Below are 282,215 nucleotides of genomic sequence, written 5' to 3'. Positions count from 1 at the left end.
TCTCACCTCTCTGTGCCCATTTCCCCAACTCACCCCCGAGAGGGCTGCTGTGGTGCTCAGAAAACAGCCCACGCTCAGTGTCTGTGCACGCACCTTCCCTGTTCCCCTGCTCCCCTCAGGCCAGCCCCAGGGGCCCTGGCACCCCCCAGAGCCACCACGGCTTCAGGTCTCACACAACCAGCCCTGCTCACCTGGCGATTCAGCCCAAGGCACTGGCTGCCTGCCAGCAAAGCCAGAGTGGCGCCTGTGCAGCGACAGGAACCAACAGGCTTTGTCCTGCTCTACAGAGCTGACAGGGATATGGTGACATCTGCCTTGCAGGCCGCACCGCTCGGTGATCATTCCCTGCTCAGTCCTGGTGACAGGGCGCATCCCTGGCTTTGCATGATGTCACAGAGTTGGGGGCAACAAGGCCCTGCACCCTCGGGTTCCTGTGATTCACCGTGACTCTCAGCCAGCCAGTAGAACAGAAGATTTAGATGACAGGAACACAGTCCAAGACAGGTCTTGCAGGTACAGACAACAGGACCCCCTCAGTTAGGTCCATCGGGGGGGGGGGGGCAGGGATGCCAGAGCCCAGTTGGGAAGCCCGAGCCCCGTCTGGGCTCCCCTCCATTTTCCCAGCCAGCTCCAAAACTGAAACTCCCTCCAGCGTCTCACTCAGCCTCCCCCCGGCTCCTCCCCCAGCCTTTGTCCAGTTTCCGGGGCAGTGGTGTCACCTGGCTCCAACCCCCCTCCTGGGTTCTCATGTTACGTGTTCAGGTATCCTCCCTCACGGCCAGTCTCCCATCACCAATGCAGGCAGCCCCAGCCAAACTCCCCTGCAACCTTCCCAGGTTAACACTCCCCACTCAGTATTCAAAGACCACATTAAGAACATTCCCACTTCGTCACACATGAACATTAAGGGGAATCCAGGGAGGATTTTTCAACATTTGCTCCAATGTAACCTTCAAATCCCCCGGCAGCGCTTGCAGATCTTTGGCTTTTCACCCACTCCAGGTGCAGGGGAGGCCCCAAGTACTGGACAGGGAGCAGGGCAAGAAGATGAGACTCCTGCCCGTTCCAGCCCTTTGGGCAGATCATTCCCTAGAAACCCTCCCGCAGACCTAGCCGGACACATGGTCCAGTCTTACAGCCGGTCTCGGACCATGTCAGAGGATGGGGTAAAATCCCCCAGAGCATACATTCCAGGAGTCCCCGCTGAATGTGGAGGTGAGGTTGAGTGCGTCACAGTGTCTTAAGGGTAAAACCGTTACAGGGGACACAAGTGTCACCAACCCAGGAAAGGCCAAGTGAAGGTTAAACACAAACACAAACCAGACATGGTTATTAGGAGCTGGAAATGCCCAGCTTACGGCACCCAAACAAATGTACGGCCCCGCCCTGTAGCGACATCATGCAAGAGCCAGACACTGATCCCTGCGTAACAACGCTTGCAGTTCCCGCTTAGATTAAACAGATTTACAGACATATTAGATTTTCTCCCTTTGTTTCATCCTGTTGCTGAAGGCTGGCGTTAGAGATGTTTGCAAACCTTAAATCCTGCATTCCCAAGCCTTAAGGAACATGACTTAACGCCATTTCAACAGATTGCAGCTGGGGGTTTCTCTGCTTTCTATTATTATTACTACAAACTTAACATGGGAACTAAATGAGAAACCCAAAGCAAACATTACTAGTGATACTGCAAATGAGGTGATGCTGGGGAGCGTTAACCTTCAACGTTTAATTTATAGGGGCAGCTTCACAGCACTTTGGCTGTGCGCCCCACTCTGGAGCAGTGCAAAGTAGCCAGAGCGCACAGGCCACTTTCCCCCCAGTCCCTTGCTCACACCCGTTTCCCCTCACACTCCTCTGTGTGCATGCAAGCCCACATCCACCCTGAAGCTTCCCCCTGTTCTTCCCCCCGGTGAGCAGATCAGGTGAAACAAGGAGCTTTTCAAAGCCATTTGTTTCTTTAGGACTGACAGTCTCTCTGCTGTCAAGCCCCACCAGCATCCCTAGAGGCAGGTTGGCTTCGTTACCATGGGTCATTTTGAAAGATGGCATCTTTGCTGAGGGCACTTTCAGCTTCGCTGCCACTGAGCCAACAGGAGATGGCAGTCAACCGTTATGTGCGGAACTCTCGGCAGAAGTTGATTAGTTGTCAGTCCCTGCTGAAGAAACTCGCAGTTACGAAGACCACTGCCAAAAAATTACCATTAATCCTCAAAAGTCTTCAACTGTAGCCAATGCCCCTGTTTTCAGTGAGTCTGAAGTGGGCAGTTTGAAGCATCTCTGTTATCCCATTAATAAGATCATTCAGGACACACAGAACAGTCTGACACCAGGTGCTAAACTTCTTAACCATTTTAAATTCATTTTTATTCAAAATAAGTAACCAAATTACTTGGAAATGTTCAGAAATTTCATTCTGTGCTCAAAAAGTAAGAGATGGAACATGGAGGAAAGTGTGCTGTGTTCCTCATACATAAACCAGTGGTGAAACACCTGCTTTACGTGCAAAATGACTCCACTTCAGTCTCGGGGCCACAGGTCTCCTCGTCCCTCCTAGAGCAGTGAGTCCCTGGATCACACTCGGAAGCAAGAGGGTTTAGATTTTGTACAAGCTTTGGTTTTATCCTCTCAAAATGTAACTATGGGTGTTAATCAGTAGCCATATAAATGGCCAATGCTTTTTTGGAATCCTATCAGCTCTTGGCCTCAGTGAAATCTTGTGGCAGTGAGTGCCACAGGTAAATTATGCACCCTGTTAAAATTATTTCTTTTTATGTACTTTGAACATTTATTTCCTTTCAATTTCACCTGCTGGGCCCTTGCTCTGCTATTTGCAGAAAAGGTAAAGAAGCTCTCTCACCCATTCCCTATGTCCTCTCCCTCAGGCCTGCCAGCCCTGGGGCAGGTGCTGTCAGAGCAGCATGTTCCCTGGGCCGCTGCACCCCTTGCTAGTCAACAATTATTCAGTGTATACAGCACCATCCACAGCATGAACTCTGCCAGGCAAAGTCCCTGGTCCAAGGGCTCCCAGGCGGGGAGAGCCTGTGGGGGGGAAAAACAGCATCCAGCATGCTCCATTGGAGGCCGATTCTGTCACAGAGACAAGGAATGCAGAGCCCAGAGGCTGAACGAGACTGGGCCCTGGTCTGTGACCCCCTGTTCCAGTTATCAGCCACTGTCTGGGGTGGGGGCCAACCTCAAGGAGCTCCCTGCGATTCCATCTCTTGCAGCCCGAAGGGGGAAGGCCAGAGATGCCGACAGACGGCAGCAGAACAGGCAGCCCAGCAAGCCAGCAGGAGGTTGGGAGCCAAAGACGGACCTCCCTGGGGCAGACTACGGTGAGCAGCGCTCAGCCCAGGGGTGACGGCTCCTGGCGGCTGCGCAACGACTGCCCATTGGATCTCCGCATGAAGCCACCGTCCTGGGGGCCTCGCTTACCACCCTGCGGACTGAGCCTCCAGCAGGGGTTTATAAAGGAGACTATTTCCCAGCATGCACAGGGGTCTTTCCCCCCCGGACCCAGCTGTTCCAGTCTCCTTGGTTCAAGCCGGGTCCTGCCCCGGAGGCACCCAAGGAAGTGTCACTGGGGTGGGACAGCCTGGGGCACAGCGCATGGGAGGGGAGAGGTGGTGGGGTTTTAACTCCCGGTTGATGTAAAGCTCCAGACAGGTGCCCAGCTCTCAGCTAGACATGCCCATGTGCTAGGCTCTGCTGGAGACCGGTCCGGGGGTGGGGGCCCAGAGGGAGCCAGAGACGGCTGCTGTTTGGCAGAGCAGCAGCGAGCGTGGTTCTCCACTCCTGTGGGGCAAAGGGAGCCCTGCTCCTCTGTCCCCGGGTCCAGTAGAGCCCAGCTGGCCCTAGACATGCTGTAGGCTTGGGGCTCGGCTCAGCTCTGCCCCTGCCCAGGTGCTGTGCTTTGCAAGGGGCAGATCTAGGTGAGCGCTGGCCTCCCTGTCTCCCTGAGGGCCAGACCCAGCCCTGTCTGTGCTGCCTGGAATGGCAAGTCCTCCCACCGCCCCCCACCTTCCTCTGCCCCAGGCCCCCCGAGCCTTCTCACTGCCGTCTCCACAGGTAGGTCTGGATGGAGTCAGCTGGAGCCACAGCCTCAATGAAGCCAACGTCTGGGTCGGAGATCCTGAACGGCACGTCCGTGGAGTACCTGGGGGGGGGGGGGGGGGGTGAGAGGGGCAGAGGCAGAGTCAGTCAGACTGCATGGCTGTCCAGCAGAGCCAGCTCCGCCACTGACTGCCTGGCAATGAATTGGGAGGGGGCTGCACCTCCCCTCCAGCTGAAGAGAGCAGTGCCATGCGGGCTGCAGAGCAAAGTGAAGGGACCACGACTAATCTCCCCCTGCTCCCAGGTCCCTCTCCGGATGAGGATCAGTGAATGTGACCAACAGAGCTCGCACCCACCATGTGTTCAGTGCCTCCTCCCCGCCCCACAGCCAGCTGCTTCCAGGGTTCCCCAGTCCCCTTGACTGTACTGTGAGCTCATGGGAGCAGGGTACGTGCCTCCTGCCAGTCTGGGGGCACCTGCTGATGCTCAGGCCAGCGGATTGGCCCTCCTCTGCCCCCACCAGCGCTGTTCTTGCAGTACGCAGTGAGTAGCCTGGTTATCTCCAAGTCTCTTTCTCCTGCCTGCCCCAAAGGCCAGCTCTGGGCTCCCAACTCCCATCCCAGCACCGACTCCCTAAGCCCCTACCCCGCTCCCGGTCTGGACGAGGCTCCCAACTCCCATCCCAGCACCGACTCCCTAAGCCCCTGCCCCGCTCCCGGTCTGGACGAGGCTCCCAACTCCCATCCCAGCACCGACTCCCTAAGCCCCTGCCCCGCTCCCGGTCTGGACGAGGCTCCCAACTCCCATCCCAGCACCGACTCCCTAAGCCCCTGCCCCGCTCCCGGTCTGGACGAGGCTCCCACACTCCAGGCCCAGCACCGACTCCCTAAGCCCCTGCCCCGCTCCTGGTCTGGACGAGGCTCCCAACTCCCATCCCAGCACCGACTCCCTAAGCCCCTGCCCCGCTCCCGGTCTGGATGAGGCTCCCAACTCCCATCCCAGCACCGACTCCCTAAGCCCCTGCCCCGCTCCCGGTCTGGACGAGGCTCCCACACTCCAGGCCCAGCCACACACCTGTTCAGGACCACGAGCACGGCGGCGCCATCCGGGCGCAGGAAGGCTGCGTACTCCACGCTGCACTTGCAGCTCTTCTTGGAGACAACCAGCCCAACGCGCTGGGAGCCCTCGGGGACGAACTTGCTGCACAGACAAGAGGGAGCGGTGAGCACGGGGGAAGGAAAGCGACGGCCCCCGGAGACAAGGCTGGGCCAACAAACACAGAGGCTGCAGCCTGGGGTGGGAGGGAGCAGAGCCTGGCTCACTGGGCACTGCTGTAATTACTGACCTAAAATTTACCCCAGTTGTGAGCTCCAGTGTAAAAAGGCTGCACAACTTCCCAAGGTGTCAGAGTAACCTAGAACCCTGCCGGCTTGGGCGTGAACCAGGAAATAGGTCACGTTGTTTTCAATAATTAAATTGAATCAATGGGTGCACAAAACCCAAAATAAACGAGCCCAAACGCAAAGCGCCTATTAGCATCATCCAAGAGCCGTGTTAAAATGACGCAGGTTAAAGAACAGGAAACGTGGAGCCAAAAATTAATAAATCAAAATTGGTGTGTCAAATGTTAGGCCTAATTGGTGGGCAAAATAATACGGGAATAAACCAGGCCAGGCCATTGGGGGGTTCTTAAAAAGAAACTGGGGGGGGGGGGGGGGGGAGAACCTCAGCTTCCAGTCGCCCAGCAGGCTGCTCATCTCATCTTCCCTTGAGCCCGAGGCCAAAGGAGCAGACCAGACTGAAGGCCTCGCTCTTGTTAAAGGCCCTTTGTTTTTTACCTGTGAGTCCTCAGCTCCGTGGGGACCCTCAATTCCCACCACCACAGAGGCACATCGGCTCCTGTTGTTACTTTCTGCCCCACTATCCTATGTCGGCCTCTCAGCTTTTCAGCCAATCCTGAAATCAATGTGCTGCATCAGCACAGCTGGATGAGAGGGGCCCAGCCCTGCCCAAGGAGAAAAGACCCAACCCAATAATGTCCCTGCCCAGAATGTAGGCCAGGGTCCAAGAAAACAGGTGCCGTGGTCAACATGCCAGCCAAAGCATCCATTCAAGACGGACCAGCCATCCAGCGTTCCAAGACATCAGCAAAAGCCATGTTCCCCATCCCCTTTTACCCTCTCTCCCTCCACCTTGTGCGTGTCTGTCTGTTGGAAACAGGAGAAGTGAATACCCTTTGCAGATCAGCATTAACCCTTTCCTTTCCCTCAAAGAAAGTTGTTCTAAAAATAAAACACTAAGATTTTGCCTCCCAAAGGAGAAAAACTTTCAAGGTTTTAATTAAGTTTGTTTCGCATAATCACCCAATTTCAGTTTCCGTATAAATGCTTCTTTTAACTTCTTGTTCTTCCTTGTGTTTAATCAACAAACTTTCAACTTTAGAACAAAGGGTTTGGGTGTTGGCCAAGAAATCGAGTGAACCGAGGTCCCTGGGAGAAAACCCGGACCTCTTGGTATCTCATTTTCTGGGCTGGACTGGAAAAGCGTTTAACACACCTGTGACTCTTTTGACCCTGGGAGTGAAGTCACCAGCACAGGTGTACTGAGCCAGCTGTGGGCACAGTCTCTGCAGCCCTGACCAGCTGACCAGGAATGCCCCAGCTCACCTGAAATGTGCCATGTGGTAGAACATGGGCTGCTTGTAGAAGAGATCCTTTTTCCTGTCCACGATGACCGGGCTGTCCACCAAGTTCTGGACCCAGTTGGGCCCCCCCTCCAGGTCCAGGGCCAGGTTCCAGTCGATCCAGCCGGTGACGAAGTTGTTCAGGTTCTGTGAGGGGATGGCAGAGACGCTCAGCTGGAGGCAGGGGACAGGGCGGGAGATGCTCCCGAGACAGCCTGCGTGGGGGACCCGAGCGGGCCTTACCGTCAGGATGCTGTAGCTGTACTGGTTCCCCCGATCCCAGCAGCCCAGGATAACGTCCCTCTCCCAGAAGTGGGACCCAGTGCAGGCCTCTGTGGCCAAGATGAAGTAATCAGGGAAGAGGTCATGGGTTGGTAACAGGGTGTCCGCTATGGGAGCGATGAAATCCAGGTACCAGTGGACGCCGATGCCATGGACGTAGCGAGCAGCGTTTGGGTCACCCAGCACCTGGGAAGGAAGAAGAGAGGAGGAGCAGTCACTTACTGGCCCGGGCCTTCCAGGGCCTTCCAGCCCCACACCCTCCGAGACAGCAGCAGAAAGAAGGGCCCAGTGACACCACGCCAGATGGGCTCTCCCCCACAGCACAGGTCCGGGCACTCTGCTGCCCTGAGTGACAGTGCAGGTGCCTGGAGATCAGGCCCTACGCCAGCCAGGACACACGAGCCGTTCACGGCTCTGCAGCTGGGAACAAGTCCAGAGGCCAGGGCAGCGCGGGGCGCTGGCAGGACTGTCTTTCGGCACTCTGCTCTGTTTCCTGGGTGGAAAACAAAATGCAGGACAAGCCACTGCTGCTTCCCAGGAAGCCGAGATCACTCGGGGCCCAAGAATCCCAGAACAGCCAGGGCAGGAGCCCCTGTTGCTCCCTGGCCAGCCAACTTTACCCCAGCTTCATCCAGGCTGGGCATCAGGCACTTGGTTCCCAGCCAGGTCCCTACCACAGCCGGTCCCTGGGAAAGCCAGAGGCTGTGTCCTCGAAGCAGAGAACAGGCAGATAGGGCCAAGCACCCCCAGCATTGAGAAGACCCTGCAGCCCGAGGGGAGAGCAAACGGGCCCCACGAAGGAAAGGAGCCATCGGAGAGCTGGGAGCTCAGCGCCCTGGGTTGCTGGGTCCTGGCTGCCCCAGACCCCATCACACCCACGCAGATCGGCTGAGAGCACCAGATGTGTGCTTGGGAGTCCCAAGCTGGGCAGCCCGTGGGGGCTGGGGGGAGCCCCATGCTGGGCTCGTTATTCTTCATCAAACCTCCCCCGGGGCCAGGAGCTGCTTTGCTGCAGCCACTGCCGGTCGCCACCAGCGTCACCTCCTGCCTGCCTAAGGCACAGCCACCTCCTGTCTGGAGTCTCCTCCAGACTGCGAAGCAGGGCCCAGCCTCCAGGCACTGCTGTGATAAACAACATGAACGGGAGGGCTGGCAGCTCTCCTGGGAGCAGATCGCCAAGCCAGGCGGCCAGCACAGCCTCCATGCCGTGCCCATGCTTACAGCCAGACCGAAAGGGCTAGGAAATCAGAAGCGGCTAGATGGACCCGGCTGCCCCAGCAGCTACCTTGCTGTCCCTGGGGGCTGGAGTGTGCGGCTCTCTGCCCCCAGCAGCCCCATAGTCATCCAGGGGTAACTGGAGCGGCTTTAGCAGGACTGGGGTCTCCCTGTACATCCTGACAGTGCCCAGCCCTGCTCAGCCTGGCGGGAACTGCTCCTCCTGCCCAGCAGGGCACACGCCAGGCACGTGCCGGTTGAGTATGCTCAGCCCACAGGCCAATCCCAACACCCGGTATCTCCCCGCAGAGCAGAGCTCATGCACAGCCCCAGCAGAACAGGCGAAGGAGCAGCGGGCCCCGGTGTGCAGACTCACCACTTTGGCCCAGTGCGGAAGCAGCACTCTGTTGTCGTCCAGCATGATGAGCCGGATGCCCTTGTGCGAGCTGTTGGCCAGCGCCGGGCCCAGGTCCTGGGCGATGAAGTCCCGCTGGTGCTCGGCAGTGAAGCCCAGGCATTGGAAGGGGTAGTTGTTGATCAGCCCAGCCGTGGGCTCATTCTGCGCCGTCACCGCCCAGAACGTCAGGTTGTGCTTGGAGTATTCGTCCAGGAACCTGGGGGCCGGGGATGAGAAACATTAGCAGCTCCAGCCCCGCCCCCCAGCGCCCCTCCTGGGGTGCAGAGTCCAGTCCCCTGCCCCCCCCTCGCATGGACTGTACAGATCTCACTCACAGTCTGTCGTTCTGCCGGCTCAGGGAGCTCACACCAACTCCTCCGACGCCCCGTCCCCAACACCCATCCAGCCCTTCCCTCGCACAGCCCCAGGGCCAGCTGTACCCACCGAGACCCACTCCCCATCCTGCTGGCTCCTCTCCCCAGGGGAGCCCCCGCCCCGGGCTGCCCTCTACCTGATGAAGTAGTTGGCCCAGGTCTTGTGATACTTGTCCCCCGGCTTCCCCTTCAGACTTCCCTTCCCCTTCATCTCCCCGTTGGTTTTCATCCAGACCGGTGATGACCAGGGACTGGCGACCAGGGACAGCGGCTTCTTGGACAAGGCCATGGCTCGGTGGAGAATGGGGATCTGAAGGGACGGAGCATCGGGACCAGCTCACCATATGCCGCAGGGGTCTCAGGAAGGAACGTGCCTAGACACACCGGTCCCCTGGGGGCTGCTCCCTCTAAGGAGAGCAGCACGTGCAGCTCAGGGCTGCAGACGCAGAAGGGAGCCTAGAAAGGCTGCAGGACAGGGGAGCTCCCCTTTGCTGTGATGCCCAGCAACTGCATAGACGGGACTTTCCCCTCACAACTTGCCACACAGGAGGGGCTGGGAGACGCCTGCCCTGCGGGGCTGTCAAGGCAGCCAAGGAGCATCTGACGGAGACCCAGAGCAATGGCTGAGGGGTGAGTGTCATGGGGGGTGGGGGTGTCAGCCCCAGCCCATGATGGCCACAGAAAATACCCCAGATGAGATGGGGCCTGGGAGCTCGATTGGAGAGCAGAAAACCTGAGCAAATTGGGACTGGCCGCTCCCTGCTCCATCTTGTGCCTCAGGTCTCCCCGTGGCTGGCCCCCCGCGGCTAGGTCCCCACACCCTTCCTGCCTGGGCCCCCTCACCCATAGCTGGGCCCCCTCATTGTGGCCAGGCCCCCTCCCCCTCAGCTGGGCCCCCTCCCCCTCCGGTGCTGCTCACTTTCAGCTTTGTATCCTCATCCTTCAGGCCAAAGTTGAGGAGCTGGTAGTCGTCTGGGATGTCGTCATAGCTGTAGGGGTGGGTGGAGAAGTCACAGCTGGCCATGGGGATGCGGAGCAGGTTGTACTCGATCCCTGTGGGACAGGAAGGAGGTGACCCAGGACCCAGTGTCACGGGAGCCAAAGCAGCAGGTCCCAGTGACTGCACATGGGGACAGGGGGCCTCAGGCTGTGGGACACGGGACATGCAGCTCCTGAGAGCCATGAGCCCAGAGCCGGGGCCTGCCCTCCACCAGCAGGTCAATTCCATACATCACTGCCCCAAATCAGCCCCCAGCTCTCACCTTCCTCCGTGAAGTAGGATGCGAGCAGGTGGCGTTGGGTTTCCTTGGACAGGGACAGGATGTTCATCGCAGCCGAGTCTGTGACGGAGCCGCCAAAGCCCTTCACTTTCTGGTACCGCTGCGCCGTGTCCAGCTTCAGCAACAGATCTGCGGGGCAGAGAACAGCCCAGCTCAGAGCCCTGCAGCTGGCAGCAAGGGCCAGGGACAGCGGCCAGCCCTGCCCTTGGCATCCCTAGTGCCCAAGCCGATACCTGGGGCCGTGGAGTCGCTCTGGAACCTCCCCTCGCTGCGCTCCAGCCGCTTGCCCGACTTGCTGCTCTCATACTTGGCATACATGCCCAGGGCCGGGACGACAACGGGGTCCAGCGTGTCACAATAGGTGGCGTTGCACTCACACGCCATCAAGCCATGGCCAAAATACTGGGGGCTGCAGGGACGACCACCTAAAAAGAGGGAGACAGACTGGGCTCCGGGTATAGTTTGGGGCTTCCCCACCCCTCCTGGAGAGAATACCCCTCTCCCCCCCACCAATCCCGTTCCTCTGAGCTCTGGGGACGCCCCTGAGCGAGGTCCCTCCCACACGGTCCTGGGCACCCATCCCAGGAGCAGCAGGGTTCTCAGCACACCCGTTTGGTCCCTCAAACCCCAAGACTCCTGCACCAGCCAATACCCCACTACGCCCCCCACCCCGAGGAGAAGCGCAGAGGCTGAGCTGCCCCCAGGAGGGACCCTTCCCCCGGGTCACACACATGACACATCAAAGCACTTACCTGCCACCCCGGGCACTGTCTGGATGAAAAGGAACCAGCCCATGATGCTGGCGCACCCGGCCCACATGGCGCCTTTCCTGCCCAGCGCCACCCCCACAGCCAGTCCCAGCGAGCGCAGCGCCGGGCACATGGGCCTGAAAACAGGATGGAGACTGTGAGTGTCGGGGCCACTCGCTCCCCGCTCACTGCGCCCTCAGCGGCTCCAGCCCCCACGAGCAGCCGGGCGAGCCCAGCACCGCAGGGACTCCTGGAGCAGCACAAAGAGAGGAGGCCGCCTGCCCAGCGCAGCCTGGCGGCGGAGAGTGTCAGGGAGCTGAGCTGCTCTGGTAACTCCTGTCCCGATCTCACCTCCCTGCCCTTCCGCCCAGCCGAATTCCACCGACTCAGCAAGGCCTCCACCTCCACAGCCAGCCCCAGCCTCTCTTTTAAAGGGAGCCTTGGCTCCAGTCCCTCCCACACCTGATCTCATTTTCCCAAGTCTTGTCCCACCCCCATGCTCTTTCCCAGCCTCTTCCCAGCCACTCCCCTAGTCTCCTTCAGCCACCCTGACTTTGTCCCTTCTTAGCCAGCAGCCCCTGCTCCTGGGATACCAGCTGCTCCTTCCCCTCACCCTGAACCCCACCTGCCCCTGAGGCTCACCTGACCCAGCGCTTAAGTGGTTGTAGTGAGCACCTCAGAAATCCGGTCCTATATTTACCAACTTCATTAATGATCAGAGCAAGGGAGCAGAGAGCAGGTCCATCCCATTCCCGCACAACACTGACCTGTGCATTGGTGCCAGCCCCAGCCAGAGAGAATCAGGAGGCCCTGGGACCATCACACACCTGGGCAGGAGACGACGACAACATGGGACTCACCCTGCAAGGACACGGAGCAAAGAGCAATGGGTGGGAGAGACAGGGGGAGGAAGGCGAGAGAGGAGCTGGGTGCTGGCATAAGGACCCCATCCATCTTGCCTAGCCAGTAACACAGGCATCTTTTGCAATGGCTCAGTTCCACCTGACCTTGATTACGATGGCAGCCTTAATGAGGGATTAGCAAATGCCCAATCATACCAAACTACATCTACTGCCACATGACTTCTTACAGTGTCCTGTATTAACCCTGGTATCCTGGCCAAATTCCCATTTGGGCAATACTTTGCCAAACTAGAATTTCCCTGCCGGAATTATTAGTCACTTCCTGTAACACTTGTTGCGCAGTTTTTCCTGGTACATTCCTGGACTGCTGCATTCCACCCTGGAGCTGGGTGCATTTCAGCAGTAAGTACTTACTGTGTTGAGAATATGCAAAGTGCTTGATGAGGCCTCCACCTGAAAAGCACTGTGGGACAACCAGGCTGCCCAGAGGAATCAGGGGGCCTGGGGCAAAGCAATTTCAGGGGCGCGGGCATAAAAAAAGGCACCACACGCTGTGGCGCTTGTACTCACTGGGCGGCGCTCCGAGTCTTCGGCAGCAGTTCGGCGGCGGGTCCTTCACTTGCTCCGGGTCTCCAGTGGCACTGAAGGACCCGCCGCCGAAGTGCCGCCGAAGACCCGGAGCGCCACCGGGTGAGTAAAAATCCCAGGGAAGGGATTCTCGGTCAAGGCTCGTGGGGCCCCTGTGGGTCCATCCCATTCCCATCAGGATTAAAATTATGAATTGGAAAGAGCCTAGATCAAAGCTCCAGCCCTAGCCCTGATTGACTGCAGGCCCCTGCTCTTGTCTCCACAGGTCCTTGGGGCAGGGATGGGGCCCATGTGCCCTTCTAATGCCATAAAGGGTCCTGGGTGAGAAACAGAGATTGGGCTAAAAAAGCAGAACATTGCTGGCCCCACCCCCTCATTCAGGTGACAGGCAGTTGGCATCCACAGAAACACCCTGGGCACCAGGAAGGGCTCAGAAAAAGCCCTGACATAAATCTGACTGGCAGAGCCAAGCACCTCCCCTGGGGCTGGCTGGACAAGCTCCCACTCTCTCGGCCCCTCCCTGCCAGCCATATGGGGCGGGGGAGCAGTCCCACTACTGCCCCCACCAAGCTGCAGACCCAGTGGGAGAGGCTCCAGGCCCCTCACCAGCAGGGGGGAGCAGAGCTGCTGGAGCAATTTGTATAGCGGGGTGCGGAGAGCCATTGAACCCAGTACAGCATGGAAACCACTTCAGGCCGGGGGTGCGGCAGCCCCCCCGGACCCCTAGCTCCAGCACCTAGGGGGGGGAGGCAGTTGCCCCCCCTGGGCTGGGCACCCAGCGGCCGTGTGCCCAGCACCTGTCTCACAGCCCCAGCCTCAGTGTGCCGGGCTGAGAAATGGGACCAGCACCGGCTCACCGGGGCGCGGCGCGGGCCGATCCCGGGCCAGCCGCCGCCTCCTCCCTGCCCGTCCCCCACGGCCACGCGCGAGTCTGTGGGCAGCCCACGGAGAGAACCCAGGCGTCCGGGCTTCCGGTCCCCCGCCGACAGGCTCCTGCGGCCACTCACCCGCGGGACGGGCCGGCGCCAGGGCCCGGCAGCAGCGGCGGCTCCGCGGCCTCTCGCAAGCGCGGACTGGAGTGGACCGACAGTCACATGACTGCGCGGTCACATGACCCTGCCAGCTGCTCCCTGCACCCTGAGCGGCCGGAACTGCCTGGGGCCGGGCCGAGCCGGGATTGCCTGGGGCCGGGCCGAGCCGAGCCGGGCCGGAATTGCCTCGGGCCGAGCCGGGATTGCCTGGGGCCGAGCCGAGCCCGGCCGGGCCGAGCCGGAATTGCCTGGGGCCGGGCCGAGCCGGGATTGCCTGGGGCCGAGCCGAGCCGGGCCGGAATTGCCTCGGGCCGAGCCGGGATTGCCTGGGGCCGAGCCGAGCCCGGCCGGGCCGACATTGCCTGGGGCCGAGCCGAGCCGGACAGGCTGGGCCGGGGGCTCCGCCAGCCCGTCACACCCAAGTTCCAGTGGCGCGGGAGCTCTCCCCGGGACGCAGAGAGCAGCGTGTCCCCGCCGCTCGCCCCGGGGCGCAGAGGACACGAAGCCCCGCGGCAGGTCCCCTCCCCCTGGGCTGCGGAGAAGAGCCGCGGTGCCCGCTGGGGAAGTGCAGGGGCCCGGGAGCAAGTGGGGACCCTAACCCCTCTCCCCCCCCCCGATAGGTGCTGGCACCCAGTCCCCCCAGCGGGTCAGTGCTAACAAGCCAGCCTGGGCACTGCTGGGCAAGGTTGGTACAAAGGGGGAGCTGGCAGGGCCCTGCCTGCAAAGCACCCCTTCACTTTCACCCAGGCCCCTCAGTTCTGTGAGCGGCTCCTCCCTGGAGCTGAGAGGTCCCCTCAGAAAAGCAGCGAGAGGTGGCAGAGGGCAAACCGAGGGCAGATGCCCACAGCCTGCCAGCAGAGACAGCACAGGTTCCCCGCCCTGGCCCCAGCCCTGCAGTGATGAGTCCCTGGCCTGGTGCGCACCCTGTTGTGTAAGGGCCTGGAGAGTTATGTAAAGGTTCCTTATAACCACCAGCTGCCCTCTCACCCTCAGCTGAAGCAAACCAGCCCTTGCCCCCCCAGGGTCAGAGACCATCTCAGGTTGGCCCGGCCCTCACTGCCCAACCCTCCCCTGTCCAACTCCCCCCGCAGGGATTTTCTCTCTCTGGCACATGCACTCAGCCCACTGCCTCACCTGCAGTTCCCCTCAGACTCCTCTTTCCCCCCCCCCCCCCCAGCTTGGACCCCGTTCCCAGCAGCCTACGCTGCCCCCTCCTCGGCTGAGCAGTTTCCCCAGGGAGTGTGGAAGCTGCTGCTGGTAGCCCAGGCCAGTCCGGTGGGGTGTCTCAGCTGCACAGCGAGGGAAGCACTCTCTCTTCTGGCTCTTGGTAGCAGCTCCTGCCCACCCACAGCTGGGGAAGCAGAGCCCAGGAACAAGGCTCCTAAGAAGCAGCCCGAGCCTCCAGCCAAAAGCTAGAGTGGGGCTGGAGCTGGGAGGGACTGGCCTCCTCCAATGCACGTGTGCACCGAACAGATCCACCCACGGAGTTCAGGCTCATAGAATGTAGGACAGGCTGGGACCTTCAGAAGTCACCTAGTCCAGTCCCCTGCCCAGAGGCAGGAGTAAGTATTATCTAACCCAGCCCTGACGGGTTTGTCTAACCTGTTCTTAAAAACCTCCAGTGACTGCAATTCCACAACCGCCCTAGGTCATTTGTTCTAGTGTTTGACTCAATGCACACACCTCCATATACACACGGCCCTCACAGGCTGTGACCAGACACACACCTCCATACGCACGGCCCTCACACCCTCTGCCCAGACGCACCCCTCCGTACGCACAGCCCTCACACCCTGAGCATGCACATGCCTCCATCCACAGATGCACACACCCCAACACCTGCAATGAACAGATACCCCCCACGCAGACAATGCCAGACTGGGGCCATTGTCCCTGTCCCAAAGAGAGGTTTGTTTTCTTTCCCATGACAGATTCGCGAGGGTACCAGGGCTCCTTTCCCCACTCTCCTGGTCTGTCCCAGCTGTAGAGTGGAGGCAGCTGGTGCAGGCCGACGGCAGGCCGGATGGACGCGAGGCAACCCAAGCTGGCTCCAGGGGGTGTATAACTTTATTTGGTTTCTAAGTGTCAGTGCAGCTTAAAGCGCCTGCAGTGGAGACTCCCTGCAGGAGTTCCCAACATGCTTCCCGAGGTAAAAAAGTGCAATCCCCCCCCCACACACACACGCCCCCTGCCCGCCCCCCACCATCCCAGAGAGGGGAGAGCTGCATCGCAGCATGCAAGCAAAGGCATTGGCTGGCGGGGGAGGAGGAAGAGGCTGCCACAGCCCAGGGATGGCGACTTAGCGCACAGAGGGCTTTGGTTCTGCCCCTAAACCTGGTGGGGCCGATTGACCCCACTCCCTGAAGCCCGATGGAGGCTGGGCCTTCTCCAGGGCCTAGGTCTTGCACTGGGCATGGCCCTGTTCTCAAGACAGAGCTCCGCCGTAAGATCCAGGCCCATAGTTCAGGCCAGCCCAGGGTGGGGAAAGGCTGGGGAGATGAGATGAGCTGGAGAAGGGGACAAAAGGGAAGGTCACTCTCTATGGGAAGGGGCTGCAGCCTCCGCTCGGGGGTTGTGGACTTGCCAGAAGAGGAGGGCAGTTGTAGGGAAGCCCAGCTTGGTCTGCCCTGCCCCTCCTTCCCCCACTCCAGAAAGGGGGTGCATAGCATCTAAGGGGAGCAGGGCTGAGTTGGGCTCAATCACCCTGACACAGATGGCCCTGTGAGGCACCCTAGCCAGCCAGCGAGCGAGCATTCCCTGAATGCAGGGGCCGCGAGGCCCAGGCCTGTCGTGGGAGGACATCACCGTGCACATTGAGCCCAGCTTCCTCGCCCTGGGAACCATGTTAGCGTCTGGACCAGCAGACTGCAGAGCAGGAGGCGGGACCAGGCTCGGCCCCTGCTATTGGGTTATTAATACAAGGAGGGCCTGTGTGGACCCCCCACACACACACACACGCTGTGCAATAGCCCTGTCCGATATACAGCAAGGGCTCAGCCCCAGGAACACCCCGTGTCACCCCCGCAGGTGACGGTCCAAAGCACGCTGGTCCCTCGGAGCGAGCACGGGGTCAGACACTGCCTCTCAGCACAAAGCAGGCTGTGTCCATGTCCACCAGTCCCACTGCAATCCACAGACTGCAGCGCCTCCTCCTTCCCAGAGTCCCACGCGGAGATCCGCCGAACCAGGCCATGGTGCTCTGCCCTCGGCGGTCTGCGTGTGTGTCCTCAGCTTGTGCTTTCTCCCACTGTCACCTGGCAGTGAGGAATGTCTGCTGGGAATGAGCCAGCCCTTGGCCCCTCCCCAGCACCCGGGGGAAGGGCCTGCCCCGGCTGCTTCCAGTTCTTGCTGTGGACCCCAGGCAGAGAGAGCCTGATGCTGGTGGAGACTCCCAGCTGGGCTGGGGTATGAGAGGGTCAGGCAAGGCCTCCCCTCAGAGGATGCTCTCCTTGTAGACCCCGTTGAGGCTGTGCGGACGGCTGCGCTCCAGCCGGCGGGCAGACAGGAGGCGACGCAGCGAGGAGGTGGAGCTCAGGTCCCCGCAGCTCTGCAAGTGAATCCCTTCCGGCAGCGTGTGCGCTGCTGCCTGCCACGGGCTCCGGGGCACCTGGCAAGCCACAGCAACAAGGGCAGGGGTGAGGACAGCAGGAACCTCGCCCCAAGGGCCCATCCAGGAGAAGCCCTGCCAGGCAGAACAGCCCCCAGCGAGTGCCGGGATGCAGAGTGGGGGCACCCCAAAGAGGAGCCCTGAGAGCCCAGGGAGCAGGCACCTTCCCCCCAGTCACCCCTGAGCAGATAGACACCAGAGCCAGGGATTGAGGCAAGGGGGCAGCTGGCCCTGGCGCGTGACAGTGTGAGCAGCCTGTGACTCAGCTAGGCAGCAAGCAGAGGTGGTGCTTGCTGTCCCGGCCAGGAAGGCAGAGTAGCCTCCGAACTCCCCGGAGCAGTTCCCAATGCACAAAGTCAAGAACAGCTTCAGGGAGCCAGGGAAGGATCAGAACTCTCCAGGACGAGTAAACAGTCTCCTGGCATCAGGCCTCGCACGGCGGCTTTAAGCTCCCAAAAGGGGCGAGCTGTGACCGAGCATCAGCCCAGGGACAGAGCTGCCCTGTGCTAGGAGGGGGAAGGTCAGTGTGTGACCAAGTGGGACTGTTCTTAATGTTTCCTCTGAATACTGTGTGGGTGCCTCAGTTTCCCCTTTGCATTTCTTGAGTCTCCAGTGTGCATAAATGGCCGACACTCTGTATCCTGGCAACAAATGGCCAGGGCCCTTCCCCCTTGCAAGGGGATAGCTAAAGGTGAACAAAGCTCGGGAAAGAGACAAAGGCCAGAAAGGAGGGGCTGGAGGGGGTTTCAGTTTGGAGCTGGCTGGGGACGGGAAGTGAGGGCAGACGGGGTTGTCTGGCTCGCTGGGCCCCAGAATGGACCTGGCTGAGGGATCCCGTTCTCTGGACCTACAAGCTCTGTTTTAGACCCTGTTCCTGTCATCTAATAAACCTCTGTTTTACTGGCTGGCTAAGAGTCACGTCTGACTGGGAAGTGGGGGTGCAGGACCCTCTGGCTTCCCCAGGACCCCACCTGGGTGGACTCGCTGTGGGAAGCGCATGGAGGGGCATATGCTGAATGCTCCAAGGTCAGACCCAGGAGGTGAAGCCGTGTGAGCTTCTTGCCCTGAAGACAGTCTGCTCTGGGGGGGGAGGAGGCTCCCCAGAGTCCTGCCTGGCTTTGTGGGGAGCAGTTCCAGAGCATCGCCCGGGGACTCCGTGACACAGTGCACTAAAATCTCAGCTCAGAGGCCAAGATCGTGACCTAAAAGCATGGAGCCTAATTGCAATCTGGGGAGATGGCTGCTGGAGGAGGAACGTCAGCACGGATGGCCCGGAAAGGAGAGTGCAGGGGAAGAGGGCTGGTGACATGTGGCAAAGGTATGCACTAGGCCAACAAGCTGCAATTACAGACCAGCCAAGCCCCAGAGTTCCTGGAGACTGTTACCCAATGCAGGCTGGGTCCTTCCAGAGCCTCCCGCACTGAGCAATGCAGGCAGCACCTCACCGACCTTCATTAACCTGGGAGCAGGGAAGGGTCATGGGCGCCTTTTTACAAGTGGGAAACAGAGGCCAAGATGGGACTGAGTCAGTGGCAGAGCCAGGAGCACTGTAGGACTCAGGAGTCCCCTGCTCCCAGACTGGCCCTGGACCACAGGGACACTGAGCTCCAGACTGCAGAGCCACATCCCGGCCCTACACATCTCACTGATGTGGGGCCCATCCCCTCTCCTAGCTGTAGCCGCCATTGCTTCCCCCTGGAGCCCAGGCGGGAACCGACAGAGAGAAACAGGGAGGCCTCGGATCCTCCAGCCAAGCAGAACAAGGGGCAAATGCTCCCGAAGCCCAGGGCACGCAGGAGCCCCCGCGAAGCCCTGCTCAGAGAAAAGGGAGCAGGGCCGGCTCTACCATTTTTTGCTGCCACAAGCAAAAAGAAAAAAAAAAGAAAAAAAAAGGCAGTTCAGACTGCCGAAGCGCAAAAATAAAATAAAAAGTCACCCGGACTGTGCCGCCCCAAGAACGGACGGAATGCCGCCCCTTAGCATGTGCCACCCCAGGCGGGTGCTTGCTCTGCTGGTGCCTGGAGCTGGCTCTGAAAGGGAGGGGCAGCAGAGAGCGCCAAGGCAATGGGCAGGTGTTTGCTGTGGCTATGGCAGCCCGAGGGCCAATGTGGCCTGGGGGAGAGCGTACAGAGGGTCACGTCCCTCTCATGAGCTCACTGTTGGGCACTCAGCCGGGCAAGCATAGAGAGGGGCTGGGATAATCAAGGTTTAATAGGCTGACTCTGCAGCAAGTGGCTCCAGGACGCCATCGCCCAGCAAGAAGGGACCTGGGAGCTCCCAGCCAGGCAGTCTCCCCAGGGAAGGGCAGGTGCAGGGGATGCCGAGCTAGACAGGACTGGGCCTGGAAATGCCTGTAGGGGACAATCCAGGCCTGGGCCCAGGGGGATGGGCAGCCCGGGGCCTGCCAGGGCTTCTCAGCTGCCCTGCGCGCAGAGCGTGGCCAATACGGAGCCCCTACCTGTTTGTGGCCCTGGGAGCTGTGCCCAGCCATCTCCACGCCAGACACCAGGCTGCGCTTGGATCTCTGCAGGAACCTGGCCACCAGTCCCCGGGTACCACGACAAACCTTCAGATCCCCCAGGGAGCGCGTTGCTGCCTTCGACAGCCGCTGTGTCACCTTCTTGGGCACTGGCAGCTTGTTCTTCCTGGCAGAGGCGGCCCGGAGGAGCGGGGGCGAGTCGCAGTGCGAGAGCCGGAACAGGCAGGCTTCAGAGCACAGTCCTGTACGGAGACTGGCCAGTGAGAACCGCGGCCACAGGGGAGCACAGGCCCCATGGTCCCCAGAGGCTGTGGCCAAGAGGCCTAGGGCTGCAATGCACTCTGTGGGGGTGAAGGGCCTTCCTGTTGAGCCAGCCTCCCCCAGCAGGGGATGCTCTAGGGAGCAGGGCAGGAGCGCTGGTTGTGGGGGAGCTCCAGGCTACTCTGCTCCCAGCCTCCCCCAGAAGGGGGCACTAAAGCACGCTGCCAGCCACTCCCAAGTAAAGGGGTCACTCATCAGCCCCCCAGTGATTTCCAGCCTATCCCCCAGGTCGCGTGTCGGACACTCATCCTAAACCGGACTCTGCCCTGACCTGTGTCTGCTGAAGAATTGGATGCATCATCCTCCAGCGCTTTGGTATAAAGCAGATCCCTCAAGTCGGCTGGAAGGAGAAAGAAAGCCAGTGGTAAATACTCAGGCTCTGCCCTCCTCCTGCTCCAGATCCCATCACATGACCATGCATCAGCCCATTGGCTGCACGCACCCATTCCCTCACACAAGCACTGTGCATGGGCATGCCATCGCACACACTCCAGCCCCTGCATGGGCCAGTGGCACCCACCCACTGCCAGGCGTGCACCAGTCCCCTGGCATGAGCTGCATATCAATCCGTGCACCAATTCCACTCTGCCTGCAAACCACACCCACCCAACCTATCAGTGACCACTGACCGGAACACCCCTTGGTCCATCCCCCACCCCCAAGTGCGTGAGTGAGAACAGACTGACACATGGGCACCCACGCCAGCCCTACTCCCCCCGGCAATTCCCACCTACCAGGATCACCGGCAACAGCAATGCCGGGGTCGCTGTGCGACCGCACGAGCGGCCGTTGGCTCAGGCCCCGGGCTGGGCCCAGCAGGCAGGACGTCTCACTGTTGCGTCGCTGACGGCCGCGGTGCCCGCAGTCTGGGTACAGGGAGCCGGTGGAACTGGTGCCCTGATGCCCTGGCAGCAAGGTCTTGCCCTTGAGTCGCACCTCAGGGAAGCAGGGCCCAGCGCAGCGAGCCAGCCCTTCCAGACGATTGCAGCTGTGGGTCACAGCCCCGCCTGGCTCCAGGAGCCCCTCGTAACTGGGACCAGGGGTGGAGCAGGAGTAAGAGCGCTCCCCCCGCACCCGGGGCTGGGGTATATCCTCGAAGGGGCCCTGAAGGCCCAGCGTGGGGCTGCGGGGATGGTGGCCGCATTGCACGCAGTCCACACTCAGGCAGTAGTCCGCACGGCTGCGCTGGATGGAGCGGAAGAGGATGTAGTCCACCGAGCGCATGGAGCCCTGCAGCTCCAGCAGGCAGGAGTCCTCCGAGGGGCTGCTGTCGCCGGGGATGTCGATGATCTCGGACATGACCAGGGAGCCGCTGTCCATGGACACTGCAAGGCACGCAGGCAGAGCGGGATGCGCAGGGCTCTCTGGGAGGGACTGGAGCACGTCCCCAGGGTACCTGCCTTGGGAGCGCCAAGCCCAGCCCTGTGGGGGACCAGCTCACAGGCACGGGACTCCCAGCTCCATCCCTACTGGGCACGTGCCACTGTCCTTCCACCAAGACCACAGGCACAGCGCACCCATACGGTGCTCACCAGGACTTTGCCCCCGCCTCTCCAGCCCCCAGCTCCCACCCAATCATGGGCAGACTTGGGCACAGGTTGCTCCCTCCCCCCCGGGCCCTGCCCCCAGCTGCTGCCCAAGGACCCTGTTACCTTCCCCACTGAGCACGATGGAGGGGACGTGGTCACAGGTGCAGCCGTGCGACGGATCCGTGAGCTGCGAATCAAACAGGGTGGCCTGCAGGGTGGGCACAACCACGTCACATCACAGAACCATACGCAGCCGTACCGGCAGGGAGATGCTGCGCACTAGATTCTCCCCCCAGCCCGTGCTCCTGCCCCCAACCCCCCAATGTCCCCTCCTGGGAGAGGTTGGCACTGGCGTACGGCTCCTCCATCCCCTCGCCCAACCCAGCTCTGGCTTCTCCCTCACCCTTCACTTTGTGGTTTGATCTGGGGCACCCTGAGCCTCTGGCGAGAGGACTGGGCCAGGCACCGCCTGCTCCTTGCCAGCCCCACCTCTCTGAACGACCGCCCAGCTCTGGGCCTGGCCAAGCCGAGAGCCCCTGGGCTCCTTACCTGGCTGACTGCCCGGAGTCCCATGACAGTCTCGTAGGATGGGGGGAAGTCGGTGGGGTAGAGAGGCACGGGGCTGTCCATGGAGCCGTTATAGGTGATGCTGTGGGTTCACATGGGAAAGGTGCATCAGCCACAATGGGGCGCCAAACCTCCCATGGATGCAGCCTAGTGGGGTCCAGGCTGAACCTGCCCGGAGGTACCCCTGGGTCCTCCCCAAGCCCTGCCCTGGCCTCCCCCTCCCTACCTCTGCCCCCAACCCCAGCTTGGCTCCACCCCTGCTCCCAACCACCTCAGGCTTCCCTGTCCTCCAGCCCCACCTCAGGCTCTCTCCTCACTGCCCTCCCCCACCCTGCCCTGTGCTCCTGCTGATCCTGTGTGTCCCTGGGGTCCCCCCACCCACAACTCAGCAATGGGCTTCCGCTCCCTGCCTCATAGCCCACCCCACTGCCCTCCCCTCCAGGGTGTCAGTACCTCTGGGCATCAGTCTCGGAGCTGCAGGTGTACTCCGGCGGATAGTATGGGGGCGGCGGCACTGGGGGCACAAACTCCTCGAAGTCCATCATGTTCTGCAGGAAGGGGTCTGGGGGCGACGTGCACTCCAGGGTCACCGAACTGGAGCGCTGTGGGGCCAGCTGCAGGGAGAGGGGAGTGAGAGGGGAGCCTGCCAGCGCCTCGGAACAGGTGCCTAGGTGGGGGACAGTACACATCCCCTTCCCCTGCTGTTGGCCCTACTCACCCAGAGAGGTGTCGGGGGAGCAGCTCCAGTGCCCCCTACTCCCAGTCCCTGCACATTGCACCACTGCAAATGCCAAGGAGCTGCTGCTTGTGTCCCTGCGGACAGGCAGGACACACACACACACCCCCCCAGGGTGCAAAGAGATTTGAGGGCAGGATCCAGTCCCTGCCGGGTTCTCTCCAGCATCCCCAGGGCCTGACCCTCCAACCCCGAGCTCCTGGATTCCTGTGGAGCGGGAATTCTCTGGGAGAGGAGCCACAGGCCAGGCCAGGACTCACCACATGGATAATGTCCAGGGAGAAGATCTGGATGCAGCACATGACAGCTGAGAGCGTGCAGACAATGGTGGAGAAGATGGTCAGGCCACAAACACTGAATAGAAGATCCTGGGATGGAGGGGAGATGGGAATGAGCCCGAGAGATGCTGCTCGGAGTGTGCGCAGGCTCTGTGCAGAGAGCATAGAGAGAACCTCTCTCCCCCTCCCAAGACACCAAGCTGCCCCCCAATGCAGAAAGCATAGAAAGGACCCCTCCAGATACAAGCCACCCAGAGAACAGCCCCACCACAGACACCAGCACCCTCCACCCCAGTGGAGAGAGCCCCGATCAGGCTCCAAAGCCCCCCGTCTCCCGCACAGAGAACCCCTGCAGACTGCAAGCCTCCCCACCTGCCCCGTGCAGCCTGCCCAGTTACCTTCAGAGCCATGCGGACGCTCCGGCAGTCAGGGTTGGGGAACATGGTCAGTGTCTCGCCCTGCCTGCTGCAGGCGGGGCCTATGGATGAATACTCAGAGCGGGCCTGGCAGCAGACACAGGAGTCCTTCTCCTGGAGGGAGGAGAGACCCAGAGTGAGATGGGTTGCCAATTTTGGTTGGATGTATTACTGGAGGTTTCGTCACATGGCATAATCTTTCATTCCTGGAGGCTCCAGGACAATTCTGGAGGGTTGGCAACCCTAAGAGTAAGGAATGGCCGAGTCCCCAGGGCCAGACACAAGGAATCCTGCCACTGCACCATCTGCCCAGCCAGCAGGTCCCTTCAACAAGAACCAGCCCCAAGAACTGTCCCAGCCTAGCCCCCCTTCGTGCAGCTGGGATATGGCCCCTCCCTCCCATGGACCCATTGCCCTGCCCCAGGCCCAAGGCTAAGCCCACTCCGCTCAGCCACAGGCATCGATCTGCAGCCTCCCCCAGGTGTGCCCACTTCCCAAAGGGGCTGTCCCTCGAAGGGCTGGACTGGGTCAGGCCTTACCCTAGTGCAGGCCTCCAAGGACTTCACCAGCTGAGCGTTCTGGCAGGAGAGGATGGAGCCGGCGAGGCTCAGCATGACGCCCAGCACGGAGAGCAGCGTGAAGAAGGTGATCTGCAGCCAGGACAAACAGAGGTCATGAGCTGGGCAGGCATGTCAGGGGAGTGAGAGGCAACAGGCCAGCATGCATGTTAGAAGACAGCACACGTGATACACGCATGCGTGCGCAGGGGATTGCCTTTTCGCTCTGCCCTCCCCGTCCTGGTGCAGGGCAGAGGAGAAGCAGGTGACCGTGGTGCCCCAAGACAGAAGCTGGGTGAGGGGCCAGGCCCAGCCCTGGCCTGGGTCTGTGAGGACACCCACAGCCCACACGCAGAAGACACCTACCACCAGGGTGAAGGGCCGTTTCCAGGAGACGATGCCGACGAGCCCAGACAGCGCCAGCTGCGGGGACAGAAGAACAGGAATTACAGTGGGAAGGATAGAGGAGGGGCAGGAGGCCTGAGACCCCCACAGGCCACAAACCCTCCTCCGAGCCCTGCAGCCCCCAAAGCTGGTCCCAGAGGGATTGGGGCCAAGGCCTAGCCTCGGGAGCGGGGCCCATCCCGGGTGGCGGCAGCAAGGCCGGCCAACAGGCAGGAGCCAGAGGCCAAGGGAGCGGAGAGCTTGAGGAAAGTGCTGATTCAGGGCACTCTGGAGAGCCCAGGGCCTGCAGGCAGCTCTGAGCTGGACAGCAGGACCATGGCCAGGCATCCCCAGCAGAGGTCTGTGCTGCTGGAGCAGGCAGGAGGGGTGGGTCCAAGGTGAGCTGGGAGAAGGGGCATCAAGTGTCTGGAACACAGGGGAGGGATCCAGGAGCTGCCAAGGGCCTCTCCCAGCTCCTATAGGCCTGCAGCCCCATTGGTAAACCAGGGACCATCCTGAACCCCTGGGGTTGTAAGGGGGCATTAAGGGCTGTGGCACACCCTCTCCCTGGGCGAGGGAGGGCTAGGGCTGATGGCCCAGGAAATGGGGAAGTAGGAGTAGCTCCATGAGGGCAGCGAGCTGGCCTGGAAGAAGTACAACGGGAAGCCAGTTCAGGGGGATTTCGAGGGGTGGGGGAGAATGCATTGCTGAGAATTATTTTGGAAACTCTCCTAGCCAACAAAAGCTAGAGGGGAGGAGTCGTGTCCCCCCCGACACTCTCCCCCAGCCACACAGCAGCTGGCTCCCACCTGACTCCCCAACCAGCCCCCGGAAAGGCCAGCAGCACACACAATTGGCCACCCAAGGCCTGGGCCAGCACCTTTGAGCTGCTTGGGGACTCCCCAGATTCCCTGGAGATGGCAGCTCCTTGTCTGTGAGAACCAGGAGACTCACCAAGAAGCCGGCCCAGGAGGGGCAGGAGTGCCGGACCTTGGTGGAAGGCGTGATGGTAGCTGCCACAAGGCTGAAGGTGATGACGAGGATGCCCAGGATGACCTGAATGAAACCGAGCACCAGCAGGATCTGCAGCCAGGTCCTCTGCACTCGGAGATGGGTGAGGCTGCGGGAGGAGCGGCCAGTCAGGGAATGGCTGGAGTCGCTGGGAGATGGCATGACTCGTTTCCAGATCAGGAAAAGATGGAGTTCTGGCCCAGGTAGTGCGTGGGAAGCCTGGTGCAGTTAACGGAACTGATGCCAAAGGGAGCAACAGTCAGGACGTGGGGCTGGCTGGCCTGCCCAGAAAAGCAGCCAGGACCAGACCAAGTGACGCTTCCTTTTCTGGCTGATATCTGTGCAGTTTTTGTTCTGTTCTCTCTGTCCCTACTGCTCTGAGCTGGCCACGTGCTGCCCCATCCACCTGGGGCTGGGAGTGGGGATTGTGGATCAAGCGGGATTAGGGACCCTGCTTTCTGACTTTGGGGTTCGCTGTACCAGCCTCAAGCGCTTTGGCAAAGCCAGTCTGGATCCAACTCTTCTCAGTCACAGAACAAGCTGCCCTGGGATCCTTCTGTCTCAGCATCCTGCCCTGCGGGGAACATCCGGCTCAATACTCCTAACCTGACACAGAACATCTTCCCAGGAGCTGGGTGTCCTACTGTTTTCTGCCATCCCTGAAAGCAGCTCCAAGGACTGCATGGAGCTGAGGCTGGAGGCACCAGGGTCAGATCTGCAGGTGAATGTTTTGCTCCATAAAGACACTGAGACGTGATGGGAGCTGCCCTCTCTAGGCCAGGCCTCTGAAACCAGAGGGGACACTGGAAAAGGGGAACAGACAGGCTCGATGGGATAGACATGTCTCATCCACCTTCCCAATTGGGTTTAGGAGCATCCTCAAATCCAGCTCTCTCTCCAGGGAGTTTGGAGTGAGGGTCACAGACCAGCTGGGGAGCACTGGGTGAGGAAAGAGCAGTTCGCCTCTCTCCCAGTGAGGGGTTCTCAGGCAGCATTCACACGCTCCCAGCTCCAGAGACTTTCCCCAGCTTCTGCTACCTAGAACAAGCTAAAAATGGACCAGCTCCATGCTCACCAGGCAGCCTTGCTTAGCAGGGACTTGCCCTGCTACCATCCCCACTCCCTCAGGCCTAGGGACTGAGCTGGGTTCACTTGACTTGAATGCTGGGATGGGGTTTCAATCCCCAAACACCCTTATGTTGACACCTCTGCAGCAGCCAAACAAAAGGTGGGGGAGGAGGGGATGCCCGGCAAGCAGGAATCCTGCCATGCAGAGCTGAGCATGGAGTCAATTAAATGTTATCCATAAAAGTGTGGGGTGCAGCTGAGTGTGGGGTTCGAGACTCCTGCACCCAGCAGCTGCTGGCTACTGCCAGCCACACGTTGCTCCTAGTCCCGGGTGGTTTGCAGGGAGGGACAGGCCACTTCCCCCATGGCGATTCCCCTATTAACCCATCTCCGGCGTCAGGCAGACAAAACTCCTAGAAGATTAGTGAACAGACAGAATCCACCCAAAGTCCACGGAGGAGCTTGTTCCGAAGAGGGAGGGAGCAGCAGTCGGGGTACGGACCAGTCCAGGTGCTGGGGCCCGGTGCTGGCAGCAGAATGGGGGGACGGCTCTGCACTGCAGCCTTTGCCCAGGGCAGCTCCAAGGCAGGCCCCCGAGAAGCGAGCCCTGAGCGGCCCCCGAAGCTGCAGTGACGCGAGGGCTCTAGCGCTGGGGTCCCGGTCTCTGCGACGCCAGTCGGGGCTGGTGCAGGGGGCGCGGGGCTCCCGCTCTCCCCAGCCGGGCCCCAGGGAAGTTGCAAGGCTGCAGGGAGCGGAGGGGGCTGGAACCCGCTTCTGCGCCTCGCCCCGAGCTGCAGCAGGAGCCGGCCGAGGGAGGAGTCGGGGAGTCTCCGCCGCAGGGCAGCTCCGGCGCTGCCTCCGACTTGCATCTCTCCGGGCTGCTCAGCCTGGTGCTGATGCTGCGGGGAGGGGCGGGGCGAGGGGACACGCCCCTTCGCGCTGCACCTTGGGAGTTGTAGTCTCGGGGAGGGCGGGGCCGGGAGCGCCAGCGGCGCCCAGATGTGAGCCACATGACCCGGCTGGGGCCCAGCTCAGGCTAGGGAGCGACCACGTGAGCATCAGGCTGCCCTGGCCAATGAGAGCGCCGCCAGGCTGGGAGGGGGGCCCCGCTCCAGCTGTGCCCAGCACCTACCCCCGGGCTGGGAGGGGGACCCGCACCAGCTGTGCCCACTCCTCTCCTCCCCCCAGGCTGAGCCCACGGAGACTCAGCTTGCCCCCTCCCCGCAGCTGGAGCTGCCCCGACAAGTGGAAGAACCGCTGCAGCTGGGCTCTCAGGGAGAAGGAGACAGATGCTAGGGATGGTGAGTGAATTTCAGGCTGATGGGGGCTGGGTCGACAGGGAAAGGAAGGAGCTGTGAGAGCATCTGCTGCTTTTGCCATTAAACCCTCCCTCCCCCGCTTGCAGCCATAACCCCAGCAGCTCCCCTGGGCCTCCCGGCCTAATGGAAATGCTTTCCCAGCTCCTACCCCGCCGAGCAATACACCCAGCACTTAGGGGCAGCAGGGGCACACCATGGCCAGGAAGCCTGTTCAAACAATGCACTGCCCCCGAGCCTGCAGGTGCTCTCCCCCAGCGAGGGTAACAAGGAAGAGTGCAGCAGAGGGAGATAGGGTCCCCCTTCCCAGTGCACCCTCCTCCCAGAGTGGGTCCAGGATAGGGCTTCCAGGGCACCCCTCACCACCAGTCACCCCCTGCCCCTAGCCTGTAGGTTCCACCCCCTTCCCCCCTCTCTACCCAGGGGATACTCTCAGGTGACTCCCCAGCTAGCTGATGCCCTGCTCCCGGCAGAGGATGATGGACATGCAGCCAACACACAGCCCTGGAGAACAAGGAGTTAAACTTTATTATTTTAAATAAAATCAAAGCTGACTTTGCATTTGGCACAGGAAAAAAAAATTCACCAAAGCTCTGGGGCAGGTGAATTGTGACCTGTAGTGTGGAAAGTCTCCATGCCAGCAGTCACCCTCAGCCTCGTACACCCCCTGACAGCACAGGTCCCTAGGCACCCAGCCCCACCACTCCAGAGACAGAAGGGAGGCAAAAGGAAACATATCCCTGCCCTTCCTACAGCTGCCAGCGGCTGAGTTACAACTCCAGGGAAACCAGGGAGTGCTGAGGTCAGGCTGCTGCACTGCAGGGAATCACAAATGTAGTGCTGGAAGGCACCACTTGAGGGCAAGTCCCATCCATCTCCCCCTTCCCCTGAGGCAGGGTCACGTAAACCTAGATCCCCTGACAGGCGTTTGTTCAACCTGTTCTTAAAAAACTCCAGTGATAGGGATTCCCCAACCTCAACCACCCTTCCAGTTTGATTAAACACTAACCATATTTCCCTAAGTCTCCCCGGCTGCAGATTAAGTTCATTGCTTCTGCCATAATGGCCACCCCCAGCCAAGGCAAGATTTCAAACCAACAGTGCAACCTATTCTGCACCCAGCCCCCACCCTTCAGTCCTGGACTCACCCCCTCCCCCTGAGGGAAAGGGGCCAATGCCTCCATCTTGGAGCCAGGGAGAGCCTTGCTTGCTGCCCCAGCACACTGGCAGGATGGGAGGGGGGTGGCCACCACTACAGCAGTTAAGTGGCTTTTAGCTAGCAGTGGAGCCTGGAGAGATGGCACTAGGGAGCAGCCAGAACATTAGAGCTGTTTCAAGCCAACAAAACCCAGCTCCCAGGGTGGGAATGGAGAGCTGTGCCTGCCCCAGCCACAAGCCAATATGCTGTGGGCTCTGCCCCCACCTCCCTCTCCATTGTTCGGCTTCCTCGGGGCAGCCTGTGATCCAATGCTACCACCCAGCTGACCCCTGCAACATACGGGGGGGGGGGGGGGGAAGAAAAGAGGAGGAGGGGAGGCAGGAGGCACTACGCAGGTGCTGGGAGAGAACACAGAGCTAGTAGAGTAGGGCACTGGGCCCTATGGAGCAGAGATGTGGGGATCCCTGGGGAAAGCTAGGAGCAGGATCTCCTCCAGCTGCTGCCCAGGGGCACTGAAGAATCATGCGAAGAACAATGCTGCTACATTAGCCCAGCCAGGGTATGCAAGGTCCATAGTGTCTCCCCCACAAATGGGGACAGGGAAGCCAGGGCTATGATGCTGGCTCTGCAACTTCCCCAGTGTCAGAGTAAACCTAGATCCCTGGCTTGGCTCAGCCCCCTGGAACTACTGGGCAGGCAGCTCAGAGGCACAAGGAGCCCCAACACCCAGAGCAGCAGCTCAGGCCTCTCGCTGGTTAATCGTGCAAGGAAGGAGTTCACCATAGGGCCCCAAGGGAAGTGCTGGCCAAAGGCTGTAGCCACAGCACTGAGTGGGCAGCTGCAGGGCAGGGGACATAGGCCCAGGTTATTTCCTTGGGACCAAAGTTACCCTTCACTGCACGTGATATGTGCTAGGTGGCAGCCCCAAAGCTTCTCCCCATTCTCACCTCACTATCACACTGGGCCAACAGCCAACCAGCAAGCCACCCCCATGGGGAGGGCACAGCAGCTGCAGCCACGGGAGGAAGAGCATCCTTGACAGATAATGAGGTCCCCCTTCAAAGGCAGTACAGTGAGAAACCTCCACCTATGCCTGGCCCAGAGCCAGCTCCACCCTCATGGCCTTACCCCCTAAATGGACAGAGGGGAGGCTGAGGTTAGGTCACAAGTCAGCTCCCTCTGCACAGGAGCAGCAGGCTCTCTGGGTTAAGCAGGAAGCAATTCCATGGGTTGGGAGGGGTCTGGGGATCTCAGGCCAACAGCACAGCTATGGCCAGGAAGAGCCAGGAAATGCAACATGCACAATTCCCACCCCACCCAAGCAGCTGGTGTTGGACACGGAGGGAACTGAAATGGGAAAGAGCCCCTTCCTGAGCGCAAGGGAAACCCCCTCTTCCCCCACAGCCTCTGTCCACAGGGGTGGCACAAACACGAGCAGCCCCCATCCGTGAGGGAGGTGGTTAGAGCAGCAGAGTATTTGGACATCCGTGCTTCCAAGCTGGGATGAGGCAGCCTCTGATTGGCCGAGGCAGACACAAAGGGACCCAATGAAAGTGTAACTTGGTTTCCTTTTCTTTAAAAATAGCCCATGTGAGAGTGATGGGGCCAGGGGCGTGGCCTGCCCCTACTGCGCCCGGAAGGCACTGCCCGCTGCCCCCGTCGCGGCATTGGCTGCTGCCGTGCGCACCGCCTGGTTTGAGAAGACGCCTGCGGCAAACTCCTCCTGTGCCTTCTGGAAGCTGGCACCCGTCCGGCGGTACAAGGAGTGGATCTAGAAGAGAAGCCCAGGGTCAAGGGGCGCTGTACTTGGGCCCAGCACCCAAACTGGGACCCCAGCACTACTACGGACTCTGAGCAGGCCACACAGCAGAGGAGAGGGGGCACCCTAGCTAGAGTGCGATACCCCAGAACCAGGGCAGGCTCAGCCGGGCCCTGCAGAGCCCAGCAGGACCCAGAGGGCTCCAGCATGTGCTCGAAGCCAGCTCTCTGCACTGCAGGGACAGGAAAGCACTGGCCGAGGCCCCACTCGGTACTCACCCTCTTCAGCATGATGATCCCCAGCACAGCCACCACCGTGAAGAACACGGCCACCAGGATCATGATCACAGCAGCAGCCTGGTTTTTCCTCAGCACCGTTAGACTTGCTATCCAGCCACTGCAATGAGAGAGAGAGGGCTGCCCACACGCACAGACTCCCAGCCCCCTCCCCATCACGACAGGAGCACCCAGCAACCTTGCCCAACACCCACTCCTGCTGGGATGGACCAGCCGGCACAGCTGGGCCTCTGCATAAGCAACACAGGGCCAGGCCAGAGAAAGGAGAGCCAGCTCCCCTGAGCCTAGCACCGGGCAGCCCCAAGGGCCCGGCCCCGGCCCCTACCTGAATCCTGAGCCTGGGATGCCGATGGCCTGCAGCACATACAGAATGTCCTGGACGAAGAAGATGAAAAAGAATAGAAAGAAGTTGAACGAGCTGTCGCTCCTGAGAGGGGGAGAGAGAGAGAGAGGGGCTGGGTTAGAGCATCCCCGCTACCAAGGGAGAATCTCCCTCCCCTCCCTCCTCCAGCAGGGCCAGGCCTGAGAAGCAACAGCCAGGCCCAGGAGGCACAGCCAGGCCTGTTGCTTTACCCCCCAGGAAGCACACAATTCAGTCACCCACAACTTGGGCACTTGACTTTCGGGGGGGGGGGGGAAGCTCCTCCCTAATTCCCCAAGGCAGACACGATACAGGGCCACTCGAGTCACCCCCTCCAGGGCAGGGACCAGTGCTACTAGGGGAGCATGGAGATCTGGTACACTCAGATCATTATCCCTTTCTCCCATAGGAGTTTAGCTGCAGGGTCTACAGCCCAGAAGCCACAGAAGATCTGAGGTGTCACCAATGCTGACAGCCAGGCAGACCCACTGCAGCTACAGGACATCTGTGGTACCCTAGTAAACAAATGGAGCTGCCCAAGAATCACAGGCTCTATTGATTTGCCAGCCCCAGAACTCCCAGCAGGGACGCACCGGAAGGCTTTGTACATTGGCCTGTACCAACACAGGAAGGAGCAGGGTGTGAAGAGGAGAACCCAGAGGATAGAGAGGCCAAAGCCCGAACCAGCTGTGGGATCCACGCAGAACCAGGCCAGGGAGGCCAAGAAGTTCAGGAAGAGAGTCACGGTGCTGGCTAAGAGAAACAGCAGGTTAGGAAACCCCTGGGGCAGCAGAGCCCTAACCCTCCATGTGTCACCCACGCCCACAACAGCAAGATCCACCCCCTTTGGTCCCAGCACTGGGAGTCAGGAATCCTGCTGCTCTTGAGGGGGTGTGGGAGTGCACCTCTCCCATATGCAGGGTATTCAGTCCCAGGCCCTGTCCCGCTGAACATTGCAAAGTCTGTGCCTCCCCCAACAACGTACAGGGATATTCACCCCCCTCCAAACCCCCTCCACTGCCCCCTGCATACTTGGGGATCTGCACCCTGGTGCCCTTATCCAGATGCTCACCCATCCAGAGGTAGTACATGGAGGAGACTGTTTTCTGGAACTCCGTGGGGATCTCCACAGGGATGTCCTGGTAGAAGCAGGGCTTCATGGGGCAGAAGGAGGGCAGCGGAGGCCAGTTGTTTTGTCTGACTGTCAAGCAAAGCAGAAAGCATGAGGCCAGAGTGGGACTACGCAGCAGCTCCCAGGGGTAGGGGAAGGCTACGTTCCCCTTGCCCGGGCGGGGGTCATTTCCCAGCTGCACTGGACCAGGGAGTCTGGGCTGCTGACCTTACCCCATCCTGGGAGTGGCTCTAGCACTTACTTGCAGCATTGCCCAAAGCTGCGTTCTGCAGCTCCCGCTCCCGCCTGTCCAGCTCCTCTGCCTTCCGGTTCAGCTCCTCCTGCCGCTTCAGCAGCTCAGCTGTGGCGGCTGCTGCTGTCGACTCCTAACAGAGAGAGAAGAGGGGACAACTCAGCTCACAGGCCCCAGAAACCAGCTGACTCAATTCCATCAGCCCCAACTGAGAGCACAGGAGTCAACCAACCCTATTGCCAGCATGCTGGCTTCCCTGCCCCCATCACCTGAGTTCCATAGGAGCCGTAGTTTTTGGACTCTGGGGGGCTTGGCTTCTTGGGGGGCTGCATGGCAGAGGCCGGCGGCTGGGGCACTTTGGTGACTGGTGGAGTCGGCTGAGCCCCTGGCTGGGGCTGGTAGGGAGGGGGTGGCTATTGGAGACATAAAAGAATAATTAGACATGGAGACTGCTCACAGTCTTCTGCTTATATCTAGGAGACAACAGGCAGGGAGCAGGGGAAGAGACAGTACAGGCCCAGAGTGTATAGGATGGGAGCTGCTGACATTCAAATGTCCAGAGTTGGCGTCAGGCTTCCTGGAGTGGCGCATGAGCACCAACCTCATGGCAGATTGTTAAGAAGCAGGGCACAAACCCCAAACTGGGTATCAGTTCTACACTTAGATTTCACCAGCCAAGTGTCAACTCCTCAGGCACTGTAACAGCCTGACCATGGAGTCACAGACAGTCCCTTTGGGCACTCTGCTCCCTCTATCTTGCCACCTAGGCAAGCCTGCCTTTGACTGATGGTCCCTTACACCAAAAATCACAACAATATTCAGGTTACTCCCAGCCCTGAAGGACCAGTCACTTCTCCCAGCTCAATTGTACTTCAGATCTCACGCTAAAGACACTTGTAGCCAGTCCTATAATTAACTAAAGATTAGTGGGTTGTAGCCCACGAAAGCTTATGCTCTAATAAATTTGTTAGTCTCTAAGGTGCCACAAGTACTCCTGTTATTTTTGAGGATACAGACTAACACGGCTGCTACTCTGAAACCTATAAAAATGAGAGTTATTTACAAGGTTAAAGCAGGTAAACACACACAAATGAGTTAGGGTCTTAGGTTCCAAGAGGTGGTAGAAGCTTCTGTAATAGGCAAGCAGTGTGTTTTTTAGGGTCAACCCAGGCTACGTAGCTGGGGATTCCTTGCCCTCTCAAAGTCCAAGCAGCGTAGTGAGAGAGTTTCTTGTTAGGGATTTTTATGTGCTTCCCCCAAGAGTTCAAGGTGATGGGATGAGTTCCCATGCAAGTCTCCTCTTCATGTGTGGAATGCAATTAAAGTATTTGTTCTTTTACGTTTCAGTGGGCCTTCTTGGAGGGAAAGGACCTAACACCTTCTGTAGGAAGCCACCATTTTACATTCATTAATGCTCCTTTCCTGTTCGATGACTTACACAATTACAGAGGATGAGAATGCAAATACTTAATACCACCTCATAACATGGGGTACAGATGTTCTAAGTGAGATTAATACATGCAGCAACTTACAAGTATGACAAAGTCTAAACATGAAACACATTCTTGTAAATTTAAGATTTTAACAAAGCTAACACACAGGCAAGCCAGACTGGTTTCCAGCTGTGCATGTCAGTGTTCACTTGAGAGCTAGGGGCCTTGGCATGAGCTGGCACCGGGTCTGCCATTCCTCTATCAGCTGTTAACCCACACACAAGATGCCTCTCCATGCACATGTAGTGAGCCAGCCCAGCATGAGAGGCTGTAGGGGGCAGGAAGACTCAGCTCACAGTAAGTGTGAGAAACCCAACACTATCCTCCTACCAAAACAAGAGCCCAGGGAGCCCCCTGTCCCTAAGAAACCCACGTGAGCTGGCCAGTTGCCAAACAAGCCCCGGCTGAGAGGGACAGGCCACAGACTGGTGTCTGGGATGTAACCCAGGAGAAAGTGAGCATTTCCTCGGACAGCCAGACCAATGCAGAGGACTAGAACCCTGTGGCCAGTGCAGGCTCCTCCCCAATGCACTGCCCTCAGAGCCCAGAAGCTTCCTTACCCCTCTGTTATCGAAGGGGTTGTACACATCCAGCGTCGCATACTCCGTGCTGGGCTTGTGCTGCATCACAGCAGGATCCTGGAACAGAGCATGAATTTGCAGTCCCTGTGACCAACCAGTGCTCCCATTCACCTGCTATCCCCCAGGCCCTGCAGCAACCCAACCAGCTCCCACAGATGCCATCCCACCCCCAATACTCAGGACAACATCGCCCCCTAGACCATGCCGCTCCCTATGCGGAGGGCAGTCTCTCACCCAGAGCACTCCCCGGCCCCTTGCAGACAGCACTGCTCGTAAATTTACTCAATCCAAGGGGAAGCTCCGGAAGCGGGACACAGAGAACTGCCAAAGCCAACATGGAGCACCCGCCCCTGCCAGGCCCGGCCGCGGGAGCCAGCCCCTGCTCGCCGGGCAGCCAGGGGCGCCGCAGGGAGGCAGCCCCCTCCCCAGGCCTGTTTGCGGAGCAGGGCGCGCCCGGCCCAGGGCGGACACAGCTGCCCGATGACGTAGATTGGGACAGGAAGCGCTGCCAGAGGAAAGCTCAGGGGCCGCGCCCCAGCTGGCGGCTCCCACCCCCGCTACAGACCAGGGCCAGCCCTGGGGGTCCCCGCCCCGCGCACCTGGAAGGGGTTGTCGGGCTCCCCGAAGGGGTTCGCCCCGTTCTGGGCCATGCCGGGCTCCAGCCGCGCGACCCCAGCCTCAGTGACTGACTCCGCTGCGTCCGCTCCCCTGCCTGACCGACGCTTATTGGCTACCGCGCCACGTACGTCATCAGCGCTGCTCACGTTGCAGGGCGGGAACCCCGCACCGGAGGGCGGTGAGGCATAATCACGCGCGGCGGCTGCGTGTGCGCATGAGTAGGGCTAGAGCGTCCGAGCGCCGCGCTGCATGCTGGGATGTGGAGTTTCTCCAGCCCTTAAGCTCGCACTGCCTGACGGGAATGTCTCCGGGGCGCCGTAGTCTCTGGGTCCTTGTGCCTGCTGGGACATATGGGCACCGCCTTGTCCGCAATGCATGCTGGGAGCTGTAGTTTCCAGGGTGACACACCCAACAGAAGGGGAGGTCAGGCAGCAGGTGCCATTTTGTCTTCCTTCCCCTTCAGTGAGCGAGGCCTGCCTGCCCCCCACCCTAGCGCGGCCGGCGCTGAGCAGGGCGGGGGCAGCTGCAGGCCCAGGCCCAGGCCCAGGTCCAGTCAGCGCCTGGCCAGCTCAGACCCACCGTTACGGCAGGGGGCCTGTGAAGGGCTTGGTCCCGCCTGGGCCGGGGCTGCTGGGCCCCTTGGTGCCGTAGGCTGAGTAACAGTTTTAAGAGGGAGCCAGGAAATCGACGCTTGATTTGCAAAGAGGATGCAATTGTGTTTAATTCAGAGTGCACGAGTGGCAAATCCTGGTCCAGAGAAATTTACACCAGCGGGAGAGCAAGGAACATTACATCAGAATAAACTCTCAGTGGCTGACAGACTGAGGGCAGGACTGGTCCTAGGCCTTTAGCCCTTTCCTGGCTGTCACAGGATGGGTGGTTCCCACAAGCCATTCTATGTGAGCATACCAGGGCATTGGACTCTGCTTCATTAATCACTGTGACTTAGTGATTTGCCTTCCATCGTGAAAGCCACCACAACCCCCAGGCCTGCAGTCTCTAAAATCTTACACAATTACAAAGGGGCTACAAAATGTTCAGGCCCTGATGCAAGTGACCTGAATACCCCCCCAAGAATCCCTGCTCACAAGTGTGTCCAAACACAAAGTGCTGTATCTTATAATTCACCATGCTTGGCACAAGCTCGTGAATCCTTTCAGGGAAGCCAAAGCAGTGAGAAGTTCAGGGCTTTACCAGGAGATGGTGTGGTCAGCGAGGTGAGGCATAAGAGAGTAAAGGTCACCCTGCAACTTCCAGGGTGATCCCACTTCCACACTTCTCATTCCAAAAAGATACTGTGGTTAAACTGGAGGATGGATTCCCACACCCCCAGGGAGAGATGGTTCATGGAACAGAAGCAGATGTTGCATCAGAGGAGCAGCCCAACTCCCAACTGAACTCCACTAACCTATAGTTACCCCAAGAGGGCGAGAACAGCAATTCTTACAGACACAAGGCAGGGAGCACAGCAGAGTCTGGACTGAGTAGAGAAACTGGGCTACCGTGCCCCTGCTGCTGGTTTGTTCACATGATAAGACAGCGCAGCCCCAGCCGCAGGGACTGCATTGTGCTCTCTGTTGTTTTTTTCAGGGAGCTGAGATCCATAGCACTGAGGCCAGAGATGCAGGACTCAGATTCAGGGGTGCCCTGAGGCCTCACCACAGCCACGTGGTCCTGCAGCATTTTCACCTTCCCCCCAATGATCTCCAGCTGCTTCTTATCCACCTTGTTCTGAAGAGGAAATGTAAAGGAGAAAGATGTTAGTGTGAGGAGTCATGCATGGAGCCACCCAGCTGCTACCATGAGCTGGGCCCTGCCCCAACACAACTGTCCATCCAGGATCACAGGTCACTTGATCCTAAGGAAGCATCACAGCCTTACCATATAAACAGGTTTTTCCTCTTCCTAAATTAAATAGGGCATTTTGCAATTATCTGCACCCCATGGGCAAGTGAACAGCCTCAGAGCTTGGAGCAGGATCTGCCCAGCAGCATATGGGGCTAGGGCCTGACCAATAGATGCAACCCAATAGGCAAAGTTATCAGACTAACCCTAAGCTTCCCTGAGGAGTTAAGTCTCCTCTTCCCCAGGCCTGTTGAATTGGCTCCCCCTTACCTTGGGAAGCTGGTACTTCTCTCTGATGTGGGTTCTGATGGCTGCACGCTCAGCCTTTCTCTGAGCATAGACCACGTCCCGTTTGCTCCTGAGTTGGAAAGAACTGTGTCAGCAAGCTGCTTCTCCCAATCAGAACAGGGTGGTGGGTATAATGGGTTTCACTGGGGTGGAGGAACTTTGGGGCAGAGAGCTGCACTCTCTCATGGACTGACCATCCTACGCAGCCCTCTGTGGGTCTGGGCCATGCTCTGTGCTCACCCAGGAACATCGCACACAGAAGATGACTATACAGACAGGCCTGTCATTAAAGGGGTTCCCTCAATATGTGGGGGGACCCCATCAGATCCAAGCAGGGCCTAGAACATCTCATTGAGCCGGGCATGGTGAGGTGGCCAGTTGCTCTTACTTCTTGCCCTGGGTCCTCTGGTTCTGTTCTGCTGGACCCTTTATGCAGCCTCCTAATGCTTGGCAGTCCTTGTCCTCGGGAAAGACAGCAGAGATGCAGCACTGCAGCTGTTTCACTGGGGCCCTGAAAGCAGACTTCACCACCGATTCCATAGGTGTGAGTTGGAGAGGAGAGGTGAGCAGAGGCAGTAAGGACAGCATCAGTCAGTGCTGTGCAAGGTGCAGAGACAGACCTCAGATAGTGGAACAGGCCATCCGTGCTGAAAAGGAAGAAGAACATCCAAGCAGTTTTCTCTGAGATTGTTCCTATCTCACGAGCAAAGGAAAACAGAAAGCAGAAGATTCTGGAAGTGAATTGCAGGCTAGGTAAGTAGCATGGAGTGGAGGATTTTAGTTTTGTCGAACATTGGTCCATCTTTTCTGGGGAGAGGTGGATGTATACATCAATGCTAGAAGCCTGGGTAACAAATTAAATAATTGGAAATGGTCATTTATGATTTGCATTTGCATGACTGGAATGTTAAAATAAATGGTTGTAACCTATTTAGGAAGGATCAAGTGGGCAAAAGGAGAGAGAGAGAATGGCACTCTATGTCAAAAACCGCACTGCCTGTTTCTGATTCACTGATAACTCAGAAGAAAATTATCTTGAATGTTTATGGCTCAGTGTCCTAACAGATAAAGCACAAAATTGGGTATTAGCTACAGATCACCAAATTCCAGAGAACAGGATGGCCATCTCCTTATGCACCTACCTAGGATGTGTAGGGAAAAAAACAAAAAACTGATCATGGGGGTCTTCAATTTGAGTGAAAGATGCTGGAGATCTCATGCTGGCAGTATTAAAACAAGCTTGAAATTTCTAAATATCAATAATTTCCTATCTCAAAAAGTGTTGCAGTCAACATGGAGGAATTCTTTATTAGACCTTGTCCTAACAAATAGAGGAACTAATTAATTAACGGTAGCTTAGGTACAAGTGATCATGACTTGGTCACATTTATACTGTGCAAGCAGAATAAAGTCCTCACCTGTAATATATATGCTTTGTGCTTTAAAAGGGCAGATTTCACAAAGCTGAAAACAATTTCGAGCCAAGTCAGCTGGAAGAGAGAATTTAGTCAGAAAATGTGAATGATAATTGGGAATCATTTAAGAACAACATGTAATAGATGCCCAAAAAGCCACAATCCAACAATTGAGGAAGAAGGCAGTGCTGGGTAAAAAAACAGCCTGGTTTACAGGGAAAGTGAAGGCAGGTATAAATATGTGTGTATATATAAAACAAATGGAAGAAAGGCAAAATTGATAGTAATGAATATAAATCAGAAGTATGGTATTGTAGAAAATGGATAAGGGAAACAAAGGGACACAAGGAGAAATGTATGGCCAGCAGAGTTAAGGATAATAAGGATTTTTAACAAACTATATAAGGAACAAAATGAATCCTGACAATGGTATTGATCCATTAGTAGACTGAAATGGAAGTATTAATAATAATGCAGAAAAGGCAGAAGTGTTCAATAAATATTTCTGTTCTGTGTTTGGCGGAAAACCAGATGATAGTTTCATCATATGGTGATAACATACTTTCCATTGCAATAGTATGTCTGGAGGATTTTAAGCAGAAGCTTCTAGAGTTAGATACTTTTAAATCAGCAGCTCCAGATAACTTGCATCCAAGAGTTTTAAAAGAGCTGGCTGAGGAGCTCACTAGACCATTAATGCTGATTTTCAATAAGTTTTGCAGTACTGGGTAAGTTCTTACTGGGTAAGGCGGCACACGAGCTGATATTCAGTGGCACTCACACTGCCCGGGTCCTGGCCACCAGTCCAGGGGGCTCTGCATTTTAATTTAATTTTAAATGAAGCTTCTTAAACATTTTTAAAATCTTATTTACTTTACATACAACAATAGTTTAGTTATATATTATAGACTTATAGAAAGAGAGATTCTAAAACCGTTAAAATGTATTACTGGCACGCGAAACCTTAAATTAGAGTGAATAAATGAAGACTCGGCACACCACTTCTGAAAGGTTGCTGACCCCTGAACTAGAATGATATAAAATTTACATGGCACACATTAAATGGCTTAAAAAACCTGATAGGTCTCAAAATGTAATTGTAAACGAGGAATCATCATCAAGCGAATGAGTTTACAGTGAGGTCCTGCAGGGATTCGTTCTTGGCCCTATACCATTTAACATTTTTATCAATGACATGAAAGAAAACACAAAATCATCAGAGTTTTCACATGACACAAAAATTGGGGGCATGGTAAATAATGAAGAGGACAGGACACTGATTCAGAGCCATCTGGATTGCTTGGTAAACTGGGTGCAAACAATATGCGTTTTAATACGGCTAAATGTAAATGTATACGTCTAGTAAAAAACTTAGGCTATACTTACAGGATGGAGAACTCTAAGCAGTGACTCTGAAAAAACATGGAGGTTCTGGGGGATAATTAGTTGAAGTTGAAAGCCTAATGTGACACCATGGCCAAAAGACCTAATGCAAGCCTGGGATACATAAACAGAGGCCTCTCGAGTAGGAATAGAGAGGTTATTTTACCTCTCTTTGGCACTGGTGCGACTGCTGATGGAATACTGTGTCCAGTTCTGGTGCCCACGATTCAAGAAGGATGTTGATAAATAGGAGAGGGCTCAGAGAAGAACCATAAGAATAAGGATTAGAAAACATGACAGTGATAGACTTAAAGAGCTCATTCTATTTAGCCTAAAAAAGAGAAAGTTAAGGGGCAACTTGATTACAGTCTGTATCTACAGGGGGAACAAATATTTGATAATGGGTTCTTCAGTCTTGCTGAGAGGTCTAACACGATCCAATGGCTGGAAGTAGAAGCTAGACAAATTCAGACTGGAAATGAGGCGTAAATGTTTGACAGTGAGGGTAATTAACCATTGGAACAATTTACCAAGAATCACGATAGATTCTCCATCACTGAATTTTTAAATCAAGATTGCATGTTTTTTTTTAAATATCTGCTCTAGGAATTAGAGGGCATTTCTCCGGCCTGTGTTATACAGGTTAGACTAGATGATCACATTGGTTCCTTCTGGCCTTGGGGAATCTATGAATCCATGTAGGGCATGGGGAGGTGCTATTTGTAGGGATGTCCCAGTCCCAAGCTGGCCTGGGAGGAATCCCTGGCATGACAGAGACAGACAGACAGGCAAATTCCAGTGGCTTTGAACCTCCTGGCCAGCTCAAGTCAGGATACAGGACACAAGGAACCCACTAACATTTCCCATTCAGACATCATCTGGAGACACACAGCAGCAAGTGGAGTGACTAGACTGCCCTGATATGCCAAGGGGATTGCTCAGCATCCTGGGAGCCAGCTGTATGGGGCACAAAGGGCATGCATGCAGAGCCAGACACAGGCCCAGGAATTCAGTACCTGGGCAGCAGTTGCACCTGCCTCATGGCCACAGATTATTATCCATCCTCTTGGAGAGCAAGAGAGAGGAGCTGTAAGGAATGCGTGGCCCAAATGCAGCCACTCCCCACCCAATCTCCAGGTTGCCAGACTGATAGCACAGGGCTCGGTAGCTCAGTGCATAATGTCCAGGGCAGAACTCTGGTCTCTCTCAAGCTGCAAAGGGAGTTAGCCGTGTTGCTACCCAGGAGGCTGAGGGCAGGTGGTCAGGCTGGAAATGGGGATTCTCTCCCGGACCTAAGCTGGGTACAGGGGACAGGTTACTCACTCAGATCCAGCTCCTGCTTGCCCTCAGCTGGACACTGACGGCCGGCACCGTGGTGTCAGGCTTTCCTGTGCTCAATTCTGGATGCTCACTGTGTCACTGCAATGTGATAAGCTGCTGGTTGAGCAGCACTGTTGGAGGCAGATTAATGCTCCCAGCCCAAGCTCCTTAAATTGGAATCAGGACACGAAGATGACTCAATGTCACCCCATCCCTCACCCAAGTCTCAACTCACTAACTCCAGGTGAAGCTGAGCTTTTCCTTTATCCTTCTGAGTGATGACAGGCTGCTAGGCTAGGGCACAGTCTGTCGTAGCCAGATGGTGCATTAGCAAAGCACCCTACGTGAGGACTCCTCATGCATCTGTTCTGTCTCTCCCCCCCAGACCCCCATGAGACTCCCTGCCAAGCATTTAACCAAGAACTAACATGAAGATTCCACTATGTTTGTGACTTCCCCGCAGGCTCCAGTGGGAGATAGCCCAGTTCAGACGACAACTCCTGCTGTGCAGCTGGTAAAAGAGCAGAGAGGAACAGAGAGAATAGCTTAGCAGCAGAACAGGTGGCTACGCTGTGAGTTTGGGTAAGGAAAGCTCTTGTTGGGATGGCCGCCTGCAAAGGGATAGCTACAGTGCACTAGACAGTTTTCCTGACAGCCATCACTAATACAGTCAGTACCAATACATCCTGTGGGTGAGTGACATGCTCTGGCAAGACCTCAAACACTCAGGCTCACTCAGTGCAGACATTAATGAGCCTGGGACACTTTAAAAATCTGGATTTGTCACAGCAATCTGGGCTTAAAGTCCGCTTTGTTTTTTTGTCTTAGAAGGAACTGGCTGCCAAACCCACACCAGAGCTGGCTGCATTTCATATTTAGCACCTTCCAACCACAAAACACTAATCCTGAAATGATGAGGCTTTTCCAAAGAGGAGCCAGCACGTGCTCTGCTGTCCCCTGGAACAGCAACTGACCTCTCCAATCCTCTTGCAGCCAACAAGCCAGGCTAGACCAGGAGCCCTGCTGAAGTGACCTCTGCAGAGGTGCCAAGGCTACTAGGTAGCACATGGCAGCTAGAGAAGGCACAAGAGCAAAGGACAATGCATAGGAAGTCCATCAGAGGAATGCGGACAGGAGATGGCCCCCTGCTTGGAATGGCTCACCCTCAGGAAGGAGTTCTGGCTGCAAAACTGCAGAGCTGTCCCTGTCCCCAGCCCGGTCTCCACCCTCTAATTGAATCAGAGTCACACTGCAGTACCTCTGGAACAGGATTGAGGCATCAGGGCTTATAGCTCAGATCCAGCTGCAACCCTCACACCTAGAGCAACCCTTGGCAGGTGCGTTTTTGGGCACCAGTCAAGCATTCAAGATTGGAATGAGTTTTACAGCTGGAGGTGGGTCGAGCAGAGCAGAAACCAATACAGGGATCCTGTCCCCTCAAGTATCTTCTTGCTGGGACAAACGAATCCCTTCCATCCTCTGCAGAAGCAGAGTGCAGCTGATGCACAACATCAGGGCCCAAAAGAACCACCAACAGAACATTTACTACCCAATACAAGACAGAAGCTGAACCTCCATTTCCAGGGAATTAGCAAAGATCTGGGGGTTAAAGTTCTTATTTAGGCTAATGTCACATGCACCACATACCCCATCTTCTGGGAAGGGGAAGCAGTGCCTCAATCCCAGGGCACCGGAAAATGCCAAGATGGGCCCCCACTAGTCTGGACGCAGACTGGGAGGAAGGCCAGGAAGTTTAATTGACTTCATATTTATTTTCACAAAGACTGTACAAAATTCATATAAAACTCTGGTGCGGGGATGGGCTATGACATTGATCCAAAAAATAATCCCATGCAACCCCACCAGCTTCATAACTTACAAAGATATGGATGAGCTACAGACAGCCGGGAGCCCTGGGGAGGGCAGGAGGAGAGAACAGGAGTCAAAGCAACACATGAACAGAGGTATTCACAGCATGGACGTAAGAGGGCCCCCTCCCCTAGGAGTAATGGCAGCAGCAGGGGCTTGGGTCCATGGAGCTCAAAGGCAGATATAGATTCGGGTATTTACAATATCTCACATATTAACAGTTTTACATAGTAACAAAAAGATTCAGGGGGTTTTGTTTGGGGTTTTTTTTTTGTATAAAAAAAGCACCAAGTGTCCAAATAGAAATCACATAGGCCTCCACGGGGGCTAGAATCTGAGGACAGACTGGGCACCAGCAGCGTCACCGGCTGATGTCTCGGCTAGAGTCCCACACTTTTGTGCTTGGCTCTGTTTTCAGCATGTCGAAGAATGGGTGTTTGAGTGCCTCGGCCAGAGTGATGCGCTTTGACGGCTCATACTCCAGCATGCTCTCGATGAGGTCGAAGAGATGGTGGTGGTCCTCAGACTCAGAGGTCAGGTATCTCTGGGAAGATGAGGGGGAGAAGTCAGGGGGAAAGACACAGCATGGCCCGCCACCCTCACTGCAGCACAACTGGGAGCTCCCAACACGCTTCCGGGGCAAAGAGCCCAGTTAGGGCTTGGGACCTAGAAGGCCCCAAAGTTGTGGAGCATTCTAATGAGCACGTGTTGTCCAGTTCTCATTTCTCCTTTGCGGGCACCTCCCCCAGGGCTTCTCAGCCCCCAACCCCCCTGCCCAGTCTTCTGGCTAAGCTCCCATCACTGCCTTTTCCATTTCCAGTCTTAATCTCTAACTCAGCCATGTAGACAGAGCCTTTCAGTGGCTCCCATCAGGCTACGTTAACAGCCCTGCTGGCTACACAGAGTCCAAATTCTCAGGAGCTGGGGCAAGCATTAAGAGTTCCCATGGGAAGGGAGGGGTGCCCCAGCTGGGAGCCTTACCCGCAGTGGTTTGCAGTTCTCCCGGACATAGCGGCCTGCAGAGGTGTTCTCGTCCCAATCCAGGCGACCATGGTAGAAATATTTCTGCTTCCTGCCAGAGTAAGAGGTGACACAGTAAGTTACAGCAGAAGGGACTGAGCAATGGGGCCATAACAGCAAGGAGCTGGAGTGGAGATCCCTGCCTCCATAGAGACTCAGTCTCCCAGACAATACGGGGCGGGGGTCACAGGCATGCTCGGCCGCTCTACTCCAGAACAGCACTGTAAACAGAGAGCCGATTCAGTAAGGAACCCCTGAGCCCGAGCCCCACATCAGCAGGAACTACCACAGGGAAATGAGGCAAGGAGAGCAAATGGCAGGTCCTGCAGCATTCCGCCAGCCTCTCTCACCTGGTCTTTCGGATCATCCGGGAAGGAATCGGACCCAGGATCCTCTCCATCATGGCCAGATGCTCCCGGTTGTCATGAGTCTGGAAGAGACACAGATTGGCCCAGCTCATAAAGGGATGGCATGAAGCAGACTCGGACTCCTGCACAGCTCTGGAGATTCTCCAGCTCACTGGTGCTAGGATGTCTCAGCCTCTTACTGCAGCCACAGAATGAGTGTGGTTCCTGGCTGCCAGCCAATGCCCAGCACACCGCTGACTGCAGCACCAGAGGACACCAATGATAGGGAGAACCCACTCCCAGGCGTGGATGTCCCAAAACAATAGTGGGAGAGTGCCAGGATTTGACTCCATCAGCTTGAAGCTGATGTGGTTGTGGAGCAAGGACACGAGTCTCACCTGGAACAGGGTGAAGCCCACATAATACTCGAAGACAATGCAGCCGATGCTCCACACGTCACAGGGCTGGGTCCAGCCGAGTTCTAAGAAGCAGAGGGGTTATTACCAGAGGGAAAGAGCATGATCTGCAAACCTCCTTTTCTATAAGCTGCTGCCAAAGGAAACTTTTGCCTCAACTGACACTCAGCGTGCTCACAGCCTGTACTGAAGCCAGTGCTCTGATCTGTGCATCTGCTGGCACTTGCAGAAACATGGCATGGCAGGGAGGCAAATAGCCCATAGCTCAGCGAGCAGAGCCCATGGTGCCTACTCAGTGTGATCCCTGGGAACTTAGGGGCCAGCGTCCTGCAGCCCAGCACGCAGAGCCAGCGGTACATACCCAGTAGGACCTCTGGGGCTCGGTAGTGCCTGGTGGAGACAATGGTGCTGTGATGCTCATGATCAAACGTTGCACTGCCAAAATCAACGACTCTGATGGCCGTGCTCTTCACGCTCCGCTCATCTCGCTTCTTGGAGAGAGGGAGAGAGAAGGGACCAGTTACACAGGAGTTTCACCAGGCAGCCTCAGCCCCTTGCACAGCAGGGCACCGCAGAAATGGATCGCTTTGGAGGAGCATCATTAGGCCTGGCACTTGTCCTTCCACTCCTGCCCACCCACAAGTGCCAAGGCTGCTCTCACCAGCTCTCGGAGCAGCCTGGGGCCACGGCTGTCTGTTTACAGAAGATGCAGGCAACTCATGTGATGACTGGGCCCTGAATAGACACAGGAACCCTATCAGTCCCATCCCAACCACCTCCCAGGGGCAGGAGAATGACACTGCAGAATCGTTCCCTACAGCACAATTCACTAGTGCTCCCACCAGGAAAACGGGTGCCCCCCACCCCTTCCTATCTGATTGTAGGCCCAGAGGAGGCCAGAACACCTCACAGGAGGCACTTAAGGTGAGGGCAGCCCCTTTACCTTTTCCAGATTATAGGTGAGTTCATAATCTGAGTTCACAAAGAGAATGTTCTCGGGTTTGAGGTCCGTGTGAGTGAGTTTATTGTCATGCAGAACTGGGGAGGAAAACATGATCAGAGTCAGATTCCATTAAACCCAGCTGACACCAACACCAGTTTGCAGTGGTCAGTGAATGTGGTTTACATTGTCAGACACTGCTCCAGCCCAGGGTGCGGGGAACTGGAGCTGATGGGCTCCACACACAGAGCTGTGGGACACAGGAAGAGAGGGTACCCAGATCTGTGGCACCTCTCTGTCCCCATCCCACATGATTACTGCTCTTGCAGAGACGGGTAAAGGAGGGTGGGTTCACCCCAATGCACCATTTTCCTTCTCCTGGTGGGCAGGGAGGTCTTGGCCTTGGAATCTGCAGAAGGGAGCCCCTTCTAGTGATGGGGTGCCCTGGGCCTATCAGATGCAGAGCTGGCACAGGTGGGGCCCAAAGATCCTCCCGCCCCATCCTGTCAGGGAGGGGAGCGGCTGCCACTCACATTTCACAGCCTGGCACACCTGGTAGGCCATATGCCGCACTTGGTGGATGGGGTAGGGCAAGTAGTTGTTGTCCTTCAGAAAGTCAAAGGTGCTGAGCCCCAGCAGCTCAAAGGAGATGCACATGTGGCCATGGTAATCGAACCAGTCAAACATCTGCACACACAGGCTGAGAGGAGACACTTCTGTTAGAGACGGTCCTAGTCCTCCCCGGCCATTCCCCACCCCCCGACGGGGCACAGCGCAGCCAAGGCTGACCCCAACCCTACAATACTTTGAACAATGGACTCAGGACCCCAGTGTGGCAGGCTGGGATGGCACTGCCTCCCCACACCCTGCCATGGGCTGCCAGGCGGCTCCCTAGCAGCTGGAGGGCATAGGGGCTAGGATGACACTGCCTCCCTGGCCCCACCGCAGCAAGACACTCACTTCTTATTCTCTGGATCCTTCTCATTGATTTTCTCCAGCACGTTAATCTCCAGCCGAGCAGCCTCTTTATATTTCTCCACGTTTTTTATGATTTTTAGGGCGACGCGTGCGCCCCCTCTGGGAAGAGGCAGGAAAAAAGCAAGGTCACTGTGGAGCTGAGCCCACGCCCTGGGAAGGGGTGTCATGGACTAGCCAGGTCCAGCAGAGATTTTGGTTGGCTGGACAGTGCAGGCTGAGATGGTGGGTTTATTCCACTACAAACAATCACAAGACCCACCATCGTATCCCACACCATATGGGATCAGCACTGGGTGCCTACTGATCCACACTGGATTTGAACTGGAATCCAGGAGGGAGAGGGCTCATCTCCCCGCAAAAGCTCCAGCCTTTACACACACATTCAGCTGGTTGCCCACCCACCGCATGAGCCCAGTCAGCACGCTTACCTCCGGTGATCCACACACTGCACCACTCTGCCAAACGTGCCTTCCCCTAAGGTGCTAATAATCTCATCTGAGAGGGAGAGAGAGAGAAGGCGACATGAGGGAGTGAGCAGGACCTGGGTGCAGCGCATACACGAGGCAGAGGAGAACGCATTGCAACACCTAGCCTGCACACAGCTTGAGACACCAGTGCAGCAGAATGCTGACACCGGCTGCACAAGGCAACTGCCCTAGTTCCCTGCGATTTTGGTAACAATGCAAAATAGAAAATTAATATCTTTAACGAAAGGGGAGGAGGGAGGGAAGGGGGTTTCTCTTTAAAAACAATGAAAATAAAACAGAACAGAAAGATAAGACAGATCTGCGACTGCGATGGGAGCTTAACTAGAGAGCTAAATTATGTTACGATTCGGCTGTACATCTTTCTTGTAGCCAGTCGCCGACGCGATAGATCAGATGCCCCTCGTCGTCGTCCTCCACACTCTTGGCCCTTCTGCTGCTCTGTCGACTCCGCTGCTGGCCCAGGCAGACAGGGAATTCATCATTCACCAGCCAATCAGATTTTCAAACCAGCGCAGCAGCCAGCGTCACGCATTGGTTGGTTTGGAAATTCACATGGTTGTTTGAGGAGGGGTTGCAGGAGGAGATTCCCAGCCAATTCATACGGCACAGAGGAATATATAACGATAGGGATATTGCAAGGGAACATGTCAAGATACAACACACTAGCTCAGAAAAGAAAAAAACAGTTTGCTTTTCTTTGTAGCAAAAAAAGAAAAAAAAAAAAAAAAAAAGAAAAAACCTACAAACAGCCCCACCCGAACCAGTGCAAGAGCGAAGACCAGAACAGGGGCGAGCGGAGGGGATGGGGTAGTGAGACGGAGGGGCCAGCTGCTCTCACTCCTCTGGGGCTTTGGAGAGGAGCAGTGCTGATGTTCAGGTCCTGGGTCAATGCCAAGAGAGCACACGGTCGCCAGCCAAGTGTTCGGTGACCACAGGGAGGGGCTCACATCAGCCACCAAGGAAAGGCAGCGGCAGACGGCGTGCTGGGAAATCCGTCACAAGCAAAGGGCCAAGCTGCGCCTGCACAGACATCCCACCCTTTTCCAACAGCCCCCCACAACAGCCTTCCCCACCCCAACACAGAAGGAAGAACTAAGAGGTTTACCAAGCACAACGCTGCATCCAGAACCAGACAGACCTTGTGAGTAACAACCCCAGAGGCAGATCAGAGACCTCTTCATCTGCCCTCCCCTAACAAAACTGGTCCTGGAGGGACTAACCCCCCAGAGAAAAGGAGCACAAAGTCGAATGGGCACAGCCTGGGATGAGGTCAGATGAGAGACTTGCACCAGAGAAGAGAGAGTTCCTGTTTTCAGTTCTTCTTCAGCTAAGTAACCCCACACTTGGGAGCAAAGAGCCAGCAGCCCTGGGGGCCCCATCTCCAGCCCAGGACTCCCATCCTAGTCCTGGAACAGCCCTGAACATGCAGCCAGGACACCAAGTGGAGACAGAGTATCTTGGGCCTAAAGAAAATGGAAGGCAAGCAGCAGCATAGGCAAGAGGAAGAAGGCTGGGGACCCTACGCTGGAAAGAGCCTGCTGCCTCCATCTGAACTGATTGGTCCACATGCCAAACTGTTTTGCCAGAGCCCCCTGCACAACATCTTAAATAGCCAGGGCCCACCCAACAGAAACCAAGGGATGGCTCTACTGCTCAGACACAAGAGCTGAGCACCCCAGGGACAGGCCTCCTGCCACAGCACCACTCCAGTGGGGATGCCAGGCACTGGGGCTGCAGGGGCCAGTCCTTCAGTCACAGTGATACTGAGCTCTCTGAGGCAGGGACCATCTTATCACTTCCATGCTGCCCAACACAGAGACCCTGCTGCTTGGTTGCAGCCCCTAAGCAATACTGTGATACAAACAACACACACAACCACAACAACAGCACCCTACTGGGGGACAGGAGATGGGAACGACAGTCACAGCATCACCGCCTGGGGAAACAAGAGGTGGGGGCTGCACAGACCCACATGGGTTGCACTGGGCCCCATGGGGCGCACAGCTCCTCTCCTGGCTTCTCCTACTGGAGGGTGGGTAACCCAAGAGGTGCCCGAAAGCTGCCTGGGGCCATCAGGCTCAGGGCAGCCGCTGCACTGGCGCATCAGGACGGCGGATGGGAGCAGCTGCCTGCACTAGGTGTTTCTATGCATTTCACAAGCTGAGTCTGAGACTGTGTAAGAAAGTAAGTGAGTATCCTACTTACCAAGCGCGCAACCTGGGAGAGAAAGGTTACAGGGAAAGATCTGGAGTTACAGGGTACTCACCGATGAGGAGCGGCTAAAGGACCGGCTGCGGCGCCGTCTCCGCCTGTGTTTATTACGCCGGCTGCTTTTGCAGCTCCGGTAGCTGCCGTCATGGTCCCGGGAACGCCGGTACTCATAAGAGTGGCGGTACTCAGTTTCGTAGTAGGCTTCCCCTCGTTCACGGCTGTAGTCATTCCGCCTGTAGCTGTCACAGTAGCGCCTGTCATAGGCTCTCCTGTCCGAAGAGTGGTCGTCATAGCTGGGGTGGGGAAGAAGAGTAATTGGAACATGATTGGCCCCAGCTCTGTCTGAGCAGATGAAGGGTTTGGGGCTTCCCTGAGTTCAGGCTTTAGTGACTGCTCACATGCTCCCCCAGGAAGGACTAAAGCAGCTTTCCCCACAGCCCCATTGGCAACAGTCCTCCAGACACCATCCTATACCTGCTGGCATCAGTGCACTTCCCCCCTGAGCGACTGGCAGGGGGCAGCCGGTCAGTCTTTCCTCCAAACTGGGGCACCAAACTTGCCAGGCCATTTGGCTGGCAGAAACTGAGCTGACTGCAGCTGCCTTCAGTGCAGTTACGGGGTGCAGCCAGGTCCCAGCCTGCCCTCGGCACTCACCTCCTGGAGCGAACGTGGTAACTGTCTTCCCGCCGGTGCCGCCGGTCACGCTCACTGCTGCTTGACCGGGACCGCGTCCGCCGCCTCTTGTGCTTGCGACTTCTATAGCGCTCGTGATAGCTGCCTCGGCTGCTGCGCTCCGACGAGTGGTACCTTCTGGAGTGAGGCATCTAGAGGAGAGGGCAGAACCAGCAGGTGACCTCCAGGGTGTCTGACAGCAGAGAAAGCCTGAGTGGAACTGACCCCAGACGAAGCAGCAAGAATGAGAAATTGTCCAAAAGAGCAATGGGTCAGAAACCAACCTCCCCACATGCCCCTTTGGAAGAGGTGACAGACCCCCCAGGAAGGCCCATCTCAGTCAGCAGTACAGGAGCTACCATTTCACCAGGCTAGCTGCTGCCCCAGGACACCTCCCAGAGACCATCCATCCCAAAGACAGCAACCCCAGCTGCTGCGAACCCGCGTACAAGCCCTGCTGACTGGGGCTACGTCTGGACTGTGCTAAGGGCTGTTGGACCACACACTGAATTGGGATGAAGACTCCAACTCCAGACTTAGTTGCCAGAGAGCTCTCTGCCCTAAAGATCTCCTGGGTAAGTATGACACCACAGAGTGTGATCAGAATGCATTGCAGGGCCCCAGGAGAGAGAGAGAGAGACAGGAAAGAAGCTGGCTGGTCTCTGAAAACATCTCAATTCGCCCCGCAACCCATTTTGTACTGAAATATTGTTTTTCTGACCAGCTCTGAGGGACAGAGTGTGCCGTGTGTGCACGTGGGGACACCACTTCACATGATTATGGGAGACTGCAGAGCAGGACTGGGCAGAGGGGACAAGGGCAGCAATAGAGAGAGCTCTGAAGAGAAGCCAGTGCAGACTCAGTTGGGTGTGACACTGATGGAGCAGTGACAGGGGAAGGCAAAACTCTCAGCAGTGTTCTGAGCTTGCTACATGGGAGAGGCAGACTGCAGGGTGTTACAGCAGCGGGTCAAGGGCAGAGATGAACTAGGCCCAGTGCAGGGTGTGGGGGAGCGAGGATGGAGAGGGTTCGGAATCCTCAACTCTATATGGGACGTGAACATCCCCCTAGATCTGTTTTCACTTTGGTCTGTTTGTTTCCTCATTTACATTTCCCTTCCATCTCACTGCCCCCCAGGAACGGATGCGGACAGCAGGGCTCAATTAAATGCCGTGCAGGGAAGAGGACATTGCTTTTGTCCAGCAGAATTCAGAGATACCCACGATGTACAGGCTTCTCCCTCTCGGATTCCGACAGTTTCCATTTGGGACCTACACCCCCCATTTATCCAGCACATGGCATCGGCAGCCCCAGGAAGTTAAGCCTCTGGTCTCAGTTCTACATCAATGTAGAGTTCATCAAAAACACCCCCAGCCTCTCCTACTATCTCTAGTCAGAGCCTCTCTGAGTGAAGGCAGCTCAGGGTGAGCTTCATGGTGCAGCTGGAGGGAGTTCTCTCAAATTCTGCCTGCACAGGGATAGGTTGCAAAAGTTACGGGAACTCACTAAGCCCCTCAGTGTTCTCTGGAAAGGACAAAGCCCCAGGGACATGTCAGTGAGGGGTCCGGGTGCTGCAGGCTGGAGAGTTGAAGAATACAAGCAAGTCTGGGAATCACAACGTTTTTTTGGTTCTGGGCACCGAGTGTGAAGTTCTGGGCACCCAGGGCAAGGTCAGTCATGTCCTCAGAGGAGTGGGACCAGGACGAGCCAGCTCCATACCAACACAGACAAGCACTTTGCTCCCATCAAGTGAGCTTGATTCTATCAGCTGAACTCAACAGTAGAAGGAAACTTTCCACACAAGGAAAGGCGAGGATGCCTGGGCTGCGCACCCATGTCTCTGACCTGGGCGGGGGGGGGGAGGGGGGAGGGGGGGGAAGATGACTATCCAAGTGTATCAAAGGACCTCTGTGCTGCAGCACAGAGCCCTAGCCTGGTACACAGACTCTCTGGTGGCCGGATCCATGCTGCTCTCTCCTTAGCAGAGTGCCTTTTCCCAGTAGAAGGGTCTGTACTACTCCCCATCCCCTTCGGACACTGCTATTCTAGTGGCAGCATCTGTACTTTCCACCCCAATCAGTCCTTCAACAGCCAACATACTCTGGAGCCCCGCCTCTTCCAAGACCCAGAAAAGCAAAGCCACCTGGGAGAGGAAGGAGGCAGGCGAATGAGAGCTCTGGGTGCTGCTGGCATCTGGCCCAAATGCCTAGTGGAAGCAGGCAAGCTCCAAGGGGAACCGTCTCAGGATATTGACGTGCAATACAGCAGCAAGCAGGTCTTGTGAACAGGCTCCATAGGACTTGTACAGCAGGCAATCACATGCCCCTTTGGGCACGCAGACACATTCCCAGGGTAGGCCAATTAAAATGCTAACACTGGGCACTTCCCTGATGCCTTCTTTGCTCACTGGCTCTCAAAGTACCGCACGAATATTTGCTAACTCAATCTTGCATGTCCCCCACCCCCCAAATGCAGGCAATAATCATCTCCATTTCACAGATAGGGGAACTGGAGCAGGAGGGATGAAATGCCTTAAGTGGACTGTACAGCAACTGAGAGGCAGAATCCAGGAGTTCCAATTCTCAGTCCCCTCTGCTCTTGCCACCAGACTGCACTCCTTCCCAGAGCCAGGAAGACAGCCATGCCCCCTGCCCCCCCACACTCTTGCTAGCACCTCTAGATAACTCTGGCTCTGAAATATTAACTAGTAATTAATTGCTGCTGCCTGGTCTCCTCTGTCAGCATGTGAAATTAGAGCTCCCATCACCCACTAATGCTCACTCACATAACTTATTCATCCCAAGATTCACTGGTACACCTGGCTCATTTCTTGTACTTGCAACTTCACTGATATTGAAAGCATGTGCACAGAGACATAAAATGGCTTCTGGTCAAAGGTGGTGGAGTTGCCTCCTTATGAGTAAGTAAGCTAAGATATGGAGGGCAAAGCCAGGCCTCCCTTGGCAACCCACGGCTCCCTCCCTGCTGGGTAGCTTGGACTGCAAACAAACACTTCAGGCTCTGAAGCCAGGACAGGAGACACATTTCTCGTCTTTAATTAGAAATCAGCATTTCTGAGTTTCATCCTGGCAGCTATTCAGATGTCAAGTGATGCTCATTACAGGAAACCCAATGCAAGACCAGCATTAATGCTGGCTCACAAACCAGCGCATGGTCACTGTGGAGCAGTGGGGCTTCCTGGGAAAATGGCAGCAGCCAGCAGAAGCCGTAGAGCGGGTGCCACTAAGCAAGGTGCTGCTCTCAGGAACTGATACCCATTTTGAGCTAGCACGTCACATTCCCACTCACTGTGCAGTTATAAAAACCAGCAGAGAGATTGAAATGGAAACAGCAACCAGCTGCTGCTGATAGTGGTCCCTTCAGAGATCAAAGCCACCACTGTGAGCATTTGTACTGGGCTTTTCAAACACAACTGAATTAATCCAGACACCCCAGCAGACAGGAAAATGTCATGATTCCCATCTACAGACAGAGAAACTGAGGCACGGGGGAAGGAGATTACCATGGGCACAAAACGAGAGCTAGAATTAGAGCCTCACAATCCCAGCTCCCAGACCTCTGCTCTGATCCCACCCCTTAGCCCTGCTCCCAGCCAGCAGTGAGCTCTGCTCAGGGCTCCACCTGGCCCTGGAAGCCCTTCGCTCTGGATCAGGCTGCAGACCGACCCAGATCATATGAACACTGAGCAGCCAGCAGGGAGGTAAAGCTGCTGGGTGTGTGCGTGCCACTGGGACAAGGTGGGCTGCTCCTAGAGACAGACCATAGGAAGCACCAGCCCTGGGATCCCAATATTTTCAGCCCTGGCACCGGAGAAGGAGAAACGTGGCCCCACCGCCTGCTCCTGTCTGGGGATAGCAAGACATCAACAGCAATGCCTGCTAGAGACAACCACCCGAATCTCCCTGCAGAGCTGCCAGACCCCCCCCCCCCAACCTTCCCGCACCCCCTCAACTGTCAGACCCCCCCCAGGCTGCCAGACCCCCCTCATCCCCAAAAACTGCCAGACCACCCCTGTCCTTCCAACACCCTCAACTGTCAGACCCCCCCCCAGGCTGCCAGACCCCCTCATCCCCCAAAACTGCCAGACCACCCCTGTCCTTCCCACACCCCCTCAACTGTCAGACCCCCACCCCTGTCCTTCCAACACCCCCTCAACTGTCAGACACCCCCCCAGGCTGCCAGACCCCCCTGTCCTTCCCACCCACCCCCAACTGTCCGACCCCCCCAGGCTGCCAGACCCCCCCTGTCCTTCCCGCACCCCCTCAACTGTCAGACCCCCACCCCTGTCCTTCCAACACCCCCTCAACTGTCCGACCCCCCCAGGCTGCCAGACCCCCCTGTCCTTCCCACACCCCCTCAACTGTCCGACCCCCCCGGGCTGCTAGACACCCCGCAAACCAGCCAGCCCCCCCAAAACGGCCAGCCGCCCCGCCCCGATATCCCGGCCGGCCCCCCCCCACAGGCGAGCCCAGGCCCGGCCCGCACCCTCCTCGCAGCCAGCCCGGTGCGCTTGTCCCACAGGAAGTCCGTGTTGGCGGCCGTGGGCCCCCGGGGATCCGGGTCCCGCTCCGGCTCCTCGGGCTCCGCTCCCCGCCAGGCCGCGCCGGGCCCGCCTCCGCTCCCTCTGGCTCTGGGGCTCCCCGATCAGGCCGCGCGCGCTCCCGAGTCGGCGGGGGCGCGCGCGCACGGCGACAGACACGGAGCCCCGCCCCTACGTGGTACAGCCTAAGTGACGACCCCACCCCGCCCGCATTACGTCACACAGGTGGCCCCGCCCCAGCCCCCCACCTCTAGACCCCCACTTCCCTGTAGCCCCCCCACCTCTATAGCCCCTCCCCCACTTCCCTGTGTCCCTACAGCCCCCACCCCACCCTTGTAGCCCCCAAGCTACAGCCCCCCATCTCCCAATCCTATGTCCTTACAGCCCCCACATCTCCTACAGTCCGTCCGTCCCCCCGCTACAGATGGTCCCAGTTCCAGCCCCACCTCCCTCTATCTTCCTCCCTACAGACCTCCCACACCTCCCTACAGGGCCGCCCAGGGGGGGGGGGCAAGTGGGGCAATTTGCCCCAGGCCCCACTGGGGCCCCCACGAGAATATAGTATTCTATAGTATTGCAACTTTTTTTTATGGAAGGGACCCCCAAAATTGCTTTGCCCCAGGCCCCCTGAATCATCTGGGCAGCCCTGTCTCCCTACCTACAGTCCCTCCACCTACCGTCACTACAGCCCCCCTGCTCTCACATCTACCATCCTCACAGTCCCCCAGATCCAGCTCCCCACCCCACTAGAGCCTCTACACCCCACACAGCTTCTACACTCTCTCTCCTGTTCCAAGGCCTCCACATGTCCACTACTCTCCCATCTCCCCCAACTCCAACCTCCCTTCCACTTATATCCCCTAGACTGACTCCATGTCTTGCCCCCCAACACCTGCAGTTCACAACCCAGAGCTGGGGCCCAGTACAAACCCCACAAGGAGCCAGTAAGAAACCTGTACAACAAAATCGACATTGAGACGTGGCCGACACTAGTATCCAGACAGAGAAAACCTAATCCAAATGATGAGAAATGAGCATGGACTTCCCATTGAACAGCAAGGAGAATCCAGTATTGCCATTGGGTCCTCCCCAACTGAGCCTCTCCCTCAAGAACCTGCCCTCTTTGGGGGAAGCAGCAAACCAGATTGTAAATAAAGACAAAGGGGCAGGCAGAGCACTCAGGGCTGTCACCTTCCCACAGTGGCTGCTTCTGCCTGTGGAGGGGGCACCGGGCACCATTCTGAGCCAGCCAGGTTAATAGCTGAGATTCCTTAGAAACAGTGGAAGCTACAGGGCCCTTGAGTCAGAGGTAACAAGGCCCAGCTCACCCGCTGCAGTCAGCATTCAGCCACAGCTTGGAATTCTCACATGACTTTTTAAAAAAAAGGAACCAACCCGGTTTAATGGGGTATTGTTCTGTTTATTCAGCCAATAACAGTTTCCACAGGGCTCACTGAAGACTCAAAGGGGGATTTGCTCCCTTCCCTTATCACAGGGACCAACATAAGTTCAGACATTCTCTGCTATGGGCACTGTGCAATCTACCAGACAATTCCCAGCTCACTTTCCAGGGGCTGCAAATGTGGGAAGACGTTTCCGATGCTTGGATAATTCATTGATGTTCTCCATCCATGAGCACTATGGTGGGAGAGGAAGAGGTTAGAGTCACAGAGGTTAGTCTGCGTAACAAAGTGCCAAGCTAACACTGCAAGAACAACCCATTTGTACAAACCAATGTGAACACCTCCAGTACCCACACAGACTCAGCCGTGGGACAGCAGAGCAAGGAATGAGAACCACACGCACCAAGGCATTGCAAGTCTGGGGCTTTCTTAAACAAAGCAGGTTATTTGGATAGCTGACCTGCAGTTTGTCACGGAGTGTGGGGGAGACAAGGCCCTGCACCCCCGGCTTCCTGCGATTCACCATGACTCTCAGCCAAGCCAGTAAAGCAGAAGGTTTATTTAGACGACAGGAACACAGTCCAAGACAGGTCTTGCAGGTACAGATAACAGGACCCCCCCCCCCCCCAGGTCAGGTCAATGGGGGGGGGGGGGAGGGGGAGGGAGGCCAGGAGGTCTGTCTGGCCTCCCCTCCATCTTCCCAGCCAGCTCCAAACTGAAACTCTCCAGCCCCTCCTCTGCCTTTGTCCCTTTCCTGGGCCAGGAGGTCAGCTGATCCCTTTGTTCTCCAACACCTTCAGTTGGCACCTTTGTAGAGGAGGGGCCCAGGCCATTAGTTGCCAGGAGACAGAGTGTCGGCTATTCTCTGTGCAGACAGTATCACAGGGGCCCTTTTGGCCTCTGCAACAATCACACACCCTGATCTCCCCACCTAGATACCTAAGAAATGCATAGGGGAAACTGAGGCACCCACACAGTATTCAGAGAAAACATTAAGAACATTCCCACTTCGTCACACAGTTTTCCTTCTGTATTTTATACCACATTAGAGTTGAACCCCTGCCCTCTCCAGAATCAATGGCTGTGTCTCTTTCTCCCCCTTTTACAAAAGTAGACAGCGCTGAGGCAAGAAATGTCTGCTTTGGTCTGTGGTCTTTCCATTTCCATTTGTCATTAGGGTTAGGTGAAGTCCCAACACACAGTCTCTTACCCTCCTTCATCTGCAGCTAGTCCAAACCCACTCCACAGAAGGATAATTTGGGATATAACCTTCAAGATGTGCAAAATGTGGGTTTAGGCTCCTAGTCGGAGTCACTATGGAATACAGGGTGCCGGAATGACCCAGTCAGAGAAACAGTCAGAGCTTATGGGGAAGAAAACCAACTGTGTCTCTCTCAGTGGATGGGTTCTTTGTGAGTGAGATGTTTGCCCAGTCCCAGGGGAATCTCCCTTTGCTTACAGAGTCAAGTTTGGGGTAACAAACTGAGTAACTTGCTGTGTAACATTTGCATCTCCGAAGAACCCTACCAACTAATTCCAGAGTCCCCTTGCTGCCAGGGAAGGATCAATGACTAGTTTAACAAATGGGCAAACTCTGGGGCAGAGAAACTGAGTGATTTACCCAGGATCACACAGCAAGTAGTGGCAGAGCCATAAGAGGGTCGGGGGGGAGGGTAGCAGGACAGATAATTCCATCCCTGCACTTGTTGGGTGCCCCTGGCATTGTGCCCCTGCCCAGCACACCTGTGGAGAACCTGCTCTCCTGAGGTTCATGTTAGGAAATTAAACTGCATGTGGTATTTAGCGGGCCCAAAGCTGATCTGAGGAGGTGGGGTTTGCACAGGCTACCCTCAACTGGGGAAAGGGAGGGGAGGCAGCAGGAAGCTCCTCACCAGGCTCTTGTTGACACTGAGGAGGGTGGCCTGGTACTGGGTCAGCGCCTGCAGGTTCTGGGCCAGTCTTCCCAGCTCCTGGGACAGCTCAGCAACGGCCTCTTCAAAGCCTGCAAGAGACAGGTCAGAATTGCTGGGGAGCAAAAGGGGAACCCCTCTACCTCCCTCAGCCCCCTTCACCACCCGCCAGCCCCTCTCAGCGTGTGGGGCACACATCACACCCCACCCCACCCTGTGCAGGGAGCACCCCCCCACAGCTCCCTCAACCCCCTTCACTGTGTGGGGAGACACCCCTGTCACTGCCCTCCAGCCCCTCTCAGAGTGTGGGGCAAACATCACACCCCCTCCCCCTCCGTGCGGGGGGAGGCACATCACACCCCACCCCCTCCGTGCGGGGGGGGCACATCACACCCCCTCCCCCTCCGTGCGGGGGGAGGGCACATCACACCCCCTCCCCCTCCGTGCGGGGGGAGGCACATCACACACCCCCTCCGTGCGGGGGGGGGCACATCACACCCCCCTCCCCCTCCGTGCGGGGGGGGGGCACATCACACCCCATGCTCGGCACTAACACCAGTGCAAACGTCATGATTTGAGTTCGGCTTCTCACAAGCGCTTTGCACGGGGGGGGGGGGGGGGGGGGACACCAGAGACTTCCCCTCCCCTCACCTCTCAGCCCCGCCTGGGGGCCCCCGGGCTCCATCCCCCGCCCCGCGCTCTGCAGCTGGACAAGCAAAGGAGAACCCGGCAACCCCGCCCCTCCCACTCCAAATGCCCCACGGGCCAACCGTGTCCTGCCCCGGGAACCGCCCCCCCCCCCCACGGGCCAACCGTGTCCTGCCCTGGGAACCGCCCCTTCCCCCACGGGCCAACCGTGTCCTGCCCTGGGAACCGCCCCTTCCCCCACGGGACAGCCGTGTCCTGCCCCGGGAACCGCCCCCCCCCCCCACGGGCCAACCGTGTCCTGCCCCGGGAACCGCCCCCCCCACGGGCCAACCGTGTCCTGCCCCGGGAACCGCCCCCCCCCCCCACGGACCAACCGTGTCCTGCCCTGGGAAACCCCCCCCTTTCCCCCAGGCCAACCGTGTCCTGCCCTGGGACACCCCCCCCCCCATGGGCCAACCGTGTCCTGCCCTGGGAAACCCCACCCCACACACACGGGCCAACTGTGACCCTGCCCTGGGAAACCTCACCCCCAGGCTAACTGTGTTAACTCCCCCCCACACACACACAAGCCAACCATGACCCAACCCCCATCACACACCCCCTCAAGGCCAGCCATGACCCCACCCAAAACATGCGCCAACCTGACCCTGCCCTATGGGGCCTTGCCTGGGACCAGCCCCTGCCCCCACCGCTGCTAGGCGCTTAGGGTGGGGGGGAGGAGGGAATCTTTCTGGCCTCCAACCCAGGAGCATCCCAGCCTCGTGGGGTTCATGTGCCACCTCTGACCTCTGTGGCTCAAGACACCCCATGGGAGAGGAGGGTGGAGCTGGCCTTGGGCAGGCAGCAGTGGAGACCCGCCTTGTCCTGCCACTCATGGCCCCTTGCTCCCTCCATGTCCAGAGTTCAGTGCCTGCAAGGGCAATACCACCAGGGGCGTGACTCCCAGGCCCAGATGGGGACCAGCACCATTCTGGTTTTTATGGCTGACAGGGCAGCGAGCACCGGGGGCTGGGGACTGGGGTGTCTGGGCTCTGCTCCCCAGGAGCCCTGGACTGGCCTCTCCTGTAAGCCAGGCTCCAGGGGGTCAGAAGAGGAGTCCCGCCCTTCCCAGACCAGTCAGTCATGGAGCTCAGATGTGTTACTGGCGGGGCTGTGCACATCTGTGTGGGGCCAGGGATGGGCTGGTCAGGATTGGGAGCTTTAGGGGAGCGGAGTCCTAGAAGTTTTTTCTGTTGTAAAGTGGGGTGGCAGCCTGCAAAAGGCGAAGAAATAGGGTCTGAAATGTTGGGGTATAAATTAGCTGTTACCACTCAAGAGAGAGATCTTGGAGTCATTGTGGGTAGTTCTCTGAAAACATCCCCTTAGTGTGCAGCGGCCGTCAAAAAAGCGAACAGAATGTTCAGAACCATTAGGAAAGGGATAGAGAATAAGACACCAAATATCATATGGCACAATACAAATCCCTGGTACCCAACACCTTGAACACTGCCTGCAGTTCTGGTTGCCCCATCTCACAAAAGATATATTAGAATTGGAAAAGGTGCAGAGAAGGGCAAGAAAAATGATCAGCGGAATGGAACAGCTTCCATATGAGCAGAGATTAAATCTGGGACTGTTCAGGCTGGAAAAGAGCCGACTAAGGGGATATGACAGAGGGCTGTAAATCACGACTGGTGTGGGGAAAGCGAAGAGGGAAGTGTTATTTACCCCTTCACATAACACAAGAAACAGGGGTCAGCCAATGAAATTAACAGGCAGCAGGTTTAAAACAAACCTAAGGAAGTTCTTCACACAATGCACCTGTGGAACTCATTGCCAGGGGATGTTGTTCAGGCCAAAAGTACAACTGGGTTCAGAAAAGACTGGACAAGTTCCTGGGGACAGGTCCATTAGTGGCTCTTACCCAAGATGAGCAGGGACCCAACCCCATGCTCTGGGTGTCCCTAGCCTCTGACTTCCAGAAGCTGGGACTGGAGACAGGGGATGGAGCACTGGCTACTTGCCCTGTTCTGTTCATTCCCTCTGAAGCCTCTGGCATTGGCCACTATCAGAAGACAAGATACTGGGCTAGATGGACCATTGGTCTGACCTAGTGTTGCCATTCTTATGTCCTAGGCCAAAGGGGCCTGGGTCTGGGGGTGCAGGACTCAGCCAAGCTTCCCCCTCCCCAGAACTGCAATAGGTGCTTTCACTGGGGTGTTTCAAGGACAAGGGACAGAAAGGGTTTTTTTAACAGAAGAAAGCTGAGATTCTCCTTCACGGAGGATGCCCCGCTGCGGGGGCTGGGCGCCTCCCTCCCCGCTGCCCGGCGGGGGCTGGGCACCGCTCGGCGCCTCCCTCCCCGCTGCAGTCTCCGGGCTCCCGTCAGGGGGCAGCACTGGCCTTGCGAGCCTCCGGCTCGCCGCTGGCTGGGCCGAGCCGCCGCTGCCTGCCCGCGCCCGGAGGATGGAGCTGCGGCTCCCCCAGCCCAGCTGACGTCTCCCCGCCTGGGCGTGTGCAACAGGCTCGCTCTGCCCCGCCGGCACCTGCCCTGGGGCGGCCATGGGGGAGCAGCGGCCGGCGTCCCCGGCGTCCTGCGGCTGAGCCCGGCTGCGGGGCAGGGAGGGGAGCGGAGCGCCCCCGGCAGCATCCCCAGCCGCGCCCCCGGCGGAGCCCGGAGCTGCGGCCGCCTCCGCCTGCGCCTCCCACCCGCCGGCTCTGGCTGCGGCGAGCATGTGCCCAGGGGAGCCGGGCCGGGCGCCCGGGCAAGGGCGTTTGAAGGGAACCTGAGCAGGGCGCTTCCCCGGCAGGATGGAGGCAGCGCCGGGCACGGAGCCCCGGGACAGGGCGCAGGGCGCCGACCCTCGGGACAAGCCCCAGGCGCTGGACGGGGAGGCCCCCGGGCGCCCCGAGGGTAGCGTGGGCTCTGGGCCAGGCCAGCCGCCCAGCGCAGTAACCCCGGGGGAGGCGCCCGCCTCGCAGCCCGGGGCCGGTAAGGCGGAGGCGGCGGAGCAAATCCTGTCCGACGCCGAGGACCCCGCCGCGCTAGCCGGCACCTTCGTGCAGCGCCAGCTCGGGGCCATGCTGCAGCCCGCGGTCAACAAGTTCTCGCTGCGCATGTTTGGCAGCCACAAGGCGGTGGAGCTGGAGCAGCAGCGGGTGAAATCGGCCGGGTCCTGGATTATCCACCCCTACAGCGACTTCAGGTGAGAGGGGCCCTGGCACCTCCTGAGGGACCTGCCTGCTTGCCGGCCACCCCCTGCCCCCATCCTCCCTGGCCAGTCATCCCCTGCCACCCAGCCGGGCTCTACCCCTCCCCATCTACCCCTACAGCGACTTCAGGTGAGAGGGGGCCTGGAACCTGCTAAGGACCCGCCTGCTTGCCGGCCACCCCCTGCCCCTGTCCCTGTCCTCCCTAGCCAGCCACCCCCTGCCCCCATAAGAACATAAGAATGGCCCTACTGGGTCAGACCAAAGGTCCAGCCAGCCCAGCATCCTGTCTTCCGACAGTAGCCAATGCCAGGTGCCCCAGAGGGAACGAACAGAACAGATAATCATCAAGTGACCCATCCCCTGTCGCCCCTGCCCAGCTTCTGGCATCTTCCCTAGCCAGCCACCCTCTGCCACCCAGCCGTGCCCTACCCCTGTCTCCCTTCCTATCCACCCCTACAGCGACTTCAGGTGAGAGGGGGCCCGGCACCTGCTAAGGACCCACCTGCTAGCTGCCCCGCCCCTGCCCCTGTCCTCCCTAGCTGGCCACTCCCCGCCCCTAGTCACCCAGCCCTCCCCTTCCCCTGTCTCCATCCACGCCCAGCCTAACCAGCCATTCCTGTCCACCCAGCCAGGCCCTACCCCTTCCCATCCACCCCTTCAATGACTTCAGGTGAGAGGGGCCCTTGCCCCTCCTGACCCCACCCTCCAGCCAAGCCCCCGTCCTCCAGCTGATACACAGGGCAGTCAGGTTGCATGTATCCCTGCCCACCCTCCCCCATGTCCACCCTCCTGCGGGCCTGGGGCTGGCGCTGTCCTGGGTACTGAGCGTGAGGCCACAGGCTAAGCCTGGCCTTCCCCTGCTGAGGTGGGCCCTGCTCAGCCACAGGGGTGGGTCCCGGTGGCTCGGAGGCTGAGGTCTCAGTGGAGTGAGGGTGCTGCGGTCTGTCCTCCCTGGCCCCCATGGCCCATACCCTCTGCTACTCCAACGGCTGCTCCCTCGGGCTGTGAGCATCTGTCTTCTATTCGTGCTGGTGCTCTGGGGCCTGCAGCCCCAGCCCCGTTTCGCGGGGGAGGTGAGGTGGGGCTGGCCCGGATGCCAGGGTCCTCTCACCAGGCTAGGGGCACCTGAGCCCTACAGCGCTGGTAGGAGGCATGGGGGGAACATCCCAGGGATGTCCTGGCAGTAAGCTGGGGGGGGGGGCTCTGCTCCCCAGGAACCCTGGAGGGGCCCTTCCTCAGCAGCGTGTGCTGTTCCTGCAAGCCAGGTACCAGGGACTGGGGGGGTCAGGTCCCTCCTCCCCAGACCAGTCAGGGAGCTCAGTCTTGTCACCAGGGCCCCTCTACCTCCAGGTGGGAGCAGGGCAGCAGCTGGGAGCTGTAGGGGAGTCGGGGACTAAGAACCAACAGGATACAAATCCAATGTCGTTCACTTTGCTGTGCAGGAAGTTTCTATTCCCAAGTCCTCACTGTCATCAGCCTTCCCTGCACCCAGACTCCCCAGCATCGCAGGGCCACTGGGATTTACCCCTATTCTTCTTGGGGACCCCTTTCAAGCAGGCCCGGTGTGACCCTGGGAGGCCAGCTGATCACCAGAATCAGAAACTCCCCTGCTGCCCAAAATTCACCCCCTGCCCCTTCTCTTTGGAAGGATTCCTGTCCCTGACTTTCCAGGGAAGGGGCTCTGCCCAGCACATGGTTAGTCCTCCCCTCTTGCCACTACTCTCCAATAAGGCAGGGGCTAAAAGTAACATGCAGAGAGGCCAAGGTACTGACCGGGATGTGCTTCTGCTGCCCAGCAATCTCTCCCCCACAGTTCACTCGTGCATCTGTCTGAGCCTGGCAGTGCTTCGTGTATGGACAGGGGAGAGCTTCTAGGTATCTGGGCCGAACCGACCTCATTCCCCAGGCACCGGGGCACCCCCAACAGAGGAAGACAGATCCTTCTGTCTGCCTCTGAGTAGCGCTTCTCTCTTGCCAGTGGACTAGGAGCTGTTTTTAATTTGTGAATGTACTGAGGAGTCACAGCACATCCAAGGAGATTAATTCCTGTCCCAGCTCTTGCGAAGGGGTGCCGGCAGAGCCCTCCCTCAGCAGGAATGGCTCTGGCTGTGCAGGCTGGTGGTGGAGAGGTGTTGGGAAGGGCAATGTGACCATTTAGCGCAGGGTGTGTGGCAAGAAGGTAGGCCTTGTAATGGCAGGTCCAGGCACACTATGTCCCTGGGATCTCCAGGGTGTTACTGGGATGTCTACGTGGTGGGAAGGAATTGGATGTCACAGGGATGTTGAGTCACCTAGGATGGGCTTTCTCTATGGGGGTTGAAACTGCAAGACGTTAATTTCTAGTGGAAAATTATGCCATGGTCACTGTGACCCAGCAGGAGACTAGCACCTGAGCCGTGTGGTGAAACTGAAAGTAGCTGCTCACGTGTAGGTGTAACCAGAGGTCCCCCTGCAGAGCCAGACAGTGCCCGGAGGCCCTGATTCTCAGTGACGCTAAGGATCCTTTACACTGCTCCAGCAGAGCGCGAAGGGCTGTAAAGCCGCCCTGTGTTACATCTGCACCCCCTGTAAGGGCCTCAGCGTAAGTGAGAAGGCCCCAGGTTTACAAGCGGCAGCTCTGCCTGGTGAAGGTGACAGGGTGACGTGCAGGGGGGCTGGTAGGGAGCTGTCCAGGCTGGATTACACTGATGTTGTTTATTATCCGCATTATGGTAGCAACCGAGACCAATCCAGATCAGGGCCTTGCTGTGCTGGGCGCTGCCCGGCCTAGAATAAAAGACAGGCTTCGCCCTAAAGCGCTTACCAAGTAAATCTGAGACAAGAGGCTCCAGGTGGGTTTGGGCAGTCAGCAGGAGGGGACTGGGAGAGGAAGGACAAGGTTAGCTGGGTGAGCTTGTGCATGGCATTTGCCAGGGGCAGATGATATTAACCCCTTCATAGCCAGAGTCCTTCTGGGCTGGCACTCCTAGCAAAGTACTAATCAGTAGGAAAGCTCTTGACTGCAGCTGGAGAGTCCCCAGAGTCGTGGCTTGGAAAGGGTTAACCCAGCATACAGCGTGGCCCCCAGAGAGGCATTAGTGACCAGCGCTAATCCTCAGCTTCTGACTGTTGGTTTCTGCTGTTATGGAAATGTGGGGCCTCTCCAAAGCCCATCTCTCCCTGCAGAGCGCCTTTTTAGGTGCCCACATTAGGAGGCTGGGCTGACAGTGAACTGAGTTGGCTTTTGCACCTGCCTCTGTGCAACCCAGACACTGGGGGAGCTCTCTGTCTCTGTCTTTAATTTGTTACTTGAAACTATTCTTGGCTATAGGACCAGAGACACCTCACGCCCATACAGACAGCGGTCACTAGGGCTGGGTGCAGTTCTGCTGGGTCACAGGGAGAGCCGGAGTGTGAGCTGGCCAGGTTACAGCAGAGAGATGGGGAAAGGAGCCACATGGGCCTGGGAGGAAGGAGCAAAACTGCCCTTGATTTCTTCCTGAGAATGATTGTGGACTCCTCCATTACTCGGTGTCTGTCGTGGGGGTCCGGGTCTGTGTGACGGAGGGGGGAAGGGGGATGTGTGTACCTGTGACTGGGAGAATGAGAACATCCCTGGCCCCACTTGAGTGTGTTTAGAGAGAGAGAATTTTAGGGTGTAATCCAACCCCTACAAGAGTCTATTGTGGGGGTTCTTCCCCATTCCTTTGAAGCATCTGGCCGCTGTCAGAGAGAGGAGTGGGGTGGATGGGCCACCTGGCGGTGTCTCTGGGGGATTAATCTCTCTCTCTCCACTTCCCTCCTGGTGTCTGTCTCATGGAGGAGCTAGTTTTGGTTCTTTTCTTCCCCCCCGTTCTGAACGTGGCGGTGACGTAGGACACGGTTGCCCCACAGAGAAATCCCCTCGGTGTCTGAGAGGCAGCCGTTGTGTGGGGTGAAATCACACAGCCAGCTACTCTCGGGCATTCAGGTTGGGGAGCCAGAGCATGTCAGGGCAGAGGAAGAAGAGAGACGTGCAAGGGGCACTGGCGAAGGCCTCTGCCAGTGGAGGAGTGAAGCTCTCTCACTGTGTTAGCCCCTGGCTACTAGCTAGTCTTGTTCTGCACCTTCCCCAAGGCTAGGGTGTTGACGGAACCTTCTAGAACCAGCATGTTCTCAGCACATGCCCCGTCTCGCAGTGGGGACCCCACACCAGCGCACGGCCCAAGAGCTGAATAAAAGCAATAGTGGGAGGACGCTCACGCCACTGAAGACCAGCCCAGTGGGGGCAGGACGTGGCTGGAGGGAGCTGGAGTCCCAGCCACGTTGACAGGGACTGCCTGCGAGACGGTTTCTGTCACAGACTCCCCGACTTTCTGGGGAAGAACGGCTTTGGGGAGGCATGCAGGTGGCAGCAGCCAGGAACTGAACTGGATAAACTAGCAGCAGGGTTCGAAGCCGCGCACTCAGGGGCAGGGCTCTGCCTGCCCGGGGCTGAGGTTTAGAGCCTGTCCCCCTCAACTCACGCCACTTGCTGCTGCTTGTTCCTCCTCAATAAAAGACTTGTTCAAACCAAAGTTACCTTGAGATCCTCTCAGAGCCTTTGCCTGGATCCCAGCAATATTCCAAGCCTGGCTCTGGAACTGCAAATGTGGCACTCCTGCCTGGTTGGTTGGTGCTGTGGTGGCGCCTAAAGACCATAACCGAGATCATGGCCCCATTGTGCCAGGCGCTGCCCAGTGAGAGACTGTCCCTGCTCCAGAGCCCCTGCAGTCTGAATGGACCCGACACACACAGGCTGGAAAGAGAAACAGAGGCCCTGACCAAAGCCACCCTGCAGATCAGTGGCAGAGCTGGGGTCTCCTGAGGCCCAGCGCGGTACCCAGACTTCTCTTCTCCTCTGCTGATGCTGGCCTTTCCCCATAGTGGCTCAGAGCTCCACCTGAGAGATTCACTGGAAGAGGTAGCATCTTCTTATACCTGGTTTTAAATATTTTTCCTAAGGGCTGAAGCCAAGGCCCTGGGGAAGGTCAGGGCAGGAACCCGTTAAGCCAGGCCGGCCCCCTGTGGAGGTCACAGCCTGCAAAGCCTGATGCATCCATCTGCCTGCAGAGGCCTGGATTCTAGTCTCTTCCCCAAGAGTTTGGCTTTGCAGAGTGAATTCATCTGGCACCGGCGCCACATTTCCAAGGTGAGTTAGTGGGGCTGTAGCACATGGCGGGAGGCGAGACCAGCAGGGGAAAAACCAGGCTGAGAATTGCAGGAACCTCCCCTCTCCGAAATCCAGAGCACAGCCCAAGATGTCTGGGCATAAAATTGGTGCTATAGGAGATACAGAGGCTCCCCTCTGCGCAGTGCAGAGCACTCCCTCTGGCACCCGAGGAGCGCCGTGCCCAGGCCTGGGTGGGACGCAGCAAGGGGCGTCACTCTCCCAACGAGTGCGGCTCTTTGGTCCTGTGGCTTGTGCAGTGGGTTGCCCTCTGGCACGGGGAGGGCGCTGGCTGCAGACACCCCTCAGCCCAACAGAGGGACGGCAGGAAGGTGCGTCTCCTTTAGCCCTCAGCCCCCATCTCTGCCTGCATGGCCGCACTGTGCTCAGTACCCCGGCCTCTTCATGGCTCTGACCATGAGCCAGGCTTTGGCAACCCAGAGCCCTGCCCCTCCCATCCTGCTTGTGTAACCAGAGAGCTTATTCTAAACCCTGTTAGCCCCCCGTGGGCAGTGATAAGGAACCAGGTGCCGGTGGGGAGACGCAGAGCCCCCGCCCCCAGCTCAGGGGCACTCTGGAGGGCCAGAGCCTGAGTTCCCGGGGAGGAAAGAACCTGGGACCCTCCGTGCTTGGCCACTTGTGCCTGGGCACTTCAGCAAAAGCAGATTGCCCTGAAGCGCAGAAGCGGAACCCCGTGGGGGCTCTTTTATCCCACACCCCCAGCTACACCCTTGAGCTCCCTCCTGGGGGAGAGGGAAGTTTGTGCCTTGAGTTCCAACCCTGTGATCCCAGGCAGACAGGAACAGAGTCCATCATCTGAGCTCCAACCCCAGCTCTGACACTGCTTCCCTGGGTGCAAGTCCCGTCCCCGCTCTGGGCTCAATCTGCCCATCCGTGATCCTGATCCGCCTGCCTGGTGGGTGCCCGAAGTGCCAGGAGTGAAGGTTTGCAAGGGGACGCTGGGAGGTGTGATCTCTTTACTCCATGCTGTTGGGTAAAGCACCACCAGGGAGGGTCTCCATACCCTGCCTCCTCATCCACGGGAGGGATCTCCTCTCCCTGGGCTGGCAGGGCTTAGCCTGGCACCCTCCCCAGGGGAAAGAGTTGGTTTCCGCAGGGGCTCTCCATAAGGCCCCCACTCTCCATAGCCCAGGCATCATCCTTGAACCCAAGCTCTCCTTCTCCTCCTCCTTCGCCGGCAGAACTGGCCATCACCATCTCGGCAACACTTCCCGAGGCCTCGCCTCTCCTCTCCTGGACTCCTCCCCCCAGGCCTTCAGCCCCTCTCTCCGGGACTAGTGCAACTCTCTTCTGCCAGGCTTGCCAAGCCCCGGTCAGCAACATGGGCACAACGAGGTTACCCCCTCCTCTCCCCTCCCCACTCTGCCCTCTCCCTTCTGGGTCAGAATCGCCCACGCTGTTTTCAGAGCCTAGCCCAGGGCTAGGGAACGGATCTGGCCCACCTGTTCCTCGTTAACAGCTGCACCAAGGACAGCCAGGCTCGATACAGACCTGATTTCTGTGAAGGGAGGGAGGCAGGAGATGGGTGAGGACGCTGGGGCAGAGGCTGTGATGAGCAGGGGGAAGGGTTTGGGCCTGGAGGCCCACATGGCTGCTGTAAGAGGATGGAAAAGGCCTGGGAGCTCCTGTGGTGATAAAGAGCAGGACAAGACGCCAGGTGGAGAGGGAGGCCAGCCCCCATAGTGGTGGGGGTGGAGGATACATACTTCTTGTGGAGTTACTGAATGAAAGGGAAACTGAGGCAGGGTGCCACAGAGCTACCCCAGGCCACCAGGTGCACTTGGCAGGCAGCCAGTGCTGTTACAGAGCCCCTCAGACGCTGGGTCTCTGTTCTCTTCTCACCGATCTTTGGCTGTCTTCTGCCTTCATGCATCTCCCCACTGTCGGGGCAAGAACTTTCCCCTCCACAGCTCGTACTACCAGGCCCAGCCACCCTATCCCTTGCTGCCTCAGCAGCTCCCCGGCTCCTTTCCTAGCCAGCTGGAGCCTCCTCTCTCTCCTTCCCTGCCACTGTGCTAATTCCTTTCCCCTTGGGATCTCGGGCTGGGTGCAGACTCTGCCCCTCCGTGCTCTCGTACCACGGCTCTCTGGTTGTTTGGGGGCACAAAGTTGGGAGTCGAGCTGTCTGGCCTGGCGTGTTGTTGCCCCCGCAGATGGCTGGCGAGCTGCAGGCTCTCAGCCCTCCCAGGTGGAGAGACAAATGGGGAGGTGTGTGCGTGTGCACATCCTGGCCATGTATCTGTTTGGGACATGGGCAGTAGGGGAGGAGGGTGTGTGTCCATGTCCATGCATGCACATCCTGGCCGTGTATCTGTTTGGGGCATGGGGAGGAGGGTGTGTGTCCATGCATGCACATCCTGGCCGTGTATCTGTTTGGGGCAGGTGCACGCAATCTCCAGAGGGTTTATAGAGTCCAAGGCCAGAAGGGACCTTGCTGATCAGCAAGTCTGACATCCTGTGTCACGCAGGCCATGGGACTTCCCTGAATCGGTTCCTGTTGGATCTACAGCCCATCTTTTTGATTTCAGTATTTCCGGTGATGGAGAATCCCCCACAGCTCTAGGTAAATTGTCCCAATGGTTAATTACTCTCACTCTTAAACATTTGCACTTTATTTCCGGTCTGAATATGTCTCGTTTCAACTTCCCAGCTGTTGGCTCCTGTTAGATTTTTGTCTGCTAGACTGAAGAGCCCGTGATCAAATAGCTTGTTCCCCAGGAAGGTACTTACAGACCGTGAGAAAAGTCATCCCTTAAACTTCTCTCTAAACACATGGAACTCTGTCACTGTAAGGCAGGTTTTCCAGCCCTTTCATCAGTCTCATGGGTCTTCTCTGAACCCTCTCCAGTTTAAACTGATCCAATTTCTTATGCAGGTTTAGCTACTAGAAGGAGGTTTTCATTCTCTGCCTTCCTTTCTCCTTTCCTGGCTCCGTTCCCCATCTCCTTTCCTCCTTTCTCGTTCCCCTGCTCCTCTGTCCCCTGCTTTGTGCCCGCTCTCCATTCCTCCTGCAGGTTTTACTGGGACCTCATCATGCTGCTGCTGATGGTGGGGAACCTGATCATCCTGCCCGTAGGCATCACCTTTTTCAAGGATGAGAACACACCACCTTGGATTGTCTTCAACGTGCTCTCGGACACCTTCTTCCTGGCCGACCTGGTGTTGAACTTCCGCACGGGCATCGTGGTGGAGGACAACACAGAGATCATCCTGGACCCACACACCATCAAGATGAAGTACCTGAAGAGCTGGTTCCTGGTCGATTTCATCTCCTCCATCCCCGTGGATTACATCTTCCTCATCGTCGACCTGGAGACTCAGGTGGACTCCGACGTCTACAAGACAGCGCGGGCCCTGCGCATCGTGCGCTTCACCAAGATCCTCAGCCTGCTGCGCCTCCTGCGCCTGTCCCGCCTCATCCGCTACATTCACCAGTGGGAGGAGGTGGGACTGCCAGGGGAAGGAGGGTGGATCATTTTGGGGGATCCCTGCCTGGAAGGATCAAGGGGGAGGTTCAGAACCCCTGGCCAGGGGGAGGGGCATCTTGGGGACCTGTGGCTGCGAGGCTTAAGGAGCTTTTGTGGGGGGTTAAGGGGCATTTGGGGTCCTCCCCTGCGGGTACCTGGAGAAGAGAGCTGGCTTTTCACAGTCTTCCTCCCATCTTGTCCCCTTGCTCAGATTTTCCACATGACCTACGACCTGGCCAGCGCCGTGGTGCGGATCGTTAACCTCATTGGCATGATGCTGCTGCTGTGCCACTGGGACGGCTGCCTGCAGTTCCTGGTGCCCATGCTGCAGGATTTTCCCGAGGACTGCTGGGTCTCCATCAATCACATGGTGGTGAGTGCCCCGCCCGGCTCGTCTGCACTGGAGCCTGAGATCCCCAGGATCTTCGTGTATCCCTGAATTTGCTGCCCACTGGGGTGGGGCTGTCGGGCTCCAGCCTGTCCCTTCCTTGCGGTCTCTGCTCTCCTCAGCATCTGTCACCCATTCTGGTCTAAGAGACCCCCGAGGCGGAGCGGTGCCATCCGCTGCCCTGGTGCCCATCATGGGACATAAGGAGCAAATCCTTTATTTTACAAGGCAATTGTTTAAAACCATCCCCCATCCCAGACTGCCGCAACAGAGCTGTGTTCCTGTGGGCGCCCGGGAGGAGTTGTGCCCAGGAGCAGGCTGGCTGGGGAACAATGGGGGGAATCCCTGTCCAGGGCCATGGGCTCCGTGCAGAGTCCCAGTCTCCACTGTGATACGCACACTGTGTCACTCTGTTAACAATGAATGTGCTGGAAGGCAGATCCCCCTACCACCCTGCTCAGCGGCCAGGGGCTGCGTGGGGTCAATGAGGGCAGAATTTGATCTCCCTGCCCTGTCCCCAAGCCAGGCTGGCCCTGCAGGGCTAACAGGAGAACTGCCTTTGGGGGGGGGTTGATCTCCTGAGTGAGAGACTGGGGCTGCCGTCTGTGTAATGGGGATCGTGGCATGTGCATGGGATGAGAGAGGCTTAGTGTTTATAAAGGGACAGGCAGGTGATAAATAAACCTTACGCTGATGGCTCCAGCCTGGGAGACCTCACGGACCAGACCATCAGGCATGTTCCAGGCTGGGAGCGTCCCCTGGCACACACGCTGCTACACACACACTCTTACACCCCCCCAGGTGCACACTCTTACATCTGTGCTAATTACACCTGCACACATGTGCTGTCCAGCTGGGGGCTGATGGAGTCTGATTGCAGCCCTGCAGGCATCAGTCAGACAGGGGAATCTCTCAATCTGGGCGTGTCCCTGCTGCAGCACATCTTTGCCGCTAATTAAATCCAACAAGCAAGGGAAATCCCTCCCACCAGCTGCCAAGAGACAGCAGGCAGGAGGGGCTCCTGCTGCCTCCCTGGGAGCTGGGCTGGGGGCAAAGCCTCTGGTCCTTAGATCAGCCCAGAAGCCCCTGTCCCGGGGTGTGAGGCCACAGACGTGCTCCCCTGCTGGCTGGGAGTTCATGTTTCCCCCACCCTGGGATGGGAGACACAGAGAGGCTGCGTATTCAGAGAAATCCCTGGCTGCAGTGGCAGGAGTTAGCCCGGCTACAGCCTGCTCAGGTGCCCTCCTGTCTGCAGAACGACTCCTGGGGGAAGCAGTACTCCCATGCCTTGTTTAAGGCCATGAGCCACATGCTCTGCATTGGGTACGGCCAGCAAGCTCCGGAGGGGATGACCGACGTCTGGCTCACCATGCTCAGCATGATTGTGGGTGCCACCTGCTACGCCATGTTCATTGGCCACGCCACTGCCCTCATCCAGTCGCTGGACTCCTCCCGCCGGCAGTACCAGGAGAAGGTGAGTGCCCTGCAGGGCTTGGGGGAGTGAAGCAGGCCCCAAAGCTCAGGCAGGGCGGTAAGGGGCAGGCCTTGAGGCAAGCAGGGGAGGTGATGGGCTGGTGTGGGGGAGATAGGGCCTGGGTATGAGCTGGGAATGAACAGATACTTGTGTCACTAAACACTGCCCGACCCATGCCACTCCTTGCCAGCTTCTCCCCTGGTTCTATCCCGCGTCGGCACACCTGTCCCAGGGCTGCCTGGTTCCAGGCCTGCGGAGGCTGTCTGGCACCACACTGCACTCTTCACTCTTGCCCTGGGGCTCGGGCCGCAGGCATGGGCCCCCTCCCACCCACCCATGGAGCCCCTGCCCTTCCCATCTGGGTGTTTCCAGCCTTGGCATGAGCGTTTCTGTCTGTCCCTCCAGTACAAGCAGGTGGAGCAGTACATGTCGTTCCACAAGCTGCCCGGGGACACGCGCCAGCGGATCCATGAGTACTATGAGCACCGCTACCAGGGCAAGATGTTTGATGAGGAGAACATCCTGGGGGAGCTGAGTGAGCCTCTCAAAGAGGTAGGGAGTTCTGGAGCCAGGGCCAGCCCTGCCGCCCCCTCTGGGCGGGTGACTGCTGGGGCCAGCCCCGCCGCCCCCTCTGGGGGTGATCGCTGGCGGGTTGCTGCTCTCGGAGGGATATATTGCTTCCAAGTGACCCTCTTTGCTGCCCTCCTCCCAGGAAATCATCAACTTTAACTGCCGGAACCTGGTGGCCAACATGCCGCTGTTCGCCAGCGCCGACCCCAACTTTGTGACGGCCACGCTGACCAAGCTGCGCTTCGAGGTCTTCCAGCCTGGGGACTTCATCATCCGCGAGGGCACCGTGGGCAAGAAGATGTACTTCATCCAGCACGGCGTGGTCAGCATCCTCACCAAGGGCAACAAGGAGACCAAGCTGTCCGACGGCTCCTACTTCGGGGGTGAGGCTGGGCCGGGAGAGGAAGGAAACGGCCATGCAGCTCCCCAGATGGGAGGGGGTGTCTGTGGGATGGAGATGTGACGGGATCCCCGGGGTGCAGCCTGGGAGCGTGGGACCGCTGTGCCCCCTTAACTCTCTCCAGCCTGGGTGTCTCTCACAATGCCTGGCTAGTGACCAGCCGCAACCCCTCCAGACGCTGTGATCACTCAGCACAGCTGCATGTGGAGTCCCACACCCAGCTAGATTGCATGAATGCTCCCAGAGCCACTCATGAATCAGACAGGGAAAGACACCAGCCGAATCCCCCCAGCTCCCAGCACTGTGCCTCAGGAATATACCGTCTTGCACTGCTCAAGACAAGCAATGCAGATTTATTAATTGGTTCACCACTTCATCAATGGAAAGGTGGATATACACCAGCCTTTGCAAACCTGAGCAGTTATGCCACACACTTCACACTTAAAATAAATTTATTGTCTACAAAAGATAGATTTTAAGTGGTATTAAGTGATAGGCAAAAAGTCAGAGTTAGTTACCAAAAGAAAAGAAAATATAAGCACGCAGTCTAAACTCTGAACCCTATTAGACTGGGCAACATCTAGATTAAGCAGTTTTTCTCACCCCACTAGATATTGCAGTTCATAGTACACAGATTTCACCCTTGAAATCTGGGCCAGAGTCCTCTGTTGGAGTCTCAAGTCTTCAGTGTCCTTGTTGCTTGCAGCATAGGTGGGGGCAGGAGAAAGGCCAAGCATGGGTCCACTGTGTCTGTTTTATACCCTTAGTCCATGTGCTTGGACAACATAAGTCCAGGCATGTCTGGGGGACATTGCTGAGTCCCCAGGCAAGGTTGAGCAATTCCCCTGGTGTGGCCCCATGCATGTGAATCACTGCATTGTAGCTCCCTTGCTGGACAATAGCTGGTGATGGGTTGTTTGACACCCCGCCCGGGTGTTGGTTACTTTCCTGCTGTTGACTCTGGGGGCGGGGGGCTAATACCTGGCTGATTCCCCAACTTACAGCCTGTTTTAGTGACAACCATACAACACAATTCTCATAACTTCATATGCATTAATGATCTACATATATGGATAGAAAAATGACTTTCAGTAGATCATAATCTTTCCCCTGATACCTCACACAGCCTGTTTTATATGCAAGTTCACAGTCATATATAAATGAGGAAAATGGGGGCACAGGGCACTCCCCCAAGATACAGAATGTCACAGGAGAATCCTAGCCCCAGCTGTTGTGCTCCTGTGCCCACCCCTTCATGGCCCTAACTTAGGCTCCACCCACCCACCTGGGTTTACTAAGGTGCCCCTCACCCTACAATCTAAGGCTTCTTTGAGTTAAAATATTTAGTAATCTGCTGCTCATGCTGAGGAGGGAGTCTTGTCCAATGGTTTGAACTGGAGGGGCTGGGAGCCAAGACTCCTGGGTTCTCTCTCCAGCTCTGGGATGGAAAGAGAGCGATGTCTAGTGGTTAGAGCAAGGTGTGGCCATACTGGACAGGACTCCTGGGTTCTCTCTCCAGCTCTGGGAAGGCAGTGGGGGTAAAAATGGGGGAGGAGGAGGGGCTGGGAGCCAGGACTCCTGGGTTTTCTCTCCAGCTATGGGAGGGAGAAGGAGCGGTGTCTAGGGTTAGAGCAAGGTTTGGCCATGCCAGACAGGACTCCTGGGTTCTGTTCCCGACTCTGTAGTGGCTGTTGCGTTGCCTGGGATCGGTCCCTTCCCAACTTTGTGCTTCAGTTTCGTTCAGCTCACAAGCTCCTGTAACATAAGAGGCACTAGACAAGGTAACCGTCTCCCCTTCTCTGGCTGGGGGGTCGGTGCCAGCAGGGCGGTGGCCATGGCCATGATGCCGAGCTCTGTGTCCCCACAGAGATCTGCCTGCTGACGCGGGGGAGGCGCACGGCCAGCGTCCGGGCCGACACCTACTGCCGCCTCTACTCGCTCTCGGTGGATAACTTCAACGAGGTGCTGGAGGAGCACCCCATGATGCGTAGGGCCTTCGAGACCGTGGCCATGGACCGCCTGGACCGCATCGGTGAGGGAGCGCCCGCCCCAGGTGCATGCCAGCCACCCCCGCGAATCTCCTTGCTCCCAGGCAGCTGCTGCACTGGCACATACCCCCTGCTCCCCGACCCCCTTCCCCTGTCCTTGGGCCCCTAACGTCAGGGGCATTTCTTTCCCTGCCTACTTCGGGGCTGGGCTGAGGAGCCTGCTCTGGGATTCCCTCCCTCTCTCCAGGAGGGGTAAGGGGAGCTGCTATATGTCATCGCTTTTGTTCACAAGGAGGGTCTGTAAGTTACCTCTCCCAAGCTCAGCGTCCCACTGCCTCCCCCTTGCACTCCTCACTAGTGAGGGCCGACCTGACTAGCTGCTGGCCCTGGGGGCAAATGGGACCCAAGGGTGCCAGGCCTACACCCTTCTCACACAGCCGTAGATACACTCAGCCAAGAAAACGGCTAGTGTCACGTAACCCCATGGTAGGAGCAGGGAGCCAGGACTCCTGGGTTCTATCCCCCGCTCCTCACCCTCCCTGTCTGTAAGGCGGTGGAGATGCTCATATCTGCCTGCTACTCCCGTGGTGCCCCTGGCCCTGGGGCACAGTTCAGGCAGGTGTTGGTGACCCTGTCTTTTCTCTCTGCCCCTCAGGTAAGAAGAACTCCATCCTCCTGCGCAAGCGAGCAGAGCACAGCTCGGGGGCCATGAACAACGAGATGATCCAGCAGATCGTCAAGCACGACCGGGACATGGCCCACAACATCCAGGACCTGCAGCAGATGGCGGTGGGCCGGGAGCTGAGTGGCAAGCCAGTGATCTGGGAGCCCCTGGTGCATGCGCCACTGCAAACGGCAGCTGCCACCACCAATGTGGCCATTGCCTTGACTCACCAGCAGAGCCTGCAGGCCCACATCTTCCTGCCACCCTCCTCCATCTCCAGCCCACTCTCACCTGAGGCCACCCTGCTCACCAGGCAAGTGCGCAGGTCCCAGCCCAACTTGGGGGGCTCCCGGCCCTCCTCGGTGAGCTCCCAGTCCGGCGTACAGTCCCACCTGCAGACGCCTGCGGCCAACTCCCCTTCATCCCCCATGGTCCAGTCCCAGTCGCCTCTGGAAAGTGGGGGTCAGAAAGCTGGCCACGTGGGACTGCCACAGCCAAGGCTGGTGCAGAAGGGAGAGCCCCTGGCAATAGCAAAGCAGCCCCAGACGGGCTCCCAACCCCAGCTCTCCAAGTCCCGAGGCACCTCAGTTTCCACGTCACTTCTCCAGCAGCCAGCAGGGGCTCCGTCCCCCAGCTCTGAGCAGGCGCTCCCAGCAGGGAGAACTCTCCACTACAGCCTGTCCCGAGCCACCGGCTCCCACATCTCTCTGCTGATGCAGCCGCAGCAGCTGGTGAAGCACAGAAGCATCCAGGGCCTACCCATCGGGAGGCTCACCCAGGACATCCGGCTCCTGTCAGCATCTCAGCCATCCCTGCCCAATAAAGTCGCCCAGCAAGTGGACGGGAGCTCCTCCCATCAGGGCAGAAAGTCAGCGGGGAACCTGGCTCACAGGTCATCTCCCTCAGTAGCTGGACTCCTCACCAAGCCACCCCCTGGGGTTCCAGGCCAGCCAGCACACCCGCAGCAGATGCCTTCAGGATCTTTGGTCCAATCCAGCCGGCCCGTGAGCGGAGCGTCCACCCCGCAGTCTCCCGTCTCCATGCCCAGGCATGCGGCAGGCCCCTCCCGCAAGGGCTCCGTGGCATTCAGCCCTGAGGTGGAAAGTGGGAAGCCCAAACTCCCGTCCAACATATGAGAGCCCAGGGCTGGGTCCAAGCATGGGGGGGAGAGGAGTGGGCTCGCTGGAGAGCCGTGCTCCTGGGGCTGTTTGACGTGGGGCGGGGGCAGGGAGAAAGGGGGACAGCCTCCCCCAAGGCCCCCACCCAGGGCTGAGGCTGAGTGGGCAAGGAGAGGAGATGGCCAGGGGTGACCACCTACCGCAGACACTGACTCTGCCAGAGTCATGTGCCTGGCTGCAGGGCAGGCTCTGCCCAGGGGTCGCTCTGGGATTCTCCTGACTCCACTGAGGACAGGAAGCCACTAAAAGGCTGCCCCCATCTGCACCGCAGAGCAAGGGGGCAGCAGGGCTGTGGGCTGCGCTGACTCCATCAGTGCCCTCTGCACTCTGCCTCTCCCTGGGAACACCAACCTTGCAATGGGACCCTGCCCCTACTCTGTCCCCTTGCCATGGGGCCCTGCCCTATTCCTCACTCCACCCATTCCCAATGGGCCCAGCCCCTGCCCTGCAGGGCATAGGCCCCACCGTGGTGAGCAGCGTCAGGAAGGCACTCAGCGGCTCCTCCCACTCATGTTTCTCCATTAGGAAATTCTCCCAGCCCCCCCACCTGGCCCATCCCTCAGCTGCATCCCCACAATGGCCTGGTTGAAGCCTTTGCCCTGGGGGGGGGGGAGGGGGATAGGGCCAGAGCCCCAGGGTGAGGCCTTTCCCCTCACCCACAGCAGGGGACAGAGTGGGGGGGGATGGACCCCATGGAGAGGCCTTTGCACTGGGGGAGGGCAGAGTGGGAGGAGGTGGGGGGTTGCAAGGTTGCTGAAAACTGGAATTCCCCTCACTCCAGCTCCCAAGCCTCTGTACCCAGAGCAGGACGCCGGGGGCCCCATGGCGCTGGCTGCCATGGCCAACCCAGGAAGCCAAGATGAATCCATCCAGTACCCCATGGTCCCAGGCAGCTCCGAGTCCCCAGGACTCCAAGTGTCTCCCCTCTCTCCCCCTCATCCCCAGCTGGTCTAGGCTGAGAGGCCACACAGATCCTCATGCACGTGGCCTCTGCCCCCAGAGGCCTGGCAATCACTGCCACTTGTGAACATGTCTCAGCCACCCTGTCTCCCATAGGGTGAGGTTAAATGTGTGCAGGAGCTTATGCAAGTGCCTCTCGCCCTAGAGAACCCAGTTCCCTGGGGAAGGGAGGCATGGGGAGCAGGCATGTCTCATCCCCCACTGCTCCGAGCAGCTGGTCTTTATAGTCAGATGGTCCCTGTAGAAAGGGGGAGATATGGACCCAGCAGAAGGGGGCCGTGGGCCAGGGCTGTCCTGGCTGTAACTGTCTGGGCTGGATTTGAGCTGGTGGGTTCCCTCCACCTCACAGCTCCTGGCCTGTCCTGGGGTCCAGGAGGCTGCCTCTGAGGACATAGGCCCAGTGCTGGCTTCCCTGAGGGGCTTGTTCCTGATACCCGTGGCTTGTCAGGAGACGATTAATCAACTCCCCTTGGTGCAAAGAGCCAGGCCTGGAAATACAAAAGCTGAATAGAAATGTCCTGAGGTCCCCCAGGGCCTGTGCTGGGAGGCCAAAGGTGATGTGCGTTCCTATGAGACAGGCTCTGATGGATGTTCTGGGAGCCTTGGGGCAGCCAGACCCAGAGACCTGACTGAAGGGCCTCCTTAGCTGGGTCTTGTCCCCTACACTGTATTGAGTCAGGGAGCACAGGGGCTGCAGTTCAGGGCTCTCAGCGTCACCCCGAGATGTGCAATTCTCACTGAGCGTGTTCTTGGCAGACCAGACGGTTTCCTGCTCCCCTCTTGTGGGAAGGGACTTGGAAAGAGTTTTGCTACCTCTGCTCTCGACTGCTAGCTCCTGCACCCCAGGAGGGTCTTTGAGAGCTGGGCCAGGGGGTTTCTCTCTTCTTACCTTGCAGGCTGGTGCCCATTGCCTGGGGTTAGTCTGAGTGAGCAGCACTGTCCCAGGGAGTTGGGTGTCGGGAAGGGTTGGTCCCCACCCCCTGTCCATGGTCAAGTCTTGCTAAAGACCCAGCCCCAGTTTCTTGAAGTCAGTCCAAGATGCTCTTCATCAGCATTAAAGTGACTCCAGGAAGATTGCAGAGGAGATGCTCACGTCCCCCCACCCCATGCCTGTCAGTCACGCCCCAATCACTGCCTGGATCTCAGCTCGAAGCAATGTTGCTTCCTGCACTTGTAGCCTCCCCAGGGGGAGGATTCTGCGTCTCTGTACAGAAGGGTTGGGATTTCCGGGGCGTCTCCCGGCTCAGCCCGAGCTGCCCCTCTCCAGGAACCAGTAGTTAGCAATGTGTGTGCGAGTCGTGGCTCTGCTAAGCAGCTGAATTCTGCTTACGGTGTTGCTTTTGGGTCCAAACGTGTTACTGATTCGGGTTAGAGTAGTGCCCCCCCCCCCAACTCCGCTGTGCTGTATAGCTTCTTCTTTCCACTACCAGAGTCAGGAAAATCGTATCTTGTAGTCCCTGCTCTGGGAGCACTGACAGTGTCAGCAATATGGAGCTCAGCCCTGTAGGTACCTGTGCTAGAGGTGATAGGCCCAGCCATGGCTAGGCACAGTGTTGGGCTAGGGGTTCTTTTCGTACAATACTTCTTAAAGGTAAGTTGTTTAGTTCTTCTCTTCATTCGTATTTTGGGATGTTGGGACCAGAGTCTTCACTGCAGGACGAGGAGGGCGAGCTCAGCCCTTGGCAGAGTTTGGTCCAGTGGGAATCACTTTGATGCCTGTATTGGAGGGAGTATTCAGCACTGCCTTCTCATGGACTTGAGTGTCCTTTCCCTCTGTCCCTGCCTCCCCCCATTCCACTTGGCCCCGTGTGTCTGTCCCAGCAGCTCCTCTGGGAGGGGCCTGCAGTCAGGTCGCTTAGATTCAAACATTCCAGGATCTTCTTGTTTACACTACGTAACGTAGAGACATTTGTAGCAATTGTGGTAGGATTCCATTGAGAGGAAAAGTGCCAAGGTGTGGGCTGGCCCAGGCGGCAACCGCAGAGCCGTGGCCCTCCTTCCACAGCGTCTGGAACCTTTCTGGTCTTTCCAGAAAGGAAACCATACTCTCTGCAGCTGTGTCACCCCGCGGCTCTTCCCCTGCAGGTTGCCCGTCATTGCTAACCCTGGGCAGCCTTGCTGCTGAGAGTGCCAGCATTCACGGTGCTCTGGGTAACCCCCAGCACAGTACCACGGTGCTGCCCAGCCTTGTTCTAAGCAGGGTTACAAACACGGCAGCCGTGTCTGTTTGTGTCACCCCAAGGAGGTTGGGAGGGCGGGGCGCTAGATGCAGCAGGACATAGCTCCTGCCCTAGAGAGAGGCTGTCACTTCCAGCCATATTAGCAACGGGGGAGAGGCCACAGTAGAAGCACCCTCTGTGTGTGTGTGCGAGTCTAGTCACCAAAGACCATGATCCTTCACTCTTGCACTCACAGCAGTCGATGTACAGAGCTTGTAGTTTTCATATTGCAGAGACTTTAAAAGCGTTTTTTAATTTTTGGTCGTTGTACATAACAGATTTAAATAATAAAGAGCGACTCCAAGCTGGCATCTAACTGCACCTCTGTCAATGAAGCAGCTGCAGCTCAGTGAAATGCTGCCCACCCCATCACCTGCTACTGGGGTTAGAGAAGCCCCTAGCCCCTGCTTTTCAGCAGTCAGCTCTAGATGTCCTCCTGCCAGTGGCTTCTTTGGTCATGGTGCCTATTAGTGACACTGAGGCAGAGAGAAGGCAGCCCCCCCCTGGTGCCCTTGGCTCAGGTGATGCCTGGGCAGGCACCTTGGTGCTGGCAGTACAGGGTCTGCCTTGCTCTTTGGGACAGTTAAGGGTAATTCTCAAAGCCCTTCAACCCTGATGAAATTGTAATGGTGCCTGGGCTTGTCCAGAGACTGCAACAAAACAGGACAATGCTGCTTCCCTAGACCAATGGCCCATGCAAATCCAAATCTAGCTCTTGGGAGGGGATTGTACATGGGCGTGGGGGAAAAACTGTATCACCCGAGCCCTCATTGGAGCCAGGAAGCTGTGCAGCAGAGGGCAGGCAAGGCCAAAAAGAGAGACGGGGGCAGAGACTGGGCTCTCCCTGAGATTTCACTGGGGGCTTGATGGGCCAGCACAGTTGTTCTAGACAGGAGGCACTGCAGAGAAGGCTCTCACCGCACAGAGAGGAGGCGGCCAATGTTAGCTGAACACAGGGAGCTGGGGGAGGGGGTGGCTTGACTGGGGCAAGGCTGTGGTGGAGTTTAAAAGCAAGGATAGGTACTGAGTCTGCAGTTTGCACTTGGCCCTCACTTCCATCTCAGAAGCCAAGAGGAGGGTGTGGCAGCATTGTACCCCCACCCCCACAGCACCCACTCCGCAACAGGCAGCAAAGCCTGGCTGCACGGCAGCAGCAGGGACACCCCCCCCCCTTTATTTGGGGATTAGTATTTAATCTTTAGAGTTTTTCTTCCATTTATTAACTGGGGCCGGGGGGGGATCTTGCCTGATTGCAGCTTGAACTTTAGGCATTAAGTAGATTAAATCAAGGTCACACAGGGCATGATGGGTTGGTGCTGGGGATCCAAGCGCCCCTGTAGCCAACGAACATTTCTACAGGGAGCAGAACCCTCTGTGGTGTGTGCAGCACCCAGGCGAAACCATCCCCTCAGAGCAAGCCCAAAGCAAGTCCCACCAGCCCTGCCCTGGGGCATCGATCTGACCCCATCCACAGGCAGCTGCTGCAGTCTTACAGTAGCCCACTAGCCAGTCCAAGATGGGGCAAAGCAGAGGGAGTGACCTCAAAGTAGTGCCCAGCTGAATGCCAGTGCTGCACGCTTTCCCCAGCAGTGCCCAGTGCTGCAAGCTTCCCTGCAGCAGTGCCCTGTCAGTCCCCAGTTAGGCCCCCAGCACTGTGAGCTGGCCCCTGGCCATACCCCGCTGGGACTCCCAGTACTGCCGCATAGGCACAGCAGTGTCTGTCTGCCCCCCCCCCCCGGGGGGGGGAAAGGGGGAGCTGTGCAGCAGGAGCCCATGTCTGTCCCCAGGACATTTGCTCACTGGTGGCACTAGCAGCAGCCCCTCATTATGCAGAAATTAGGCTCCATGACCCAGGAGGAGCTCAGCCCCGATTAGCTGGTTTCTCGTTAATTTGATTAGTTCAGATTATGCTGACTCTGGGCCTTGAGCTCCCTGCGTTCCAGGGTCCCCGTTTGGGAATGCCAGGTGCGGCGGTGCAGCCTACCAGCTGTTTGTCTGGACGATGGTAGCGGTGCTGACAGCCGCCAGGGAGAGGACCCCCTCGCTGGGAATCCCTCTGGAGTAAGGCGCATGTCAGGGCCTGGCTCTCACGGGCCTGAAGCTCAGCCACACACCTTACACCAGGGCCCTTCTGCTCCCTCACCCATGCGCCCAAGGAAAGGGGGGGTGCAGGGGACATCTGCTGGGAGCCCCGGGGCTGGGCCATTGTATAGAAATTGGAACAGGTTCTACCTAGCCTGGCCCCTGGGGCTTGGGCAGGCCTGTTCTCCTGGGCTTTGCTCCTTCCAGAGGGGGCTCCCCCCAGAGAAGACTATGAGTAACCACATCACAGTTAACCCTTTGGGTCCCATAAGAAGGTGGGAAATTACACAGCCCCCCCTGCACAGATCAGCTTTGTGGGTGCAGGTCCTTGGGGCCCAGCAGGGCCCTGTCCAGGCTGTTTTCTCGCATGCACTGAGGCCGCAAGAAGGGAAAAGAGCATTTGCTCGGAAATGTCATTTCTGCCCCTATGGCCCGGGTGCTGGGAGAGCTGAGATTTATCCCCCATCTCCATCTGCCTGGGTGGCAGGGTCAAGCCCCACAGAGCAGAGCTCAGGCTAATTCCAGCCCCTGGCCTGCCCTGTGGCTGTAAAGAGAGCGCAGCTCCGGGGCAGACCCTGTCTGCCCCAGTCCAGAGAAGAGAGTAGCGTAGCTAGGCCCAGCCCAAATCCCTGTAGCCCAGAGGAGCAAGCAGCCGAACTCCCCCTCCTGCAATGCTCTCCCACAAAGCCTGGTCCTGGGGTGTGTTAGATGCAGCCTCAAGGGGGCTGGGTTTGAGGTGATTAGCAGGGACTCTGTCCCATCAGCTTGTCCCTTGGGAGCCAGGCACCTTCCATGGCCATTAGGCTCCGGCACTGCGATGGCCATGGAGAAGTAGGATTGGGGGGATTTAGCTTTAGGGTCCCAGTGCTCTGGGAGCAGCAGCAGTTGGTAAAAGGGATTACAGGGAGTTGGGCAGAAATTGATTAAAGTGAGTTTAGTTGGAGATTAACGGATCATGGCAGATAACAGGGAGACTGCCAATCAGCACATGGGCACGAGCAGAAACGCATGGGGTGAGTGACCTGGGGGGGGGGGGCCTACAGCACCAGCCCAGCTGCTCCCTGATCCCAGAGAGGGAAAAACCTCCAGCATCAGCCCCACCCCCATCACAGAAGCTAGAGCTGGCCCTGGGGAACCTGCATCAGAGGGAGGTCCTGAGAGAAGGTTTCTGGCTGCTTGGAAGCAGGGCCAGGGGAGCATCTTTACTTCCTCTGCCCCTGTGTTAGCCCCCTCCCCACATTCCAGCGGGATCCTGGCCACATGGGAAGCCCCCAAGGGCAGGCACCTGAACATGCTGCAGGGCCCTGGCAGCACCAATGATCCAGAGCCTGACACAGCTGCTAGGACAAGCTCCTTCCAGCAGGTCTGGGAGGAAGGAGCTAGTTCTGATAACTTCCCCAGAGTCAGAGCTGGGGAGATGTAGGCCTGAGGTCTCAGCCCAGGGCAACTCCAACCCTGGGGTAGGAGCTCCTCAGCTGGTGAAGCACAGGATCGGCATGCCCCTGCCCTCGACGGTGCTCTGTACTGCCCTGCCAACTTCTCCATCCACCACACCACTGTGTGACTGAGTTCTAATTGTCCCTGCCCCGTGCTTCTGTCCCCAGCCCCAATGGCCCCGGTGCCAACACCCTACCCGCTCCCATGCCTTTGTGTTCATCATCCTCACTCCAGCTGCCACCTTTCCACCCCACCCAGGGTCCCCCATGCTGCCAAGGGGTCCAGGGGCCATAACAGCTCCTGGCTTGGCCTCCCTGGGGCAGCGGCAGAATCCTGGCTGGGAGGACAAAGGTGTGTGTGTGGGGGGGGGGAGGTGGGGAGGTGTTGTGTTGAGGAGTCTGGGACCTTCCTCCCGCATTTCCCTCTGGGTCTGGGTCGGTCCCTGTGGTGATGCTGGTGCTGTATCCACAGAGCCCCTGGGTGGCCGGTTCAGTAATGCCAGGGAAGCAGTCTTGGGTGGGAATGTTTACTGGCTGAAGCCTGGAAGCTGTGTGGTACAGACAGGGCCACAGCATGGAGTGAAGAGGCAGGAGCAGGGAGCTCCCAGTGTGGGAGATGGAAGCATCTGCCCCAGCCCCTCTCTCCCAGCAGCTTTTCACGGCACCTTCACCACCTGCATGATGTTGGTGTAGCCGGCGCCAGGTCTCCAGCCTGTCACGATAATGACGACATCATTGGACCGCAGGAATCCACGCACCCTCCCTGGGGGGGGGAGAAGGAGCTGGTGAGTGAGGGGACAGCAGGCTGGGGAAAGGTCAGGCAGGAGCAGCGGGGGCAAGGTGGCCCTGGCAGGGTCCCCATGGAGCAGCAGGGGGATGGGGAGCTGGCTGGGCCAGACAGATGGCGTGGGGAGGGAATTGCTGGGGGCTGGGTGGAGTGGTTGGGACTAGGCACTGGGGGAGAGGGGGGGAGAGACCGTGCCAGGCATGGAGTAGAGGGGAGCTGGCTGAGCCAGGCAGGTGTTGTGGGGAGGGTCACATTTACCCATCTCTATGCTGAACTGCACTCTGCGATCCACATCATCTGCCCACACCTTCTGCTGTGCCCCCCGATAAAGCACAGGGAAGACGCCCCGGCACAGGTGCACCTGGCGTGCCACCTGCTCGTTCCGTGTCACGGCAATGATGAGGGCACGAGGCCGGTAGCGGGAGATCAGCTGTGCAGACCTGTGAGAAACGCAGGAGGGTAAAAGGAGTAAAACAGCTCCAATTCCCATATTCGTTCCCTGGATTCAGCCTGGTGTGTGGACTGGATTTCAGATTGGGGGTGCAGTCTAGTGGTTAGAGCAGGGGGGCTGTGAATCGGGACTCCTGGGTTCCCTCCAGAGCCTGGGGGGGGCCTAGTGGTAAGGGTATGCAAGAGGACTAGGAGTCAGGACTCCTGGATTCTATCCCTGGCTATCACTTACAAGGACCTCAAGTCCTTTCCCCTTTCTGTGCTTCAGTTTCCCATCCATGCAATGGGGATAGCCCTGTCTCCATTGAGGTCTGTGAGATCTGGAAGCCCTGTGAGCTCCCTGCAGAAAGGGCGCTAAACAGGCCAGGGGTTAGTGATACACAATGTTCCATGGGGAAGGTTCCAACTCACTGGTCTCCTCCTCTGTGCTGCCCCCTCCCCTGGGCACCCTGAAGGGTACAGCTTCCACACAGGAGACTGGCTCCACGCTCTCTCCAAGAGCACAGCCCCCATCCCAGGAGGCCCAGCCCTTCACCTCTTACCTGCCCGAAGTGGTCAGCACAATGATGGCCGCAGCGCAGCACTTGAAGGACGCCTCCACGGCCCCAATGGCTGTCACCTCAGTGGGGTCCTGGCTCAGAGGGGTCACCTTGCGCAACTCCTCAAACAGCTGCTGGTTATAGATGGCGGCCTCAGCCTCTCTGGCAATCTGCAGAGAGACCAAGCAGCTGGTGAATGAGCTCACTACAGCCTACACGCCCCACCCTCCCTACAGCATGCCCTGCTGGGGGAGACTGAGCCATGAGCTGGCAGCTCCCGCCAAAGCCACACTCCCACCCCACTCCCATAGCGCCCCCTGGTGGGAGAGGCGCATGCTGGAGTAGCAGAGAGCTCCTCCCATAGACAGCACCCCCACTCCGCTCTCCATAGCACCTCCTGCTGGGAGAGGCCAGGCTGAAGTGCTCTTATGTCTCTCCAGGGTACGCACCGCATGCTGCATGCGCACAGCTTCCACGGGGTAGGCCCCCTTGGCTGTTTCTCCTGACAACATGATGCAGTCAGCTCCGTCCAGCACAGCATTGGCCACGTCGCTGCTCTCTGCCCGGGTGGGACGGGGCTTCTTGATCATGCTCTCCAGCATCTGTGAGGGAAAGGGAGGGAGATGTCAGGGACATGTTTCACATGATGATGTGGCCTGATCCTCATTGCTAGCGCCAGACCAGCACTTCACCCAGCATTCCCAGGTGGAGCCCTGTCCCCAGGGCTCCCAGGCAGATATAGGGGTTGGGGGTTTTGCCTAGTGCCCCAGACCTGGTGGGGCAGGATCTGGAGTCCCCAGCTGGGCACAGCGGGATTGGGTCTGTCCAGGTCGGCTCATGCTGCTCAGGGGACCAGGCTCACCTGCGTAGCACAGATCACAGGCTTCCCGGCACGGTTGCAGCGGCCAATCATCATCTTCTGAGCCAGGAAGACTTTCTCCGCTGGGATTTCGATGCCCAGGTCCCCACGAGCCACCATTATTCCATCACTGGCTTCCAGGATCTCATCGAACCTGCAGCCAGGACAGAGCCAGGCTCAGTGCTATGGGCAGGGCCCAGAAGAAACCTGGCGCTGGTGTCCACCACCCCAGCCAGCTCCCAGGGGATACTGCACTGCTGCAGAGGGTGTTAACAGAACCAGTGAGTCGAGCGGTTAGTGTGCAGAAAGGCGAGTCGGGAGCTCTGGGCAAGAGGAGGGCACAAGTAAGAGTTTCTCTTTCCCATGGCCGATTTTACAGATGGACAGATAGGGCAGTGTTCCGGAGTGCCCGATTCCTGGGACTGCACCCAGCTGTGTGCAACTCACCTGTAGGGGATGGGTGGGAGGCAGCTGGACACCAGGTACTGGGAACGCAGAGATACACAGACAACGGGGCAGATCACTCAGTGCAGTGTGTAGCTGAGGGCGATCAGTGGGGCAGAGGGACAGACAGACGCAGGGCAGAGATGGACATGAGGGGGCAGGTGCTTGGTGGGGCAGAGGGACAGACGGACGCAGGGCAGAGATGGACATGTGGGGCAGACAGACACAATGGACATGGTGGGGGTGGGTGCTCATTGGAGCACAGGAACGGATGGATGCAGCGGGACTGGGAGATGGACATGGGGTGGCCAAGTGCTCAGTAGGACATAGGAACAGATGGACAGGGGACAGATGGACACTGGGAGGGGGAGTACTCGGTGGGGCAGAAGGGCAGATGAGACAGTTACTTTCTGACACCCTCGTGGTTCTCGATCTTGCTGATGATCTTGATAGCGCGGCCGCGCTCGCCCAGCACGTCCCGGATGGCGGCCACATCTGCAGCTTTGCGGATGAAGGAGGCGAAGATCATGTCCACGCCATGCTGCAGCCCGAAGTGCAGGTCACGGATGTCCCGCTCGGACACAGCTGGGAGGTCAACCTCTGCCCCTGGCAGGTTGACCCCCTTGCGGCTACACAGCATCCCCCCATTTTCCACCTCTGTTATGCAGCTGTCAGCACCTGGCCAGGGAGAGAGCGGCAGGGTCAGGCTGAGACACCCTGCCCAAGGGAGTAGCATGAGGCACAGAGGGGGCAGCATGGAAGCTCAAGGGGGCAGCAGGGGGCAGGGGTGAGGGAATCACATGGAAAGGGGACAGGCGACTTAGGCGGGGGGCAGCACAGACATGGGAGGCAACAAGGAGCAGTGCAGACACTCCAGGAGCGTGGGCTGGGAGCCAGTGCAGAGCCCTACAGAGTGGGGGGGACGTACTGATTTCCTTGACCAGCAGGGAGATGAGCCCATCATCCACAAAGATCTTCCCACCGACCTTGACAACGTTGGGGAGGTTCTTGTAATCCACCCAGATGGTGGCCTGGTCGCAGCACTCCTTGAAGGCATCGTCAGTGGTGACCGTCACCCGGGAACCCTTCACTAGCTCCACCTCCATGTTCTCTCCCTGCAGCAGCACAGATGGAATTGGGGCTCCATCACAGCCTGGTCTGCCCTAATCCAACCAGACCAGCTCTGCTCACCGCAGCCCAGTCCGCGATGCACCAGCCTCCACAGTCACCTTCCCAAGCCTTCTGACAACGCTCCCCCATGCCCAGCACCCACTGTCCCATGCCCAGCTCACTGACCCCTCCAATGACACTTTCTGCTGCAGAGCTGGGCAGACACGCCCCCACACCTACTCCCCCCAGCATCCACTGCCCCCATGCCCAGCTCACTGACCCCTCCAATGACACTCTCTGCAGCAGAGCTGGGCAGACCCCACCTTTTTGCTGCTGATCTTGCCATACTCACTGCTTTCACCAGGCCCGTGCGGATTTCCGGCCCCTTGGTGTCCAGGGCGATGGCCACAGGGCGGTTGAAAAGGGGGTTGGAAGTGAAGCTCTCAGTTGCCTCCCGGATGTTTTCAATGGATCCGGCATGATACTGTTGGAAAAGAAGGGCTGGGTCTTCAGGGCAGGCACCATTCAAAGGCCCTGTGCCTTGTCCCCAGGGACCCTGCCCCACCCTGGGGCTCTGCACCTTCGCCACTATCCTTACCCATCCTGGGACCCTGCCCTGCCCCTCCCTTATCCCCAGGGTCTCTGTGCTCTGCCTCTGGGACTCTATCCCCAGGGTGGGCCCCATCCTGGGTCTGCCTCCAAGTCTGCAGGAATCATTTCAGATCCCAGCTCCTTCCCCCAGGGCCCCAGAATGAGGAATCTTCCTCCTTCCAGCCTCACCAGACAGGACTGTCAGCCAATCACAGGGCAGGATTGCTCCCCAGCTGTCTCCAGTGGGCAGGATATTCCCTAATTGCACTACCAGAATCCCTCCACCATCCTGAGAGACTGGGGGTTCCTGGTGTGATGTGCCTCCTCCCGTACCTCATGTGAGCCATGCGAGAAGTTCAGGCGTGCAATGTTCATCCCAGCCTTAATCATCTCCCTCAGCATCTCCACAGAGCGGGAGGCAGGACCTGCAACAGCATGGGGCTCAGGTGAGTACTGCTGATGGGCAGGTGCCTCCCATCCCACCCCCTCCCCAGGAGGTGCCTCTCCCCCACCCCACAGACACCCCTCCCTGGCAGGTGCCTCCCCCCAAATCCATTCCCTTCCCACCCTGCAGGTGCCTCCCAACCCACCTCATGGACTCCCCTCCCCAGCAGGTGCCTCACATCTTGTTCTTACGCCCCAGGAACTCACCTGTGCCCCTCGCTCCCACTAGACGGGTCCCTCACACTCTTATCCAAACCCAGTGTCCCTTAGAGCCATGGTTCCCTATGACCAGCCTGAGGACCGGCACTGGTCCCTGACATCTCCCTAAGACAGTTTAAGAAGGCAGCAAGCTAGTCCCTGGTATCGAAAAGGTTGAGAAACACTGCCTTAGAGGAGCCAGCACCCCCGCTGGGTTAGCTGCTGCTGTGAGCCCTCCCAAGGTTTAGCTGCAGCAGTCCATGTGGGGGAGGGGGTGGGTACCTATGGTGCAGATGATGCCGGTATTGCGGGTGGTGATGGGCTCAGAGTCGATGTCCAGCAAACAGAGATGCTCCAGGAAAGTGTCGGCCATGGCCGCTGTCAGCTGGTGCCTCTGGAAGAAGGCCGTGCCGAGCTCCTGGGTGAGCTGGGCCATGTTGTCCAGCAGCCTCAACTCAGCACCTGCTGATACAGGGACATCTCCTGTGTTAGGACCCTGCCAGTGGCACTCTCCCAGGGGCCCTTAACCCAGGCACTGGGTCAGGCTGCTTGGCTGGGTCTCTCCCATGCAGGTGAGGCAAGCAGGAAGTGGCACAGCCTTATCAAGGCACCTGACAAGTGCCCTGTGATCACTGCTGTGCCTCATGATCAGAGTGCTCACAGCATTGCTGCTCCCTGAGTGCTAGAACTCACTGCAGAGACAGGCCGTCTCCCCAGGTAATTAACACCTTGTTAAATGGAGCCCCTGGATGATCGCTTCCCAGGACTCAGTGAAGGAGCAGCTGAGCAGGGCCCAGACTAACCTTCCATGGTGTGGCTCCAGAATCCCCAGGGGCTCACTTGCCCACCAGCTTCTAGCTCAAAGCCTCCAGTCACATGTGTCTCTGGGATGGACACTCCCAGCCCAAAGGTCGCATGAACAGTTAAAGACTCACCAGACCCAGGCTGACCCTGCAGCTGACTGACAGCACAGGAGAGGCCATTACCCTTCCCAGGAGATGGCAGCACCACCTGGGACACCATACAAGCTGCACACCCCTATAGAACAGGGGCTTGGGCTGCTGTCAGTTTGATAATATCCAGACCCTGAGGCCTGAGCTGTGAGTGCCAGATACTCCCACCCAAACCCTTAAATCTGTCATTAGGCACCCGAGTATCTGCCTGCCACACCTTCCTCTCCATCTGCGGCCACACAAGGACAGAAAGATGCAGAGCCGGAGTCTGTGTGGACAGAAAGGCTGCACCCATTCCAGTCTCAGTGAGAACACGGGAGTCTGCCCCAGCTGGGATAATACGAAGGGCCCAGGGCCAGTCCTTAGCTGTGGGGTGACAGGTAAGGCCTGGCATTTCCATCTCAGACACTGTTATTACTAATGCTCCTGTGGCATTATAACATCACAGACACTCCTCAGGACCAATAGACACGCCCCCCCACCCTAGAGAAGGAGGAGTAGGCTTGGGGTGACTGGGAATAGCCCTGGGGAAGCCAGTGGAGTTATATTGTGGGAGAGTCAGGCCCCAGCTCCAAGGTCCGTCCCCAGGAGGAGAGATGCAAGGGTGAGGGCCCTTGCCAGGATAGGGACTGCAGTCTGTGCTCCCCACTCCCCCTGGCAAGTCTGCACAGGAGGGGGAGCTGCCTGCGGTGAACTGGGAGCCACCCACCTCGCTCAGGTTTTGCTGCTGCGTTTCCTTCTCAGCGGCTCTGTGGTGACGCCCAAGTGAAAAAAGAGGAAGTGGAAGCCGTTTCCTTACTCTCTCCCAGCCCCTCTTGAGCCGCCCATTCTCAGCCCCTCCCTCCTCCCTGTCCCAGGCCCCAGGGTCTGGTCGCTCTTGTACCTGGAGGTTGAGGTTAGCATCTCTCCCATCAGACGGTTGCCCCTTGTCAGTCACTGAGGGAGCATCATGGGCATCCTCCAGGGGGACGATGTTTGGCTGATTGTCCGGAGATAGGGCCTCTTCACCGGGGAATGCCTTGCAGTAAACAGAGACTGGCGTGTCATCCAAACTGAAATCGGAGCAGCTGCTGACAGAGGAGGAAGCCGGGTCTGAAGGGGAAGCCACCTCCTCCTCAATGTGCAGGGAAGGGAAATCCTCCAGGAGAGGCTGGTTCCGGAGATCCAGCGTTGGGGTCTGCTGCGGGTGGGACTTGCAGCACCGGCACTGCATGGAGGTGTTGTTGGAGTTGGCGTCGACTTCCTCCAGGGCACCACAGTTCTCCTGGCAGTCGCTGCAGCCTGTCTGGTCTCCCGGAGCCATCGTGACAGGGCCCTCCTGGAGCTCGGGTCGACGGGAGAGGTGCAGCCCCAGGGAGATGTGCTGCAGGTGGATGTGGTTGAGGTTGCACAGCAGACCTTTCTTTGGGGACAGCATGGTGCTGGCTGGCAGAGCCTGGATTCCTCAGCTTGTCACAGGCCCCCACAGGCACGTCGCTCCGAACACCCAGCTCCAACTCCCTGCAAACAGCAAAATAGCTTGTCAGTCGCTGGAGCAGGCAGGTTATCAGCCAAATGGGCACGCACCAGAGGGACCAATTTATGGGGAGAGAATTAAGGGGCTGATCTGGGCAGCTCAGCTCAAGGGAGCGGCAGCCTCATGGTCCACAGATACTAGGAGGGCATGATGGGAGTGTAGGCTGCTACAAGGGGTCACAGCTGGCAGAAATGGGATGGAATCAGGAGAGAGGAAGTTGAGGGCAAGTAATAAAAAGAATTCCCAGACAGTGAGATGGATCCAGTCAGGGAATCCTGAGATCCCCGTCGCCTCTGGACAGGGAGATGGGTCTGGCTGGGAATTGACTCCTCCTTGGCTCTGGACAATGTTCTAAGGTATACAGTCTTAGGGAACTGCCCTGCATTTCTGGGCTGGGTAGAGTCTGTCCCCAGTTTCTCTGGCCCTGGGAGCTGTTCTCTGGGGTTTCACATCACGTGGGCTGGTAGCTCTGTGGGCCACCGGGGATCTGCAGAGGCAGCAGGACTGAGGTACCTCTGCCAGGTCTCCGTCAGCCAGCGTCTCAGCAACGCGGAGTCAAGGAGATGATGCCCTTGAAGGCTCAGCCTCGCTGTCAGGAAGGCTTCTGGGCTGTGTCAAAAGGCTCCCCACCTTTCCTGCTGCTCCCTGGCCCAGGCGGTGTCCCACTTCCACCCAAGGCAGCTGCGGGCATTCTCTTCCTGAACTGTTAACCCAAACCCCATTTATTGGCTCAGCCCAATGCTGGGGTGTCCCAGTTATAGCAACTCCCAGCCCCAATCCCTGCCCCATGCACCACACATCTCTCCCCCGATGCTGGTATGTGTCCTAAGAGCCCCATGGTCCCATATCCCCCTCTGGGCAGGTGTCAACTGGTTCTCCCATCTCCCTGTTCCTGCTCCCAGGGGAGGGCCACAACACCCTTGCTTTGGCTTCCTGTCCAGGCAGGTGACTGCTGCTCCCCTTGGACAATCAGGCCTGGAGAGGAGAAGGATTATAGGGGCTTACAAGAGTCTGGCACTCCCTAGGGGCTGGGAGCCTCTTCAGCCCCTGGAGCAGCTCAGAATCCCTTACAGACACTTTAGCCCTTCACCACCCCCTGGGCTGTGCCTACTGGAGGCGCAGCCCAGAATCTCAGTCCTAGTATAGACAGGCTGCCAACCCCTGCCATGCTTAAGGGTCAAATTCCTTACAGTCATCAGACCCAACCCCCCTCCCCATCACATCCAATCCCCTCCCCTCAGCCCCCTTCCCCTTCCCCTCCCCATCACCCCCAACCCCCTCCCCTCAGCCCCCTTCCTCTCCCCTTCACACCAATCTCCTCCCCTCCCCTTCACACCAGTCCCCTTCCCTCAGCCCCCTTCCCCATCACCCCCAACCCCCCTCCCCTCAGCCCCCTTCCCCTCCCCATCACACCCAATCCCCTCCCCTCAGCCCCACCCCCCTCCCCTCAGTCCCCTTCCCCTCCCCATCACCCCCAACCCCCTCCCCTCAGCCCCCTTCCTCTCCCCTTCACACCAATCTCCTCCCCTCACCCCCCTTCCCCTCCCCTTCACACCAGGCCCCTCCCCTCAGCCCCCTTCCCCATCACCCCCAACCCCCCTCCCCTCAGCCACCTTCCCCTCCCCATCACACCCTAATCTAAAGGGTTAACATTTGCAGGTTCCCGCCCATAACCCTCCTCTAGCCTCCTCCAAACACAAGGCCCAATAAGGGGTAGCCCCGCCCCTTCACCTTCCTACTTGCTCAGAGTTCCCGAGCCCGTCTCATACGATGGAGCTGGCCAATGAGCGCTGCCGCCTGCCATGGTCCGCCGTGGGGCCCCGCCCCCTTCCCGAGGCATGCCGGGAACTGTAGTCCGTGGACGGAGGAACCGCGCTGGCCGCCGCGGGGTTCTGACAGCGCGAGAACTACAAGCCCCAGCGTGCCGCGCGGCACAGCGGGTCCCTCTCCGAGCGGCGGTGGGTGGGGGTAGGTCGGTTTCGGGCTGGCGAGGAGCGGTCCCGGTTGTGACTCTCCCGTTGCAGGCACCGCGATGAGCGGGGCTGGGGCTGGGGCAGCGGCGGACAGGGCGGCCTTCGTGGGCTTCTTCCCCCAGGTGCTCCGGGACCTCACCGCAGATGGGCTCCAGCACCCCGAGGTGGGCGACGCGGTCGCCCGGCTGAAGGAGGTGAGGCGGGGACTGCGGGGGCTCGAGGTTACCGGGCCAGGGCATGGCTGGGGGGAGCATGGGACCTGGGTGCTTCTGCCAGCAGTGACATTGCTGGCACTTCTAGCTGCCGTCTGTAGGCTTCAGAGTGAACGTCTCGCTGCGATGAATGGGGCAGCCCCGTTCCCCGAGCTATTGTTTCAGGCTTCCTGCAGGTTCACTGGACCAGTTATGTTCCGTTCACTCTTGCTCTCTAGGGTGATAGGTCCCTAGCTGTTGATTGTATGACGGTACTGTGATACTAAGGCAGGGCCCTCATCCCCCTGGGACCAGCGAAAGACTCCTCCTCACAGTGCGTACAATGCAGGTGGGCTTTGTACCTCTCTGCACCATGGACAGGGAGCTGTGGGATGAGGCCCTCCTGGGATGACTGCACAGCTTCCTTTCCCCTTGTGTCCTCTCCAGATTCTGGAATACAACACCCCAGGTGGGAAGTATAACCGGGGCCTGACAGTCCTGGCTGCCTTCCGGGAGCTGGTGGGGCCAGAGCAGCAGGACCCAGAAAGCTTCCAATGTGCCTTGACCGTTGGCTGGTGCATCGAGCTGGTTAGTGTTTGCTCTGAATCGGGCTCTTGTTGGGGTGATATCTCAGTGTCAAGGTGGGATTTTGGGATGCAGAAGCTCTGTAATGGGACCTTGTGCAAGTTTATCTTATAACTCCTTTTATTGTAGGTCCAAGCTTTTTTTCTGGTGGCTGATGACATCATGGACTTCTCACTCACCCGACGTGGCCAACCTTGCTGGTATAAGAAGGTAATAGAGGCTGTCGGGGTCTTAGTGGGGGCACTAGGGAGGGTGGGAATGAGGGTGAGATGCCTGGGGTATTGGGGGACAGGTTGAGGAGTCTCTAGAAAGTGGGCGTGGAGGTGCCTGGGTGGCTGGGCCTGCTGGTGTAACTTGTCCCTGTTCTGTTGCAGGAGGGAATTGGTTTGGATGCTGTGAATGATTCCTTCCTCCTCGAGTCCTGTATCTACCAGTTGCTGAAGAAATACTGCCGAGGGCAGCCCTACTACGTGCACCTGCTTGAGCTCTTCCTGCAGGTGGGGCTGGTCCCTGTGCCCCCAAGATCTCCCATCTCCTCCCATCCCTGGGTCACCCCCACCTCACTGCATTCAAAGGCACTTCAGACCTTGTTCAAATCTCTCTGCTTTGTTCTTGGAAAGTCTCTGCCTTTCCTGTGCATTGCTCTGGGGCTGCATCCCTACAGCATTGGAGGGGAGTGCCTGTGGGGCAGTGACAGTGAGATGGCAATTCCTGCCCCTCCCTTCAGTGATGGTGAGGGGGTGGGCACTCAGGCTCCCCATGTGCTGCCTGGGGTAGGTGGCTCCTGGGTCTCTTCTCCGAGGGTAGTGTGAACATTGTCATGTAGGGTTGGGTCCATAACATCTCTTGTCCCCAGACCACATACGAGACTGAGCTGGGACAGGCACTGGACCTCATCACCGCTCCACCTGGCCACGTTGATCTTAGTCGTTTCACTGTGCAGAGGTGAGGTGCTGGGGCAGAAGAATCCTGCCCGGCGGGGGAGGAGTGGAGTCCTCCGTTCTCTAGGTTGAGAGGTGACCTTAACTCTCAAATAGTCCTGTCACTTCAGAGTTCTGCTGGGCACCTCTGTCTAGCTTGGGAGTGATCAGAGAGGGGTGCTCACCTCTCTCCCAGGCCCACTGGGCTCTGGGGACAGCCCTGCAGGAGCAACTTATCCCTCCAAACCAGCTGGAGAAGGGACACACTGTCTCCTCAAGCTGGGACACTTGATTCCCCTGTTGCGGAGCAGGACTTGTACCCGACCTCTCCCACAGGAAGTGACCCCAGTGTCTGCGCAGACCAGATACAGGGCCTTAAGTTGACCTGAGGCCAGTGTTACTGAGTGTGGATACTGTCTGGCAGGTACAAGGCAATCGTTAAATACAAGACTGCCTTCTATTCCTTCTACCTGCCGGTTGCAGCTGCTATGTACATGGTGAGTGTAACTCCAGTTGCTGGTTATGTGGGTTCAAGCAGCAATGGAGAGGCCATGGGATGTGAGCTGGGGGGTCCCATGTCAAGGGGAGTGGGGATGTGTGGGTGTGGAAGGGGTGGGAGGCTGGGATGGAGGGGAGCTGGTGTCTGAGGATCAGGTGAAGCGGGGTAGGGAAGAAAGGTGGTGGGGAAGGATATAACAGGCTGGGGGATGCAGGTGCTGGAACATGCCAGCAAGTGTCTCAGCCCCTCCCGTCTCTCAGGCCGGCATTGACAGTGAGGAGGAACATGCCAACGCCAAAGCCATCTTGCTGGAGATGGGCGAGTTCTTCCAGATCCAGGTAGGAGACTCCTCCCTGCCCCAGGCTGTTCCTGGGCACTGGGACTGGGAAGCTCATAGTGCGGAGGCCTGTAACTGGCTCTCTGCCCATAGGACGACTTCCTTGATTGCTTTGGGGATCCAAACCTGACGGGTAAGTTTGGCACTGACATCCAGGACAACAAGTGCAGCTGGCTGGTGGTGGAGTGCTTGCACCGTGTTTCGCCAGAGCAGAGGCAGCTCCTGGAGGTAACATCAGCAGCTGGGTAGAGGGTGGGGAGGCAGCTTGGCACAGGTGGGAAACAGTCCTGACCCTGAGGCGCCAGCTTGGCCCCAGCTTTGTTCCCCTAGCGTGAACCTGTTGGCGGAGAAGGGGTACAGTTCTGTACCTAATGTGTATCTGGAAAAGCTCGCTACGCATGAGCAGTCTGGCCAGCAGACCCTGACGGCTGCTAGGCTCTAACTGTCGGGGGTCTAGTGACATCGAGTGCTGAGCCCTATGGCAGGAGGATGCAGAGCCCAGAACGGGGGGAGATGATGGCTCCTGGTGCAGCTGGTTGTGGCAGCCAGCAGCTCCATTCTGGGCTGGGCCTTGTCTGACCCTGTTCCTTGGCTTCCAGGAAAACTATGGGCAAAAAGAGCCGGAGAAGGTGGCCAAGGTGAAGGAGCTGTATGAAACTGTGGGCATGAGGGCAGCCTACCAGGAGTGTGAGGAAATCAGCTACCGCCGCCTCGAGGAGCTGGTTGAGAAACATGCCAACCGCCTCCCTAAAGCAATTTTCCTTGGCCTAGCCCAGAAGATCTACAAGCGTCAGAAATGACAGCGTGGGCTGGCTCCTCAGGGCTCTGACAGGAAAGGCGTTGACAGGCCTCCTTCCACGAGGCCCAGCTTCTGGCATGGGAGCTGACTCTTCAAACTCATCTGCTATGGGGAAGGTGATCCCTCCCCTGTGCCCATTCCATTGGGGATGGTGAGCTGTACAGCGTCTGATATGGTCTCTTCTTGGAGTGTATGGCAGAAACCTGCTGTCCATGTAACAGATCAACTGTGATAGCAGAGATGCAAAGCATTTGTATCAATAAACATAAGTTATTGTAGCTGCTGCCTGTGTGAATATGGGGACACACCCAGCCCCAAGAGCCTCTCCCTCTCTCACCAACACACCTGCCTGCCTGGAAGGGAGGGGGGAGTGTGACACCTGTGCCCTGCTCAGCTGGTGTGAGCAGTATTGCTGCCCATCTGGCCTGGGGTGGACATGGGATCTGGTCCCAACGAGCTCAGCTGGCCCAGAGATGAGCTGGGGAACTGCCATAGAACCTGACCTAGCTGCACCACTTGTGTTCCTTTGGCAAGATGAGCCTGGGGAAGGGGAGCGTCTCTAATCTGGCCTCTTGGTAAAGGGCCTGTCCAAAGCATCCTCTCTCATCCCACCTGAGCAGGCTGCTGGGGAGACACTCACATGCAGAGGCTCCCAGGGCATGAAAGCTGACAAACCAACAAAGCAGGTCCTAAGGGTGGAGGGACAGATCCAGGCTGGCTGGTTGTAAGCTCTGGTTTCCTTGTGGGGGTGGAGGGCTGGGGGTGGTGGAGGTTGTCTTGTGCAGGCAGTTCCTGGATTTGCAGCCAGTGCAGGGTATTTCTGCAGTGTGTGGGGGGCGGGCAGTGGAGGATTAGTCCAGGCATGAGGGCGTCTGCAGCCCCGGGGAAGGGAGGGTTAATGGCAGAGGCTGGCGGAGGATGGATCACTCATCGCTGGCTCCTCCCTGCAGCTGGTGAGCTCAGCGGAGCTGCTGCAGCCTCTTTCCCCAGCCCCTCCAGCCGCAGAGCCATCCCAGGAGCTAGGCAACCGTGCACTGCCTGCCTGCCTCGAGGACAGGTGAGCATCCCCCTGTGGGGCACAGAGCAGGCTCCAGCCTGGCTGTGCTGCCAGCCACCAGCAGGGAGCCTGCTGCACCTGCTTGCCAGGGCGTCACCCAGCTGCATTGGGAACCCCTTGGTCCAGGTGCAGGACCTACACCCCTCAGGGGGCCGGTCCCCCCCCCCACAGCACCCTCGTGGAGCTGCAGTGGCCAGTGGGTCACACACCTCCCAGCCAGGCACCGGTGTAGTAACCCCTCTCCAGCGCCAGCCTGTTACATCTCTGCGCTTTGCAGCTGATTCCCCCTCCCCTCACAGGAAGCGTGGAGGCCCCCTGTCCCTGCTGGGGGTCCGCTCCTAGCCCGTCCCCTCTCCCCTGAGTGTGCGTCCCATCGAGGGCTGCCTGTGGTCGCTCCAGGCTCAGCAGGGAGTGGTCCCTATCGGAGCCCAGCTCCAGCGGATGTGCTCTTAGTAGGGACTCGGGGAGGAGTTGGATGGTGACCCCCTCACTCTGGCGGGAAGGCAGAACTGGGGGACTAGATTGGCCTTGCTGGGCAAAGCCCAGGGGGCCAGTCCAGAGCAGGGCTGCTCCCTTCCCTCCCTGCTGGAAAGGCCATCCTCCTCTCTCTGCTGGGCAGGGTTACAGGACCCATTGGAGCGGAGCAGCAGCAGCTCCCTGGCACTGAGACCAGCCCCCCCTCCATGCAACTGGGCACAGGCTATGGGCTTGTGTAATTGCCTCCTAAAGACCTCGCTACCTACAGCCTGCGTACAGGCCCTTCTAGTATTGTTATGGGTATCGTGCAGGGCCTAGGCGCCCCAGTCATGCCCCAGGACCTCCTGGTGCTGGTTGATGTGCAAACAGAACAAAAAGATGGATGCAATCAGGACAGAGAAGGCACGGGGAGGGGGGGACAGGCTGAAGAGTCTGCATGCAGGTTACAATGTAACACCCCCCCTCTGACCATATCTGAGGAATAGGACGTTTCCTGTTGCCTGTGTGATGAGCTGGGAGTCTCTGCTGGGCCCTAGTGTGACTTTCTAGAGCTGCTCCAACCAGGACTCCCCTCCAGGGGCAGGAATTGCAGTGCGGAGCACAGAGCTCTACCTTTGGTTTATTTTTACAGCAGTTGTTGTGAGTGTGGGGGTCTGGGGCTGAGCAAAGATGCCAGCAGCCCCTCGAGCCTGAGCCTCTGTCCTTGTTCCACCTGCCAACGGGCCCCAGCCCTCTCAGGTGTCAAAGGAGGGGTCGTGTACCTAGGGTGCATTCGATGCCGGGTTCTGCCTGCTGAGACTGATAGCACAGGGGCCTGGGGCTGGATTGTGAAACGTGGCTTGTGAAGAATTGGTTTGAGATCCTCCAACTCGTTTCATGTGGTAGTCACTGATCGGCCACATTAAAATGGGAAGGGGTGGCACCTCCCACCAGGGCTGGATCAAAGCCAGTGTCCCCAGAGAGGAAAGGCCTCACCTCCCATCCCCACCAAAACCAGCCAGTCCCCTCCCCGCTCTTTGTTACCAGAGGGTCTCCCTACCACTCATGGCTGGTGAGTCTGTTGGAGATGCAGTAACCAACAAGCAGGAAGAAAATCCATCAGGCCAGAGCTGATTCAGGCTCCACCTGTGGCTCGTCCCAGCCACGGAATCCCCCTTTCCCACCCTCCCTGGATGGCCGGGCAGAGCTGGGTGTGGCACACGGAGTCCAGCAGGGCTGGGCATGGTGCAGAGGGCAGGTCCACGTGACAGGAAATAGCAGTTGTCATGAGAACAAATCCCTCCTTGTGAATTATTGATGACCAAAGAGAGAGAGATGGGGAGGGGAGAGGAAGGGAGGCAGGAGGGGGTACGAGTGCAGAGGCTGCCTGGCTGCCTCTTATGTTGGTGGGGTGAAGCAGCCTGAAATGCTCCAATTCCCTCTCTCCAAGCTCATAGGTGGGGGGTTGGTACCAGCAGGGGCTGGGCTGGGCTGGGCGGGGCTGCCACTGCGGGTGGGGGGAATGAACAAGTCGCCATTTGGCTGCTAGGATGTTACAGCATCACTTTGCCCCGTGGTGCTTCCCCCAACATTTAGCAGAACTCTCCTTGTGGCCTAGGGTCAGCAAGTGCCATGCTGCGAAATTCTCCGAGCCCCTCAGAGATCAGCGTACACACGCGCACTCCCCATTCGCTGCAGAGCCCTGACAGCCACGCACATCTGGAGTGGTGGGGGGACCAAAGGAAGTGGAGGGTGAGCTCCTGGGAGATTCAGAGCAATGGCCTCAGCTGAGACAAACCAGATGTACCTGGAATGGGGAAGCCTCCCGAGAGGCCTCGGGTCAGGAGCAGCTGTTGGCACTGGGGCGGGGCAGGGAATGTGACCTGCCTCCTGCTTTCCTTTGGAGAATGGGACCTGCATGCAGTAGCAGCGGTGATGTCTCTGTGCTTTGTCTCTTCTGTCCCTGCAGTCCATTTCTCTGCCTGCCCATGTGTGGGGGCAAAACCAAGCGACTCCCCGGACGTGACCCCGGCCTTTTGGCTGCTCTCCTCTTGATGCTGGGGAGCCTTTTGACACAGCCCAGAAGCCTTCCTGACAGCGAGGCTGAGCCTTCAAGGGCATCATCTCCTTGACTCCGCGTTGCTGAGACGCTGGCTGACGGAGACCTGGCAGAGGTACCTCAGTCCTGCTGCCTCTGCAGATCCCCGGTGGCCCACAGAGCTACCAGCCCACGTGATGTGAAACCCCAGAGAACAGCTCCCAGGGCCAGAGAAACTGGGGACAGACTCTACCCAGCCCAGAAATTCAGGGCAGTGCCCTAAGACTGTATACCTTAGAACATTGTCCAGAGCCAAGGAGGAGTCAATTCCCAGCCAGACCCATCTCCCTGTCCAGAGGCGACGGGGATCTCAGGATTCCCTGACTGGATCCATCTCACTGTCTGGGAATTCTTTTTGTTACTTGCCCTCAACTTCCTCTCTCCTGATTCCATCCCATTTCTGCCAGCTGTGACCCCTTGTAGCAGCCTACACTCCCATCATGCCCTCCTAGTATCTGTGGACCATGAGGCTGTCGCTCCCTTTAGCTGAGCTGCCCAGATCAGCCCCTTAATTCTCTCCCCATAAATTGGTCCCTCTGGTGCGTGCCCATTTGGCTGATAACCTGCCTGCTCCAGCGACTGACAAGCTATTTTGCTGTTTGCAGGGAGTTGGAGTTGGGTGTTCGGAGCGACGTGCCTGTGGGGGCCTGTGACAAAGCTGAGGAATCCAGGCTCTGCAGCCAGCACCATGCTGTCCCCAAAGAAAGGTCTGCTGTGCAACCTCAACCACATCCACCTGCAGCACATCTCCCTGGGGCTGCACCTCTCCCGTCGACCCGAGCTCCAGGAGGGCCCTGTCACGATGGCTCCGGGAGACCAGACAGGCTGCAGCGACTGCCAGGAGAACTGTGGTGCCCTGGAGGAAGTCGACGCCAACTCCAACAACACCTCCATGCAGTGCCGGTGCTGCAAGTCCCATCCGCAGCAGACCCCAACGCTGGATCTCCGGAACCAGCCTCTCCTGGAGGATTTCCCTTCCCTGCACATTGAGGAGGAGGTGGCTTCCCCTTCAGACCCGGCTTCCTCCTCTGTCAGCAGCTGCTCCGATTTCAGTTTGGATGACACGCCAGTCTCTGTTTACTGCAAGGCATTCCCCGGTGAAGAGGCCCTATCTCCGGACAATCAGCCAAACATCGTCCCCCTGGAGGATGCCCATGATGCTCCCTCAGTGACTGACAAGGGGCAACCGTCTGATGGGAGAGATGCTAATCTCAACCTCCAGGTACAAGAGCGACCAGACCCTGGGGCCCGGAGACCCCAGACAGCCTGTGCAGCAGCAGTTTGCTTGACTCCCCATCTGATGACCGCTGACTCTCCCAGCGGGGATGGGCAGGAGACCATGGCAGAACCGCTCCCCACCAGTGTCTGTGCTGAGTTGGACTCCAACTGCAATACCTTGCCTGCCCTAAGCATCCAGCCGTCTGGTCTGCCTGCGCTAGCACCAGGAAAGCGGGGCCCCAGTCTGAACAGTGCAGTGAGGGCTCCCCCCCCCAGTGCCCCCGAGGGCTAAGAGGGGGCTGCAGGTGCTGAACAGGAGCGGAGTTGAGAGGCCTGTCCCAACAGAGGTGCCCGCTGGAGACCAGTGCAGAGATGCCGCTCGGAAGACCGTCACCTCATTCCATGAGTTGGCTCAGAAGCGGAAGAGGAACACAGCTGGGCCACCCACCGCACAGGCCAGGAAGGACCGAAGCGACTGGCTAATTGTATTCTCCCCCGACAAGGAGCTGCCGCCCCACAACGAGCTCACCTGCTGCAGCACCCTGTGCCCGGAGCCGCCTGGGCACCAGCTGCAGCGCGACGAGCAGGCAATGCCCCCCAGCTGCAGCCAGAGGGAGGTGACCACGTTCAAGGAGCTCCGGTACCGCAATGCCATCAACAAGCAGAAGGGCCAGCTGGCCTGGGAGCCGGGGGGAGAGAGCAGCATACCAGGAGCAGCCTGAGCCCCAGCAAGCAGCAATGGGCAGAGACGTCTCCAGTGGCAGCAGGCTCCAGGGTCCCGACTGGGCGCTGGCTCCGCAGCTGGATGGGCACCTCCTGGCACTTACGGAAAGCCACCAGCCGAGGAGGCAGTCTCGGCCTGGGCTGCAGCCATCACAGAGGGGCTGCCGGGTGACACAGAGGAAGGGGGGCGACCCCTGGAGGGCTACGTCCTAAGGAGAAAGATGCCTGGGTCTGGCTGTGATAAGGAGGCACTGGGCTGGAGGCTCGGGGGACCGGAGGGGGATCCCTGGGTGTCAGGGAAGGCCCAAAGAGGACACAGAGCCTGCAAGGAGGGTAAGAGCGCCAGCTGCTATCAAGGCACTTCCCCCTCCTCAGCTATAGGGGTTCTCCAGGACTGGACTGGGGCTGGGGGCATTTCCCCATGTATGGAGGCCTGTGTTCCCTGGGGACAGAGCTGCAGAGTCCCATGGGGTTAATACAGGGTTTCCTCCTCCTGATCCTGGCACACCCCCATCTCCATCACTAACCCCACCTCTCTCTCCACTTGCCATTCTTCTTGCTGCTCTTCTTGCCCCATTCCTGGTGGGCTGCAGGGCTGGGGGATGTGGAACTGGCTTTGGCTTGGGGTGAGCTGCAGGGTCCTGGAAGAGGCAGACTGCGTTAGGTGTGCCTGAAATGGGTTTGTAGGGCTGGGCTGAGGCAGTGGGGTGGGGTCTGGGGTAGGTTTGGGGGACAGGTAGGCAGAGTGAAGTGGTGGTGAATGCATGTTGCATCTGTGCACTGAGCTGACCAGTTCTTTGCTATGCCATGCGGATGATTTCTGTGCAGCTCAGCTGCTTTGCAGAAGACCCAGCCCCCCTGCTGGGAGGAGGAATCACACCCTTGCCTTCCTTGTCCTAGCAGCTCCTCGCATACATTCCCCCCCCCCCCCCCCGCTGCACTCTCCTTCCTCCATGGGTGTGCTGCAGCTCACCACGCCGGTGCAAACTCGAGCATAAGGGGCTTGGAGCCTGTTTGACTGCAGGAGGAGAGGGACGCACTGAGCCAGGCGGCAGGAGAACCCAAGGCCATGGGTTAAACAGCTGATCCAGCTGCGGCTCCCTGTGTGTTGACTTGGGGAGTCAGCCTGTCCAGGTCCCCTCAGATGAAGTGTGACGCAGGCAGGAGTCCTGCCCCAGCCTAAGGGCTCTATGATACCCTGAGCCCTGTGGGATCCCCGAGCAGCTTCTGCCCAGGGAGCATCGGAGATGTCGCCTCGTTGGGCCGAGGCTTTACTGGGGTCGCACGCTGCTCTGGGCTGAGATGAAATGGGCTTTCAGTGGGGTGGGTGTTGCCATCTGGGGGGCTGAAGGGGAATTTTTAGGGTCAGGCGCTGAGGAATGGCTCAGGATGGGGGACAGAGCACTGCAGGGAATGCTGATACCAGAGCTGGGCCCCCCATTAAACCCTGCTTCCAGCCAAGGTCCCCGAGAGCCCTTGGATTGGCAGGCTCCTAGGGCTGTTCTCAGTGTCCGGGAATAGCTTCTTTCTCCCCCTGCTCCCTACCTGCGGTGGGTGGTTCCTGGTGCTCCGTTGGCTCCTGTGGGTTGGCAGGAGGAGCCCTTGGTTCAGTGGCTGCTGCAGGAGCTCCTGGCTCCAGAGACCCTGAGCAAACCAAGCATCTTTAGGGAGGGCAGTGGACGTTGCTGGCCCATCGGGCTGCAGCGTTGTGCCTGAGTGACCATGTCTTGGCACTGGAGGAAGCTCTCTGTTGGTGGGGACAGCCACAGCCTTGACTCCCTGCTCCCTGAGAAGGGTGCCCCAGGACTCTGGATCTGGGGGAGACCAGGACTGAATTTCCCTTTCTCTGAAGGCTGCCTCCATACTTCCAACATGCTCCAGCCGCTTGGCCCTTAGCACCTCCCTCCCTCTGTCCTGTTCTCTTGGGGGAAACCTCCCAGGGGCTGGGGCTGCGCTCCCACGGACCCTTTCCAGATGTGGAGACGGGGCACTGTGGGTTGGGGCCTGCGCAGTGACAGAGGGCACAGGCGTGTCCATGTGTCATCGTGGTTGTGAAGTTGCTGTGTGTGTGCTGTGACTCCTCTGAGCTAACTGTCTCTCCATCTCTCTCTCCTCACCCTGCCGCCCTATTGCTGCTGCCCCTGGGAATGGCTCACGCTGATTTATTCGGGGGTGTCCATTTTCTGTTCCATGCTTCCTGGTTTGTTTTGATTTCCACCCCCTTGTTCTCCATGCCCACATATCTGCCTCTCTCCACTTCCCCCGCTATGTTCTCCATGCCCCCGTATGCCTCCCGCTGTGTTCTCCACACTCCCCTTTCCCCCCCGCTATGTTCTCCACACTCCCCTTTCCCCCCCGATGTGTTCTCCATGCCCCCGTATTCCCCCCCGCTATGTTCTCCACACTCCCCTTTGCCCCCCGATGTGTTCTCCATGCCCCCCGTATTCCTCCCCGCTGTGTTCTCCATGCCCCCGTATTCCCCCCCGCTATGTTCTCCACACTCCCCTTTGCCCCCCGATGTGTTCTCCATGCCCCCGTATTCCCCCCCGCTGTGTTCTCCATGCCCCCGTATTTCCCCCCCCGCTGTGTTCTCCATGCCCCCGTATGCCTCCCCGCTGTGTTCTCCATGCCCCCGTATTCTCCCCCGCGGTGTTCTCCACACTCCCCTTTCCCCCCCGATGTGTTCTCCATGCCCCCGTATTCCTCCCCGCTGTGTTCTCCATGCCCCCGTATTCCCCCCCGCTATGTTCTCCACACTCCCCTTTCCCCCCGATGTGTTCTCCATGCCCCCGTATTCCCCCCCCGCTGTGTTCTCCATGCCCCCGTATTCCCCCCCGCTATGTTCTCCACACTCCCCTTTCCCCCCCGATGTGTTCTCCATGCCCCCGTATTCCCCCCCGCTGTGTTCTCCATGCCCCCGTATTCCCCCCCCGTGTTCTCCATGCCCCCGTATTTCCCCCCCCTCTATGTTCTCCGTGCCCCTGTATTCCCCCCCCGCTGTGTTCTCCATGCCCCCGTATTCCCCCCCCGCTGTGTTCTCCATGCCCCCATATTCCCCCCTCACTGTGTTCTCCATGCCCCCGTATTCCCCCCCGCTGTGTTCTCCATACTCCCCTTCCCCCTTCCCCCTGCTGTGTTCTCCATGCCCCCGTATTCCTCCCCGCTGTGTTCTCCATGCCCCCCTGGTTTTGGTTGCATTTCTTTGCAATGTTCCCGCCTGCAGTTGGCTCTCCCCTCTCTCGCTGCCCCAGGCCTCAGATGCTGCCGTTCCAGCCTCTGCTCTTCCATTTCTCGGCCGACGGGAAGCCTCTCTACTACAGCTCGGAGCCAGTGGCACCTCCCCTGCCCTTGATCCCCTCCCTTAACTCCAGCTTGGAGAGCATTGAGCTGAAGTCTCCTGCCCTCTTCACCCCGTCCTTCCGCCCCACGTTGAAGACCTTGTCCTGTGATGAAGTCTGCCTCCTGGCCAGCAATAAGGGGAGAGTCTTGGGCACCCTCTCCCCAGAGGAACTGCTCCCCATCCGCCTGTCCCCCATAGGGGCCTACTCCCCCCCGCACCGGGGAGTGCTGCCTTTCCTGGACAGCCCAGACCTGTCTGTGCTCTTCTCCCCGCTCTTCCCGCGAAGCAGAACCTTCCCAACTATGGCCTTCCCCTCCCCCCAGGTCCCAGAGCTGCCACTCGGCGTGGAGGTGTCCAGAGCCCGCTGCCCCAGGGGAGAGGCATGTGCACACAGTCAGGCTGGAGCACGCTCTGGGGCAGTGTCTCCTGAGAGAAAGCAGAGCAGAGGGGCCAAGAATCCAAGACCTCCCAAGCAACGTAAGCCGCCCGTTTCCTTTCCTAGCTTGCAGTCTGAGCACCTGCTCTTCCTCTCTGCGCTGGGACGAGGCACCCAGGAAGCAGCTGTGCATGGTGATGGGGAAGTGGTGCCAGGGAGATGGGCAGAGCATAGTAGATGGGGGCAGTGTATGGGGGCCAGCTTCCTGGGGATCCGCACACAGGGTTGTGTTCAGAAGGATTCTGGGGGCTGTGTAGTGATGTAGGCAGGGCTGCTCCTGTGTGCCAGGAGCCAAGCACCCAGGGGAAGGCTGCAACAAAGGAAGGATGGCCTATGGTTTGGGGCGGGCACTAGCCTGGGACGCTGGAGACCCAGGTTTAATTTCCCTGTCACCTCGCCTGTCTGGGCCTTCGTTCCCATCTGGACAGCGAGGATAACACTGCACTGCCCTGTTACACAGGGGCATATGATACCACAGCAGTGCGGGGCCGAGAAGTACCACAGGCAGGCCAACTTGTGCTGCACCAGGGGGCCATCTTGCAGTTTCGTTCCAAGGGCTGGGGATGTTTTTGGGGCTCCCTGGCCTTCTCAGCTCCGCTCCTTTGTGCCCCAAGCTGTTTATCCGAGAGTCAAACTCACCTGACAAGCTCTGGGGTACCTAGCTAGCAAAGAGCAACTTGGTCAGGTTGTCGCCCCCAGAATGCGCCTACGTGTGGAGCAGGGGAGCTCTCCTCGGGCACTGTGCTGCTAACGCCCCACTCCCCATCCTGGCTGACTTGTGTGGTCGCCACGGGGCTCAGACACGCCGCACATTTCTTGTGTTACAAGCTCAGAAAGCCTGCGTGTGTGTGAGTTGAGGTGTGTGTGCATGACGGGCTGGGGGCACATGGCCCCCACTCCCTAGCTAACACTGGGGTTTCTCAGTGACTAACCAAGGGGGACTTGGAGCAGCAGGAAGGAGGCTTAGGCTGGGGGATCCTGCTAGACTCTGTGCCAAGGGACCCTGCGCACCTGCCTTTTGGGGTCTGGAAAGGGTGCTGTGCTCGCTCACTCTCCCCTCCATCTCTCTGTCCGTCTGTCTGGCCTTCTGCCCCATTCCCTCTCTCCCGCTGTCCTTTGCCCTGTCACTCTCCCAGACCTGCCTGGCGGAGCCCAGGGCCATGTGCCCCATGGCTGTGCCCCCCCCAGCCCCCAGCACTGGGGCAGGTGCCCCGTGGCTGTGCCCCTCTGAACCCCCAGCACTGGGGCAGGTGCCCCGTGGCTGTGCCCCCCCAACCCCTAGCACTGGGGCAGGTGCCCTGTGGCTGTGCCCCTCTGAACCCCCAACACTGGGGCAGGGGCAGGTGCCCCGTGGCTGTGCCCCCCCAACCCCCAGCACTGGGGCAGGTGCCCCGTGGCTGTGCCCCCCCGAACCCCCAGCACTGGGGCAGGTGCCCCGTGGCTGTGCCCCCCCAACCCCCAGCACTGGGGCAGGTGCCCTGTGGCTGTGCCCCCCCCAACCCCCAGCACTGGGCCCTGCTGTCTCCCCATTGGAGAGCCACAGTCAGCTGGGCGTTGGCATCCCGCCCCCATAGTGGCCTCCTGCAGCTGCTGTCACACTGTCCCTGCCCAGGCTGGTGGGTGCCTGTAGGTGAGTCCCATACCCGGCCGGGAGCCTCTCCCCTTTGCTGTCCCCTTCCCTGGCCCCTGCCTTCCAGCCTCCTCCGCCCAGAGCCGCTGCTGAGGCTGGGCAGTCACTTCCTGGTGCATGGGGCCTGGCAGGCGGGGAGCTGCTGCTGTGCCCAGGTGCCTGCCAGCTCAGCACCCCAAACCCCCAGCCCCGGGGCAGGTTCCCTCCAGCTGTGCCCCCTCCGAGCCCCCAGCCCCGGGGCAGGTTCCCTCCAGCTGTGCCCCCTCCGAGCCCCCAGCCCCGGGGCAGGTTCCCTCCAGCTGTGCCCTCCTCCGAGCCCCCAGCCCCGGGGCAGGTTCCCTCCAGCTGTGCCCCCTCCGAGCCCCCAGCCCCGGGGCAGGTTCCCTCCAGCTGTGCCCCCTCCGAGCCCCCAGCCCCGGGGCAGGTTCCCTCCAGCTGTGCCCCCCTCCGAGCCCCCAGCCCCGGGGCAGGTTCCCTCCAGCTGTGCCCTCCTCCGAGCCCCCAGCCCCGGGGCAGGTTCCCTCCAGCTGTGCCCTCCTCCGAGCCCCCAGCCCCGGGGCAGGTTCCCTCCAGCTGTGCCCCCTCTGAGCCCCCAGCCCCGGGGCAGGTTCCCTCCAGCTGTGCCCCCCTCCGAGCCCCCAGCCCCGGGGCAGGTTCCCTCCAGCTGTGCCCCCCTCCGAGCCCCCAGCCCCGGGGCAGGTTCCCTCCAGCTGTGCCCCCCTCCGAGGCCCCAGCCCCGGGGCAGGTTCCCTCCAGCTGTGCCCTCCTCCGAGCCCCCAGCCCCGGGGCAGGTTCCCTCCAGCTGTGCCCCCCTCCGAGCCCCCAGCCCCGGGGCAGGTTCCCTCCAGCTGTGCCCCCCTCCGAGCCCCAGCCCCGGGGCAGGTTCCCTCCAGCTGTGCCCTCCTCCGAGCCCCCAGCCCCGGGGCAGGTTCCCTCCAGCTGTGCCCCCCTCCGAGCCCCCAGCCCCGGGGCAGGTTCCCTCCAGCTGTGCCCCCCTCCGAGCCCCCAGCCCCGGGGCAGGTTCCCTCCAGCTGTGCCCTCCTCCGAGCCCCCAGCCCCGGGGCAGGTTCCCTCCAGCTGTGCCCCCCTCCGAGCCCCCAGCCCTGGGGCAGGGCCGGGTGCCCCATGACTGTGACCCCCAAGCTTCCTGCGCTGGGGCAGAGATGGATACCCACTCTGGGTCACCACAACACTAGAGCAGGGGTGCGGGCTCAGTGGGGAGCAGAGGGAGAGTTCTTTGCCATCCCAGACCCTGCCTCCTCCTAGGTCTCCCTCTGGTCTCTCTTGCCTGGGTTTGTGGAATGCCCTTGCAGGGAGCAGTGACCTGCTGGAAGAGCAGTGAACGCTCCAGCCCCTGCCCCTCTGGGAGCTGGGCTTGAACTCCCAACTCCTCTCACACAGGGACAGCTGCTTACCAGGGGTCTGTATATGAGTGACTCACTTACAGGGCCTGTTACAGGCTCCCAGGGCAGGGATGTATACCTGGGCAGCTGTCCTGGTCTCCTCACTCCCAGGAGAAAGTGTTCCTAGCTTGGAGGGAGGCTATGGCCATAGAGGAAGAAATTCGGCAAGCCCCATGTCCACAGCAGCTCAGGGAGTCTGGCTGGAAAGGGCCAGTGCTAGGGGCCATGCCGGGGCCAGCGTCAGGGGCTGTGCCAGGGCCAGAGCTAGGGGCTGTGACGGGGGCTGTGCCAGAGTCTGCGCCAGGGGCCGTGCCAGAGCTGGGGCCGGAACCAGGGGACATGCCGGGGCCAGGGCCCAGCGCCAGGGGCCGTGCTGTGGCCAGTGCTCGGGGCCAACGCTTGGGCCAGGGACTGAGCTGGGACAAGTTCCCTTTGCTGGAGATGTTTCCAGCTTTGTCCACCCTGGGAAATCTCTTCTGAGCAGCTTCCCCTCATCTCCAGCTGCCGAGCCCTTTGCTCTGGCCTGGGGATTGGGGTCTGAACCCTGCATGTCCCCATTCGGGGCTGGCTCCCTGAGCCACTGGCTGGTAACCTGGAACATACTGTGCAAACTTTTCCATTGCTCTCCCTCCCCCGTCCCAGCCCTGACACTGACCTGGCCTCATTTCCGTACACTCTAGCTAAGGACACCCAGGACTCCATGAGAAGCGGGAGGTGAGACTGGGGTGAATGAGGGACCGTCCCCCTTCCCAGGGATGGATGCAGCCCCGTTGGCAGGAATGTGCTGCACTGGCTGGCTCATAGAAAGGCTTATGAGGAAGGACCCTGCCAGCCCACAGTGACCGTGGCCGTGGTGCTGTCTGCTCCCGGACAGGGTGTGCTGTGCCCGGCGGATGTGGGGCCTGTGTCACACAGCCCCTGCCAACTGACTGACCAGGTTCTCTTTCTCTCTCTAGTCAGACACTCTCAGTCCTTTGCCGGTGTCCCAGGGGCAGGCCAGCACTGGATGGCAAATGCAGACAGAGCCTATGACCATCTGAGAGAGCAAAAGAAAGGTAACCCTTGCCCACCCCGAAATCTGTGCAGGGGGCCCCCTTCCATGCTCTTGGAATCCAGATGGGTGGGAAAGTCCCGTTCTTGAGGGGGTCTGGTTTAATTTCTGAAGCAGCTTTGCAAAGGCACAAGCAGGCCCAACCTCTTGGGACATCAGAGCCCAGGAGACTGCCTCAGACCTGGAGTTTTTCACTGTCTATGCCAGCTGGGACCTCTGGCCACGGAACTCCCCTCCTACCACAGGGTGATACTTTTGTTATAGACGCATCGATTTTAAGGCCGGTAGGAGCTATTCACTTAAGAAAGAAATTGGTAAAGTCCAGGTGGGGAACAGTCAAATGAAACAGAATCCTATTGAAATCTAACACATGAAGGCAAGGAACTGAATATTGACAAAATGTACAAGTGCTTACATACAAATACTAGAACTAGCAGAAGTTGCTAGATCGCAGGCCCTGGTTCTCATGGGAGACTTTAATCACCCTGATATCTGCTGGGAGAGCAATACAGCGGTGCACAGACAATCCAGGAAGTTTTTGGAAAGTGTAGGGGACAATTTCCTGGTGCAAGTGCTGGAGGAACCAACTAGGGACAGAGCTTTTCTTGACCTGCTGCTCACAAACAGGGAAGAATTAGTAGGGGAAGCAAAAGTGGATGGGAACCTGGGAGGCAGTGACCATGAGATGGTCGAGTTCAGGATCCTGACACAAGGAAGAAAGGAGAGCAGCAGAATACGGACCCTGGACTTCAGAAAAGCAGACTTTGACTCCCTCAGGGAACAGATGGGCAGGATCCCCTGGGAGAATAACATGAAGGGCAAAGGGGTCCAGGAGAGCTGGCTGTATTTTAAAGAATCCTTATTGCGGTTGCAGGAACAAACCATCCCGATGTGTAGAAAGAATAGTAAATATGGCAGGCGACCAGCTTGGCTAAACAGTAAAATCCTTGCTGATCTTAAACGCAAAAAAGAAGCTTACAAGAAGTGGAAGATTGGACAAATGACCAGGGAGGAGTACAAAAATATTGCTCAGGCATGCAGGAGTGAAATCAGGAAGGCCAAATCACACTTGGAGTTGCAGCTAGCAAGAGATGTTAAGAGTAACAAGAAGGGTTTCTTCAGGTATGTTAGCAACAAGAAGAAAGTCAAGGAAAGTGTGGGCCCCTTACTGAATGAGGGAGGCATTGGACCGAGGATGTGGAAAAAGCTAATGTACTCAATGATTTTTTTGCCTCTGTCTTCACAAACAAGGTCAGCTCCCAGACCGCTGCACTGGGCAGCACAATATGGGGAGAAGGTGACCAGCCCTCTGTGGAGAAAGAAGTGGTTTGGGACTATTTAGAAAAACTGGACGTGCACAAGTCCATGGGGCTGGATGCGCTGCATCCGAGGGTGCTAAAGGAGTTGGCGGATGAGATTGCAGAGCCATTAGCCATTATTTTTGAAAACTCATGGCGATCGGGGGAGGTCCCGGATGACTGGAAAAAGGCTAATGTAGTGCCCATCTTTAAAAAAGGGAAGAAGGAGGATCCAGGGAACTACAGGCCAGTCAGCCTCACCTCAGTCCCTGGAAAAATCATGGAGCAGGTCCTCAAGGAATCAATTATGAAACACTTAGAGGAGAGGAAAGTGATCAGGAACAGTCAGCATGGATTCACCAAGGGGAAGTCGTGCCTGACTAACCTAATTGCCTTCTATGATGAGATAACTGGCTTTGTGGATGAGGGGAAAGCAGTGGATGTGTTATTCCTTGACTTTAGCAAAGCTTTTGATACGGTCTCCCACAGTATTCTTGCCAGCAAGTTAAAGAAGTATGGGCTGGATGAATGGACTGTAAGGTGGATAGAAAGCTGGCTAGATCGTCGGGCTCAACGGGTAGTGATCAATGGCTCCATGTCTAGTTGGCAGCCAGTTTCAAGCGGAGTGCCCCAAGGGTCGGTCCTGGGGCCGGTTTTGTTTAATATCTTTATTAATGATCTGGAGGATGGAGTGGACTGCACTCTCAGCAAGTTTGCCGATGACACTAAACTAGGAGGCGTGGTAGATACACTAGAGGGTAGGGATCGGATACAGAGGGACCTAGACAAATTAGAGGATTGGGCCAAAAGAAACCTGATGAGGTTCAACAAGGACAAGTGCAGAGTCCTGCACTTAGGACGGAAGAATCCCATGCACAGCTACAGACTAGGGACCGAATGGCTAGGTAGCAGTTCTGCAGAAAAGGACCTAGGGGTCACAGTGAACGAGAAGCTGGATATGAGTCAACAGTGTGCTCTTGTTGCCAAGAAGGCTAACGGCATTTTGGGCTGTATAAGTAGGAGCATTGCCAGCAGATCGAGGGACGTGATCGTTCCCCTTTATTCGACATTGGTGAGGCCTCATCTGGAGTACTGTGTCCAGTTTTGGGCCCCACACTACAAGAAGGATGTGGAAAAATTGGAAAGAGTCCAGCGGAGGGCAACAAAAATGATTAGGGGTCTGGAGCGCATGACTTATGAGGAGAGGCTGAGGGAACTGGGATTGTTTAGTCTCCAGAAGAGAAGAATGAGGGGGGATTTGATAGCAGCCTTCAACTACCTGAAGGGGGGTTCCAAAGAGGATGGAACTCGGCTGTTCTCAATGGTGGCAGATGACAGAACAAGGAGCAATGGTCTCAAGTTGCAGTGGGGGAGGTCTAGGTTGGATATTAGGAAACACTATTTCACTAGGAGGGTGGTGAAGCACTGGAATGCGTTACCTAGGGAGGTGGTGGAGTCTTCTTCCTTGGAGGTTTTTAAGGCCCGGCTTGACAAAGCCCTGGCTGGGATGATTTAGTTGGGAATTGGTCCTGCTTTGAGCAGGGGGTTGGGCTAGATGACCTCCTGAGGTCCCTTCCAACCCTGATATTGTATGATTCTATGATTCTATGAAGTCTAAATACTAAGGTGAGTGAACCAGAGTACCTGGCATTACAGGATGATGTCAATATAACAGGCATCGTGGAAACCTGGTGGAATGAGGATAATCTATGGGACATGGAAATATAGGGTATAAAATATGTAGGAATGACCGAGTAAGTCACACTGCTGGGGGAGTGGCACTATATGTTAAAGAAAGCATAAATCTTACATGAAATAAACTGTACTATGGAATCTCTTTGGTTAGAAATTCCATGTTTGACTAAAGAGAGTATAGCGGTAGGACCATACTACTGACCACCTGACCAGTTCTTGTGAAAAGCTAAGAGAAGTTAGAGAAGCCACAAAAGCAGAAAGTGCAATAACACTGGGTGACTTCAACTATCCTCATATTGATTGGGTAAGTGTTACCTCATGGCATGATGCAGAGAGAACGTTTCTAGACACCATAAATGACTGTTTCTTGGAGCAGCTAGTCCTGGAAGCCACAAGGGCAGAGCCAATTCTTGATTTAGTCCTAAGTAGACCACAGGATCTGGTCCAAGAGGTAACTATAAATGAAGCACTCGGTAATAGTGACCATAATGTAATTAAATTCCACATCCTTGTAGGGGAGATAATACCAAAGAACACCCCGCACAGTAACATTTAACTTTACAAAGGGGAACTACACAAGAATGAGGATATGCTTGTTAGACTGAAATTTAAAAGGAGCTGTCACAAGTGGTAAATGCCTGCAAGCATCCTGGTGACTAGTTAAAAGACAGTAAGAGGACCTAAAGAATGCCACCCTGAGTAAACAGCAGAGTAATGAAGGCTGTTGAAGGCAAAAAAGCATCCTTTAAAATTTAGAAGTCAAATCCTATGGAGGCTAATAGGGTGATGTATAAACTCTTACAGGTTAGTGTAACAGTATCAGAAGGCAGGCCAAGAAAAATTTGAGAAGCTACTTGCTAAAGATTCAGAAAATAACAGTAAGAGTTTTGTAAAGTACCTCAGAAGCATAAAGCTTGCCAAACAGGCAACAGGCCAGTAGATGACCAAGGTGTTAAAGCTCGTCTCTCACCAAAATATTTTGGTCCAATATAAGATATTACTTCACCCACCTTGTCCCTCTAAGGCGTTAAAAGAGCACTCAAGGAAGAAACAGCCATTGCAGAGAGGCAATATGAGTTCTTTGCATTGGTCTTCACATACGAATGGCCATACTGGGTCAGACCAATGGTCCATCTAGCTTAGCATCCTGTTGTCCGACAATGACCAATGACAGATGCTTCAGAGGGAATGAACAGAACAGGGCAATTATTGAGTGATCCATCCCCTGTTGTCCAGTCCCAGCTTCGGGCAGCCAGAAGTTTAAGGACACCCAGAGCATGGGGTTGTGCCCCTGACCATCTTGGCTAATAGCCATTGATGGATCTATCCTCAAGGAACTGATCTAATTAATTTTGAACCCAGTTATACTTTTGGCCTTCACAATGTCCCCTGGTAATGAGTTCCACAGGTTGACTGTGTGTTGTGTGAAGTACTTCCTTTTGTGTGTGTTTTAAACCTGCTGCCTATTAATTTCATTGGGTGACCCTGGTTCTTGTGTTATACAAAAGGGTAAATAACACTTATTTATTCACTTTCCCCACACCTTTCATGATTTCATAGACCTCTATCATATCCCACCTTAGTCGTCTCTTTTCTAATCTGAACTGTCCCAGGCTTTTAAATCTCTCCTCATACGGAAGCTGTTCCATACCCCTAATCATTTTGGTTGCCCTTCTCTGCACCTTTTCCAATTCTAATATATCTTTTTTGAGATGGGGGAACCAGAACTGCAGGCACTATTCGAAGTGTGGGTGTACCATGGATTTATATAGTGCCATTAGGACATTTTCTGTCTTATCATCTATCCCTTTCCTAATCATTCTGGGCCTGCTCCAGGCACCAGTGAAGGAAGCAGGTGCCTGGGGCGGCCAATAGAAAGGGGCAGCACTCCCTACGTTATTGGGGCGGCACGTTCGGGTCTCCAGTGGTGGAAAATATATATATATAGAGAGAGAGAGACCTATCTCATAGAGCTGGAAGGGACACTGAAAGGTCATTGAGTCCAGCCCCCTGCCTTCACTAGTAGGACCAACTACTGATTTTTTGCCCCAGATTCCTAAGTGGCCCCCCTCAAGGATTGAACTCACAACCCTGGGTTTAGCAGGTCAATGCTCAAACCACTGAGCTATCTCTCCCCCCTCAACTAAGGTTGAATTCAAGCTACTAATCAATGTTGAGAGCAGAGTTGCTGGATCTTTATTGCTATTTTAACCCAATTTAGCTCAGTTGGGTTATGTAAGAACAGAACGAAAAAAACGTGTTGACTCTTCCACAAGCTATTGTATTTATCTTTGTGTCTGATAATTCTGCTCTCTGCTATTGTTTCAATCAATTTGCCTGGTACTGAAGTGCCAGGATTGCCTCTGGAGCCTTTTAAAAAAATCAGCGTTATATTAGCTACCCTCCAGCCACCTGGTACAGAGGCTGATGTAAGTGATAGGTTACATACCACTGTTAGGAGTTCTGCAGTTTCATATTTGAGTTCCTTCAGAATCTTAAGTGAATACCATCTGGTCCTGGTGACTTATTACTGTTTAGTATCAGAGGGGTAGCTGTGTTAGTCTGGATCTGTAAAAAGCGACAAAGAGTCCTGTGGCATCTTATAGACTAACAGACGTATTGGAGCATAAACTTTCGTGGGTGAATACTCATCTGACGAAGTGAGTATTCACCCAATATGCATCTGACGAAGTGAGTATTCACCCACGAAAGCTTATGCTCCAATACATCTGTTAGTCTATAAGGTGCCACAGGACTCTTTGTCACTTATTACTGTTTAGTTTATCAGTTTGTTACAAAACCTCCTCTATTGACACCTCAATCTGGGACAGTTCCTCAGCTTTGTCACCTAAAAAGAATGGCTGAGATGTGGGAATCTTCTTCACATCCTCTGCAGTGACAACCGATGTAGAGAATTAATTTAGCTTCTCTGCAACGGCTCTGTCTTCCTTGAGTGCTCATTTAGTACCTTAATCACCCAGTGGCCAACTGACTGTTCGGCAGGCTTCCTGCTTCTGATGTACTTACAAAAATGTTCACTCTTAGTTTTTGTCTCTTGTGATAGTTTCTCTTCCAATTCTTGTTTGGCTTTCCTAATTATACTTTGACACTTGACTTGCTGGAGTTTATGCTTCTTTCTATTTTCCTCAGTAGGATTTGACTTCCGTTTTTTGAAGGATGCCTTTATGTCTCTAACCGCTTCTTTTACTCTGCTGTTTAGCTATGGTTAGGGTGACCAGACAGCAAGTGTGAAAATCGGGACAGGGGTGGGGGTTAATAGGAGCCTATATAAGAAAAAGACCCAAAAATCAGGACTGTCCCTATAAAATCGGGACATTTGGTCACCCTAGCTATGGTGGCATTTTTTTGGTCCTCTTACTGTGTTTTTTGTTTGTTTGTTTGTTTGTTTGGATATACATTTAGTTTAAGCCTCTATGGTGGTTTTTAAAGTTTCCATGCAGCTTGCAGGCATTTCATCCTTGTGACTATTCCTTTTAATTTCTGTTTAACTAGCTTTCTCATTTTTGTGTAGTTCCCTTCTTTGAAGTTCAATGTTACTGTGGTGATTTTCTTTGGTATTTCCCTCCACTCCCACATCAAGGATGTTAAATTTAATTACATCTTGGTCACCATTACTGAGCAGCTCACCTATGTTCACCTCTTGGACCAGATCTTGTGCTCCATTTAGGATTAAATCAAGAATTGCCTCTCCTCTTGTGGGTTCAAGTATTAGCTGCTTCAAGAAGCAGTCATTAATTGTGTCCAGAAATTTTATCTCTGCATCCTGTCCTGAGGTGACAGGTACCCAGTTAATATGGGGTCAGTTGAAATCCCCCATTATTATCGGGTTTTTGGTTTTTGTAGCCTCTCTAATCTCCCTGAGCATTTCACATTCACTGTCACCATCCTGGTCAGGTGGTAGGTAGTATATTCCTACTGCAATACTCTTATTATTCAAGCAGGTAATTTCTATCCATAGAGATTTGATGGTACAGTTTGGCTCATTTAAGATTCTTATTATATTTGACTCTATGCTTTCTTTCACATATAGTGCCACTCCCACACCATTTAATACCAGGCATGCAAATTCACCCATCTTAGTATTTAGACTTCTTGCATTTATATATAAGCACTTATAATATTTGTCAATATTTAGGTGTCTGCCTTCATGTGATGTAGTTAAATGGGGCTCTTTTTCGTTTGACTTTTTCTCTTTAGTTCCTACCAGTGCTTTATTAATCTCTAGCCTTACTAGGATATAGAGTGTCGCCTTTCATAAATCCTCCCCTAAGCGATGTCTCTGTCCAAACCATGTGCTCCTCTGGACCTGTCAGCTTTCCCCAGCCCTCAGTTTAAAAACTCCTCTACAACCTAAAGGAACTATTAGGAAATGAATAGAAAATAGGACAGAAAATATCATAATGCCACTGTATAAACCCATGGCGTACCCGCACGTTGAACTCCGTGTCCCGTTCTGGTCGCCCCGTCTCAGAAAGGATGTAGTGGGCCTGGTAAAGGTTCAGAGAAGGGCAGAAAGATGATCAAGGCTATGGAACCTTCCATAGTAGGAGAGACTAAAACGACGAGGGCTGTTCAGCTTGGAAAAGAGACGATGAAGGGGGGCTATGATAGCGGTCTGTAAAATCATGAATGCCATTTAAAAAGTGGATCTAGAACTATTCTTTATCCTTTTCCACAACACAAAAAACAGGGGTTACCCAATGAAATTAATAGGCAGCAGGTTTAATACAAAAAAGAGGAAGTACTTTTCACACAATGCACAATTAACCCATGGAACTCATTGCCAGGGGATGTTGTGATGGCCAAAAGTATAACTGGGGTTTAGCAAAGAACTAGATAAGTTCATGGAGGATAGATCCATCAATGGCTATTAGCCAAGATGGCCAGAAATGCAGCCTCATGCTCAGGGCCACCTTAAACCTCTGTCCACTGGAAACCGGGAGGGAAGATGGGTGGATCACTCGAACTGCCCTGTTCAGTATGCTCCCCGTGAAGCTCTGGCTTTGACCACTGTTGGAGACACGATACTGGCCTAGATGCACCACTGTTCTGACCCAGTGTGACAGTTCTTAGGTTCTTATTCTGCTCCTCCAGCCAATCTCCTGCATGACAGGACAGATAATTCCACCTAGCAATTCCTGCATCCAGCCAGTAATGGGGGGTAGCGAGAGCGTGTCTTTGAGAAACCCCCAATTTTGACCAAGGCCTCCAGGTGCATCCCAGGGAACCCTCTGCCCTAGGAGCTGTTGCCCTGTGCAATCACCCTTGCCCTTACAAATTTGCACCTTATTTGCAGTTTCAGTTTTTCTAACTTGGCCTTCCAGCGGCAGGCTCCACTCTCCCTTTGACTGGGAAATTAGAGGTCTGGGGGTTTATGGACTAACATCCCGCCCTCTTGGTACCTTTTCTGGCTGATGCATTCTTGTTTGTGAGATGGAGGTGTGGCTGTGGGGAGCTCCTGGAGGCTAGAGTCTTTGAGGAATCATGCTCCCAGTCTTTTCCAGCAGGTGGTGCTGTTGAGCCTGAAAACTTGGAGCCCCAGGTGGGTAGGTTGGTGGGGGAGGCCCTGGATTCTACAAACACCTTTCATCTTCTGTAGCAAACATTTCCATCCTTGGCTTGTTGCCATGGTAACTGCCAGTTCCCATTGCACCTTTATTCTTAGACTCTGAAGAATTGCTAAAGAGATGACGGTTCCCATGGCAATGCCCTGTGTTCCCCAGCAATTCCGGTGTGTCTACGCCGACCTCAGCAGTCAGCCTGCCCACCAAGGGCGACAGACTTGGGATTGCAGGGCTGGTGCTAGTGCTCTGAAAATAGCTGTGTGGAAGCTGCAGCTCGGGTTGGAGCTGGGGGAGGCACACTGCCAAGGGCTGAGTCGACTTACCCAGAGGCTGAAGCAGCTGGAGCCACCCCGAGGGGCCCAGGTTCTGTGGCTCGATTCTGTCCCAGCCAACAGGGGGCACTGTAGGGAATGGGGAGGGAGTCTCACAGGGGAGAGGGGCCGAGCCCTGTCCCAGCCAGCGGGGGTGCTGCAGAGAACAGTCCGGCGGAGATTGCAGGGGACAGGCGCTATCCCTGCCTTAGCCAGCAGGGGCTGCTGTGGGGAATGGGGGCGGTTCACAGGGGACAGGCGCTATCTCTGCCTTAGCCAGCAGAGGGCGCTGCAGGCAGGGAACAGTTCGGCAGAGATTGCAGGGGACAGGCGCTATCTCTGTCCCAGCCAGCAGGGGGTGCTGTGGGGAATGGGGGAGATTGCAGGGGACAGGCACTATCCCTGCCTTAGCCAACAGGGGGCGGTGCTGCAGGGAACAGTCCAGCGGAGATTGCAGGGGACAGGCGCTATCTCTGCCTTAGCCAGCAGGGGCTGCTGTGGGGAATGGGGGCGGTTCACAGGGGACAGGCGCTATCTCTGCCTTAGCCAGCAGGGGGCGGTGCTGCAGGGAACAGTTCGGCAGAGATTGCAGGAGACAGGCGCTATCTCTGCCTTAGCCAGCAGGGGGCGGTGCTGCAGGGAACAGTTCGGCGGCGATTGCAGGGGACAGGCGCTATCCCTGCCTTAGCCAGCAGGGGGCAGCGCTGCAGGGAACAGTCCGGCGGAGATTGCAGGGGACAGGCGCTATCCCTGTCCCAGCCAGCGGGGGGTGCTGTGGGGAATGGGGGAGGTTCACAGGGACAGTCGCGATCTCTGCCTTAGCCAGCAGAGGGCGCTGCAGGGAACAGTCCGGCAGAGATTGCAGGGGACAGGCGCTATCCCTGCCTTAGCCAGCAGGGGCTGCTGTGGGGAATGGGGGCGGTTCACAAGGGACAGGCGCTATCTCTGCCTTAGCCAACAGGGGGCGGTGCTGCAGGGAACAGTCCGGCGGAGATTGCAGGGGACAGGCGCTATCTCTGCCTTAGCCAGCAGGGGCTGCTGTGGGGAATGGGGGCGGTTCACAGGGGACAGGCGCTATCTCTGCCTTAGCCAGCAGGGGGCGGTGCTGCAGGGAACAGTTCGGCAGAGATTGCAGGAGACAGGCGCTATCTCTGCCTTAGCCAGCAGGGGGCGGTGCTGCAGGGAACAGTTCGGCGGAGATTGCAGGGGACAGGCGCTATCCCTGCCTTAGCCAGCAGGGGGCGGCGCTGCAGGGAACAGTCCGGCGGAGATTGCAGGGGACAGGCGCTATCCCTGTCCCAGCCAGCAGGGGGTGCTGTGGGGAATGGGGGAGGTTCACAGGGGACAGGCGCTATCTCTGCCTTAGCCAGCAGGGGGTGCTGTGGGGAATGGGGGAGGTTCACAGGGGAGGGGGATGTTCCCTGCCTTAGCCAGCAGGGGACGCTGCAGGGAACAGTCCGGCAGAGATTGCAGGGGACAGGCGCTATCCCTGCCTTAGCCAGCAGGGGCTGCTGTGGGGAATGGGGGCGGTTCACAAGGGACAGGCGCTATCTCTGCCTTAGCCAACAGGGGGCGGTGCTGCAGGGAACAGTCCGGCGGAGATTGCAGGGGACAGGCGCTATTCCTGTCCCAGCCAGCGGGGGTGCTGTGGAGAATGGGGGAGGTTCACAGGGGAGAGGGGCCGAGCCCTGTCCCAGCCAGCGGGGGTGCTGCAGAGAACAGTCCGGCGAAGATTGCAGGGGACAGGCGCTATCTCTGCCTTAGCCAGCAGGGGCTGCTGTGGGGAATGGGGGCGGTTCACAGGGGACAGGCGCTATCTCTGCCTTAGCCAGCAGGGGGCGGTGCTGCAGGGAACAGTTCGGCAGAGATTGCAGGGGACAGGTGCTATCCCTGTCCCAGCCAGCAGGGGGTGCTGTGGGGAATGGGGGAGATTGCAGGGGACAGGCACTATCCCTGCCTTAGCCAGCAGGGGGCGGTGCTGCAGGGAACAGTTCTGCAGAGATTGCAAGAGACAGGCGCTATCTCTGCCTTAGCCAGCAGGGGGCGGTGCTGCAGGGAACAGTCCAGCAGAGATTGCAGGGGACAGGCGCTATCTCTGCCTTAGCCAGCAGGGGGTGCTGTGGGGAATGGGGGAGGTTCACAGGGGACAGGCGCGATCTCTGCCTTAGCCAGCAGGGGGTGCTGTGGGGAATGGGGGAGGTTCCCAGGGGAGGGGGATGTTCCCTGCCTTAGCCAGCAGAGGGCGCTGCAGGGAACAGTCCAGCGGAGATTGCAGGGGACAGGCGCTATCTCTGCCTTAGCCAGCAGGGGGCGATGCTGCAGGGAACAGTCCAGCGGAGATTGCAGGGGACAGGCGCTATCTCTGCCTTAGCCAGCAGGGGTTGCTGTGGGGAATGGGGGAGGTTCACAGGGGACAGTCGCGATCTCTGCCTTAGCCAGCAGAGGGCGCTGCAGGGAACAGTTCGGCAGAGATTGCAGGGGACAGGCGCTATCCCTGTCCCAGCCAGCAGGGGCTGCTGCGTGGCAGGGGCCAGTGTATGAAGTGATGCCGTCCAGCCCTAGCTAGTCAGGGCTCCCTTTCCGTGGTCGTGGGCTCAGGTGCAGCTGTTGCGGGGTCGCGTGGTTGGACCTGGTGTGGGGACTCAGCACAGGCCTGACTTGTCCCTTCTTTGTCCGTCCCAGCCCTGCTGGTTGGCATCAGCGCCTCCGTGGAGAAGCTCATTGCTCACTTCAACACGGCAAGGAGCCTGGTGCAGAAGGTAAAGCTCTGGCCTGGGCCGTGGGTCCGGTGGCAGAGGCTCAGCTGCTGCCTTGCCTATTAGCTAGGTCATGTCCCCTCCCTGCTGGCTGGGTGGGTGGGGCTATGTGGGCATCGTGGGCACCCTGTTTCCTGGCCTGCGTCTCATATGCCATGAATGCTGGGAACTGGAAGCAACATGGCGGACTGTCCCAGGCAGAGGGAACCCACCATCCCTGCCCTGCCGGCTCTGGGGGAGGAGGGGGAGGGACACAACACCTGTCTCCCCACCACTCCAAACAATCACCTGCCCCTCTCCTTGCCCAGACGCAGCTGGGCGACAGCCGGCTAAGCCCAGATGTGAGCTACCTGCTGCTCAACACCCTGTGCCCGGCGCTCTATGCCCTGGTGGCAGATGGGTTGAAGCCCTTCCAGAAGGACATCATCACGGGCCAGAGGAGGAGCTCGCCCTGGAGCGTGGTGGAGGCCTCGGTCAAGCTGGGTAGGTTGGGGGGGATGTTGCTGGAGGGGGCTTAGTCTGGCCCCAGGAGACACCATCAGTCCCCCTGGTCGAATAGCGTGATAAAGCCCAGGGCCCCAGGGAGCGCGTGGGAAGGGCCAGCTCCAACGCACCAATCTATTGGGAGATGCAGGTGACTGGGGCTGTGTCCCCAATGCCTCTCATTGGCCTGATGCTGCCATGGCTGTTGGCTGCTCTCTGAGCAGGGCCCCCCACTCCATGCCAGGCTTCCGGGAGGGAGAGGAGCCAAACTCAGGGGAGATGCTGCTGAGTGGCTCTGTGCCGTGTGTTCTACAGGTCCCGGCACTCGGCCCCTGCACTCGCTGTACTGGCAGGTGTCCCAGCTGGCTCCCCTCCGCAGCAGCAGGCAGAGGTTCCACGCCTTCATACTCGGCCTTCTGAAGTAAGTACCAGGCTTGGGCACTGCTTTGCCCCCCCAGGAGAGGCTGAGAGAGACGCTGGGCTCCCTGGGCAGGATGGTCCCTGCCAGGGGAGTGCTGGGCCTGGGAAGGGGGTGGTTCCCGTGTCTCGGAGCCCTTCTCCGTGCCTCAGCCTGCGGCTGCTGGACTTACTGTCACATGGGCGTGCACTCTCTTGTGCTTGCTCTCACCCTCGTGCTCACAGGTGCTCCCGTGTGTGGGTGTGTGCTCTCTCTCTCAGTTTTTGCCATTCTCTCGCTCGCTCACACTCATGGCCATGGCCTCACTCATGTTTACGGTCCTACATTTGTTCTCAGCTGGTCACTGGGACTGTTATTCGGGGTGAGATGGGAAGCCCCAACCCAGGGGAGGGGAGCTGGGGTGCAGGCAGATGGGGGAAGGAGCTGATGCTGGCACCTGCCATATGAGGCACCCAGGTTCAGTCTCAGGCCTGGTTCAGGGCGCCATGGCGCCAGAAGCTTCGCTCTGGTATGCCGCCGGCACAAATGAGCAGAACCTGGGTGGGGGCACCCTGGTGTCTGCTACCTTCGGACGGGGATCCCCCTGTGCCTCCTGCACACTCCAGGAGCTGGAACCTTGGCAAACCTGGTGTTTAGCCAAGTGAACCCAGAGACCCAGCTGGGTGGGTGGAGCGCTAGGATGTCACCACCCCTAGGCAGAAGTCAGCAGATGTGGGCCCTGGACTCCTGGGCCTGCGCCAGCTAGGGCAGCCCCTGAGTCAGGCAGTTTAGTGCTGTTGGCACAGCCCTGTCTGAGGCTGTCATTCTGAACAGTTGTAACTTGGACCTTTTCTGTCTCGTTCAGCATAAAGCAGCTGGAACTGTGGCTCTCCCACCTGCAGAAGAGCTCAGGTAGGGAGCAGTGGGCTCTCTGAGCTCCGGTGCTGTGAGCCCCCCAGGGCAATGCCCATCTGGGGCTCCTTTAATGGGACACAGGAGTCCTTTCCCACCAACGTGCCTCAGCTGAGATAGGGGGAGGATCCCGGGCAGCCTGGTTGCTGAAGTACAGATGGAAGTTTCCCCCATGCACGGGCTGCCAGTGACAGACCCAGAAGAGACAGGCTGGTGTCCCTGGGTGGAGGGATGGGATGCGCGGGGCTCGGTGGGGTGGCTCTGTGAGGTGGAGGGGCTCTGGGGAGTAGTTATGTAGGGGGGGCTCGGTGGGGTGGTTCTGTGAGGTGGGGGGCTCTGGAGAGTGGTTCTGTGGGGGAGCTCTGTGAGATGGGGGCTTGGTAGGATGGGAGGGCTCTGTGGGTGGGTGGGTGGGGGCTCTGTGGGGTGGTTCTGTGGGATGGGAAGGTTCTGTGGGGTGGGGGGGCTCTGGGGGTGGGGGGTGCCATTTCACCCTGCCTGTGTCTCTTAGATGTCATCTCTGTCCTCTACCTGCCCACGGCCTTCTTCTCCCTGAGCCAAGGCCCCTTCCCGCACTTGGTCCGTGAGCTGCTGCTCCTCGTCCAGCCCCTCTCTGTGCTGACCTTTCACCTCGACCTGCTCTTCGAGCACCACCACCTGCCCGTGGATGTGCGGCCCCTTCCCCGCAGGCCGGACTCCCCCCACAGCCACCCCCTTGGCCCTGCCCTGGTGGCTGCTCCCGCACAGGGCCGGGATCCTAGTGACCAGGCCGAGGGGGCCGAAGGCCGAGGTGGTGCTAGCCCAGAGCACCAGCTGACCACCAAAGGCCCCAGGAGGGCAGCCCTGGTGGGCTCGGAGGAAAGCGCTAGATCCCAGTACAGCGCAGCAGCCGCCAAATCGCCCCCCAACCCCCCGGCGGGCGTCTCCCTGAAGCAGACATTCCAGCAGGTGCTGCAGTGGGGGGAGCAGCTCACCCAGACACTTCTGGGACCTGAGGGTCCTGCCGAGCCTGAGAAACACCAGCAGCCTGTCCCGCAGGACACAGGAGAGAGGCGGGGCAGCTGGTGGGAGCAGCTAAGCCAGGCCTCCGGGGTCTACACCACGGCCACGAAGGAAAGGTTTCCCTTCACCCGCTGGACGAAGCTGCGGGTGGCTGCAGGGGACACCAGCTCCAGCCTAGCTGCTCCGCCCCACGGATCCAGCCAGGCTTCTGCGAATGAGTTCGGTGCTCGGGGAGGGGAGGGGGCCAGCGGCAGAGACCTGCAGCTCCTCAAGCCCAGAGCTGGGGAAGGAGGTGCTGAGGCTCCAGGTCCAACGCCCTCCAGCAAGGCAGGAAGCTTGGAGGCTCCTCATGCTGAAGAGCTGCCGCCGCAGGCCAGGACCAAGGGATGCGCAGGCCCCAGGGAGACTGAGCCACCGGAGCCCTCTGCCAGCAAGACACGCCTGCCTCCGTCCGAGGAGCCGGACCCTGATGGGAGCCAGGCGGCCACGCCCAACCTGAACATGGGCGGCTCCCCCATCCGCCCTAACTGGCTGGGCCGACTCTTTGGGGCCACGTGTCCGCCTGCCAGAGGCTTCCCCGCCGACTCTGACACCAGTGCAGCCAAGTCCAGGTCAGTGCCTGGTGGGATGGGGCAGGGTGAGCCGTTGCAGGGCTTCCCCCTTCTTCAGGGCAGTGACATGGCCCATGCCCTGCATCTGTGGCTTGGCTCCTAGACTGTGTCCAGCAAACCAGCCTGCAGCGTGGGGCGTTAGCAGTTTCTCAGTTACAGGCCCTTGGGTGCTATTGCTTCTAATGGCACCAGCCCCCCAGGGGAGGGGCTGCGGGCTGCTCCGGGCAGGGCCCAGTGGAGGAGCAGGTTCTGGGCCGTTTCCCCAGTAGACATTCAGGCCTCTTGCTCAGCCTCTTGCCCAATTCCAAACCCACCCGGGATGTTGCTGCAGGAGAAGAAATGCCCAATACTGTTGTGTCAGTAACACCCCTCCCTCTCCCCCCCGGCGCTTGCACCCAGCATCGCCCATGGGTCCAGGACGGTTTATACAGGACCTGGTGGGGATGTTATGGGGGTTCCAGATTTCGGACACAGTCTTTGAAAATGTGACTCTTTCTTGCAATGTTTTAGTTGGGGGGCCACACTTGGGGACCTGGGGATCTTGCCCCCCCTTTTTTGCCCTTGGTGATCTGTGAGCCTTTCTCTGTCCCATCGAGGTGTTTCTCAGACTGTCTGGTGACTCCCTCTGCTCTCTGGCAGGAGACCTTCCAGCTGGCTGCCCCCCAGTGTGAACGTTCTCGCCCTGGTTCTGAAGGGGGGGCCCTCTGAGAAGGCCTGGCCTCAGGAACAGCAAGAGAAGAAAGTGTCTGACTCGCCCCAGCTGCACAGGTGCCCGGGGGGATTCCAGTGTTTGGGGTTGGGTGGGTTGAAGAATTTGATGGATTTCTGAGTTCCCAAAAGTGCTGGGTTGGTGCCAGGTCCCGTGTTCTTCTTCCACACCATCCTTCAAGTCCGCAGCCCCTGCTAGCCTAGCCCTGGGTTGCCTCCACATTCGCAGCTCTGCTGGTGCCCCTCACTCCCAACCCAGAGCCCCTTGCTAGCCCAGCCCTGGGCTGCCTCCATTTGCGCAGCCCTTGCAATGTCTCTCAATCCCAACCTGCAGCCCCCTTCTAGTCTAGGTCTCTGAATTGCACAGTGGGTTTGTGAGGGGGATTCTTGGCTGAATTTGTCTAATTGACCTTGGGAGCCATCTGGACTAAGGGCCCTGGCGTTTCCTCTCTGGGACGCCTGGTTTCAGCTGAGGCTCGGGTACGACAGGGCATCAGATGTCTCAGGTCACTCCACAATGCCTGGTCATAGGCCAGCACCTGCCACCCCAGTCTTGTTGGCGCTTTGTTCCTGGCTTGTGGACTGCAGGTCACTCACCCTTTGTGTAACCCGGCTTGTGGATTCCCAGCCACGATCCCTGTGTGGAACCCCACCAGGGTCTGGCATAGGGTTGCCAACCTTCCAGGATTGGCATGGAGTCTCCAGGAATTAAAGATTAATCTTTATCATGTGATGAAATCTCCAGGAATACATCCAACCAAAATTGGCAACCCTCAACCGTGCCCCTGACCTACAAACCCCCCCTCATTCCCCCCTCCCCGTGGGTCTAGCCCCTAATTGAGCCCCTGTTTGTTGTGCAGGGCTGTGCGGGCGCTGTGTGACCACACCGGGGCTGGAGACAATCACCTGAGCTTCAGGAGAGGGGACGTCCTGCAGCTCCTAGCCACAGTGGATGAGGACTGGATCCGCTGTTGCCATGGAAACAACACTGGCCTAGTTCCTGTTGGCTACACGTCCCTGATTTTATGAGGAGGAATCCCGCATGAAGCATCTGCCGGCCCCAGGGCAAGAGCCGTGACCCTGTGATTTCCCTAAGCAGCTTTTGGGGGCTAGTTCCAGGCCACGAGTGTGAAGGGTTCCCTGGTGTCAATTCTCTGCTGTGTGGTAACACCAAGACGCAGGCTCTAGCCAAGGGGTGGAGTGCCCGACGGCTCCCTGCCACCCATGCTTCTCTGCAGCAGTACAGTTAACTTAGCTCCCGCTCTGAGCCCTGCCCCTGCATTGCAATGGTCCTGGTGTGTCTTTTGTGTGTTGTCTCAACTGTTGCCTTTCTGTGTCCCTCTGCTCCTGTGCAGTAATCACACTTGAGTATGTGTCAGCCCGGCATGCCCGAGTGCTGCGCCCCCTCCTGCCCCCGGCTGGGTTGTGCAGCACACAGACCCAGGCTGGAGCAGGGCAGTGGTTGGGCAGCCCCAGCACCATGTAAATACCTGTGACCATAGGAACAAAAAACACTGTCTGGGCAGCAATGGGGGGGAAATAAAAGGTGCAACTGAAACACAGCCCCCTGTCGCTGGATCATTGCAAACCTGGTGCTATGCACAGCCCGCAGGCAGGCGCCAGGAGCGTGTGTCACAGACTCCCCTCCTCCCCGCCCCTGAACCTGTGGCCCTGCACCTAGGGACAGATGTCCCGATTTTATAGGGACAGTCCCGATAATTGGGGCTTTTTCTTACACAGGTGCCTATTACCCCCCCACCCTCTGTCCCGATTTTTCACACTTTCTATCTATCTGGTCACCCGACCTGCACCTCAGAGCTCCAGGGTTCCACTTTCCTGGGCACAAGCATGTCCAGGGCTGTGCTGCCATTTCTGGGCAGCAGGTGGCACAAGCACCCTGCAGGCCAGTGTGTTACCCGCACCCACAAGGGCTAATTGGGATCCCCACGGACCCTGGGCAGCGGGCGGAGGGTGTGTCTGTGTGTGTGTGTGGGGGCAGGGGGGTTCATGGAGGGAAGTGAGGAGTAGTGTGTGGCTGATTACAGGGAGGGGACTGGTGTAGTGGTAAGAGCAGTGGGGGAGTACACAGCTGGGGTGTGGTGGCTAATGGGGGGTACATGGAAGGGGTTGGGGTGGGTAGGCAGGATGGTGGAACAAGGGGGGGCTGGCTATTGGTTGGGGGGGGAGGGCTCAGGGAGCTTGGGGGGATCGGGGCTTGAGTGCTGGCTGGGATGCGCTGTTGCCGCTTGGCCAAGAATTGCTCTGTACTCCCCAGCCTGCAGCTTTTCCCAGCTGCTGCTCAGGTCTAGTGAACCCACAGAGCAACGTCAGAGCAATGGAAATTCCTTGTGGTTCTGAAATGAAGCCAGAGAGGCCCTTGCACGGGGAGACAGCTCTGCCTCACCGGCCCCACAGGCCCCAGCTCCATACACCCCAGGGAATCATGGGCGCTGCGTTGGGCAGTGGTGTTTCCTCCCCCGACAGTTAGTCCCATCTCAGGTTAAATCCTGCTGGGTCTGACGGTGCTGTGCTGCTTGTAAGGCGCTCACAGTTGGTCCCTGCTGGACTCTGTCCCAGCAGGCTGCACGGTAGGGAATCGACCAGAGTGCTGCGTGCAGAGCAGGAGCTGTTTACGGCTTTCATCCCCAGGCCCAGATGGAATCGCTTGCCCTAATGCGAGCCACATTGTTTGTCTATTCTTAGCTGTGAGGGATGTGACCTCAAGTAACCTTTCTGCGGCTGGGCTGAGGCACCTGGGCTGTAAGAGACTGTGATAGGATAGCTGCGTGGGCTTGCTGCCGTTGTCTTGCCAACAGCTGATGGCTGCACCTGTTGTTGTCAAGGGGGTGCCAGTTACAGCGCAGGCTGCACAGCGACAGGGAGGTGGGTTAAACCTCCGAAAGCAGGGACGTGCTTGTACAGCGATACCTCAGGGAAAGATACACCACAAACTATGGCCATGAAAGCCTACAAAGGCATGAGCTGAAGGGTGCGAAGCCCAAGGGTTGAAGGCAGGGGGAGGGACGTGCAGGCTGCAGTGTGGCTCTAGGCCCAAGGGAAAATATAACAGGCATAGCTGTGACATGTTTCCTCATGGCTTGGGGTATGCAGAATGACACAGGCCCAGTGCTGGACCAGCCCTGCCCCAGCCACGGGATAAGCCACCTAAAGCCTGTTGTTTCCTGGTGCAGCTGTTCCACCTATTGCGCTTGCTCCCAGGGGACTGGAGTGACGTGTGCTAAGACACGATTGAGCCATCACAGCGAGCTGAGCAGGTTAGCCGTGGCCAAACACGGTGCATGGGCACAAGCCTGGCTGAGGGGGCAGTAGGGCTTCATGTCGTCGTCCCGTCCCCCCCCCCCCCCCCCCCTAAACACAATGCAATTGCTGGTGACTGCTCAGAAGTCAAAGCCGGCCTCGGCTGGCAAAGCGTTCATTCTAATGTGCGGCTGCTCTTTGAGCCAGTGGGCTCCAGAATTTGGGTTTTTTTGTTAAACCTTTTCCTCCTAGCCTTCTCTGGGCAGCTGGGCGTATACTGCTCCATTCACACCACCATCCCCTAGGTTGTGAGGGTTGTCCCCGTGCTTGGCTCTGTCACCTGTTGAGACTAGCTTCTGCTACTTGAACACAAGCGCAGCACTGACCCAACATAGTGTGGGGAGGAGTTCAGGAAGCCTGGACAAAATATGCCCCCCTCCCAGCCCTGTCACACCCATGGGAGGGACTGATGTGGTGAGACTATGCTAAGTGAGGCTGCTCCCAAACTCATGCCAGCTGATCTTTAGCACAGTGTCACAGCAAGCCTGCTAGGGTGCAGGCAGCATGGGCGTCCTACATGACGATAGAGGACCAGCATGTGAAAGGGCTGCTAGGTTTTCTTTTGTGTGGGGTGAAGGGAAGTTGCCTTTGTGTGTTTGAACATGACCAACATATGCAGCTTCACAACTGACCATTCCAGAAAAGGCCTGAAGTGTCTCTGAGCTGGTTTCCCCCCCTCCCCCCACCTCCCGCACTGCCAGTGAGTTATATTATCCATATAGCTCTTATTTAAGTCTGGAAGGGGCAGGGGTGCAGCATCTGCTCCCCATGCAAAGGAATGAGCAGGGCTCAGGTCCTAGCAGCAGATGCTGACTTCAATGAGGCACAGCACATTGTGTCTTCATGCTGTTTGTCAGTCCCTGTGTCTCAATTTCTTGGTGGCTGGAGGAACATTTGACTTTCTCATATGCAAGCCAAGTACCAGAAATAAAGCGTGCTGGAGCCTGCACAAGGGAGACAGGAGACACAGGGCTCCAGGCACACATGCTGTGAGCCCATGCTAAAAGTCCCACACCCTGCAGTGTCTAGTCCACACATTTGGTGGCTGCCTCTGCTCCCCACCCCACACCTCCTCCAGTGTCACCCCCTGATTTATCTTCATTCCCTATTTAGCCACTCATTCCTGCTCTTAGTTTTTAGTGGGCATAGCTGCAGAGGCCCCAGTGTGTTGGGTGCTGCTCCCCCCTGCCCCCCCCCCCCCAGTGCGAGACAGTCCCTGCTCCAAAGTACTTACAGGCTAAACAAACCAGCTAGACAAAGGGTGGGCGCCCAAAAGCAGAAATAGTCCCATTTTACAGATGGGAGCCTGAAATATACAGACATTAAGTGACTTGCCCAAAGTCACACAAGGAGTCAGTAGCAGAGCTGGGCATTGAACCATGATCACCAGAGTTCCAGCCCAATCTCTTAACCCGACCCTGGCTTCCGCAACAAACTAGATGTTGATTGCCATGAACATGCAGGAGGGAGGAGCAAGCAGACCCATCCCTTTTATATGTATCCTCAATTCCTCAGCATCTCCCCAGATCCAGTCTCCTGGATTCTTATGCTCTTGGCTTTATTTCCCTCCCCCCTTCATTCCAAGATGTCTCTTTATTACTCCCTGCACCAAGGCACTGCTCCCGCAGCAGCAGCAGCTATGGGATACACTTTCCCTGTGGCAGCAGCTCTCCCTGCCCCAGGGATAGGGGACACTGGACTTTCCTGCTGGGCTGATAGGGTACTTGCCTCTTTTTGAGAAGGGACAAGCTCACTGAGGGCATCCATAATGGGGATAGCTTGGGGCTAGGCAGTCCCCGCCCCCCCAATCTCTTCCATTCCTGCTTGCTCTGTCATACTGGCTTGCTAGCAAATGTCTTTCCTGAATGGACTGGGCTTCCTCCATTTGTCTCCTGCAGGGGAAGAAATCTATGGCTGACTGGTGATATCGGCATGAATGGGATGCGGGAGGCGGGGGCATGTAGGGTACTGCAGTTCAGACCCTCCCCCGCAACAACGACTGTACTTCCACTCCACCTTATAACAGCTCTGCATCCCTTGGGAAAAGCAGTGATGTGCTAGTGACATGGAGGTTGACACAATCAACAGGCAACACACTAGCCCTGCTGAGTGATTGAGTTTCCCATTTACAAAGGACACTGCATTCTTGACATGCCCTGAGACCATCGTACATGTGCCTTGGGCACCTGGTTGTCTGCAGCATGCTTTGTGCCTCGGAAAGATGATGATCTCAGAGTACCTACCATAGCAGATGTGCAAGCAAGAGCCAGCCAGGGCCCATGGGCTGCATAACAAGCTACTCTCAAAACTGGTGCGGGGGCAACAGGCCAGTGTGTGAAAGTGCCTTGCTCCCACATTAATTAATTTACCCTCTCACACACAAGGAATGAGTCAGTGTCAGAGCTAGGAATAGAGTTCAGGAATTCCTGGTTCCTAGTACTTTCTCTACTGACAGGGCCTAGCCTCGCTCTTCACCTTGCCCTTGGGGAGGCTGTAGTAGGAGGTAGTCCTGGGCCTGACACTCAACTGTTGGCCATTTATTTAGCAGCAAATTGATTAAACATACAAATTTGCTGAGAGCCAGTCTCTCACTCAATGGTACCTGCCCCACAGGACTATGAGAGCATTTCCAATAGTTTATTTGCAGGATAAATATTGCACATGCTGCTGAGAGTTAGAAGAGACACCCCAAGACACTGGACATCTGCTTCAGTGTTCGGGATTTGAGCGCTGGCACATGAACCAATTGCCAGTGAGGGCCTGTGTACCCTCCCCTTCCCACTATACAGAAATGTGATTAAAAGGTGGGTTGTATGTCAGTATAAACGGGTGGTTTACTCCTAATTGTGAAGCTGGAGTTGGTGCCTGTGGAAAGTCTGCTTCAAGGTGGCGTCTCACAGAAAAGCAAAGCACAATTAATCTGGGATTCTTTCAGTCAACTGACCACAGAAGAAAGTAGGCTTCCCCAGTAAGAAATTTCCATAGCCTTCTCCATGGCTTAACGAGTTTCTTTCTGAGCACCCCTAGGCAAGCCAGAAATGACCTCAGAAAGGCTGAGTCACCTATCCTGCACTGCTACAAACTAACATAGATGGTGTGTGAGGCCACTCAAAGTCTTTACATGTGCAATTACTATGTGTGGCACCTGCACTGACCAGGTCTATTAACTTTCGCAGAATATTAAAGAGTTGGATTGAATGGGGCCTGAGTTGATAGCCTTTTCCATCTCCAGTGCCCATGATTCCATGACTAGGCACGTATTCTTTGATTCACAGTTTTTCAATTGTTTTAGGCCTAATCAAGGTTACAATTTGTTTCAAGTGGAATAACTGGGCATAGGAATTACTATCCCTCAGAGTTCAACCCCAAGGAGATCCTGACCCATAGCTGCTGGTGAAAGATTTTCTTCAGTTCTAAGTCAGGTAGCATTTAAGTGGGCTCTAATCTGAAATATATAACTCCTGTTGCCGAAATATCATTTGTCAGTTGGAGCTGGAAATTTGCTTGTCTAGTTCTGGCATCAGCCCTGCCTTTTCCTGCTGTAGGGGTGTGAGACGAGCCTAGCCCCCTCGAGCTCTGCCTTGTACATAAGTATCCTCATGTCCGGGAGACCATCAAAGCCAGGTATTGTTACAGTAATGGAAATGGTGTAACCTTAAAGCAATGCTGTTTGTTCATTCCTTTTCTTGGCATGGTATGTTCAGCACTGGAAACTTAACTGGCTTGGCATTTCCCATCCCTGCTGTGGATGCAACACAGAGTGCACACTAGCCCAGTTTCTGACTTGAAAAGTTGATAGCCACTATTCTTAGGACCCAGCTTTCCTGCTAGTGGGTTTCTGAATGACCTTCTAGGCCAGAGAGACACTTTTAAACCCTTTAAATGACATTTTAATAGCATGAGCCATATTTTGGTAACTGGTCATTGTTCTATATGACAGGATAAAGGGCTTATTTTATTCTGTTCTTACTTCCATCTCTCCGTGCAATTCTTAGCCTCAGACAAGGGACACTGCATCTTAATTGGAATGTTATTTTGCTTGCATGTGCTGTGTGTATGTATGATTGAATTCCACAGCTGTCTCTGGACTCTGAAATGGGGTCAGCCTGGCAGGAGATGAATCCAGGTGCTTTTCAATTAATTGTTTAATAATACAGTCCTTGAGATGATGTCTGCAGCATGGAGGGAATGAATGCAAACGTATGGGTCAGATGAAGCATTTTAATGGTAATACAAAGAGTCAGCCCAGGGGCTGGGCTCCCATATCAGTATGCTTATTTTTCTGTATGTTACATTACAGCAGTCGGCAAGAAACCATTCTGTCCTGAGCGACCAATACAAATAGACAGCAAAATGTTCCTGGTAACTGCTCCATTTTCCTGTGAAATACAGGAATTCCTTAACATATGGGAACTCTGGAGGCCATTAAGTTAACAGAGCAGGATAGTGACCTGAGTCTCATGTCACCTCCTCTATCTGCAGCAGAGTACAGGCTAAGCACCTCAAAGGATTCAGAACAGCCTTCTTGGAAGGTCAGGGTCCCAACCTCAGAGGGAGGAGCTGAGTGGACTGACTCCCAGGTGAACTTCTGAGGAAAGGTGTGACAAGGGACCTAGTGCAGTCTTGGGGAAGCCAGAGCCAGGGGTCAGGTTATTAGAAATGACCCAAAGAATGCGATTTCTAAGGGTTTTTGGTGTTGTCTCCTACGTGCATTCCACTCGCAATGTGTCCAACAATGCAACAAGACTCTACTGAGGAGAGTCAAAAGTCCCAAAAGGGGATGGTAGTACTTGGCCAGGCTGAATGCTTCAAGGGACTCCAACTGTCCCTTATTCTTTCCTAAATCACCTTTTTGTTTTTTTGGCTATTTCCTTTCATATGGGACATGGTTAGCTGTTACAATGTCAATGTATTTATCTGGCACTCCCTCTGATCTATGATTAGTGCCAGTGAACATGCAGGATATGGTGCCACTTTGAGATTAGTTTGTGGTTACTGGCGTTGATACAGAGAATTTAGCAGGAATTGGGGCAGTGATCTGAGGGCATACAATTGCCCTTGATTTTGGATATGGGGATTTGGATATGGGCATCATATTTATAGGTTTAATGACTCATATACCAACCTGCAAACATGTGCAATCAAGGTTATACATCCCTCTGCTTCCTAATACTGGATGCCTGGGCCTTGTGCTGCAGCTCCATTTAGGCTCCTTGCACCTCCACTGTGATTCATATCAAGGTGTATTCAGTGCCTGCACACATGCTGTCAGCATCCTTTCTACTACAGGCTGTACAGCAGCAGGAAAAACAACAGCACCACAACTATATCTGCTCAGTATGCCAACAGTGATCTGGCAATGTGATATTCAAAGGAGATGGGGCAGCCATACAACTTAAAAAAAGGCTGTAAGAAACTTTTGAACACATCACAGGAACTGTTGGGACAAAGAAGCAAAAAAGTGAAATCAAGGACGTGTGAAAGAAAAACCCCCACAAGTCATCAATAGGAAAAGTTTTTCCATTTAATACTAGACTCTCTCAGGATTGAGATGCAGGCTTTTTATGCAATTACATCCAATGTTAAAATTGGTAATACATAATTTACAAAGATTAACATCAAAACAATGATCTATTTAGATATGCTTTTGTAAAAAGGAAATATATTAGCAGCATTTATTTTCAGCAATCACACAGCCTACACCCATGCAGACTAAGAGTTCATATCTATTTGCAATAATGTAGTGCTTCCTGGTCTTAAAACAGCGATCCTGGTGACACACTGGTCTTCTCATTATTATAAAATAACCAAAAAATAAAAAAAGTCATTAATTTCTACACCAGTAAGAAAAACAATTCTTTGCACTTACCTAACATTTGATTGTCTAAAAAACATTTTGTTTAGTCTTTCAACAAAAGAAAGATAAAATGACAGAGCTAGTGTCTTGCTTCTGTATGCACTTTATTTTTTTAAAAAGTTTTTAGTGTTTAACACCGTTTGAGACAATGATTTCTGTTATTAACTAAATGAGACAACCCAAAATTTTGGACATGCGATATTCCTACTACACGCACGAGTATTTTATACTCAGGGTTCCTGGTACTGTACAGTGCTTCTCTACAGTAAGAAAATATTCCAAACTATTTTCTTATTTCTTTTTTTTTTTAATAAAATATTTTTTTCCTCAAAGGGTTTTTTCCTTTCTTTTTTTTTCTTTTTAAATCAACACATAAAAGTTAATGGAATGAGTCATGTTCCACTAAGAGTAAAATAATAATTATAATAATAACAAGAATGTACATTAGGACAAGCTTGGTCCATTAAAAAGGAACATGTAACTACCGTATTGCTTTACATCCACGCAGCAGATATATACAACTTGGCACATTAAAAACTGGTTTTTCTTATAAGAACATCTAAAACAGGACTGTATATGCATATGTACGTCTGAAAGACAAAAAAGCAAAGCTATTTTAAAGGGGCAGTGTATGCCTACTGCCCCCTCCCTTTGCCACTAGCAAGGCCTGACCCAGAGACAGATGACAGCTTCACGGCACTGGCTATTGGGGAAGGTTACATGTTGAAATACAGGGGATCCCAGTACAGCACTAGTTTATGGCAAACTATGGCAATCACAATTTCATGCAGTGAAAAGTTAGCGCCTTGGCTGTAGCCTTTGGGAGCAACACTTTCATAACGGCAGAGAGAGGGAGTGGTAAAATACACTGTCTCTTTAAGAGGCAGACGTTTTAAGCTGTACAGTTAGAACACAAGAATAGTGTTATTAGTTGATATATTCTACAGTTCACAACAAATACTCGCTCTGAATACTGCTTGACGGTTCATGTAGTGAAGGTTTCTTTTTTTATCTTCTTTTAACAGATTTTAATTTGCACAACACATTGGACACACAAGAACCACAGCTTATCAAAAAAACCAACAGCAATGGTGTCGTCAGGATTCGACTCGCTTTATAAAATTTCTCTGCAGAAAAAATGTGAAAAATTACACACCCCCATTTCAGGATGCGGAACAACAAGTGCTTCGAACAACCAACTCTCGTTTCACTCTGAGCTGACTGGGGGCTTTTCCTCTCTACAGATCAAAGGAGCATCTGGGCACTGGCCGTTTCACGGTGAACCTTTTATACATCCTGGTACATTTCTTCCCTCTCTGAACTTGTGCAAAACTGAGGCCGCTCCTTTAGGGCAGCCTTTATTTTAATCCATTGGGCCTTCACCCTCCCTATGGACTTCATACATTGGTACACGCCACTGGCAGTGCCGACGGTATCTTGTACAATCATAGGACAACTGGTCTGTATGGGGAATATTCTCATCAGAGTAAATCAGTCCTCCATCCTTCTATTTACCCCCTCTTTTTCCCTCCAAGTGGGGACATTAAGCAAAAATAAATTAAATCTGACCATCTTGGACGAATAATCACAAGGTTTTCTCAGTACCTAACATCGATACAAGGCACGCCCAACAACACACACACCATAAGAGCACTGCAGAGCAAGGCAGGGCCACCTGCCTGCCCAGACTTCTAAGTGCTAACTGTATTTATGTCAGTTTTCTTCTACCCATCTCTCCTTGGTTGGTGTACAGGAAGGAGGGGGCTTCCCCATCAGTCTCTAGCAGACCTGGTAGTGGACTCCAGATCACAGTCTGTTGCTGGGACATCACTTCCTGAAGCTGCTCTCCAGGATGGTGAGAGTACGCCTCCTCAATTTTCTTCCTGATCCTTCCTCCAGCAGGTAAGTGACATCAATAGCTGCAACAGACCACAGGGTTCTTAATAAGGAGCTGATACAGTACTACTCATTGTACCTGATGCTCTAGTATTAATCCCTGTAACATGACAGAGGAGTGTGGTCTACTGGTCTGAGCACAGAAACTCCTAGGTTCTAATTCTGATGTTACATTAAACTCTCTCTAAGGCATAGGGCAAGTCTCTAAAGAACTGATCCAAAGCCCACTGAAGTCAATTAGAGTTTTAATTCACTTCAATGGGCTTTGGATAAAGCCCTCAATCTCTTGTGCCTTTCTCTCAATCTTCTCATCTGTAAACCAGAGACAATAATAATTAAACTACCTATCTCACTGGAGGGAGGGAGTGAATAATTAGTAATGACAATGCGATATGAAAGTCCTATATAAATGCCTGTTTCATTATTAACAGGAGATTTCACTCATCTATATAGTGGGAATTGCAAATGCTTCATATATAGGGCCCTACCAAATTCTTGGTCCATTTTGATCAATTTCATGGTCATAGGATTTTAAAAATCGTAAATTTCATGATTTCAGTTATTTAAATCTGAAATTTCACAGTGTTGTAATTGTAGGAGTCCTGACCCAAAAAGGACTTGTGTGGGGGTGGGGGTTGCAAGATTATTGTACGAGGGTGTGCGGTACTGCTACCCTTACTTCTGCGCTGCTGCTGGCGGCGGCACTGCCTTCAGAGCTGGGGCAGGTGGAGAGAGACGGCTGTTGGCCAGGAGTCCAGTTCTGAAGGCAGAGTCACCGCCAGCAGCAGCGCAGAAGTAAAGATGGCAGGTATGGTATTGTCACCTTTACTTTTGCGCTGCTGCCTGCAGAGCTGGGCCCTCAGTCAGCAGCTGCCACTTTCCAGCCACCCAGCTCTTAAGATAGCAGTGCAGAAGTAAGGGTGGCATGGTATGGTATTGCCATCCTTACTTCTGCACGGCTGCTGGTGGGGCATCACCTTCAGAGCTGGCCACCCGGCCAACAGCTGCCACTCTCCGGCCACCCAGCTCTGAAGGCAGTGCAAGAAGTAAGGGTGGCAATACCACAACTCTCCCTAAAATAACCTTGCAATCCCCCTGCAACTCCCTTTTGGGTCAGGATGCCCCAATTCTCACCTGTGAAATCTGTATAGTATAGGGTAAAAGCACATAAAAGACAAGATTTCATGGGGGAAGACCAGATTTCATGGTCGGTGATGTGTTTTTCATGGCTGTGAATTTGGTATGGCCCTATTCATAAGAATGGCCCTACTGGGTCAGACCAAGGGTCCATCTAGCCCAGTATCCTGTCTTCCGACAGTGGCCAGTGCCAGGTGCCCCAGAGGGAATGAACAGAACAGGTAATAATCAAGTGATCCATCCCCTGTTGCTCATTCCCAGCTTCTGGCAAACAGAGGCTAGGACACCATTCCAGCCCATCCTGGCTAATAGGAAACATTTGTGCGGAAAACACTGGGCACAAATCATGTCCAGTAGCAATGAGTTCAGTTAAAAACATTTGCTTTACTAATATGCCATGCATGACTCCAAAAACAAACCTAGAGAGGAAATCATTGTATTGCAGTGTACTGAGGGAAGGGGTGTTTGCTCACCATTTTTCCCTGGGATTTTCTCTAAGAGGTTGAGCAGGATTTGATTAAGTCTCTCTCTCTGAATATGCCGCCTTTCCTCTGGAGTGCACAGTTGTCTTGTGACAGAGTTACTTTCCTCCACCTTTTTATCATTCTCACAGCCCTCACTAGAGACTGCCTCTCTCTCTGGCTCTTCCAGGCTGCGCATCTCATTTGAAGCTTGTTCTTGGCTTGCTAGCACATCCTCAATGAGTGGAAGAGGATCTTCTTCTTGGTTCAGGTCTTTGATCTGTGGCTTTGAGCGGTCTGTCTTCCACGATGATCTAGCAGGGAGAGAGAGGTTTAAAGATCATAGTTTTGGAGACACTTGACAGAAAGGTCAATTGTCAATGAGTCAGCAACCCCAGCTGTGGAGGGGCTTATGAATTTTCTATGGTTTGGAGTCAATCACACAGTAGAATCCATGAAGGGGAAATCTGCAGCCAGACACAGTAATTATAAAGCATGAGAGGCAATGCCCATAGCATTAGCTTACCTTGCAAAGCTGCAAATGTTATTGCACATTTCCTGGGTTACTTCTGCATATTTAAAAAATAAAACATAATTCTCCTACTACCCTGAAAAATTATTCCCCCCCCCCCAAGTGCCTAAGCTCAGGATCCACTGAGAACTTTCTCTCTAATCTTCAACAGTCTTGACTAGTGTTTTTAATCCCCCAAATGGCATAAGACTGTGGGATCTCTGAGAGCCTCATCCTGATGTCAATCTGCATCACCCTCTGTTTAGGGATCTCTAGTGGCTATTCTGCCTTTGCAGTGGTGGGCCCTACGGCTCCCATGACACGTCTCAAACTGCTTCTGCCCACTTTCAAGAGCACCTAACCCCCCTCTCTTTCTGCAAATGTGTTTTAGGAGGATTGCTGCTGGCTCCATATTTATTACTGTTCCCTCATGTTCCCTCTCACTCGTATCTGTTTGAATTTTGAGCAGGTTGTTTTTAATTACTTGGCTTTACTGTTTTTACAGCATCTCAAGGGTATTGATAGGGCATGGGTGGTTTACAAATAAAAACAACTATCCCACCTCTTTCACTAAAGAACAACTCAGTAGGTAGGACTCACCTGCCTCCATTTCTCTTGTAGTTGTCTGGTACATAATGAGGCTACAACAATAATAAAGGTCACAGTTAAACAAAGCACTAAGAGCTCAGCATTGGACAGTATAAAAATATCACAAATTAAATCCAACGTAGAAGGAAGAGCTGGCCTGCCTCATGCATTGGACTTTAGTGGCTTAGGAAAAGGGATTGAGACCCATCATGATAAATACAGGGTGAAGGCAGAGAACTAATCACCCCTTAGGACCAGTCCTTATTACTCATCTCTTAACACTGCAACCCTCTAGGTCTCCTGGGTAAGTTTAAAAATCAGTGGGATATTTTGCTATAAAACACTCCTATTCAGAGAGCCAGATTTTCCCTCTGTAGGAATATGGACAGAACCTCTAGATCAAATACAAGCGCTCGCTGCTCCTGAGGAGGAGAAACAAGCTCTCAGCTATGAAAGCTCTGCCAAGTCAGGTGCTTCTGAGCTTGGGGACTAAGCTGCTGACCCTGCTAGGGGAAGGGGTGTGTACAGGGAGCAGCTAGTACTTCCAGGGAGTGGGGTGGTGAGTGCGAGAGACAGGAAAATGTGAAGGTATCAATGCTTGAGATAGGGAGAGGCACTGCACTCCATGGTCTGGTAGCCTATCTGGAGTTCTCTTTTTGATAAGAGACATGTCATTTTCAGTGCTGAAGGTCAATGATATGCAATTTAATGGCGCTGAGAGAGAAAATTTGAAATTACTCCTGTTCTATTGAGAACCGTTGTTTAGGGTTGGCTGCTCAAAACAACTTTTAGCAGAGCCACGGACTTGGGATAGTTAGACACAGAATGTGAGATGCGCTTACACTGTAAGCAGTTCGGGGCAGGGAGCAAGTCTCTAAACAAATTAATGTTAATAATGTTACTATTAATATTAACGCCCAGGAGTACAAAGCCAGCACAGACAGGGTAACTGTGGGGCTATTTTCTGTGAAGTTCACTGAAATATGAAAATGTGCTGCAACTGCTGAATTGTTGCTTGAGTCAAGGTTCAAGTTGTCTCCAGCCAGGAATGTCCTTGGTGAAAGCAGCACTGGGGTTTCTGTTGGAAACCAGGATGTTCGGCCTTACACATCTCCATTCGTTCTAAGTGCATTTGCCTGAGAATTGGCAATGGTCTGCCTGCAATCAATTTTCTTTTCAGATTCTTTTCTGATCAACTTTCTATCCAGTCTGAGTGTAGTGTTAACATGTCAGTTCTCCTTGGTTTACCAGGCTTCATTCAGAAGCAGGGAGGCAAGAGTTTTCCAAGACTGTGTTCTGTCTTATATTAAGAAACTGAAAGGTCATTAGAAGAGACACTTACTGAGAAGTCTCTCTTGGGTGTGAGTTTCTTGGGGAAGTGGTCAAAGGCATACGGCTTGGTGCAGACAGGATAGCGATTCCGGTGGATTTTATAGAAGAGGTGGGCTGATTTATCAAGGCGGTAATCACAGATATACACATCCTGCTCCTTCACTCCTTTTGGCCTCCCTGCAGTTACAGCAAAAACCAAAGTACATATAGCATTCCAGGACAAGAACAAACAGCATACACTATGGTATAGAGATTTATTGTGAGCACTTACACTGAAGTCCCAGCTACTCTTGTTCTACTCAATTCAGATTCGTAACAAACAGGGGAATCTCTAATTCAATTTAAGAAAGAAACTTCCTTGCTCTAATCCCACTATACACCCATCCACATGTACAATATATGAAAAAACTAATGAGTAGAGAAGGAAAATGCAAGGAGGTGGGGCTGAGGAGAGCTGATGTGAAGGGTAAAGAGGAGGAAGGGAGCATTCTCTATTGTAAGTGTTTATTTTCTCACCGAATAAAGCCTGCTTACCTTTACAGTAGGTATAGAGGTCCAGCACACAGCAAGTCCCCACCACAGCCTCTAAGGGGATAATCTCATACAGTGGCACCCGGAACAGCTCATTGTGATAAAACCTTCGGGAAGGGGAGTGGTGGGTTTCATGTGGACGGAAATAATGATGACCAAATGCAAACCGCTCCTCTCTGTTAAAAGGTGTGAGAGACAGAGAGACTATTTCCCTTGAGCTGTGGTTTTGACTTCACTTTATGCCCTATATTCACCACTCTTTTTGAGTTATCTATATTGCCCTTTTAGCATTGGTTATGACCACAGACAAGGTCACATCAATGAGCCTTGTGTCTTCTTGTTTACCCCTTCAGCAAATACCAATTCCAGTCTGATCTCTAGATTTTGTGTCATTAAAAAAACAACCTTTTCTTTACACTATTTAAAGAAGACTATTGCAAGTAATTCTATTTTCAGCAGATACCCAAAATGTCTTGAGTGCAGAAGGTGCCTTGAACATACTTTTCATTTTTCCAAAGTTTTTCTATGCGGAAGATATCAAGTTTCTCCCTGTTAATGTGGGATAGCAGCCGGTAGGACTGCCGGACAGGGTGCCCATCTGGAGTTCTTCGGCTGTCTCTCATCAGATATACGCAGTCACCTGGCAATAGGCACAAGAGACACATCCTGTAAAGAACGTCTCGTGTGACACAGTGGCCCAAAAACAGAGAAGAGGCTGGTTTAGTTAAAACAATAACATGACACAGCTGCCCCATATTTAACTCTGAAAGAGTAAAATACAACTAATGCAGAGCCAGTGAACAAGGGTCAGATTGCCTTGGTCTCCTTCATGACACATTCTACTAGCAGAGAACGAAACATAACTTGAATTTTATGTCCCCAGTCAAAAATGACAACACAGATTCATTGATTCCAAGGCCAGAAGGGACCACTGTGATCAGGGGTTTGACTTCCTGTATAACACAAGTATAGAACTTCCCCAAAGTAATTCCTAGAGCATATCTTTTAGAAAAGAATCCACTCTTGATTTCAAAATTTTGAGCGACAAAGAATCAACCATGACCCTTGGTAAATGGTTCTAATGGTTAATTACCCCCACTGTGAAACAGTTACTCCTTACACCCAGTCTGAAATTGTCTAGTTTAAACTTCTAGCCATTCGATCATGTCATACCTTTTTCTGCTAGACTGAAGAGCCTATTTGTTTCCCATGTAGATACTTATAGACTTTACTCAGGTCACCCCTTATCTTTTTGTTAAGCTAAATAGATTGAGCTCCTTGAATCTCTCACTATAAGGCATGTTTTCTAATCCTTTAATCATTCTCATGGCTCTTCTCTGAACCCTCTCTAATTTATTAACATCCTTCTTGAATTGTGGGCACCAGGAATGGACACAGTACTCCAGCAATGGTCACACCAGTGCCAAATACAGAGGTAAAATAACCTTTCTAGTCCTACTCGAGATTCCCTGATTTATTCTTCCAAGGATCATATTAGCCTTTTTGGTCACAGCATCGTACTGGGAGATCATGTTCAGCTGATTATCCATCATGACCCGCAAATCTTTTTCAGTCACTGTTTCCAAGGATAGAGTCCCCCATCCTGTAAGTATGGCCTACATTTTTTGTTCCTAGATGTATACATTTAGCGGTATTAAAACACATATTTTGTCTTGCACCCAGTTTACCAAGAGATTACATGGTGCTCTGAATCAGCAACCTGTCCTCTTTATTATTTACAACTCCCCCAATTTTTATGTTATCTGCAAACTTCATAGTGAGGATTTTATGTTTTCTACCAAGTCATTGATAAAAGCATAGGGCCAAGAACAAATCCCTGCAGGATCCTACTGGAGACACACGTGACTGATGAAGATTCCCTGTTTAAAATTACATTTTGAGACTTATTGATTAGTCAGTTTTTAATCCACTTAATGTGTGCCATGTTAATTTTATATTCTAGTTTTTTTAATCAAAATGTTATGTGGTACCAACTCAAATGCCTTAAGGAAGTCTAAGTATATTATGTCAACGCTATTACATTTATCAACTAAATGTGTAAACTTATCAAAATGAAATCAAGTTAGTTTGACAGAATCTATTTTCCATACACTCATGTTGATTTACATTATTCTCTTTAAATTATTTTTTAATTGAGCCCTGTATCAGGTGCTTCACTGTCTTGCCAGGGATTGATGTCAGAGTGACAGGCCTATAATTACCTGGGTCATCCTGTTTATCCTTTTAAAAATCAGATACAGCATTAGCTTTTATCCAGTCTTCTGGAACTTTCCTGATGCTCCAAGGCTTATTGAAAAATCAACATTAATGGTCCAGTGAGCTCCTTAGCCAGCTCTGTTAAAATACTTGGATGCAAGTTATCTGGACCTGCCGATTTTAAAATGTATAACTGCAGTAGCTTCTGTTTGATGATAATGTGCTATCACCACATGATAAGACTATATCATGTTTTTTTCCCCAAATACAGAACAGAAATATTTATTGAACACTTCTGCATTTTTTGCATTATTAATGATGATTCTACCATTTCTATCTAGTAATGGATCAATACCATTGTCAGTATTCTTTTTGTTCCTATATACACCTCTACCCTGATATAACGCGAACTGATATAACACAAATTCGGATATAACGCGGTAAAGCAGCGCTCCGGGGGGGCAGGGCTGCACACATCCGCTCCGGCGGATCAAAGCATGTTCGATATAACGCGATTTTACCTATAACGCGGTAAGATTTTTTGGCTCCCGAGGACAGCGTTATATCAGGGTAGAGGTGTATTAAAAAACCCTCCTCATCATCCTTAACTCTGCTGGCCATAGATTTCTCCGTGTCCCTTTGCTTCCCTTATCAATTTTCTACAAGTCTGAACTTCTGATTTATTTTCATTACTATCAACTTCCCTTTTCTTCCAATTTTGTTTTATTTTATATATATATATATATAAAATAAATAAAAACAGCTGGCTTCACTCACTTCTAAACTAAATTGTTTTTTTTAAACCAGCACAGCCTTATTCCTCAATTGTGGCTTACTGGCTATCTATAAGGAGTTCTTAAATGATTCCCAATTATCAATCAAATTTTTCTGATTAAATTCTTCCTCCTAGCTGATTGAGCTCATAATTGTTTTCAGCTTTGTGAAATTCGCCCTATTAAAGCATCAAGTATATATATTACTTGTGCACTTTATTCTGCTTGCACATTATAAATGCAACCAAGTCATGGTCATGTGTACCCAAGCTACTATTAATTATTAGCTCAGTTATCAGTTCTTCTTTATCTGTTAGGACAAGGTCTAATAAAGAATTCCTCCCTGTTGTCTACAACATATGAGAAAATAAAAATAAATTATCAAAGGGGGTAGGACTGACAGCAAAAGAGGATTTGGCTAGTAAAACATGTTATTCAAATTTGTAATCGTAACTGTAATGTTCTCTAGGCTACCTAGAGAACAAGTCATTGATGGGAAAGAAGATCATTGATCAAAAAAGCACTAAGCCTCTGACTACTCTCACAGAACTCTAACAGGAGTAAAGCTCCTGAGAGATACATGCAGCTCAGAGGAAATAGATTAAAGAGGGCCGAGCAAAGGGAGTATTCTTCAGAATTGTGACTCTGCTCAGTGTAACCATGGGACAATTCCAGGGTTGCCCGGGGGAGGGGGGGGGCGCAAGTGGGGCAATTTGCCACGGGGCCCCCATGAGAATATAGTTTCTATAGTATTGCAACTTTTTTTTATGGAAGGGGCCCCCGAAATTGCTTTGCCCTGGGCCCCCTGAATCCTCTGGGCAGCCCTGGACAATTCCATGAACTTCTGCTTGTTCTTTACCAATGAAAGGAAGAAATAGCAGGGAAGTGAGTGTGGCCCAGAATTCAGAGCAAGCGAGAATGCTAGAGAAATGCACAGTGTCATTCAAAATGCCACCGGATTTAATGTGCAATATTTTATGATATTTCCAACTGTATCTGAATCCATTCACAATGAATGAAAAACTGTGAAGGACAGCAAGTTCTTCAGCCCAAGGCAGTTAGTGGTTCTGTGTAGGGCCCTGCAAAGCTGAGCCCTTTTTACATGCAGACAGAAACTGGTGTTTGTTTGCAAAACCCACTATCCATTTGTATTCTCCTCACAGATTGATATCATCTGGGAAGGGAAAAAAATAGCTTTTTCAACTAACTTCTCCCACTTCAGTTCAGAGTAGGTTCAGTCTGTGCCTTGGTTACTTCCAAAACTTCACACAAGAGATGCCAGGCCACTGGGGCTGCAGTCTGAGAAGTCAAGTTCCATGAAGACCTGAAAGGTCTCATGATCCCTGGGCCTTTTCAGTCAATTTTTGGATTAAATAATAATAAAAAAAAGTTAAATATATCATTTGTCAAATTTGTACATATTAAAAAGGGGCTCTGAGACTCCTCTACCTCCTTTTCCTATTAAAAGGCCCGTGAGGCAAACCTTCCATGATGAGATAGGCTGCTGGCTTTCAGTGGCACTCCCACTGCCCGGGTCCTGGCCACCGGTCCAGGGGGCTCTGCATTTTAATTTAATTTTAAATAATAATAATAATAATAATATATGGAGATATACCTATCTCCTAGAACTGGAAGGGACCCTGAAAGGTCATCGAGTCCAGCCCCCTGCCTTCACTAGCAGGACCAAGTACTGATTTTGCCCCAGATCCCTAAGTGGCCCCGTCAAGGATTGAACTCACAACCCTGGGTTTAGCAGGCCAATGCTCAAACCACTGAGCTATCCCTCCCCCCATGAAGCTTCTTAAACATTTTAAAAACCTTATTTACTTTACTACGACAACAGTTTAGTTATATATTACAGACTTATAGAAAGAGACCTTCTAAAAACGTTAAAATGTATGACTGGCACACAAACCCTTAAATCAGAGTGAATAAATGAAGACTCGGCACACCACTTCTGAAAGGTTGCCGACCCCTGTCTTAGAGCATCCTGAAGTAGAAACATAGCCAGATCGGTGAGGGGGAGAGCTGTGGCTGAAATGCATTTCGTCATTGACCTCTGAACACAGGGAGAGCCTGTCTGCAAAGCCAGGGCTCAGATGACTAAATTCTAAGCATATTTTCAATTGGAAATTTACCCAAAAATTACTCATAGGTGAAACAGGAATAACTCCCCCTCGGCCCTGAAAGGCAGTTTGCAGCTGTGAGAGTGCCTCTGTGCCACTGTTCCTGCTCCCTGGGGTGTCCCAAGAGCTGTGCAAATCTCAGGCCATTGGTGAATTTATGGTACGGAAGTTCCCGTTTATTCTACAGAGTACAACTCCAATTGCAGTTTCCTAGCTCTGTATGTTGGAAAATCTGTGCCGCCCTGTTATTCTGACAGCTCTGTATTGAATGGGTGGTTCAAAATTGACCTCAGTACATTGATAATACTTTGGGTGTCTCAAAAAACAACACCACCACCTAGTTGAAACAGAGAAACTAGAAGAAAGAGAAGGAACAAACCTAGAAGCCCAATATCCCCCCAGTCAGCAACCCAATGACAGAAACCAAAACATAAAGAGGAAACCAAATGTCTTTGGTGTGGCCAAGATGGTTGCTGCAGAGGAATTCTAAGAAAGGATGAGGAAATGAGCATCCCAGAGTCCCACACAAAGGATGGAGAAGGCACTGCTCCTGGTCTCATTTTTAGTTACTCTCCCCTCTCCTGAAAAGTCTCCCATCCCCCCACACCCCTTAATAAACATACCAACTGGTTTAACTCATTCTTGATCAGTTCTCTTTATATTGTATGGATCTCTTTCTAACCTTGTCTGTATCTGTGGGATGAAATTAAGAAAAAGAAAAATTCAGGTTCAATATCAGGAAAAGTCTCCTGACAGAGACCTCTATGAGATCTGACTCCTACAGGGCTTGGGGCTTTGAAACAATGACTAGAAGTATACACTGTGAGGAGCAGAGGAAGGGATGGATGATCTAATAGGTCTTTTCCATGTCCAGCTTGTATGATCCTATGATCTATTCAGCTTGGTACCAAAGTGCGGCTGAAGCCCATGCCTTCCTTCTTTGACTTGCTCTTTCCTGTTAACTCCCAGCAGCTGTCTCAGCTTTCTCTCTTTGGCCAGAAGGAAGCTTGTGCCTCTGCTAAAGAAACGTAATGCCTACCCATCAATCAGTATGTATCATTTTAGCCTCCTCACTATGTGTCACCTGCATAATAGCTAAGAGCACAATTTCATATTCATATGAAAGATGCATGTGCTTGAATCAAGGTCAAACCAGAGAGCTCTTTGTATCTTCCTTTCTGATGGAAATCACAGCAGTCACCAGAGAATGCACACACCTTGGCGCAGCAACAGGTCATCCCGTAACAGACAGATGAAATAAACACAGCCAGGCTGGGCATAATGGGGACGAGGAATCATGGGGACCTCCTGGCAAAAGAAAGAAATGAACTGGTGAGATGGGGTGACCCTTTCATTACATCATTTATAATCTGTCCAGCACTGGGGCAGAGGCCAACCATATATGCTGCCCTTTTGGAAATGCTCAATAGAGCTGGACACAGAATAAGAATTAATATTTAACAGAATTAAAGAGGACTCAAGGAGATTGTAATGTAAAGCTGGAGCGCCTCAGATGCGCATTTCCTGTCATGTTTGAGCTGTCAAAAGCTCTGGGCCTCATAATTCTATACTGGCCTAATAAAAAAAGTAGTAGTATATGCAGATATATCTCATAGAACTGGAAGGGACCTTGAAAGGTCGTCAAGTCCAGCCCCCTGCCTTCACTAGCAGGACCAAGTACTGTCCCTGACAGTTTTATTTATTTTTTTGCCCCAGATCCCTAAATAGCCCCCTCAAGGATTGAACTCATAACCCTGGGTTTAGCAGGCCAACGCTCAAACCACTGAGCTATCCCTCCCTCCAGACTCTTCAGCCTTGGAAAGAGGGGAAATGCTTCTGTGCAGTTTCTCTTTTCCTGGGATAGGAGATGTAGGATTCTGGCTACTAACCTGCTGCCAACTTGATTATTGTTGCAGCTGATAAAATCTGGCATGGATTGCTTCAGAAGCTTGCTTTCTACCTTTGCTAGCCCAAGAGAGAGAACTGTGAACTGATCCCACACTATTTGCAGGCCAGCACAAAGCTGAGAGCAACAAGAGTTCATTCTTTACTAATTCCATAGATTAGTTACACTCTGGCTAACTGGCACATGCAATAATATAAATGCAAGAAATATTACAGCTTATGATTGTTACATCAGAGCAAAAGCAACTGAAAATAGTTTACCCTGTCCACGGATCGAGGGTCACACTGTTCACACAAGTAGTGTTCAACATCAGAATTTACACCCATGCAATCGCAGTGCTGCCAAACCTACAAAGAAATCTCGATTAGGAAGACGTGGGTTATAATTTGTAAATAAAAAACATCTCCTCATGAGACAGATTAAGAGAGCATAAGAACAAGCAACCAAAAGGAAATGCAGGGCTTCCTGTGAAATATTTCACATATTGTCAGATGAAAGACAATAAGATCCGTATGCTGTTGGCTTTTATTCATCATTGCTGAAGTTTTAACTTCTCTATATAAAGGTATTGCTGGCTGTTTCATGAGTGTTAGCTCCTATTCCTAGTCATTTATTTGCATTTCCTGTGTAGAAACAGCGGTGCTAAGTTCTCTTTGGAGAGAAAAGGGAGATCTGGAAGGGGGACTCTGCCCTATCAGCTGTGTGGAAGCTGTGGGTATAGGAACTATTCGCTATGGGGAAGGTGGAGCTGGGCACTCCCCCTCCCTTTTGTTCCCCCTCACCATGCACTTGTCACACTGGATCATGAGTCCTTCATCTTTGTAAAGGCCACAGATGCAGCGGATTACATCCTCATCTTTCTCATGCCCATTCTCCTTCTCACAGATGGACGTCTCACTGCTGTCAGCTTCGCTTGCTGTCTCCCCCACAATCTCGTCGATCTGGGCAGATGCCTCATGGCGAGCATTGTAATACGCCTTCCGTAGTCGGCACACATCACGTCCAATCGGAGACTTCCTGCCATAGTATTTCTGAATACAAACAAAAGAAGCAACTCATTCCTCTGAACACCCCCTACCTTGGGCACATTCATCCACTCTGCCCACTTCAGTGTGCATCCTTGGGAGATGACCTGCTCTGCTGGCCTCATGTACCTCTGGGTATATGTATTCACTCTACCCACTGCCATGTTTATGGGTCAGATGTCCCTGCCTGGCCAGCTCTTGTGTACCTCTGGGGCCTGCCCCATATGTCTTAGAGGCAGGTGCGTGTGCCTTGGCTATCCCTATATGCCCCTGAAGTACAATTTAGTTCCTTTGAGAAGCACCCTGGTCTCTTCAGCCTGGAAAGTTGCACACTATTCACAAGTCTTTACTTTGTTGGCACCATGTAGCTGGAGCAAGTTGAGAGAGCAGGCTGAAGTGAACAAGTTACTAGTATCATCTCTCTGCTCTCACTTGGCTTGTCAGAGGAGAGTTATCTGAATCTCTCTCTCTGTTGCAAGAACCTCTGTTGCCATGACCATTAATTCAGGCCATACCCACATTGCCTGTGCAGTAGCTTTATGCCTTGGCATCCTCACCTCAGCATTCCGGAAGACCTTCAGCATGTCCCCATCAAAAGCTTCCACAGTTTTATAATACCCAGTCAAGATCTGCTTCTCAATGGTGGCAAGGTCCAAGGGGTCAGAGATCTTCTCATAGTAATCTGCATTTCTAAAAGAGGAGGGAATCTATAGTGTCATTTTCACCAACACTTCAAAGATGCACAAACCTGTTAGAATAAAATTACAGATTGGTCTGAGAAGCAAGAACTTACTTTTTCTTAGGAGGAAGGTTCAGCAGTGGAGCTGCGAGAGCCTGCCTGGAAGAGTCTGTAAAGGAAGCACAGAGTTGAACAGTGCTTTGCCATATCAGAATTAAACAAGAGATGTAAACAGTGAACTCAGTCTAAAGAGAGCCCCCTTTTCACCCTCAGACACAGGAAACAGGAATTGTTGGGTATTTTAAGGAACTGGCTGTTGAACACTCTTCACATGTACAGGATTGGAGATCAGTTCACACTGCAGCAGCATCTTGCACACTGAATCATAGAGCTAAATCTATGCAAAATAACTTTTGTAGGACAGCCCCACCTGTGGTGGCAGGAGAAGAGATTGTGGGAAAGGGAGGGTGGAGCTGGGGGTAGGATAAGGGGCAATGGAGAAGGGGTTGGTTGAAGTCCTGAAATAAATTTATTCTTCTTTAATACGTTATGCTCTGAAGACCCTCATCTCTGTGTTCTGAAGAGGGATAAGGTCTCAATGCAGGCTGATAGCAGAGTGTCTGCTTCACCTTTGTAGGAGATGATGCTGTCACAGATCTCCTTGAAGATTTGTGCAAGGCGTGCAGCACGAGCCACTTCAATGTTCTCTTCAGCTGCAGCCAAGCGCCGTGTTCGCACAGAACGGGAGGTTTGGAGGGCTGAGAACTGGGTCATGAAAACATCTGAAAGAAGGGACAAATAAAAACCTTTATATAGATGTTCTACCTCAAGAGGAACTAATGTCCTCTTCTCAAATTGAATACTTAAGATGACACCACATGGTGTCTCCTCTCCCACACCAAGTTCAGAAGCATATTTCCTGTTAGCATTGACACTGATTGGGGTTACAATAAAAAGTAAAGGGTCAGATTCACTGGTATTCTCTGGCTATTTTGTGCTGCTCTAGCCAGCTAAGCTGGATTTATGGCTATGTTGTGTTGCTACAGTGGAAAAAAGGAACCAGAACAAACTAGGGAACGTGAACCAAGGCTAGGTCTACACTACGGGGGTGTGTGTGTGTGTGTGTGTCGAACTAAGATACGCAACTTCAGCTACGTGAATAGCGTAGCTGAAGTTGCGTATTTTAGGTTGACTTACCTGGCTGTGAGGACGGCGGCGAGTCGACCGCTGCCGCGCCGCCGTCGACTCCGCTTCCGCCTCTTGCTGCGGTGGATTTCCAGAGTCGACGGCAGAGCCATCGGGGATCGATTTTATCGCATCTTCACTAGACGCGATAAGTCGATCCCCAATAGATCGATTGCTACCCGCCGATCCGACGGGTAGTGAAGATGTGCCCCAAGGCATGTGGGTCCCAATTTTTCACTTAGCTGCCAGAGGGGAGCCAAATGCTGGAATGGGGTTGCACGGGTATAACTGAGGGCAGTATTTGATCTTCTGAATGGTGCAGTGTTTTGGAGCAGGGCTTGTAACTTTCCTTTGGCAGTCATGTCCCATCCCCATAACAGATGGCAAGCCAGAAAACCTTGTTTCCAAAGGCCTAAACTCAGAGATGCTCACTGTTATGAGGATAATGAGAACTCTCAAAGTTAGTGTGGACTGCTGCTGCAGGTGCTGAGCAGCTCTTTTCTCATTAAGGACCAATCCTGCACTGCATTATTTATGCTGTTATGCCAATTCCCTAAAATGGCCACATCAGGTTTCTCCTTTTCTGAAAAATCACCTGTGGGGAGAAGGGACAGGAATTCCAAATGAATAGCATTTCCAGTGGGAGCTGTGAGCCTTCAGGATCCAGCAGAGGAACACAGGAATTTCTGTACTGAATAGACCAGTGGTCTATCCAGTCCAGTCCCTGGCTCTGACAATGGCCAATACCAATGGCCAATAACGAACAATAATAAAATAATATGCCTATAGAGGGAGTTTCTTCCTCACTCAGGGTGACAGTGAAAACAGATCTGTACATAAACACCCCGATCAGTATTTGAAAAGCTATTTGGACTTGGTAGCAACTTTCTATTGGCTCTGAGAACTGATTTGAATTATCCATGGGTGTAAACTTTCACACCAATGTGATTTGACTAGGTCCCCCAGAAGAAAGAGGTAACAGCAGGAGACTGTGCAGGCCTCACCAGATTTGATGTTGCCGTCATCGCGGCAGATTCCATTCCAGCGATTATATAATGATGCAGAGTGGATGTTGTCACTGACATGTTTCACTTCCTCTTGTTTTTGCCGAATCTTCTCCCAATTCCGTACCAGAAAAACATGACGTTTTAGCACAAAATTCCTGCAAAAATTAAAAACGTTCATTTTCAAATCACCTCACCGTCTGAATGTTGGCTATGGGAAGCAGAAGAAAGAAGGCAACAGCTTAGATATTCCCCGATCTATTTGGAAGTACTGTTGGGATACCACATGCCATCTATTATGCAGCACGCCAGAACTCCATTTGGAGGTAGTGATGGGAGCCCTTTGTTTCAAATGGGTTCATGACAGTCTAAGGCTTGTTTTCTTGGTGACTTTTGAAATGGCTGATCATGTGTTATTGAAATGGTAACTAAGTGGTGATGATGGTATGTCTGGAACTGCCCTCCAGTAGTGTGGTTCTTATTAGTGACAATGGTAATGATAGGTAAGTGCATGTCCAGCAATGAAGAGTTTGAAATGCTGCATCCCTCGAGTTTCTGTTCTGTCACCTCTGTAATACCTCTTGGAGAGATAATTCCTAAATACATCAGTTTGCTGATAACACAGTTATAGATCCATAGATTCTAAGGCCAGAAAGAACCATTGTGATCAACTTGTCTGACCTCCTATATAACACAGGCCAGAGAACTTCCCCAAACTAATTCCTAGAGCAGATCTTTTAGAAAAACAACTGCTCTTATGTTCTAACAGTGATGGAGAATACACCATGGCCCTTGGTAAGTTGCTTCAATGGTTGATTACTCTCAGTGTTAAAAATTTACAGTTCATTTCCAGTCTGAATTTGTCTAGCTTCAACTTCCAGCCATTGGATAGTATTATATCCGTCTCTGCTAGACTGAAGAGCTCATGAATAAATATTTGTTCCCCATGTAGGTACTTTTAGACTGCAATCAAGGCGACCCTTAATCTTCTCTTTGTTAAACTAAACAGATAGACTCAAGGAGCTCAATCACTAGACGATACGTTTTCTAATCCTTTAATCATTCTTGTGGCTCTTCTCTGAACTCTCTCAACTTTATTAATATCCTTCTTGAATTCTGTACACCGGAACTGGACACAGTATTCCAGAAGCAGTCACACCAATGCCAAAACCAGAGGTAAAATAACTTCTCCACCTTTACTCAAGATTTGTGTGTCCAAAGATCACATTAGCTCTTTTGGCCACAGCTCATGTTCAGTTGATAATCCCTAAATCTTTTTCAGAGTTACTGATAGAATCTCCCATCCTATAAGTATGGCCTACACTCTTTGTTCCTAGATGAATACATCTACATTTAGCCATATTAGACCACATATTGCTTATTTGCACCCAGCTTACCAAATGATCTAGATTGATCTGTATCAGTGTCCTGTCCTCTTCATTATTTAGCACTGCCTCAATTTTTGTGTCATCTGCAAACTTTATCAATGATTACCATGTTTTTCCCCAAGTCATTAAAAAAAATAATTAAATGGCATAGGACCAAGAACCGACCCCTGCACGACCCCGCTAGAAACACACCCTTTTAGTGACTGCCCCCATTTACAATTACATTTTAAGACCTATCAGTTTAGCTGGTTTTTAATCCATTTAATGTGTGCCATGTTAATTTTATAGCTTTCTATTTTTTAATCAAAATGTCATGCGGTACCAAGTTAAATGCCTTACAAAAATCTAAATACATTGCATCAACCCTACTATATTTATCAACCAAACTTGTAATCTCATAACTGCCCAAAAGGTCTAAGAGCTGCCATCACATCATGCCTGCCACCCTGCATTATTTACGCTGGCTGCCTGAGGAAGTAGTTGACTGAGTTTAAGGTGGTCCTGTTGGTCTGCGGAAGGGGTCAGAAAGTGGATCTGGGCAAACTGTAAGGGACTGGGGCACAAGCAGTCTGGCCTAGTGAGCACAGCTGGGCTGGGGTCCACACATCAGGGACATGAGCAAGGGTCGGAGGAATCACTAGAGCCGGGTTCAATAAGCATGAGTCAGGATCAAAGTCAGGCCAGGGTCAGAGACCAGAGATAGTAGCAGGCTGAAGTCGGAGTCAAAATTAAGCTGGAGTCTGCATCCGCAGATCAGAGGTAGTACCAAGCTGGAGTCAGTAGGCAAGGGTCAGAGTCATGCTGGGATCAGAGACCAGAGATCAGGAGCTGAGGTAAAGTCTGGAATTGCAGCAGGCCCAAAGTCAGACACTTCCTGGGGCACCCTCCAGGGTTAAATAGGGCGCTTGGCAGAGGGCTGTAGGGTACTGTGACTCTGGGTCCCTTGGGTGGTACTTCCTGCGGCGCCTAGTCTCCACAGTGCTCCCTGGCCATGGCTCTGAATGGCCCCCTGGTGGCACTGTGGGAATGTCAGCTGTCCCAGGCTCTTCAGACCCAGGTTCTAGTCCATGGATCCTTACATCCTCATCCTGATGGTAATCTGTGTCCTGACAGTTCCACCACTGTATTGGTGAGCAATGCTAAGGTGTGGAACTTGCTCTCCTGGCACATCTCTCCCCACTTTTAATATATGCTGCATAAAAAACATTACACATTCTCTCCCTACTATTTTCCTTTCTAAAGAGGTCTTAATAAATGCATCAGGCCAAACTGCTGCCTGCCCTGTTCTACTCATTGCCAGCCATGCCAATGCAATGAATTTTGTTAGTTGCACAGGAAAAACCTTTGTGTGGTTGGTTCCACTCAAACCAGTACTTCATGTTGATTGGTTCTGCTTCACTAAGAGCAGATTCCCTGCCAGAACAGCAGCAGAGAGGCAGGTTGAGGCATTCTACACTGGACTGAACAGGTGTGCCTGATTCCAGGAGTAACATAGTACCCAGGAGCAATGTGAACACTGATGCAGTGTGCGCATTCTCGACCCCACTAGTAATGACTCATTCTAAAACAGTGATTGGAAAGGCCATCCTAATACTAATGCCACAATTTTAGATTGAGGACAATAGATCCTATCTGATCCACAACAGATCTTAATACTTAAATCTACTTAACACAGATCCCAGCACCCCTTCTTCTTCAACTGGACATTCTGTGATGCCTTATTTTATGGAGAAAAGATTCATTTTGATTTTATAGCAACCCTTCATTGCTGGGGAGAAAAACAACACTGAAATCCTTCCTTACCTTTCTCTGTTGGACATGGGCTTCATCTGAAGCTGTGGGGTCAGCCTGTTTGGTGTGTTCACACTTTCACTAGTCTCCTCTGGAATGTGGCCCCTCTGTAAAACAGATAATTCTGGTGAGAGAAACCAAGGACAAATGGTACGGCAATTCATTTGAGCAACAAATCTCTGAACATTGTCTCTCCAGTTTTCTATGCACATACATAACAAATATGCTTCACCTTGGTCTGGTTGAAACAAACTGACTTCCCAGTAACTTGTTTATGTGAGAAGAGTTGGCTTCAGTACTCACCCCCTTCTTTAGTTTGTGCTTTGACTTTCTCTTCTCTTTCGATCGTCCAGGCCTTCTGTGTGTGGTGACAGGCTGGGTGGTTTTTCCTGAGAGTCCATTCATTCGCTGACTCTTGCCCCCAATTATTCCTCTGCATTTGTCAAAACCACACTTGCAGAGTTGCTTTGAAGTAAAGAGAATACTTATTTTTTAATAAAATCACAACAATGGAAAAATCTGTCAATATTACCAAATACCAGCTCACTCACATATAACACAGTGTGGCATTGTTAATAACCCCTAATCTGCACAGAATCGTTCATCTTTTGAGAGACTCATCTAGGTTTAGTAGTGCGAGCCTCACCTGTTTTTCAACATTAAATGAGTGAAAATTGTAGTCGTAAGTCAGTTCAGTACCAGCAGGCATGTCCTTAAGTGCGTACAGCCCAATCCGGTAGACACCATTAACAGACCTGTAAAGAAAATACAATGAAAATATCCTGGCTTTTATCATCATCCAGGGGCCGCAAAGTCTGGAGGTGGTAGCCAAAAGAATTGGCAGTGGGGCGAAATTAGGCTTGTCCATAAGAACATAATCACAAATCACATTAGGCACCACAAATTAAAGAACCACCCCCCAGCACCAAAATTCACTTATTTTCAGGGCTTCATTCTGAACCAGAAACCAACATTTGACCCCACATTATCATTGAATAAATCTATTAATTCTATTACTTTCCATAATTGTTTTTGTGTTGAATTTTCATGTTCATATGAAGGAAAAACTAATTAGCACTGGGTAAAGCCACACTAGGTACAGACAAGCACGGCACGCTTCCACACCATGCTATCCTTATTATAAATCCTATTATGCTCACCCAACATTCCAGTGTAAAGCCACCCCTGCAAATCTCTAATACACTCAATCCCTACCTGCTGTATTTCCTGCTATCCTAACACTAGGGTCTTTCCTAAGTAGAGAATAGCGGTAACAGATAGTGGTAAATTCTGACTATTTTACTATTATCCTAACTCACAAATACATTTGAACTGCCAGAGGGGAAGAGCATATGGATTTATTTTACTGCACCATCTAGTCTTAATGATTTATAATATCGTAGCAATATGACATACATAATATAGGAGATTCCATACCAGAACAGACTATTTAGATCCATGCAGGACAGCAGCCTGCCTCAGATGTGACATTTACCTGACAGCAATATGGTACAAGTCTTACACAATACAAGATCCTTAGTCAATATTTTGATGTTGTTTCAATCTCTGCCCAACTCACCTCTTCCCTATTTCGAGACCAACTTCTCTAAGATGCTCATCCTATCTACATTTTAACCATGGGTATAGCCAGAGGTCCAGCATGTACAGTATTTGTTTCTTACCATTTCTGCATCTCGCAGTTAGGATTACAGCTGTGGTTGATAAATCGAGCCTCGTTGCCCATGCGATAGCTGTCAATCACCATCCCACTGTCTAAGTTCAGGCAATAATGATCACTGTGATTATGGTACTGTTCAATCATCCGGTTCCTAGAAAGCAACACAGGAAAGTTCTTGTGATTTCAACTGTCAAAGCAAAGCACACACATAGTTAATATGGAAACAGAATGTGCAGGAACTCTGCGAGGTGGCTTTAGAGAGACAATTGTAACACTTTACATTTGCATCCAGAGATACAGGATAAGCATTGTCATCTCTGTTTTTACAGATGAGGTAACTGAAGCACAGACAAGGGCAGTGACTTGACCAAGGTCACTGAAAGAGCTGGGATTAGAATTTGGGAGCTGTTCCCTCCAGACCATGCTGCCTCTTATTCTGCAAATTAATTGTACAGATTTCATCTTGGTCACATGCACATAGCAGTGGACTGTGCAAGTACAAGGCTGCTGGTTTGTGTGCATGTATGCACAATTTGTATATATTCTCCAAAATCATCACTTCTCTTCATCTTAGTTTTCTGGGTGTGACGTTACACCCCATAATGCTTTATAGAAATATGCTTATGAGTGTAAATATGACATAACTGGAGTATGTTTTATGCTAGATATGCCATGTAACGTATCTTTGCAAAGGTTATGATCTACTGAGTGTGTTCATCCTATTTGTATGAATGTATCATTCTTGTATCTAAAACTAGGAATATAAAATATAACTCTGAGGTCCTATTGTAGTTATGCAAAGTGTGGGCCATTAATGGTGGTTTGGAATCTTGATGGCTCCCATTAACCAGGACAATTGGTTGTAAATGGCTCTGTTTACTTGTAAGTCTTCCTGTATACGTGTGTGCTGGCAAGTGGGTAATTAAGTCTTACAGTGACATGTGATCATGTCACCTGAACTGGAATCCATCTTTAACCTGGTGCTTTTCCATTTAGAAGGAGGGGTGGGAACCCAGAGAGGGACAAAGGATTCCCGCCTTGAGCCAAAGATATATAAGGGGGTGGAACAGAAGAAAGGGGGCTGTAATCATGAGAAATCCCCTAGCTACCACCTGAGCTGGAACAAGGACTGTACCGGAAAAAGGATTGGGTCCAGACTAGGAAGGAGTCTAGTCTGTGAAAGAAGCTTATTGGAATAGCTCTGAGGGTGAGGTTTCATCTGTAATCAGTTTCTTACTGTATTAGGCTCAGACTTACGTGTTTTTGTTTTATTTTGCTTGGTAATTTACTTTGGTCTGTCTGTTATTACTTAGAACCACTTAAATCCTACTTTTTATATTTAATAAAATCACTTTTTGCTTTTTAATTAACCAAGAGCAAGTAATGAATCCCTGGGGGAGCAAACAGCTGTGCATATCTCTCTATCAGTGTTATAGAGGGAGCACAATTTATGAGTTTATCCTGTATAAGCTTTATACAGAGTAAAACGGATTTATTTGGGGTTTGGATCCCATTGGGAACTGTGTATCTGGGTGCTAGAGACAGGAGCCCTTCCCTTCTTAAGCTGTTTTCAGTTAAGTCTGCAGCTTTTGGGGGACGTAGTTCAGACCTGGGTCTGTCTTTGCAGCCATAGGCGCCGACTTCCCCTCTTTCCCATGGGTGCTCAACCCCCCTCTGCCCCCGCCCGCCCCCACTCCATCCCTCCTATGAAGCCCCGCCCCGGCCCTGCCTCTTCCCACCCCTGCCCCACCCCCATTCCAACCCCTTCCCCAAAGTCCCCACCCCAACTCTGCCCCTATTCCAACTCCTTCCCCAAATCCCCACCCTGGCCCTGCCTCTTCCCCTGAACATGCCACATTCCCGCTCCTCCCCCTCCCTCCCGGAGCATGCTAACGCTGCCAAACAGCTGTTTGGTGGCGGCCAGGCGGGAAGCGCTGGGAGGTAGGCGGAGGACCGGGGACACGGCATGCTCAGGGGAGGAGATGGGGTGGCGGGTGAGGGAAGCTTGGCTGCCAGTGGGTGCAGAGCACCCACTAATTTTTCCCCATGGGTGCTCCAGCCCCGGAGCACCCACAGAGTTGGCGCCTATGTTTGCAGCAGGCTAGCATGTCTGGCTCAACAAGACAGGGTACTGAAGTCCCAAGGTGCCAGGGAAAACGGGCTCAGAGGTAGTCTCAGCACATCACGTGGCAATCCCGAGGGGGTTTTTGTGACCCAACCCATCACACTGGGGTTGGACAGTTTCCTGGGCTACGTCCTAGGGTACGAGCTACTCCTCCTTAGCAGTGCAGAAATGGGTTCAGCCATGTCAGCAGCTCACTCTTCAGGTAAACATTATATCGGTCTTCTGACTGAACCCTGACAGTAGTTGGTATGTAGTTAACTTGACTAGGGATTTATTCCTTTAATCAAGTATTAACAATCCCACGTGTTGTTCTTTGTCTCTGTATCTGCCTGTAAAGGCTCATTTCTTTTCCTACGCAATGCTGCTTGCTGATTCTGTCTTGTACAATTGGAATCCTGTACAGAGCTTGTTTCTGTATCAAATTCATATTCACTTGTGGCATTGGGCATTTACAGAACAGATGTTACAGAGACTAATCACCTTTCTCAGTTTGACTGAAGAAAAGTTTATTGATTAAAATGATAAATTCTATGCGTTCTACCTGGTGCTAGTGGATAGAAAAATACTGCCCCTTCCTTCCCTCCTCATACTTGATAACTAATTCCCTACAGGGGATAACGTGTTCTCAAAGCTACTTAGTGAGTCTGCCATTTGAAACAGTAATGACAAGTTTCTACCTGAATTCTTGTTCACTAACAACTTCTCCCAAATATTCGATGATAAACTGTCCTGCTTTCAGGGGCTCTTTGGTACGAATACCCCATCCTTTTTCTTCAGCACGGAATCGTTCCAGACACTGCACCCACTCATGTCTCTGAATCCGCTGGTTACAACATTGTTCACCACAAGGGCAAGTGTTAGGGGAACACTCAGCAAAGATCATTCTAAAATCAAAGACAAACAAGCTAAAGGAAGATGGTAAACATACATGGAGAGCTGCTGTTCAAGCAAAACACACTGTAAATCCTTTTAAAGGTGTCACTTTTCCCCAAATCTCTGATGATAATGGGATCCCCTTTCCTTCCTCTGTCACAAAACTGATACTATCTCAGTCCCAGTTCCTATCTCAGAAGTAGCAATGCAATGAGCTGTCTATCACATGGAAATTTGTAGGTCTACACATCCAAGTGAAGATGCAGAGCCAAAAAAAACTTCTAATTAGAGCTGATTGGGAATTTTTGACACAGCTTTTTTTGGTTGTAAAATGGCAATTTGTCAAAACAGAAATTGTTCCCGGGAAAGGATTGGTTTCAGTGAATTTCTCAGTTCAAAATTTTTTTTGAAACAAGTTTAGAAATTGTTGAAATGTCTCATTTCAATATTTTCAAAATGAAAACTTATGGTTATAGGTTCAAAATGCCTTTTTGTTTCAAAAGTTAAACTAATTATAATACAATTGTCTTTTTTAAATAAAAAGGTCGAAACTGAAATGAAACATTTTGATTGATCTGAAATGATTTTTTCATATTAATTTGTAAATATTTTTGAGATTTGAATTTTGAGTCCTGATTGGGGATGAATTTTTTGAGATTTTGAAAAATCTTCCCAGGATCAGAAAAGCATTTCCTGCCCAGCTCTACCGCTACTATGCTTCTTACAGGGGTCTGTGGCATAATTTATGTATAACATTTCAACAGTCTCCAGTCCTGATTCTCCACTCTTTTATGTCAGTTTACCTGCTCTGCAATTTCAACAAAGTCACACCGTGGTGAAGAAAATCAGGCTCAATATCTCTTGCATTTTGACTGGCTAGTAAAAGGTATAGAAATCCCTTACGCTAATCTCTGGATACCTATTATACATTTGTGCAACCTGTTTTTTTCAGAATCCCCAACATGTTTTTTTTTTTTCTGTTGAATTATCCATTGGGAGAATGTTATGATTTTAATCCTGGAGAAGGAGATTATGGATTGGCTCTGCTTCTGAGATGATGAACAACAACATTTTTGGTACAGAGTTCCATTTTAATTCTTCCAGTTATGCTGTAATACAGGCCTGAATTGGAAAGGGCAGTGAACTCTATGGCAATATTCCAAGGAGGATGAGTAAACTGCAGATGCTTCATTCGGGGGACGTGTTATGCTGAACAGGAAAACCTGATCTTTTCATACCTCCTGGGATTAAAGATTAGAAAATTTAAATAAATTCTTAGAAAAATCTCATTTTTTCTGATGCCACTTTGCTGAATGGCAGGAGAGCTTTGAGGGACAGGAGCACTGGGGAGATAGGGTGGTGTTTAGATTCAGGAACAATGGGAAATTAATGAAATTATCATTTTTTAAAAATGTAACCACTCTGGTAACCTAAATTATGCAGACTAGAGCTGTGCTTAGCACGCAAGATCTGAAGAACTTTCATAAATGTTAGATAAATGTCTATCAGGGATGGTCTAGACAGTATTTGGTCCTGCCATGCGGGCAGGGGACTGGACTCGATGACCTCTCGAGGTCCCTTCCAGTCCTAGAATCTATGAATCTATAAGCAAAGTTGATTTAATCATAATGAAATGGTCAATTAGTCTAAGATGTTATTTGATTACTAGTCCCTAAGATTGAAGAAATGTCATGCTCTTCCCTACAGAGAACTGTTCTGGTAGTCATGAATGGAATCCAAAATCCCTATAATGTGTCTCTGTTCTTACTTTCTTCCTGGCTCTTCTCTTTGTGATAATGACTGCATTCTGTTTCTCTCCCCCTCATGGGATTCCTGCTCTTTCTTCATACCTTCCCTTCCCTCCTGAGTCATCCATTTCCAGCTCCATCAGCAACTGCTCTTTTCTGAACATAGATTTGACCTCAGAACAACTGAGAGATTCCTTCCTGTCCTCAAACTAAAGTTCTTCAAAAGGAAACATCAAAAGAATGGCTTCTACTATTGTCCATGGAGTAAAATGGGTCTTTGAAAGCTTCAAGCACAGCCCAATAGACTGCTTTCCTGTCTGAGGAGGGGAGAGAAATAGCATGCTCTCTTATTATTAAAGCGGTAGCCAGTAAAGGAAACTATGCTATATGCTTCTGTATCCACACTTCGTTGTACTGGGATCATTTCAGACTGATGAGCTTTGGATCACACCCAGCACATCTCTTTAACTTTCAAATAGTATCAGTTTATGGCAATTAGCCTGTTCAGGGAAATTCCCTTATTCTGCTTAGTGAGTACATTTCCTACCTGTTAAGACAGTCATCTAAACAGCCCTTTCCATTGCTATCATCTGGTTTCTTACAATTGCAGGTGGTGGCCTCATAGCCAGAAAGAGGCTTAACATCTACATAGACATCTGGAAAAAGAAAAAAGGAAAATACATCATTTTTCCAGATTAAAACAGCTATTTGAAATGCTTTCACCCCAATAATAGAAAGCTGAGAAGAAGGTGGACGGCCAGTCCTTTGTGGAACAGAGGGTGGTGGAAAAGTGGAAGTCATGTCAAAGTTCCATAGTTACACTGCTTAGTGTAAGGCACATGTATAATGACACCCTATATTAAGTAATAAATAAAATAAATAAATAATAATAATCAAGAAAGTTACTTACTAGAACGGATTTTTTTATAAAGTGGGACATCTGGCTTTTTGTACAACTAAAAGGAAGAAAAAGAAAGTTCTTACTTAATACATTGCACAGCTGCAGCTGCCATTCAGAAGTGTCAGGAAAATGCTGGGCATGCTGTGTTCATATGTATATGTTTATGTTAATTACTGGATAATATATATGCATAAAGATTTCTCTTCATCAGCTCAGGCTACTTCTCTGTGTGCAGACATCAGAAGAGAGATTAAAAATGTATCTGAATAAAAAATACCTAAGCTTAGAGAGCTCATTGAACACAATTTCCAACATGGTTTATTCCTCCATATTGTCTGACCATAGCAAGCAGGAAAAGTCAAACAGAACATCTATGGAAACAGACATAGCTCTTTGGGGTAGTAATATTTCCCTCAGCATTACAGTGAAAAATACTTATTTAAAATGACTGAGTAGGGGCACCCGCTCTTGTGGAAGTGCAGTACACTTATACTCAGTACAGTGGGAAGGAGAGGGAAATCAGAATTCAAGCTCTGGGCTGGAACCAAGGGAAATGCAGATCCTTTTGTCAGAATAATTTGCTATATATAAGGAGAGGACAGGAGATAAAAGGGAGTTCCCACTGTTACATATTTACTATATAAGCTATTACAGACTAGATTTCAGCTGATAATTCAATATAAAGTAACATTAATTGCTTCTCCTTTTAATTGTGTTTTAAAAGAATAATTACAATTCACTTTTTGTGTGTACTGCCCTAGTAGCCCCCTTTCAGTATCAAATGTCTCAGATATCATATTACAAAATGATTCTATAAGTGTTCAGATATTAGGTGCATAAGGAGTGTATACAATTTTAAACTATGTAATATTATACTATAGATAAGATATTGATAGATGTAGATAATCTTAAAGTCAAAGCCAGGAACTCTCCCCAAGTAGAATGTCAACAGCTTTCACTATTTTAAGATTAGACTTTGGTGGTATTCTGATGAGCACCTGGAGCCACACTACCTTGGGAATTTGTTTAGCTCATTTACATGGCAAGGTTACATCTCCTAGAGCTCATTTCTTGCTGTGGAGCTGGAGCTGGATTTACCCTGCCTGTGTTAAATCACTTGTGGAGACTTCTCAGTTAAGAAAAAGAAAATAAATCCCTATTTTTAGTCTTACATTCTTTTTAAAGATCTTTAAAGTGTGTAACTGTTAAACACTCTCTCCATTCCCCTCAGTATGAAAATTTCAGCTTGCAAATGAAAAATAAATTCCATTCTGCTGGGACTGATTCAAGAAAAATAAGGCCTGAAATTTTTCAGTGCTGTTGGCAGTACATCTGAATTCTCCTGAGGCGTGTCTAAAACAAGATCCTTATAAAAAGTAGGCGGACTTCCAAAACAAAAGTCCATAGCAAAATTAAAGATGGGCTTTTTCAGAAACCTAGTGGACTGCTGCTATTTTGCAGGGAAGGGAAAAATGGAAATTGTCCACATTAAATATATACATGCAAATTATTTTTTTTCTCATTAACGACATGAATATTTACCAATATTCAGAAAATGTAACTGTAGCTGTGGTATAAGAATCCTAGTCTATTTCTAGCATTTCTGAATGCAATCTTGGCACTTAGTAACATTTTTGTCTTGTACCTGATTATGTTTCCACTGCCAGAGGATGTCGTAGGGCAGCTGGAAATCTATTCTCTTCTGTCTCAGATACTTCCCTGAAACAAAATGGTTTATATGTCACACACTCATTCACATATACTCATGAGGAAAGAGGACCATGAATGGGCACAGAGCCCAAATTCTGACAGAGCCCCTCAGTCTCTGAAAATAGTAAAAGGCACAATAGCAGAAATCCTCAAAGAACATTTTATTTATTAGGGGCAACACAGGAAACATGTCAATAAAGAATCCTTCAAAACATGCTGGTGGTGTTGGCTTTCCTCTAGTGTCACAGCTAGGTTTATTCTTACGGGTACTGAATGAGGTTTTTTCACACTGTAACATACTCATTGTTATTACTGGGACAGTGTGTACAGTGGGGTCCTGGTGACCCAACAGTGCAGTAACAGATCTTTTCCATTAGCCTCTTAAGTGGGGTCACATAAACTGTACTTCCAAATATGAAGATTGGCTTGCTGGGGAAGGTGAGAGGGGAAAGGCACTCTGCTTTCTGCGGAGAGGGGTCTTAAACTGTACTTTGATGACTGGCCTTAGAGAGATCACAGAACTCTGCTGTTTGCAGCTAAACTACTGACAACAATGCCAGGAACTCTGCAAGGGTTCTCACAGGAGAGGTCACTCTAAAGCGGGAAACTGGAAGGCCAGAATACATTTTACAGATATACAAAGACTTACCTTTTAATCTTCAAAAGTCTGTTTTCCTCAAGAAGGTACCTACTCTGGTTTTGCAGTATTTTTCACATTGTAACATCTCAATGTTATTACTGGGACAGTGTGTACAGTGGGGTCCTGGTGACCCAAGAGTGCAGTAACAGATCCTTTCCACTAGCAATTTCCACAGTTGTGCTTTTAGGTCAGGACTTCATCCTGACATTTGCTCTTCAAAACTCCCTTTCCCCAAACAATGTACTAGTATGTAGAGGATGTCTCTCTCCCCCCTCCCCGCCCCCCAACCATGAATGCACTGAAATGGGATCTCAGTTAAATTTCCAAAAGGTGGGACTATCCTGGATTTTTTCCCAGCCTGACTCAAAGTGAACTTTTCAGATCCATGAAGCCCTGCCCTCTCTGTCAGAGAAACACTGTGGAGAATTTATTTTGCCAATCCTCATTAAAAATGTACTTCCTATCAGTGTGAGATGTCTGTAAAACAAGCAACTTTTGCTCTCCTTTCTGCACATTCTTCTGGAAAATCTGACCAAGTCATCTGATAAAGTACTCAGTTGGATGCTCCTAAGAACCAGCTGAGTCCCCTTCAGTGCTTCCCTTGCTCCTAGTATGTAGCACTTAGCTGGGCAATACAATTGGGTGTACTAAAATATATGGCAAGTAGATAGTGAATAGTGTTCTTAAGCATTCAATCTATTTTACATGATGTTTTATCCAGTCAGATTTTCTCAGGAAGGCCCATTTTTCCCCTACTTATTTTACCAAAGTGAGCACTAGGACTATTACTATGTGTATACTGTTTATTATATGACATGAAAAAAGATGTTGGAAGAAAAGAGGAATTCTTTAAGCACTTCTGATTTACTAAATCGAACAATGAAGAGAGGAGGAGGATGGATGGAAGAGACAGAACAGTTTGCACTGAACTATACTTTGTAAAGAGAGACGAGATAGTGGCTGGGTTGGTTCTTAAGTATCTAGACAAGAATTCCAGAACTCTGCCCAGACTTGATTTCTTAACCAATGAGACAGTGAATGGCTCTTTTGCTGGCATTATGCTGCATAATTTAACAAGGAGATCTCTAAAAACAATTGTATCTGCCTATGCAGTGCAGGGTTCCAGTATATATGAAGTGCTTCCTGACTCCAACAAGCTCCACATCTTCATATCACTTCCTCTTTCCTAACCAATATAAGTGACCTGAATAAAACCTGTTGTTCAAATGTTCTTTTTGGAGAGGTATCTACAGCCCATCCTACTGTTTTTGTGTAAGAGATATTCCTTCCTATTTCAACAGCTGGTGTCAAAGAGTTAGTAGAGGATACAGATACTACATAGTACAAATCTGTTGTAACTTCCAGAAATGAAGTTACTTAAGGAGACTTGCTAAGGAAAACAGCTATCTGACTGGAAGGAGAAGCTCTGTCTCATACATTATTCATCAGTAACTTCTAACTAGGAAATCTCAAATAAAGTTTGATACTCTCTCCTTAATTCTCATTACTGTGGTCAAAGAACTAGAATGATCTAGCACAGATAACAAATATATACAAAAAGTTTCCACAAGCCTAATTTACACAATAGATCAGAGGGGTCAGGAGAATCCATTAGGGTCTAATGTACTAACTCTTAAGCCCATTACACCCTAAGAATATGAACCAGTGCTGAAAATGACTTTCAATAATTGGTTACCATGAACTGGTATTAACAGTGGCTTACATGTTAAATGTAGATTTGACAAGACCTAATAATGTTTCAAGGGGACATGGTATTGAAAAAACACTTTCAGCAATAGTTCAATTTCTTGGTGTACGCAAAGTTTCTGCCATTAAGAACCTGGCTACTACAAGTGTCAGGGTTTGATACTGCAAACACCAGGACTTTTTAAATTAAAATTAAAATGTAGTCCTGTCATTTTGTTGGGATATTGCTGCACAGATCTGAAACCAAAAGGGTGAATAAAGATGAAGTGTCAGCCCAGTGCCCAAACATCCTGGCTTTCCTGGGTCTAATCAAGCCTCTTCATGTTCCTCTAGCAATAATTTTTGTGGTTTAATTTAGATTCAAATGCATACCTCCATCATTGAGAAAACTGGAAAATAAAAATTGTAATGTTTTCCTTACAACTTACTCTTAAATTAGTTTTTATTTTCAAAGCTTTTTTTATCCTTAGCAGGTTCCAGGAAACAGCTAAATCTGCTGGGAATTTGCTTTCACTTCTATGACCTCACTGAGTGAAACAAAAGGCTCTTTCAAGTGCCCTGGCACTGAGCCTGGAGAATATGGAACGTTCTCTAGCCCTCATTAAGCAGGCACTAGTAAAGTTATCTGGCAGAGAATTAAACCTTGTAACACTATTCTGTAGTTAAACCACTCTCCAGCTACCCAATACAGAGTAATTAAAGCTGCCTTATCTTTATTGCAGAAGTTTGTTTGTGTCTGCTGGTACAAATAAACTGGAGGTCGTGGCTTTGTGTGGAAAAAAGAGAAAAGGATCATTGCATTGCATACTAAATCTGAGCCTCTAGGGAGACAGTTCAATTGTGGGACAAAGCCACATGAACTAATAAAAAAAGGAGGAACTTATTGAGAAAGTTCACAAATTTCTTGTTATCTTTAATTCTGAAATTTGAATTCTTAAAAGTTCATGGTTATTGATTTACACATGAAGATCTATCATATCCTTCAGCTGCTGTTTTATTAAATAAGCTAACTTACAACACAACACACAAGGGGTTGGCTAAGGGAGACATTCTAATCAAACAAAAACATTTGGTGGCACAAACATTCTGTCTGAACAATGCAAAGTTCCCTACAAACCCCTTTTCCCAGTGTAATGTTGCAATACAAATCAATAGAACACAGGGAGTTTACACCTATTAATCCTGGGGGAATTCTGCGCCACTGCGCATGCGCAAAATTTATGTCCCCCACATATTTCTTTGCTCCCCTGCAGAAAAATCACTTTCTGATGGGGAAGCAAAGGGAAGCCACAAGAGCGGTCATGCAACCCTCCCCCAATAGTATGTTTCGGGTGCCCAGGGCAGTTGACAGAGATGCAAATCACTGTGGGTCAGGAGGCGGAACTGGGGAAGGCCTGGCTGGTGGCTCCTACCCTGTGCCGGGCTCAGCTGCTAGTCCGCGCTGGGCTGGGAAGGATGGGACTTCCCCTTCCCCTGCACAGCATCCGGGGCCAGGTCAGACCCACCCCCAGATTTCTTCCCCGGCTGCAGGAAGCTCTGCAAACTCCCCCTCCCCCTCTGCGTCCTACACCCTTTGCTCCTCAGCTGCAAGGGGAAGGATCCCAGTACAGTGAGCTGTTCTCCCATCCGCCCAACCCCCATGCATTCAAACCCCCTCATACCCAGACCCTCCCGCTGAGCCTCACCCCCCCCGCACTCAGAACCCCCTGATGAGCCCCACTTCCCCTGCATCTGGACCACCCAGATCCCCACCTCACCAAGCCCCAACCAGTTGCACCTGGATCCCCACCACACTGAGCACCACTCCCCCAGCATCTGAACCCTGTACTAAGCCCCCCACACTGAGACCCCCCCGGCCGATCTCCATACCCCCCACACCAAGACTCCCCTCCCCACTGAGCCCCAACCACCTTCACCTGGACCCCCCTGCAAAGTCCCATTACCATTGCACCCAGAACCCCCCAACATGTGATCTCCCACCTCTGTGCAGCCAGTGACCTGTGCTTCCCAATGCCATGCTGGAGCCTCCGCATTTATTTGACAAATAAAATTTGCAGAATTTTAAAATATTGTGCACAGAATTTTAATTTTTTTGGCGCAGGATGTCCTCAGGAGTAACCTATGTGTTCTGCTCAGTGCTCTAGACAATTGTGTTCAAAAGTCATTTTAGATTGGTTGCTGCTATACTGGGAAGTGACCTGTTTCTGAAAGTCCTCAGTCTGGAAGTCCTATGTCAAACTATAAACTAGTTTGAAGCAGTATAATCTAGTTGTCTGAGTATGTGACTAAGAGCCAAGAATTTGCTGAGTTCTAATCCTAATGCTACCACTAGCACATTGTGGGTAAAACTGACCTTTGTGAAAGAGCGTCAGCACAAGACCGATCCATCACTTAAGTCTTATTTAAACTCTCAAAATAAGACTGAAGTGATGCACAGGTCTTGCACTTGCCTTCTGCACAAAGGTGAATTTCAACCTGCGTGACTTTGAGCAAGTGACTTAACCTCTCTGTACCTACTCTTTCCTCATCTAGAAAGTGGAAGCTAAAAACCTTCACAGGTATGTGGGAAGGATTTATTAAATATTTGTGTGGGTTTTTTTTTAAGAGATGTAACAAGTGTTCATTATTTTACTGGTTTCCATCCTACTTTAATACTGGTTTGAAAAGAAAATTATTGTACAACATTTAAGCAAAGTATATAATGTTTAAAGAATAACATTTATTTTCTGATTAATAAACCAGTATGAAAACTAGATTAAGATCTTGACAATGTAGAGTAAACAGAAAAATTGCAAACAATAAAATCCAAACAATAATTGAAGAAAAGCTTTTATTGTATTTCTCATCCAGTCCATCTTGTTCCCTTAGACCTCTGAATGATGAAAGCATTCAGAGTCTGAATCAAATGAGTTTGATACAATTTTGGGGGCAAGAAACTTTGGTTATTGAAGAGCTACAAAGCAATTTCTAACGCACAGAATGCCCTTCAGTCTGAACTGTTAGACTGAAGACAGTTCACAGAGAACAGAGGAGTGAGTATGAGTTCTGACAGTTAAAAAGTAGGTGAAATGAGTGACCCTACAAGAAAAAGGCAGAAAAAAATGGGGAGGAAAAGGAGAGAAAGAACAGACAATCTAAATGGAGAAGTTTAACCGCCAACCTGAGGAGTGGCACTTGATTCTCAGCAATAGAAAACATACTTGAAGTACTCACCAACATGAATAGGAGCTGGGAACAATCCATGTTCATGTTCTCCAGGAGTGTACTCCAGCTTCTCTTTCTTTAATTGGATCAGGCGGCTCTTTGGGCTGAGAATGAGAGGCAGAAAGAAGCAGAGAAAGCCAGAGTGAGAGAGTTTTATCACTTGTGAAAACACCACTTTCTATGCTAATGAAGGTATTAATCCTCTAGTCTGTCAGACAGTAATGGTCTGTACCACTTTTCTGGACCTCTACCACTCTTGAAAATCAGGCCTTTTCTTGGATTCAGGGCTTCTGAAGGTCAGGCCACTTGTATTTCAGTGTCTATATATGAATGTAGGTATCTTTAGGCATACTATTTTGAAAATTGTAACCTGGACTCATATAGGTTATTTTTATATGTCATATTTACATGGACTAAAGAAGATACAAACTCCAAAAGCCTAAATCAACTTTCCAAGATGTTTTCCAAGTAGATCTAACCCACCTGTTTCAAGACTAATGGTCAAAATTATTTTTAATTGTATAATTTCTTTGTGGACAATACTTAAAGGGAAAAGATCGACTTGAAAAATCACATTTCCATCTGAATATTTGTACCTACAGTTGTTATAAGTAATGTCCAAGATTACTAGAACAAAAAAGGTAAGAGATTAAATAAAATAATATACTCTTTTTCCAGTTTGCTTAGTTAGTGCATTTGATAGCATTTTGTGTATAGTCAGTTTCATTGTTTTATTGACTGCATATGCCCTCCTCCAAACCCTTCAAGAGGTTGTTAACCAATAAAACAGCAGAAGAGCTGAAACTAAACAGACAGAAAACCAGCAGAGGAAAAGGGGAGGGAAAGAAGTGAGTCTGAGCACATTTGGTATTGTAGATCTAAGGCATGCTCAACAGGCCCATCTAAACATGAACAGGGGGACAGAAAAATTCTAACTTTTATTTAAAGAAATTTTTTTAAAGAACATACCATGGCATAGTATTTAAAGGGTACTCAATCAGAAAATGGAATGTTTAGTCATCAGTTAAAAAAACCCAACTTGACATTGATACCAGAGTTTAAAGCAGGGGTGGGCAAACTTTTTGGACCGAGGGCCACATCGGGGTTGCGAAACAGTATGGAGGGCTGGGTAGGGAAGGCATAAAGTTAAGCATGTGCATGATTTTTTGCAGGTTTGGGACCGAAATAAATAAGAAAAACAAAAAGGTGGGAAAAAATATTAACTCAATTCTACATATGGAGAATTGAGACAGAGAGATTAAGTGACTTGCCAAGGTCACAGAGGAAGTCTATGGCAGAGCAGGGAAGTGAACATGAAGTCCCAAGGCAGCACCTTATGCACAGAACCATTCCTCCCCCTCTTTTACATTATTATTGTACTTAGCTCTTAGTGCCTTTCATCCAAGCACTTTATTACCTGAGAAAAAATTAGGATGATCCCCATCCTATAGACGAGGAAACTGAGGCACGGGTAGATTAAGCAACTTTCCCAATATCACACACTGAATCAGGGGCAGATGCAGGAATGGAACTGAAGTCCCATCACTCCCAGTCCATTGTTCTACCTACTAGATACACTTACATTTGTTACTTAATTCCAAGTATATATCCAACTTTGCTTCAAACTCATTTATGCATTTGCTTCTACATCATTATTTTTTGACAGTGTTACTGGCCTAGTGGATAAGGTGGAAGCAGATGATGTGCTATATGTTGATTTTAGTAAGTCTTTTGACACAGTCCCATGTGACATTCTCATAAGCAAACTAGGGAAATGTGGCCTAAGTGAAATTACCACAAGGTGGTGCACAACTGGTTGAAAGATCATAGTCAAAAAGTGTAGTTATCAACGGTTTGCTGCCAGACTGTGAGGGTGTATCTAGTGGGGCCTCGCAGAGGTCCGTCCTGGGTCTGATACTATTAAATATTATAATTAATTACTTGGATAATGAAGTAGAGAGTATGCTTATCAAATTTGCAGATGACACCAAGCTGGGATGGGTTGCAAGCACTTTGGAGGACAGGATTAGAATTCAAAACTGCCCTGACAATTGGAAAATTGGTCTGAAATCCACAACATGAAATTCAATAAAGACAAGTGCAAAGTACTTCACTTAGGAAGGAAAAATCAAATGCACAATTACAAAATGGGGAATAATTGGGTATGTGGTAGTACCATTGATAAAGATCTGGTGGTTACAGTGGATCACAAATTGAATGAGTCAACAATGTGAAGGAGTTGTGGAAAAGGCTAATATTTGGGAGTGTATTGACAAGAGTGTTGTATGTAAGATACTAGAGCAGGGGTAGGCAACCTGCGGCACGTGAGCTGATTTTCAGTGGCACTCACATTGCCCGGGTCCTGGCCACCAGTCCAGGGGGCTCTGCATTTTAATTTAATTTTAAATGAAGCTTCTTAAACATTTTTAAAACCTTATTTACTTTACATACAACAATAGTTTAGTAATATATTATAGACTTATAGAAAGAGACCTTCTAAAAACGTTAAAATGTATGACTGGCACACGAAGCCTTCAATCAAAGTGAATAAATGAAGACTCGGCACACCACTTCTGAAAGGCTGCTGACCCCTGTACTAGATGTTACTGTCTTGCTCTACTCAGCACTAGTGAGGCCTCAGCTGGAGTATTGGGCACCACACTTCTGGAAAGATGTGGACCGACTGAAAAGAGTCCAAAGGTGACCAACAAAAATGATAAGGTTTAGAAAATCTGACCTCCGAGAAAAGATGAAAAACAACAACAACCAGGACATGTTTAGTCTCGATAAAAGAAGACTGAAGGGGGACCTGAGAACAATCTTCAAGTATGTTAAGGTCTGCTATAAAGAGGATGGTGATCAATAGTTCTCCATGTCCACTGAAGATAAAAAGGAAGTAATGGGCTTAATCTGCAGCAAGGGCGATTTAGGTTAAATATTAGGAAAAGCTTTCTAACTATAAAAAACGGTTACTTACCTTCTGTAACTGCTGTTCTTCGAGATGTGTTGTTCACGTCCATTACACATTAGGTGTGCGCGCGCCGCGTGCACGAACGTCGGAAACTTTTCCCTCAGCGGCTCCCGTCGGGTCTCCCCTCCTGCCAGAGCGGCGCCTCGCTCTAGCGTATATATATCCCTGCCGGCCCGACCCTCCCTCGGTTCCTTCTTGCCGGTGACTCCGACAGAGGGGAAGGAGGGTGGGAAGTGTAATGGACGTGAACAACACATCTCGAAGAACAACAGTTACAGAAGGTAAGTAACCGTTTTTTCTTCTTCGAGTGATTGTTCATGTCCATTACACATTAGGTGACTCACAAGCTTACCATTGGAGGAGGGTAGGAGTCAAGGAATAACTGATTGAAGCACAGCCCTGCCGACAACCGCATCCTCTCTGGTCTGATGATGGATCGCGTAGTGGGCTGTGAACGTATGCACCGACGACAAGGTGTCTGCTTTGCAGATTTCCTGGAGCGGAACCTGTGCCAAGAAGGCCGCCGAGGACGCTTGGGCCCTAGTTGAGTGAGCCCTGATCTCCGGGGCTGGTACGTTGGCGAGCTCGTAGCACGTGCGTATGCAAAGCACAATCCATGCCGACAAGCGTTGCGTCGAAATAGGTTGGCCTCTCATTCGCTCCGCAACGGCAATAAACAGCTGAGTCGATTTGTGGAATGGCCTGGTGCGGTCTAGATAAAACGCCAAGGCCCGAAGGACATCAAGGGTATGCAGGCTGCGGTGGCTTGGGTCCGTATGGGGCTTGGGGAAGAACACCGGTAAACAAATGTCCTGCCCCATATGAAAATGCGTGACCACTTTTGGAAGGAATTTAGGGTGTGGCCTCAGTTGCACCTTATCCTTATAAAAAACTGTATAAGGAGGCTCCGAAGTGAGGGCTCTCAATTCTGATACCCTCCTAGCCGATGTGATAGCCACGAGAAACGCTACCTTCCATGAGAGGTGCAGGAGGGAGCAAGAGGCTAGGGGTTCAAAGGGCGGCCCCATGAGCTTAGTGAGGACCAGGTTGAGGTTCCACGCAGGGACCGGTGGGCGCGAGTAGGGAAACACCCTCTCCAACCCCTTGAGGAATCGGACTACTGTGGGGTTGGAGAACACCGAAACCCCCAACTCCCCAGGGTGGAACGCCGATATGGCAGCCAGATGCACCTTAATTGAGGCGGGGGCGAGCCCTTGATGCTTGAGGTGTAGCAAGTAGTCTAGAATTGATGGGATTGAGGCCTGCAGAGGCCGGATGTGGTGAGGCTCACACTAGTGGGAGAACCGTTTCCATTTGGCAAGGTAGGTCGCTCTTGTGGAGGGCTTTCTACTACCAAGGAGGACTTGCTGGACCTCATGAGAGCACCCGTGCTCCATATCGTTTAGCCAGAGAGAAACCACGCCGTGAGATGTAGCGACGGTAGGTTCGGGTGGAGTAGGCGACCTCGGTCTTGCGTGATGAGGTCGTGATGGAGGGGGAGGGTTATCGGAGTGGTCATGGACAGTTCCAACAGGGACGTGAACCAGTGCTGACATGGCCACGCCGGGGCGATAAGGATGACTGTCGCCTTGTCCCTGCGGGTTTTGAGGAGGACCCTGTGGATGAGCGGGAATGGGGGGAAGGCATACCTCAGGCTCCCGCCCCACGGGATTGCGAAGGCATCTGCCAATGAGCCCGGACTGCGGTTCTGGAATGAACAAAACTGGGGGCATTGGCTGTTGTCCTCGGTGGCGAAGAGATCCACCTGGGGAAACCCCCACCTCCGGAAGATTGAACGCAGGACGTCCTGCCTCAACATCCACTCGTGCATGAGATAGGACCGGCTGAGGCGGTCCGCTAACCCGTTTTGGACCCCCGGGAGATAAGTCGCTAGTAGGTGGACTGAATGGGCTATGCAGAAGTCCCAGAGGCGGAGTGCCTCGTGACAGAGGGGAGAGGACCGGGACCCGCCCTGCTTGTTTATGTAGAACATGGCGGTAGTGTTGTCCGTCAGAACCGACACGCTGTGGCCTCTTATGATAGCGTGAAAGGTCTGGCAGGCGAGGCGAACCGCCCTTAGCTCTTTCAGGTTGATATGAAGCAACTTTTCTTCCCCGGACCACAAGCCCTGAGTGCGCAGGTCCCCCAGGTGCGCCCCCCAACCCAGGTCCGACGCGTCTGTTACTAACGTCAGAACGGGCTGCAGGGCGGCGAAAGGGACCCCCGTGCAAACCTGCTGCCGATCGAGCCACCAACGGAGGGCGTTCGACACCCAAGCCAGGATCGTAACGACCAGGTCTAAGGGGTCTCTGTTGGGGCAATATGCTTGGGCCAGCCACAACTGCAGCGGCCTGAGTCTGAGGCGTGCGTGTCCGACTACGTGGGTGCAGGCCGCCATGTGCCCCAAGAGTTGTAAGCAACATCTGGCCGTGGTCGTGGGGAATTGCTGGATGGAGCTCACGGCCTTCTGAATGGCCAGGAACCTCGATACGGGAAGACTCGCCCGTGCCGCCACTGAGTCCAGGACTGCCCCTATGAAGTCCAGCCTCTGCGTGGGGACCAGTGATGACTTGGGTACATTGACCAGTAGACCGAGTTCGTGGAACACCTGTAGCGTCAATGTCACATGGGAGCGAACCTCGGCCTCCGACCGGCCCGCTAGGAGCCAGTCGTCCAAGTATGGGTAGACGCGCATCCTTCTTTTTCGAAGAAAGGCTGCTACCACGGACATGCATTTCGCGAATACGCGCGGGGCTGTTGCCAGGCCGAAGGGCAAAACTGTAAATTGGAAATGGCGCTGGTTGATAGTGAAGCGCAGAAACTGCCGGTGGGCCGGGCGGATGGCGATGTGAAAGTAGGCATCTTTCATATCGAGGGCAGCGTACCAATCCCCCGGATCCAGGGATGGAATGATGGTACCAAGGGAGACCATACGGAAACGTGGTTTGAGCAAGTACTTGTTTAGCTTGCGTAGGTCCAGGATAGGACGGAGGCCCCCTTTCGCTTTGGGAATGAGGAAGTATCTTGAATAGAACCCTTTCCCCTTGAGGTCCGGAGGAACCTCTTCCACCGTTCCTACTGTGAGGAGGGTCTGTACCTCCTGCAAGAGGAGTTGCTCATGAGAGGGGTCCCTGAAGAGGGACGGGGGTGGGGGGTGGGAGGGAGGGGGCGAGGAGAACTGAAGGGTGTAGCCCGCCTCCACCGTGCGTAGGACCCAGCGGTCCGATGTTATACGTGACCAAGCACGGTAAAAATGGGACAGGCGGTCCCTGAAACACAGGGGGGGATCCCGAATAGAGGTTGGTACACTGTCCTCGATCGCAGCTTCAAAACCCTTGTTTGTTTCCCGGCTGCGGTTTGTTTTGGCCCTGATTTTGGCCTTGGTTAGGCGTGTTGTTGCGTCTACGCCTGTTATCCCTGCCCCTCCTGCGGTACGGTTCCTGTCTAGGGAACGAGGGTGGTACTGCCTCTGCGGAGGTTGGGGCTTGAAGGGCTTCCTCTGCGTCACTGGGGTGTGCATCCCCAACGACTTGAGGGTAGCTCGAGAGTCCTTGAGGCTATGTAGTCTGGCGTCCGTTTGGTCCGAAAACAAGCCTGAACCCTTGAACGGAAGGTCTTGGAGGGTGTTTTGCACCTCTGGGGGAAGGCCGGAAGCCTGCAGCCATGCCGAGCATCTCATTACCACTCCTGACGCGACTGTCCTAGCGGCTGCGTCAGTGGAGTCAAGTGAGGCCTGTAAGGAGGTTTTGGCTACCGCCTTCCCTTCATCTACTATGGCAGCAAACTCGGGTTGCGAGCCCTGAGGCAAGGCTTCCTTGAACTTGGACACCGATGCCCAGGAGTTGAAATTGTGCCTGTTCAGGATCGCTTGTTGGTTCGCGATCCGCAGCTGGAGGCCTCCGGACGAGTAGACCTTTCTCCCAAATAAGTCCAAGCGTTTTGCCTCCTTGGCCTTGGGGGCCGGGGCCTGTTGGCCATGTCGCTCCCGTTCATTGACCGCAGAGACGACCAGCGAACATGGGGTTGGATGGGAGAATAGGAAATCAAACCCCTTGGATGGGGCGAAGTATTTCCTCTCTACGCCCTTTGCGGTAGGCGCCGTGGAGGCTGGTGTTTGCCATACAGTCTTATAATTAGATTGGACCGTTTTTATGAGCGGGAGCGCGATCCTGGAGGGGCCCTCCGGGCTTAGAATGTCAACCATAGGGTCTTCCTGCTCGACAGTTTCCTCTGCCTGCAACCCCAAATTGAGGGCTACTCGGCGGAGAAGGTCCTGGTGTGCCTGATGGTCAATCGGGGGAGGACCGGACACTGTTGTGCCCGCCACGGCTTCGTCTGGTGAGGAGGAGGAGGTCATGGCCTTTTGTGCGTCCTCTTCCTCCTGCAACTCCTCATCAGCAGGGTGCTCCTCCGGAGTGCGTTCCCTGACGTGGGCCTGGGACGGTGCCGGGCTCGGTGCCGAGTCAGCCCTTTCCCTTTCTGGCGGCCTGGAGACCGTGGCCTCTTTGCGGGAGGGTGGGCGCCACCGTGGGGAGCGGGACCGGTGTCCTGAGGGGCCCGATCTCGAGGTCCTGGAAGGGGGGCCTTGTTGGTGGTAGGCCCAAGGGGTCCAGAATGGCCATTGCCCTGGGTGGCCCCACTGTGGTTGCCAAGAGGCTTCGTGCTCCCTACTGGCCTGCGCGCTGTGGGCATATTTGCTGGAATGGCCCGAGTCCACCTCCGAAACTATGGACGGTGATCTAGAGGGCCACGGCGGTGCCGTGGGGCGGTGCCGGTCCGGGGTCGGAGAGCGGTGCCTTCGTGACCAGGACCGGGAGTAGCGCCGTGCTGACCTGGACCTGGATCGGTACCGGTGGCCCCGGGACCAGGAACGGCTGCGGGAGGACGGTCTCAGGGATCGCGCAACCGAAACGTCCCGGTGCCTGCTCGAGCAGGGCTGCTGGGCCGGTGCCTCGCGCCTGTTGGGGCCCGACGGTTGTGCGGCCCGCTGCGCAGAGGGAAGCCGGGAGTCCACCGAGGCGGAGCTCGACCGGGATCGGCGCCGCGAACGGTGCCAAGATGGCGACCGTGATGGGCGCATCATCGCCGGCTTGCCTTTGGATGGCAGTCTCGGTGGAATGTCCATAGCGCGGAGGGTGCCTTCAGTGGACAATTCAATGAGGTCCTTTGCTGCCTCAAATGTGTCCGGGGCGGAGGGCTGTTCCAACAGTTCCTCCAGCCCTTCCTCCTCACTCGACGCGCCTATCCCGGGGCTCGACGGGCCTTTCGGCGCCGGAGCCACTGGCACCGGGATCTGTGCTGGGACCGCAATGGCCTTAGTAGCACTTGCGGTCTTCGCGGGTGCTACCCTCTTGTGCGGGGAGCGTCCTCGGGCCTTGGGTTGGCCCTTCGACTTAGCCGGCGAAGAGGACCGGTGCCGGAGGTGTTCCCTCTGAGTCGGTGCCGCAGGCTTAGGTTGCCCCGCCGGCGTCGGATCACGAACCGATGCCGGGGCACTCCGCACCGAGGTTGACGGTGCCGTTGAAGTGGAGGGCTGTAACGCCGACTCCATGAGCAGCTGCTTAAGGCGAAAGTCTCTCTCTTTCTTAGTCCTGGGCTTGAAAGCCTTACAGATCTTGCAGCGCTCCTTTTGGTGTGCTTCCCCCAGGCAACGGAGACACGAGTCGTGTGTATCGCTCAATGGCATAGGCTTGCGGCACATGGCACAAGCCTTGAAGCCTTGGGCGTGCGGCATGCCCCGCCGCCCAGGGCCAGTGCCGGGGTTGGCCAAACACCTAACAGAAAGAAGTTTAAGTCTTTGTAAAGAACTGATAACTGCTAGCTTAACACTAACTACTAACGACCTGATAACTGTAACACTAATTACTATGCTAAGGGACACTCTCAGATGAGAGACAGAGTTGTTCCAGCCACGGACGGTAAGAAGGAACTGAGGGAGGGTCGGGCCGGCAGGGATATATATACGCTAGAGCGAGGCGCCACTCCGGCGGGAGGGGAGACCCTGCAGGCCCGACGGGAGCCGCTGAGGGAAAAGTTTCCGACGTTCGTGCACACGGCGCGCGCACACCTAATGTGTAATGGACGTGAACAATCACTTGAAGAAGAAGGGTGGTTACGTTCTGGAATAAGCTTCCAAGGGAGGTTGTGGAATTCCCATCATTGGAGGTTTTTGGGAACATACTGAACAAACACCTGTCAGAAATGGTTTAGGAGGTTTACTTGGTCCTGCCTCAGCATAGGGGACTGGACTAGATGACTTCTTGAGGTCCCTTCCAGTCCTCCAAGCAGTTAATAAAAATACTGAATTGTACTGGACCCAAGACAGACCCCTGTGATCTGATATGTCCCCCAGGTTTGACAGTGAACCATTGGATAACTACTCTGTGTATGGTCTTTCAACCAATTTTGCACCCACCTTATAGTAATTTCACTTAGACCACATTTCCCTAGTTTACTTATGATGTATGTAGCCCACCATCATGTTGGTTCTCTTTTAGCATTCATGAATATTACACACCACCAACCTTCACCCACTTTCTTTCTCTGTGTCATCTAAGTTATAATGAATATTCCAAATTTTGGTTAGATATCTTCATATACATGCAAGTTTCCTGAGACTGAAAAACATCTTCCACATCACAAGTACCCAGTGAAATCATTATAGCCTCTATCATGTCAACTACCTCTCCTGTTTTCATTTCATTTGGGGCAAGACTGTGACCAGCCACTGCACCTATGTTCAAGAGCCTCCCCAACCTTTTCATCCCCTGAACAGAACCCAGCCACAATGCTGTCCATGGACTTCCCTCAGATGCAAGGACTACTCCTTGCAGCACCACCCATGGGGATTCACTTTTTTGCACACTAGCAAGTCAAGCTGAGCACATACTGCTCCCTTGAGGATGGGTAGCTCCAAGAGACATAAAACTCCTCTTGGTGGCAAAATGCTACCTGAAGATCCCTTGGAGCACATAGGCACAAGTGAGTCGTTGGACATCAAATACTGTATTGTTTGATATGATATATTCATACTGAACTTGTGAATTTTAAGCTAAGTGATGCACAATTTCTTCCCTAATAAACCATTCCAATATGTTATCTCAGACAGAATTCAGTTATTGGTCTGCAGTTAACAGCTCTCCCTTGCAAGCTTTTTCAAAAATTGGCGTATCATCTGCTTTCTTCCAATCACCAATAATCCTTACTGTATCAAACATCATATAAAATAAAGATGCCAGTGGCTCTGCCACTAACTTCTTAAAGAGGACCTGCAAAAGGTGCGTTACTTTCCCCACCTGTATAAGGGGTATAATATTTACCCACCTTTTTAATATGCTTGGAGATTCTTGGATGAAAGGTGCTTTATAAGTGCGAAGCATTATTAATTATTATTATTATTAAATATGAAAATACAAGAGTCAAACAGTTTCAGTATATTTTCTTATTATATATATAGTGCCACAGGTACACACAGTGTTTTACAGGTAAAAATAACCAGAGTACAAAGAACTTAAGAAGGGTCTGAGTTGCTAACAAAAATATGCAATTTTTCATTATAACAGCTGCTGTGCCAGACGAGTGGAGGGTAGAAAATATACTCTGCTTTACCTCCAGTACCAGGTAAACTGAGTGAATGGATAATTAAAGACAGAACTATAAAACACCTGCATGAAAAATAATAGGATAGCGACAAACCAGCATGGCTTAAATAAAGGGAAAAAATGTGTCTCTCCAATATAATAGAATTCTCTGAGTGTGTGAACAAAATAATAGATAAAGGAGGACTGAATTACAATTTATCTGGACTTTCAGAAAGTCTTCAAATAAAGACCCACTCAAGAGACTATTCAGGAAGCTAAGTGGGCATAGGGTCAGTAAGCAGAAATTGGCTGAGTCAGAAAACAAAAAGAGTAGGATAAATGATGAATTTTCAACCAGGCAGAAGTTAGCAGTGGGGTGCCCCAAAGTTCCAGACTAGAACCTGTGTTTTTTTAAAATCTCTATAAGAAGGTTCCAGGATTGGCACTGTGTGTCACTCTGAAGCCTAGAATGTCTGTTGAGTCAGTGTGAAGTGTTGGAAACAGCTACAAGGATGGTTGAGAGCTCTGTTTTTTAGATTTATCATCTTGTTCAAACATCACTGAGATTTGTATTCTGTTTCCGTCAAATTATTAAATTCTCAGCCATTTTGACTTTACAATCGACACCCTGAGACAGCATGGAGTTTCAGCTACAATAAGACATGTAGCTATGCCATGCCAAGCGGCCTAGACCACTGTGATATCAGAGGTAACAACCAATCACAACCCTTACCCTATAGCTAATTTGTATGTAACAATTTCATTGGTTGTATGAGGGAGACAACACAGGTGGTGGATTTCTTGGCCCAATTGCCAGAGTTCCTCAAAACCACCAATACAACAAAACCAGCATGCATAGTAACCCCAAACACATATAGCCCCTCACCACAGAAGATGCTCCTCATTCTCCACCTGCACAAATCAACATAAATCTCCTTGCACAACCAATGAAATTGCTGCATGCAAATTAGCTGACTGTACAAATTATATCCGTGTGACAAGATGGGATTCTAGATACAGTATATTTACTAATGACGTAGAAAAGAGGCTTAACAGTGAGATGGCAATGTTTGCAAATCGCACAAGATTATTTAGGAGAGTCAAAACTGAAGAAGACTTTGAGGAACTCCAGAGGGACCAAACTAAGGATGATGAGTGGCCAGCAGTGGCAGATGAAACTCAGTGTTGACAAATATAATAATTTAAATTAGAAGCAATAATTTGAACTATTCATGCACCTTACTCTCTAAATCAGCGGTTCTCAAACTATGGGGTGGCCTCTGAGGGAGGCATGGGCATATGTCAAGGAAGGCATCAGCTGTGTGCTTTTTTGTGAGCGTGTGAAGAGCTCTGGCTGTCAGCCCTGGATGTTGGGAGCTTGTACAGAAGGGCCGTGCACACCCAGGAGATGGGGATAACGGAGACAGACAGAGCCCTGCTACCCAGGCTTGGGCTCTCCTCCCACCCCCCGGCTCAATCCCTCACTGGGAGGCAGCCTGGGCTCAGGCTCTCCTCCTCTCCTGCCCTATTCCTCACCTGGAGGCAGCAGGCTGCGGGTTTCAGCCCCAGGGTGTCAGCAGCAACGTAGAACTAAGGGTGGCAATGGGGCGCTAAGTCTGCTGTGAAAAATGATATTCACAAATATCTTTTTACATTTCCACCCTTACTTCTGCACTGCTGCTGCTGTGGAGCTGCCTTCAGAGCTGGTTGCCCAGATAGCAGCTGCTGCTCTCCGCTCTGTTTCAGAGCTGGATGGTAGTATATGTACTTGGGGTTGGGGGGACATAAATGACTACAGACACAAATAAAGGGGGGGGGGGGCGATCAAATAAGTTTGAGAACCACTGCTTTATATTAAATGTAACCATTTTGGAAAAACAACTGAGCACCAGTGGGCATAGATCAGTGAAAGCTTCTGTTTAAAGTGCAGTGGTGGTTAATAAAGCAAACAAAATGCTAGGTTGCTACAGAAAAATAATGCTGAAAAAGGCGATGATGCCGTTATATAAATAGATGGCATGCCCTGATCTCTAGTTCTGTGTTCAGTTCTGGTCAACTATTTCTCAAAAAAGATGCAGTAGAAATTAAAAGGGTACAAGAGACAGAAGGCCAAAATTATTAAAGGCCTGGAAAGACTTCTATATGAGAAGCCACTGTAAATATTAGAGTTGTTTAGTTTAGAAAGAAGATGAATAAAAGGGAACATGATAAAAGTATATGAAATAATGAATGGCATGAGAAAGGTAAATTGTATGGCACACTTTACCATCTCATAATATAAGAACATGGGGATAGCCAAGGAAAATGAAAGGGAATCAATTTAAAACAGGTGCAAGGAAATACTTTTTTACACAGAAATCAATTAGCCCATAAAACTCATTGCCACAAAATCCCACTGAGGCTAAAGCTTTAGTAGATTTTAAAAAAAGAAAAAGATTAGACATTTATATGGATAGTGAGACCAACTTCAATTACATTATATATGATAAAACATATATACATATAAATAGTCCTGCTTCAGGGCATAAGACAACTACCAACTGAAAGAGATAGGAGAAGTTTCTTACTAAGGGTATGTCTACACTACAGGATTAATCCGAATTAATATAATTCGAATTTAGGAAACCGATTTTATAAATTCGAATGTATTCGGCCACACTAGGCACCATTAATTCGGTGGTGTGCGTCCAAGCTACCGTAGTAGCATCGATTTCCAGAGCGTTGCATTGTGGGTAGCCAATAACATCTAATTGCCAATAACATCGAATTGCGGCCACACTAACCTTAATTCGGATTAACAATACCGATTTTGACGCTACTCCTCTCGTCGAGGAGGAGTACAGAAATCGAATTAAAGGGCTCTTTAATTCGAATTAAATGGCTTCGTTGTGTGGACGGGTCAAGCGTTAATTCGAATTAAAGCAGCTAAATCCGAATTAAAGTCGTAGTGTAGACCAGGCCTAAGGGCAGATTATTCTGTAATGTTGATTCTGGAGATTCTAGCCCTTCCTCTGAAGCACATAGTACTCTCCAGTAATACAGATAGGATACTGGACTTCATGAAATTCTGGTTTGGCAGTTCAGATATTACACACAAAGGGAGGATACTCTAAGGAGAAGATAAATTTTTACTTATATAAAAATGTGTGTCTGTTTCTCTGCAGTTTCTAAAGGGTTAACATTAGGTGCAAACACTACTGACTTGGAAAGGGTGTAAGATCTGGACGAGTTATCTTGGTAAGGGTGAATTTTAATGAAAAGGAAAGTTAAACACAACGTCAAGGATGAGAAGCCACAAATAATGGGAGTTCAGGTTCAAGTTTTATAAACATAAATACGGTACAAGTGAGTTCAAAGGAAAGTCTCTCATAACACCATACATCAGGAGAATGTGTTGCATAAGTCAACAGCAATATGCCCACATGTTCACACTGGGACGATAAAAGACAATGAGTTATGTTAGGTAGGAGTTTGTGGGAGGAAATGAAGGTTTTGTTTTTGTTTATATCAATGATCTTTATGGGAAGGCTTCTCTCTTTCACTTCACAAAGGCAAAATGATGGCATCTCAGAAACTCAAAAGTAGGATTCCCTGGGTGCCAATTGGGCTGCTTTCTGTGAAGATGGTTTTATCAGGGAAGAGTCAGTTTTCTTTTTGGACCAAACGTGGAAATTTAGTAAACAGATAAACCTCACTACAGATGGTAAGTGCAGTAGGAATTCCCAGCACAGAGCTGACTGTGTTCTCACAGTCACTGATACAAATGCCTGCTGGAGCCAATCTGCTGCATGTTATTGATGAGGACAAGCATCTAATTATTTCCATGCCTTACACTTTATGAAGTATTTCCCCCAGTAAGTGAGTACAAAGAACTATTCTAGCTGAAGGCGAGCATTACAGACTGGGGACTCTCCAAACAGGCAGCACATGCCACACCCATTTTCCTTCACAGACATGAGCACTAGATTAGGGCCCAGATAACTTTTCTACAGCCACCAGGGAAATGATTCCCCATGACAGTTACAACAGAACAGCTTTGATGGGAATCTGTGGAAATGACTTTTTCAGATGTAGCTAAGTAAAAATATAATCAGGGGTACCGAAGGGATGATTCCTCTCTCTATCATCCCCTCCCACAATTTGCTTTGCTTCTTTGTGGATAAATATAAAATCTCTACCTTGCAAAAACAACAAGGAGTCCGGTGGCACCTTAAAGACTAAGATTTATTTGGGCATAAGCTTTTGGGTAGGGGTTTTTTACCCACAAAAGCTTATGTCCAAATAAAACTGTTAGTCTTTAAGGTGCCATCGGACTCCTTGTTGTTTTTGTGGATACAGACTAACACGGCTACCTCTAATACTTGGCACCTTCTACCTTGCAGTTACCATTCTTCTCAGCAGTGGACTAAATGGGACTCTCTTCAAAAGCCATCAGCAGTAGTTAGTCAGAGCGGCTGCTGTAGCCGGCATGAAGCACTTGGTGATCTTCAAGGGTTGAATGTGAGGCCACTAGAACCCCCCTAGTCCCAGTCAGATGGTTAGGGTAATGCAACCAGAAATGCTGTTTTATTTTACTCCTACTTCCCCTTCTTTATGGTCTTTAACCTGTTATCTTCTCCATTTCTGTTTTTCTCCTTCCTCACTCTCTTCCACTACTGTCTTCCCTTACTTCCCAGGGTTTAGAACTCTGTAGGCAGCAAAGTGAAACTTGAAGAAACCTGTAGCCACATTTTGTTACACCAAGGGGAAAATCAAAGTAAAAGAAAAACCGGTTACCTACTTTTTCGTAACTGTTGTTCTTCGAGATGTGTTGCTCATGTCCATCCCATTCTAGGTGTGTGTGCGCCCATGCGCACAGTCGTTGGAGATTTTTGCCTTAGCGGTATCCGTAGGGTCGGCTGTAGTGCCTTCGAGTGGTATATTAGGTGCTGTCGACTCTACGCCCTCTCAGTTCCTTCTTGCCGGCAACTCTGACAGAGGGGTAGGAGGGTGAGTAATGGAATGGACATGAGCAAGAACAGTTACGAAAGGAAGGTAACCATTTTTTCTTCTTTGAGTGCTTGCTCATGTCAATTCCATTCTAGGTGACTCACAAGCAGTATCCTCAGAGGTTAGCTCAGAATTCACAGTCTAGCAGTTTGCAGTACTGTTCTACCGAAGCCAGCATCATCCCGGGCCTGCTGGGTAAGTGCATGATGGGACATGAACCTGTGGACGGACGACCAGATGGCTGCCCCACAGATGTCCTGGATAGGCATTTGGGCTAGGAAAGCTGCCGACAAGGCTTGTACCCTGGTTGAGTGGGCGGTGACAATCGCCAGAGGTGGCACCTGAGCCTGGTTGCAGCAGCAGCGAATGCAGGCAGTGATCCAAGAAGAAATTCTCTGAGAGGACACTGGATGACTTTTTATCCTGCTGCCCACCGTGACGAACAATTGCGTTGACTTGCAGAATGGCTTGGTCCTTTCAATGTAGAAGGACATCTAGGGAATGCAATCTACGCTCCTCCTCCAATTTATGCAGCTTTGGAAAAAAGACAGGTAAGTAAATGTCCTGGCCCATATGAAACTGCGAGACCCCCTGGGGCAGGAAAGCCGGGTGTGGCTGCACCTGGACCTTGTCTTTGTAGAAGGCTGTGTAGGGCAGTTCCGACGTACGCGCCCTAATCTCGGAGACTCGGCGGGCGGACATTATCGCAACTAAGAACGCGACCTTCCAGGACAGGAGAAGGAGACAGCAGGAAGCCAGAGGCTTGAAGGGGGGTCCTATGAGGAGTGACAGCACAAGATTCAGGTCCTATTGCGGAATGGGGTCCCGGACGTGCGGGTAGAGGCACTTGAGGTCCTTGAGGAACCTGGCAGTTATGTCCTGGGCGAAAACCAACCTACCCTTGAGTGGCGGACAGAAGGCTGAAATAGTGGCCAAGTGGACCTTGATAGAGGAAAGGGACAGGCCTTGGAGCTTGAGATGCAGAAAGTAGTCCAGGATCAAAAGGAGAGAGGCCTGCTCGGGCCAAATACCTTTAGCCGAGGTCCAATAAGCGAACCGCTTTCATTTGGCCAGGTAGGTCACTCTGGTGGAGGGGTTTCTGCTGCCCTGCAGGACCTGCCGGACAGCGGCCAAGCACTCCTGCTCCTCTGCATTTAATCATGCAGCAGCCAAGCCATCAGGTGCAGCGCCGCCAGGTTCAGATGCAGAAGACTACCGTGGTTTTGGGACAGCAGGTCCAGCCTGAGTGGCAGCCGTAACAGAACATCCACCAAGAGGTCAAGCAGCATGCAGAACCAGTGCTGGCGCAGCCAGGCCGGTGCTATGATGATTACCTTCGCCCTGTCCTGCTTGATTTTCATGAGGACTCTGTGAATCAGCAGCACTGGACAGAAGGCGTACAACAGAGCCCCGACCATGGGAGCAGAAAAGCATCCGACAGGGAACCTCTGTCGATTCACCCAGGGAGTTCCCCACCTCTGGAAGATGAAGCTGGTCACTTTTGGATGGAGGGACCATTCATGGCAAGACGAGAAGGTCCTGTTGAGGTGATCTGCCAAAGCATTCCTGGCCCTGGGGAGATGTGCGGTTATGAGATGGATGCCGTGTACACAGAAGTTCCAGAGCATGAGGGCTTCCTGGCAAAGGGCAGACGACCTGGCCCCACCTTGTCTGTTGATATAGAACATAGCCACAGTATTGTCTGTCAGGACCTGGACCACCCTGCTTTTTATGTGAAGTAGGAAGGCTTGACAGGCCAGGTGAACCGCTCTGAGCTCCCTGACATTGATGTGTCATCGATCCTGACTCGACCAACAACTTTGCGTGCTGAGATCGCCTAGGTGGGCTCCCCACCCCAGGTCCATGGCACTGGAGACGAGGGTCACAGACAGGGATGAAGCTGTGAAGGGAATCCCCTCCAACACCGATTCAGGATTCTGCCACCATGTGAGTGACGACAGTACGTGTGTGACCAGAGTCCCAGGGGAGCCAACTGAGGTCACTCAATTAGGGTGAATTGCAAAGAATGGGACAGACAATCCCCAAAGCTGGTGGATAGTCCAATACTTAGATTTACCAAGCCAGCACAAAACAGCTTCTATATTACCTCAGTGGTTGCCCAGAAGCCAACAATACAGTTCCCTTGAAGTAACCCAGCCTTAGGCCTCCACCTAGACACCCAAGTCAAATATGATGAGGATTACTGAAAAACTTATTCATCATATAAAAAAGTTCCACCAATCTCAAAGGATCAGACACATTACCTCCCAGGTTAATGAATATTCTAGATCTTTTGGGTAATACACGCTTACAGCCAATTCTTATTAACTAAACTAAAATTTATTAAAAAAGAAAAGAGAGAGAGCGAGTATGGTTAAAAGACCAGTACACATACAGACTTGAATACAATCTTGAGATTCAGATTCATAGCAGAGATGGCGAGCTTTGTAAATGCAAAGAGTTAATAGGTTATAGTCCAATGTTTACATTCAGGGTGGTCCAGTCAGCGCTGGGATCTCAGTCTCTATGGCTTAGGCTTCCTCTGCATGAAACCTCAAGCAGATCTGAGATAAACAGGATAAGGACCCAAGCCATTTTTTATACAGCTTCAGGCCTTCTTTGACAGCCAGGCTGTAGCCCACGAAAGCTTATGCTCTAATAAATTTGTTAGTCTCTAAGGTGCCACAAGTTACTCCTGTTCTTTTGACAGCTTGGTGTCCTTCGACGAAAAATAGGCACTCATGGGAACTTTGAAGTGGACCCATTTCCTAAGCATCATCATTAATTATCCACACAGATTAACATAAGGCAATTGCCTGTTTTTCCACCATTCGCAGATGATTTGCTATACATTTCAAAGAGAGATGAATACAGCGATATCCTATGTTTACAGAAACAACTAGGAGTAGAAGTGGGTTTTAGCCCATGAAAGCTTATGCCCAAGTAAATTTGTTAGTCTCTAAGGTGCCGCAAGTACTCCTAGTTGTTTTTGCTGATACAGACTACCACTCTGAAACCTATGTTTATAGTTCATTTAAATGTTAAGATGTCCTTTTGATCTCTGAATTAACAGAATACAGCACAGACAGGGACTCTTTGATTACATTGTTAACCACTACCAATATATATGTAAATACACAAAAATACCAACATTATCTCCCCATATGTCTTTAAGGGTTGAATTTGAGTCATTTATCTTGCAGGATGCTTAACCCTTTCCAGTCATGCATCACAGTGTGGTCCGGGACCCTGACCACACAGTCCGGGACCCTGACTACACGGTCCATACTGTGTCTGCTGGGGACATAGACTGACGCCAGCCACGTCTGTAGGGGCTTGAAGCAGAGCCACGCGTGCCAGACCATGTAAGTGCAGGTCGCCATGTGGCCCAACAATTGTAGGCACGTGTGAGCTGTGGCGAGAGGCTGGGCTTGCATGCATGAGATCAGGTCCGCCATGGTTTGGAACCAAGCTTCAGGGAGGAAGGCTCTGGCCTGAGTAGAGTCGAAGACCGCTCCAATGAATTCTATGCATTGTACACGCATTAAGGTTGATTTTTTCTCGTTTATCAACAGCCCCAGGTCGCGACAGGTGGAGCAAACTGCAGGGTGTAGCCCAAAGATATTATGTCGAGCACCCAACGGCCCAAGGTCAGCCACGACCAGGCCGACCAGAAGGGGCACAGGAGGTTGAGGAAAGAGCAGGGGGTTGGATCCTGGGAAGTGACTGGGGCGCCGTCCTCAGGCGCATCCTCAAAACACCTGCTTCTGGCTTCCTTGTCCTTTGGAAGAACCAGGCTGGGCGGAGGAATGGGAAGCCGAAGGGTGACGCCGTTTAAATCCTTTGTCTCTGTCCTTCTTTCTGTAGGAAGTGGACTGGGGGACACCCCAGGATCTAGATGGAGGCAGAGGCGGTGGGGGACGGAAATGTTTCTAGCCTGCGGAGTGTGAAGGCCCAAAGAACGGAGGGTGGCACGGGAGTCTTTAAGGCCATGAAGCCGTGCTCTGGTCAGCTCTGAAAAGAGCCCTGCTCCCTCAAATGGAAGGTCCTGAAGGGTAGTTTGCATCTCCTGGGACAGCCCAGAGGACTATAACTAGGAGCTGTGCCTCATGAGTGACCACCGCGGAGGTGACTACCTTGGCTGCTGACTCCGTAGTGTCCCAGGCCATCTGGAGGATGCCTCTTGCCACCGCTTTGCCCTTGTCTACCAAGGCGGCGAATTCCTGGGCTCAGTCCTGTGGGAGGCCCTCCTTAACCTTGCTGATGGAGTCCCACAGGTTGAAGTTGTACCTGCCTAGCAGGGCCTGATGGTTAGACACCCGAAACTGCAGGCTGGCTGTTGAATAATTTTTCCTGCCAAACAAGTCCAGCCTTTTGGCATCTTTATTTTTTGGCGTGCCACTCGCCTGTCCCCTTTCATTGACGGTGGACACGACCAGAGATCCTGCTGGAGGGTGGGTGTACAGGTACTCAAACCTCTTTGCGGGGACATAGTACTTCTTTTCTCCCTTGTTGTAGGTAGGCAGAATGGAAGAGGGGGTCTGCCACACCGATGTGGCAATTTTAATGACGCCTGGGTGGAGGAGCAACGCAACCTGGGCTGGGGTGGAGGAGGGTATAACATTAAAGAGGTCGTCTGACTCCTCCACTAGTTACTCGACCTCCAAGTTCAGGTTGGCAGCCACCCTTTTGAGCAGGTCCTAGTGCTCCTTGAAGTCGTCAGGGGGGCTATTCGTTTGCAAGGGGCCAGCCACCACTTTGTCCGGAGACAATAAAGATGACTGCACAGCAGGGGGAGTTGTCCGGGAACGCCTCCTTGGGCGTTGGGCTGACTGTGTCGCCCCTGTGTCGGATTCAGTACCGTGTTCTGACTTGGGTGCTGGCTGTGCCGGGGGCAGCTTGTCCAATGCAGCCTGGGAGGAATGGTGGGAGTATGGGACTAGCATAACAGGTAAACCCCATGGGTTCCAGTACTGCCACTGAGTGGGTCATTGCCCCTGCCTTCACACCATCATCGCCGCAGGAGCCGTGCTGGTCTCGCGGGCCAGTGGCGATTTGCCTTTTATTGGCGAGGGGCTGAGCTCCCCTTCAGGCTCAGACCATTAAATAAATTAATTAATTAATGGAGATATCCTATCTCCTAGAACTGGAAGGGACCTTGAAAGGTCATCGAGTCCAGCCCCCTGCCTTCACTAGCAGGACCAAGTACTAATATATATATATATATACACATATATATATATAGAGAGAGAGAGAGAGAGAGATACCTATCTCATAGAGCTGGAAGGGACGTTGAAAGGTCATCGAGTCCAGCCCCCTGCCTTCACTAGTAGGACCAAGTACTGATTTTTTGCCCCAGATCCCTAAGTGGCTCCCTCAAGGATTGAACTCAGAACCCTGGGTTTAGCAGGCCAATGCTCAATCCACTGAGCTATCCCTCCCCCCTATTTATACCATTGCCCTTCCAGTGACCAGGGCCGAGTTGCAGATGCCGGAGTCTGCCGACAGACCCTCGTCGGCGACCGGTAAGGAGAAGGCAAGGACCAGTGCCTGCCCGAAGAGCGATACTGGGGAACCGGAGACCAGTGCCGTGGCCGGGAACGATCCAGTACCGGGGGCGAAATCGATGCCTGGGATACTGCCTAGACGATGGTGATCTGTGCAGTGGTGAACTCTGGCAGGAGGCGCAACAGTACCATGGGTATGGGGATCAGTGTTGTGACTCAAGTATCCTGTGCCTTGCAGGCGGAGACCTTGGCATCAGGGACCTGTGTCTTCTAATCAGGGACTGAGGCTGCGGTGCCAGGGTCCGAGGCCATGGTGATGGGGACCGACACCTGCAGTCCAGTGATCGGGGACACTCCGCTGCTTTAGGGGGCAGTCCCGTAACCTACCTGTAGATGCCGAGGCCTTGGCCGGGTCTGTCGCCTGACTTGGCATCTGCAGTGCTGGTTGGCCTGCCTGCTCTTTGGCCACCGGGCCCACTTCGGGCACAGATGACCCTACTAGGGGCTGGGACCCCCTGCCGCTCCCAGAAGTCGGGGACGGGTCCCTGGCTGGACTAGGGGGTCCAACCGCAGCGATACTCCTGAGCAGCTCTGGGGCGGGCACATGGCCTGACACAGGCCCTTTGCCAAAAGCCCCCTTTTTCTGTGGTGCTGGCAGGCCAGTTGACTTCAACCGCTTCTTAGGCACTGGGAAGGGGGAATGGTGCTGGGAGGATTCTAGTGCCAGTGGTGCACTGCGTGCCGACGCTGAGATGCTGGGCGTGGAGTCCGATCGAGAGGGCTCTGAGGTAGGATGAAGCGCAGCCTCCATGAGGCGGGCCCTCAAGCAGATATCCCGCTCCTTCTGAGTTTGAGGGCAAAAGTTTTTGCAGATCTTGCACTTATCCTTTCTGTGGGACAACCCCAAATACTTTGAACAGCTCTCGTGGGGGTCACTAATGGGCACTGGCCAGCTGCACGATGAACATGGGTTAAAGCCTAGGGAACGGGGCATGCCCCATTCTGAGGCGAGGTCCCAGCTGGGATTCTAACTCCTAAACAATTACTCTAACACTTAATTTAAAGGTCTAAGTACCTATCAGCTAACAATAAAGGAGACAGAACAATGGACTGTAAGAACAGCTAACGCTCTTGCAATGCAAGACAAGGCGCTCCGACCAACCGTCACAGGTGTTAAGAAGGAACTGAGAGGGCGTAGGGTTGGCAGCGCCTAATATACCAACGCATGAACGCGGCACTCAAGAGGGCGCTACAACCGACCTTACGGACACCACTAAGGCAAAAATCTCTGATGACTGTGCATGTGGGCACGTACACACCTAGAATGGAATCGACATGAGCAAGCACTCAAAGAATAACTTTTAGTGCTCCAGACAGTGTACCAGGGTGCACTAGGCCCAGAGGCCCCTGCTGGAGACCAAACTGCCCCAGAAGAGGGTAGTGGAGAGGGTCCTCCAGTTGCCTAGAGAGGCAGCGTCAGACACAGCCAACCAGGAGAGAGGCTGCAGGGATCACCCAATCAGGGTCCAGCAAGCTTGTATAAAAGGAGCTGAGGGCCAGAGTGAGACTGGGGGATCAAGAGGTGCTCCTGGCTGGCTGCAGGGGCTGAAAGGGATGGACAGATCAGTTGCTGTCAGGGACCGTGAGAGCCAGAGAACAGCTCTTGGTTCTCTGCTGGGACTAAGCAGGTAGTTACTGGCAGGGACCGGGGGTGGGGGGGTGGAGTGGGGGGGGGGAGGAAGGAGCTTCTGGCTGGCTGCTGGGACTCAAAAATGGGCTACAAGGAAGTGGCCCAGGAAACCACAGAGCAGCAATTAGTAAAGGGACACAGCACGAGGCTGCTATACTTAAAAGGTCCTAGGGTTGTGACCTGGAGCAGTGGGTGGGACTGGGTCTCCCCACCACCCTCCAGCCACTAGGGGAAGTGGCTACGCCCTAAGGAAGAGAATTAGAATTGTGGCAACCCAGGGAAGGGGACTGCACTGGGACTGACTCAGTGGGGAGCTGTGGGCAGTGAAGTGAGTCCAAGAGTGAAATCTTTGGTGAGCTTAAACTCAAAAAGGAAGCTTACAAGAAGTGGAAATTTGGACAGATGACTATGGAGGAGTATAAAAATATTGCTAGAGCATGCACGGGTGTAATCAGGAAGGCCAAGGCACAATTGGAGTTGCAGCTAGCAAGGGATGTGAAGGGTAACAAAAAGGGTTTTTACAGGTATGTTAGCAACAAGAAGGTGGTCAGGGAAAGTGTGGGACCCTTACTGAATGGTGAAGGCAACATAGTGACAGATGATGTGGAAAAAGCTGAAGTACTCAATGCTTTTTTTGCCTTGGTCTTCACAGACAAGGTCAGCTCCCAGACTGCTGCACTGGGCAACACAGTATGGGGAGGAGGTGAGCAGCCCTCAGTGGTGAAAGAACAGGTTAAGGACTATTTAGAAAAACTGGACATGCACAAGTCCATAGGTCTGGATCTAATGCATCCAAGGGTGCTGAGGAGTGGCTGATGTGATTGCAGAGCCATGGGCCATTATCTTTGAAAATTCGTGGCGATCAGGGGAGGTCCCGGACGATTGGAAAAGGGCAAATATAGTGCCCATATTTAAAAAAGGGAAAAAAGAGAACCCGGGGAACTACAGACTGGTCAGCCTCACTTCAGTCCCCAGCAAAACCATGGAGCAGGTCCTCAAGGAATCCATTTTGAAGCCTTGGAGGAGAGGAAGGTGATCAGGAACAGTCAACATGGATTCACCAAGGGCAAGTCATGCCTGACCAACCTGACTGCCTTCTATGATGAGATAACTGGCTCTGTGGATATGGGGAAAGCGGTGGATGTGATATATATTGACTCTAGCAAAGCTTTTGATACGGTCTCCCACAGTATTCTTGCCAGCAAGTTAAAGAAGTATGGATTGGATGAATGGACTATACGGTGGATAGAAAGCTGGCTAGATTGTCGGGCTCAACGGGTAGTGATCAATGGCTTGATGTCTAGTTGGCAGACGGTATCAAGCGGAGTGCCCTTGGGGTTGGTCCTGGGGACAGTTTTGTTCAACATCTTTATTAATGATCTGGATGATGGGATGAATTGCACCCTCAGCAAGTTCGCAGATGACATTAAGCTGGGGGGAGAGGTAGATATGCTGGAGGGTAGGGGTAGGGTACAGAGTGACCTAGACAAATTGGAGGATTGGGCCAAAAGAAATCTGATGAGGTTCAACAAGGACAAGTGCAGAGTCCTGCACTTTAGGAAGGAAGAATCCCATGCACCGCTACAGGCTGGGGACTGACTGGCTAAGCAGCAGTTCTGCAGAAAAGGACCTGGGGATTACAGTGGATGAGAAGCTGGATATGAATCAGCAGTGTGCCCTTGTTGCCAAGAAGGCCAATGGCATATTGGGCTGGGAGCATTGCCAGCAGATCGAGGGAAGTGATTATTCTGCTCTATTCGGCACTGATGAGGCCACACGTGGAGTACTGTGTCCAGTTTTGGTCCCCCCACTAAAGAAGGGATGTGGATGAATTGGAGAGAGTCCAGCAGAAGGCAACGAAAATTATTAGGGGGGTGGAGCACATGACTTACGAGGAGAGGCTGAGGGAACTGGGGTTATTTAGTCTGCAGAAGAGAAGAGTGAGGGGGGATTTGATAGCAGCCTTCAACTACCTGAAGGGGGTTCCAAAGAGGTTAGAGCAATCTGTTCTCAGTGGTGGCAGATGACAGAACAAGAAGCAATGGTCTCAAGTTGCAGTGGGGGAGGTCTAGGTTGGATATTAGGAAACACTATTTCACTAGGAGGGTGGTGAAGCACTGGAATGGGTTACCTAGGGAGGTGGTGGAATCTCCATCCTGAGAGGTTTTTAAGACCCGGCTTGACAAAGCCCTGGCTGGGATGATTTAGTTGGTGTTGGTCCTGCTTTGAGCAGGGGATTGGACTAGATGACCTCCTGAGGTCTCTTCCAACCCTAATATTCTGTGATTCTATGATTCTAAGAGGGATGGCTCAGCAGGAAGGCTGGGATCACTGAGGACTCAAGGAGAGGCAAGGAGCCCCCAGGGAGGAAGCCCTAGGAGCGCTGCTCAATACCAAAGTAGGAACCTTGAAACCCAGCTGGACCATGCGAGGGTACTGTGATGGGCCCTGTTGGACTGTTAAAGACTGAGCCCAGTGAGGGCTGCAGGATACTAAGGATGTTTTGGACTGTGTACCCTGGAAGAGGTTTGTTTGTTTTGTACATGGACAGAGTGTGACTCAGCTGGAGGGCTGAGGCACCAAAGATCTGCCTGACAAGTGCAGCGGATGACAGGGGCACTGTGAGCGGAGAAAAAAACTGCAGGCACAGACGCACTCAACCAGGGGGCTCTTGCATGAGGTGAGTGCAATCCATTACACAGTCCAGCTTCAGTCTCTGGTCAAAAGTAAAGCTTTGCCATGACAAACATGATGACTGTGATGCAATACTAAAAAACTTCAGTAAAAACAAAAGGAATCATATATAGTCTAAAGAGACACAAGTGAATCTTAAAATAAAATTCATGCTGCAGTTAAGCTTTCACAGAATTTATTTAGACTTAAAAGGAGGTTATGTTTTCTTTTGGTATGGGCAAAATAGCTGTGGTGGCAGCACAACAAGAAGATGATCTATTGCTGTGCAGCTGGAGGTATGGCTGGCAGTGTCACAAGAAGACTGCCCACAGCCATTTGTCCATCACAGCATTCTTTCATCTGTTCCCAAGAAAGGAAATAGTCCCAGGAGCATGGGGACAAGACATTAAAACTGAGGAGGGCTGCAATTCTGCAAACAAACAATTTAAAGGAGGCGTCATGAGCACACATATTTCCAAGGGTTTCAAGCAGAGGTAGGATGGTAATCTTTAAGATATGCTATATCCATCAGACCTTAACTCAGAACTTCCCTTAGAGAAGAGAAAAACTGTTTATTGTTCTTATTTTGGATGATAACTCTGTTATCCATGTCATGAGCTGAAGAGATCTCTTGTCTATGATATTTATTGCCTTGTTCAGGACATTAAGTCCAAGAGCATTATGCAACTTTGAAGAAACCAGCAGGCACATAACAAAAAGCTAGAAAATTGTAGACCCAACAGGTATTCTGACCTTAGAATCTTAGCTTATATTAGTTAATATTTATATATTTTCAATACTGTCACAAATACTATCCCCAGAGGAACATTACTCCGAAGGTAGGAAGAACATCTCTTGCATAAGGTATTGACCCAAAATTTCCATTAGAAGAGGTATTCCGCAGTAACTATTTTCCCCCAGGAGCTAAAACAATTATTAAATATAATTAGGGAAGGAAGACGGGAGAGACTCTGAACTCCTCCACAAAAGCCACTGTTGGGTGAATAGCAGTGATTGCTCTCCACAATCTTCCTTTGTTTTCAAGGCCTCTGGCTTGCACAGGCACACACTGAACTTTTTTATCTATCTCATAAGGTTGTAAAGAGTAATACTTGTATTTTCAGAGACTTTTTAAAGTTTTGGGAGCTTCAGATAAAATCTGAAGCAAGTACCCCCTTCTTTGAGGAGGAGAGGCCTTAGGTGCTCATCTTCTATAAGACTCCAAATGAGCCCCAATATAGATAAGATCCCCAAGTCTATGCTTTCTGGACATATCAAATTAGGATGCATCTCATCAGCAAAAAGCCTTTATTATTTTTCCAGTGCTAGTTGAAGACTGGGGAAAGCCCACTTGTACACTAATACCACACCTGCTATCCCAGGCAGTAAAACCACCCTAGGAAATAGAGAGAGGCTGAGGTAGATCTTAGATAACATCCCTTTAATTCTTGGTTCTCTTCCCAGGAATCATGCTCCACTGATGCACTGCACTGCATATCTGGGCTTTCTTCAGCCTACTGTAAGAAAACCTCTACACCTAGTTGAGTTGAAAGAGTGGGATCCTACAGTGGCAACCTGTGTAATTCAAATTCCCTAAGCATAGGCAGCAGAGGCAGAGAAATGAATGCAGACCTTAGCCCTGCAATGGCAGGCTACAGCTTTCAATGGCACTACGAACATTTTCTCTGCTATCTTTTAACTGTTGGCCCATAACTGATCCAGGGAGAGGCTCCAAACAGAAATGACAAAGCTCAGCAGAGCTGCAGCTATTGCAATTGTCCTCCCACATTGCAGTGTGGGAAACCAGTTTTAGAGGTGCCAAAATCTCTGAAGTTGGATAATATAAAGAGCAAAAGGGAATAAGTGATTGATACCACATTGGAAAAAAGTAAGAATGCAGACAGTGGCTTCTAGTGGAAACATGGACAAGCACTTAACTGTACCATCACTAGAGGGTGCTGTTCCATTATAACAGTTGCATTCTTGTTCCCAAACCATGACATTTTTACAGCCAAAAAACCATGGGTATGGGTAAAGTTACATGAAACCTAGAAGAACACGTATTAACAGCTCCTCCTTCCCCAACTACTAGTCCCATGATTTTTAATGAAACACCAAATAGTAGCTACAGAGGCTTTAATGATAAATGCAGCAACTCCAAATGATAATTCATGCCTGCTCAAGAGATGGAAAATAAGATTGGGAAATAATTAAATGTTCTTTTATGGATTGTTATCAATTTTTTACTTACTAAACTGTTTTAATAATTTGATTAAAAGTGGTTTACTGGCTAAGGGCTGAGAATCATTCCTCTCCCGCTTAGGATTTTAACTTGCAAAAGGGAAGTGGAGGAGCAAATCTCAAGTTTCAACCAGCAAGCAAAGATTTTTTTGGGGGTGGGGAAGGGGAAACGAACAGAAAAGAGGGCCAACCAATAGAAATGATTAGACAAAGCCCACTTTCAGATGACTTGTGTCACCCTAATGTCAGTCCTCCTTTAATCACTTTTACTGCAGCAGAAAGGGAAATAGGTGAAGCTTAGTCCTGGGATAGAAAAGGTGATCACATTTATTCAAGCAAATAACTTATAAAAATATTGTGATAAATTGTTCCATGGTTTCCCCTCTTAAAAAAAAAAAAAAGGAGGACCAATACATTGGCGAGAAGAATGGAAAATCCATTTAGGACATTACAGTGGACAGCGGTAAAAGGGAATTAGGTGGTTATGAAGAGATCTTTAGTGTATGAATATCTTCTCTGTGGATTATTTAATTTACTATTACATTCAGTCCCATCATTCCAAGACATGGAATAATCTATTAATTTAATAAACCACAGTGAAAATCTTGTGGTTCTTAAAATAAAAATATTATACTAGATGCCAGATTGCAAACCCCTTACTCACACTGGTAAGCAGTTACTCACGAGTAGTTCCACTGAAGTCAATGAATTTGTATAAGTAACTGCTCACCGATGTTAGTAAGGTGCTCACAATCTGTCTCCAAGTAAAAACAGGAAAGTCAGATGTGCTTAAGAGAGATGGATTTTTTAACTTGGATCATAGTCAGGAATCTCTGGTGTGGGTTGTGAAGGGGATATATCACATTTATGTCTTATAGTGATTTTCATACACCCTGATTTTCTTAATTATTTTGTGCATGTTGACAGTTACATTAGAAGTTTGTTTAAAAGACAGATATAAGGGATTCTTTTTTAGCTTTGCACAGGACCAAAGAACAACTTTTCAGTTTACAGTTCAGTCTTGCAGAAGCTTATGATATGCAAAATACTAGCAGTAATTTTTTAAAATGGTGGTATGCAGTCCAAGAGACAATAATTAGTTACTGACTTCAAGGATCCTGCTAGGATGCATCCTGTAATACAGGGGTGGCCAACCTGAGCCTGAAAAGGAGCCAGAATTTACCAATGAACATTGCCAAAGAGCCACAGTAATATGTCAGCATCCCCACATCCGCAACCCCCCTCCAGCCCCCAGTGCCTCCCGCCCACCGGCAGCCCCACCAATCAGCGTCTCCTCACCCCTCCTGCCCGCCACAATCAGCTGTAGTGCGCAGGAGGCTCCAGTGGGGAGGGGGGCGGAGCGAGGACATGGGAGGCTCAGGAGAAGGGGCAGGGGCCTTGGGGGAAGGGGTGGAGTGGTGGCAGGACCTGAGGCAGAGCAGGGGGTTGAGCAGTGAGCACCCCACAGCACATTGGAAAGTTAGCATCTGTAGCTCCAGCCTCAGAGTCAGCACCTATACAAGGAGCTGCATATTAACCTCTGAAGAGCCGCATGCGCTCCGGAGTCACAGGTTGGCCACCCCTACTATAAATACATTCCACTTGCAAAGAACTCAACCATTGCAGATCAGTTATGTCATTTTCAGTCAGTTATGGCACTGACAGTCAAAGCTGTCTCTTTACAGTTTAAAGAGAGACTGGTGATTGACTTAATCAGTCAATTTTTTTTAATTTTAAGATGATTATTATGGGCCAGATGCCACTATCTTTATGCACACTGAATAATATCTTACTTCACGAGCAGTCTGATACCAATGGGACTACTTACGGAATAAGGTCCTACTCATTGTGAGAAAGGATGTAAAAATTGGCTCTAAGTATCTGTATTAATAAACCACCATAGCGGGAATTTCTCCACATCCCTTTTGGAGTTCTTAAGGTTCAAATTTCTTCCACTCTACACCTATCCTTGAAGCCTTCCATGGCAGCAATGTTATTTCTGTCAAAAGACTGGGCACAGGACTTAAAGTGGGGAACTCTGTAAAGATTTAAAATAGGTTACCTAACTCCTCTGTACCACTCTAGATACTATAGTGATAAGCACACCTATAAATGCTTAATTAGACAGTTTCTTCATCTGTAAAAGGGGGATAATAATACTTACTCATCTTTGTAAAGTATTTTGAGACATAGGCCTTGATTTTCAGATGTGCTAAGCGTTCACATCTCCAAATGAAATCAACAGGAGCTGCAAGTACTCAGAATCTCTGAAAATCAGGTCCCTACTGTAGAAAAGTGCTATATAAGTACTAGTATTATTATTTATCTTTTGGAGCTCATCAACACTGCTTTCTTAAGAGTGAAATTTGCCCCTGTGCAGAGGACCAGCACAAGGTCTAAGTACTATGTAAAAGAATCTCCTTAGTTTTCCCCTCCAGACAGTAGGAGACCCCAGACATGCCCAGTTATCTACATGGGGGTCGGGGGCGGACTTATATATACGCTCATGTTTCTTAGTCCTTGTAAGGGGGAACCATGCCCTTTGCAGGCCTTCTTAAGTCTCTTCTGATGGGGACTCAAAAGGAAAATTAAGCATTTCAGCTCACCCAAGAATAACTTCTTCCTGGGGCCAACAGTACCTTCTTAGTTCTGGGCTATCTGCACAGCAGATTGCAAGGAGTCCTTCTGGCTGGGCTGCTGAATCTGGCCCACTTTGTCAGGCTTTCCCTGGGAGTTTGCTGGGCTCCCGATAGGGTCCTGGATGGAGACCTCCTAGATAGTAGTTCCCCCTGTGGCTTCAGGAGTTGCTCCAGCAGTTTCCTGCTCAGGGTGATCTCTCTCCCCTGATGACTACAGTTTCCTCCTTTTTAAAGGCCTGCTCCCTACAATACATAATTGACAGGGCCAGAGGGGCAGGGCTAGTCCTGCACATAGGGCATCTCTGGCACTTTTGTCATCAGTGTGGGATCTATACACCCCATCACATTGTGTTTTGAGAATTTAAGGGGTTAGTAATAGTATATAGGCTTTGCGTTGAACTTCTCTACATTCATGCCCAATTCTGATAAATCTAGAAATTCACTTGAACTTTTAATTAAAATTTGAAAAGTGACATGTCTGTCCACCACACCTGCAATGAGTGCTCTCATTGTCTGGGTAGGCTTCTGGCAGGATCATTAACATTTTATTACAAAGAAAAAAAAAAAAAAGACATGTTACCATGGCTGAGGAACTGAAAATCTATCTGCTCCAGTGGGAATATTCTATTGCAAACAAAAATGCTCAGACACTAGACATTTAACGCTTATTTTCAGAAAAGACTCTAATCTTTAGAAACAGAACATCCAAAGGACAGTACCACTATCACAGCTCGGGGAGGCGGTGCTTTCTAACAAATAACCACCAACAGCTGAATAAAAATGCAACTGCAGTCTCATTTTGGTCAAAACAAGAACCTCACAGCTTCTTCCTTACAGTCTTGCTCAAATCACGACATTCTAATGTGAAAAGAGATGCAATCAGGAACAGTTACTAAACCATACACCAGCAGGTCTCACTGTAGTCTCTGGAGCATTTGCTAATTGTCTATGGAAAGCTCACTGGTCACATGATGCCAGTTCTCCTCTTTGTTTCCATCTGCCAAATCCCATTAAAAGAAAACTAAAAATACAATACTTTACTAACATAAACAATTGCTGTAGCTGCGGCAGAGATGTTATGTGATCACAAATGGGAGGGGAAGTGGGTCCATGCAATCAGAAATGGGAGGAGAGATGTCCATGAAACAATCTCTCTATTAAGTTGTGAGCTACATGGTGAAAAAAAGTTTGGGAACCTCAGTTCTTTACATTAACCATCACGTATAAAAAGAAGCAGATGAACAGCACTTAACTGTACAATGAATAGGAAGCAGAGATGCATCTTTGGTAAAACATGAAGTTCCTTCACTTTACGAGCCAGTCACACTAAAGATGACTGTGTTATCATAAATCAATAAAAGCAAGACAACTAAAGGCCCTTTTTATGTTGACACTGTGCTCAGTACCTGAGTATCTCAAGCTCCGCCAGCCCCTTTATTGTCATGATCTTTTAGGTTGTTGAATAAAGCTGTCTTACCTTCTTCAAGGCTGATACTCAGCAACACTTTCAGATTGCTGGAGGTTGTTTTCTGACTGGGGTTACATTTTAAATCTTCACTGGGTCAGATTCTGATAATTATCATGCATGTAATTTTTCACAGGCTTGAATTAAGTTGGTGGTTTTTATTTCAGCTGCTTATTAGTAGCAGCTCTTCAAGGTTCTAGTTGAAAGAAGAGAGTTTCCTCTGGAATATCAGACAGCAGCGTTTCACTGGTACTACTTACTCTGTTGTTTTGTACACATCAGAGTACAGCCCCGCCTTCTGGTATTTCTTCTTTGGGGGCCTAGGAGCCTTCTTCTCACGCTGGGTAAAAGTAGGCAAATGCTGCTCGGTGTTTTCAGATTCATGCGCCTTCCCAATGGCTTCTAGGTGACTAGGTGATTCAGTTGATGTCTCAGAAAAGCTGGAAGAAAATGTAAAGATGAACTTATTGCAACAGTATTGTTCTATATTGTACAAAGAAGCCCAACAAAGAAGTCTCTGCAGATTGTTAAATGGCCAGATGTCTTTATCAGATTAAAACTTTTTTTTGCCAATTTTTGCATTTCGGACAGGATATTTTACAAGTAACAATTAACTTTGTACAAAAACAAGAAATCAACTTTATTGGAGTGTAAAGCACAAAGTAACTTAAATATCTGTTTTATATATGTATAATCATAAACAGGTATCTAGCAGTCTGTGCACGTATATATAAGTAGGCACACATGCTCACACCATGTTACTAAATTTCTCCAGCCTATAGAGAGAAATATTTAAAACTTTAGAACTAATTTCATTTCAACATAAGTTCATTTTTGGTTCTGGAAACAGTAAGCTGTTTGTTGACAAACTGATGAAGTTATCCAGCACTCCTCCAGAATTTTAAGATGGTTATTTTCCTCATAGTCATGAAGACCTAGGGTTTGATTCTCTCTCATTTACACTAGTATAAATCAGAAGTGACTCCACTAAAGTCAATGGGACAAACCACTGTTGGTGAGTGTAACCGAGGGTATGTCTACTCTGCAAATGAAGGTGTGACTGCAGTGCAGGTAGGCATACCCATGCTAGCTTTAGTCTAGTTAGCGTGGGTAACAGTAGCAGCGAAGACCAAACAGCACAGAACCCAGGGTGGGCCAGGAACTTGAATACGTACCCAGAGTCCCCACCAAAGCCTGCACCGCCATATCCATACTAACGTTACCTGCGCCAATTAGATTAAAGCTAGAGTGGATACACTTACCCGTGTTGCAAACACCCCTTCATTTGTGGTGTAGACGTACCCTGAGAGGATAATCAGATCCTTGGTTTCTAAACAGGGCTTGACGTAGTCTCTATGAAACGCCCTGATGATGGAATAATATTCAATTGTTATAAAATTTGGGTATTAAACATAGGCTATGTCTACACTGCGTGCCGCTGGCATGTAGGGTATTTGCTGCTACATGCTGCAGTGAAAAGCAGGTTGCGCCCATGCTGCAATGTCTAGCTACACACATCAGTGAAAGACCTAGCAAGGTGGAGGCAGCAGGGAAAGGCTCTGGCAGCAGGAAGCTGCCGGAGCCTTTTGCACACTGCCTCCTTGCTCCCAGAGCCTTTCCTTGCTGCTGAAGCCTTTCCCTGTGGCAGAGAAAGACTCCAGCAGTGGTGAGGCAGCAGGACATGACATTGCTAAAAATAGCAGTATAGACAGGTGAGGCATTGCTTGGGTGTGTTACAGAGCTGTGTAGAGTACATACACACAGGGTTCCTATTTATACCTGGGCTAAAGGGCATGCAGTGTATGTACTCTGCTTGCCACCATAAGGAGTGTGCAATGTAGACATACTCAGAATGGTCTTACCCATTTCAGAGTTCTCTGTTTTGATGGGCCTGGTCTGCAACCCCATACAATATAGACAACTTTAAGCTTTGTTTCTAAAGCTATTGTGAAAATAAGAATGACAGCTTGCTGCTGCATAGGTTGAATTATTAGCTAATGAATGTTTGAAGTGGATGCTGACCCAGTATGGCCATTCTTATGATGTTATTTTAAGCAATGCAAAGTCTTGCTCCCTTAAGAATCAAATAAGGGGCAACTTGTGATCTGTGGTGTTATATACAAATGTTAACAGTAAATACTGCCTGGCCAACACACCCTGGACCAGCGAGGGGAAAGTTCTACCCATATCTTACTGAGGGATACAGAGAAATACCGGCACTGAGATTTGTCCGTCTGTTGGAGACTAACTGATGTAGAATTTAGCTTTCCCATATAAGGGAATGAATTAGGTGGAGCTGTTGAAGTGCCATGGTTATGACAGGGTTCTATTTTGCACTTAAACTGAGAGTTCAACCTCTTTTTTTTTTGGTATGAAAAAGACAGTATATCTGCCCCAATTTTTCAGTACATAACCTCTGAATAAAACTTATATTTGAAAATCCTCAGAAAATTCATCTGTTAATTTCTGGGTTCTAATCTGTTTAAAATTAGCCTAAAAAGTTCACATTACTAAATCTCACGATAATTTGGGCCCCTCTAGGTTAAAAACTAAAAACTTTCTACAATGAGAGTTTGGAGGTCTGGGGGTAAATGTAATTTGTAGTTATTTAAACACAAACTATTATTAGCATTGTCATAATTTAATCTTTATGTTCTGCAGTTAGCTGATGGAAATAATGGTTTATGTTATCTACTTCCATTCTCCAATGCAGTATGTGGAAACCTTTTTGAGCAGTTTAGGAAAGGAGTACGACTGCCTTTTGACATATGCCCCCGTTATGTTCCCTGCATCTGAAATTGGGTTATGCCCCCCTTCCAGCACCCTCTTCCCCAAACATAAGTGGGCATGATTTTCCAGAACTGTGCAGAATAGAGAGTAAGGAAAAGTTTGAGGCAAATGTGGTCTGTCTGTGGTGATAAGTTTGGGGAAGGAGGTACTGGAAAAAGTGGCATCCCTTTTGGGGAAGAGTTATATTTGTGGTCATCATCAGAGCTTATCACTTCATTGTCTGGGGTGTACAGTGACTGTTCTAGTGGTAAGGTGTATGCCTTAACTTTTCTTTGCTTCTTGGTTTTATGCTGGGTATGTCATGTATAGATCGTCCTTAACTGACACAAAATGTAGTGGTTTTGTATATTAATTTATATTGGGTATATGCCACACTCAGAGGTATGGTTCAGTACGGCGTACCGGCAAGAGCTGGTACACAGCCGACCATACCGGCAGGGGGCAACTTCCCCAGGCCGGTGATTTAAAGGGGCCGGGGCTCCGGCGGTGATTTAAAGGGCCCGGGGCTTCCGGCCACCGCTACCACAGCGGCGCCCCGGGCCCTTTAAATAGCCACCAGAGCTCCGCTGCCGGAGCCCCGGGGTAACAGCAGCAGCCGGGAGCCCTGGGGCTCAGGCGGCGATTTAAAGGGCCCGGGGCTCCGCTGTGGTAGTGGAGGCGGGAGCCCCGGGCCCTTTAAATTGCCGCCAGAGCCCCACTGTCAGAGCCCTGGGGCAGTGGTGGTGGCTGGGAGCCCTGGGGCTCCGGCAGCGATTTAAAGGGCCTGGGGCTCCGCTGTGGTAGTGGAGGCGGGAGCCCCGGGCCCTTTAAATTGCCGCCAGAGCCCCACTGTCAGAGCCCTGGGGCAGTGGTGGTGGCTGGGAGCCCTGGGGCTCCGGCAGCGATTTAAAGGGCCTGGGGCTCCTGGCAGTGGCCGGAGCCCCGGGCCCTTTAAATCACTGGCAGAGCCCCGCTGCCGTAGCTCCGGGATAGCAGTGGCGGCTGGGAGCCCCGGGGCTCCCAGCTGCCGCTGCGGCTACCACTACCATGGGGCTCGGGCGGTGATTTAAAGGGTCTGGGGATTTAAAGGCCCCGCCTCTTCTGGTTGAGGCCCTGCCCCCCTGCTCAGGACTCCGGCATACCGGTAAGTCCTTTAAGTTACTTTCACCCCTGGCCACGCTTGAAGAAAATTCAAATCAAAGATCTCCATGATGATGGAACTGTTATTTTCACTTCTTCACTGGGTGGTGTAGGGACAATCTTTGTTATAACCTTTCTGTCACCCAAACTGTCAACTATAATTATGATAGCCTAAAAATATTCTTTGCTAATCATTGTCAGACAAATAATTTCCATTAATTGCTCCTTCTGAAGCACAAGCCCAGAGGGAGAATAGGTTTCACCAAGATGTTCTGTATTCAGTGTTTGCAAGTCTGAATGTTAGAATTACTTTAGATGCCCTCTCATTTTGGTGAGTTATATTCAATAGCTTAAAGATCCTATCTGAGATACCTTAAAGAGGGCTGATTTTCAGAAAGTGTTGGGCACCCCCCTTCTGAAAATCAAGTCCCTTTAAGTTTTCTCAAATTGGGCACCCTAATATTGAGGCACCCCAAAACACCAGTTACTTCTGAATATCTTGGCCACTGCTTGCTTCACACAAGGGGTGAGGAGAGGTGCCTTTTGCTACACATTCGCAAAGATGCAGCCGTGTTCTGCCCAGGGCAGCTCTATTGTCACGAGGGACTCTCTGGGCCACTCGTGCTGCTGGCAGTGCATGTGGTCTCTCTACCCCAAACCCCCCAGTTCCCAGAAGCCACATTATGGCTGCTCCCTGCACTGATTTTGAGGATGACTGCTCCCTACACTCTCTTCCCCGTTAGCACATGTAATAGAGGGCCCATAATTTGACACCATGTGAAACAGGTCAACTATTGTAATAATGAAGGTTGAGGAACTGGGTAGCTCAGGTTAGGTCTTCAGTTCAAATCTAGCCCAAAGTCTTTAGAATCTGGTTATGATTACAAAGGCTGTTTCAGTACCTATATAAAATGAGTTAGTTTCAGTTCAGTTCCTAGCAAACAGGTATGAATTTAAACCCCATCATCCCAACTGCATCCTTTATGGTATTCTCAACAGAGAAGTAAAAAATCAAATACCATGGACATTGCATGGCAACTAACTCCCTTCTAACCTATCCAGGTCCAGGCTGAAGCACACTGATAGAGCAATGAATGGGAAATGTATCTATTTAGGTACTTATATGGCTTTCATTATCATCATATCTGAGAACCTCATAAGCATTAATTAATTTTATCCTCAGAGGCAAGTTTTATCCCTATTTGTAAATCTGAGGCACAGCACAGATTCAGTCATTTGCCCAAGGTTACACAAGAAGTCCATCGCTGAACCAAGAATTTAACCTAGGTCTCCTAAGTCCAAATCTACCAACCTTTCTCCCTACAGAGCTACTGCTGCCCCGAGTAGTATAGAGAAGAAAGGCACTTTGGTCTTCAGGGCTACTGATTTAGCACTTTTAATGAACACCAAATTCACTTTAACAAAAAACAAAATTAAAAAAGAAGTTATAATTTAAACTAGCATATGCTGATTCCCTCTGAATTGATTCCCTCTGTCAGAGAAATGCACCTAGCAGTGTATGTGAGATGGGGGATGGAATAGTTGAAGTTTTGGAGAAACACATTTCGTACAGGTTTCAATTGCCTATTCTTTGAAGGTACAAAAATGTGAAGGAATTACCTTTTATTACTCTCCTGCTCATCTTCTGGTACAGACTTCTGTCTTTTCCTGGCCTGTTCCTCTGCAAGCCATCTTTTCCTCTTCCACCCTTTTCTGTGCTCTGCATTCAAGTTCACACTCTGTACTACAGCCTCAATTACATCTGTGATAGTATCAGGTCCAAGGTGTAAAGTGTTGCTTTCTTTCCTTCCCTCTAACTCCTGACTGACAAACCGAGCTGCCTGGAAAGCCTGCATTGAAACTACAGCCTGTAGTGGGTATTTCCGGGGCCTGCCTGGCTTGCGCTTCACAAAGTTATTCCCTGTCCGTGACTGCCTTTGCAGCTTTTTGGCTTTTAGAATTTTATTGACGTGGTCCAGATTTTTCTTGGTTGCCAAGATCTTGTTGTAACTACACATTTTTCTAGCCTGTCGCTGCATAGCTTCAACCACACTTCTCTTCAGATGATGTGGGGAGTAGCTGCTTGGTAATCTGTCTGAAAGAAGTGAGATGCCATCATTGCAAGAGTCACTTGGAACTGCTGGAACTAACAGACTGTCCTGTTTTCCCAGGCCTCTCTCCCTGTTGTGGTTTCGACCAGGGCTAGCTGAAGGTGGAACAGATACATTTGCAATGACTGCTTCTATGGTTTTGTCCAGTGCAGCCTGGCTGTCATGTTGTGCCATGCACTGCAGTAAACTATCCACTGAATCATCTACAGCAATCCCCAGTTTTGTTCCTCGTGTGGGTATTCCAATCACTGGAAAACACAAATAAACATAAGCATACTAGAACAGATTTTAGTTATGATCATCACTAAATTCTATAAGGTTTAAAACAAATTCCAATGGCTATATGTCCCTCTTGATCTCAAAATACTAAGGAGATATTGCCAAATTTTAATTTCTTATAATAGAGCTTCTAATAATTACATATTGTAAAGATACTTGTTTTTGTAACAGAGTCTTACTAGGCAGGAGGACTAGGGATGGAAGTAAGAGGGGTACCTGCATTCTGTTCTATGAATTTCTTTCACATTTTTCTTTTCTCTTTGATCTAAGCAGATCAGCACACCTTGTTTTCCCTCTTCTGTTTCTTTCAGGGCAGAATGATAAAGGCATTGTCAATTAAAGAAAAGCCTGAAAGGGTGCATTAGTCTGCAGCAGTAAAGTGCTTAAGAGTATGCCACTTTTCTTCTTATGTTCTGATCCTGCAAATACTTATGCACATGAATTCAAGTGTGAAAGTGTTTTCAGGATTGGGGGCTTTGAATTGTAAGTTCTTCAGGGTATGGATCATGTCTTTGTAAAGTACTATGAAAGGGGATGGTCCAAACCATTATCATAATTATAGTTGCCATCCCCGCCCCCCCCCCCCCCCGCCCCGCTGAGGTGGTGATCAGCATTTGGAATCTTGTCTCCAGAACTGCCTGCAGAATCCAATATATTAGAATTAAAAAAGAAAAGAAAAATAACTTGGACACTGAAGATGCCCTGAAGAGTAAGTGGGGTAGGACTCATGATCACAAACATTGGAGAAAAAGGATTGCTATTGTTGGGTTCAGAAACGAATTTTCCCCAGTGAGATCAATTCCTATACAAATAGTAACAGTCTCAGAAATTCTATGAACACATAATTTAAACACTGATCAAATGTTAAGCACTATTTCAAATCATTAGCTATACTGCTAATGAAACTGACTGTGCATTAAGGAAATGACCTGGAATACCCAGAGAAAGCAGCAAGATCATTTACACAGGAAACAAACATAGCCCATTTTTAAAACAACGTGAAGGCTATTCTATGTGCTTTGCGTCTTCATCTGCACACTGTTACTTGAAAGAGAGAGTTTCCAGATCAGCCATGCTGTTGATGCAGTATAAGAAGGGATTTGTCCCAAATGAACTATTTCCCAAAGATGCCCTATTGGTTTTTACAGATAAGATTTATTAGAAGAAACTCTGCTCTCACTGGAATAAAAGGAATGCTCTTAGTCTTCTCATAAATATATTTCAGTTACACATTTGCATTTACAAAATGTTACAGTAATTATTGCCAATTATTGAGATTACATCTACTTAAACGGCTGGATGGTAAGACAGTAGTGTGTGTTCTGGTGTAAGCGTAACTTTTAAAGGAAAGACACCATGAAGCTTTGCTGTCAGCAAAGTTTGTATTTTCTGGCAGGAGGGAGATTGTGCATTAGCTCAGTGGTTCTCAATGGGGGGTACCCGTACCCCTGGGGGTACACAGAAGTCTTCTAGAGGGTACATCAACTCATCTAGATATTTGTCTAGTTTTACAACAGACTATATAAAAAGCACTAGCAAAGTCAGTACTAAGATTTCATACAGACAATGACTTGTTTATGCTGCTCTATATACTGTATCAGCAGTTCTCAAACTGCGGGTTGCGACTCCAAAGTGGGTCGTGAGTTTGTTTTCATGGGGTCGTCAGGGCCGGTGTTAGACTAGCTGGGACCCTGGGCAGAAAGCCAAAGCCCGAGCCCCCCCGGCCTGGGGCTGAAGCCCAAGGCCAAGCAAGTTAACTTTGTGGATCCAGCTGTGGCGTGGGGCCCCAGGCAAATGCCCTGCTTGCCACCCCCAATGCTGGCCCTGAGAGTAGGAATAGACTCGATGTGGAGAAAAACTTAATTGTTGCTGTTGCTTCACTGGCTCCCAGAATGACAAGTCTCACAAGTGAAAAACAGGCTCAAGTAACACACTGAAATATAAGTACGATATTTATATTCCAATTGATTTATTTTATAATTATATGGTAAAAATGAGAAAGTAAGCAATTTTTCAGTAGTAGTATACTGTGACACTTTTGTATTTTTTGTCTGATTTTGTAAGCAAGTAGTTTTTAAGTGAGGTGAATCTTGGGGTATGCAAGACAGATCAGATTCCTGAAAAGGGTACAGTAGTCTGGAATGATTGAGAGCCACTGCGTTAGTTAACAGATAAGACACAGACAGTTTAAGATAAATGTTTGTGTTCACCAGTCCAAGTCAAAGACTCAGAAGAAAAATAATATTAATGAAAATGTACACACTACTGAATTCTCAAATTAACAAATCTACAAACACAAGTGACAATAATTTTCAGATATAGAAGGCAACTTAAATGAAAAAGAATCGGCCATTCAACTTCTAAAATCTTCTTATGACCAAATCACTTCTTAAAGGTGTTTGGAAAGAAATACAAGAACATGTGATAGGTCACAGCTATTAGGGTCAACTGTGAACACTTCTCACTGAAACAAGGGGAAGAGTCACACTGCCTGCTTTCAATTTTAGATGTAATATTAAAAACAAATAAATCATCCTTAGCTCTGTCACAACTTTTTAGATAAAAAATGCTAAGGAAATGGAATGCCTCGGGGATTCCTTATAGGCACACCATCTGTTTAGAAAACTGAGCTATGTAAACAGCTGCACTAACTGAAGATAATCAAACTACACAACACAACACATTTTCGGATGTGTCATTTGATGGCCTGTCCTTGAACTAGTGTTCATGTTTTGAAACTAATCCAAAAAGGATCAGACAAACTGTATGATCCCAATGACAGCTGCAGCACTGGTCATGCATGCCTAGAGCACTTGGTAACAAAGATGTTTTCTATGACAAAAACATTGAAATACACAATGTGCTCACAATGTACAAAGAATTTAAAGACACAAATGGTCACACCAGAAGCTCTAGCAGCGTCATCTCTATGGTGATGATAAATTTGCCATTCAGTTTTCTACTTGCATTCTTCTTTCACAAGAGATATCCTGAATTTCCAATGTCTTCCTGCACACAGACTTGTGCCAGTGGATTAAATTAACTGTTTTTAATTCTCTCTTTAAAATGAACATGTAAAAAGTCAGTCAGTCAGTCAAATGGGACATCTTTGCTCTGTACAGGAATATGCTAAAAAAAAATAACTTTACATTTCTGTTTAAATTAAGGATCTGAGCAATCTTTGCACCTTGTGGACCTTTGGAAATCATAAAAATTAACAACAATTTCTGCAATGAGTGGTGGCTGTGCCACCAATCCAATTTATGTTGTAATAGATAATGAATGCTGCCAATAGACTGCATATGGCCATGCTACCAGTTTACATAAGTGCACTTGAATCCAATTTACACAGCAAAAAACAGCCATACTACTAATCTAATTACATACTGACATAGTCTGTTTTTGGATTTTCAAGGTGCTCACCACCGTATTTTTTAACAATTATATTGTTAAATATTGTATATAGTCATTGTGATAGGCACTATACAAGCATACAATAAATGATAGTACACTACCCAAAGAACTTATTATGAGGCTTGGCAGAATTCTATTTTTATTTTTTTATAATTTCAATGGATAATATCAATATTTATTTTTAAGCTTTTTTATTTTTATCTATTTAAATTTTCACAGTTGTGGAAAATTATGGGGGGAATCAGATAATAATTATTTAATGACAGTAGACACTGAGATTCAAAACCTTAAAGCTTTATAATCATTAATGACAAATTGTATATGTTGACATATGACATGACAAAGTAAATATCCTTAACTAAAAATCTCAAGTTCTCATGAAACATTTTTCTTACTTTGCCTATCTGTACATTTTGATTAATATCAGTGGAAATATTTTTTGTTGTTGGTTTGTGTGTGTGTACACTCAAATTGACATTTACCAATAAAAATCTAATCCTCCCTAGCCTATTTATTATCTAAAACACAAGAAGTGACAAGTGGATGAGACAAACAAGCCAGAGTAACAGGGAGACAGGGTAACAAATATAATAGGATGTGCACAGTTCTTAGGCATTCTGTAGCAATGATCACACCTTGCCATCTGCCAAGATGTTATCACGTTGCTGTTTTCTGTATGCATTCTGCAGGCGGTGAGCTTTGAAAAAGGGGCGGTAACTTTATAGATTTTGACTGGGCACTTTACCCACATAGGAGAGCGCATGAACGGTTGGTCAGAGAAGAGGGTGATTGAGGCTGCATCATTGCTCATGATTTATTAAACTTTCCAGTGCCCCTTACTTCAATAAGTAGAATTATTCTTCATTGCTGTCTTCCAGGAGAAATGTTACTGAATATTCTGTAGTCACCACAATAGAGGGAAAGTATACATAGAGATGCGAGAGAAGTGTCAAGTCTGTGTGTCATCCTTATCATCCTTATGTCTGGTAAAGGAAAATGCACTTTTCCCTCTCTTCTTTCACTAATAATGGCCGATCTGGTTCTGCCCCCTTTTTTCCCCTTCATTTTTTATTTTTTTAAAGGAAATAGCCTCTTTACAGAGAACAGGTATGGACAATTCCCGACCCAAAGATGACAGTATCTCAGAGGAATGGCCCAACCAAAAGCAAGGGCTACAATAGAAACTGTTTTGCAACATTAATGGTAGAAGTCACCCCTGCTTTAAGAAAGGGCATGGGACACAACTGAAAGCTTCTATTGGGGTGGGGGAGCCCAGCATCTGTGTGCTGAGGCACTAGTGCTGTTAGGTCTCCTCTCGTACTGCTGCCTTCCCTATCTATTGTAGTGCAGCCCTCAGCATAGTATCTATCCTGACAACCTTGGTGAAGAGCAAATGTTACTTGCCTGTAGAAGACGTGCTCTCAGAAGTAGGTCTCTTTCTGGAAGGGCTGCAATTTGTGCTCTCCGGCTGTCTCTGGGAGGGCTTGTCCTGTGCTGGCAGGGTGCCTGAAAAGCAGAGGAGGGAAAACAAAAGCCCAAGAGAACTTAAATTAACTTAAAACTAGAAATGCCAATGAAACACATTCCAGATGTCAAATGTTTAAAGCAGGATAACAATTTTTACCAGAAATAACATTTGTTTGTATGGGGCATGCAAGTGGGGAAGGGCAGAGTTTCTCAGGTCGCATGGTTAGTGACAATCATAAACACTACCCTCCTAGAAAGAGGGGGCTGTTTTATATTTAAACTAACTTTTACTATATGTATTTCAGATTAAAGACTTTTAAGCTCATGGTTGTACATCAGCAACAGTATTCACACTCTCCCAACTCCTCACTTTGCAGGAAAGTAAACAAGATTAGAAGAATTCTTGCATCTCTGGGTACATACAAGGGTTTGTATTTTTAAAGTGTGAGTGGAGCTATCTGTATCTGAAAAGTGCAATGCGTTATATGCACAAGCACAAGAGGAGGCTGGGTAGAGGACCACATAGAAATTTGGCACTTAATCTCCAAAAATAATATGTAATAATAATCTAAACCATATTACAGTTCTAACGTACATAAATGAGCTGCCTGCAAGAGATTGTGAAATATTTAACAAATTTTATCCATGTCTTAGCTGAATATTTCCTTTCTTGGAGTAATGAGGGCCACAGACCGAGGACATTGGGTACTCTGTTCTATGCAGCCTTGGAGGCAGACCAACCCTGTCAATCAGAGGCAGGGCAGGTGTGGTTCCACCTCCGAGAAACCGTCAGTTGAGACATTTCCATAGCCTAGGAAAAATTAAGCACTCTATGGGTATGTCTACACTACGAGGGTAGTTCGATTTCACTTAAATCGAATATGTGGAATCGATATTGCAAAGTCGAACGTGTGTGTCCACACTAAGGACAGTAATTCGACTTTGTGAGTCCACACTAACGGGGAAAGCGTTGACATTGGAAGCGGTGCATTGTGGGCAGCTATCCCACAGTTCCCGCTGCCCATTGGAATTCTGGGTCGAGCTGCCAATGCCTTCTGGGTAAAAAAAATGTGGCGAGGGTGCTTTTGGGTAATTGTCGTCATCCGTCCGTCACTACCGCCCGCCCTCCCTCCCTCCCTGAAAGCGCCGGCGGGAAATCAGTTCGCGCACTTTTCTGGTCAGTGACAGCGCGGACGCCACAGCACTGCGAGCATGGATACCGCTGCGACCATCGCTGCAGTTGTGGCCGTTGTCAACGCCTCGCAGCTTATCATCCACCTTTACCAGAGGCAGATGCAGATAAACCAGGCGAGGAGGCTACGGCACCGCGGTGAGGGCCTGAAGTCTGAGAGTAGCACAGGCCTGTCAGAAAGCACGGGACCCAGCGCCGAGGACATCACGGTGACAATGGGTCATGTGGATGTTGTGGAACGGCGATTCTGGGCACGGGAAACAAGCACGGACTGGTGGGACCGCATAGTGCTGCAGGTCTGGGATGAATCCCAGTGGCTGCGAAACTTTCGCAGGCGGAAGGGGACTTTCCTTGAACTTTGTGAGTTGCTGTCCCCTGCCCTGAAGCGCAATGACACCCGGATGCGAGCAGCCCTGACTGTCCAGAAGCGAGTGGCCATAGCCCTCTGGAAGCTTGCAACGCCAGACAGCTACCGGTCAGTCGCGAACCACTTTGGCGTGGGCAAATCTACCGTGGGGGTTGTTGTGATGCAAGTAGCCAACGCAATCGTTAAGGTACTGCTCTCAAAGGTAGTGACCCTGGGAAACGTGGAGGTCATCATAGATGGCTTCGCCGCGATGGGATTCCCAAACTGCCGTGGGGCTATAGATGGAACTCACATCCCTATCCTGGGACCGGAGCACCAGGCCAGCCAGTACGTCAACCGAAAGGGCTACTTTTCAATGGTGCTGCAAGCACTGGTGGACCACAGGGGACGTTTTACCAACATCAACGTCGGATGGCCGGGCAAGGTTCATGACGCTCGCGTCTTCAGGAACTCTGGTCTGTTTAGACGGCTGCAGGAAGGTATTTACTTCCCGGACCACAAAATAACTCTTGGGGATGTGGAGATGCCTACAGTGATCCTTGGGGACCCAGCCTACCCGCTAATGCCCTGGCTCATGAAGCCCTATACTGGCGCCCTGGACACTGAAAAAGAACTGTTCAACTACCGGCTGAGCAAGTGCAGAATGGTGGTGGAGTGTGCTTTTGGCCGTCTCAAGGGGAGATGGAGAAGCTTACTGACTCGCTGTGATCTCAGCGAAACCAATATCCCCATTGTTATAGCAGCTTGCTGTGTGCTCCACAATCTCTGTGAGAGCAAGGGGGAGACCTTTATGGCGGGGTGGGAGGTTGAGGCAAATAGCCTGGCTTCTGATTACGCCCAGACAGACAGCCGGGCGGCTTTGAAAGCTAGGTTCCAGAGTGAGCACGGTTACCAGTGACTTTTCAGTTTGTGTACAGAGAAGCTGAACCTGCCCCCGTTTCTTTACCCAGTTAATGTTGACTATCCTCTCCAGTTACATACCCCCTTCCAAAAAAATAAAATCAGTTTTATTTTCTTAATGAACACCGTTGTCTTTATTACTGTTTTTGCGGGAATGTTTTAAACCTGGGACGCAGACTGTGGTGGGGAGCGGGTGTAGTGTACTGATGCAAATGATGCTTCTAAACTCCAGGAATGACAGGATTCGCAGTGGTGGACTGGTTGTTTCAACGGAGCCTGCCAGCCCTCCTGAGCGGGACTGCGTGTATGTGGGGGCTATGTGACTTTATGGCAGGGGGAGGAGGGTTACAGATCCCCTGCTGCGTGGCTCTGTGATCCAGGAAAAGGACCGCTGCATAAGATCTGTAACTGCCCTCCCCCGCCACAAAGTCACAGAGCAACCCCCCCCCCCCCCCCACATAACATGAAAACCACCTCCCAGAATGACCAGGGTAACTAGTCACTGCACTGTGTATGTGCCCTCCTGCTGGACCTGCCCCCGCCTCTGTACCCTGCTAAAGGTGACTGTCCTGTCCAATTACCAAGCCCCTTCCCCCCCTTCAGACAGACTCTCCTCCAAAAGAACATGATGGAAACAGTAATGAACAGAAACGTATTTTTTATTAACAACCACACATGAAACTGGGGGGTGAAACTTGGACGGGGGCTTGGGTGAGGCGGGAAGGAAAGGACTTTTCAAATTTTGGGGAATGACAGCCTTCTGGTGCTTGAGCAGTCTGCAGGGGTGGAGTGAGAGTTTTCACGGACTCTGCCGCCCCTCCTTCTTTGGACTTTGGGCGAGGGGGGTATGGGACTTGGTGGCGGGGGAGGGCGGTTACTGATAGACTGCAGCGGGGCTCTGTCCTCCTGCCTCCGTTCCTGCAGAACATCAAAAAGCCGCCGGAGCGTGTCCGTTTGCTCCCTCATAAGTCCAAGCAGCGTTTGAGTCGCCTGCTGGTCTTCCTGCCGCCACCTCTCCTCACGTTCCATGTGTGTCCGGTGCATTTGGGACAAATTCTCCCTCCACTGGTTCTGCTGTGCTGCCTGGGCTCGGGAGCAGCCCATTAGTTCTGAGAACATGTCCTCTCGCGTCTTCTTCTTCCTCCGCCTAATGTGCGCTAGCCTCTGGGAGTGTGATGCCAGGCTGGGTTGGGAGACAGTCGCAGATGTGGCTGTGGGAAAGAGAAAAAGGTAGTGAATTCCTCCGAAAGATAAATGTAGTTGTGAACAAAGAACATAGTCTTTCTCTGTGAACAAGACCATGCACTGCACCTATCACATGCGCACTCAGGACAAGGTCGAATTTTCGGACCTCGCCTTCAGTGCCTGGGGTCTTGCACTGCCGATCTGGGAAGTGGGGCAGGACACCGGAATTTCTGTAGCAGGCAGACATGGTAAGCCGTAGACTTGTGGCTGCTTAAAACTTTAATAGTAGCACTGGCCTCCTTTCACATTGAAAGCAATGCCAGTCTCTGCTGCCAGCAATCGGCCAAGCATGAACTCTGCCCCTGTCCCACCCCCTCGCGGCTGTCCCAGGGAAAGATCCCTGTATGCTGCCCCTCTCCCGCCTCCACCGCGTGGCTGTAAACCGGCGGTTACAGTTCTGTAAAGGAACGGGCAAGCAGTCCCAATACTAACAGTCCCCTACCTAATTCAAAGCAGGTCATCATGAGCGACATCACAATCATGAGGATCTCAGACAGCGATAAAGAAAGGATGCTTCGGGAAAGCCTGCAAAGACCAGGGCCGTATGCCGCCATGCTGTGCAAGGCTATGATCCCGGAGTACTTGAGGATCTCCTGGTGCGGAAACGTCTCCTACTTCAGAGGACCCAATAAGGCCGCTCTCCCCAGGAACCTGATGAACAGGCTTTCCAATTACCTCCAGGAGAGCTTCCTCGAGATGTCCCTGGAGGATTTCAGCTCTATCCCCAGACATATAGACCGCATTTTAATATAGCTGCACTGGCAGGGACTAAAGAGTGGAGTGGCTTGGGCAGCAGAATCATGCACAACCGGACACTGTTAGATTTTTTTTAAATAGTTGGGACTGAATAGTTAAGCGCCTAGGGCAAACAAATCATGAAAAACACATTGTTCTTATTGTTAATATTCCAGTTCTGTTAAAAATAAATGTTTAGATGTTTAAAACACTTACTGCTTGATCCTTCCCCTGAATCTGTGTCCGGGTTCAATGCTGGGGACGGTTGGTAGGGGATCTCTGTAAGGGTGATGAAGAGATCCTGGCTGTCGGGGAAATCAGCTTGGTAAGCGCTGTCGACTGCCTCGTCCTCCTCATCTCCTTCCTCATCTTCCCCATCCGCTAACATGTCCGAGGAACCGGCCGTGGACAATATCCCATCCTCAGAGTCCACGGTCAGTGGTGGGGTAGTGGTGGCGGCCGCACCTAGGATGGAATGCAGTGCCTCGTAGAAACGGGATGTGTGGGGCTGGGATCCGGATCGTCCGTTTGCCTCTTTGGTCTTCTGGTAGCCTTGTCTCAGCTCCTTGATTTTCACGCGGCACTGCGTTGCATCCCGGCTATATCCTCTCTCTGCCATGGCTTTAGAGATCTTCTCATAGATCTTTGCATTCCGTCTTTTGGAGCGCAGCTCGGAAAGCACGGACTCATCGCCCCACACAGCGATCAGATCCAAGACTTCCCAATCAGTCCATGCTGGGGCCCTCTTTCTATTCTGGGATTGCACGGCCATCTCTGCTGGAGAGCTCTGCATCGTTGCCAGTGCTGCTGAGCTCGCCACGATGTCCAAACAGGAAATGAGATTCAAACTGCCCAGACAGGAAAAGGAATTCAAATTTTCCCGGGGCTTTTCCTGTGTGGCTGGTCAGAGCATCCGAGCTCGGACTGCTGTCCAGAGCGTCAACAGAGTGGTGCACTGTGGGATAGCTCCCGGAGCTATTAGTGTCGATTTCCATCCACACCAAGCCTAATTCGATATGGCCATGTCGAATTTAGCGCTACTCCCCTCGTTGGGGAGGAGTACAGAAGTCGAATTTAAGAGACCTCTATGTCGAACTAAATAGCCTCGTGGTGTGGACGGGTGCAGGGTTAATTCGATGTAACGGCGCTAAATTCGACATAAACGCCTAGTGTAGGCCAGGCCTAAATCAGTAAGGAAAATGAGTCATTAAGACTAAACAGAACAAGGAATTCTGCAGAGCAAGGAATTCAATGAATAACAAATTTGAGTGCCAAATAATAAGTCAGTATCTTTTCCCACTTAACAGCCCATTTAGTGTGGATTGAATCTGTGGAACTCATTATTCTAAAAAAGGTAGTTTTCAGGTAAGACATGGATACATTTTCCTTTTCTTATACGTAATGAGGTCCCCAGATCCATGACACTGGGATTTTATAGCAGTGTTCACTCAGGAAGGGAACTATATACAGATATGCACAGAGGTGAAAGGGGATAACCTTTTCCAAATAGTTACAAGGATGCTACAGTGAAGAGCACCATCTACTGGATGTCCAACTTGTAGAATTTTAAAGGTGGCATGAACAGATGACCAGGTGGCTGGTTTACAGATTTTCTTGTATGGGGCACATGGTCTTTCTGCCCATGAAGCTGCCTTGGCTCTGAGGCAGTGAACTCGGATATTGGAAAATGCAATTAGGCTTTTTAACTTGTACGCCTCTGAGACACAATATCTCAGCCACCTGGAAGGGAGGATTTTGAAGCTTCTTTCCCTCTAAACAGTGGATAATAAAGCATAAAAAAGTGTTTGCCATTCTGACCTGTGCTCTGTAGTGAATATATACTTTGAGATCTCTGCAGACATCCAAAGTATGCCACAATTTCCCTTTGGAGTGTGACAGAACTTGACAGAAAGAGGGAAGAACCATTTCCTGTGCTCTAGGGAGCTTGGAGTTAATCTTCATTATGAAGACAGGGTTGGTTCTGAGTATCACTTTAGCCTTATAGAACATGCAGTAATGAAGTTCCAGGAAAAGAGCTCCTAACTCAAACACCCTGCAAACAGGCGTAATTCTCATGAAACAAAGCCATTTTAAATGGTTAAAAAGTAATTAGACACCTTCACGAATGGTTCAAATGGAGGCCCTATGACAACATTCAGAACCAGGTATGATCCCATAAAATAACTTTATGCACATCAGGAGGATGTAGATGAGATGATGCTCTCATAAGAAAAATGCAGGATAACTGGGTATGATGAAAATTCACCAGTTGTCTACTGCACAGGGGATGCTAGACAAAGCAGCAACTTGATCTTTGAGTTTGAACTGCCAGGCCTAACCCGAGTCCATTCTGAAGATATGTGAGAATCTGTGGTACAAATACAGGTGGGAGGGGGTGAGGAGGGATCAGACCCTTGACCTGGGACCAACGGTTAAAGCTCAACCAGGCCCTTGAATACACTGAGTAGATTTACTTCTGGAAGCTAAAATTGTGGATATTATCTCTGAGTTACCTCTGACGTAAGAGGCTCTGTCCAAGAACCATACAGCTAGTCCCAGACTGTCTGGATTTTGATTGGCTCTTGTAATATCATCTCTCTTCTAGATGGAAGGCAGATGAGTGATCTTTGTACCCTGTGAAGAGGATCAAAGAACCAAGGCCTCCTTGGCCAGAATAGGGATAACAGAATTACCAGTGCTGCTTCACTCCTGATCTTCTGTGGAATTCTGAGGAGGACAGAAAAAGGGAGGGAAGGCATGTAAGAGTCCCTTTTGGCCATCTTTGCAACAAGGCATTTGTTACTGGTGGGATCACAGACCCAATGCAAGAGAATAACTCTGAAACCATGCAATTCAGGTGGGAGGCAAACAGATCTATTGCTGAGAGAGTACAATTTTTATACCAGAAGATGAAACACCTCTAAGGTGTAGTTTTCATTCTGGATGTTCTAGCTTTTGCTTCTTGAGCCAGTTGGCTGCCTTGGATAAGAAAAGAGTGAATTGACTGCAGATTCTCCTTTGCCCAAGTCACCAGGAGGTGAGTTTCTCTTCAAAGGAGAGTAGACTTTGTTCCCTTAATCTGTTGATGTATGATACAGCTGAGCTGTTGTCTATCTTGATCAGCACTTGAGGTAAGTCCAGAGATGGGAGCAGAGCCTTGAGACCATACTGGATTGCCCTGAGCTCTCCTCAGTTTATGGTATGCTTGTGCTATTGTTTGGATTAGATTCCTTGTACAATCTCTGTCCCTTTGTGAACGACCTGAGAATTCTCCTGGCATGATATACCTTAGTTGAGCAGTGGATAAGAGACAGTTGAGGGAGGGATAAGATGAAGTTCTGTAGTGGCCTCATGTGAGCACTGATGCACTAAGAATATCCACATAGGAGATCACTAATCCTAGAAGAGACAGAAACATATGAATGGATACTCTCCCCTTGAGAAGTTGACCATTTTAATAAGATGTGTCTGCTTCTCATTTGTTCCCTGCAATTTGTAGAGGACAGTTACTGTGCCCACTCAGACTGTGAATATGCTGAGGCTGCAAACTGACTCTCACAAAACCATGGCTCTGCAGCCCTTATTGCTTTGACAGTACAATCCAGGACTGACTGACTGACAGGCTCAGAAAAGGAGGTCACCCGGAAAGAGGAAGACTGGAACCCATCCTTTTTGAGGGCTGATATTAGCACTTTTGTAAACACTTGCAGTGCTGTTGCCAAACTAAATGGCAAGGACTTGTATTGGTAATGTGCTCTGAGAGCAAAGGTGAAGCAGCATCTGTGAGACTGACAAATTGAGTCTCACAGATGTTCAGACAGGCATCCTTCAAATCTACAGATATCATGCAGTCCCCTCTGTGGATGGCAGTTAGTCTGGATTTTAAGGTCTCCATCTTGAATTTATTTATTTTTTAATCTGTTGAGATACCTGACATTGTGAACTGCTGTGTAGCCTTCTGATTTTTTTTTTTTAAATGAGGAACAATATGGAATAAGGCCTTTTTTCTTCTGAAGAGGTGGGGACAGGTTCCTCTCCCATTTGCAGGAGACATAGGATGGCTGTCTGTATGCCCTGACTACTCCTCAAGCAAAACCTCCTAGGCTGTGCAAATGTTTTAATTGGTTGACAGAGACCATACTTGCCATACTGTCCACCCATGTTAGCACTGCAGGGCACACAGGGTATGTCTACCCTGCAAATCAGCAGCAGCAAATCTCAGAGCCTAGGTCAACTGACTTGGGCTTGCACAATGGGGCTAAAACCAGCACTGTAGACGTTCCCACTTGGGCTGGGGTTCTGAAACCGGCAAGTGGGGTGGGCCTCAGAGCTTAAGCTCCAAACCAAGTTGGCATGTCTACACATTGTTTGTAGCCCGGTAATGCAAGCCTCGGGAGCCCAAGTCAGTTGACCTGGCCTCTGAGACACGCTACCGCAGGGTTTTTTCTTTTTCTTGCAGTGTAGACATACCCTTAGGGCAGGAGTGGGCAAACTTTTTGGCCCAAGGGCCACATCTGGGTATGGAAATTGTATGGTGGGTCATGAATGCTCACAAAATTGGGGTTGGGGTGCAGGAGGGGGTGAGGGCTCTGTCTGGGGGTGCAGGCTCTGGGCTGGGGATGAGGTGTGTGGGGTGCAAGAGGGTGCTCCAGGCTGGGATCAAGGGGTTTTGGGGGGTGGGAGGGGGATCATGGCTGGGGCAGGGGATTGGGGCTCAAGCAGCTCCCAGAAGTAGCAGCATGTCCCCCCTCCAGCTCCTACGTTTAAGGTCAGCCAAGGGGCTCTGCACACTGCCCCCATCCCAAGCGCTGCCCCACTGCTCCCATTGTCTGCAGCTCCCGGCCAATTGTAGCTGCGGGGGCAGCGCTTGGGGTGGGGGCAGTGCGTGGAGCCCCTTGGCTGACCCTAAATGTAGGAGCCAAAGGGGGGGTATGTCGCTGTTTCCAGGAGCTGTGCAGAGCGGCCCCCGACCCCGCACCCTGCTCCCCAGCAGGAGCTCGAGGGCTGGATTAAATCGGCTGGCGGGCCAGATGTTGCCCTCGGGCCTTAGTTTGCCCACCCCTGCCTTAGGGTGTTAGATAACAGTTCTCTTTTGTTTATATATTTATTCTTTTTGGCCAGATGCCCTTGATGGTGTTTATGCCTGAAAGAGGCTGAAATTATGCCTGCCTTGACCTGGCTGCCTATAAAGGGCCTGTATAGTGAGGAGGCCACTCTTTCAGGTAAAATTTTTTCCCAGTTAGAAATTACGAGTACTTGACCACCAGGGGAAAAGGCACATATATCTTTGGTAGTGACATCAGGACAAATTTTGACTGGTGCATACTGAGGAACCTTCTGGCTTCACAGAATGAAGACCAGGGGACATGTGGGATAGAAGATATGGTGGGAAAAGAGCAATAACTAGGACATTAGGACCTGGTGATCCACAGTAACAGCTGAAAATGACAATCCAATATTTAAGACATGGCGACCTGCAGTGGCAGCTGAAGACAACAGCCCAATGCTTTTCCAGTTTTTAGGTCTGACAAGAAATCCCTATTCCACTATTACATATTCACAGGGTGCATAACCAGAGATATATAGCTATAGCCTGTCTAAGGCATCTGCAGAGATAATTGTAGTTCACAATACACTTTCCCTGAAAGTCTATTCTTTGTGTGGGGTTCCCCCCAAGTATTTTATTAATTGATCTGATGTGTTATGTGATCTTATGTGTTGGCCTTCCTCCCCTACGCAGGGAGAATTTCCTTTGTGGGGTTGTGTGTACGAATGCCTAGAGGAAACAGAATATGTCTTTGGCTTGGTCTTTTTTGCATTGATTTGCCATGCTACACTTTATGAAGGAGAGCTGGGGAGCTAAGTGTCGGTGGATTATCCTGGGCTGCACTCCATGAAGGTGAGCAGGAGAACTAGGTACTGAAGAATATCTGTCCTGTCACAGTCCATGAAGTTGAACAGGAGAACAAGTTGCTGAGGATTTTTGCCCTGCTGCCCTCCATGAAGGTGAGCAATGGAACCAGACACTGAGGATTATCTGCCCTGCTGCACTCCATGAAGGTAAGCAAGGGAGCAAGGTGCTGAGGATTATCAGGCTGGCTGCACTACACAGACTTATGCAGTTTGAGGGAAACAGACTCCACTTTTTGCCTCTAGAGTGCCTCCTAGAGGAATCCCCTAAATCAGACTTTTCAGTAAATGAAGAGAATTAGGGGCTCTTGTGTGCATTCATGCACTTTATATTAGGGTGTCTAGATTGGTGTGAACATCTGAGACCTCTTTCTTACGACTCCCCTTGATCATCCTCCTCCTCAGGAGGGAGAGAAATTTCAAACTGATGGTTCCCTGGAAGGGAGCAGGACCTTGTGATTATTCTTTTGAGTGGCTTTCTTGCCCTTAGAAACAGGAGTTTTGTGCTGGACTGGGTCCAGAAGGCAACTTCCCAGGCTTTGTTTAAGGGAGATTCCTGGATGTGGCCTGGAGATAGGTTGAGCCCACTCGGGGTGGCCACCACAAAGACACCAGGCTTCAACCCTTGACCCATTTGCTGCACTAGAAGACACCACTGGGCTGACATTGCTGTCAGGGTGTAACCCTGAGCCACTGCAGGGTTGGGCAGTGGGCATGCTATAGAATGGAGGAAGGAGTTGGGTCCAAGGGCCCCTTACCAGGCTCTCCTTGCTCTGTCTCTGAATCCTTGACAGTACAGTAGCTCCCTGCTGCTGTAGCAGCATGCGGGTGGGACTGGGCAGCTGCTTCAAGGTCAACAGACGGGGCTGTGAATGTGGGCTCCAGTGGTTGAGAGGAAGCTTCCCTTGCCTTTTGATACTGTGGGTCCACACGGGGAGCAGCTGCCAGCACTGCTTGCTGATCCCAAGGCTGACTGCTGCTGTCACCTGTGCCTGGTCTGGGGGATTTTGCTGCTGCTGAGGTACTGCCACTGCTTCCTGGGAGCTCTCCTGCTCAGAGGAGGAGGCTGCTGGGAACCCTACCCCTGTCTGAGCAGCTGAGACAGACCTTGGTCTTCAAAGAACAGGCACAGATCTCCATGCAGGCATTTAATCAGCAGAGAAGGTTCAGGAAAAATCTGGTTCTCCCCTCTCAGCCTTCTCTGCCATGCTGCACTCGGTGTGGGTGAGCACGGAGCATGGAAGGTCCCAGCAAATGAGGAGAAAGGGAATCCTCTCTGCCAATAAAAGCAAACCCCTATAAGCCTAGAGATTTTAAGCTTTTTTCCTCTTTCTTCTCCTTTTTTCTTCTTCTTTACATATGCTCTGCAGCAGGGAGGAGCTAGTCTGCCTGCCGGTAGCTGGAAAGGCAGATGAAATCTGGAGGGTTTCTCAGAGATGGAGCCATACCTCCCCTGCCTATGAATGGCAGGTTTGATCTGCCTCCAAGGCTGCACAGAATAGAGCACACAAAGCCATGGATCTGTGGACCTTATTACAAATAAGAATTACTCCAGGCAATTAAATATAGAGTGAAATCCTGGTCCTATTGAAGTCAATGAGAGTTTTGCCATTGACTTAAATGTGGCCAAGATTTCACCCACACACTGTTTGCATTACTAGATTTGTAATAATATAGAAGATGGAGCTTAATCTTATGTTGCCACGGTAAAGCCAATATGCCAGTTATGAATGGTGGCTGTGTTATCTGCAAGTAGTACTGAGAGATTGTGGGTATGTCTACAGTGCAATCAGGAGGTGTGATGGCATCACATGTAGACAGACATACCTGAGCTAGCTAGAGTATGTATCCAAATTTATGGGTAGATGGAGCTAGCCTTTGTAACTGCCCATTCTGCCATGATTTCACTGCTATTATTACTCAAGCTAGCTTTGATCAGTATCTACATGTGCTGCAATGATTTCATTGCTCTTGATTTCAGTGTAGATATATACCCTAAGAGGCAAGCTAGCTCTTCAGGACAGAGACAGTCTTCATGTCATGTGTCTGTACAGAACTGCATGAGTGGAGCTCCTAAGCACTATTACATTAAAAATAAATAATAAAAATAATATAATGTAAGTCTATAGTCAGTGATGAAAGGCTAAAGCTTTTTTTCCCTCAAAGTACCCAAGCATGCTCTTTACCATGAATCTTCTTAAATACTTTCTCAGTCATTGTCTTCAGTGAGCAATTCATTACTAAATTATAACTGCAAAGAAGTAAAGTTGCACTAAGAAACTACAGTCAAAGACGTAATAAAAAAGTGCCCATATACTTGGTAAGAAGAATGTTGCAACTTTCATATAAAATTGGCTTACAAATGTCTCATCTAAAGAAATTTCCTTAAGCAGATGGCAGAAAAATATTTGGAGGCATGGGCTTCAACCATAACTGAGAACAGGCTCTTACATCCAAAAAGATTCACAAATACAGGAGTAAATCCATCTACATGTAACATGCAGATATGGTCAGACACCGCTTAGAAGAATCAAGACCAAAAAAAAAAAAAATCAACTTTTCTGTTGGCTCCTTAGTGCTCTCCAGATAGAACCTAAGAACCTGAATCACATAAATGGTAGCCAAATTCTTTCACTTGCAGACTTCAGGTAAGGACAAAAGGGAAATTTCTCAATTAAAAGAGGGCAAACTGACATAGGTTCCAAGGAGAGATAACTGAATAAAACCTGACAGCTAACCCAATAGAGATTGTATAAGAAATATGAGAGGAAATGGTTCTAAATAATTTTAAAAAATGTTTCTTGCTGTGGACTTTTTTTGCCTGTGTTCTGAGACACTAATAAGTGAGAGAGGGTCCTCCTCTAGATGACCAAATCCGCAAGAAGGCCAGTCAGGATCATGAAGAGTTTTGGAAGCCTCTGCTTGTCTCCTCCCACTATGCTGCCACAACAGGTTAGAAATTTTCATAGATAGGAAATCTTGCAAGGCATGGAAATGCACAACCAAATCCATCTGAATATACTACTGTTGGAGACTTGCAAGCCCTTTCTTAGGATTCTGCTATCATAAAAAGAGTTCAGGTTTTCTCCATGTCTTACTCTTGTAATCACACAAATTGAAGGCTTCATGTATGCCTAGGGGAAACCAGCACATTTCTATAATGTTCTTTGGGTTAGGACAGAAAATAGGGAGGAAATTTCTTGGCCAGTGTGCAAGGGACAGATCACCTTAGAGAGGAAGGACAGCACAGATTTGAGACTAGGACTAGATAAGAGCAGATAAAGCCTGTGAGCCATATTTTCAAAAGTGTTCAGAATTCAGCAGATTCCATTGGAAAAAAAGGTAGCTAACTGGGAACGGAGCTCTTTTGGAAATCTGACTGCTGATTTAGGTGCCCTAAATGAGAACTATTGGGTGCTGAGCTCTTTTGAAAATCTGTCCCTGTGATCCTCCGCCTGCACTCTGATCAGACTTGACAGCTACTAGAAGAGGTCAGGAGCTTTAATTAACTTGGATTAGGAGCTCTAAGAATTTGCTAGCCATAGGCTTGAAGCAGGAGAGCGAAACTGGTTTAGAATGAGGTTATGACTCTATGGGGAATGTATGATAACCACAGGCAAGGGTTGAAATAAAACAGCTCCGTAAAATCTGGAAATGGGGGAAGATGGTCAATCTGTCTTCTGCCTGGGATCAGAGCTTACATCTGGACTATCAGAGTGGATGGGCCTTGCCCTATGTCCAGAGGGCCAGTCCTGACAACAGAAAAGCTAATTTACATGTCAAAGATGTCTCTGGCCTCACACCAAGGGAAAGGCACATTATACTTTGTAAAAGGAGGACAATACTGAGGCCCTCCTTGATTTAATTTGAAGTGAGTACTTGTTACTTTTTTTGAGACAGGGCTGGGCTCTATAACTGTATCCTTTCAGTGGTCAATATCTTTGAGAAAGTCTCTAGTTCTGCATACAGAGCCAGTCTGGAGTCATTAGGATAACTGTTCTCCTCCACTTTCCAAAAACTCTTTGGAATTATGGAACCAAATGGAAAGAAAAAATTTCCTTTGGACTCTCCTGACTGCTATCATTTCCAATAAGTTGATGTGTAGTAGGAATTCCCACTGAAAATGTGTCCCATTTGCTAAGTGAACACCATATAGGTTGCCACCCTGAGGTAGACATTTTAGGTAAATTAATTCCATGTTCTTTTGTCTAGATTGAATGGTTTTACCCAGGATGTCACAAACTGTAGTACTATGGAAGGAAGGAAGACCCTCCCCGGTAGAGCATATTTCTTGGCTTTGATTTTCCTGGTGCTTTTATTTTATTTTTGATCTTCTCAGAGAAAGAAAAGTTTTGCCTTGAGCAGCATCTATGAGGATCCAGATAGTCCAAGGTCTGGGACAAGTGGTGCCCCCAAGGCCGTCCTCTCGAGCGCCCCCCCCCCCAAGTTTTAATCAGGGGTATATAGTAAAAGTCATGGATAGTAAACAAAAATTCACGGCCTGTGACCTATCCATGACTTTTACTAAAAATACCTGTGACTAAAACGTAGCCTTAGTCATCAGCTATAGTCCTACTGGCACATGTTGTCTTGTGGTGATGGCCATGACCACCATAACCCTTGTAAAAACTCTTGGTGCCATTGTGAGCCTGAAGAGTACAGCACAAAACCAAAACTGGTATTGGCACATTCCAATGGCAAACCTGAGGGGGTGGGAAATGTCTTTGACTTAGCTTTCCTGCAGTAGCCCCCTCAAACACATTAGCATCCACACACTATATATTTATCTTGGGGAAAAAACAAACTCCCTCTCAGGTGGAGTGGGGACTTGACCCAGGGGTCTCCCACATCCCAGATGTGTATCCTAGCCATTGGGCTAAAAGTTATGAGGGAGGCCATCCTCCTCCTCTTCCCCCTAGCCTGCAAGTTGAGTTAGGCAGAGGACCACCTATCTTCTCTCAGTTTGTGTTTTGCACTGGGGCTTAGGTGTCTGGACACTTGGCATGGGGCTGTAGTGTGCACGCTCAAAGGCAGAAACATAGGTGCCTAGGGGAATTTTTACTGCTAAAATTTAGGCAGCAAGGGTTTTTTAGACATCTACAGGGCTCGGGAGCAGCTGGGGGGGCGGGGGTTGTGAATCTCAGTGGGGTCTGATTCTGGGATTTAGGCACCTAAAATGGGAGTTAGGCACCTACATCCTTTTGTGAATCTACCCCTTAGTGCCTGATCATTTGGCTACAAGCAAATAAAGACAGTAGACCTCTAAAACTATGCCCTATATCAGGGATAGGAACCAGTACCATTATGTAAGTAAGTGAGAGACAAGTGTCTCAAATGCTGCACAGTTTTGTGAGATCTTTGGGAACAGGGGATGAGAGAATCTTAAGAACTGGTAGATGAGATTGATTCAAAACTTAGAGACTTTTTACTTTCTGAGATCTTCTAGATGCGTATCTCCTGTCTTGCCTCTGAAAGTTTTCAATCATCAGAGTAACTTGTATTATAACATCTGGGATGCTTGCGAGTGGAGAAGTTCCTGGGTTTCCTTGGGAGATACAGGAGGGGACTTCATTATTAGGCAAGTTCTTCGGGGTTACAGGTGAAATATCTCCAGATGGCTAACCTCCCTTAAAGGGCAGAGAAATTAAACTAAACTTCTCTGCTAATTCTCCTCAACAAGGACAAGGCCATAAAGCTTTATATGCCACTGAGTTGCATACCATGTTTGTGGTAAAGATTTTCAGACTGTTCTGAGTGGTGTCCTTGTAAAAAGATGCTGCCAGTGGGCACTTGAGGGTTTTTGCATTCCTATGTCTACATCTCTTAGGTGTGCGTGGGGGAAGATGATGTGATCATTAACCCTCTAGGCATAGACAGCGTATACATGTGACTGCTAGTAGGAAAGAACAGTCAATTTTTTCTTAGGAAAGAGTCAATCATTTTGTCAAGGGGATGTCTTTGTGAGCCACTAGTAACTATAGGGGAATATTAGCTAGAATATTAGCCCAACTTGAATTTGACACCACAGAGAGATCTACTTTGGGATAGTGACCCAATATGGACTACTTTTCCTTGGGAAATTTGTGCAGCCCAAATGCCTTGTGAGTGACCAGATCTATATGTTTCTACATTGCAACTATATGTTCCTACATTAGAGAAACTAGAGAGTCTACTCCAGAACGGACAGAGAGAGAGTAATCCTCCACCTGTTCTTCCAGGTTAATAGTACTCTTTGAGCGTCAAAGAGGATGACTGCTGGAGACAACTGCAACTATACATACAAAATGATGGGATCTAAATAGTTATTACCACTCACGAAAGAAATCTTGGCGTTGTCATAGATAGTTCTCTGAAAACATCTGCTCAATGTGCAATGACAGCCAAAAAAGCTAACAATGTTAGGAACCATTAGGAAAGGGATAGATAAGAAGACAGAAAATACCATAATGCCACTATCAAGATCCACGGTATGACCACACCTTGAATACTACCTGCAGTTCTGGTGACCTCATCTCAAAAAATATATATTAGAATTGGAAAAGGTGAAGAGAAGGGCAACAAAAATGATCAGGGGTATGGAACAGCTTCCATACGGAACATGTGTGTGTTTTATACACCAGACTATGGCTTACAGGCCTCAAACATAACTAGGCCTGATAGAAAAAGCAGATTCTCCTTTAGCTGAATAGATAGAGAAAGTACTTTTGGATGCAGTTTTCTTCTAGGAACAGATTAATCATAAAGCTGGCTTAATGAGATTAGAGTATGTTTAACAAACTACAAAGACTGTGAACAAATGAGTTTTCTAAATAACATTATGCCTTGAAATAATATCCAGAAAAGAGATAAATTCAGAACTTTTTAAAAAGAGGTATATGAACAATACAATAGCTGTGACCAGAATGTTCAATTTAGGAAACTAACAAATCAAATGCACAGCTGGATGTCAATTTCTTAAGGAATTAGGGAGGACACTGGGAGAAACTGTGTTGATGAAAAGGTGCTAGGCCTGGTCTCAGGCCCACTGTGAATCCCAGTTAGACTTGTACTCATGCATCCTCTGGCCTGGCCTACCTTACCTTTTTGGCACCTCACTCTTCTGACAAATCCAAACTCCTAAGCAAACGAGGGGGCGGGGGGGGAGGATCAACTGTCAAAAGCAGAAGCTGGTAGTACGAAGAAGCTGACAAGGAGACCAGAATTTGCTCTTTGTAAAGAGGCAGGCCAGCAGGTGTGTGCCAGCAGGTAGAGAGTATGAACCTTTCTGCCCATTGAGAGGGGCATGTTTGTCTTCCAACTGTCATCAGATTGCAAGGTAGACTGGGACAGATTAGGAGAAAACCTTATTTTAGAGAGCTGAAAACAAAATGGGGAAATAAGGAGGGGATGGCGCTTGTGGTAAAAGAGATTGGGGGCCCTCATTATAAATATACTCTTCCTCAGTATCTCAGGCCAGAGTTCTAAGGATGAGTATATTCTTCTGGATCCTAAAGTTTCAGTGAGGTATCAGGTAGACAACAGATGGGCTGTTAGCGCTTCTATGATGCAAAGTAACCCTACAGAGGCTCTCTACAAGGGACACTAGGAGACTATGTAGGTCTTGCTGGAAGTTAGCCCAAACCACAATCATTTGGCTTACTTACATAACTTTATTGCAGTGCATTCCCAGATGTTAGGAACTGATGCACAAGTGGTATCACTAAGGGTATGTCTACACTGCAGTTAGACATCCCCATGCCAGCTGACTCAGACTCACAGGGCGCAGGCTAAGGGGCAGTTTAATTGTGGAGCAGGCTTGGGCTGCAGCCCGAGCTCTGGGACCCTCCCACTTTGCAGGGTCCTAGAGCCTGCTCTTAGCTTGAACCTGAACATCTACACAATTAAATAGCCCCTTAGCCCGAGTCAGCTGGCATGGGCCAGCTGTGGGTTTCTAATTGCAGTGTAGACATACCCTGAAATGAGAACACTGGGGCCTTGAATAATTAGGGCATGTCTACACTGCAATGTAAGCCCATGGTTTGAACTCAGGGTCAAGCCTAATCCCTCTTCTCTCTATATGCAAATCATGCTAACCCAGGACTTGGACCCAGAGTAGCAGGATCCCACGGGGCTGAAGGTCCAAGACTGAGTCAAGCCAGGATCCAGAATTCAATTCCTATTGCTTAGTAGTGTGGACATGTGCTCTGGGAGTCCAACAAAAGTATCCCACAATCCCACTTTCTTTGTCCTCTGGACAGTCACGTTTGGTGGACAGTCAACTTTTCCCGCACTGCACCACAAACAAAGAAATAGAGTGGCCCCATTTTGGAAAGGTGCTAGGAAGTTTAGGATATGGGTGGTTGGGTTTGGGGCCCGCATAAAACAGTGCAGTCACTGAGTACCCAGTTGGGACCCAGGTTCAACAACTCCTAATCTGAGGTTACAAATTAGTATAGACACTCAAATCCTAGATTAACCCAAGGTCTGCTAACTTGAGTTTTACTAACCCTAACGTTTATACTGCAGTGTAGACATACCCTTAGGGTATGGCATACCCCACAAAGGGTCCAAGAGCCCAGGCTCCAGCCAGAGTGTTTACACCGCAATTTTACAGCCCAGTAGCCCAAGTCCCACAAGCCTGAATCAGATAACATGGGCCAGCTGTGGGTGTTTGACTGCAGTGGCGACATACCCTTACTGTCCAAGCCATATTCTAATCTTGTCATTTAAAGGTGAACTGCAAAGGACTGGTGATTTTTGAGTTAGTATGGATTTATGTGCTGAATGTTTCTGCTCACCACAGAAAGAACGCAGTGTATAACAAAAAGCTTTAACTTACCTTTTGAAAATTTCTTTTTATTCTCTGTGAAATCCTGACACTTCCTGGTTTACTAGTTGTTCCAGAATGCATGCATCTGTGATGCCACTGATACTAGATATCCTGTAAGACTTATGGTATCAGTAACATCCCAGAATGATGAAAATACCTGTTAATAGCTTCAAATGGTAGACACAAACCTTGTGTGACTGATGAAAAGACTATTCCAGCAGGAAGAACACCATATGGAGTGGACAGTTTAAAATATAATATTGTGGTTGGCCCCAATGACCATTTACAACAATTTTAGAAGGCATTCCCTACTATTACTCACACTTCCTACCAGTCATTTTAACTGCTCTGATTCAATCTTCTCTCCATGATGGCACATAATTTACATCTGCTTTAATAAAATGAACTCACTTTACTGTACCAGAGGTTTTCCCTTCCTTCCACCTTATTGTCTCTAAAGTGTATACAAATCTGAACTTTTTATGAATACTTGGCGTTTCAGAATCATTCTCGTGTGATGGTAAAAAAGGCAAAAGCAAACATGAAACTGACACTGATCTTTTCATAAAACTCTTATTATGGAACTTGTTCCTAGATGCAGTTCTTAAGGCCTTTGCTGTCTCACACTGCTGATACGCAGCACTAGAAGCTTCTTGTGAATGAGCTGAATGCTGAGCTAAAAGCTGGTTAAACAATAAAAACAGCTGGTTCCAATTGTGGGAAATACACTTACTGAAAGCAATACATTTCATCTGACTCACCAATTATATGCACTACAAGAGGGAGGGTGATTCAGAGCCTGCACCAGCAGGTTTTAACCTAAAATGTCTCTACTTTTCCTCTAATTAGACTGTTTCTCATAAAACCCAAGTCAGATCATTCACCATAATGGAATTCCTCAGGAAATTCCCAGAACTGCACTAACTACCACAACTAGTTTTCTACTCCTCATATTCAAACTTAACCCCTTGATGACTTAGCATTTTGGAGCTTTCTTCATAAATAGCAGGAAGAGCTACATAAGTTTAGTTCTTATGTAACTAAAATATTTTTAATAATCTGAAATATAGAGATAGGAAAGTCACAATTATTATGATTACACGTGAATACACTACCAATCATCATGGTATCTGGCATTTTACATGGGTTAAATTGGATCACTGGGTCATAACACAAACATGTGCTTCAAACAACTAATATAATTTACTCAGATATACTTTTTAAACAAACACAGAGACTAACAGCTAATCCTAATATAATTTCTGCAAGACAGCAACCCAGTGAGCACTAAAAATATCCCCTATCATTGGCATGAAACACTCTGTCATATTTCTATTGCCCTTTCTTTAAAAATTACTTTCCACGACTTAAGAACCAATGATGAGACACATCTATGCAATGAGCTTTGACTTTTGCTAGCCTAAGACTCCATTTGCTACCTTTTCATTTTTTTTTTTTAATTACCACAATTTTGTTCCTTGCTGAAGGAAGAAAAAGAAGCACTTCTATACTGCATAGCACAGTATTCAAAAGACAAGAATCAACAATATTAAAGTTGCCTGTGCAACCTTAACTCTGCCCCCCATATATATGTATTACAATGAAGTCTTTTATTATAGGGATCACATATTACTTTTTCAACATATCATATGTGCAAGTAAGCAGGACTCCTTAAGTGCACTGTCTCTTTCACTAATTGTACAGAAGCGTGTACCACTGCATAGAAACTTTCTTTATCCTAACATTCCAAGCTTCTGAGCAGCTTCAAACAGCCACCATTTTAAAAATTTCAACCTGCCAAACAAATGACTAGTTTTTTTCCTTCTAAATGTGGAATCCCCACTCCACCCTCCCAAGTCCCATAATGGACAATATTCAGTCCTGAAGTTGTGATGGGTATAAGAGCTAATATTTTTGTCCCAGCAGAGCTAGAAATGAGAGCTTTATATTACTGGAAAGATGAAAATCTTCCCTTTCCAGTGGGACACAAAACACTTTTATAGCTCTAGAAGGGCAAGATATACCAGATTTTGAAGTTATGATATTTTTATGTATAGAAAAGCTATAAAGTCATTAAAATAAGTTTTAAAAAACTAATATAGTTTTAATATACGTAATTATATATATAATATAATCATATATATTAACTAATATAGTTTTTCACTTCCAGGGAGACCTATATCATTTTACTCATGATAACTAAGGCAACTGTCTTTTACAGGAGGAGGTATAAAAGAAATAGTCCCACTGACAATTTAAAAAACCTTAAGGTCACTATCCCAACATGTGTTATATATCTACTTGTGTAGTAAATATTTAACTAAGTTATGATTAATCACTACTCTATTTCTTTACATGCTGTACCTGTTGATGCCTTTCTTCATATGAAAGCCAACTTTCTATTACTGAAATCCATGAGAAGTCTAATTTGCCACTTCCTGCCCATAGGCAATATTTCAGGCTGACTACATGCTACTTGGGCCTAACTGCATTCTCCAGGACTCCTTCAAGAGGGAATCTCTTTCAATACATCAGTTCATAATTGTGCTGTAAGGGCCCAATTACTTACACTATTTATAATGGTCTTTACTGCTACCCTGGATTCTGGCGAGACCAATCAAATGGATCCTTTGTTTAATTAGTTTTCCATTTTTACCTTTGAGACAGAAGTTTAGAACACACTGGAGCCCTTGGCAGCTTGAGATGTTTACAAGCAGCTTCAAAAAGGATGTCTGTTCGAATAGTTTCTTGTTGGAAAACTTGAAAGGTTGCTCTAGCTAATATAACTGTCTCTGTTTTCTGTCCAGTACTGGAAAACAAGGTGCTTTCTACTCCAGCACCTGAAGATGAGATATATCTTGTTTTTGTGCTTCTACGTTTTCTCCAGATTAGAGATAATAAGGAGTTTAACTTGAGGTTATCTTCTTTACAAGTTAAATTTACAGATATGTGGTCATCAAACATACATACTGACCACTGCTTTACCATCAAAAGTGGTACATCCAATCTGTTTATGTGCGTGCATCTACATCACCAATCACCTCACCTACATCAACTCACCAACCTATTAACATTATTTGAGGGGGTCAACAAACATGTGGACAAGGGTGATCCAGTCGACACAGTGTACTTGGACTTTCAGAAAGTCTTTGACAAGGTCCTACACCAAAGGCTCTTAAGCAAAGTAGGCAGTCATGGGGTGAGAGGAAAGGTCCTCTAATGGATCAGTAACTGGTTAAAAGATAGGAAACAAAGGTTAAGAATAAATGGTCAGTTTTCCATAGTGGAGAACGGTAAATAGCGAGGTTCCTCCAAGGCTCTGTACTGGGACCTGTGCTCTTCAACATATTCATAAATAATCTGGAAAAAGGGGTAAACAGTGAGGTGGCAAAGTTTGCAGACAATACTAAATTACTCATAATAATTAAGTCTAAAGCTGACTCTCAAAACTGGATGACTGGACAACAAAATGGCAGAAGAAATTCAATGTTAATAAATGCAAAGCAATGGACATTTGAAAAAATAATCCCAACTATACATACAAAATGATGGGGTCTAAATTAGCAGTTACCACTTAAGAGAGATTTTGGAGTTATTGTGGATAGTTCTCTGAAAACATCTTCTCAATGTGCAGTGGCAGTCAAAAATGCTAACAATGTTAGGAACCATTAGGAAAGGGACAGATAAGAAGACAGAAAATATCATCTGTAGACAAAAACTTTTCACAAAGTGATCACTCCATATCTGATCTTTCAATATTCATCCTCAAAGCAAGCCTGCACAACACCACCTTCAAAACCTAACTCTGGGAACTTAAGTTCATAATGCTGCTGGACACTAAAAACCATGGACTTAATGGGGACCCTGGTTTCATGGCTCATTACAATGATCTGTAACACACACCTGCCTGTTATCCCTTAATGGCTCACTTCAAATCTCTTTTGCATTAACAATCTAACCCTTATTGCCCACACCATCTCAAGTGACCTACAATATGTTACCACTTATGCTTAACTATCTGTCTCAACTTGTGTTTAGCTCAGACATTCTGATTTCCCCCCCCAAACCTGAAGAACTGTAGTTTAAAAATTTGTATCTTCCACCAACAAAAGTTGGCCCCCCAAAAGATATCACCTTACCTACCTTGTGTCTCTCATATCCTGGGACCAACACGGCTACAATACCATTGTAAACAGGTTTGAAAATTATAGAGTGTATGTATATTCTGAACTGTAATTCAGTAAAAATGCCATCATGGGATTCTCTGTTTATTGTCTCATGTTAGCTTTCACTTCAACTTCGCTCAAGTTATAAGTAAAAAGATAGTTAGATAACTTATCAATTATGTAAACCAACCTGGAATATTAATATTAAGATTTCAGAGTAGCAGCCGTGTTAGTCTGTATCCGCAAAAAGAACAGGAGTACTTGTGGCTCCTTAGAGACTAACCAATTTATTTGAGCATAAGCTTTCGTGGGCTACAGCCCACTTCATCGGATGCATGTAGTGGAAAATACAGTAGGCAGATATATATATATATATATATATATATATACACACACACACACACACACACACACAGAGAACATGAAACAATGGGGTTACTATATACACTATAAGGAGAGTGATCAGTTAAGATGAGCTATTATCAGCAGGAGAGAAAAAGAACTGTTTGTAATGGTAATGAAAATGGCCCATTTCCAGCAACTGAAAAGGAGATGTGAGGAACTGGGGGGGGGCGGGGGGGAAATAGTTTCACTTTATGTAATGGCCCACCCATTCCCAGTCTTTATTCAAGCCTAATTTAATGGTGTCCAATTTGCAAATTAATTCCAATTCAGCAGTCTCTCGTTGGAGTTTGTTTTTGAAGTTTTTTGGTTGTAATATTGCGACTTTTAGGTCTGTAATCAAGTGGCCAGGGAGATTGAAGATTAAGATGTATTCTTCCTGGCTCATGCATCACCACCATATTACTGTTATTATTTTGCAGTAGCGTCTAGAGGCCCCAATCAGGCATCTAGGCTGCACTGTAGTAAGCACTATAAACATGTGACCAAAGGAAAGTCCCTGTCCCAAAGAGTTTACAATTTAAGGCTATGTCTACACTATGCATCTTTTAGTGATACAGCTGTGCTGCTACAGCCATACCGCTAAAAGATGTGCAGTATAGTTGCTCTTTGTCAGCGGGAGAGAGCTCTCCCGTTGACAAAAAAATTCCACCCCCAACGAGAGGCAGTAGCTTTGTCGGCAGGAGAGCTCTCCTGCCGACAAAGTACTGTTCACTCCGGCGCTTTTTGTCAGTAAAACTTTTGTAGTTCGGGGGGTGTTTTTAATCACACCCCTGAATGACAAAAGTTTTACCAACAGAAGTCCAGTGTAGACAAAGCCTAAATATAATATGAGACACAACAGGTGGATACAAAAAACAGCTGAAAGCACAAAGTAACCGAGAGTTTATTATGATAAGCAGCAGTCAAAGCACACCAACTGCCTAGTCACCAGTAATAAAGATTCTGCAATTGGAATTTAGTTAACAATTCTGTTGATGCACAGAGTATTAAAGAATCCAGCTGACTCTCCCATAACTGCATTAACTTTATAGTAGCATGGAGAGTAAAATAGAAAAAAATATTTTATTTGGTTAAGCAAGTAGATATGATTTACAAACACAAAAGGGTAAAGGATCTGTTGTACAAAAAGGTGCTAATTTTATATAGTTACTTTTATGACCATTACCATACTTTAAAAACTGAACTGAGTTTTTAAGAGTAAAGAAAAATTTGAACATTTTCTTACAGCATGGGAGAAAAAAAGTGCATTACTGGCTAATTCAAAACCAGCTAAATAAAATTTTACCACATTAAACACACACACACACAACACGCTTCACTTTTAGACTGGAATCAAGCATGAGAAATTTCAATCCAAAGAACAATTTCCCCAGAAAGTTAAAAGTGCTCAAAAATAGACGCTTATAATGAAAGTGCATCCTTAATCATAATGATAGTATTGTTACAGCAGAACAATAATAAAGGATTGTGTGAAATTCCACTTAGGTAATCTTGATAGTGTCTCTATGTATAAGACAGTAGAATACACTGTATCAGTACTGTACAGGACAGTATTCCAATATAGTGGAGATGCTCAAAGTGAAAAACAGCATTTCAGAACTCCATTATACTGGTAGTTTCCTACTATAGGAAAAATTTTATAAGCTAATGTAACTTTTACCACCCAACCTTTTAAAATTATCTTATTAGATATGGAATACAATAATATAGTAATACCATCAATGAGAAGGGAGGTAGCATAAAAAGCTCTCCTACCTGATAGTGACTGTAGTGCCTTTTCAATAGAAGGCAATGGGTCCTTTCTGAGAGGTCGGCTGAGTGAAGCCTCCTGTGCACTGAAGAGTCCAGGGCCGTCAGTTAACTTTTTACGTCCACTAGTGCTGGTAGAGTTAGTGACTCTGCAGCTGCCTATTGCACTTGTGAAAAGATTTGTGTGTTCATCACTGGTAGCTGGCTCAGAGCTAGGGGTAAATCCTCCCAAGGACAGACCTGCAGAGTTTTCAGAACAGTCTATCTGTAATGGTGTCTGTAATCCCAATGCTAATGAATTAGACTCTGAAGGCTCTCTCCTGACCCACTGTTCCTCTCTGCTTAGCAAACCCTTTGAAGGTGAAAGGTGTGGACAAGACATATGACATCTGTGTTTCTCTTTATGTTTATATCTCTCACCAACAGCCTCCTTCCCAAATCTGTAGCGCTTCAAGGATTCCAGGACTGTTCTGGAAGAGCTGTTAGCTGTTATAGTGTCCATGGAAACCTGTGGTTGCTCTGAAGAACGATGTTCTCTATGTTTATGACGATGTCTGTGTTTATGTTCAAGCATCCAGCCATAAGCCATTTCAGGTGGAACACTGGGGTAGGTGCTCATAGAGAGGAGTGGAGTCCTGCTAGTTGTGAGGAAGGCTTCTTGACGTAGAAGCTTATGCTTCTTCTTGTGGTATTTGGCGGGATTAAGAAGCAAATGGCCTGTATGCATGTAAGAAGGTGGTGGCAATGGGGTAGTAAAAGAAGGAGAAGGTGGTGGAGGATAAAGAGTTGGAGGATACCTTCCATAATAACCTAATCCTATTGGAGTAGCTGCAAGGGGAGAAGGAGAATAAGGCATGCCATAAGAGGGATAGAATCCAGTACTGGAAAGAGGAAAACTAAGACTATGCATGAAAGGCATTTCTGCCATAGCCTCCCGCATCTTGGGGGGTCTGCCTCTCTTCTTCTTTAAATCAGGTTTTCGAATGTAGTGCAAAGGATCTAAAGGAAATGTTGGATGAGTATAGAAGCTATTGAAGTTTATCCTAAAAATAGTAGGCAGTAGGTCTCGGGGTATAAAATGATGACTTCTGTGGGTTATTCTAATTTCACTCAAACGACTTATTAGTTCCTCTAACTCAGCAAGGAAATCAGGGTCTTGCCTACCTCGGAGCTGAGGATATTTCTTTTTCCTTTTTCGCTTCTGTCTTTTCATTTTATCGTAGCTGAGGTAATCATGACCCCTGCGCTTACATTTATGTTTATGTTTTTCTTTTAGGCTACTTAAAACTGTTGAGGTTTCAGGGGAAATGAGGGAAACATGCTCAAATGAATGTCTTTTCTTCTTCTGCCCACAGAGTTTCTCTGCTCGGTCTGAAGTACTGTTATTATCTGTTCCTATTCCACTGTCACTGGGAACTGTCTCATCACTGTGAGACTCACTAATTGGTGAAGGAGTGGCTTCCTTCAGAGATGTCAGTTCACTTAAGTGAGAAGGAGAGTTCGGCAATAAAGTAGGAGGAGATAATCTCCTCCTTCCCTTGGAGGCCTTTTTCATTGCAAGGGTTTGAACTACACTTCCTTGTCTGGAGTGTAGATGTAAATATGGCACTGAACTGGGCTCAACAAATCCTGCATCACTGCTGACAGGGCTCTGTCCCCCACTTGCTGCAGAAGACTGAGAGCACACCGGAGATGGAAGAACCTCTGAATTATTAGCTGCTGAAGGCAGCAAAGGAGGAAGTACTTGTCCTAGAATTGTCCCCGCTGTTTGCTGGGTAGTATTCTCAAGAACAGTTAAACTGGCAGAATTACTAGTTAAAATACCATTTAGGACAGCTTTAGGTTTCCTACCTCTCCTCTTTCCTATGTAAATGGTTCCTTTCTTGCTGACATTTATCTGCTGGCCTAATTTTGAACCAAAAGTGGCAGCAAGGGTTGACACAGTATTGTGGAGTTTTGATTGCACTTTCCCTTTGTTATTTGGCTCCACTGTGCTAGAGAGGATTTGATTCAAAAGCTTTTTTCGCTTCAAAGTTTTCATTTTGTTTATTTTTCGGATAATTGTTTTCATTAATTGCCCATTACTTCTCTTGGTAACTTTTCTATCTGATTCTACCTCAACATCTCTCATGCTACACATAGTTTTCTGAGCTTCCTCTGGACCTCTGACCTGGTCCTTCCTCTCAAAAAAATCCCCACTACATTGCTGATCACTTTCAGATTCCATTTTGTTTGAATTATCTGTAGCAACAAAAGATGCCACAGACAGAATAGGTGGTTTCATTTTAACAGCTGATCTGATCTGTCTTTTAGGTCTCCCTCTCTTCTTCGGAAAAGTCTGTCCTGTTAAGTTTTGTTTTAGGGAGGGAATTTCTATCTCTGGCTGCAGAACAGGAGGCTCTTGCTCTTCCTTTGACTGCACTGAGAAGACTTTTGATGCTGGAATTTTTAGGGTTCTCTTTGGGGGACCTTCCAGCTGGGGCATCTCCTTTGATTTAGGCCTTCCTCTTTTGGGCTTATAAATTTCTGGTAAGATGTCACCTGACACACACACACTGGAGGGCTGTTTGTGAGTACTATAGAATTTTTGAGTCTGTTTGTCAGCTTCGGTTAACAGAGCAAGAGACTGTCCGCTGCTAGATTTGCTCAGTTTTGGCAACTGATGTTTGACAAATTCATGCTCTATAAATGAAGTTGACCCTATATTTTTCAAGAATTTAGCCTGCTCCAGACCACTGTTTGATAGTGCAGTGCATGAAATGTTTTTAAAAAGCTCTGACCTTTCTAATTCTAGACCCTTTGGAGGCTGACATATGTTTCTAGACACCACTTTAGTCCATCGTGGTTTCCTTCCTTTTCTTTTCTTTAACGATTTTGACTGAGTAGCACTCAGGTCCTCAGCTCCTTGGCAAGGTTTCCCTGATGCAGTTATTGCACCAATCTTTAGAAACTGTTTGGTATTAAACAAACTTGTGAAGCTAACCACTGAAGAGGTGACGGTAGCATGAACATTTGATTCAGTTGCCAGACTGGTTTTTTTCCCTATGGAGGGACTAGTTCTTGTGGTGTCTGTGTGTGTGGCTTTTGAATAATTTAATTCTTTATCCAAACCTTTAAAATCAGTGCTCAGACTGTGATTCAATGACCTGTTCAGGTTCAGAAGTGTACTGTCCGAAGAAAACTGAGTCTTCCCAATCTGCTCAGAAATTCCTTCTAAGACATCTGTTGTGGTGGTACTTATATGTGATGGATTTGAAGCTAACTGAGAGGAAGTTGCTGTGGGGCTCCTGTTTAAGGTAGTAACAGACACTGTGGGTGAGGGTGATGGGAGGTTTCCCTCTCCAACAGCACTAAATGGGGACTTTGCTGTTGATACATCTGAAGCTCCTCCTGTTCTGAAGTCTGGTGAAGTGCAATATACTGGAAGCTGCTTTTCATGCTTAGATGTTTCATAAGTCCCCTTTTCATTGGATTGGAAACTGTCCTGCTGAATACAGGTTCCTTCATTAAATATTTCTTTGTCTATACCAGCAACCTCTTTTCGAAATGAAATCTTTTCCAAGATATTGTCTTTATTCTGTCTTATAATATGTTTCTCAAAAGTTTTACTGCTGATATTATCTTTCAATAATTCTGTTGTCTCATGGCTTTCAAGATTATTGAGGTTTGTACTGCAAGAAAGCTTGAAGGGCTCCGAGGCAGGACTGAGAGAATCAGCTTTCAGACTTCCAGAGTCCTTGTTCATCAATCCTGCTGAAGTGCCAATCCCCGGCAGTTTCTTCCCAGAGTCCTTGTTAACCAGTCCCACTGGGGTGCCAATCCCTAGCAGCTTCTTCCCAGAGTCTTTGTTAATCAATCCTGCTGGGGTGCTAATCCCCAGCAGCTTCTTCCCCGACTCCTTGTTTACCAATCCCACTGGGGTACCAATCCCCAGCAGCTTCTTCCCCAACTCCTTGTTAACCAATCCCACTGGGGTGCCAATCCCCAATGACTTCTTGACCAACTCCTTGTTAACCAATCCTGTTGGGTTGCCAATCCCTGGTGGTTTCTTCACAGAGTCCTTATTAACTAATCCAGCCACAGAGTTAGTCACTGGCTGCTTCTTCCCAGAGTCCTTGTTAATTAATCCAGATGGAGTGCCAATCCCTGGTGGCCTCTTTCCAGAGTCCTTGTTAATTAATCCAGCTAAAGAGCCAATCCCTGGTGGCTTCTTCCCAGAGTCTTTGTTAACCAATATGGCTGCAGTGCCAGTCCCCAGTGGCTTCTTCCCTGAGTCCTTGTTAACCAATCCAACAGCAATGCTAGTTCCTGGCAATTTCTTTACTAAGTCCTTGTTAACCAGTCCAGCTGCAGTTCCAGTTCCTGGTAGCTTCTTCCCAGAGTTTTTAACCAACCCAGATGGAGTTCCAGTTCCTGGCTTCTTCTGCTTTGTTTTGGAAGACTTTGAGGGGGGGCAAATTGCAATAAGTTGAGCCAATTTTTCTGTTACAGTTGTTGCTCCATTAATTTGTGCTCTATCCTTCAAGTCAGGATCACGGCTACCAACAAGAGTAGGAGGAGCTGACTTTATATAATCTGTCATTTCAGTGGGTAGTGGAGAAAACTTCTTAGATACAGGACTTGTTTCTCCTTGTATGTCTTCCTCAGCACGGAATTCAACTGTTGCAATTTCTCCAGCTTTCTTGCAAAACTTTGAAGGGTCCTAAAAGTTTAAATAAGAAAAATACTTTAGAAACCAAGTAAAAACAAAAGTCAATTTTCTCTAATCATACTACCCTATAGTATGGAGTGCTTGATGTAATTAATCATTGCTGTTTGATAAGGGATCACTGTGAATGAGATGTTGCATCTCAATGGACTATATCATTTTTAAAAGTACACATTTCAGTGGACATATACAAGCTTTTATAAAACAACTATCACCCACACACCTTCACAACACCCAGTCCAAGTAATTTAATCTGTTCTACTGATTGGAGTGGTCATGGGCTTTCAGCACAGTAGACTGCTAACTGTGCTAAAATATACTGAACTGCATGGTGGTTTGTGCACTGGAAAAATGAGGACTAGAGTCTACCAAATTTATTTGCAGCTGTGGCTCAAACTATATTTGAAACCTAGTCTCTAGAGGTGAAAAGCTATGCTAATACAATAATCCATTACATCACTAAATGTTTTTTGGAGATGTTCCAGTAAATTAATCTTTTCCTTACAAAGGATTTTCATCTTTTATATACCGCTCCCAATAAAAGAGATCCTAGAAATGCATGAGATGTATTAACTTCTATCGGGAGCCGGGGGAGGAACTGACACTCATTCCTTATAATTATCAGGTAATGAAGTAGAAAGTACAAGGTTTGAAGAAACTTACCTGACACCTACTGGCCCGAGGATTAAGCCTACTACCCAGGATGAAAAATATTGGTGCTACCATGCCCACCCAACACCATCCTCCCTGACATTTAAATTAATACAAAAATTGTATACTGTTTATTTTTACTGTACTTAATTGACAATCAATTTTGTATTTAATAAATTTTACAAATCTAACTTGGGTTGGCCAAATAGCAGAAAAAATATTTGTTGAATGTATTCAAATGTCACCATAATTCATTTAATATTATTTGGTGAACAGGAGGTAACAAGCAATAGAGCTGCTCAAATACTGCAAAACAAAATTGTTGAGATATACCAGTGATGTTAATTGAGTAATTATAATACACCTCTACCCCGATATAATGCGACCCAATATAACACGAATTTGGATATAACGCGGTAAAGCAGCGCTCCGTGGGAGCAGGGCTGCGCGCTCCGGCGGATCAAAGCAAGTTCGATATAACACGGTTTCACCTATAATGCGGTAAGATTTTTTGCCTCCCAAGGACAGCGTTATATCGGGGTAGAGGTGTATATTAGCAGGGTTCTTTTTGACCAGTTTTACTTACTTCAGTATCGTGCTTTTGCTAGACCTTCTTTCCCTTCCTGGCTTCACCCACTATTTTATGTAGTCTTGAGCAGCCAAAATTTTGATTAAAAAAAGGAGTCTAAATTTAGGCTCCTATGGTCATGTAAAGTCAATGGGATTTGTGCTCCTAATTCACTTAAGCACTTTTGAAAATCCCATAACTAAGGCACCTATATATGGACTTGGTGTCAGGAGTAAGGCCCTCAGCCGCACCTGCTCAGTACTCCTGACACCCTAATGAGCCAGCCAGGCTGCCTGATGGACCACCTTGCCTGACTGGCTGAGGAAGCCAGCAGGCAAGCTCTTAAACCTAGCAGCAGCAGCTACTCGCTGGATGCTCAACGCACATGCCCATGGGACTCTGCCTCCATAAGCTTGTCTCTCTGAGCCTGCTCCTGCTCCTCCACATCTCCAGCCCAGACCCTGTTCTGCACCCAGCCTTGCTCCTGCCTCAGAACCAGCTCTGCTTCTGCCGTCCCTGACTCCTGGTTATCCAGCTCTGACTCTGACTCCACCTCAACCCCTGGCTCTGGCATTCGGGCTCTGACTTCGGTCCTGACCCTCGACTCGGATTCCTGACTTCAACTCTGTCTTGCCCCTGGCACTTGGACTCTGACCACTAGGCCTAACTGCCTATGACCCAGTCCACTGACACGTAGGAGTCTAATTTCTGGCTCCTATTTTCAAAAATGTTAGTCAATAGTCTATTTCCTCTTTTCCTTCTCTCTCTTTCTCCATTCCTCCTATAGCTCTCTTTCTTTCCCTTTTGTTAAGTTATGGACTCTGACTCCTACCTGATATTTCATGTTTCTCCTTTCTTCTCCAATATCTCTTTACATGCTGCACTTCTCTTTTCTAATGTATCCCATCAATCTCTGCTCTTTTACACCCACCCATGCTCCCATACATAGGGCTTGGAAGTTTTACTAGACAGTAAAATATTTGAGACCTCACTGTCTGGGGCAAAACCAAACTGAGAAGCAATCCCTGCCCCCCTGAACTGCTGGGATAGGGAAATATACACCTCTACCCCGATATAACGCGACCCGATATAACATGAATTCAAATATAATGCGGTAAAGCAGCGCTCCGGGGGGGTGGGGCTGCGCGCTCCGGCGGATCAAAGCAAGTTCAATATAACGTGGTTTCACCTATAACGCGGTAAGATTTTTTGGCTCCCGAGGACAGCGTTATATCGGGGTAGAGGTGTACTAGAAATCTTGTCCTGGGACCCTGCTCAGTTTGCCCCATATTTTGTAAAAGTCTTTGGCTAGCAAGAGTGATAAATTGGAAGGCCTCTCCTCGCAAACCCTCTGACTGTCAGAAGGGAGAAAGTGCACATTCTCACTCTCTATACATGCCTGTGTCCCTCCTTCAAACCCAGGGCTTCTTGTTTTCTTCAGAAAGGTGCCTCAGCTACTCTACCCTTTTCCCAACTGTCTCTTGTAGGTCCTGCTCCTCAGTGAATAGTTCCAGCGCCTGCCTCTACTGTGGTTCAACTCAGAGCACTGTAGCAAAATTGATTTGATTCTTGTCAGTTTCACAAAACTGGAATATTTTCCAAAAAGGATCTGAACAGCAGCAGTGAAAATGGAGAAGGCTGATCAATTTTCATTTTGTTGCAGGTTGGAAAGCTCTGAGCAGCAGTAGATACTTCATGTGTCTGTTGGCAGATTTAGGAAAACAGCACTGCACTTAGTTTACCCTCAGGTCACATTTGAAAAGTGGTTTCAAACTGTAAGAACTCAAACTGTCCTCTTCAAGTCATGCACTAATTTGGACCAAGTCCCAAAGCATGTGCACAGGTTTTGATTGCCTGCAATATATTCTTGGAGAAAGATGCAGATCAAACTAGTCTTCGATGGGAGGGGAGGTCAAGATCTTGAAATTTTGTTATTAAACTAGCATAGATTTTGCAGAAATTGATGGCACTCATCCTGAAAAGCGTCTTCCTCATCGTGAGTGCATATTTCAAGCCCATAGAAAATAATTGTCAAACATTGGGGGGTGGGGGGGAATAAACTGAAACTGCTGCTGAATTAAAGACAAGAGGTTGGAAGAAACCTGTATTTTTGCCTGCAACTCCAGAAACCAGCCCTCTGTCCTAGTTTGGAAACCAAGTATTTTGAAGTATCAGAGGGGTAGCCGTGTTTGTTGCTTTTTACAGATCCAGACTGAGAGTCCTGTGGCACCTTTAAGACTAACAGATGTATTGGAGCATAAGCTTTCGTGGGTGCATGCATGCATCCGACGAAGTGGGCATTCACCCACGAAAGCTTATGCTCCAATACATCTGTTAGTCTTAAAGGTGCCACAGGACTCTCTGTTCCAAGTATTTTGAATTTTACAGTTAAAAAAAAATTCACTTAATCACAGGTACGTTAACAGAAAATATCTGGTTTAACATATACTTTTTGGGAACCAATTTCATTTTGTGAATTGGATATAAAATAAAACAAATCCAGTTAATAGAGACATCTTGATATAGAGAACATTTTGTCTCCCTAGGAGACTTCTATATCAATAGACTGCTAGTGTAGTTACAAATCCATTATGAAAGGCAACATTTATAACCTGGATCAACAGAACAGCTCTTTGTTTACCCTATTCTCTGGAATGTTAAATAATTGACCACTGGTGACATCAAGTGATTTATCTAAATAAAAATAAATCACTCACATGCTATTGTCTGACTGATTAACTTGCTGAACCATGTAAACAGTCAACTGAACTGCAAAGACAGTATTTCACCACCTTTCCCCATTATCAATTACTTAAGAGCTCAGCCAATCAAAATATATTTAATGTCTGAAGCTTTTTTACTGCAACAAGAGTGTCTGGTGTTCAAATAAAGGTAGGATTTTAAAAAATTAAATAATTCTGATAATTTAAAAAAGTGATTTCTAAAATGTTCCTACATGAACCTGGGAATACTGCTGAGGTAATAAGGCTTTTCACTTCACAGATCTCTCAACATCAAAGGGAGTCCTCCTTCTGCTTATAAACATATACCATTACTAAGGTTTGAACAATTATCTATTTTTATGATTATTTTAGTCTCTCATAACTCATTACTTATTTGTTTCACAGCACCCAAAAGTGTGGTAAATTGCCTTCCTAACACATAAAAACACATGAGCCCTGCCCTGAAGTGCTTATAATTTGACTAAAGATGAAGAACAAGGGTATGGAGAATGAGAGAGGAGGACAAGGGTTGTAATAGCAAGATTGTATGATTGCATAGGAAGTATTGCAACCATCTTAATGAATTTAATGTTGTCTTCTTTGAAGATGTGTTTTAAACTGTTTAATTTATATTACAAAAGTTAGGAGTTTGTGTCTGAGCACTTGGGGTTGAAGTGTGAGAGGGGAGTGGTGGAAAGGAGAAGTTGCAGGAGTGAGAGACAGGAGTGCCTAAAGGGAAGCTGAGTGAGAGGGAGGTGGAAATGGAAAAGGAGGAAGGGAAGATTAATAAGAAACACAATAGATAAGAGATAGTGAGGATGGGCAGCTGAAGGGTCACAGTGATAGGAGAGGGGTGATGTAAAGGTGGACCAGCCACCAGTGTCAATACAACAAATGTGAAAAAGCGTCCTGAGTCCAAGATCTGGTAGCATCAGTGGCTAGGACATTTTTAACCCTAGCTGCTCCTGGACTGGACAGTCCAACCGCCTTCCCATTAGCTACAGCTCCCTCATTTTAGAAGAGGGGACTGTTGGCAAGCTGCTGACAGCCCTTTGACCCTGGAATTCAAAAGTGATGCATATAGCTGATAATAACTGGAGCATTAGGTATTTTATTATTTTCAAATACTTTCTCCAACCAAAGGCTTTGGTCTTTATCATTACCTAAAATATACAGATAATCTTTGGAGGTACAATTAGAGTTTCTGATCTTCCTGGAATGTTGCAGACTTTAACCTTTTAACTGCCCATCAATACTAAACCAAAGAAACTAGACTCATTTACCACTTCCTCCCACCTCTTGGTTGCAGACCTATCTTCAAACTGCCTCCCAGGCTGTGTCTACATTGATAATTTAGGTGTCTTCCACTATTAATCTGGCATCAGTCCAACTCCAACAGTTCTAGCAATGGTGTGAATGCTAGTATAGACAAATAACCATGTCATCAAACATTGCTCAGAGTAGGTCAGATAACATGGCAGTATATATGTCTGTGGCCAGCCTACATTACAGTTTAGATCCTTGCTAGTACCTGTGCTAGATCAAGGGTGGGAGAATTGTCTCAAAATCTCTGCATAGACTAGGCCCCAGTAGCTGAATGTCACTTTACACAATGCTCACTGCCCTGCTGGCCCAAGGAGTGACTCCAGAAATCAAACAGTCTTCCACAAAGCGGTGATGTGTTCTTGATTAAAGTCCTTTCTAAAGCAAAAACCTGTTGGGTCAGATCCCTCTAGGCCAGAGGTGGGCAAACTACGGCCCACGGGACCGTCCTGCCCGGCCCTTGAGCTCCGGCCGGGGAAGCTAGCCCCTGGCCCCTCCCCTGCTGTCCCCCCACCCCGCAGCCACGCGGGCAGCGCTCTGGGTAGTGGGGTTGCGCGCTCCTGCGGAGCAGAGCGGCAGTGTGTCTAGCTCCGTCCAGGCGTCGCGGCTGCCAAACATGCTGCTCTGAGCGGCATGGTAAGGGGGCCGGGGGGTTAGATAAGGAGTGGGGGGTCCCAGAGGGCAGTCAGGGGACAGGGGGCAGTTGGATGGGGTAGTTTGGGGGGGGGGGGCCGTCAGGGGACGAGGAACAGGGGGGTTGCATAAGCGTGGGAGTCCCAGGGGGCCTGTCAGGGGGCAGGGGTGTGGATAGGGGTCGGGGCAGTCAGGGGACTGGGAGCAGGGGGGTTGGATGGGGGTGGAGTCTTGGGGGGCGGTTAGGGGCAGGGGGTCCCAGGAGGGGGCGGTTAGGGGACAAGGAGCAGGGGGGGGTTGGATGGGTCAGGGGTTCTGAGGGGGGCGGGAAGTGGGAGGGGGCAGATAGGGGATGGGGGCCAGGCTGTTTGGGGAGGCACAGCCTTCCCTACCTGGCCCTCCATACAGTTTTGCAATCCCAATGTGGCCCTTGGGCCAAAAAGTTTGCTCACCCCTGCTCTAGGCCCTGCTGTTTCAAAGGGTTGATGCCTCCAGGTACTTCTCAGTTGTTTGCTTTGGAAGCTACTAGTGCTAGAGGGATTTTGTAATATGGAGAACAGTTTGGCATTGAGCCCAGCTTTTCCATGGCAGCTGCAATCTTATGTAAATTGTACTGGGGCTTCACATTTCAGAGGAGCTTTTTTCCTTTGCACACACAAAACAGACAGCTGTGGGGGCAGCCATGATCTGTCCTACAGCCTGGAGACTAAACAAGATGCCACTCTTATTTCCCAAAATAACATAGCGTGGAACCATATGCTCCCTTAAATGGAAAAGGAGTAATCCAAAGCTCACTTCTCTTGGGTTGACCAACCACAAGGTAGCAGGGTGTGCTTTCAATGAGCAAAAACATTTTAATGGTGCAATAGTTTGTTCGGCGAGGTTCGTCAGCCCTATAGATATATATCCAGACTATTGCTTTCCTTTTTTGTTTCTGCAGTTTTAAGCTGGCCCACATGCAGCTGATTTAGCATTTCACTTCCTCTTGTTGCATATTGTGGTTGAAAAGTCGGCACTGTTTTTAATGGATGCAAATAGGGATTTATAACTCAAGAAAGTATTTCTTATTTTCCTGTTGATCTAACTAACGTAAATTACCCAGGTATAATACTAAGGGTCTTTACTAAAGAGAGCTAACAGGAGACATTCACAGATAAAAACCTCATCTTGGATGTCTTGCTTAGGGACTGCCATTTATGCCTATATACTCTTACTTTTTATTTTATTTTTAATAACTTTAAATCATGCTGAGATGTCCACATTGAAGCTGTCAAATAAGCATGCATGATTACCTAATACTAAACTATAGCAAGCAATGAAAATTAATTATACTTGATAAGAATAATATGTATGTTTACGTGATGAGTGTAAGATTTAGGATATACTTAACTAGACTTTCTTTACCATTAAATGCTCATGTTTTGTAAATGACATAACATTGTTCTTACTTAGCAACTACAACTGTTTTTTTAAACAAGTTTTTTGTTTTGGAATCTCTCTTCTCTTCCCCACCTCAACTTTCGAAAGCCTTAAGCAAGTGCAATGAAGGGGTCACTAAATTATTAATAAAAGTTAAGTAGTACGTGGCACTGCCTTATTAATTATTTGTATGATTGCCGCGCCTAAAAGCCCCCTGTGCTAGATGCTGTACAAACACAAAAACAAACCAAAAAAGGAAAATAGAAGATACCAGATTCTGGCTTGGTAAATGTTGTAGGGAGGAGGGTTTTGATTTTGTGGAAAACCGGTACACCTTCTATAGTGAGAGGCAGATGTATAGCTTGGATGGCCTCTGCCTCAGTAGGAGGAGGATACATTTTCTTGGAGACAGGCTGACTAGAATAGTTAAGTGGGCATTAAACTAATAGTAAAAGTGGAGGGTAAAAAGAGAGAGGATATGAGCATTCAGCACAAAAATTAAGATGTTGAGAACAAAATTAATTGAACCTGGACATGAAGAGAAAAAAAATCTTTAATTGCCAATTCATCAATCTATAGGAGCCTGGGTAACAAACAAGATGAACTGGAATTACTCATTTATGAGCATAAATTCACTCTAGTTGGTATTACTGAAATTTGAAGGGATGATTTGCATGATTGGGATGTTAAAATCAATGGTTACAACCTATCTAGGAAGGTTTGAGTGGGCAAAAGGGGAGGGAGAGTGGAACTCTATATTAAAAACGGCATTACTGTTTCTGAGGGCTTGTCTATACTTACGCGCTGGTTCGGCGGCAGGCAATCCAACTTCTGGGTTCGATTTATCGCGTCTTGTCTGGACGAGATAAATCGAACCCAGAAGTGCTCGCCGTCGACTCCGGTAATCCTGCTCGGCGCGAGGAGTACGCGGAGTCGACGGGGGACCCTGCCTGCCGCGTCTGGACCGCGGTAAGTTCGAACGAAGGTACGTCGACTTCAGCTACGTGAATAACGTAGCTGAAGTTGCGTACCTTAGTTCGAATTGGGGGGTTAGTGTAGACCAGGCCTGAGTCACTGATAACTTGGAAGAAAGTGATCATGAAAGCTTATCTCTCAATGTCCTAGCAGATAAAGCACAAAATAGGGTATCAGTTGGTGTCTGCTACAGACCACCAAATCCCACCAGGGAACAGGATGACTATCCCTTTACACTCCTATCTATAATGTGTAGGGAAAAAAGATGAATGATCATGGGGGACTTCAATTTGAGTGACATATGCTGGGGGTCTCATGCTGCCAGTACTAAAACATCATTGTAATTTCTAAATGTTATAGATGACAATTTCCTGACCCAAAGTATGTTGCATCCAACACGGAGGAATTTTTTTTATTAGGCCTTGTCCTAACAGATAAAGAGGAACTCATCACAGAACTAAAAATTAATAGTAACTTAGGTACAAGTGATCATGACTTGATCACATTTATAAAGTACAAGGAGAATAAAGTCCACACCAATAATATAAATACTTGGTGCTTTAATAGGGCCAATTTCACAAAGTTGAAAACAATTATGAGCCAAATCAGCTGGGAGGAAGAATTTAATCAGAAAAATGTGAATGATAATTGGGAATAATTTAAGAACACCTTACTAGATGCCCCCAAATCCCACAACTGAGGAAGAAGGCTCTGATGGTTAAAAAACCAACCTGGTTTAAAGGGGAAGTTAAGGCAGCGATAAAAAAAAGACAGCTAGATTGACTAGATAGAAAAAAAAACAAGTGAAAGAAAGGGGAAGTTGATAGTAATGAATATAAATCAGAAGTCAGGAATTGTAGAAAATTGACAGGTAAAGCAAAAGGACATAAGCAGGAATCTATGGCAGCAGAGTTAAGGACAATAAGAAGGAATTTTTAAAATATATTCGGAACAAAAAGAATCCTGAAAATGGTATTGGTCCATTACTAGATGGAAAAGGTAGAATTATCCATAATAATGTAGAAAAGACAGCAGTATTCAATAAATATTTCTGTTCTGTATTTGGGGGCAAACAGAAGATCTCGTCTCATCATAGGGTGGTAACATTCTTTCCATTCCACTAGGATCTCCAGAAGACATTAAACAAAAACTAATAAAGTTAGATTTTTTAAATCAGCAGGTCCAGATAACTTGCATCCAAGAGTTTAAAAAGAGCTGGTGGGCAGCTTGTTGGACTGTTGATGTTGATTTTCAGTAAGTCTCACAGCACAGGGGAAAGTTCCACATAAAGTGGCCAGACAGCAAGTGTGAAAAATCAGGATGGGGGTGGGGGGTAATAGGAGCCTATATAAGAAAAAGACCCCAAAATCGGGACTGTCCCTATAAAATCGGGACATCTGGTCATCCTAGTTCCACAAGACAGGAAGAAAACTAGTGTTGTGTCAATATTTAGAAAGGGTAAATGGGATTACCCAGGTAATTATAGGCCTCTCAGCCAAACATCAATTCCTAGCAAGATAATGGAGCAGCTGACAAGAGACTTGATTAATAAAGATTTAAAGGGGGCAATGTAATTAATGAAAGTCCATGTACGCTCATGGAAAATAGAGCCTTCAAACTAACCTGATACCTTTTTTTGATTAAATTACAAGTTTGGAGGATAAAAAGGTAATAGTGTTGACATAATATACTTACACTTCTGTACGGTGTTTGATTTGGGACCGCACGACATTTTGATTAAAAAACTAGAACATAAAATTAACATGGCACATGTTAAATGGATTAAAAACTGTCTAACTGATAGGTCTCAAAATGCAGTTGTAAACAGGGAATTGTCATCGAGCGGGTGTGCTTTCAGTGAGGTCCCAGAGGGTTCAGCTATTGGCTCTATGCTATTGAACATTTTTATCAGTGACATGGAAGAAAACAAAATCATCACTGATAATGATTTCAGATTACACAAAGATGGGGGAGTGGTAAATAATGAAGAGGACAAGTCACTAATGCAGAGCAATCCAGATCTCTTGGCAAACCGGTGCAAGCAAATAATATGTGCTTTAATATGGCTAAATGTATAGGTATACATCTAGGAACAAAGAATGTAGGCCATACTTACCAGATGGGGAACTCTTTCCTGGGAAGCAGTTTCTCTGAAAAAGATTTGTGGGTCAGGGCGGATAATCAGGTGAACATGAGCTCCCAATGAGACACTGTAGCCAAAAGAGCTAATGCGATCTTGCGATGAATAAATGGGAATCTCGAGTAGGAGCAGAGAGTTTATTTTACCTCTATATATTGGTGCAACTGCTGCTGGAATACTGTGTCCAGTTCTGGTGCCCACAATTGAAGAAGGATGTTGATAAATTGGAGAGGGCTCAGAGAAGAGAATGATTAAAGGATTAGAAAACATGACTTATTGTTATAAGATAAACAGATTGAGCTCTTTGAGTCTAACAAAGAGAACATTAAGGAGTGACTTGATTACTGTCTACAAGTATCTACATGGGGAACAAATAATAATGGGCTCTTCAATTGATCAGAGAAAGTTATAACATGATCCAATGGCTGGAAGTTCAGGCTAGACAAATTCAGACTGGAAATAAGGCATTAATTTTTAACAGGGAGGATAATTAACCATTGGAACAATTTACCAAAAGTCATGGTGGATTCTCCATCACTCAAAATTTTAAAATCAAAGTTGGATATTTTTCTAAAAGATATACTCTATGAATTATTTAGGGAAGTTCTATAAGAACAGCCCTACTGGATCAGACCAAAGGTCCATCTAGCCCAGTATCCTGTCTTCCGACAGTGGCCAGTGCCAGGTGTCCCAGAGAGACTGAACAGAACAGGTAATCATCAAGTGATCCATCCCATGTTGCTCATTCCCAGCTTCTGGCAAACAGAGGCTAGGGACACCATTTCTGCCCATCCTGGCTAATAGCCATTGATGGACCTATCCTCCATGAATTTATCTAGTTCTTTTTTGAACCCTGTTATGGTCTTGGCCTTCACAACATCCTCTGGCAAGGAGTTCCACAGATTATCTGTTGTGTGAAGAAATACTTCCTTTTATTTGTTTTAAACCTGCTGCCTATTAATTTTCATTTGATGACCTCTAGTTCTTGTGTTATGAGTAGTAAACAACACTTCCTTATCTACTTTCTCTACACCAGTCATGATTTTATAGACTTCAGTCATATCTCCCCTTAGCCATCTCTTTTCCAAGCTGAAAAGTCCCAGTCTTATTAATCTCTCCTCATACGGAAGCCGTTCCATACCCTTAATCATTTTTGTTGTCCTTTTCTGAACCTTTTCCAATTCCAATACATCTTTTTTGAGATGGGGTGACCACATCTGCACACAGTATTCAAGATGTGGGCATACCATGGATTTATATAGAGGCAACATGATATTTTCTGTCCTATTATCTATCCCTTTCTTAATTATTCCCAGCATTCTGTTCGCTTTTTTGACTGCTGCTGCACATTGAGTGGATGTTTTCAGAGAACTATCCACATGACTCCAAGATCTTTTTCTTGAGTGGTAAACGCTAATTTAGACCCCATCATTTTATATGTATAGTTGGGATTATGCTTTCCAATGTGCATTACTTTGCATTTATCAATATGACCTGTGTTATACAGGAGGTGAGACTAGATGGTCATAAGCACATAAGACTGGCCCTACTGGGTCAGACCAACAATTCATCTAGCTCAGTATCCTGTCTTCCAACCATGGTCAGTGCTAGATGTTTCAGAGGGAATGGACGGGACAATTATCAAGTGATCCATCCCATGGCCCAGCTTCTGGCAGTGACAGGTTTAGGGACATGTGGGGCATGGCATTGAGTCCCTGACCATTTTGGGTAATAGCCATTGATGGACCTATGCTCCATGAATTTATTTAATTTTTATGAACCCAATTATACCTTTGGCCTTAACAACATCCTCTGTCCACAAGTTCCACAGGTTGACAGTGCATTATGTGAAGAAGTATTTATGTTTATTTTAAACCTGCTGCCCATTAATTTCATTAAGTGACTCATGGTTCTTGTGTTATGTGGAGGGGTAAAACTTCCTTATTCACTTTCTCCACACCATTCATGATTTTATAGACCTCAATCATATCCCTCCTTAGTCAGCTCTTTTCTAAGCTGAACAGTCCCAGTCTTTTCAATCTCTCCTCATATAGAAGTTGTTCCATATCCCTAATCATTTTTGTTACCCTTCTCTGTACTTTTTCAAGTGTAACATATCTTTTTTGATATGGGATGATGAGAACTGCATGCAGTATTCAAGGTGTGGGCATACCATGGGTTTATATCATGGCATTATGATATTTTTCCAGCACCTTCATAATATGTATATCTATATAATCTGGTTTGGGTTTAGTGTGGGTGGTGTTGGTTTGAGGGTTTTTTTGGTTTGTTTTGAAACACTTATAGCCAAGGATTAAATTAAACTAAAATAATTTTTCATCCAGTTCCAAAAAAGCACAGTATGATTTTTAATTTAATCTAGATTTTTTTTTTATTAAAAACTCCAAGCCTAACCAAACTTCCTCCCTGACAGCCAGACAGAATAATCTTAGATAAAGTCTATACTGGATCTGAAACCTCAAACTGAATTTTTACGTAGACCAAGAAAAACTATTGTGCTCTGGTACAGAGGCGCAAATTAAAAACGCATTGCTCTAGCTTGCAGGATACAGGTGTTCAGGAAAGAGCTTGAAGGACACAGTAGTTCTAAGAAATCATGCTTTTCTATTCTAATAGGGAAACAGGCAGGATGTTGATGTTGTCCATGGTGATGGAGAAAGGAGGTAGTGGGGAGGATTTGGGTGGGGGGGGGGAGGGAAACAGGGACAGGGGGAGATTAAGAGCTGTTTCATCCATGTTGAGTTTGAGCGGACAGCTAATAATGGTTTCTGGGGAGCCCTGCCTCATTCAATGCTCACCTGAAAACATGTATGTTCACCTCCTGTGCTGTTCATTCCATTGTGTTCCATGGAAGTCTACAGACAGATTTTGGTCTTTAATATGTCAGCCAACATGTACAGCAGCCAATTTTACAAAACACACTCCCTCATGTATTAAATAAAAATAGTTGCATTATGAATTCATAACATTATAGGCAAGATTCTTGGTCCTCGTAGGGTCCCTTTACATTTTTTGGGATTGCCTGGCCACTAAGAATTCCCCTGGTGCAGGGATATCTTCCTGATGACAATTTTATAATGGGGGTGCTGACAGCCATTGAACCGAACTGTAAACCCTATATATGATAGAAACCACTTCAAGCCAGGGGGTGCAGCAGTACCTCCCGTACCCTTAGTTCCAGCACCTATGCCCGACCATATCAATTCCAGAAATCCCTATTTGCTGAAATGGTGCCTATGGGCTGTTGGCAACTAGCATTGTGTAGAGGAGCCCTGAAGCTTCTGTAAACTATGCTGATGACTGGACCAGTGTAGAAATGTTCAATATGAGGGAGAGGGTAGGAAGGGGGTAGCCCCATTTTGCATATGTTGGATCTTGGATAGGTGGGATTTGGAGAGGCTTTATCAGTGTTGATAAATGCAAAGTAATGCATATTGGAAAAAATCCCATACAAAATCATGAGGTCTAAATTAGCTGTTACCATTCAAGAAAGATATCTTGAAGTCATCATGGATAGTTCTTTGAAAACATCTGCTCAGTGTGCAGCGACAGTCAAAAAAAGCTAACAATGTTAGGAACCATTAGGTAAGGGATAGATAATAAGACAGAAAATATCTTAATGTCACTATATAAATCCATAATATGCCCACACCTTGAATACCACGTGCAGTATAGCTCTAGCAGTTCTGGTAGCCTCATCTCAAAAAAGATATACTGGAATTAAAAAAAGTACAGAGAAGGGCAACAAAAATGGTTAGGGGTATGGGACAACTTCCATACGAGGAAAGATTAAAAAGATTGGGACTGTTCATCTTAGAAAAGAGACAGCTAAGGGGGTTATAACACAGGTCTATAAAATCATGAATGGTGTGGAGAAAGTGAATAGGGAAGTGTTGTTTACCTCTTCACATAGCACAAAAACCAGGAGATCACCCAATGAAATTAATAGGCAACTGGTTTAAAATAAACAAAATGAAGTACTTCTTCACACAGCACAGAGTCAACCTGTGGTACTTGTTGCCAATGGATGTTGTGAAGGCCAAAGATATAACTGGGTTCAAAAAAGAATTAGGAAAGTTCCTGGAGGATCAATGGCTATTAGCCAAGATGGTCAGGGATGCAACTCCATGCTCTACATGTCCCTAAAACTGAATGCCAGAAGCTGGGACTGGATGACAGGAGATGGATCACTCGACAAATTTCCCTGTTCTGTTCATTCCCTCTGAAGCCTCTGGCACTGGGCACTATCGGAAGACAGGATACTGGGCTAGATGGACCATCGGTCTGACCCAGAATGGCCATTCTTATGTTTTTATGCAATAGTGGCTCCATAATTAAGGCTGCACTGAGATCAGAATTTAAAGCAGAGATTAAACCCGATATGTACGAGTAAAAGTGTACCCAGTCCAAATTTACAATATTTATTCTAAATGTTCAAAATGATTTCTGAGAATTTTCAAGTAAATGTTAGTTTACAAGTTATAATCACTTTAGATGACCCCAATAAGATCCCAAGAGAAAAAAATATTTCTTATTTCCAATATGCAAAAAAGACCAATTTAGGTATTGTAGCAAGATAAAAGACACAAGGTACTCTTTAATGTGTTCATATTTTATTAACAGTATGAATAACTATTTCTAGCCATGTTGCAGTGATAGCCAACTAATATTTTCATTGTCAATTATTTGTCAAATGGTTGCTTCGAGAACCTAAATTTTCATTTTAAAATGTTTATAGTTCTTATGGTTGTGAAGAAAACCTAAGTGTAAAGCAATACAGTATTTACTTCCTGAATCTGCTGATAGCTTCAATTTTTTTCTCTAACATTCTGCATTTTTGTAGGTGTGTTGTGTACACTTCAATTTTTTTCTCTAATATGTATTACATATAATTCTGATTTGAAGTCAAACATATAGAAGTTTGCTTTTGAAAAAAGAAATTCTGACTATGTAAGTCACCTTTCTATTCTCAGCATCATAGGTGAAAATGCTAAAACTGAAATTTAAAAACTATAATTGTCATTAAGTTATTAAATGTAGCATTGGAAGATACAAGTTAAGGGCAATTTTCACTTCTTTGAGTGCACTGAAGGTGATGGCATTGTTGAATTGAGAGTGAGTGCGTTAAGGGTATTAGGCCTTGGTCTGGTCTACACCTAAACCATTGGTTGATCTAGGTTTGGTCACTCAGAGGTTTGAAAAATTCATACCCCTAAGAGATGTAGTTAAATCGACCTAAGTCATGGTGTATGTACCATTAGGTCAAATGGAAGAATTCTTCCATCGACCTAGTTACCAACCCTCATGGGAGTGGACTTATTACACCAATGAAAAAACCCTTTCCATTGCTGTAGTAAGTAGCTATACTACAGAGCCTTATGTCCACACAAAAATGGTTTTCAAAGCGATTTATTTAGCATCTTAGGTCGCAGTAAGTAATCCTCCTTGGAACAAGAGTAACTCCACTTTGCAGTCACTTCATTTGCTCAAAAGTTTGTGTGGACCAATTTCTAACTACTGTGCTTTTGGCAGTCCTCCAGCTAGTATCCCAAACTGCACTACTTCACACCTGGATTGACCTGCCTTGTACCTGGGCTCTCCATTGCTCCAGGGTCATCTTGTCTTAATGTAATATCTCTGTTTAAATGCTGGCGGGCAGACAGGAATGCCCCTTTTCAATACCGGACAGTAGTGAGATCACATACTGATGATAGCAGTCATGCTGCCCCCATGCGGGCACATGCAGAGGTCCTGGACTTGATTGGACTCTTTGGAGACAAAGATATCCAGTTCCATCTGAGTAAGCTTCATTGTAATGCTGACATCTACAAGGCACAGTCAGAGAAAACAAAGGTGAATGAGCACTTTCAGAGCGGGTCCCAGTGCCAAGACAAAGCAAAGGAGGTCTGGAGTAAGTACCTGAAGATAAGGGACCAGGACCTTCAGTAATGTCACCACTACCTGCCCATATTATGAGGAATTACACCACATTTTTGAAAGCAATGCCATCACTGAACATAAAGCTGATGTGATAGATAGCACCGCACACCACATGGCAAGTGCCCAATAATACTGCCAACTCCTTGCTTGACCTCAAGAATGCCATGCTGTCCAAACAGGAGGAGATTTATCATGGTAGCCAAGAACTACAGGACTTGCTTGATATGGACAATGCACAAGAATCCAATGCAGACAGCCATATGGAAATCACTGTGGAGGAGAGCTCTACCATCACCCTGCCTAAAACTGCTGCAGAGGAAAGCTGTGCCACTAATTGTGTTATACCAGAATATAGCCACTTTGGGGAATTTAAACTACTTTTTCCTGATATGGGATTTTCAGCACCAACTTGGGCAGAGTTAGAAGACCCTCTTCACCTGCTATGCATTTAAACCCTCTACCTCCCAATATGCTCTCCAAGTCATCTGTGCCACTGAAACTTTATTTTTTTAATTCTCTTTTGTATCTAACCCTACAGCCACCAGTACCTTTTCTGCATCACAGAAAACCCCATTCTTTACTGAGACCTTTTCTGCTTGCTCTCCCTTTCCTCCACCCCATGCCTCCCTTGCTCAGGATGTTGGCACCACAGGTGTTAAGAAAGGAAACATACTGCATATAAAGCATCTTTAGTGTAGCCCCACAAACAAACAAAAATGAGGAAAGGTACAGTGATTTATGTTCATTAGTGCACTCAGGTGATACTGAACTTCATAGAGTTCATGAGGTAAATGCCTCAAATCAGGCTACAGAGACATTCAAAATGCACAGATATTGTAAAGCGCTATAATATATTTGGTGTGACAGGGTCAGGCCAGATAGATACAGGAGAGTGTTAGAAGGCAGATATATTAGTCCCAGATTAAGTAGATCCCTTTTCCCTGGGTAAGGTAACAGGGGCAGTTCCAGAACAAGCAGGAACTTGCTGGAACCAATTAAGGCAGGCAGACTAATTAGGACACCTGGAGCCAATTAAGAAGAAACTGCTAGAATCAATTAGGACAGACTGGCTAATCAGGGCACCTGAGTTTAAAAAGGACCTCACTTCAGTTTGTAGCATGCATGCAAGGAGCTGGGAGCAAGAGGCACTAGGACCTGAGAGTGGGAAGGCGTATTGCTGGAGGATTGAAGAGTACAAGCATTATCAGACACCAGGAGAAAGGTCCTGTGGTGAGGATAAAGAAGGTGTTGGGAAGAGGCCATGGGGAAGTAGCCCAGGGAGTTGTAGCTGTCGCACAGCTGTTCCAGGAGGCAGTCTAGACAGCTGCAGTCCACAGGGCCCTGGGCTGGAACCCGGAGTAGAGGGTGGGCCCAGGTTCCCCCCAAACCTCCCAACTCCTGATCAGATACAGGAGGAATTGACCTGGACTGTGGGTTCTACCAGAGGGGAAGGTCTCTGGGCTGTTCCCTGACTCACATGGTGAATCTCTGAGGCGAACAAATCCGCCAATAAGCGCAGGACCCGCCAAGAGAGAGGAGGAACTTGGTCACATTGGATACAGAGTACTTAAAGCAGAATTCTATTAAATTTTGCAGTACACTTTAAGCCGACCTATAGGAGTAATAAAAAAGAATTCAAGACAAAAAGATAGTGTTAAATTTTTGCTCAAACACTGCCTGGCAAAGCAGCTCTATTAGGGCTCCCCAGATAGCAAGGTTGTTCCCTTCCAATCTTGCACCAGCTGCAGAGAAACCATCCATTTAAATGGCAGCGTTGCATATCTTCTCCTTTTGCTCACTGCCTTTTTGAACAGGAACTTTCTCTGTCTCCTGGTGACTTGGCTAAATGTGATGTCATCCAACATAAAAACAGCCTGCCGAGGTTCACGTGCAATTACTAACGTGCCACCATCCATCTAAAAACAGAAAACATGCATCCAGCCATTGACCCTACAGTCCACAAGAAAACTAAAAAATGAAAAGATACCACCAGGCACCCACTCTACAAATTTCAGGCACCCCTGAAAACTAAATATAATGCCAGACACCACGAATATTGTGAAATAAGTTTGAAAACATCTTACCATCTTAAAAGGAATCACAGAGTGGGAAGAGATGATGGGAATGGCATTCCAAAATTGTGGGAAAAGGAATTTGATTAGTTTTGGCTTTGAGACTACCAGGGACTTATTGTTCCACTCGTGTTTTTTTTTTCTGATTTCCCTTAACACCTGTAATTGCACAAAGAGGGGAGTTGTCACCCACAGAGAGGCTATCAGAAAAACAAAATGATATAGACTCTCTCTTCCATTAAGTATTCTCTTCATCAAAACAGAGGGCTATGATGAAGGCAGAGTTGTGCAGGGAAGGTTTTCTGGAGCACATGGCCCTGGAGAGGGACATGATGCAGTCAATTCAGACAGCGCCAGCTGTGATGAAGTATCTTTTGATGCAAAGATCAAGCACTACACCTCAACGTTCCAACGTCACACGAAGTGTGGAGAATACTCCATACTGGAACGGTCATTTCAATCAACCTAATTACAGGTCCTTCCCTCTACATCCAACTCCGCAGGAGATGGAGAATGAGCATCCTTTCACCCACCCGATCTTCAGGACTTTTAGACTATTCCTTAGTATTGCAACACCTTAACAACAGTGTTATTAAAAGTTTGCACTATCTTCATTTGTCTTTATTTTTATTGAAGAAGGTGATCGGGCAGAGGCCCCACACCAGCAGAGAAAGGGTTAAGAGGAGCCTATGCGCCCAGTTGGCCCCACCCCCACTATGCCTGCAGCCAATGCCAAGCATGGAGTGGGAATAAAAGGAGAGAGCCTGGCTCATCTGGGGGCGGGCTGGCCAAGAAAGAGGACAGAGTTCTGCCTCTCTGCCTGAAGGAGCTTTACTTGCAGAGTTGCAGAGGGATGGACCTGCTAACCGGAGCAGCCACTAGGGAGGAGTAGTTAGACCCCAAGAGTGAGTGATGCATAAATAAGAGATGGGTACCTCACTGGAAGGTTGGGGGATGGCCCAGTATTGAGTTGGATTTGCCTTCTGTTTCAGGACTTTTTGGGGCTTAGCACCTCCAACTTCCACACTGGGGATAAGACTGAAGGGACAATTAACTGGTGTGACAGAACCCCACTACAGTGGGCCGCAGAGGCGGAGACTTCTCCCCCCTGCCAGGAGACCGGCAGCCATGTCAGGGCACCTGGAAAGTCCACAAGGAGCACTGCTCCTGCCACACTGTTTCAAAGAAGCATTGTCACTCCCCCCACCATTCAAATGCATTTTCTATCAACTTAAAAAAGTAATTCATGTACAGCTAAACTCATCCAGCCTTTTCAGAAGGTAAGCTGGGTCTCCCAGAATGACAGGAAGAAGCATAACTCCATTAATGTCCGGTGTTCCGATGAACAAAAGTTCCGTTGCTCATTCAAGAGGACAGGCATGAATTTTTAAATATCCTTGCATCATGGACCTTTCCAGATCACTCCACATTAATATTGGTGAATCTATACCATGGAGAAATACCCCTTCCTGTTAATCAAGTCTTTGGCTTGGTGCGGGGGTGCAAAGAATAGGAATGTGTGTCCCATCAACAAACCTAATACAGTTTGGGAATCCCATCTGTGCAAATACATCTATAACCTCCTGTGCACTGCCAAGCTTTGACGTAACATAACAGCATCCTCCTCATAGCACTGCAAACCTCCACAACAGCAACCCAACAGTTGATTTACCCACATCAACCTGGATTCCCTACCAACCGGTAGTAACTGGGAGTGGCAATCTTCCAGATGATGATGGCAAACATGCTTCTCCATATTAAGGAGAGCTCATGTTAGTCTTCTGCCACTGCAACTCAGAGGTGAGATCTGCACAGATTTCTAGGAAAGTTGCAGCAAGTTGTGTCACTACTGCTATTCATCCCAGTTCTGCATCACTATGCTGTCCCACCAGTCAGTGATAGTTGGCCAAGACTAGAAGTGATGTCCCACTGAGTACAGGTGCTCCACGTATATGCTCTGCAGAAGCAAATGCTCAATTTCATCCTCAACTATTAGCCATACCACTGCAGCATCAACAGCTCTTTTAAAGCTGCAGAGCCAAATTGATCCACCTGAGCAACTCAGAATGCATGTACATCATTCTGTTCATATTAATGACTGTCATGATCATGGTGCTCAGCACTGCATCCTCCAGGCTGCCTGACATCAGTTTGAAAATGGTGCTGGCAAAATGGAATGGATGACAAGAGAGGAATCATAGAAGTTTGTTAGTTGGACCTCAAATTCGATATGTCTGTAGTTTCTGGTATGCATCCCACAATGCCCCACAAGAAAAAAACCAGAGCAAAGCAGCAGAACAGTGCATCATGGGATATTTGCCTAGTAATGCTGAATGGCTAGTGGACACTGCTGACGAGCTATGTGGATGCGATGATCAACAATGGAAATGCCATAACAAAGTCATGTGGAAACACTTTAGTTCACTACTTTTAAAATCACTACACTAAGAGCAAACAAACTACAGAATTGTAACACTGCCATGTAGAGGTCTTATTGTGTTGCTGAATATTGTGATGGCAGTGGGCTAATGCTTGGACATTGGAATTGTGTTGCTTATGATTTCCTTACTTTTAAAATATTTGTTGTTGTAAGGAAACACAGCTGATCAAATTTAATTCAAAATAAACAATTTTTATAGGAATATGGTATGCATCAGAAAGCTATTATTATGGAGGCCTATGGTGGCAAACAAAAAACAATGACAGTAACCTCATCTCAATGCCCTCCACTTTCAGTCCACCCTCGTCACCTAATGCCTAGAAAAATAGATAGGCTTTGAAATGTGCCTAGAAGTTTAACAAATGCACGCTTTGGTAGATCAAGCAGGTGAATTCCAGAGCCAAAGACCCCCCACATACAGAAAGCCTTGTCAACATCCTTCTTCCATTTAAACAAGAGGAGTTGTAGCTCAAGTGCCTCTACTGCTCACAAATGCAGCAGTACCACTCACAGAGAGAGTGGCACTGTCTCAAGCGACTAGGTCCAGTTAAAAATCAGTACCTTTAACTCCACCTGAAAAGTAACAGAATATAGATCACATAGAACTGATGCAATGTGCTGAGTGGCTTAATAAAAAGGTGTGGTATTTTAAGCTTCCATATGCCCTCACAATACAGGTCCATTGAGGCAGCACTGCAGTAGCATAGACTTGAAATGAAAATAGTTGATTGTAGTGAGGCCCACATATGAAAAACTGTAGCACTCATCTTGTCAAGAACAGATGAAATTCTTGGTCACTGCCACTGTAACAAATAGCTGACACACTCTCTCAATCAGGGGTGCAGATGTAATCTTTGACAACTCTTCATGTTGCTTCCCCCAAACTACTAATGTTATCTCAGTCTTGTCAGGGTTGAGCCTCAATGAACTGGCCCTCATCCAACAATTTCATTTAGACCTCAGGTCATTTGTTCCAGTGTCAGACAGTTCAGATGAGATGGAGATGCAGAGTCGGATGCCATCATCATATTAAAAGACTCCACAGTCCATGATTCCATGCTAACCTTCTTAGTAATTTCATATAAACATTCAACAGGAAAGAACAGCATGAAATGCTGCAGAACCATCCATGAAAAGAGATCTCAGGATAAAAAGCAACTGCCCAAACTACCACCTAGAACCTCAGGACTAAGGAGAACCTCCAGTCACCTGTTACAGTCCACTTTGTGGTCAACTGTATGTAAGATAGCTGACAGAACAAAAAGGACTCAACAAGGACACTTTATCCAAGCATAATCTAATATAGTAGAACCTCAGAGTTACAAACCTTCGAGAATTGAGGTTGTTTGTAACTCTGAAATGTTCATAACTCTGAACAAAACATTATGGTTGTTCTTTCAAAAGTTTACAACTGAACATTGATTTAATACAGCTTTGAAACTTTAGTATGCAGAAGAAAAATTCATTTAAATTAAGATGGTTAAAAGCAACAAACACAGTTTCTTTACCTTGTCAAAAAAAATTTAACCCCCTCCCCCCACCTTTTTAAAGTAGTTTACATTTAAACACAGTACTGTACTATATTTGCTTTTTTGTGTGTGTCTCTTGTCTCTACTGCTGCCTGATTGCATACTTCTAGCTTCAAATGAGGTGTTTGGTTGAACGGTCAGTTTCTAACTCTGAGGTTTTACTGCAGTATCTCAGAACACCAGCTCTTTATATGTGAAGAATGTTTATAACATGCCTTCATACCCAATTCCTCAGCAGTAAACACAACAGGGACAGACTTGAAAGGGAAAAACCTGGATATGTCTTCTTTGTTGCTTCCTTATATTGCATAATGATGACTTTTGAAAGTGTTTTTTTTTTTTTTTTTTTTTTAAACATTTTAAAATTTCAGGTTTTGCCTAAGCTGGAAAACTCGACAGCTGAGTCCCCACGAGCTTTAGCAGCATTCAAGCTTCTAACACCACCCCCACATCCAACAAGCTAGCTACCTTGAGCTTAACGCTGCATTTAATTTGATAATAGGGATAACCTTCAAGATATACCTTGATCTAACGATGCAGTGAAGACATATCTATGTTTACTGGACAACTAGAGCAGAGTGTGAACGTTAAGTAATTGAGAGGGAAAAGAGGGAAAGAAATTTTTAGTTAGGCAATCTAAAACTCTTTTTTGTGTTTGTTTTTGTTTTCCTCTACTTAACTTTAAGTGCTAAAAATTCTCGAGAAAGAAAGCCTTTGATAAAGATTCAGTACTTCCACTGTTTCAATTAAGGTGTAAAAAACTACCAATGTACATCTTCTATGACCAACACATTTTTTTTTAGCAAAACTAAGGAAAGACTAGAACTTACATTCCTTATATTTGAAAGACAAGGTGGGTGAGGTAATATATTTTATATTGGACCCAGACCTAAAGAATAGCTCTGTGTAGCTCAAAAGTTTCTCTCTCTCTCACCAACAGAAGTTGGTCCAACAGAAGATATTACCTCACCCATCTTGTCTCTCTAATATCCAGGGACCGATGCAGCTACAACACTGCATACATTCCTTGTATTTATAATGTTAATAAAATGGCAGAAAGCGACATTATAAAAAAGGGTTTCAGACCTTTACCTATCATTGAAGGACAAAAAGCACAAGCTCCATTTTTAAAATATCCTTTGCAAGTCACTCAAAGAAAAATGGTTCTTAACTGCACTGGAGAACGACTGGAAGGGGCACTCAGCTGTTTACCCTCAATAGTTCTTTAACTTAAAGGGACATACACTTCCACGTTTAACAATTAAAAAAAAAGGTCTTCCACACACTATTTTAATGTGGCTTAGCCTGGCAGGAAATTTTTTGTTTAATTTCAATACTACTTTATAGGAATGACAAGCCAAACGAAGTGTTGCTAAGTGTTGAAGAGACAGACCCTCTCAGGTCTCTGACATAGGAGGGAAAGTGCTCAAGATGAGGTTTCACAGTGTTTAGATTTTTAACCCATGTCCATTGTCATTAGCATGCATTCCTAATTTTGTGGAAATCTGATATCTAAAGTGATGTTTGGAATAGAATTGGAAAGGGGCAGGGGGAAAATTAGTTTAGAATTAAAATAATATTAAAATGAAGACATTCACTTCAAGCCCTTAATATTCAGAGATATATTTTATTTATTCCATTTTTACTTTTTTCTTTTTTGTTTTAAAAATACACATGAAGCCCTGGGTATATTTCCACATGACAAGTTTAAAAAAAAAAAAAATTCAAACAGATCTTTAAATTCTACCAACTTATCTCAACTCTCTTAAATAAGCTACTTCCCATCAAAATGTATCCCTTTTCCAAGGAAAAGCCTGGAGAACAAATAGGCCTTGCAGCATGACCACAGATTCAGCCTATGATGAACTGAGGTGGGAGCGAATTCCACACCTCATAGAAAATGCACCCTCTTCATGTGGAGAAAGGTGATATCCAAAGGCAGAGCATTAAGAGCATTCCAGACACATTTTATGTAGGATTCCTCTTTCTTCTTTAGTAGTGGTCTCTGCAGTCCTTCTGACTGGACTCTCCACCTGTCTACTCTCTCACTCTCTAAGACTTGTCTACTGCGATGTTGTCGACAAACCTTTTGTCTTTCACGGGTACTTAAAGACAAAAATTTTGCCAACGCAAGTGGCAATGTGAATGTGGCTTTGTCGGCAGGAGCGCTCTCCTGCCGACAAAGCTAACGCCGCTCGTGGGGCTGAAAGTATTTTGTCAGCCAAAGTGTGGACAAAATACTGACAGAGTGTTTACACACACTGACTTTTAGCGACAAGGCTGTGTTGACACAGCCTTGTCGCTAAAAGCTGCGTAGTGTAGACAAGCCCTGTTTTTTTTTTTTTTTTAAACAGTACAGCAATCAAAGAACTGGGGAGATGAGCCACTGAAGCCACCTACAAGTTCCTTCCTTCTCTGGCACACATGGAGGAAGGACATTCTGAGCCAGTTCACCTGGACAACAACATGGGAATGGAGGCCTGGGGAGTGGAGCCAAGCCACCTGCAGTGCACAGCAAAAAACTCCATTATCAAAAAATAAAAACTGTGGAAGATAATCATCAGTGAATTTTACATTGAAGTATTTTCAACTATGAGCCATGAACTGTGTATATTTGTATGGGGGTGGGAGGGATGCAAATAAAGAGTATATCATGGTAACAAAATAAATTAACGTTGCCAAGAAGCAACCACCAACCTGTCTGTAAAACCTGGCTATAATCAACAGGCTGTTAAAAATGCCAAAAGATTTTTCCATAGCGTAGATAAGGCTTGAGAATCTTGTACCTTTTCTGACTACTGCATCTTATTTTTTCACAGTGCCAAGTACATCTGTTTGGAGTAACTTTTCCTGACAGTGTTAAAAACGGTTTATTCCTGCCTCCATTAGCATTTTATTATTTATTCTTTATATTATAGTTGTACCTAAGGATCCTAATAAAGGATAAGAGACCTTTTGTGCTAGGTGCTGTGCAAATATGTAGTAAAAAGACAGTATCTGTCCCAGAGCGCTTAGAGTCTAGGTTTCTGACAAGACATAGCATGTAGTTGAAACATTTTGGAGGTGGGGCAAGGAAGAGCAGAAAAACGAATGTGTTTTGTATAATAAGTATTAGTCTCAGCTCACCATCTGGCTAGACATGATCAGATGGCAGTGTTCTGTAGTTATTATAGTAGAGAAGAATCTGATGGAAGGATTTAAAAGAGGATAAGGTGGTGGGTTTATGGATTATAATGGGGAGGTTTTCGCCCATCAAAGTGCGAGACACGAGACTGTGCAAAGGTGCTTATAGCAGTTAAACTGTTGTCAATACCAGCACAGCTGCACTTGTTGCTAACAGGTATTGGGGCCTTGTCTACCCTTACAATGATGGTACCACCATTATTCACCACCAGTGCAGCTCCACTGTATCTAACCCTGCTCAGCCTACACAAGGACAGAGAGATGCAGTGATTTTAAGTCACTTTTTGTATATAATTAATCCTGGTCTTTTCAGCACCAAATAAGTATTTAGCAAAGTATATCACTTGAGTGGAAGTTATTGGGCTCATTTCCCTTCTTGGGTAGAAGGTAATATTGTACCTGGTAGCCATCTTGGAGGAGAAGCCAGGGCCTGCCTTTTATGCTTTTACATTTAAAACTGTAAAAACAAATAGCTCCCACTGAAAACATTTACATAAAAACTAATTTCAACTTTTCTTTTTAAATAAAAAAGAACAAATATATCACCCATATCACTGAGATTGTTCATTCCCTGCTTGGGATCTTCCCCTCCTCCTGGACCTTTTTCAAATCCCCCTAGAATGATCTATCATTTTTCTCCCCCCTCCCCTCCCCGCAATTACTATACGCAGGGGAGCAAGAATACATTCACTTATGGGCTTTTTAAAGTTTGCGCTTTTATTCCTGTGGAATGACTTTTCAAACAAATCCAAGCACAGGTGACAAAATGTTAGCAGGATGTTTCTACTAAAATGATTTGCAGTGAAATAATTAATGTTACTATTTACCTTGCCATCACTGTTTTTGAAATTTACTGCCCCATTGTGTTGAAAAAGACAATTCAAATTTTTGAAGGCTATTATCTAGTATGTCCCCAGACCTTGGAAGACGGCACTGGATTGCAATTGGGTAGCTGTTTTTGCAACCAGAAAGTCTACAAATATAAATTTCTTTAAAATGAAAGCTTGAAGCTTGCATATATATGAAAAAAAATCTGGAACTATCAAGATAGTCTGTCTTAACTGATAAACTGGGAATCATCTTTGTTACCCAAATTCTTCCTCATCCCTATCCTTCTAGGTATATGTTATCCCTACTTGTCTGTCAAATCAATCACTTAGACTTTTAGATCTTTGGGGCATGCACCTGTTTTGTGTTTTCTATGTAGCACTTAACATAACTGTGCACTATAAGTAATTTATTCAAACAACTCATATATAGATACTCTTCATTTACATCTTCCTTGGCATGTATTTTCAGTGGATTTAGTGATAACTTTAGTGGCACGGCAGCATGGTCTTGGATCTGCAACTAGAGTTCAGGAATGTGGGAATTATATACCAGCGTAGATTGACTTCAAATTAAAGTGATTTAAAACCTCATATTTTAATCCTGATTTAAATCAACAAGCAGGAAACCTTATTTTAAATCATCAATTTTAAGTCTTGTTTTGCATTTGTACTTTTTAGTTATCTTCCTAATGAAAGGCTGATTCTCATTGATTGGTAATCATTAAACCATGTAGATTTGCAATGAATTATAGTCTTTACACTAAAATTGGGACTTCGTTTTGCAGAAAAGGCCACTGCTGTCAAAAGCTGGTTAGCACTTCAACAAACTCTGGTTCCAGGTGCTAGTCAGTGACTTCCACCAGTTCAGTGGTTTGACTTTCTTTAAAACTTCAGCAGCAAACATGTATTGCTTGAATATTTTTTTCAAGCTTCAATGTTTTTTTTAAATTTATGTTAATAGTAAATTTAGTATAGTAAATTTAGGTCTTAAAACAAGTCGCCATCATTTCAAATTTAATGTTTAAAAAGGTTTATTTTAAATAAGAAAAATGTATTTTATTTAAGTAAAAATATCTGAGTTTATTTTTAAAAAATCATACATTTTTATCTGTCCTGTTATATCCAATATTGGAATTATTCACAGAAGTACATATCGGTGTGAATTTGTTCCTGCTTCCTCCCATGCAGTGAATATCCAAGGGGTCTAGGATGGCCAGACAGCAAATGTGAAAAATTGGGACAGGGGGTGGGGGTGGGGGTAATAGGAGCCTATATAAGAAAAAATGACCCAAAAATCAGGACTGTCCCTATAAAATCAGGACGACATCTGGTCACCCTAAAGGGTTCTGACAAAAAATAAAAAAGTTTTATGCTATTTGCAGTGGTGTTTTAAATAAGCTTGAGACAAAGTAATTTCTGACATGCAATAGGTTCACACCGATTAAACAAATGAATATTGGCCAGCAAAACACAGTGGAGAAAAACATATGTTGCTTTTGCTTTATACATGAAACACTTTGCATGATTTAGTCTGGAGGAGAAGGAAGGAGACTTTAGCCATCACTGTTATTACACTGTATCTATTCTTTAAGGGCAAGGACAAATGCTTAAAGTTGAGAATGTGCTTAAGTGTGACAATCTCCTCAATGGGGAAGGGTATGTGCGTCAGCCAGCAGAAAATCAGGTCCTTAACACCACATGACCAAAGAGTTCTATTCTGCCACCTCCAGTGCATGGGTTCTGCCTGACAGATGTTGCTGGCTGTGTGTTTATACATGCGACTTAGCTGGGGAGGGCACAGGATAGGGAAATGAAACACCCTCCAGTCTTGGGAGCTTCCCACGGCAGCAGCAATGTGGAAAGTAGGGGGACTTGTGTTGAGAAAGGGAGCTGTCTGGCAGGAAGAGGTGGGGCATATTCTCAGGATGAATTGTCTAGGGTTGCCACGTGGAGTGAGGGTAGATGGTGGTAGGATGCTGAGGGAGTATAAAGAGAAGGGTAAATAGTTAGGGAGGTTGGTAATAAAGGGAGATGGGGGTTTAAGGGGGGGGCAGACTTGGCGCTCAACTCAGCACAGTACTTCAGCACATGTTTAGCTTTAAACTTCAACAGAATGTAGGAATCACACAAATGTTCTGCTGAATCATGGCCTTAGATAAGTAGTGAAGAGAGGCAGTGAAAAGGGGCACTTTGCTCCAGAATAGCATTTTAGTTGGTTGGGAAAATTTTTATGCATATTGGGAAACTTATTTTGTAACAAGATGTGTACATAAAAAAAGTAAGTAATGGTGCACACTTATTTTTGTAATCCTTGTCCACTCATCATATTTATCCCATCTTATCAGAACAAGAGTTCCTTGAAGCAGGGGCTGTCTTCTCATATTTGTAAAACACCTAGCACATTTTGGGTGCTACTGAATTATAAGCAGTACATTGTAAGTCTTCATTCCATCAGATCCAATGTTCTTTTTCCCTTCCAAACACAGGACTAATGAGTAGCAATATCAATGGCTAGGATCTAAGCATTAAAATAACTGTTTAGTAGGGGATACAAATCCAGTTACTATAGTGATGAGCATGGTATAAATACACAGTTGTCACTGTAAATGGAGGCAAGAGACTAAAAATGGTACTGCTATTTACTCTGGTCACATCCACTTAGGATACCAGCAAAAACTAGTTTTTACTACTGTAAATACTACAAAGTCAAACTAGCTAATGAAGAGCAAATAGAATTCTCTGCTGAGTCAAACATCATCAACAGAATGGACATTAAATTCTGAGACCAGAGTCTTCATTGCTTGTAATGATATACAAAGCAGTCAACATACCGCATGATCTTGCGTTGGAGACAGAAAAACTTTGTTTAGATTAGTAATTTTGAGTTGACTTGACCTGGAAATTATTAGTGGATATTAAATATGAAATGGGGAGATGTCACTTCTCTGACCATAACCAGACTTTAGAATGAAGACTATTCCTCAGATATGTATTTTATACAGGGGTGTAACTTGGCCAATAGCACATACAACTCCTCACAGGATAATCTAGGAGTTGGGAAGCATTTAATAGTATATAAACACTACTCACTTGTTTTGAAGGACAATGTTCGTTCTTCTCATCTGTCATCTTCCCACTCTTTGATGCCTTTCTTGGTTGCTTGATAGTGGTTTTTATGGCAGGCCGGCACACATAATTCTCCAGGTTCTTAGGGGGCTTTTTAGTTCTCTTAGCTTGAAGACCAATTTTCAATTTTAAATTTCCCTCTGAAAAATTTGTTTCTTTCACTGAAAACTGTTGCTGTGCATCAGTCAGACCCTCATTCTTCCCAGTCTCAATGGTGCTCCCCTCCCAGTTCTTCTTCTTAATATCTTCTTCCTCCTTGGTGCTACTCTCTAGATCTACTTCTCTCTTGCCTATCACTATGTCAGTGTTGACTGCAGAGGGGCTTTTCCCAGAAAAACCTTCGGAATCAGAACCCAACCCTAACATAGCAGTATTCTGAGGGTCCATCACAGGTGCAGTATATGCCTTCAGGGGATTTTAGGGAAGGGTATGTTCCACAGAAAAATCTCTTCTACAACTTGCAACCACATCTTTTACACTGTAAGAGAAACACAAAAAATAGAATAAATGATTTTCTATTTTAAAGAAGAAATTAATGAAACATTCTTATAATTATTGTCCAGAAAGCAAACATAAAAAGCTTATTTCTCAACAAAAGTTCCAAACAATGAGCACCAGATCCATTCAGAGGGTATGACAAACCCCCCAAATCTCCGCTGATCTACAGCAGGAACCTACCAGCTCTCTTCTGTCAAGCCATCGTTTTTAGGTATTGGCTAGTAAAATTTATCTGATTACTAGTTTAAAAGCCTGCAACTGTAGGTCCTATAAGGCCTTTTCAATTGAAAACTCCTGAACAAATACAGCCAATGTCAAAATTATTTTCCTATCAGTGGCACTTACCCACTCCTCCCCTACATCCCCACTGTAAAACTGGAAGCATAAACCTACCCAGTTTTCCATCCACAAATCTCACCCCAGGTTTTTTTGGAGTTATAGACAACTTTTGATCTCAGTTGTTATTCAAAAATCCAAGTCTCAAGACTGGGAAAAATAATGGGATAGTCTATTTCCTGGTGTTTGTAGGAGCTAAAAACAGTTATAACAACACTTATTGGTGAGATTTGCCATTCAAAATGGTTTTCTCCCTTCTAGCTGACTCCACTTCTAATACAACTGCTAATGAGGCATCTCTACTCAGCACAGATTCATTAAAAGACAACGTAGCCATTGCTCACTCCAGAGGCTCAGGCACACGAACTCTAAAGTAGACACTAGCTCCTGATTGTGCTGGAGAATAGGAAATGGCAATTATGACAGAAAGGAAATCTGCTAAATGGCAGCTCAGAACTACCACCCACTATAAAATGGTAGAAGAATACCATTATTTACTGTTTAATCATCTGCAAGAAATTAGGTAACATTTTATGGTTCCACTTTCACACTATAACACAAGAAACATAGCAATTTCTCTTTTAGAGCTGATAAATATTTTCTGTTCTAGAAAGGACTATTTCCCATTAGTATTTCTTCATATTTATACATACATACCTTTAAAGGGCAGAACATTTTTAAAGGCTGTTGTCATGGCAACATTCTCCAACCATGAAATTTGTTCAGATTTGCCTTCTTTCAAGTTTCTACAAGTTGCAACTTCCACTGCACCAAACAATCAAGCAATCTTTTTTCTTAGCAACTTTGCATTTAATAAATTACACATACTGACTAAGTTGGAGGCCAAGCACATCAAATAGAAATGACCCTGGGGTTAAAATAGTACTTGAGATAGTGTTTTCTGCTAGATTTCAGGAATTAATTACACACACACACACAAGTTGCCCTCTTACCCAGTCAGTATGTGTTTTAGTTTTGGTTTTCCCTCATCCTATCCCTCTCTGTTCCATCTCCAACATATCAATCTAACTCAGTTCTCTCTCAAAAGACTACAATTAAGAGGAAGGTTCTAGAAAGTTTCTCATCTGTAGTTGGAATGGTCACTACAAATGCTCTATCACTGAAAAGTTATGAAAGGTCATGTCCAACTCAAAAATATTTCTTAGCGCACACTGCTTATTATCATTCACGCCCCCATGAAATATTTAATTACAGAATAACCATAGTGAATAGTAAAATCCTCCCTTAAAGGGAAAAAAAATTAAAATAAAAAAAAAAAAACCCTACAAAACTTGCCAGTAAGAAATCCTCACTGTTCTAGAGTTTCCCAAAGAAAACTCAGATTAAGTATTCTTCTAAATCTTCTTGGATGGTGAGTCACATGGCTTACAGCTTGTAGAATATTTACTGAAAGAGCCTGTTCTACTGCTGCAAGAGATATGGGCACTCACAGGAATCCAGTACTATGTCTCAATATGTGCTTTCTTTCTCAACATCAAATAGGACATTTGGTGTGAACTTAAATTGCACTCATAATACCTTACAAAAATATTATATGTGTTTGTTGACAAATTACCGTATATACACGATCATAAGCCGCATTTTTTTAGTAAAAAAAGGGAAGCACCAGAGACGGGGGTCAGCTTATGAATGGGTATAGAGAGGGAGAGGTGGAACACAGCCCTCCCCCCAACAGAGGGAGCAAAGAGAGGCAGCACAGCCAGCAGAGACAGAAGGGAAGAGGCGGGGCCAGAGTCTCTCCAGTTCTGGCCACCCTGCTCTCCCCCCAGCCTCCGAAGCAGCTGCAGCTCCAGGGCTGGCAGGCCGCGGCCGCGCCGCCCGGTCTGGCCCACCGGAGCAGGCCGCGACCAGGTCAGAGACATCCTCCCCTGGCCCTCCCCAGATAAGGTGGGAAGGGATGGGATGGGGAGAGTGTGGGGGTCCCGGGCTAGGGGTGAGGGGTGGTCACAGGGGTTGCTCTCCTGACTCCGAGCTTCTCCCCCCCCAAAATTTCCCCACCAGTTGCTGTCCTGGCCCGTCAGGGTAAGCTGCTGGCACGCTGGGACACTGTTTACCTAAGTTTACCTCCGTGCCTGTGGACGCTCGAGGTAAACAAACCATCTTGGCCCACCAGCAGCTTATCCTGATGGCCCGGGAGCCAAAGTTTGCTGACCCCTGAATTATAGGGTCGGCTTATGAACAGGTTATAAAAATTTTCCATTTTTACTTATCCATCTTGGGGGGGTCGGCTTATAAACGAACCAGCTTATGATCGAGCATATACGGTATGTCTGAAGCTTGACGGTTATAATCAATATGTACACCTTGCCCATTAAGATTCTATGGCCAATACAAATATCAACCATCACAGGCTTGGACTAATATTCAGAAGTTTAATTTGATTTTGTCTGTCCAGGGATGAGACATATCTCTTGCTCCTCTTTCATATCCTTTTTGAATAGGACAGGGAATTCTAAGAGAGGTTATATTTAAATTTTATTTTTGAGTATGCTAGAAGAGAAGCAATGAAAAGCAAATGGAAAGGCAACACATTTTTACAGGGAGAAGGAAGACTGTGTGTATTTCTTTTGGTTACTATTCAAGGACGTGCAGAACTTAACACACAGGAAATTTCTGAAGGATGGCAGGATCCTGGTTTAAAAACCTCAAATTGTGTATTGACTTATCCAATAATTTTATTTCCTTGAGATAAAGAGCAACACTAAACGCATTAATGTAAGGATTAGGGATTTCAGACATGCATTCTGATCATGCTGTTCTTTTTCTTTGGTTCTAGTTTCATTACCACATGTTGGACTCTTCTAATTCCATATGCACAAAACTTGACAAGCTTCAATTTCTCCAAACCTGGCAGATCATCTCCTTACCAATATAAGGAAATGGAACACACAACTCCCATTTTCAAATCTTCTATGCTGGTCTATTCCACTATACAGTACAAAATAATAGAAAATGGTTGTTTCTAACTACAGCTCCAGAGCCGGTTTCAACAGTTGATCACAAGGCGCTGCTGACCTTCTTACATGACAGAAATGCAATAGATAACACAACACTACAATGGTTTGAAACATGACCCAAATAGCATTAAGGGCAACTGATCCCCTTCCCTAAGATTTCTCACTTGCAGAGTCTGGCAGGAATCTACTCACCCTCGACATTTACACGAGACCAGTTGGAGAGATTGTGAGATAACACAAGCTACACTGCCAACAATATGTTGAGGACACCCATCTTTAACTATCCTTTACAACAGTGGTTCCCAAACTTTAACAACCTGTGAACCCCTTTCACTAAAATGTCAAGTCTCACGAACTCCCTCCTAAAAATGAATATTTCCAGGGATTTTCTCCTTTACCTGAGTATAAATTATAAAAGCAGTGACCTTAGAAATATAAAATTTGTTTTTATGACATGCTTATTACACACTATTTATTATGAATTATTATTTATCATTAAAGTATTTTTATTACATTATGAAAATTGCAACATTCTTCCAAGATCTCACTTTTGTAGCTTGTATCACTTTGAATAAGCCTGTTATAAGACAAGGCTCCTATGTTTCATCAAGGAGTATCAGATGTGAAACAGCATGTAGGTATTTAAGAAGCCAACTCAAAGAGTTCCTCCTACACAAGCATTCAGGTCTTGAGCAGTCCAGGCAAACGACGCACGTTACAACAAAGCTTAAACTTGTTCTTCATAATAATTTTAAAATCAATACTAGCTGCCTATTTAATTTTAAAAACAGCAAAAAAATATCCACCTCCCTTTCCATTTCTTATAAGGAGTCTTGAAGTTTAAATCTCAGTGTGATAGATATGCTTGCTTTGATCTGCTTAGCTCTGGGTATAGGGTGACCAGACAGCACATGTGAAAAATCGGGACAGAGGGTGGGGGGTAATAGGAGCCTATATAAGAAAAAGACCCAAAAATCGGGACTGTCCCTATAAAATCGGGACATCTGGTCACCCTATCTGGGTAGGCTGCTGGTACCGTGCTCTGTCCGCCATTAGGGAATTTTTTCCCCAAGAACCCGCTGTAACATTTCGTGAACCCCAGTTTCAGAACCACTGCTTTACAACAAAAGCAACAACTCCATCTTAAAAGACATCCCAATGCCTGTTGGACATGTTCAACTGGCTGATTAGTAACTGTACAAAGAAAACTTAAAAAAAAAAAGACTAAAACAATGTTGATGGGAAGAGGGAAGTGTCAAGGAACTGGCCAAGCATTGATCTCTCACTTCTGTCATCTGCCCTCCATTCAAAATAGTATAGAATATTGGGGCTCTGCAGATTTAACCTTAGATGATCAATTAGTGACAGTGGCAAGAAATGCCTTCTTTCATCTTCAGCTTGATATGAAACTGTTACTTATTCTCAAAGAAGGATATAGCTCCAGTCATCTATATTTTCATCTCCACATTCCCATTACTTTAAAGAGAGATACTTTGATACAATAGCTGCAGCAAAGGGAACTGAATTTTCCATGATTAGCTCTGCTACAGGCAAAATCCATCCAATTTGCTCTAGCAGATTCCAGCTGGCAGAACATAGCAGACCACCTTCTCACTGAGATAAGCCACTAAGAGTACATCACTCCATTGCTCTGTACTCTTTCATTGGTTCCCACTGCACTTACAATGATAATTCAAGCCCTAGTGCTAATACTCAAAATATTTTTGAATCAGGACTCAGTTACCTCTGAAATTGACACTTTCACCCATGACTCAGCGAAACAGCTGCACTCTGAGAACTATACAGCTAACAAAATCTAGTTCAAAATGTGTGAGAATCGGAGGTAGCATGTTTTTGATCAAGTGGGATGAGGTACCAGAGAAGAAGCCAAAGTCTGCCTGCTTTTCAAACATACTGGAAGACCCACCTACTCTCTAAAGGTTTTCCCACCATAACCAAACCAAGAGAGAAAGTGGGCCTGGGAGCAGGGAGAGAACCACACCAAGCAGTGCTTTGCAGAGCCAGAAAAGGTCCTCTGGAGCGTACACTCTCTTAGTTACTGTTCAAAATGGGCAACAATGTATATCTAACTTACCTGCTCAATGGTAAGATATTATGCAGATGGCCTCTACCGAAAAGCTTAAGACAGATAGAAAACATCTGTAGTGAACTCTAAAGTTTTTCTAGTTTTACCAGGTCAAATTTTACCTAGTTAGTATCATTGACAGATAAGAAGATCCACATGACTGGAATGTTAAAATCACTAGATATAACCTGTTTAGGAAGGATCGAGTGGGCAAAAGGCAAGGCAAACTGGCACTCTGTCAAAAATGGCACTGCCTGTTTCCAAGTCGCCAAACAACTCGGAAGCAAATAATCCTGAATGCTTATAGATCAATGTTCTAACAGATAAAGACCAAGATGGGATACTAGTTGGTGTCTGCGAGGGACCACCAAAAATCATACTAGAGAACATGATGACTGCATCACCTATCAATAATGTGTAGGAATAGAAGATTTATTATGAGGGAGTCTGATCTGAGTGACATATGCTGAAGGTCTCATTCTGCCTGTACTAAAACGTCCTTGGAATGTCTAAAAGTTGTAGATTTCCCAATTCAAAAAGTGCTGCACCCAACATAAGGGAATTCTGTATTAGACCTCATCTTGACAAGTAAAGAGGAACTGATCACAGAACTGAAAATCAGTGGTTGCTTAGGAGCAAGTAATCATGACTTTACTACATTTGTTACGTGTAAACAAAATAAAGTGCAAAACAGTAATATGTATACTTCGTGCTTTAAAAGAGCCAAACTTCACAAAGCTGAAAACAATTATAAACCAAATCAGCCGGGAGAAAGAATTTAAAGAGAAAACTGTGAATGATAATTGGGAACTGTTTAAGAACATTTTACTACATGCCCCAAAAGCCAGGATCCCAGGATTGAGCAACAAGACTTCATGGGTTAAAAAACAAAAACAATCTGGCTTAGAGAGTAAGTGAAAGCATCTATAAAATATAAAAATATATATAACAAATGGAAAACAGAGGAATTTGATAGCAATTAATATAAACTGGAAGCTAGGAAGTATAGAAAATTTGTAGGGAAAGCAAAAGGACACAAGGAGAAATCTATGGCTAGCAGAGTCAAGGACTCAGGGCTTGGCTACACTGGCGCTTTACAGCGCTGCGGGAGCGCTCCCGCAGCAGCTCTCTGAAGTTTTGAGTGTAGCCACGGCCAAAGATAAAGAAACCAGAGTGATACAAAATCAACATGTCACACATTAAATGGATTAAGATCTGGCTAATGGATAGGTCTCAACATGCAACTGTAAATGGGAAATTGAGTGGGTGTTGTTTTAGTGCAGTCCTGTGGAGATTGATTCTTGGCCCTACACTATTTAGCACTTATCAGTGACATGGAAGAAAACATACAATCATCACTGATAAAGACTGCAGATGACACAAAAATTGGGGGAGTGGTAAATAATGAAGAGGACACGTCACTAAAAAAGAGTCATCTGGATTGTTTAGTAAACTAGGCACAAGCAAATAATACATGTTTTAATATGGCTAAATATAAATGCACACATCTAGGAAAAAAAGAATGTAGGCCATACTTACATAACGGGGGACTCTATCCTGGGAAGCAGTGACTCTGGAAAAGATTTGGGGATCGTGGTGGATAATCAGCTGAACATGAGCTCCCAGCACGACACTGTGGCCAAAAGGGCTAATGTGATCCTTGGATACATAAACAGAGGAATCTCAAGTAGGAGTAGAAAGGTTATTTTACCTATGTATTAGGCACTGGTACAACCACTGCTGTGTCAAGTTCTGGTGTCCACAATTCAGGAAAGATGTTGATAAATTGGAGAGGGTTCAGAGAAAAGCCAAGAGAACGATTAAAGGATTAGAAAACATGCCTTACAGTGACAGACTCAAGGAGCTCAATGTATTTAGCTTAAGAAAGAGAAGGTTAATGTGGACTTAATTACAGACAGTAATTATCTACACAGAGAACAAATATTTGATAATGGGCTCTTCAATCTAGCAGAGAAAGGTATAAAACACTCCAATGGGTGGAAGCTGAAGCTACACCATTCAAACTGGAAATAGGACATACACTTTTAATAGTGACGGTTATTAACCATTGGAACAATTTACCAACTGTTGTGGTAGAGTCGCCAGCACTGGCAATTTTAAAATCAAGACTGGATATTTTTCTAAAGGATATGCTCTAGAAATTATTTTGGGGAAGTTGCATGGCTTGTGTTATACAGGAAGTCAGACCTTCTGGCCTTGGAATCTATGAATTAGTCTACTAAGGACCTGACCATTCCTACTGATTTTATGTGAAAGATACTCAGATGCTCATGTGGGCAATGCTCATGTGGAAGATACTAAGGCTTGGAAGGATTAGATTTTTCTACGTCAATTTCACCGTACACACACAAATCAATGAAAAAATATTTTCATAGGTAATCATCAAAATGTACAGATAGGCAAAGTAAGAAAAGCACTGTTTGAGAATTTCTTAGAGTTTGATTTAAGGATATCTACTTTCTATATTTTGACAGGTGATATTGACAATTTGTGTTTTAATGGTTATAAAGTTTTTTGAATTTCAACATCTACTGTTATTAAATAATTATTGTAGGACCATCCCATAATTTCCACAACAGTGAACATTT

The 282,215-nt window shown here is 50.0% G+C and overlaps 10 protein-coding genes and 1 long non-coding RNA gene across 17 annotated transcripts; 3 read left to right on the top strand and 8 right to left on the bottom strand.

Annotated features, from left to right (window-relative positions):
• Positions 1–4,053: 4,053 nt before the first annotated feature.
• Positions 4,054–11,870, bottom strand: GBA1 (glucosylceramidase beta 1). The gene is made up of 11 exons (XM_065420200.1): positions 11,804–11,870; positions 11,040–11,173; positions 10,521–10,712; positions 10,270–10,416; positions 9,927–10,060; positions 9,145–9,317; positions 8,613–8,850; positions 6,983–7,207; positions 6,723–6,886; positions 5,131–5,256; positions 4,054–4,159 (listed from the first exon to the last, which is right to left on the bottom strand). The coding sequence occupies exons 1-11, from the start codon at positions 11,854–11,856 to the stop codon at positions 4,054–4,056; spliced, it is 1,692 nt and encodes a 563-aa protein (XP_065276272.1). The 5' UTR covers positions 11,857–11,870.
• A 5,081-nt stretch (positions 11,871–16,951) lies between these two features.
• On the bottom strand, positions 16,952–25,588 carry ENTREP3 (endosomal transmembrane epsin interactor 3). Its single transcript, XM_065420311.1, has 12 exons — positions 25,347–25,588; positions 24,375–24,431; positions 23,991–24,101; positions 23,434–23,565; positions 23,018–23,125; positions 22,475–22,635; positions 22,004–22,103; positions 21,578–21,662; positions 20,660–21,250; positions 20,197–20,265; positions 19,584–19,846; positions 16,952–17,125 (listed from the first exon to the last, which is right to left on the bottom strand). The coding sequence occupies exons 1-12, from the start codon at positions 25,563–25,565 to the stop codon at positions 16,952–16,954; spliced, it is 2,070 nt and encodes a 689-aa protein (XP_065276383.1). The 5' UTR covers positions 25,566–25,588.
• Positions 25,589–30,570: 4,982 nt separating this feature from the next.
• On the bottom strand, positions 30,571–35,486 carry SCAMP3 (secretory carrier membrane protein 3). The gene is made up of 9 exons (XM_065420377.1): positions 35,400–35,486; positions 34,780–34,857; positions 32,996–33,139; positions 32,736–32,859; positions 32,435–32,563; positions 31,956–32,115; positions 31,327–31,428; positions 30,984–31,101; positions 30,571–30,717 (listed from the first exon to the last, which is right to left on the bottom strand). The coding sequence occupies exons 1-9, from the start codon at positions 35,448–35,450 to the stop codon at positions 30,571–30,573; spliced, it is 1,053 nt and encodes a 350-aa protein (XP_065276449.1). The 5' UTR covers positions 35,451–35,486.
• A 1,456-nt stretch (positions 35,487–36,942) lies between these two features.
• LOC135892579 (complexin-3-like) lies at positions 36,943–38,091 on the bottom strand. Its single transcript, XM_065420376.1, has 3 exons — positions 37,940–38,091; positions 37,534–37,621; positions 36,943–37,149 (listed from the first exon to the last, which is right to left on the bottom strand). The coding sequence occupies exons 1-3, from the start codon at positions 38,089–38,091 to the stop codon at positions 36,943–36,945; spliced, it is 447 nt and encodes a 148-aa protein (XP_065276448.1).
• A 5,342-nt stretch (positions 38,092–43,433) lies between these two features.
• CLK2 (CDC like kinase 2) lies at positions 43,434–50,762 on the bottom strand. 5 transcript variants are annotated; one of them, XM_065420519.1, is made up of 13 exons: positions 50,593–50,762; positions 50,413–50,415; positions 49,994–50,231; positions 48,084–48,180; positions 47,668–47,734; positions 47,222–47,338; positions 46,795–46,961; positions 46,265–46,359; positions 45,683–45,812; positions 45,304–45,386; positions 44,909–44,988; positions 44,520–44,610; positions 43,434–44,082 (listed from the first exon to the last, which is right to left on the bottom strand). In XM_065420519.1, the coding sequence occupies exons 1-13, from the start codon at positions 50,760–50,762 to the stop codon at positions 43,900–43,902; spliced, it is 1,521 nt and encodes a 506-aa protein (XP_065276591.1). In that variant the 3' UTR covers positions 43,434–43,899. The 5 variants fall into 5 exon arrangements, with proteins under 5 accessions (XP_065276591.1, XP_065276592.1, XP_065276587.1 ...); XM_065420520.1 differs by having other exon boundaries at positions 48,084–48,165; XM_065420515.1 differs by lacking the exon at positions 50,413–50,415.
• A 5,814-nt stretch (positions 50,763–56,576) lies between these two features.
• LOC135892825 (uncharacterized) lies at positions 56,577–59,182 on the bottom strand. The gene is made up of 3 exons (XR_010562302.1): positions 59,136–59,182; positions 58,467–58,576; positions 56,577–56,809 (listed from the first exon to the last, which is right to left on the bottom strand). It is a non-coding gene; the product is annotated as an uncharacterized LOC135892825 (long non-coding RNA).
• Positions 59,183–61,922: 2,740 nt separating this feature from the next.
• HCN3 (hyperpolarization activated cyclic nucleotide gated potassium channel 3) lies at positions 61,923–77,599 on the top strand. The gene is made up of 8 exons (XM_065420249.1): positions 61,923–62,317; positions 70,527–70,956; positions 71,191–71,352; positions 72,623–72,841; positions 73,247–73,393; positions 73,554–73,794; positions 75,679–75,864; positions 76,455–77,599. Exons 1-8 carry the CDS (start codon positions 61,923–61,925, stop codon positions 77,597–77,599), a joined length of 2,925 nt encoding a protein of 974 aa, XP_065276321.1.
• Positions 77,600–84,851: 7,252 nt separating this feature from the next.
• On the bottom strand, positions 84,852–91,490 carry PKLR (pyruvate kinase L/R). 3 transcript variants are annotated; one of them, XM_065420046.1, is made up of 11 exons: positions 91,423–91,490; positions 90,043–90,225; positions 89,452–89,543; positions 88,880–89,011; positions 88,346–88,532; positions 87,825–88,095; positions 86,977–87,127; positions 86,564–86,716; positions 86,118–86,284; positions 85,384–85,565; positions 84,852–85,101 (listed from the first exon to the last, which is right to left on the bottom strand). In XM_065420046.1, the coding sequence occupies exons 2-11, from the start codon at positions 90,194–90,196 to the stop codon at positions 84,995–84,997; spliced, it is 1,596 nt and encodes a 531-aa protein (XP_065276118.1). In that variant the 5' UTR covers positions 90,197–90,225; positions 91,423–91,490; the 3' UTR covers positions 84,852–84,994. The 3 variants fall into 3 exon arrangements, with proteins under 3 accessions (XP_065276118.1, XP_065276117.1, XP_065276119.1); XM_065420045.1 differs by having other exon boundaries at positions 90,043–90,222; positions 91,423–91,483; XM_065420047.1 differs by having other exon boundaries at positions 84,852–85,050; positions 90,043–90,222; positions 91,423–91,483.
• Positions 91,491–94,261: 2,771 nt separating this feature from the next.
• Positions 94,262–97,802, top strand: FDPS (farnesyl diphosphate synthase). Its single transcript, XM_065420315.1, has 9 exons — positions 94,262–94,396; positions 94,841–94,981; positions 95,108–95,188; positions 95,353–95,475; positions 95,835–95,923; positions 96,323–96,395; positions 96,658–96,735; positions 96,828–96,962; positions 97,334–97,802. Exons 1-9 carry the CDS (start codon positions 94,262–94,264, stop codon positions 97,532–97,534), a joined length of 1,056 nt encoding a protein of 351 aa, XP_065276387.1. The 3' UTR covers positions 97,535–97,802.
• A 4,030-nt stretch (positions 97,803–101,832) lies between these two features.
• RUSC1 (RUN and SH3 domain containing 1) lies at positions 101,833–127,732 on the top strand. Its single transcript, XM_065420321.1, is given in 14 exon segments — positions 101,833–102,391; positions 102,394–102,449; positions 102,451–102,627; positions 102,629–103,051; positions 103,053–103,233; positions 103,236–103,418; positions 110,851–110,949; positions 122,517–122,593; positions 122,899–123,073; positions 123,389–123,494; positions 124,336–124,382; positions 124,894–125,995; positions 126,635–126,763; positions 127,564–127,732. Coding segments are annotated over 14 exon segments (3,483 nt in total).
• Positions 127,733–136,246: 8,514 nt separating this feature from the next.
• ASH1L (ASH1 like histone lysine methyltransferase) lies at positions 136,247–281,276 on the bottom strand. The gene is made up of 29 exons (XM_065419824.1): positions 281,146–281,276; positions 273,673–274,186; positions 243,521–244,129; positions 239,434–243,418; positions 213,887–213,988; positions 208,299–209,037; positions 203,030–203,209; positions 171,024–171,118; positions 165,399–165,472; positions 163,763–163,808; positions 163,400–163,508; positions 160,909–161,115; positions 158,111–158,257; positions 157,075–157,183; positions 156,732–156,893; positions 156,441–156,535; positions 153,250–153,407; positions 151,690–151,842; positions 151,175–151,229; positions 150,939–151,071; positions 150,139–150,387; positions 149,617–149,703; positions 148,668–148,758; positions 142,836–142,974; positions 142,338–142,510; positions 141,814–141,980; positions 140,484–140,524; positions 139,385–139,686; positions 136,247–137,797 (listed from the first exon to the last, which is right to left on the bottom strand). Exons 2-29 carry the CDS (start codon positions 274,093–274,095, stop codon positions 137,706–137,708), a joined length of 8,922 nt encoding a protein of 2,973 aa, XP_065275896.1. The 5' UTR covers positions 274,096–274,186; positions 281,146–281,276; the 3' UTR covers positions 136,247–137,705.
• Positions 281,277–282,215: the final 939 nt, after the last annotated feature.

Source organism: Emys orbicularis, chromosome 20 (assembly GCF_028017835.1).
Source record: "Emys orbicularis isolate rEmyOrb1 chromosome 20, rEmyOrb1.hap1, whole genome shotgun sequence".
NCBI lineage: Eukaryota > Metazoa > Chordata > Testudines > Emydidae > Emys > Emys orbicularis.
Note: the sequence above shows the minus strand (reverse complement) of the source record. Positions and strands in the feature narration are given on the sequence as shown.

Bases quoted from the DNA above. Each gene is read 5' to 3' on its own strand.
- SCAMP3 (XM_065420377.1), bottom strand. From the start codon at position 35,450: ATGGCCCAGAACGGGGCGAACCCCTTCGGGGAGCCCGACAACCCCTTC. The intron at 33,140-34,779 runs GTAAGGAAGCTT...TGTCTCCAATAG, and splicing joins ACCCCTTCGATAACAGAGGG to CCACCCCCTCCCTACCAGCC. The intron at 32,564-32,735 runs GTAAGTGCTAGA...TTTGCTTGACAG, and splicing joins AGCTTTGGGCAATGCTGCAA to TCAGACAAAACAACTGGCCT.
- GBA1 (XM_065420200.1), bottom strand. From the start codon at position 11,856: ATGGTCCCAGGGCCTCCTGATTCTCTCTGGCTGGGGCTGGCACCAATG. The intron at 9,318-9,926 runs GTGAGCAGCACC...CCGTCCCTTCAG, and splicing joins ATGAGGATACAAAGCTGAAA to ATCCCCATTCTCCACCGAGC. The intron at 7,208-8,612 runs GTGAGTCTGCAC...CTTCCTTCCCAG, and splicing joins TTCCGCACTGGGCCAAAGTG to GTGCTGGGTGACCCAAACGC.
- CLK2 (XM_065420519.1), bottom strand. From the start codon at position 50,762: ATGCCTCACTCCAGAAGGTACCACTCGTCGGAGCGCAGCAGCCGAGGC. The intron at 46,962-47,221 runs GTGAGTGTCTTG...GTCTCCTCTCAG, and splicing joins AAGGATCCAGAGAATAAGAA to CCTGTGTGTGCAGATGTTTG. The intron at 45,387-45,682 runs GTATGTACCGCT...TCTGCTTCTTAG, and splicing joins AGCCCCAGAGGTCCTACTGG to AACTCGGCTGGACCCAGCCC.
- HCN3 (XM_065420249.1), top strand. From the start codon at position 61,923: ATGGAGGCAGCGCCGGGCACGGAGCCCCGGGACAGGGCGCAGGGCGCC. The intron at 62,318-70,526 runs GTGAGAGGGGCC...TTCCTCCTGCAG, and splicing joins CACCCCTACAGCGACTTCAG to GTTTTACTGGGACCTCATCA. The intron at 73,394-73,553 runs GTAGGGAGTTCT...CCCTCCTCCCAG, and splicing joins TGAGTGAGCCTCTCAAAGAG to GAAATCATCAACTTTAACTG.
- ENTREP3 (XM_065420311.1), bottom strand. From the start codon at position 25,565: ATGCCATCTCCCAGCGACTCCAGCCATTCCCTGACTGGCCGCTCCTCC. The intron at 22,104-22,474 runs GTACTGACACCC...GTGAACCCACAG, and splicing joins TCCGAGACTGATGCCCAGAG to CATCACCTATAACGGCTCCA. The intron at 19,847-20,196 runs GTCAGGGCAGAG...GTCTCCGTACAG, and splicing joins CAATTCTTCAGCAGACACAG to GACTGTGCTCTGAAGCCTGC.
- LOC135892579 (XM_065420376.1), bottom strand. From the start codon at position 38,091: ATGGAATCGGTGGTGAAGTCTGCTTTCAGGGCCCCAGTGAAACAGCTG. The intron at 37,622-37,939 runs GTAAGAGCAACT...TTTCCAACTCAG, and splicing joins CAGAGGACCCAGGGCAAGAA to GAGCAAACGGGACGTGGTCT. The intron at 37,150-37,533 runs GTAAGGGGGAGC...TTTCCTCTTCAG, and splicing joins AGAAGTACCAGCTTCCCAAG to AACAAGGTGGATAAGAAGCA.
- PKLR (XM_065420046.1), bottom strand. From the start codon at position 90,196: ATGGCCCAGCTCACCCAGGAGCTCGGCACGGCCTTCTTCCAGAGGCAC. The intron at 89,544-90,042 runs GTACCCACCCCC...ATGCTGTTGCAG, and splicing joins CGGCATCATCTGCACCATAG to GTCCTGCCTCCCGCTCTGTG. The intron at 87,128-87,824 runs GTAACTGTCTCA...TCCTGGCTGCAG, and splicing joins AACCACGAGGGTGTCAGAAA to GTTCGATGAGATCCTGGAAG.
- FDPS (XM_065420315.1), top strand. From the start codon at position 94,262: ATGAGCGGGGCTGGGGCTGGGGCAGCGGCGGACAGGGCGGCCTTCGTG. The intron at 94,397-94,840 runs GTGAGGCGGGGA...TGTCCTCTCCAG, and splicing joins CGGTCGCCCGGCTGAAGGAG to ATTCTGGAATACAACACCCC. The intron at 95,189-95,352 runs GTAATAGAGGCT...GTTCTGTTGCAG, and splicing joins AACCTTGCTGGTATAAGAAG to GAGGGAATTGGTTTGGATGC.
- ASH1L (XM_065419824.1), bottom strand. From the start codon at position 274,095: ATGGACCCTCAGAATACTGCTATGTTAGGGTTGGGTTCTGATTCCGAA. The intron at 153,408-156,440 runs GTAAGGAAGGAT...TAATTTTTGCAG, and splicing joins CCCATGTCCAACAGAGAAAG to GAATTTTGTGCTAAAACGTC. The intron at 142,975-148,667 runs GTGTGTGCATTC...GCCTATTGCCAG, and splicing joins TGACCTGTTGCTGCGCCAAG to GTGACTGCGTATATCTGATG.